General features: G+C 51.6%; 13 protein-coding genes, 1 long non-coding RNA gene and 2 pseudogenes across 38 annotated transcripts; 10 read left to right on the forward strand and 6 right to left on the reverse strand.

The window, feature by feature from the left end:
* Nucleotides 1-5,707: 5,707 nt before the first annotated feature.
* On the forward strand, nt 5,708-9,141 carry CHKB (choline kinase beta). 2 transcript variants are annotated; one of them, XM_027594301.1, is made up of 11 exons: nt 5,708-6,067; nt 6,283-6,391; nt 6,665-6,874; nt 6,982-7,115; nt 7,421-7,516; nt 7,680-7,738; nt 7,821-7,902; nt 8,030-8,138; nt 8,284-8,387; nt 8,628-8,709; nt 8,857-9,141. In XM_027594301.1, exons 1-11 carry the CDS (start codon nt 5,724-5,726, stop codon nt 8,929-8,931), a joined length of 1,404 nt encoding a protein of 467 aa, XP_027450102.1. In that variant the 5' UTR covers nt 5,708-5,723; the 3' UTR covers nt 8,932-9,141. The 2 variants fall into 2 exon arrangements, with proteins under 2 accessions (XP_027450102.1, XP_027450103.1); XM_027594302.1 differs by having other exon boundaries at nt 5,716-6,067; nt 6,665-6,778.
* Nucleotides 9,142-9,419: 278 nt separating this feature from the next.
* On the forward strand, nt 9,420-17,326 carry CPT1B (carnitine palmitoyltransferase 1B). 3 transcript variants are annotated; one of them, XM_027594299.2, is made up of 19 exons: nt 9,432-9,772; nt 10,222-10,381; nt 10,773-10,912; nt 11,207-11,384; nt 11,611-11,712; nt 11,898-12,035; nt 12,133-12,210; nt 12,871-12,978; nt 13,053-13,137; nt 13,635-13,830; nt 14,127-14,312; nt 14,400-14,505; nt 14,590-14,706; nt 15,049-15,213; nt 15,292-15,426; nt 15,505-15,657; nt 16,207-16,320; nt 16,762-16,854; nt 16,996-17,326. In XM_027594299.2, the coding sequence occupies exons 2-19, from the start codon at nt 10,241-10,243 to the stop codon at nt 17,077-17,079; spliced, it is 2,319 nt and encodes a 772-aa protein (XP_027450100.2). In that variant the 5' UTR covers nt 9,432-9,772; nt 10,222-10,240; the 3' UTR covers nt 17,080-17,326. The 3 variants fall into 3 exon arrangements, with proteins under 3 accessions (XP_027450099.1, XP_027450100.2, XP_027450101.2); XM_027594298.1 differs by lacking the exon at nt 16,996-17,326 and having other exon boundaries at nt 9,420-9,772; nt 16,762-16,965; XM_027594300.2 differs by lacking the exons at nt 9,432-9,772; nt 10,773-10,912 and having other exon boundaries at nt 10,250-10,381.
* A 2,274-nt stretch (nt 17,327-19,600) lies between these two features.
* On the reverse strand, nt 19,601-20,958 carry LOC113922493. The gene is made up of 2 exons (XR_003519954.1): nt 20,519-20,958; nt 19,601-19,874 (listed from the first exon to the last, which is right to left on the reverse strand). It is a non-coding gene; the product is annotated as an uncharacterized LOC113922493 (long non-coding RNA).
* A 95-nt stretch (nt 20,959-21,053) lies between these two features.
* SYCE3 (synaptonemal complex central element protein 3) lies at nt 21,054-54,333 on the forward strand. 3 transcript variants are annotated; one of them, XM_027594455.1, is made up of 4 exons: nt 21,054-21,527; nt 23,792-24,011; nt 33,134-33,242; nt 54,036-54,333. In XM_027594455.1, the coding sequence occupies exons 3-4, from the start codon at nt 33,134-33,136 to the stop codon at nt 54,191-54,193; spliced, it is 267 nt and encodes an 88-aa protein (XP_027450256.1). In that variant the 5' UTR covers nt 21,054-21,527; nt 23,792-24,011; the 3' UTR covers nt 54,194-54,333. The 3 variants fall into 3 exon arrangements, with proteins under 3 accessions (XP_027450256.1, XP_027450254.1, XP_027450255.1); XM_027594454.1 differs by having other exon boundaries at nt 21,513-21,625; XM_027594453.1 differs by lacking the exon at nt 23,792-24,011 and having other exon boundaries at nt 21,055-21,527.
* Nucleotides 54,334-55,411: 1,078 nt separating this feature from the next.
* ODF3B (outer dense fiber of sperm tails 3B) lies at nt 55,412-84,079 on the forward strand. Of its 3 annotated transcripts, XM_035721903.1 has the most exons (11): nt 55,420-55,436; nt 56,645-56,773; nt 57,718-57,774; nt 60,946-61,031; nt 79,234-79,534; nt 79,887-80,033; nt 80,150-80,353; nt 80,622-80,726; nt 80,867-80,988; nt 81,126-81,266; nt 81,380-84,079. In XM_035721903.1, the coding sequence occupies exons 5-11, from the start codon at nt 79,453-79,455 to the stop codon at nt 81,458-81,460; spliced, it is 882 nt and encodes a 293-aa protein (XP_035577796.1). In that variant the 5' UTR covers nt 55,420-55,436; nt 56,645-56,773; nt 57,718-57,774; nt 60,946-61,031; nt 79,234-79,452; the 3' UTR covers nt 81,461-84,079. The 3 variants fall into 3 exon arrangements, with proteins under 3 accessions (XP_035577795.1, XP_035577796.1, XP_035577794.1); XM_035721902.1 differs by lacking the exon at nt 56,645-56,773 and having other exon boundaries at nt 55,412-55,436; XM_035721901.1 differs by lacking the exons at nt 55,420-55,436; nt 56,645-56,773 and adding an exon at nt 56,272-56,365.
* Nucleotides 55,501-59,233, reverse strand: KLHDC7B (kelch domain containing 7B). Its single transcript, XM_027594344.2, has 2 exons — nt 58,311-59,233; nt 55,501-57,731 (listed from the first exon to the last, which is right to left on the reverse strand). The coding sequence occupies exons 1-2, from the start codon at nt 59,231-59,233 to the stop codon at nt 55,646-55,648; spliced, it is 3,009 nt and encodes a 1,002-aa protein (XP_027450145.2). The 3' UTR covers nt 55,501-55,645.
* Nucleotides 66,138-67,473, forward strand: LOC113923023 (BRCA1-A complex subunit Abraxas 1-like). The gene is given in 3 exon segments (XM_035721900.1): nt 66,138-66,155; nt 66,157-66,758; nt 66,760-67,473. Coding segments are annotated over 3 exon segments (1,212 nt in total). The 3' UTR covers nt 67,352-67,473.
* A 1,081-nt stretch (nt 84,080-85,160) lies between the features above and the next one.
* LOC113922674 (protein SCO2 homolog, mitochondrial) lies at nt 85,161-87,116 on the forward strand. Its single transcript, XM_027594857.1, has 2 exons — nt 85,161-85,601; nt 86,271-87,116. Exon 2 carries the CDS (start codon nt 86,284-86,286, stop codon nt 87,082-87,084), a length of 801 nt encoding a protein of 266 aa, XP_027450658.1. The 5' UTR covers nt 85,161-85,601; nt 86,271-86,283; the 3' UTR covers nt 87,085-87,116.
* Nucleotides 87,117-87,237: 121 nt separating this feature from the next.
* Nucleotides 87,238-100,186, reverse strand: NCAPH2 (non-SMC condensin II complex subunit H2). Of its 7 annotated transcripts, none has more exons than XR_003520033.1 (20): nt 99,956-100,186; nt 94,825-94,926; nt 92,227-92,282; nt 92,032-92,116; nt 91,886-91,954; nt 91,692-91,771; nt 91,466-91,599; nt 91,145-91,207; nt 90,556-90,683; nt 89,565-89,627; nt 89,187-89,253; nt 88,876-88,983; nt 88,730-88,783; nt 88,515-88,585; nt 88,345-88,435; nt 88,184-88,255; nt 88,014-88,069; nt 87,832-87,933; nt 87,589-87,761; nt 87,238-87,523 (listed from the first exon to the last, which is right to left on the reverse strand). XR_003520033.1 is itself a non-coding variant. In XM_027594853.1 (20 exons), exons 1-20 carry the CDS (start codon nt 100,061-100,063, stop codon nt 87,383-87,385), a joined length of 1,797 nt encoding a protein of 598 aa, XP_027450654.1. In that variant the 5' UTR covers nt 100,064-100,186; the 3' UTR covers nt 87,238-87,382. The 7 variants fall into 7 exon arrangements, 6 of the variants coding, with proteins under 6 accessions (XP_027450654.1, XP_027450656.1, XP_027450653.1 ...); XM_027594853.1 differs by having other exon boundaries at nt 87,589-87,738; nt 89,187-89,250; XM_027594855.1 differs by having other exon boundaries at nt 87,589-87,738; nt 88,014-88,066; nt 88,184-88,252.
* A 135-nt stretch (nt 100,187-100,321) lies between these two features.
* LMF2 (lipase maturation factor 2) lies at nt 100,322-105,894 on the forward strand. Of its 2 annotated transcripts, none has more exons than XM_027595752.2 (14): nt 100,322-100,455; nt 100,974-101,227; nt 101,366-101,394; nt 101,549-101,766; nt 101,842-102,020; nt 102,470-102,611; nt 102,750-102,884; nt 102,955-103,060; nt 103,134-103,230; nt 103,301-103,483; nt 103,568-103,736; nt 103,887-103,998; nt 104,072-104,168; nt 105,033-105,894. In XM_027595752.2, the coding sequence occupies exons 1-14, from the start codon at nt 100,362-100,364 to the stop codon at nt 105,036-105,038; spliced, it is 1,821 nt and encodes a 606-aa protein (XP_027451553.1). In that variant the 5' UTR covers nt 100,322-100,361; the 3' UTR covers nt 105,039-105,894. The 2 variants fall into 2 exon arrangements, with proteins under 2 accessions (XP_027451553.1, XP_027451552.1); XM_027595751.1 differs by lacking the exon at nt 105,033-105,894 and adding an exon at nt 104,260-104,996.
* Nucleotides 105,895-114,647: 8,753 nt separating this feature from the next.
* MIOX (myo-inositol oxygenase) lies at nt 114,648-117,107 on the reverse strand. The gene is made up of 10 exons (XM_027594971.1): nt 117,075-117,107; nt 116,480-116,560; nt 116,186-116,266; nt 115,901-116,063; nt 115,680-115,747; nt 115,453-115,562; nt 115,312-115,379; nt 115,170-115,219; nt 114,929-115,041; nt 114,648-114,831 (listed from the first exon to the last, which is right to left on the reverse strand). The coding sequence occupies exons 1-10, from the start codon at nt 117,093-117,095 to the stop codon at nt 114,723-114,725; spliced, it is 864 nt and encodes a 287-aa protein (XP_027450772.1). The 5' UTR covers nt 117,096-117,107; the 3' UTR covers nt 114,648-114,722.
* Nucleotides 117,108-118,621: 1,514 nt separating this feature from the next.
* ADM2 (adrenomedullin 2) lies at nt 118,622-122,611 on the reverse strand. Its single transcript, XM_027594416.2, has 3 exons — nt 122,486-122,611; nt 122,238-122,358; nt 118,622-121,622 (listed from the first exon to the last, which is right to left on the reverse strand). The coding sequence occupies exons 2-3, from the start codon at nt 122,345-122,347 to the stop codon at nt 121,304-121,306; spliced, it is 429 nt and encodes a 142-aa protein (XP_027450217.1). The 5' UTR covers nt 122,348-122,358; nt 122,486-122,611; the 3' UTR covers nt 118,622-121,303.
* A 4,165-nt stretch (nt 122,612-126,776) lies between these two features.
* Nucleotides 126,777-154,362, forward strand: SBF1 (SET binding factor 1). 7 transcript variants are annotated; one of them, XM_027595613.2, is made up of 41 exons: nt 126,777-126,980; nt 133,337-133,422; nt 133,842-133,979; nt 134,206-134,364; nt 134,450-134,560; nt 135,139-135,244; nt 135,354-135,486; nt 135,561-135,669; nt 135,760-135,873; nt 135,983-136,060; nt 136,451-136,564; nt 136,643-136,771; nt 136,855-136,953; nt 137,051-137,255; nt 137,336-137,448; nt 138,206-138,355; nt 138,635-138,703; nt 138,787-138,945; nt 139,021-139,286; nt 139,373-139,545; nt 139,629-139,702; nt 139,780-139,975; nt 140,196-140,323; nt 140,824-141,002; nt 141,101-141,237; nt 141,348-141,555; nt 141,708-141,904; nt 142,002-142,139; nt 145,043-145,120; nt 145,440-145,621; nt 145,719-145,898; nt 146,234-146,335; nt 146,407-146,592; nt 146,661-146,787; nt 146,875-147,005; nt 147,076-147,306; nt 151,599-151,706; nt 151,801-152,012; nt 152,648-152,735; nt 152,850-152,981; nt 153,066-154,362. In XM_027595613.2, exons 1-41 carry the CDS (start codon nt 126,926-126,928, stop codon nt 153,162-153,164), a joined length of 5,679 nt encoding a protein of 1,892 aa, XP_027451414.1. In that variant the 5' UTR covers nt 126,777-126,925; the 3' UTR covers nt 153,165-154,362. The 7 variants fall into 7 exon arrangements, 6 of the variants coding, with proteins under 6 accessions (XP_027451414.1, XP_027451416.1, XP_027451419.1 ...); XM_027595615.2 differs by having other exon boundaries at nt 153,105-154,362; XM_027595618.2 differs by having other exon boundaries at nt 145,719-145,814.
* Nucleotides 154,363-154,517: 155 nt separating this feature from the next.
* Nucleotides 154,518-240,674, reverse strand: PPP6R2 (protein phosphatase 6 regulatory subunit 2). 5 transcript variants are annotated; one of them, XM_027595621.2, is made up of 24 exons: nt 240,461-240,674; nt 213,559-213,687; nt 193,387-193,629; nt 185,745-185,931; nt 177,387-177,524; nt 175,961-176,026; nt 173,988-174,100; nt 173,487-173,600; nt 171,922-172,048; nt 170,731-170,883; nt 165,615-165,791; nt 164,379-164,443; nt 162,517-162,632; nt 160,853-160,938; nt 160,335-160,415; nt 159,846-159,943; nt 159,250-159,307; nt 158,974-159,098; nt 158,636-158,799; nt 158,108-158,270; nt 157,934-158,022; nt 157,359-157,518; nt 155,417-155,641; nt 154,518-155,338 (listed from the first exon to the last, which is right to left on the reverse strand). In XM_027595621.2, the coding sequence occupies exons 3-24, from the start codon at nt 193,611-193,613 to the stop codon at nt 155,287-155,289; spliced, it is 2,784 nt and encodes a 927-aa protein (XP_027451422.2). In that variant the 5' UTR covers nt 193,614-193,629; nt 213,559-213,687; nt 240,461-240,674; the 3' UTR covers nt 154,518-155,286. The 5 variants fall into 5 exon arrangements, with proteins under 5 accessions (XP_027451422.2, XP_027451420.2, XP_027451424.2 ...); XM_027595619.2 differs by having other exon boundaries at nt 158,108-158,273; XM_027595623.2 differs by lacking the exon at nt 160,335-160,415.
* LOC113923299 lies at nt 214,235-214,407 on the forward strand (annotated as a pseudogene).
* A 4,291-nt stretch (nt 240,675-244,965) lies between the features above and the next one.
* LOC113922979 lies at nt 244,966-245,497 on the forward strand (annotated as a pseudogene).
* Nucleotides 245,498-251,122: the final 5,625 nt, after the last annotated feature.

Here is a 251,122-nt window from a genome sequence, read left to right on the forward strand (position 1 = left end):
AGGAGCCGCCACAGGCTGAGGAGCACCTGCCCCCAGCAGATCCCAGGAGAGGCAAGGAGTGGATTCCTGCCTCCAGAAGGAGGGCAGCCCTCCCGGCCCCTGGACTCCAGCCCCGTGATCCTGATTTCAAACCTCTGGCCTCCAGAACTGGGAAAGAATACATTGCTGTTGTTGTAAGTCAGCAAAACTGTGGTAATTTGTTATAATGGCAATAGGAAACTAACAGTGACCCAAGAATATCAATCCTGGCAAGCTGTTATTCAGTCACAAGCATATGGCTGCTAATTGAGTCATGGGCATAAATGAGACCAATTAGGGTTCACAGCCCTAACAGACCCAACACATATCAAATATTTTACACCCCTTCACCATCTTAAAAAGAAATTCATAACACAATCTATCTAACATATTTTTTAAATCAACATAATGGACTAATGAAAGGAAACAAAAGAGAGGAGACTGGTGGCCATTATATACATGACAAATCCATTCCAGCACATTCTCACCTTCTCACGGTGCAGGCCACCAGAGAATCCAGGCTGCATTCAGCCCACTACACACAGTTATGACTAATCCCAGGGCTTTAGCCAAAACACTGAATCCAGAATCTCTTTGGAGTAAGTACACTGATGTCGATAAGTTTGAACTAATCTACAATTAGTTCTTGGCTTTTTATCCTTGTAATCCATCCCCACACATATTCTCCAGTATCTTTTTGGGGATATGAATTGGCAAAAATCTTTGTTCTTTTACCATGTGTCTTTGTTTGGGTTCTTTGGAAAGCAGAGCCTATGACAAAGACTTGGGTATAAGTGGTTTGTTCAGGAAGTGATCCCATGAAACAGAAGTGAGGGAGGGGGGTGAGTGAGAAGAGAAAGGAGAAATCACAACTTGGTGTTCCTGAGGTCACAGCTCTGGGTAACAACCCTGACTTCACCAGGGCCTTCTGAGAAGTGTACAGAATGCCTCCTAGGATTGTCCAATTATTCACCCACTGCCTCCTGTCCCCAGCCCCTGAGGTTGCCTCCAGAGACCTGGACTGTGCTGGTATGCAGGCCAAGTGGGCTCCTGTGGTGCCAGAAAAGGGCTGGGGCAGACCGTGTAGACACATGGCAGGTGCCTGAGATGCAGCTCTGCAAATCCTCTGTAATTAAAGGTATGCTGAGGGCATCAGTCAAGACCAGCTCTTACAGCCCTCAGATCTACTCGGACACCACATTAAGTCCAGTCGGTCATGAGTCTTCGAGGAAAAGGCTGGTCACCACCTCCTCTACACAAGCCTTAATACAACAAAAACAGTCCACACAACTGCAGCTGCTCCTGAGGCTCTAACTGATACTCATTATCTCCCTTCTCCACCTATTCTAGACTTCCATCGCCCTCAGCCATCATTTCATGGAGTTACCCAGACTTTCATTCCTTGGGGGTTCCGAACCCTTGGTTGCCTTGCCCTTGGCAGGCTGAGGCTGATGAAAATGCCTTTTCAGTTATCACTTGGCATGTAAGCAACCAGACAGACCCAGGTAAATGTTCAAAGTGCCAAACAAACTCTTGATGGCCCCTAAGTAGCAGCAACCCTATCTCCTCATAATCATCCTCAATTATCCCCTCCTTCTTTGTCTGCTGGTTCACAAGCATGAGAAGCTCAAAGTGACCTTATGGAATTTTCAGACTGAGGCTCAGTGGGGGTGACCTTCCCTCAAACCAGTGGAGGTCTCATCATGGAAGTGTTCCCTGCCTGGGAACCAGGAGCCAAATCCAGCGGAGTTTAATGTTACAGAGACAGAATGTGCAAATTCTATGAATGGGTCACTGAAAGTGATGGTGAGAGATGTCCCAACACCTGGGTTCTTAGGTTTGTGTCTTTGTTCCTCGATCCATATATTTTATCTACTGGCGCACAGCACCATATACTGGGCTTTAATTCAGTGTATATATCCCACCTCCTCAGGCTACTGTCCCAGAGCTGAGACATTTGCTAAGTCTTTAAGAGTTCACTCCATCTTTCTATTAGATGGGCTGCTTGCGGATAATTCAGGATATTAAAGCAGTGGCTCCCATGGCAATTCATACATTGTTGTATTTTCTTCACTGTAAAATGAGTTCCTTGATCCAAAGTAACATTATACATGACACCATGTTGGTAAATCAAGATTCTCTAAGGTCTGGATAGTGATACTACTCTGAGACATTGTGCATATGCGGATATGGGAAAGCAAACCCATATCCAGAGCAGGTGTCAATTCCAGTAAGGGTGAATCAATGCCCTCTCCTGGGTGGAAAGGATCTGCTGAAACCAACTTGTCACTGAGTCACCTAGGGATGGTGCCATATCAGAGCTCAGCATTGATCTTGGCTACTAAGAAGTCAGAAATTCAGCCACAGTAACAATTAGGCAAGCCTTGATAAGAGAGCGCCCACGTTAGTGGATGTAACCAGCACTCCTGCCACCATGGCAACTCCATTCACGGGCCTACCATACAAGCACGGGGGCAGCCAAGGACAGAAGCTGGCTGACATTTGTCCATTCGCTTTGTCATTCAGTGACCCCTCTGCAGTGGGTATTAACATGAGACACAAAGATGTACACATTTGTGATGTCTTCCATAGGCTCATCTTCTTTCCCAGACTTGTCTCCAGTATTCCCCCCTTGTTCTTTCCAGGTCCCTGGCCACCCAGCAAGACATCTGTCACCACTCAGATCCTTAGACCGCAACCCTGTCCCTACAAAGTGGATATTCAAGGGTACTGCTCAAAGCTCTGCCCTCTGGAGGATTTCCTCTCATTACTTTCCTTTAGAGCCACTCTGAAAGGGACTGTAATTCAGCAGTGATTCATTTTAAGCTTATATCAACACGTCAAGTCGACCTACCTGTGAACCAGATCTGAATTTTTCTTCCTGTCTCCTAAGAGAGAGGCATCGGTGCAACAAGGTAGGAGACATGGGGGCCATAGCCACCTCTTCCTGTAAATGACTGGTGCTCTCTGGACAAGCTTGGACCCAACTCTTTTTCACTGTGCAGTGAATTGCTACTGAGCCTGCCTAACCTATTGACTTCATGGATCTGTCAGTATCTAGCTCAGGACAGGCAGATGTGGTCACATGGTCATCTGGTGCCCCTTAATCAGGCACTAAGTTTCTACTTGGGTCCAGCAGTATGCCAGAAGCTGCTTTCAACTGGGGAGTAGTTCTCCACTGCAGCAGGCATGGTTTTGCTTCAAAACCCTCAGAGTGTGCACTGCAAATCTGTGGGAGCATGCCAAAGGTGTCATACAGAATCCCTATTTACGCCAGATAAGGCCAACCCTAACCCACTGGTTCTGCTAAGTGGCAGGGGAACCCATCTTCTACTCTGGGTCTACCGGGGCCTCCCCTGGTTTGGGCACCACTCAAAACTGGCAGTCTTCCAAGTCACTCAATAAATGGGTCAGAACAGTATTCCCAAGTATGCTGACTCCAAAGTCCAGAGGTACATCAAGTGCCATGCCTCCTTCTTTGTGATAAGGATGCAAGATGCAACAACTTATCGTCATATTGCCCTACAGTGCACCCTGAAAACTTCACTGATGACAGGCTCCATGACTACTGATGGGTTCCTTCTCATCCTCTGATCTGCATTGTCTTATCAGGGGCAGAGCACTTGTCACTTCCTTCTTCACCATGTCCAGTTAGCATGATGTGATCAGTGTTATGTGGAAGTCTGGATGATCAAGAGCTCAATGGATTAAATTGTGACAGAGAGCAGGAAAGTTAAAAGCACCTTGAAGTGAGATAACGGATATGTTTGGCTGTTCTTCCCATACAAATGTGAACTGCTTTTAGGAACTTACTCTCTGCTACTGGAAATTGAAAAGAATGTTCACCAAATCGATAATTGCATTATCAGGTGCCAGAGGTGAATTGATTGGTTCCAGTAAAAATATCTCAACTAATACAGCTACTGTGATTGGGGATACTACTTGGCTAAGTTGGTGGTGGCTCACCACCCTTTACCTGAATCCATCTGGATTTTGCAGAGGCCATTCAGGTGAACTGAAGATGTAATGGGGACCACCACTTTGTCTTTGAGAGTGACACAATCTCTGCGATCCACCAGGAATGCAGCATTGCTTCCAACTTACTACCCTAGAGGGGTAGGTGGTGTGGGGTTAGTTTCAGGGGTTCCCACTGTGCTCTTCCTACCATGGTTCATATTCCACAGGTCAGGCGTCAGGATCTGCTCACTGCTAGGTATAATGATCCCAAGTATGCACTGGGACCAAAAAGGTAACCACAGGACTCGGGCCAGGATTCCATTTATCAGTTGACTTCCAGAGTCCCTGCTCTAAGCAGGGGCTCATGATGTCTCAGGTGCCTTGGCACAAGTGTCTCAGATTCTGTTTCTAAGAGCCCATGAAAGGTCTGGATAGTCCCTTTCCAAAGTAAGTTGTTAAGCAACTCTAGGTCTCTCAGGGGAAGGACTGGAGGACTATTTTTTTTTTTCATATACTTATGGTGGCATTGGAGGATCCTTCCTTGAAGGACCAAGCCCCCCTTTCAAACAGTGGGCTCCGGGTCTCAGAATTGGCTCAGATTTAAACAGAGTAAGTGATCATGATTTTCCACTGCAGCAACGGACATTTGCCTTCTGATCACAAATTCTTCATTTCTTTCTGGTTATTCAAATCAAACAACACTCCAGTCAGCTGCCCATCTGTTTCACCCCAAGAACACGGTGGTCCAGCAAGCACTGCCCCAGATCCCTGTGGGTCAAGTCTTTCTGGTTGCCACTCTGGTCTCTTCTGGTTGCAGGAGGTATGTACTTAAGGTGGGACTCAATCAAGGTGGGGTGAGTCTGATTGGTCTTCAAACTGCCCAGGTGGGCCAAGGAGACGTCTGCTCCAAGGTGAGCCTTCTCCTGGGTTGGATTTTCTACCTGGCCTAGATCTGGAGGCAAGAAGGGTAGCGGAGTGGGGCGTGGAGACATTAATTGCAAACAGGGCAACAAGAACCTCGTCTCAGAGGTGCGCTTCAACTAACAAGAGAGCCTCAGCGGTGATCAGGGATTTAAGGCACTTGGAGTCATCGGAACTGTCCCAGGCGTCCCAAACTCTCATTCACTCATCAGCAAATGTTTACTCATTTAGTACATTCTCTACTCCCTGGTGGTGAGTCACACACTCTCCTCCTCCAGGTGTGACCCACACTCACTCAGTGGCTCTCTTCCTTGCTCGACTGCCCCCGGGACTGGCGGGGCGCGGGGGGCGGCAGATCTGTCCACTGAGGGGCCGCCGCCGCTGCCTGCGCGGCGCCGTGCGCTCCCGGAGCCCAGCGAAGGTCTCTCCTCCCCCGCACCTTCCCGGGAACACCTGCCCTCAAGCGCCTCCCCGGCCCTCTCCCGCCCGCCCGCCCGCCCGCCCGCCCGCCCGCCCGCCCGCAGGACTGCTCTCCGACCTCGGGCTGACGCACCACCTCGCCCACGTGACCCGCCTTCGAGACACGCCCCAGGGCCGCGCGCCCATCGGCTCTCGACGCTTCTGGTTGGCCCACGTCGTCCACTCACAACTGCCTGTCTTTGGGGCGGCCCCGCCCAGAGAGAGAGGTCATTGGTGTTCGCCCCGAGTAGGGGCGGGACACGGCGGAGACGCGCAGAATTTGGCCTTCGGAAAGGGCCCCCGACCAGGGTCACGGAGAGAGCCGAGCGGCGCCGCAAAAGGCCGAAAAGAGCCGGAGAGACCCGAGTATGACGGGAGAAGAGCAGGCTGGCCGGAAGCAGACCCGAGCTCAGCCGGAAGGAGCCGAGTCCGCCCGAAGGGGCCTGAGCGCGGCTGGACGTTGGGCTGGGCTTGGCCCAGCCGGCGCCATGGCTGCCGAGGGGACAGCTGTGGCCGGAGGCGGGGCTCTTGGCGACCGGCTGGCCAAGGACGGCTTGCAGCAGTCTCAGTGCCCGGACGCGGCCCCGAACCGGCGTCGCGGCTCGTCGCTGTCGCGTGACGCCGAGCGCCGAGCCTACCAGTGCTGCCGGGAGTACTTGGGCGGGGCCTGGCGCCGAGTGCGGCCCGAGGAGCTGAGGGTTGACCCCGTGAGGTGGGAGGTCAGGGGTCAGCTCTCCTGCGCCCGCACCGGGGCCAGGGTTCAAGCTTGGGCCCTGGGGACCCCGCGTTGCTGCGGCCCCGGCGTGCGGGGCAGGGGGGGCAGGGGCGGGGCCGGCCTGGCCCGGACTGGACGTGGGGCGAGTCCGGGGGAACCGGGGACAGGTGCCGCCGGCCGCGGGCTGAGCGCACCCTGGTGTGGGTCTGCAGCGGAGGCCTCAGTAACCTGCTGTTCCGCTGCTCGCTGCCGGACTACCTGCCCAGCGTTGGCAAGGAGCCCCGGGAGGTGCTGCTGCGGCTGTACGGGGCCATTCTGCAGGTGAGGAGGGAGCGAGGGCCGCAGTGGCCCCTGGCTTCAGGACCTGTCAGCGAGCGTGGCAGGTGGGATTCTCCCCATTTTGCGGCTGAGGACGCGGAGGCCCCGGGGCCAAGTAACTTGTAAATCCTCCTAGAGCCTGGCTCTGGCGTCTCCAGGCAATAGAGCAAGAAGGGGGGGGGGGGGGGCGGGATGCCGGGAGGAGAAAGCAGACCCTTCCGTGCTTTCCTCTGGACCCTCGTGACTCTGCCGCCTTGGTTGTCCATCTTCCTTCAGGGCGTGGATTCCTTGGTCCTTGAAAGTGTGATGTTCGCCATCCTGGCAGAGCGGTCGCTGGGGCCCCAGCTCTATGGAGTCTTTCCAGAGGGCCGGCTGGAACAGTACATCCCAGTACGAGCCCAGCCCGGCCCTGACCTTCCCGAGGCACTTCCTGCCCCCAACCCCTCTCCCCCTTTCCAGTGTTTGCCCTCATGTCCCTTACCCCAGGTAGGGCATTTTCCCCAAGACCCTGACTTCCTCCCCCACCCCCATTCCCCACCCCTTCCCCCTCCTGCCCCAGCCCCCTCACCACCCTGATAGGTTCCTGGGTGCAGAGCCGGCCACTGAAAACCTGTGAGCTTCGAGAGCCGGTGCTGTCAGCAGAAATCGCCACGAAGATGGCCCGGTTCCATGGCATGGAGATGCCGTTCACTAAGGAGCCCCACTGGCTGTTTGGGACCATGGAACGGTGAGTCAGGAGCCTTCTCAGGGCTCCTGCACACCTGTTCTGAACCCTAATGTTGGCAGTTACTACACTGGGCTGCAGCTGAATGTGTCCATGACTGTCCAGTCCTCCAGCTGAGTGGATCAGGTGTCCCAGTGTCTAGCATGGAACTCTCACACAGAACAGGCTTCCAAATAAGGCAGACAAGTCAGAAAAATCTGCCAGATAAGTCCTACAGTGACAGGAGAACGGGTAGGACAGCCTGGCCTGGGGAAATAGGAGGTAAGAAGGGATAACAGAGGGAGTATATCTTATTCTTTGGGCTTCAGGTACCTAAAGCAGATCCAGGACCTGCCCCCCACTGGCCTCCCCCAGATGAACCTGCTGGAGACATACAGCCTGAAGGATGAGATGGGCAACCTCAGGTGAGAGCAGGGAGGGAGAACAGAACACAGGAACCAGTGCCAGGCGTCTACTGGGGTACCTCCCCAGGATTTACTGAGGGCTGGGGTCAGGGCCTGGCCCCCAGGTGACTGACCCTCCTCTAGTCACTCCTGCTCAGGACCCATGCCCCCTGTTCCCCTGCAGGAAATTGCTAGACTCTACCCCATCACCAGTGGTCTTCTGTCACAATGACGTCCAGGAAGGTAGGAGAAAGCATCGGCAGCTCCTAAGGTAAGGGGGGCCAGAGGGCCCTGGAGTGACCACAACTCCACCCCATTCCCCCAGGGAACATCTTGTTGCTCTCAGAGCCAGAAGACACCGACAGACTCATGCTGGTCGACTTCGAGTACAGTAGTTACAACTACAGGTGAGGCTAAGAGGATGGTCTCCATGGGTCTGTTCCCACAGAAGCCTGGAAAACAGACTAGGCCTTCCTCTCTGCATCCCAGCTGCCCAGGGTATTTGGGGACTGAGTGTCCACCTTACTCCCCCAGGGGCTTTGACATTGGGAACCATTTCTGTGAGTGGGTTTATGATTATACTCACGAGGAGTGGCCTTTCTACAAAGCGCAGCCTGCAGACTACCCCACCCGGGGGCAGCAGGTATGTGGACCAGAGGCTGGGGAGCAGGACCTGGCCTGTGAGGGAGGAGGAGGAGGTGAGGTCTGGAAAGAATGGTGAGAAAGGGTGTGCACTGGGAAATGCTCCACAGTCTCCCCATTTCCTGACTCTCATCTGTCAATCTCAGCTCCGTTTTATTCGACATTACCTGGCAGAGGTCAGGAAAGGTGAGACCATCTCCCAGGAGGAGCAGAGGAAACTGGAAGAAGATTTGCTGGTAGAGGCTAATCGGTGAGGAAAGATGGGTGGGGCAGCGGCAGAGCAGGATGCAGAGGAAAGGGGGCTGAGGAAGAGGCAGTCAGGCCAACTTCTGGGACTGCAGGTGGGGGCAGAGAGTGGGAAGTCAGGACAGGGTTGGAGTTAAGGCAGTGGGGGAGAGGTTTGAGCTTTGGGGCTTGACCAGCCTCAGGGATGGGATCCAGGTAACCCCAAGTGTGCTCTGAACCCCTCTGTTTTTCCTGCTTTCCGTAGATATGCTCTGGCATCCCATTTCTTTTGGGGTCTCTGGTCTATCCTCCAGGCGTCTATGTCCACCATAGAATTTGGTTATTTGGTAAGTAACCCAGATGGGTGAGTTAGGTGGGAGGAGGGGAGCAGCAGGGTTCTCCAGGAGATCTGTGGGCAGACTTGGGGCCGGGGGAGAGGCAGGTGGTAGTCCCAAGCCTTCTCACGGGTTTGTGGGGTGGGTTTCCTTCCCTAGGAGTATGCCCAGTCACGGTTCCAGTTTTACTTCCAGCAGAAAGGACAGCTGAGCAGCTTCCACCTCTCATCTTGACTCTCCAGTCCCCAACTCCTCAGATCGCTCCTGGAGCCTCCAGGGCAGGACCTTGGAGGGAGGGGCAAAGAGCAGGAGGCTCTGGGGACTGGGCTGAGCCCTGGAGTGAACCTGGGGTTGAGGATGCTGACCTCTCCCCACAGCAGGGAGATGGTAGGAGAGAGCCCCGGGGTTGTGTACCTGAAGACAATAAACAAGCTTTCTTCTTCACACCCTGTCCTAGCTTTGCGGCAGAAAGTACCAACCTGGAATGCACACAGATTGACAAAGTGACCACTGCTCTGAGCCTCACTGTCCCCCTTCTGAAAAGCATGGCTATTTGGTGCTCTGGGCGTGAGAGAGTGGTTAAGGGTCCCCTCTGCAAGTTGGAGTCCCCTGCCCTCACCCTCCTTGGCCCCAGCTTAGAAGTGACACACATTGGAAGGATTTGGGTGTGGGGCTGGGGAGTAATGGGGGTACAAAGGGCACTGGGGTGAGGCTGCCCAGCCCCGAGCACTGGAGATCAGGGGACAGGCAGCACAGCTGACTCTCTGATGACCTTTTCCCTATATTCAGCTATTTTTAGCTCTGATGCTACCATCCTCACGTGAGACCCTTTGGCCCCGCACCAGGTTCCCAGACCTCCGCCATCTCAGCTTGCAGAACCCCGGCCCGCCCCCACTCCTGAGTCCCACCACACAGAGGACAGGATTCCGGTTGCCGCCCCACATCTGTTTTCTCAACCCAAATTTGGGAGTGGGTGTCAGGTTCCCGGTGAGGGCGGGGCGGGGATGGCCTGAAGGACATGGGGACACGGGCCAGAGCCACTGGCCCCACACGCGGACCGGAGCGAGCCCAAGCCGTGAGTGGCGTGGGGGGCGGCCCAGGAACCCCCGTCGGGCTCAGAGGCCTAGACCAGAGCAGGGGGCGAGGGCGGTGCGGGGCCCCTCGCGCAGTCGGGGCTGTCTGCCTCGCTCCGGGCCCACTCTTCTTCTCGAGATGCGTCTCCCCCCACCCGGAGGCAGCCCTTCACTGTCCTCGGGGCTCCCGAAGATCTCCCGGCTCGACCCCCTTCCCACCGCTGCATCACTGTGGCGGAGCCCGCCCGGAACGCGGGCGCGAGGGTCCGCCGGCCGTTGGTCAGGCTGCCGGGCCGGGCCCGAAGCGGGAGGAGGGCCGGGGGCGGCCGCTAGCGCGGCGCGGGTGCGGGCGGGGGCGCGGCCGGGCCGGGGCGCGGGGGCCTCCGCGCTGAGGGCGGCCGGGGGTGGGGCCAGCCCGAGCCCGCCCGCGCACCCTCCTGCCCCCTCCCAGGTGACGGCCAACCTCCAGGATGGCGGAAGCGCACCAGGCCGTGGCCTTCCAGTTCACGGTGACCCCAGATGGGGTCGACTTCCGGCTCAGTCGCGAGGCCCTGAAACACATCTACCTGTCTGGGATCAACTCCTGGAAGAAACGCCTGATTCGCATCAAGGTGGGCGCGGGTGGTTCTGGCTTCCTCCTCCCAGCAGGTGCAGATTAGAGTCTGCCCTGAGGCAGAGGCCAGGTGTCAGCGACTGCCCCATGGTCAAGACCTCCCAACCCCACCTTGGCTGGCAGCTCGGCTGGGTGACCGGCCCTAGCAGGGCAGAAACCAGAGGGGTGCTCAAGGTGCAGAGGGGAGAAGGGTGTGCAAGGAGTAGCAGTGAGACGCAGTGAGCAAGTGGGGGCTGCAGGTGCGGGAGTTGGGGAGGAGGGGAAGACCAGACAGAAGGGGGAACAAGAGCACAGCAGGTGAGGGAGGAAGAAGGCCTCCCAGGCAAAGACCAGGACCTCACAGGTGCCTGCTCACTCCTGCTGTAAGTGTGCCTCTTTCTGCCCCCCAGAACGGCATCCTTAGGGGTGTGTACCCTGGCAGCCCCACCAGCTGGCTGGTCGTCATCATGGCAACAGTGGGTTCTTCCTACTGCAAGGTGGACATCTCCATGGGGCTGGTCGGCTATATCCAGAAATGCCTCCCTGAGGGGTAAGAAGCAGGGCTACAAGAGAGGGCCGGGCAGGCTCCAAGGCCAGGGTTCCTGAGCTGGGCACATACAGGATAATAGCCATTGGAGGTCCTAGGGGCAGCCCTCCCTGGGCGCCACCATCATCTGAGTCGCACATTTTGTAAGTTGGTAGTAATGCATTCAGACATGAGTGTGCCCAGGAATGTTCATCCGCGCCTCCCCCAAGCTGGTTCACAACCATCAAAACTGCAGTCAGAATTTCCCTGAGGCAGACCCCAAGTGAACCCCCTGCAGCCCTGTCCCTTCTCTGACAGATGTGGCCCCTACCGGACCCCACAGACCCGGGCACTTCTCAGCATGGCCATCTTCTCCACGGGGGTCTGGATGATGGGCATCTTCTTCTTCCGCCAAACCCTGAAACTGCTTCTTTCCTACCATGGTTGGATGTTTGAGATGCATGGCCAGACCAGCCACTTCACCAAAGTCTGGGCTGTGAGCAGAAGCCGGTGGACGGGTTCAGGCATCTGGTTTGAGACTCCGGGGGCCTCATTTTGGGTTCTAAGCTGGAGGGGGCGGGGGGCAGTCAGGGCACTGGTGCCTGGTGCATAGGGTTGTCTTGGTTCTGAGGGGCGGGGGCCCAGCTCCTCAACTGTTTGCGATTTGTTTCCAGTATTTCCCCTGGTTCTCACCAGAAACATTCTCTGCTCTGTATGCCCAGATCTGTGTCCGCCTTCTGTCCAGCCGGCGGCCCATGCTCTACAGCTTCCAGACATCCCTGCCCAAGCTTCCTGTGCCCAGCGTGCCGGCCACAATTCAGCGGGTAAGGGCCTGAATCAGACATCCCGGTTGGGCAGGCTAGGCTGGACTCAGAGGACTTCTCCAGATTAAGGGACTGTTCCTTGCAAAGAGCGGGGTTGAGAGCAATGGGGCTATGTTGGCAGAGGGTGAGGACAGAGATAGTCATTGCTGTTTGGCCCCCACGCTGACAATGACTTGGCTGGACAGTACCTGGAATCTGTGCGGCCCTTGATGGATGATGAGCAATACTACCGAATGGAGACACTGGCCAAGGAATTCCAGGACAAGACCGCCCCAAGGCTGCAGAAGTATCTGGTCCTCAAGTCATGGTGGGCAACTAACTATGTGAGTCCCCTCCTGGGCTTACCCTTACCCCCCTTGTGTCAGGGGCATCTGTCCCCTGCCCTTTGCCCCAGCCCCAATTCCTCCCTTCTTCCCGCAGGTGAGTGATTGGTGGGAAGAGTACGTGTACCTGAGGAGCAGGGCGCCCCTCATGGTGAACAGCAACTACTACGTCATGGTGCGAGCAGGCCTGGGGGTTGGGAAGATGGGGGAGATCCTGGAAGAACAGTCAGGAAGCAGCTTCAGGGCAGCAGGGGTACTGAGGATCTGGAGAATCCAGTAGTCCCCCAGCCTGACACTGTCACTCTCAGAGTCCCCCGGGTTCACTGCCCTGCCCAGCCCAGGTCACTGTCAGCCCCTAACCCACATGACCAGCTCTTCTCCCACTCCCAGCACATGCCTCTGAACAGTCACAGGTCTACACAGCATGCCCCTCCTCTCCCACTGTCCAAAACACATTCCAAGTCATGTGCCAAAGTTCCCTCCTCCACAAAGCTGTCTAGCTAACTATTTACGTACAACTTGCCCATGTCAGAGGTTTTAAACTGTTTTTCAGTTGTGGGAACTCCTTTCTCAATGCAAAATAAACAAAACACAAACAAATAAAGTAGGTTATGACAAAACAACTCCAAAGATTCAAGCCGGGCAGAGGCATGATGTGATCAGTTATGCGTTTCATCTCTGGCAGTGCACCCTGACTGTGTGTACAGGAGGGACTGGGGAAAGGGGTCAGGACCCCTCAGGTCCTCAGGCAGGGAGACCCAGGTGACACCAGGACAGGGAGGTGTTGCTGTGCATCTCTGTCACACCACGTGCAGGCTCTGCTCTCTCTCTGCAGGAATTTGTGCTCATCAAGAATACAAACATACAGGCAGCCCGCCTGGGAAACATCGTCCACGCTATGATCATGTATCGCCGTAAGCTGGACCGTGAAGAGATCAAGCCTGTGAGTTGTGTGGGACTGAGGGCGCGACGAGGAGAGGAGGCCCGAGTCTGAGCCATGCTGCGCCTCCCTCCCAGGTGATGGCCCTGGGCATTGTACCCATGTGCTCCTACCAGATGGAGAGGATGTTCAACACTACTCGGATCCCAGGCAAGGAGTCAGGTACTGGGCCGTAGCCAGGTGCCCATGCTGGGGCCGCCAGAACGGAGGTTCCTCCCTCCCAGCTCTGGGCCTACCATGGCCAGGCACTCTCCTATCTCCTCGCCCATCACCAAGCGTCCTGGGCATCTCAGGGTCACATAATGGGGAAAAGTATTTGGTTTGTGACCAACACCAGACACCTCCTGTTCACAGGTATGATGCTGGTGCTGGGACCCTGTGGGGCCTGGAATGGAGCCCCTGCTCTCCAGGCCTTCCAGGGCAGGGAAAGGTGGTCTGAGTAAGGAGTAGCAAGAGGGGTAGAGCTTACCGGGAGCCCTTCACGGGCCTGTAGAGCAGGGGCTGCTGCTTGCAGAGGGCCTGGTTCCTGACGCTGGGACAGTGTGTGTAATTTCTAGAGCTTCAGCTTCCTCTTCTGTGCAGTGCTTCGTGGGGCTGTTGGGGTGGAGTGGGAGCAGGGAGGTGTGCCCTGCCTCAGCCCTCCCTGGCTTCTGTCCCAGACCTGCTGCAGCACCTCTCCGACAGCAGGCACGTGGCTGTCTACCACAAGGGCCGCTTCTTCAAGGTGTGGCTCTACAAGGGCTCCCAGCTGCTCAAGCCTTGCGACCTGGAGATGCAGTTCCAGAGGATCCTGGACGACCCCTCCCCACCTCAGCCTGGGGAGGAAAAGCTGGCTGCCCTCACTGCAGGGGGAAGGTACCAGGGCCCCACAAGGAGGGGAGCTCGGCCCTGCATGCCACCCTGGAACTTGGGGCCAGAGGCATGACTGAGGGAGGGCCGTGCTGGCATGGCATCCTCAAGCCAGGCCCCGCAGTAGCGAAGGGGACTGCGGCCAATGGCAGCCCGCGCATCTAGCCACCTCTGACTGGGTGGGGGCTGGGTGGGAGTGTGTGGAGGACCAGGGCGCCTGCCAGGACAGCCCTACCAGGGCCTGGGAGGTATCCGCCACCGCCCACAGTGACCCCACGCTCACCCTGCCCTTGTGCCCCCAGAGTGGAGTGGGCACAGGCACGCCAGGCCTTCTTCAGCTCTGGCAAGAACAAGGCTGCTCTGGATGCCATCGAGCGTGCTGCTTTCTTTGTGGTCCTGGACGAGGAGTCTCACCACTATGACCCCGAAGACGAGGCCAGCCTCAGCCTCTACGGCAAGGCCCTGCTGCATGGCAACTGCTACAACAGGTGTGGCGCCCCAGCCCCGCGGCAGGTCCCCCCGCTCCTCCACCCACCTCGACGCCCTCCCTGCATCTCCTGTCTCCTTCCCTGCAGGTGGTTCGACAAGTCTTTCACTGTCATCGCCTTCAAGAATGGCCAGCTGGGCCTCAACACAGAACACGCGTGGGCAGACGCCCCTATCATAGGGCATCTCTGGGAGGTAATGGGCCCTGCGTGGGGTCCTGCAAGGCAGGTTGGGTGCAGGGCACAAGGGTGGCTTCTCAGCCTGATCTTCTCCCTGCAGTTTGTCCTGGGCACTGAAACCTTCCACCTGGGCTACACGGACACCGGGCACTGCCTGGGCAAACCGAACCCCATGCTTGCAGCTCCCCAGCGGCTGCAGTGGGACATTCCTGAGCAGGTGTGCAGGCCAGGAGGGGACAGGGATGGGCATGCGAGACTGGCAAGTACCTGGGATGCTCTCAGGGGGAAGGGACAGGAGCTTCTCAGAGTCCAGACTGGCCACGGTGAGAACAGAGATCCTGGGACCATCGGGTGGTTAGTGAAAGACGTGAGGTGTGAGACTCGTCCATGGAGCACCCGTTCGTGTCTCCCTCTTTCCACAAAGCCCAGTGTGGCCTCTGGGGGCTGAGGCCCCTCAGGTTGTCCTCTGTGTCCGAAGACGTTGAAGGCTCACTGAGACCTGCCCAGCCTCGGTGCTTGGAGAGCTCTGCCCCCAGCTGACCCTTCCATATCTTGGCAGTGCCGGGCAGTCATCGAGAGCTCCTACCAGGTGGCCATGGCGCTGGCAGACGACGTGGAGCTGTACTGCTTCCAGTTCCTGCCATTTGGCAAAGGCCTCATCAAGAAGTGTCGGACCAGCCCGGATGCCTTCGTGCAGATTGCCCTGCAGCTGGCCCACTTCCGGGTAGGGGCCCTACTGGGCTGCTGAGGGGCAGGGTGGCACCAGCCCCACCTGCCAGATTCACCTCTCTGTGCTCCTCAGGACAGGGGCAAGTTCTGCTTGACCTATGAAGCCTCCATGACCAGGATGTTCCGGGAGGGACGGACTGAGACCGTGCGTTCCTGTACCAGCGAGTCCACGGCCTTTGTTCAGGCCATGGTGGAGGGGTCCCACATGGTGAGCCCCCCACACCCTCCACCTCCTGCCCGCCTTGAGGAGCAGGCTACTCTTCACCACTCCACTTCTGCTCCCCAGAAAGCAGACCTCCAGGATCTCTTCCGGAAGGCTTCAAAGAAACACCAGAACATGTACCGTCTGGCCATGACAGGGGCTGGGATAGACAGGCACCTCTTCTGCCTTTACCTGGTCTCCAAGTACCTGGGGGTCAGCTCCCCCTTCCTGGCTGAGGTTAGCACTGTTGGCGGGTGTGTCCTCTGTCCCCGTGCCCTCTCTGAGGGGGTGTGGCCTGTCCTCTGTCTGGCTAGGTGTCCCACTCCACACCCCCTCCAGGCCTGTGGTCCTGCTTCTGAGTAGGAGTCTTCCCTCGCAGAGCTGGTGGTTCTCACGAGGGTGGACAGACAAACACGTGGCTGTCAGGTGGTGACGGCACTCTGAGAAAAGCGAAGAGGCTGCAGGGTCAGGCTGGGCAGAGGGTCCAGGCAGAGGAAACCCCCCAGCCCGGCGGCGCTGAGACTGGGGCGTGGGTGGACAAGGTGCAGCAGCAGGAGGGGAGGGAGCAGAGCCCAGGGAGGGACAGGCTGGTAGGAGAGGACATGGGCCTCAAGGGTTTTGTGCAGATGCTGTCATGGTGAGAACAGACCGGAGGCCGTACGGCAGCAGTCTAGAAGTTTGCGCACCTGCTCATGCTGGTGCTCAGGCACCACCTATCAGCAGGTAAGGGCTGAGTGCATGGCATTTCATGCATGGTGTCTCACTGCTGTGATCTCCCTGTTGCAGGTGCTCTCAGAACCCTGGCGTCTCTCCACCAGCCAGATTGCTCAATTCCAGATCCGTATGTTTGACCCAGACAAGTACCCCAATCACCTGGGTGCCGGTGGTGGCTTTGGCCCGGTAAGTTCCCTTGAAAGGGGGATGGATGAGCAGGAGTGGACCCCAGGGGTCTCAGTAGAGAGTACAGAGCCCTGAAGTCAGACCAGGGGTGGGAGCACAGCCCTGGGCTTGCCCTGCCTGGAAACAAAATGGGTAGCTACCAACCCAGATAGACAGGCGCCTCAAGGAGCTAAAGACACTCCCTGGAGAGGGGCAGTGAGCGTGAGCCTCCTGAGAGAAACACAATATCCTGGATCCCTGGTAGTGTCTGGATCTGCAGTGGGCAGAGCCCCTTGGTTTTCACACTGTTGCCTGGAAATGTTCCTGACCTCAGGGGAAATGCAGCATCTGGGGCAGGCCCCTTCCTGGGAAGCTTGTGGGAACAGCAAGCCTGACATCAGCTTGGCTTTCACATCTGCAAAGTTTGGTTTACCTCTTCTTTACCACTCGTGCTGCCCTCAGGTGGCAGATGATGGCTATGGGGTTTCCTACATGATCGCGGGCGAGAACACCATCTTCTTCCACATCTCCAGCAAGTTCTCAAGCTCAGAGACAGTGAGTCTCTCCTGCTCCTGCTCAGGCCTGAGGAGGGGGTGCCCCCTGGGGCCCTGTCTGGCTGGGGAAGGGCCCTTGGTTGTGAGGACAGAGGGACAGGGGCTCACCTAAAGCGTTGGTCTGAGCTCTTGGCTCCCACAGAATGCCCAGCGCTTTGGGAACCACATCCGCCAAGCTCTGCTGGACATCGCTGGTCTTTTCCAAGTCCCCAAGGCTGACAGCTGAGGGCTGGAGAAATGCCAGCTGCCCTTTCATGCCCACATTGTGGAGGAAGGGGCCTGGGGTCGGCTCGCAGGCACGGGGGTGACCACGCGCAGGTGTCCAGGCTCCAAGGACAGCTCTGGCAGCAGGCACTCCCCAAGCAGATGCTGCTCCCTGGGGGCCCAGGTGGTGGAAGTGGGGTTGGAGCAGGGAGGGAATTTTGATTCTTTTTCTTGCTAGATACTAATAAAAATAAACCTCTGTAATTCTCTCTTAGCTCTTAGGTACCTTTGTTTTGTTTGGGAACTAGGAGGCCCTCCCCTGCCAAAGCTCAGACCAGAGAGGTAGCAGGGGGAGGAGATGGGGCTGGGAGACTGAGAGGCTTGTGACCTACTTTGAAATGCATGTCTCTCCTGAGGTCACCACTGTCCACACCCACTTGGAATAAATTCTTGCTTCAGAACCTTCACCTGTTCCCTGGGGCCACTTCTATTTGTCTGCCAGAGAGTGGGGCCCAGCCGCTATCTCCATGAACGGTCATGCCCTCTGCATGCCTCTGGGCTGGAGCACCGCCCTGTGGAGGCCCACGGCCTACTCCTGGCCATAGTCAGCATGCCAGGTGGTCATGTCTGTGAGAGCGCACACAGTATAATCTGGAGCAACACATGCTTCTTCCCTCAGGTTGACTTTTTACATTAAAATAACATTAAAAGTAAACAAAAAAACGTTTATGGAAAGTATAAGTAGGCACTTAATTACTATTGCTAATTAGCATGCTAGAAGGAACCTAGATCTTGGCACTCTGCTTGTTGCTAAGAACCCAGGAATGAATTCGATACAGTCCTGGGCCTTCTCTTATGAAGCACTGTTGATTGAGCACCCACCGTCTGCTTGGCTCTGTGCTGGGGATTCAGTGGTGAACGGGGCATCTGCCACATGGAATTCATGATTGGGCGAAACAGGCATGGATCAGGGGATGGAGTGACTGGCATGGAAACCAGGAGGCTTTTTGAATAATTCACTTAGTACTTATTGAGTGCTGTAGTGTGCTAGGCACTGAGCTACAGCAGTGAATAAAACTGGCCCAAACAGTCCCTCCCTCTGGGGCTTAGAGTCTAGTGGGGAGACAGGCATTAAGCAAGAAGAATGAGTGAATTATATAGTAAGGCAGATGGTAATAAGTGCCAAGGGGAAAAGTAAGGGGAGGGAGCAGTGGAGGGGTGGGTGGCAGTTTCAGACAGGGTTGGGAAGGCAGGCCTCCCTGAGCAGGGCCATCCGACTCAGACCCAAAAGAAGTGAGGGTGCAAGGGCAGCACATCCCTGGCAGAGTGGACAGCCAGGGCCAGAGCTTCCAGGTGAGAGGAGCTGGCTACAGTGCAGGAACAGCACCAGAAGGGCTGTGGCTGGCATGGAGGTAGTGGGAGCAGGAGGGGACAGGTGGGTTAGGGCATCAGGGCTTCAGGTGCCAGGCTCGGGCTTCTCTGAATGATGGGAGAAACCACTGAGGTGTGAGCTGAGGGTGATCTAATCTGTCCTAAATTTTAATGGGATCATTCTGGCCAACCAGAATGACATTCGAACAAAGTAGGGGGCAGTGAAGACCGAAACAAGGAGACCTGTCCATGCTACTCGTGGTGGGGGGTGGGGTTTGGGAGAAATGGCGGGGCTTAAACTACCAAAGGGAGACTCAGGACGCCAAGAATGTCAAAGGTAGGTCTAAAAAACCTGATAGGGAGGCATCGAAGATTATTCACACTTTCTCCTTTGGGTGCTTGGATGATATTTTTAAATGTTGAGTTTGATGTGCCTATAGGAAGTATTCGTGAAAATGTCTCAAACTCCTCAAAAGATAAATTGAAAACTAAGGAGTTGTAGGCTCCTGTAGCAGCTTTGAAGAGAGCTCCTGAGGTATTCCCAGGGCAGAGGCTCCTAACCACCTTTGAGTCTCAGTGAGAAGCTTATAAATCTAAGCTCACAAAATGTTAACGCTCCATATCAGAGCTTTCTTAGGCTTCCAGAAATCTCTTCACAGACCTCTGCCACTCTGGGTACTTGTGTAACCTACCCTGGCAGAGCAGTGAGCAGAGTCTCCCAGAAAACTGGCTTTTCGTTAATGTTGAAATCCAAAGGTTTTTTGTTGTTGTTTTTTGTTTTTCAATCAGATTTGTTCTTGGTTAAAATAAGTAAGAGGAAAAATCATAATGCTAAACCAAGGTAAAAACCTCTGGCGACAACCCATCAAACCTGAATAAGCTGGGGCGCCTGGGTGGCTCAGTCGTTAAGCGTCTGCCTTCGGCTCAGGCCCTGGTCCCAGGGTCCTGGGATCGAGCCCCACATCGGGCTCCCTGCTCCGCGGGAAGCCTGCTTCTCCCTCTCCCACTCCCCCTGCTTGTGTTCCCTCTCTCACTGTGTCTCTCTCTGCCAAATAAATAAAATCTTTAAAAAAAAATAAAACCTGAATAAGCTACTTGTACACCTGGGGTTTGCAGATCTGCACTAGTTAAGGCTGGCAGCCAGAACAGACAAATCCTGACATCATCATGGCTTAACCCAATAGAAGTTTAATTCTTGTTCAGTTGGCTGAGAGGGAGACTCTGCTCATACCATTATTCAAAGGCAGGCTGACAGAACAGAAGCCCTCCCTTCCTCAAGTCAGTCCCAAGTTGCCTTGGACATCAACATCCAGCAGGTATATGGGGAAGAGAGCAACAGGATCCGGCCGGGGAGGGATCCGGCCGGGGGGGGGGCTCCGAAGCACTTCTGACCACATCCACTAGCCAGAGCTCATATTGCAAGGGGGGCTGGAAAACGCAGTGTGGCTATGTGACAAGGATATAAAGGAAACATTTGGTGAACAGTTAGCTGGTTTCATGGGAAGGCCGGACTGACATCCTCAGGCTTCCTGAGAGCCTGTCCTTGGCCTGGGCTCTGCAAGGCACGTCAGCCTGCCTCATCTGCTAGGCAGGGTATCCACGGCCCTCCCAGCCCAGCCCAGACGACCTTCTGAGTCTCCTCCGCCCCTCCTGAGCCCAAACCACATTCTCCATTCCCTAAAGGAAGCTTTTCCACGCCCTTGCCCTTGCCTTCGATGAAACTTCTGCCTGGAATGCTATGTCGTTTGTCATCCTGGTAAACTCCTAGACTTTCCTGAAGCTGCCTTCATTACCCATCGGAGCTACTCCTGATTCATGGTTTTCTGCGGTGCTATAACAGGAATCAGCTCTGGGCAGTCCGAGCAAAGGTGGACTGAGTACAAGTGTGCAGGGTGGCTCACAGGTGGGGACGGACAGCCAGGGAACCAGGTCCAGAAGGGGCATGGCCTCAGCACATGGGCAGATCCTCTGTGCCCAGAACCGTCGGGCTCAACTCTAGCTGTGTCTCCTCCTCTGCAATCAGTCTGCTAACACTCAGACTCCCTGAGAGAAAGTCCAGTTTATGTGGAATCAAAACTGAAGTTACCAACCTTCCGAACTGGCTTCTGTCCCCCTGCGCCGCCCCTCGGCCAGTGGTATCGCCCTCCGGCCACCAGCTCACTCCTTTCTCCCTCACCGGCCACATAACCCAGCCCGGTCAAGTCAGCCTCTGAATGGCTTTGACTTCGGGTCCTTGCTCCGGCGCGGCCACCCGCAGGCGGTCCACATCTCCAACATCACTCGGCCGAACAGCCTGCTCGCCTCCCCTCCAGCAGCCAAGAGAGACCCCGTCACCGTGTCGCCCCCTGCTTCCTGCCCTCCCCAGGTGCCCGTAGCCCTCTAGAGACTGAGCGCCTTGCCCCCGCCGGCGGAGGCACGCGCCGTCTCTGCGGTCTGGACCACCGCGGTTTTGGGGCGGTGCGCTTGCACTGCCCGCAGGCCGGCGGTGCCTGGGGGCTCTTCGCAGCCGCAGGAACTCCGGTCCCTGCCCCACCTCCCGGAGCCGCAGCTTCCTGCTCTGCGAGACAGACGTAACAGTGTCCGCCAGCACGTCGTCGTCAAGACGGAGCACATCCGGGCACAGCTAACTGAACACATGCTTACTAGCCCCCGCGGGGCCGCGTGCTGTCCTGGACACCGGGGACACAGTGGTCGGGGGACAGGGCCCCGCGTGCATGGCCTCGCACTCATGAACCACGGAGAGGAAGGCAAGGATCAGGTCCACGAGGGCACCTCCCTTCAGTTCGGCTCTCCAGCCACCACCTCAGCCAGGGCTCGGTCGGGCGAGACCAGCCGGGGCGACCCCGCCCCTTGCGCTCTGGAGACCAGCCAATGAGACCTCGAGGCCGAGACTCTGGACCAGCCAGAGGGCGGCACACTCACGTGCTTGCGGCCCAGCCCCTTCCGCTCCCGGAGACTGGCCAATGAGGGCGAGAAACCATCTCCGGGGGGCGGGTCTGGTAACGGAAAGGGGCGGGGTGCTGTGCCCCGCTCCCGCCGCGTGCCCCCCGCCACGCAGGTGGGCCACGGATCCCCACGCGAGCGCAGGCTGTGCCGGAGGTGAGCGAGGCCGGCCCAGCCACGGGTTCCAGGCCCTCCCTGCGCGCCCTGACCCCCGGGGCCACGATGTCCTCGAGCTGTGCCCGCCGCCTCACCCGGTATCCCCACCTCACCCGTCCCCTAGCTGCGGGCCGCTCGCCGCCCCCCACACCCCTCCTCGCCCCCATCCCCTCCTCACCCGTCTCCTCACCCCCCACCCCCTCCTCACCCCAGTCTCCTCTCCCCCCACCCCCTCCTCACCCCAGTCTCCTCTCCCCCCACCCCCTCCTCACCCCAGTCTCCTCTCCCCCCACCCCCTCCTCACCCCAGTCTCCTCACCCCCCACCCCCTCCTCACCTGTCTCCTCACCCCCCACACCCCTCCTCACCCCAGTCTCCTCTCCCCCCACACCCCTCCTCACCCCCCACCCCCTCCTCACCCCAGTCTCCTCGCCCCCCACCCCCTCCTCACCCCAGTCTCCTCGCCCCCACCCCCTCCTCACCCCAGTCTCCTCTCCCCTCACGCCCTCCTCACCCCAGTCTCCTCACCCCCCACCCCCTCCTCACCCGTCTCCTCACCCCCACCCCCTCCTCACCCCAGTCTCCACTCCCCCCACCCCCTCCTCACCCCAGTCTCCTCACCCCCCACCCCCTCCTCACCTGTCTCCTCACCCCCCACACCCCTCCTCACCCCAGTCTCCTCTCCCCCCACACCCCTCCTCACCCCCCACCCCCTCCTCACCCCAGTCTCCTCTCCCCCCACCCCCTCCTCACCCCAGTCTCCTCTCCCCCCACCCCCTCCTCACCCCAGTCTCCTCTCCCCCCACCCCTCCTCACCCCAGTCTCCTCTCCCCCCACCCCTTCCTCACCCGTCTCCTCGCCCCCCACCCCCTCCTCACCCCAGTCTCCTCGCCCCCCACCCCCTCCTCACCCCAGTCTCCTCGCCCCCACCCCCTCCTCACCCCAGTCTCCTCTCCCCTCACCCCCTCCTCACCCCAGTTTCCTCACCCCCCACCCCCTCCTCACCCGTCTCCTCACCCCCACCCCCTCCTCACCCCAGTCTCCACTCCCCCCACCCCCTCCTCACCCCAGTCTCCTCTCCCCTCACCCCCTCCTCACCCATCTCCTCACCCCCCACCCCCTCCTCACCCCAGTCTCCTCGCCCCCACCCCCTCCTCACCCCAGTCTCCTCTCCCCTCACCCCCTCCTCACCCCAGTTTCCTCACCCCCCACCCCCTCCTCACCCGTCTCCTCACCCCCACCCCCTCCTCACCCCAGTCTCCACTCCCCCCACCCCCTCCTCACCCCAGTCTCCACTCCCCCCACCCCCTCCTCACCCCAGTCTCCTCTCCCCCCACACCCCACCCCAACACCCCCCTCACCGCAGTTTCCCCCATCCCCCACACCCTCCTCACCCCGGTCCCCTCACCCCACACTTCCTCCAGACCCCTCACGCTGCACGTTCCAGCCCTGGACTCTCCCGTAGGGCCTGTTGCTCCCACACCCGGAACACCTGCACCCCACACCCCACACACGCCAGTCCCTGACATCTACACGCTGGGGGTGCTCCCAGAGCCTCCTGCTCCTCTGACTCCAGGACTCCCACCACACATACACGTGCTGTTCCTGCGCTGTTCACGCACACACCCCCCGCCAGGAATCTCCACCCAAGAGCCCCTCTTGTCCTTTCCCAGTTCTAATTTCCAGGGGGACCCCAGCCTCTACCAAACTCTTCAGACCAGGCAAGACCCTGAGACTACAACCAGGACTCCAGGCCCTGAGCCCTGCACAGCTCTGGAGTCTCCATTCCCCAGGACCCCTGTGACCTCAAGCCCTTCGCACCCAGTCTCCTTAAGGCCACCCTCTCCCACTCCCACACCGCCTCTGCTCACCTAACCCCATTAGTCTGCCGTTACCTCACTCCCTTCGGCATGGGCACCGGCCTAGCGCTCCTTTCCACCCTAGTCTTGCTCCCCTGCAGCCACCTTATCAGGAAGAAAAGACATGGGCTCCGACCCCATGGTCTCCCTCTGCCCCGCTCATACCCTTTCCGTGGATCTGCCCACCCCTCCTCTGAGATCCAGCATCACTCTGGTCACAACGTCCACCCCCATTCCACCTGCCCCTCAAGGACTTGGTCTCCATGCTTCTGCTTCGTCCCCACCCATCATCTTACACACCTCTTAATCCGCTCTCTTACCTGTGCCCTCACCTTGTCTGTCCACCACACACGTTTCAAAATCCCAAGCCAGCTACACTCCATACCTTTTCTTTGTGCTACCCTAGAGTCCTGAGGGTCCCGTGCAGCCATGTGACCCCAGCCACACGACCACTGCTTCTCTGCTGCATATCCAAGTCCCTCTAGTGAGGCGCGCAGCTTTACCAAACCTGTATCATTCTCCTGAAACCAAGAACATGTTCATTGCCATTTGTGGGTGAGCTAGAGACCTCAGGCCTGAACCTGGACCACCTGGACCCTACCTTACCCTTCTCTTCCCTTCAGAGGGTAAGGTGACTTTTTCCTGTCTGAAACCAGCCCGTGCACCATTGTTACCCTTTCTCTTGATTTCAGCCTTCTCTGTTCAACTAGTTCTTTCCATAGAAACCTAAAGACAGGCAAGTCTCTGCCTTTGTAAATTAAAAAAAGAGAAAATCTCTCTATCATCTTGTCACTATCTCCTGTTTCTCCTACCTGTCTCAACTGAATCTGCATGCTTGTCTATTTTGTTTAATGCTCCATTAATTCTTTATTCACGGAAATCTTGTTGTCATTGTTACTGTTATTCAGTTACTCACGGAGACCTGACACCCAAATAAAATGTCCTAAATTCATTGGGCCCTTTTGTAATATTTGACATTGGTGTAACGTCTCCCAATTTAAAAACAAAAAACACCGGTAACTTCACATTACATTCCAACTACTGGCCCTTTCTCTGCTTCTCTTTGAACCAGAACACACAAGTTTTGCTTCTCTTCCCTTCTCTCTAAACACATTGCAGTCAGGCTTTTGTCCCTGCCACCCCATGAAAACAGCTTCTGTCAGGTTTGCAAGTGACCTTCAGGTTGTTGAATCCATGTCGAATCCACTTTTTATTCCTTATGCTGCTTTATATGAGACACAATTGATCGCTCTTTGTTTACTTTCTTCGCTTGGCTTCCAAGACTTGGCTTCCACTGATCTCTCCTGTTCTTCTAACTCACTGGCTGCTGCTTTTCAGTCTCCTTTGCTGGTTTCTCTTCCTCCCAAATTCTACACGTTGGAGAGCTCAGATCTCCCTTCCATCCACCCTCACTTGCCCAGAGATCTCAGCTAGTCCCATAGCCTTAAATGCCATCTGTACCCCAGTGACTCCCCAGTACAGATGTTCAGCCAGGCTTTTCACCACACTGCAGATTTATATTTCTACTTGAATGTCAGCACATACTGTTGGCTCCATGTTTCCAACATATTTAGAATCCAGTCACTTCTCACTACTGCCACTTCTAACACTCTGGTCCAAGCCCCGTCATCCCTTACCTGGAGTTCTGCAGCAGCCTCCTCTCTGCTCCACCATCCCCATCCCAGTCTGCTCTCAACATTGCAGCCAGAGTGATCCTTTGATTTATTTGTTTGTTTTGGAGAGAGACAGCACGTGTGCGTAAGCCGGGCTGGTGGGCAGAGGGGGAGAGAGAATCATAAGCAGACCCCACACCCAGTGTGGAGCCTGACCCAGGGCTTGGTCCCACGACCCTGAGATCATAACCTGAGCTGAAACCAAGAGTCGGACACTCCCAGAGAAATCCTTTTAAGTCATAATTCAAATATCGTGTCACTCCCTCAAATTTCTCTAATATCTCCTCAGCTCACTCAGAATAAAAGTCAGTCTTATAAAAACTGTAATATCTTCCCCAGCCTCAGCCTCATCTCCTAACATCGTGCCCTCCTTCATTCCTCTGCATTTCTAGCTTTCTTGTTCTCCAACCACACTCAAGCAGTTAGCCTCAAGGCTTTTTCATCCCTGTTTCCTCTGCATAGAACTCTTCCCTGAGATATCCACAGGACTCACACACTCACTTTCTTGAATCTGTTTGAAGACTCACCTTCTCAGAGGGGATTTCCATAGTTCACCATAGATGGAATGGTTCTTGCCACTCCATTATTTTGGAAACTACCTTAGCTTTGTTTTATTTTCTATTACCGCTTGACGTTTTCTGTATTTATGTGTTTATTGCCTATCTCCCTTGACCAGAATGTACACTCTACAAGGGCAAGTATTGTCTTTTGTTTGCTAATACACTCCTAGCACCTAAAACAGTGCCTGATAGTCAATAAATATTTGTTGACTAAATGAATTAACTGGCCTGTCCCTCCTCTCTTCTGTTGGTCTCAACTACCCACTCCCCAGTTCTCTACATTTCTGTTTATCAGTGTCCTTTATGGGTTTGTTTCCTTCTGCTTTTAAGGGCTGATTTTTAAGGGCTTCTTCCAAGTCCATTTTCTCTTCTTTTATACATTCACTGTGAATGATTTCATCTTTTCCCATAATTTAAACCACCATCAAATCTTTATTTTCAGTTTACTCTCTCTCTCTAGGGCTCTAATCCTGTATTTCAACTGTTTGTTGAATAGCTTTGCCTGGATACACCATAGGCACCACACACTCAAGCTGCCCCAAATTGAGCTCACTGTTAGCCTCTTCATTCCATTCCTCTACCCCCATTCTTTGTCCTTTGTCTCTCCTGACAGTCAAGCTCAAAACCACCCACTGTATTGTCTGAGACAGTTGTGAGAAAATAGGCTAACGAGCTCCACCTCTAGAATCAGGACTACACTCCAATCCAGTTCTACTACTGTTCGGCTATGTGACTTCCGTTAGATTCTTCCACAATCCTCAGTTTCCTTATCTGTACAACAAGGAGAGTGTAGCACTTACTATGTTACATGGTTGTAAATCAGTTAATGCTCACTGAGAATTTACACAGTTCCTGGCACATATTAAGCATGGAATAATTGTTAGCTTTTATATTATTGGCTTCATATCTCTTTTTCACCTCATTATAGTAAAACATTTTCTGAGCAACTATTCTGTCTGTACCTGGTGTTACACATATAGTCATGCCAACTATTTCATTTGGTAAATGTGGGTGCCTACTATACCCATAGCTGTGTGCATCTTCACAATAACCTGCAAAGGAGCTACTATTTCCATTTTACAGAAGAGGAAGCTGAGACTTAAGGAGATAGGGTAACTTGCCAGGCTTTCACAGCCCATACGTGGCAGAGCCTGCGTTCTAGCCTGGGGTTGCAAGGTATACACAAGTTATTCTTTAGTTGCTTACTACATCTCATTAGTTCTGTTCACTCACGTGCTTATCAAGAATTTATTGCATACCAGTAGTATAATGTGTGAGCACACAGATGGAGCCAGATTCTCAGGGCCCAATTCTCAGATCTGTGTCTTTGCTGTCTGACCTCGGGCAACTTAGTTCATGTCTATGAGCCTTGTTTTCCTCATCTGTAAATTGGAATAATAATAGTACTTACTTTTTAGGGTTCTTCTAAAGATGTAAATGCTTAGAACAGTGTCTGGCTGGAAGAGGTGCAGAAACTATGGGAATGCAAAAGAGGTGCAACCTTCGGAGTTGGCTATGGGAATGTGAGGAAAGACTTCTAGAAGTGACCCTTGAGCTGAGTCTTTAAAAACAAGAGAGTGAGGGAAGGGTATTTCAGGCAGTAGAATAATATATGTAAACACATGGAGGAAAGGGAGAACGTGGAGTTTTCAGAGTTCTCAATGACATGGCTATAAGGGCCATTTTATATGAGAAGGCTTTGGTTTGAAACTGAGCAAGGGCATCTGGATGAATGGCTATTGCTCTTCAAAGAATCTTGCTTTACAACAGGTTTCTTTTTGTCAGACTTATTCCTTGATGGCAGGACTGAGTACCTATTTATTTTTTAATTACCAGTTTCTGTAGTGCTGGTTGGCATATGGTAGATAACCCAATTTACCAAATATTGGATATAACTGAAGCTTAGGGTAAATATGAGGACATGGCTAGATATTGATAAATATGAGCTTTGGTGACTTTAAAGGCATTATTTAGATAGAGAAAAGAGTATTTGAATGTTTATTTGGTTTTAAAAATTAATATTTATTTTATTAAAGTTACTAATATTAAAAATCCAGTCTTTTTTTTTTTTTAGATTTTATTTATTCATTTGACAGAGAGAAAGAGAGAGTGAGACCAAGAACACAAGCAGGGGGAGTGGGAGAGGGAGAAGCAGGGTTCCCGCTGAGCAGGGAGCCCAATGTGGGGCTCGATCCCAGGACCCTGGGATCATGACCTGAGCCGAAGGCAGACGCTTAAGGACTGAGCCACCCAGGTGCCCCCAAAATCCAGTTTTTCTTGAGCATTTAAGTTTAGTTTACGTTCTAAATCAGATTATTAGATTATTTAGTCTAAAGATTATCTCATTCTAAACTCTCAATTTTATTCTAGGTCTAACAAATTTAAATAGTAATAATATTATGTTTTTGTTCCATGTACAAACTTAAACTCATTTTGTGTGCGTGTGTGTGCGTGTGTGTGTGTGTGTGTGTGTGTGTGTGTGTGTGTGTGTGGTTTAACAAAAGTTTAATTCCCATTCCCATGAGGTCCATCACAGGTCTGGGAGACTCCAGAACAGTTGCTCTCCATGTGGGGGGGGCTCAGCATTCCAGACTACTTTGACCCTGCAGCCCCTATTTCTGTGTGGGTGTCCATGATTGAGGCAGGAAGAGCACTACAGAGTCTTGCAAGTACTCTCAGTTGTCTTAACAACAAACCTTTTACTTTCTTAAGTAATTCTTATAAATATCATAAGCCAAACATAAATATGATGAACTTCAGGTTCTCTTAAATGTCCTAAAGCTTTTTATAAAGTTACAAAGATTTTGACTTAAAATTATAACCCATAATCAGGGGTGCCTGGGTGGCTGCCCCCCTTTTCCCTCTGCCCCTCCCCCCACCCCCAGTTGTGTGCTCTCTCTCTCAAATAAATAAAATCTTTAAAAAAATAAAATTGTAACCCATAATCATTTTCACATTTTAAACTAGAATGACAGAGCTGACCTGTTACTCTAATAAGCCAAATTCTCTTAAACATAGAAATGCATAAAATACCAAATTTTCACAGGAATTCTACTTTTTTTAAAGATTTTATTTATTTATTTGAAAGAGAAAAGAGATAGCAAGAGAGAGCACGAGCAGGGAGGAGAGGGAGAAGCAGACTCTCCGTTGATAAGGGAACCTGATGCGGGGCTCAATCCCAGGACCCTGGGATCATGACCTGAGCCAAAGGCAGACGTTTAACTGACCGAGCCACCCAGGTCCCCCAGCAATTCTACTTTTTTATGCTCTTCAACATGTCCTATCTTAAGTCCTCACCTTCTCAGCATTATAAATTATTCACTCATTAAGGAAACACCTATTTTATCGCATACAGTTTTTGGAGTTCCTGTCTCTTGAATTCTTTAGAGTTGTCTTCTCAGCTTGCTGAGATTTCATATGATCAGAGGACATTAGCTGGGGTCCAGTGACTCTCTGAGAGCCTGGACTTGACTTAGGAGTCAGGACTGGTTCCCCTTCTACCTCTCTGGCTCCTCTCCCTCAGTCTCTTTGGCTGGTTTCTTCGCATCTCCCCAAACTTGATGGACCTCTTCTCCATCTGTATTATCTCCCTTAACCTCACCTATTCTCGTGTCTTAAATAACCCTAACCTTAACCCTGTATGCTGATGACTCCCAAATTTCTATCTTTAGCCTACTCTCCCTCTGAATTCATTTATCCAGTTGCCTACTCAGCATCCCCACTTGGATGCCTCATAGGCATCTTAACATGTTCAAAACTGAGTTCTTTCTTCCCCACACAACCCAGTATCTTCTAGTTTTCCCCCATCTCAGTTAATGGTATCTCCATTTCTGGTTACCCAGCCAAAAATCTTCGTGTCATCTCTGACTCCACATTGACTCAGCAAATCTTGTTGGCCCTGCCCTCAAAATGTACCCTGAATTATCCTCTTTCATACTACTTACATCATTTTTATGCTAATCCAAACTGTTATTTTCTCTCCCCTGCATTATTCTGCATTAGTGGCCTCTTAGTCTCTCTGCTTCCACCCAGGTCCAGACAAGCTACTCTCAACCTAGTGATTTATCAACATGTAAATCAGATTATCACCCTCCAGACTCCTATCTCACTCAAAGAAAAAGTCTTTTGGGTGGCCTACAAGGCCCACCATAATTCTACCCCCCATATGTTGACTTCATCTTCCACTACTCTCCCCTTCCCTCTCTCTATACCAACTATATTGACTTTGTTGCTCTTTCTCCAGCTCATCCACCTGACTCCGAGCTCAGGGCCTTTGTTCTTACTCTTTTCTCTGCCTGGGATGCACTTTTCCCAGATATCTGTATGGCCCATTCTCTCACTTCCTGCAAGTCTCTGGTCAAAATCACTTCAGTGAGGCCTTCCCTGCACATTTATTTATTTCTAAGTTTTTATTTAAATCCCATTTAGTTAACATACAGTGTAATATTAGTTTCAAAGACCTGTATTTTCAGGGGTACAATATAATGATTCAACACTTTTAATCAAGACTCAGTGCTCATCACAAGTACACTCCTTAAATATCACCTATTTAAACCATCCCCCCACTCACCTCCCTTCTGGTAACTGTCAGTTTGTTCTCTATAGTTAAGAGTCTGTTTCTAAACAGAGAGTTTTACCTCTCCCTTTTTTTTTCCCCCTTTGCTCCTTTGTTTTGTTTTGTTTTTTTTAAGTTTTTATTTAAATTCTAGTTAGTTGACATACAGTGTAATATTAGTTTCAGGTGTACAATATAGTGGTTCAACACTTCCATACAACACCCTGTGCTCATCACAACAAGCCTGTACACTTATTTAAATTGCAGCCACCCCCTTCACACACACTCTTCCACCCTCCATCTCTGGTTGACTTTTGTCCTTGGTACTTATCCCCTCCTTATATTTATTTCACTTATTAATCTTGTTTATGTTCTCTCACCAGTAGAATATAAATTCCATGAGACCAGGAATTTTAACCTGTTTTGTTCACTGCCGTATCCTCAGAATCTAAAATAGTGCTCAATAAATATGTGTTGAATGTAGGGGTAAAAGACTATAACTGGTATCTTATAAATTAATGAATTGAGCAAGTAGCCCACACAACTTAGATATGAATTGTGTCATTATCTACTTCTTGCCTTTGCACAGATTTTGTAACCACTTCACATGATAGAATGATTTTATTCCATTTTGTATTTCTTTAGCTCTTTTATAAGAAAACTAATTTTTTTAACTTTGCAGAGTTTTATGTTTTTTCATGGATTTTTTTAATCATGTCTCAGGGAAATACACAACTCTTACAGATTTTAATTTGAGATCTCTTAAGGTTTTCTTCAATTATTTGGTCACAACCCAGAACTGGATGAGAATGGGAACAGTCAGGAGCTTGATTATAAAGGATCTTATATATGTAGTAAAGAGGTTATGTTTTATCCTGAAAGAAAATGGGAGCTATTGAAGGGTTGTAAACAGAGTGACATGGTCAGATTTGCATGTTAGGTAAGGTCATTCGGGAGGTGAACTGGAAAATGGATTTGACAAGATGAAGCCAGAAGCAGGAAGAACAGTTAGGAGTTTATGAAAATAGTCCAAATGAAAGGTGAAGAGAGCATGCACGTTAGTTCCAAACTTTGTATTTTTAGCTCCAACCTTTCTCCTGAACTCCAGGCCTATATATTCAACTGCCTATTTGAATCTCTACTCTGAGGCCTAATAGGCATCTCACGTTCACATATTCAAAATAGAGCATTTGGGGGGGACCTGGCTGGCTCAGTCAGTGGAGCCTGTGACTCTTAATCTCAGGGCTGTGAGTTCAAGCTCCACATTGGGTGGAGATTACTTAAATAAATAAAACTTTTTTTAAAAAATCGAGTATTTGGTTTCCCTTCTAATCCGTTCTTCTCTTAGTCTTCCCCACTTCAGTTAATAACACCTCATATCAAGTTGTTCTCATCAAAATTAGGAGTCATTTTGATTTTTCTCTTACCACCACTTACCTCTGCAAACCTAGACACATCAGATCCTTTTCCAAATTCTTCTGGCTTATCTTCCAAAATACAGTCTGAACCCCTCCACTTTTCACCATTGATATCATTACTTACCACCCTAGCCCAAAGCTACTTCCATCTCTAGACCATTCTAGTGCTCCCTTAACTAACTGGTTCTCCCACTCTTACCTCCTCTCAACCTTCTGTAGTAGTCCATTTTCCAAATGGCAGCTGAAGTCATTGTCTTAAAACATAATCCCCCGCTTTCAATTTCCAGTGGCTTTTCCTCACACTCAAAATAAAACCAAAATTCTTGCCTACCGAACTGATCTACCTCATACCACTTTTCTCCTCGACCCCATTCTGTACTTTCTTTCCATGCTTTAAAACACATGAGGACCACTCCCACCTTTTCTTGAGCCATTCTGTCTAGAACTCTTCCTTAGCTCTTTACATGCCAATTCCTTTTTATCATTCAAGTGTCAAGGGCTCCTGGGTGGCTCTGTCAGTTGAGCATTTGCCTTCAGCTCAAGTGATGATCTCGGGGTCCTGGAACTGAGCCCCACATTAAGCTCCCTGCTCAGCGGGGAGTCTGCTTGGCCCTCTGCCTCTGCCCCCCCTCCCTGCTCATGCTCTGTCTCTCTAATAAGTAAAGTAAAATAAAATAAAATCTTTTAAAAGAAATGGTTATCATTGAAGTATCAGTTCAAATGCGGCTTCATTAGAAAGGACTTAGCTGAGTTGACAAGCTAAAGCACCCCTCCCCGTGAAAGATTCTCTTTATTAAACCATGCTGTTTTGTTTTATTTTTGCAGTGACCACAAACCAAAGGTATCTTTACCATTCTGTTGTTTATTATTTGTATCTCCCCCTGGAATGGAAGCTCGGTGAGAGCATGGGTTTTATCTGTCTGCATCCACAAATATACTACAGTATCTACAGAGCCATAGTAGATGTCTGGCACATAGTAGATGCTCAGTAAATCTCTTCAATGGTGGATAACAGAATGGACCTCAAGTAAAGCTGCAACCTTGGAGAGAGGGAGGATAAAGACTTTAAAGAGCTGGGCGAGGCTATGAGTTCCACAAAGGCAGTGTTCACTGGCAACTCCCAAGCACTGGGCCTTCTTGACCCATAGATGAGTAAATATTCCATGAACAAATAAAATGGGTGAATTTCAGTGACCCCTTGGGTCAGGAAAATAAGATAAGGAGGAATTAAAGATGACCTCAGGGCGCCTGGGTGGCTCAGTTGGTTAAGCGACTGCCTTCGGCTCAGGTCATGATCCTGGAGTCCCTGATCGAGTCCCGCATCGGGCTCCCTGCTCGGCAGGGAGTCTGCTTCTCCCTCTGACCCTCTTCCCTCTCGTGCTCTCTGTCTCTCATTCTCTCTCTCTCAAATAAATAAATAAAATCTTAAAAAAAAAGGTGACCTCAGATTTCTGGCTTGGGCTATCCAGGTGTGAGAAATAGAGCTGGAATTGAAACGTCCATCTATTTCAAATCTGCGTCTTCTTTCTGTGCACTGCCCAGATGGCTGATTCTGACCCTGGAGAAAGAAACTATGACAACATGCTGAAAATGCTGTCAGACCTGAATAAAGACTTGGAAAAGCTACTGGAAGAGATGGAGAAAATCTCAGGTAGGGTGTTTTCCCCCTTATTTCCAGTAGCTCAAATTCTTCCTACACTTCGGAGCTCAAATCAACTGCATTAACAAGGCCTTCCTTGACCACAAGGAACTGTCCTGTCTACCTCCAGCACCCCTACCTCATCCGTCCAATCTCAGTTCCTTCCCTAATGCTCTGTTCAAAGCCTCACTCGCCTCCCCAAGCAGTCAGCCTCTCTTTCTTCTCTGTTCCCTCCCCAGTACTTGGTATATACCATTATCAACATTTACCAGATTATAGTTTTAATATAAAATTAAAATGTGTTTTAATTTACATATTTAAATTATAATTAGACATCAACTTCTATACCATGTAACTACTATTCCACAAAACTGGATACTACCACTAAATATTGCCTTGAAGTGTTTTCTGATTACTTTATGTGTGTTTGTATTTTATCTCTGCAACTGGACTCTTATCTTCCTAAGGGCAGAAATAGTGATTTCTTTTTTGTAACTGGGCACAGTACCAGACCCAAGCTCAAATACTCAGCAGATGACAAACAATATTAATATAACACCTGTGAACAGAATTGGAACTTTCTTTCTATGAGTTGTTTAAATAAAGAATTCAGAGTAATAGTGCTAAGACTGATGAGGTGCTGAAATGGGAGGTACAGTTAGTTCAGTGGAATAAAGCAGCAACAGAGTTGAACAAATTTCTCCATTTTGGGAAAAGAATGTTAGTCTGTTATTCAACATGTTTCCATTAAGTGATAAACAGCCGTGGTAGTGATACCATTATAATTTCTTTATTTTTTTAAGATTTTATTTTTAAGTAATCTCACAACCAATGTGAGGCTTAGATCAAGAGTCACATGTTCCACTGACTGAGCCAGCCAGGCGCCCCTCCCCATTATAATTTCTTTAATTTGTTCTAATTCAGAATATGAATAATTCTTTAATTTGTAAGCCTAAGTTATATTGGAGAAAATACTAATATAAAACAAATTTTAGAAAGCATGCATACTCTACTCAAATGAGAAACAAACTATTTTTAAGGACATTAGTTTGCAAATTATCTCCATTTATTACAACAGGCTTTGGAAAATTTCTGCTTAGAAATGTTTGCATTTTTTTGTCTGTGTACTTGAAAGTTTTTTTTTTTTAAACCACCTTTTTAAAAAAGTTCTATAATTCGGGCATCTGGGTGGCTCAGTTGGTTAAGTGGCTGCCTTCAGCTCAGGTTGTGATCCTGGGGTTCTGGCATTGATCCCTGATCCCCGCATCGCCATCGTGGGCTCCCTGCTCAGCAGGGAGTCTGCTTCTCCCTCTGCCCCTCCCCCAGCTCATGCTCTCTCTAGCGTGCACGCTCTCTCTCTCAAATAAATAAATAAAATCTTCTTTTAAAAAAAGTTCTATAGGGGCGCCTGGGTGGCTCAGTCGTTAAGCGTCTGCCTTCAGCTCAGGTCATGATCCCAGGGTCCTGGGATCGAGCCCCGCATTGGGCTCCCTGCTCAGCAAGAAGCCTGCTTCTCCCTCTCCCACTCCCCCTGCTTGTGTTCCCTCTCTCGCTGTCTCTTTCTCTGTCAAATAAAGAAAGAAAGTATTTTTTAAAAAAAGTTCTATAATACATTTTCTACCAAAAGTTACATAATTCCTTCAATCTAATAAAATATTCTCCTATCTAACAACATTCACTTAGCACCTACTATGTACTATTCTAGGATTAAGGTTGAATAGAGAGGGGCCCCTGGGCATGGAGTGGTGGCTCAGTTGGTTAAGCATCTGCCTTCAGCTCAGGTCAGGATCCCGGGGTCCTGGGATGGAGTCCTGTGCATCAGGCTCCCTGCTCAGTGGGGAGTCTGCTTCACCCTCTCCCTCTGCCCCTCCCCTGTTCATGCTCTCTTTCTCAAATAAATAAATAAAATCTGAAAGAAAGAGAGGAAGGAAAGAAAAGAAAGAAAGAAGAAAGAAAGAAAGAAAGAAAGAAAGAAAGAAAGAAAGAAAGAAAGAAAGAGAAAGAAAGAAAGAAAGAAAGAAAGAAAGAAAGAAAGAAAGAAAGAAAGAAAGAAGAAAGAAAGAAAGAAAGAAAAGAAAGAAGAAAGAAAGAAAGAGAAAGAAAGAAAAAGAAGAAGAAAGAAAAGAAAAGAAAAGAAAGGAAGGAGGGACACCTGGATGGCTCAATTGTTTGAGTGTCTGTCTTCGGTGGTTTGGGTCATGATCCCAGGATCCTGGGATGGAGCCCCGCATCAGGCTCCTTGCTCAGCAGAAGAGCTGCTTCTCCCTCTCCCTCTGCCTGCTGCTCCCCTTGCTTGTGCGCGTGCTCTCTCTCTCTCTCTCTGGCAAATAAATAAAATCTTTTAAAAAAATGCAGCATCTCACGTCACGGGTGACCTGCCTTTAAAAAAGAAAAGAAAAGAAAGTTGAATAGAGATGTCAAATAGAGATGCTCCTTCATTAGAAGAATGGGTAGGGGGCCAGAAACAGACATCAAGATGACTAATTATAATTTAAATATGTAAATTAAAACACATTTTAATTTTATATTAAAACTATAATCTGGTAAATGTTGATAATGGTATATACCAAGTACTGGGGAGGGAACAGAGAAGAAAGAGAGGCTGACTGCTTGGGGAGGCGAGTGAGGCTTTGAACAGAGCATTAGGGAAGGAATTGAGATTGGACGGATGAGGTAGGGGTGCTGGAGGTAGACAGGAAGGGCAACCCTGTAGAAGAGATAGCCAAGGCTGTGTGCCAGGGAAGGAGAGCCAGGCATAGTCAGGGAACGAGGTTAGTGCATGGGAATCACAAGATCACAGGCCAAAGAAAGAAGAGGTGAGAAGGTTCTCAGTGCCAAGCTAAGGAGTCTGACCTTTCTTATTTAGGTAAGAGGAAGCCATTTGGGATTTCAAGGAAGAAACTTGTGTTTTAGAAAGATACCCCTGGGGGTGCCTGGGTGATGCAGTCAGTTAAAGCTTCTGACTCTTGGTTTCAGCTCAAGTCTGATCTCAAGGTCATGGGACCGAGCCCCATGTTGGGCTCCTCGCTCAGTGAGGAGTCTGCTTGAGTTTCTCTCTCGCCTTCTGCCCCTCCCCCCTGCTTGCTCTCTCTCTTTCTCTCAAATAAATAAATCTTAAAAAAGGGGGGGGGGCGACGCCTGGGTGGCTCAGTCGTTAAACATCTGCCTTCGGCTCGTGTCATGATCCCAGTGTCCTGGGATCGAGCCCTGCATCGGGCTCCCTGCTCAGTGGGAAGCCGGCTTCTCCCTCTCCCACTCCCCCTGCTGGTGTTCCTCCTCTCGCTATCTCTCTCTCTGTCAAAAAAATAAATAAAATCCTTTAAAAAATTAAATTAAAAATTAAGAAAAAGAAAGAAAGATACCTCTGATAACCAAGGAGGGATGGTTTGGAGAGTGAAGACTAAAGGAAAGATCATTTAGGAAGCTTTGCAAAACTAAAAGTTAAAAAGGGGGACCCCCTGGGTGGTTCATTTGGTTAAGCGACCAACTCTTGATTTCGGCTCAGGTCATGATCTCAGGGTCGTGTGAGATCAATCCCCACATCACATGGAGACTTCTTAAGATTCTCTCTCTCTCAAAAATAAATAAAAGCTGAAACAACAGAAAAAATAAAATCAACAAAATTCAGTCACCCAGAATTAACTGTTAACATTGGTGAACCTTATGGCAAGTCTCTGTCTATGCAAAAATAGAATGATGGATCAATGGTTGATGCATGGAGGAATCTTTTTTTTTTTTGAAAAATATGCTTTCATTGAAATGGAATCATACTATATAAGCTACTTTTTTAAAATAGATTATTCCCCTTAATTTTACTGAAGAATTTAAATTGAAGTGAAACTGAAGAAATTCACTTTATTTTTTTTTAAGATTTTATTTATTTATTTGAGAGAGAGAGATAGCAAGAGAGCACAAGCAGGTGGGAGGGGCAGAGGGAGAAGCAGACTCCCCACTGAGCAGGGAGCCCAATGCAGGACTCAATCCCAGGACTTCTTCACTTTATTTATTTTATTTTATTTTTTAGGACATCTTCACTTTATTTTTTTTTAAAGATTTTATTTATTTATTTGAGAGAGAGAGAGAATGAGAGATAGGAAGCATGAGAGGGAAGAGGGTCAGAGGGAGAAGCAGACTCCCTGCTGAGCAGGGAGCCCGATGTGGGACTCGATCCCGGGACTCCAGGATCATGACCTGAGCTGAAGGCAGTCGCTTAACCAACTGAGCCACCCAGGCGCCCAGGACTTCTTCACTTTAAACAAGTATTTCTTCACCATGAAAAATACATTAGCTTCTATAAGATTGTTCCAAAATTAAGAAGTCTGTGGGAAAATATTAAGGAAACTCATGTTATTTCTTCAGCTATTTCATTTATTTTGTTCAGGATCTAATAATACTAACCAATAATATTTATTCAGTACTTATTAAATGCTAGATGCTGTTCAAAGCACTTTACATTAAGTAGTTCATTTAATCCTCACAACACTTGTATGAGATATAAGGACTCTTACTATCCCTATTTTACAGATGAAGAAACTGACGCACAACTGCCATTCATTATACTAGTAATTGTTCATTATCAACTACAAATGACATTTATAATAATAATATTTACAACACTTAACGTTCTGTTCTCTAATCATAAGTCCTACAGTTGTTGAGATTTACACATTCTGTCTTCAAACAGTTCAAATATTTAAACCTAGAAACTATAGCTATGGATATCATGTTCCTGAATTTGTTAAGACAGGGGCACTGGATGGCTCAGTCGATAGAGTGTGTGACTCTTGATCTTGGGGTTGTAGGTTCAAGCCCCATGTTGGGTGTGGAATTACTTAAAAATAAAATTAAAAAAATATGTCTGTGTTTATAACTGAATGGTAATTTGGTTAGGTGATTATTTTCTTTACAACTTAGAAGATGTTTTCAGCATTTAGTGGCTCTGTAGAATAGTGTGAGGCCTGCCCATGTGTTTCCTCTTGAAAGTGACTTACATTTTCTGCCTCTAAGAGTCTTTATTCTGGAAGTTCTATACTTCACTAACATAAGATTGGTGTTAATATTCTCTAACACTTTTCCTGGGATACATTAGACCTCAAGATCTGTAGACTTTAGTATGTTTTTTTGGTTTGTTTTTGGTTTTGTTTTTGTTTTTTGAGAGCAAGAGCACACACACAAATGGGAGTAGGGGGCAGAGGGAGAGGGAGAGAGAGAATCTTAAGCAGGCTCCATGCCCAGCACAGGGCTAGATGCAGGGCTCGATTCCACAACCCTGAGATCATGACCTGAGCTGAAATCAAGAGTTGAACGCTTAACTGACTGAGCCACTCAGGCGCTCCTTTAGTATTTTTTATAAGAACTTTTTCATTTATCATATCTTGAGATACTTTTTGTACTATTTCTTTGGTTTACTTCTTCAGAAATTCCAATTATCCATATGGTACATCTCTTTTTGTGTTATCTTCTTTGGCATCATCTCTGTAATCTGTATTATTACTCTGACAATTTTCCACTTTATTTTCTGTTGGTTCCTCAAGACTGTTCCTCTAGTCCCTGACTGTGCTGTTGTAGAACAAATTGTTTGTCCATTTTCAATCTCAGCTGTAGAAAACTGATTTTATCATACCCCTCAGTTCATGATACATTATGATCATTTGCCCATGAAAGACCCCTCTAGTTTATTTTTTTATTCCCTTATTCCCATAGCCCATTCCCTTTTCTCTCTCCCATAGACAACAATTCTAATATATACTTTTTTGTGTGTATGTTCTTGTGAAATGTATATTGCTAGTTTATAAATTTATTTTAAATTTCTATAAATAGTATTGTGTTATATGTCTCGTGCTATTTGTTTTTTTTATTCAGAACTATGTATGTCAGCTCTTCCAAGATGCTATGAGTACATCCAATTTATTGCTTTTAAATGCTGAAAAGTATGCATATACAGTAGTGTACATCATTCATAGCCAGAATTGGCTAAGCCACATGGGTGATAACATGGAAGTTAAAGTCCAACCCATCTGTAGGACCTGTGGACGAAAACAAATTCTCAGAGAAGGGCATTTGGGCCAGGAAAGCATCTCAATATGTATTTATTTTTCCGTATTTGAACTCAATTGCATTTCTGGGCTTTTTCCTCCTGTCTTCCCTAATTTTTTAACTATTGTTCTATTAAACCTTTGCATTGAATGCTTTGTTCATTCACTTTTATTCCTTTTTAAGTCATGAAAACATTTGGGACAGTGGATTTATCTCTAGATATTTTTACTGCATCCCATAAGAATTGATAAATCGTGTTCTTGTTTTTTATTGTTAAGTCACCTTTATTTAGGTATAATTTACAAACAATAAAATAAACACATTTTAAGTGTGCAGTTCACTGGGTTTTGCCAAATGTATACACCAGTGTAACCAACACAACTGTCAAATACAGAATATTTCTATCACTCCAAAAGTTTTTCTTCTGCCCCTCCCCAGTCAATTCCCACTCCTCCTTCCCCAGCATGAGACAACAACTGATATAATTGTCTAGAGTTTCATATAAATGGACTCATACAGTATATATTCCTGTGTCTGGCTTCTTATGCTCAGCAGGTCCAATCAGCTTAATATCATTAATGTAATGGACCAACTTGGTGTCCTATGGAAAGAACGGCATTAAAGGTCCCTGCCCACTAAATTATGACGTAGAGCTGGAGAGTTGATATACCTGAGTTGGGATAGTGGAGATGTGTTGTTAACCTTGTCAGCAGAAAACAAACTGCTTCTGGTGGTCTTTATCAATAAGTGTAGAGAAAAAGCATTTGCCAGATCAATAGCTGCGTATCAGATACCAGGGGATGCGTTAATTTGCAACAAAACCTCATCTTGAATAGCAGTTACAACTGAAGCCACCATCTGACTGAGTTTAATCCACTGTCATTCTCTAAGATCTGTCTTCTATACAGGCTAAATAAACAAATCGAATGGGAATGTGGAGAGAATTACCCTCTGCATCTTTCAAACCCTTACTGGTGGCACCAATCTCTACCATCCCTCCAGGAATGCAGCGTTGCTTTTGCTTTACTGCTTTCATAAGAAGAGGCAGTTCTAGTGGTTTCCACTTGGCCTTCCCTACCTTAGTAGCCCTCACTCCATGGATCAGGGAATAAATATGGGGATTCTCCCAGTTGCCGCGTGATCTATTTTATTTATGCATACTGGAACTGGGAAAATTTTCACAAAGTGTGTTCAGAGACCCATTGAGCCCAGTGAGACAGACATGAGCTAGAACTCCATTGACAACCTGACCTCCTGAAGCCCCTATTCTGACTGGTAGATCACTCAACTGACTGGTAGTGATATTCTGGGTCTCCAGGAATTAGTATCAATTCAGAGCGACTGTCCAGTAATCCCCAAAAAGTCTGATTATTTCCCTTTTCCCAGTGTACAGCCCTGCAGCAGTATTGTTATGAGGTCCCTGTTCCTAAAGCTGATGGTCACGGGAGGAAGAAAAGTAACTAAAAAATAATTACTTTTGATGAATATTAAGATGGAATAGTTTACATGGTACTATCAGATAGCCAAAAAGGGAACCCAATTTAAAATACGGAACCAAGGGGCACCTGGGTGGCTCAGTCGTTAAGCGTCTGCCTTCGGCTCAGGTCATGCTCCCAGGGTCCTGGGATTGAGCCCCGCATAGGCTCCCTGCTCAGTGGGGAGCCTGCTTCTCCCTCTCCCACTCCCCCTGCTTGTGTTCCCTCTCTCGCTGTGTCTCTCTCTGTCAAAATAAATAAATAAAATCTTTTAAAAAAAAACTGTCTTTATAAAAATAAAAAATAAATAAAATAAGGAACCAAGAAAGGCACCCTAGAGTAAATGACTTCTCAGCTAAGACTAAAATATGGGCATGAGTTAAAAAGGAGCAGGTTTGGAAGGAGATGGGGGAAAGTGAGTTCAGTTATGGACATACTGAGTTGGAAGTATCCATTTTACACAAAGGTGGAGATATTCTACACACTGTCAAAAATATAATCATAGAGCTCAATGTAAATTGGTACAGCCATATGGAAAATAGTGTGGAGGTTCCTCAAAAAAATAAAAATAGAGGGGCGCCTGGGTGGCTCAGTCAGTGAAGCATCTGCCTTCGGCTCAAGTCATGATCCCGGGGCCCTGGGATCGAGCCCCGCATCGGGCTCCCTGCTCCGCGGGAAGCCTGCTTCTCCCTCTCCCACTCCCCCTGCTTCTGTTCCCTCTCTCGCTGTGTCTCTCTCTGTCAAATAAATAAATAAAATCTTAAAAAAATAAAAATAAAAAATAAAAATAGAATTACCATATGATCAACAATCCCATTTCTAGGTATGTATGCAGGAAATGAAGGGGATGAAATCAGTATCTGAAAGAGATATCTGCACTCCCATGTTCACTGTAGCTTTATTCACAATAGCCAAGATATGGAAACAACCTAAGTGTCTATCAGTGGATAAACAGATAAGGAGAATGTGGTATATTTATGCAGTGAAATATTGTACAGCCTTAAAAAAGAGGAAATCCTGCCATTTGTGACTACATAGATGAATCTGAAGGACATTTTGCTAAGTGAAATAAGCTAGGCACAGAAAGACAAATACTCTATGATACCACTTATATGTGGAATCTAAAAAAATTCAAACTCATAGAAGCAAAGAGTGAAATGATGGTTGCCAGGGCTAAGGAGGGGGGAAATGGGAAGATGTTAGCCAAAGAATACGAAGTTTCAGTTATGCAAGATAGAATGAGTTTTGAATGTCTAATGTACAGCATGGTGACTATAGTTAACACTGTATTGTATACTTAAAATTTACCAAGTATATAGATCTTAAGTGTTCTCAACACAAAATAATAACTGAGGTGATGGAGAGGGTAATTAGCCTGTTTGTGGTAATCATTTCACCATGCACACATCTATCAAAACATCACATTGTATGGGGCGCCTGGGTGGCTCAGTTGGTTAAGCGACTGCCTTCGGCTCAGGTCATGATCCCAGGGTCCTGGGATCGATCCCCGCATCGGGCTCCCTGCTCAGCGGGAAGCCTGCTTCTCCCTCTACCACTCCCCCTGCTTGTGTTCCCTCTCTCGCTGTCTCTCTCTCTCTCTCTGTCAATTAAATAAATAAAATTAAAAAAAAAAAGAGCAAGCCTCATTTAAAAAAAAATCACATTGTAAACTGTAAATACAATTTCTATCTCTTAATTTTACTTCAAAAAACCTGGAAAAATATAATCGCAGAGCTCAAAGAAAGATCAAGACTTGGTGGCAGGGTTAAAGCACCATTCATTCATTCATTCATTCAACAAGTACCTCCTGAATGAACACATGCCAAGCCTTGTACGTAAGTTGCCTATAGTCTAATGGGGAAATAAATGTATAAACATATAAATGCAGTATACTATATTAATTGCTATAATAAAGGGATAATAAAGTTCCAGTGGGATTTAGAATGGATGGCTGAAATCTGGTAAATTATGGAAATTTTTAAGAGGAGGCATGGAGCATTTCTCTGAAACAAGAGTTGTTGGAAGTTTCCCATATAGACAGGTGATGGGCAAGGCCTTTGGACAGAAAAAACAATTTGTGCCAAGGAACAAAAGTGTAATAAAGTTGGTTGGAGGGGCACCTGAGTGGCTCAGTCAGTTAAGCGTCCAACTTTTGATTTTGGCTCATGATCTCAGGGTGGTGAGATCAAGCTCTGCATCGGGCTCTCTGCTGAGCATGAAGCCGACTTAAGATTCTCCCTCTCCTCTGCCCCTCCTCTGCTCGAACACGCTCTCTCAAAAAAAAAAAAGGTTGGATTTAAGTTTCAACTACTGAAGAATAAACTACAAGTGGAAGTGGTAGAGAATAAATCTCAGTAAATCATTTGGGGTCAGATCATGAAAGACTTTGTGTACCACACTAAGAAGTCATTCTGTAGTTAACAGAGAAATACTGAAGAAAGCTAAGTGGGGAATGACGTAAAAAGATACATGTTTTAGAAAGATTATATAGCAGTGTGGAGGAGATTGGAAGCTACCTCAGCGATGACCTCACAGATAAATACCAAATACAGCATTGGTGGTATAGTGGTGAGCATAGCTGCCTTCCAAATACATGAAATAATAAGCCACTGTGAGTGAAAGTCCACAGAAACAAGAGTCAGCATATTTAGATCTCCACAGACTGTAGGTGATGTCAGATGCAGAGTGTAAATAGCTATGTATAAAAGGGCTGAGGAGGTAATGCCAGTACAAAGATGAGCGTAAAAGAAACTCGAGAATAGACAGATTGGGAAAAAAAAAATGGGGCCTCTCAAAGGGAAAGTATTGTAAGATAAAAAAGAAATCAAAAGGGACGCCTGGGTGGCTCAGTCAGTTAAGCGTCTGCCTTCGGCTCAGGTCCTGATCCGGTCCTGGGATCGAGTCCCACATCGGGCTCCCTGCTCCGTGGAGAGCCTGCTTCTCGCTCTGCCCCTCCCCCGCATTCATTTTCTCTCTCTTTCTCTCTGACAAATAAATAAATAAAATCTTTTAAGAAAGAAAGAAAGAAATCAACGGCAGTTGAAGAGATAATCAATTGGAGAATAATGCCTCAAAAATAGATAAAGTAAAAGCATGAAGAAACGAAGAGACTAGTGATATAGACCAAAAATGCCTAACATATATCTAATTGGAATCTCAGGGAAAAAAAGACATTAGAGACAATGGAACAATAACAATATTTAATAATATAATGTCTCGAGTTTTCCAGAACGGATGAAAAGTGAAATCACAGATCCAAGAAACAAAACACATCCTAAGGAAAATAAAATGATATCCTTACCTAGACACATAATAGCAAAACTTCAGAACGCCAGACAGAGAAAAACTACAGGAATGCAGAGAGAAAGAAAACTAAAAGGAGAGAGAACTGGAGTGGACTTTTTCAGCAATAATCATGAGAACCACAAGTTAGTGGAACAATATCTAAGTGTCATAAAAGCACTATTCACCCAGAATTGTGCATCCAGCAAAATTATCTTTCAGTAATGAGGGAAAATAGGGCGCCTGTGTGGCTCAGTCAGTTAAGCGTCTGCCTTCAGCTTAGGTCATGATCCCAGGATCCTGGGATCGAGTCCCGCATTGGGCTCCCTGCTCATCAGGGAGCCTGCTTCTCTCTCTGCCCCTCCCCCCCATTCATTCTCTCTCTCAAAAATAAATAAATAAATAAAAATACTTTTTAAAATAATAATGAGGGGGCGCCTGGGTGGCTCAGTTGGTTAGGCGACTGCCTTCGGCTCAGGTCATGATCCTGGAGACCCGGGATCGAGTCCCGCATCGGGCTCCCTGCTCAGCAGGGAGTCTGCTTCTCCCTCTGACCCTCTTCCCTCTCGTGCTCTCTATCTCTCATTCTCTCTCTCAAATAAATAAATAAAATCTTTAAAAAAAATAAAATAATAATGAGGAAAAAATAAAGACATTTGCAAATGAATAAAAACTGCCAACATTTGTCACAAAGAGACCTGCTTTAAAGGAACTACTAAAATTTTACTTAAGTAAGGGGAATATGATCTCAGAAGGAAGGTCTGAAATGCACAAGGCAATGGAAAACAAATAAAATGTTATACATGTAGGTAAATCCCGAATAGTTCATGAAGTACATTTTCTCCCTTCCACATTACTTCCTGTGACAATGTGGCTAAATTTTCTGCCACCACATAGCAAGTATCCCTTCTCCTCCAGCTTCCAGTAAGAGTTTCCTCACTTCTCTGTAAATACCTATTACTGGCAGACTTTTCAAACTCCCAAATCCTATGAACAGTGTGTTCAAGGCACTTTAAACTTGCACTAATACTTTCCTCAAAGTCCTTACAGTTTTTCCAGCTTCCATCCACTGAAACATTCCAAAGTCACTCCTACATTTTAGGGCTTTGTTACAGAAGCATCGTGCTCCAGTACTAAAATCTGTGTTAGTAATCTATTGCTGCGTAACAAATTAACCCAAATTTCACAACTTAAAAGAAGAAACACTATCACGCAGTTTCTGAAGATCAGGAATCTGGGAATGGTTTAGCTGGGTGGTTCTGGATATATTTTTTATGGGTTTGCCCTCAAACTGTTGGCTATTGTTTCAATCTCTAGATATTTGACCAGAGGCTGGAGAATCTCCTTCCAAGCTCATGTAGCTGTTGGCAGGAGGCTTTCTATGTGGTCTCACCATAGGGCTGGTCATGACATAACTTCCCCTAGATCAATTATATGTAATAAATAAATATAAGAGTATAATACTATATATATATATATAGGTATATATATCTGCCCAAGACAGAAGGTACAGTCTTTTATTAGCTAATGTTAGAAGTGACATACCATTATTTCTGCCATATTTTACTCATCACACCGACCTATTCTAGTACAATGTGAGAGAAAACTACATAAGGATGTGATTATGAGAAGACAGGGACTACTGGGGTCAACTTGGAGGCTGGATACCACATTTATTAAGAGCATCTAAAACATATATTATTAGAAATAATAAAGCTTAGCAAGGTAGCTGCAGATAAGATCAGTATACAAAGTTAACTGCATTTTTACCTACCAGCAACAAAGAATTAGAGCACATTTCTTAAAGGCATTTACAACAGTAACACACACACACACAAGCGTGTGCACACACACATCTATGAATTCCCCTGGAAGAAATTTAACAAGAAATGTACAAGGCCTAAATGCAGAAAATTATAAAACTTGACTAACAGATACTAAAGATCAAATAATGGAGCTATAGCAACATTCATGAATAGAAAGACTTAGAGCAACCAATGTGTCTATTCTCCCCAAATTTCATCCTAGGCTTTAAAATAGTTTTAGTGAAAATCCTAACAGGGTTTTTCATGGAACTTGACAAGTTTATTCTAAACATTTATGAGAGACTTAAGAGCCAAAATGCTAAGATATTTCTGAGGAGGACAAGGACGGGGAATTTACCCTACCCTTAGCAAGATTTACTATAAAACTGTATTGTTAAGACAGTGTCATTTTGACAAGTTGAGCAACAGAATAGAACAGAGAGCCCAGAAACACGCACACACACACTCACACACATACACACAGACATGCACACACGACACACTCTCATAAACACACACATACACATTCACAGATACACACATTTGCACACACATAACACACTCATACACACACATACAAATACACAAGAATTTTTATTTATTTATTTATTTTATTCATTTATTTGACAGAGAGAGAGCGTACACGTGAGCAGCAGAGGCAGAGGGGGAGGCAGATTCCCCGCTGAGCAGGGAGCCCAATGCAGGACTCGATCCCAGGACCCTGGGATCATGACCTGAGCCGAAGGCAGACCCTAACCCACTGAGCCACCCAGGCACCCAGGAATTTTTATAAATAACAGAGGTGAAATGGCAGATCAGTGGAGGAAAAGAAGGAACTATTTAATAAGGAAGCTTGAGAAATTGGTTATCCATAAAAATAAAATTAAAAAAGGATCCCTACTCACATATACACACAATAGCTTCAGAATAATGAGAATTTAAGTGTCAAAAATAAGTATAAAACTTGGGAAGAAAATAAGGGAGAGTATCTTGTGACTTTGGGGGTGGGGTAGAATTTCCTAAACAAGAGGCAAAATGCAAAACACCAGAATAAAAGATTGATAAATTGAGCTACATTAACATTAAGAATTTCATCAAAAGGTAATTTAAATGTCACTTTCTCAGTGTAGTGTTTCCTGAGCACCCTTCATGAAATTTCAAATCCTTTTTCCCTGCCACTCTCAACCCTCCTTCACTGATTTATTTTTCTTCTTAGTATTTATTTCCTTTAAACATACTCTATAAGTTTACTTATTGTTATTTATTATATAATGGTCATGAGGACAAGACTTTTTGACATTACCTCTCGTTCTGTCCCCAGAACTTAAACAGGTACTGACCCATACCAGGTGTTTAATAGGTATTTTTTAAATGAATGAATGTGTCTTAGCTCCCTGACTTTTTAATGCATTTTTTTAAGATTTTATTTATTTATTTGTCAGAGAGAGAGGCAGAGCACAAGCAGGGGGAGCAGCAGGCAGAGGGAGAAGCGAACTCCCTGCTGCGCAAAGAGCCCAATGAGGGACTCCATCCCAGGACCCTGGGATCATGACCTGAGCCGAAGGCAGACTCTTAACCGACTGAGCCACCCAAGCATCCCAACTTTTTATGCATTTTTAGAGAGCCTGTGTCTTAAGCTTCTTGACATCTTCCTTGCCTAGAACAGTGCTAACAGTGAAATAGGTATTGGAATATGATTGTTTCCCTTGGTACCTCCTTCCATGGCACAGTAAGGAAAATGTTTGTTTGTTTGTTTTCAATTTGGGATTGGTAATAGATAATAGATAATCCCCTCTCTACCATAGTGGGTCCTTCATTTGTTGTTTTCTAATGATTTGGGTTTTGTTGACTTGTTTTTCTTAATTGTTCTCTGGCAGAGAGTTTGGCTTCTCAGTTCACAGCGTGTTATCATCACTGATCCATATAACAATCTTCACTTATTTGTTTCCATTTTTTTATTTCCATTTTTTTTCGCTTATTCCCTTTCTGTGTATTTTTGTAAATTTTGTACTTTTGTTTTTACGCATATATTTTTAAGTTATGTAAACTATATTGCATTATATCTCCAATCTATACCTTCCTTTTTATTTTTTAAAGATTTTATTTATTTAGGGCGCCTGGGTGACTCAGATGGTTAAGCGTCTGCCTTCGGCTCAGGTCATGATCCCGGGGTCCTGGGATCGAGTCCCGCATCGGGCTCCCTGCTCAGCGGGAAGCCTGCTTCTCCCTCTGCCTCTCTCTCTGTGTGTCTCTCATGAATAAATAAATTAAAAAAATCTTTTAAAAAAAAGATTTTATTTATTTATTTGACACAGAGAGACAGCGAGAGAGGGAACACAAACAGGGGAAGTGGGAGAGGGAGAAGCAGGCCTCCTGCTGAGCAGGGAGCCCGATGCAGGGCTCGATCCCAGGACCCCGGGATCATGACCTGACAAAGGCAGAAGCTTAATGACTGAGCCACCCAGGTGCCCCTTCTTTTTATTTTTTTAAAGATTTTATTTATTTATTTATTTGAGAGAGAGAGAATGAGAGAGAGAGCACTAGAGGGGAGAGGGTCAGAGAAAGAAGCAGGCTCCCTGCCAAGCAGGGAGCTCTATGTGGGACTCGATCCCGGGACTCCAGGATCATGACCTGAGCTGAAGGCAGTCATCCAACCAACTGAGCCACCCAGGCGCCCCTGTAATTTCCTTTTTAAACTCAACTGTACTATGAGGATCTATTTGAGTAGAGTTCCAGACTTTCTTCATATGCTTGTTAGTCCTTTGGATTTCTTCTTGTGGACCATAAGAAGCAGTGTACTGTAGGTAGTTAAAAATATGGACACTGGTGGGGTGCCTGTCTCAGTCAGTAGAGTATATGACTCTTGATTTTGGGGTCACAAGTTCAAGCCCCATGTAGTGCATAGAGCTTACTTAAAAATAAATAACCAGGGGCTCCTGGATGGCTCAGTCAGTCAAGTGTACAACTCTTAGTATTGGCTCAGGTCGTGGTCTCGCAGTTGTGGGATTGAGCCCCACATTGTGCTCAGTGGAGAGTCTACTTCAAATTCTCTCTCCCTCTCCCTCCCACTCTCTCACTTTGTCTCTCTCAAATAAATAAAATCTTTTAAATAAATAAATAAATAACCTGAATGTGAAGGGTAGAACTATAAAGTTATTGGAATAAAATGTAAAAAATAATTAAATAAAAAACAAACCATGGACACTGGAGCTTGATTACTATAAAATCCCGCCTGTGCCACTTATTAGCTGTGTGACCTTAGCAGCTACTTAACCTCTCTGCCCCTCTGTTTCGACTTCTGAAAAATGAAGATAATTATAATACCTACATCTTAAATTTAAATTCTAAAAAATTAGGTGAAATTCACACACCGTGTAATTAATCATTTTAAAGTATACATTCAGTGGCATTTAATACATTCACAATGTTGTACAGACACCAACTCTATCTAGTTCAAAATATGTGCATCATTGAAAAAAGGCACTTTGTACCCCTAAGCAGTCACCCCCATATGCCTTTATCCCCAGCCCCTGGCAACCACCAATCTCTTTTCAGTCTCTATGGATTTATCCATTCTGGGTATTTTGTATAAATGAATCATATAACATGTAAATGCAGTTTGTCTCTGGCTTCTTTTCCTTAGCATAATATTTTCAAGGTTCATCCAGACCATAGAATATATTAGTATTTTATTCCTTCCTATGGCTGAATAATTATCCCATTGTATGGATATATGATTTTATTTATTCGTTCATCTTTTGATGGGTATTTGGGTTGTGTCCACCTCTTAGCTATTGTGAATAGTGCTACTATGAACATGTGTATACAAGTATTTGTTTGAGAACCTGCTCTCTGTTGTTTGGAATATTACCTAGAAGTGGAATTGCTGGGTCATATGGTAATTCTGGGTCTAGCTTTCTGAGGAATGTCAAACTGTTTTACACCATGATGCACCATCTTACATCCCCACCAGCAGTGTGTGTACAAGGGCTCCAATTTCTCCACATCCTCACCAACACTCATTGTTTTCCGGGTTTTTTTTTAATTATTGGATTTTCTGTCTTATTAATTAGAAGTACTTTCTTGTATATTATAGATATTAACCCATTATCATCTTTAAGCATTATAAATTTCTTCTATCATTTGTATGAAAACTGTCCATGTTGTCCTTAGTTGAAAAAAAATTTTTGATAGAAAGACTCATCACCAATATTTTGCCTTATGGTTTGTGGTTTTTAAGAAGTCCCAAGATCACAGATATTCTGCTAAATTTTGACCCACAGATGTTATTTTCTCTTTCATATTTATATCTTTAATTCATCTGTAGTAACTGTCTTTTTTCATTGATTTTTGGTTTTTTATCATATACTAAATTTCCATATATACTTAGGCCTATCTCTGAGCTTACTGTTTTTCTTCCATTGGTCTATTTGTCTATACCACACTATTTTTTTTAAAGATTTTATTTATTCATTTGACAGAGAGTGAGCACAAGCAGGGGGAGCGGCAGCCAGAGGGAGAGGGAGAAGCAGACTCCCCGCTGAGCAAGGAGCCCAATGTGGGGCTCAATCCCAGGACCCCAGGATCATGACCTGAGCCGAATGCAGACACTTAACCAACTGAGCCACCCAGGCACCCCTATGCCACACTATTTTTTAAAATATGTCCTTATAGGGGAACACCTGGGTGGCTCAGTCAGTAAAACATCTGCCTTCGGCTCAGATCATGATCTTGGGGTCCTGGGATCGAGTTCTGCTTCGGGGTCCCTGCTCAGGGGGAGTCTACTTCTCCCTCTCTCTCTGCCCCTTCTCCTGCTTGTGTGATCTCTCTCTCTCAAATAAATAAACAAAAATCTTTAAAAATATATATATATATGACTTTATAGGAGGTCTTGATATCTGATAAGGCATATTTCCCCCCTTCTAGCTTTTATTTTTTAAGATTGATTTAGCTATTGGATCTTTATTTGTTCATATACATTTTTATAATTTACAAATACTGATAGTTTGGGGGTTTTTTGTTTGTTTTAGAGAGAGATCTCTAAGTCAGGGGGAGGGGCAGAGAGAGAGAATCTCAAGCAGACTCCCTGCTGAGTGCGGATCCTCAGGGGAGCTTGATCTCACAACCCTGAGATCATGACCTGAGCTGAAATCAAGAGTCAGTCGCTTAACTGACTAAGCCACCCAGGCATCCTCAAATACTGATAGTTTTATCTCTTACCTTCCAATCTTTACACCTCTTACTTCTTTTCCAAATTCTTTATTCCATTTACCAGCATCTCCTATACCAGTAACATTGTTGGAGGTATCCTTGTTTGATCCCAATTTTAAAGGGAATATATACATAGTTTCTCCATTTAGTATAATGTTCATCATAGGTTTTGGTATATCACTTTTAGTAAGTTAAGGGTGTCTCATTCTATTTCCAATTTGTTAGAATTTTGATTTTTTAAATCATAACTAGGTATTAAACTTTGTTAACTGCCTTTTTTTTGGCTTTAACTGAGATATTCCTCTGATTTCCCCATTTTTATTAATGTGATTAATTACACTGACTGGTTTTCTAATACTCAGTCTTCCTTGAATTTCTTTTACAAACTCTATTTGATCATAACATACTATTTTAACTCATTGTTAGATTTGATTAGTTCATGTTATATTTAGAGTTTTACATCTATATTGATGTGAAATAGACCTATATTTTTTTCATATAATCTTTGATTTTAGAACAAATGAGCTTAGGGAAAATTATGTTTTTATTTTTGCTTATCTCTGTTCTCAAATTTCCTATAATGTGAATGGAAAGCTACTATACCCATACAGTGAGATTATCAATCTTCTTTTCCTAATTTCTGGAATCACTTCTATTACATAAGACTTAACTGTTCTTTCCAAAGTTTGGTAAAATTCATCTGTAAGACAATCTGGGGCCTGAGACTGGGAGGTAGAACTTCACCATTTACATTTTAAAACGTTGATTGGTCTATTTTGCCAAAGGTGAGAATTCACGTATGGCTGTAAACCCCAGGCCCATCTTACCCCTTCCTCACGTGGCTCAGCTGACCCTCTTGCCATTGTTCCTGTAGTCTCTGTTCTCCATTTCTATCTTCCAGGCCCACACAGCAAATTCACTTACCACATCCCTAAGTGATGTCCGCCCCTCTCCTACAACAGATTTTTGTTTTTTGTTGGTTTTTTTTTTTAAGATTTTATTTATTTGAGAGAGAGAGACACAGTGAGAGAGGGAACACAAGCAGGGGGAGTGGGAGAGGGAGAAGCAGGCTCCTGCGAAGCAGGGAGCCCAATGCGGGGCTCAATCCCAGGACCCCGGGATCATGACCTGAGCCAAAGGCAGTCGCTTAACCAACTGAGCTACCCAGGCGCTCCTCTAAAAATAATCTTATAAAAAATAAAATAGGATGGGGTGCCTGGGTGGCTCAGTGGTTAAGCGACCGCCTTCGGCTCAGGTCATGATCCCGGGGTCCTGGGATCGAGCCCTGCATCGGGCTCCCTGCTTCGCAGGAGCCTGCTTCTCCCTCTCCCACTCCCCCTGCTTGTGTTCCCTCTCTTGCTGTCTCTCTCTCTGTCAAATAAATAAAATCTTTTAAAAAAATAAAATAGGATGTTGTCAAGAACATTTTCATCTCTATTACATACTTCTCAAAAAATACACCTATCAGAAAATTTTTTCTTAAGATAAAAGTGTCTTAATGGGTTTGTTTTTATTTTATGGTCACTGAGTCTTAAACCTGAGCATGTTTCCTCTGCTTTGGCCTTAGGAAACTCAGAGCTAGAATTCCAACTGCCATGCAGAACATTATGAGACTCATTTCTGCAAGCTCTTTTTTTCTCCTGAATTTTTATTTCTTACTGCCCTAACCCTTTGCCCTGAATATCTCAATTATTAATTTTGTAGTAAGAGTTTCTCCTATCTTGAACACCCTAATATGTTCTAGGCAAATTACATATATCATCCATTTAATCTTCATAGCAAGCTGTGAGATTGGGACGTTGTCTATCCTTTACAAATGAGGTTAGTAAATTTAAGTCACTTGTTCCTGGCCACATAGGTAGCAAGCAGAGAGCCCAGAAGCCAACTGCTCTGACTCCCAGGTGCATGCTCCACCAGCTGTCTGAAAGGGTGGTCTACTTATTAAGATACAGGTTCCTGGGCACCATTCCCAACCTGGTAAATAAGAATCTCTTTGAGGGAGGCCTCAGTGGCTCAGTTGTTAAGCATCTGCCTTTGGCTCAGGTCATGATCCCAGGGTCCTGGGATCGAGCCCCATATTGGACTCCTTGCTCTGTGGGGAGTCTGCTTCTCCCTCTGCCTCTGCCCTGCTTATGTTCCCTCTCTGTCTCTCTCTCTCTCTGTCAAATAAATAAAATCTTGAAAAAAAGAAAAAAGAACTTCTTTGAGTTGTGGGAGGGGCCAATAACCTACATTTCAACAGGTTTCCCAAGTGACTCTCATGCATCCAAAAGTTCAAGAATTCCTGTACAAGCATATATAGCTATATGCCCTCTATCTGTTGAGATACTGCACAAAGCTTTTCTAACAATTTTTCCCTAACCAAACAGATACTACTTTCTGTAAAACATCAAGTCTCTCATGCTGCTGACCTTGGGCATGTGTGGATATTCATGTGCAATTATTATTATTCATTCTGCCTATCTCTTCTTTGGACTGGCCCTAATGAAAGCACAGAGGTACCCAGATAGAAGTGAGCAGGCCTCCCAGGCCACTATGCATAAGGTAACATGAAGCTCAGAACCTTGCTAGAGTAAAAGTAGTCACTCCCATGTGAGCTTGGATAAGCATTATGACTCCTCAGGGTTCACCCTGCAACCACTAGCTATGAACTGCTGATGGGTAAGGACTTATGTTTGCTCTAATTTTTCCCAATATTTTATATCAGACTGGCCTCCAGCCTTAATGTCCTGGGCTGATGCATCCAGAAGTTAAGACCTGTGTGAGGTCAGGGAAGTTTCAGTTCTGCCCTGTGTAGGGAGAAGTTTTAATAGGGGTTTTTATGCACACTATAACACGTAGCCTACCAGTTTTCTCTCCTTAGAGAAATTGGGTAACTCAGCAGGATCTAGTCCCTGGGATGCTTAGCATGGTTGGAGGCGTGTGGCCCTCCCTGGGGCCTTCCAGAGCCACAGCCCCGCTCTGCAGCCTGATCAGGGCCTGTCTGGTTGTTGCAGTGCAAGCCACATGGATGGCCTACGACATGGTGGTGATGCGCACCAACCCCTCACTGGCAGAGTCCATGCGCCGGCTGGAGGATGCCTTCCTCAACTGCAAGGAGGAGATGGAGAAGAACTGGCAAGAGCTGCTCAATGAGACCAAGCATAAACAGTAGGCCCCCTGCCCACCCACGGCCACCATGCTGCCATCTGCCAATGTGGAGAAGCCCCTAAGGCATGGAGCCTTCTCTGCTGGCAGAGTAACAGCGACCTAAATATAGCTGTATTAACAGTACTTGTTTCTCAATAAACTTATTTTTAAGAACAACCTGAGGACCCCTTTCTGTCCTACCCAGCAGCATATCAAACCTTGCGAACAAAAATGAGAATTATAAGATGCAGATGCTTTCAATGAATTAAACATATTTAGTGCCAGTAGCACCAAGCATAGAATAAAAAGCAAAAACAGGGCCAGATAGAGACAAACCAGGTCAGAGGGTGGGACAGGTAGCAGTATTCAGTCAGATTTATTTACCTTCCTATGGTGGATTCCAAAATAGGCAAAGGGGAACATTATTTATTCATCCTGGGCACTGTGCTGGGTGCTCACATATGTGACCTTATGTTCTCACCAACTCTCCTGAGTAACAGATGTTCATTAGCCCCCAACTCACAGAGGAGAAGAATGAAATGAGATGTCTCTTCCAAGTCCACGGCTACTAAGGGAAAGAGCTCAGGGAAACCTGGGTCTCACGTGAGAACGGGCGTTGGTGGGGAGTGAGACTGGCTTCTAGAGGGGCAGAGCAGGTGGGAGAGACCCCACAGAGGGGCATGAGCCCAAGGGGTCCTGGCCAGGCCTGGCCTGGGCTTACAGTCAGGGGCTGCAGAGAGCAGAATGGTTTCAAAGACAAGCGTTCTAGGCCTCTGGGATCAGTTAGACAAAGGAGGGCTACAGAGTTGTTCCCAAGCCAAGCCAGGTTCCTGAGGCCTGAGGCAAAGACATTTTCCTGGGAACTTTTCTGTTCCTTGTTCCCCCTTCCCACTCCCTTATAGACTCCTTGCCCAGCTTGGAGCCCTAGGGACAAAAGACAGGAAGTGTGACTTGTTTCTAGCCACCTCCTTCCTCCTCTCAGCAGTCACTCAGCTCCTCCACAGGCCAAATCCTGGTCCTTAAGGACACAGCATCAGTCCCTGGCTCTCAGAGTACCAGTAGACCCACAGACAGATGTTTTTCCAGGCAGTGTGGTGCTGCCAGAGGGAGACTGGCCCTGGAGCCCAGAGAAGGAGCACCATCCTGGAGGAGGGGTATGTGAGCCAGCTGAGGTGTGAGGGCAACAACTAAGTCATAAAGGAAGTAGACAGCATTCTGTGGTGGGAGGGTGGGAAACGGGCTAGGGATGCCCAGCAACCAGCTCACAGGTAGGTACAAGGAGCCTGAGCTCCCAGGGGGAGAAGTCTCTCTTAAGGGCTGGGGGGGGGGGTATGGAAGGGGGAAATCATGAGTCTGTTAAAACAGAAAAAGAAAGCTGTCCCAGAAACAACAGCAGAAAGTTCTGGATCCCAGCCACCTTCTGTGCCCCACCTGCCAGCAGACTCCCAGCCCCAGGGTTTCCCCCGAGAGCAGCAGCTCAGAGGGCAGTCTGCAGTGGATCGGTGGCAGGCAGAGTCAGGATGAATGGAGAGAGGACCCCTTTATTCCCCAGAGCAAAGGGCTGCAGCTCCCTGGCCTGGAACTGGGCAGTCCCCTCGGAGACCGTAAAGGTGGCCGTGACCTGGTGGTTGAGGCAGTAAATGGTGTTGCCCAGCGCGGTGCAGTGGAGTGGGGCCGGGTCGGGCAGCGGCAAGGAGGCCGCCCGGCTCCAGGAGCCGGTCACGGTGTTGTAGCGCATCACCGCAGCGCCCACGCCCCGCAGCAGGTCGAAGCGGTAGAGGAAGGCTCCCAACGCCACCATGTCGCTGGAACGCCGGTGGCTGGCGCTGTAGGGGCACTCATCCCACGCATCCTTCCCAGGGCTGTACCTCAGCAAGCGGTAGAAGAGGTGGCCCCCGGTGACGTAGATGTCCCCACGGCAGGCCACAGCCTCATGGGCCACAGGGAAGGTGCCCGCAGGGAGGGGCGCGCGTGAGGTCCAGGCGTCCGTGCGCGGATCGTAACGCTCCATGCTGTACAAGCACTCGCCACCGATGGCGTAAAGCAGCCCGTCCAGAGCCACCAGCTTGAGCTGGGCACGGGCCTGCTGCATGGGCCTCACCTGGCTCCAGATGTTGGTCAGTGGGTTGTAGCAGAAGACCTCGTTGGAGCAGACGGCCTTGGCCCCAGAGCCACGGATGCCCCCCGCCAGGAACAGGTAGTTGTGCATGGTGCAGAGACCACAGCCCCGCAGCGGGGCCTCCTCCGGCACCTGAGTCAGGGGCCGCCAGGTGTTTTCTCGGGGGTTGAACACGTGCAGGTGCGTGCGGGAAGGCAGGGGTGCAGGCCCTGGAGTAGGAACCGCCTCCCCACAAGGGCCCCTGGTGACCCCTGAGCGGCTCACCCGGTAGAGGCTGGGCAGCACAAGGACCCCCAGCACCGCCTGGCCCCGGCCAGTCCGAAGGCTCAGGATGCGCTCTCGGTCTGCCCCGCTCAGCTGCCGGTAGAGGTTCGGGTCTCCCAGCACGTGCAGCAGATTGTCGCTCATCAAGGAATATGTCTCCTGCAGCAGGCCGGGCTCCGCGTGCCGCTGGGCGAAGGCCAGGACGTCCAGGCAGTTGCCCAGGTCCAGGCGTTGTCGTAGAGCTGCTGCCGAAGCCGGCTCGCGGGCTAGGGAGCTGGGCTTCCGGGGCCCCTCCACCTCCCCCCCGCTCCCCGGCCTCTGCAGAAGCACCATGAGCTTGCCGGCCTCTTTCTGCTTTCCTGGGACTACTATACCGCTGCCTGCAGGGCGGGGCTTCTCCCCTGGAGCCTCTCCCTGGCGCCTCGCCGGCACAGCCTGGCGGACACCGCGCTCGGAGCTCTCGGCTCTTTCACCCGCGCTGCGTTTCCGCGGTGGCGGGACCGGCTGTGAGGCGCCCCTCCCAGTGGGGGACGGTTGGGGGCCAGGCTGCCTCTGCTCAGGGCGCGGTGATGGGGCCCCGGGCATTGCAGCTCCGGGCAACAGAGGGTCTTCTGCACGCTTCTCCTCGACTGCCTCTCCTCTCGGACCTGAGGGAGGCTCTGGGGTGGGAGCCTCCTTGGTCTCCAAGCGGCTCTGCTGTTGCCGACGTCCAGCCTCTGTGTCTGGCCCTGAGGAGCCATTCCTGACCTCCAGGCTGGGGGCGGCCCCTTCAGGGGCAGAACCAGACTCTCTGTTCTCAGAGGGTGCACCGGTGCTGGGATCTCTAGGGCTCTCGGGAGCTGCCCTTGGGGCTCTCCCCTGGGGTCTCTCTTGCCTGGGGAAAGGGTGACTCCTAAGAACCATGGAAATAAGATTTTCCCAGCTGGTTGGGATTTGCCCCTCCTGCTTGTCCTTGCGGAGAGCCGCACTATGGTCCTGTGCCGCAGGCCTTGACCCACTACTGGGGGCAGCGACCGGGGCTTCGGCTGCAGCTGAGGATGGCGCTGGGGCTGACACTAGGGCTGGGGCTGGGGCTGGGGTTGGGGCTGAGGCTAAGGAAGGGAACGGGGCTGGGGCTGGGGCTGCAGCTGGGGCTTGCACTGGCCTGAGAGTTTCATCCTCCGCAGGACCCTGGCTAACTCTGAGGGACAAAGAGTCTGAAGGCGAGGAGGTTGGGCCTACAGGTAAGAGACCTCCTTGGGAACGCGCTGTCAGAGGGGAAGCCAAGGGTGGAAGGGGCTTAGGGATGCGCGGGGAGGGTGTGGCTAAGGGACTCAGGGAGGGGGCTCCCTGGCCGGTGTCTGTGGAGGGCTTTCCTCTGTCCTGAGGGCCTCCCTCCTGCTCACTGCTCTGCTCCCCCTGGCCTTGCTGGGATTCTCTCCTTTCTCTCACGCCGTGGCCCGCTTCCTCCTCTGTCCCACTGGGCCCTGAGCTGAAGAAAGAGCCATCTCCAGAGCCATTAGCCCCAGCCTTTACTGTGTTGTTGGTGTCTGTTGTCCCCTGCCCTTGAGACAAGAGTCTCCCCTGAGACCCCTCTGGCCATGGGCCCATGGAGCCTGGGGCCTGGCTGAAGCTCCTGGTGACAAGAAAATCCCTCCTCTCCAAGGGCCAGCCTTCCACGGAGGCTGGAGATCCCTGAGCCTTCCTGGGAGCCTGGGACCCAACCTCCCTGCTTTCCAGAGCTAGGGCTGGGGCTGGGTGGAGGCTGCTCACCCTGCACCCCTTCTCTGTGCCCTCAGCCAGGGGCCTAGTCTGCGTGGTGTGTGATGGAGGCAGCTCCTGGGGGATAGGGGGCCTCTGAGAGCCTGTGGAGAGGCTGCAGGCTGCATCCACAGCATCCCACACACTCACCACAGTGCCCAGGCGCAGGGAGTCCAACTTCGGGAAGTGGCGGTTTCTAGCTCCTGAGCTAGAAACCTTCCACCGCCGGCTGCTGGGGCCTCTCTCTAGTGAGCCAGGTGACCCTATACCTCGTTGCCAGGGACTGGTGTCCTGTTCTGTGGTGTGGACCGGGCCCTGGTGAGTTGGCACCTTGACTTGGACGCCTCCTACCTCCACTTGTCCTTCCATCTCTCTGCCAGGACTCCGAGGGTTGAAGTGGATCAGGAGGGGGCCAGACGTCCCCCCTACTTTGCTTCTACCCACGAGGGCAGTACCTGGCCTGAGAGCCTCCCTTCCTTTACCTCGGGGGGCTTCTGGACTGGCATTACTTTTCTGCTGTCCCAAGGCCCCTCCAGTGGTCACCTCACCAGGTGTCTTGAGTGGAGGTAGAGCTGTGGCAGCCAGACGTCCACCTCCCCAGAGCTTCGGATCCTGGGCTCCTGCTGCAGCCAGACTCCCCTGGCCATGTCCCGGAGGGTCTGGCTTCCCCTGCCCTGGGCTGTTTCCCTCAATGCCACCACTGACCTTGGACTTCAGGAGCAGGGCTGGCCTGGCTCCTCCCACCTGCAAAGGCTGGGCCCCAGGGGCTTTGGATGCGGGTCCTGCTGCCTCCTGGTCCTGCCCAGAGCCAAACCAGTGCAAGGCCAGTGCCGTGGCGGCCGCCACAGCCAGCGCCAGCAGGGTCAGGACAGCGCCGTCCCAGTCACCCTCCCCGTCCCAGCCCCAGCCGAGGCCATCAGGCTCCAAGGCGCCCTGGATCATGGTGCTGGGCTGCAGACTCAGCGTGAGGAGCCAGGTCAGCAGGCTGGAAGCTGTGTGTGCTGCCTGCAAGTCGGTCCTTCACTCAGGTCTGCCCAGACGGCATCAACAATGCGCCCCGCCCACAGGGCTGCCCAGTTAAGGTGGACCTGTGCTGGGGGACAGTCGCTCCTCCTGGCCTAGGAGGGGGTGGGTCTCTGTGCCCGCGCCTGGATTGGGGTTTGTCAGTGGAGCCTAGGCGGAGCTCTCAGGAGTCAGCATAATACCCAAGAGCTCCAGGAGCTCAGGGGCCTCTCCAGGCCCACCTGCCCCCTTCTCCTTTTCCATGGGGTCCAGTGGCAAATGGCATTGTTCCTCAACACAATTCCAGATCCCAGCCAACCTGCTTCTACCTACAGACCCTCAGAGCCCCCAAACTTCCACCCCATTGTTCCAACTCTGAGCCTGGGTCCAGCCTCAGGGGCTCTGTCAGGGAAGAGTTACCCACAGGGAGATGTTATCTGCAGCTTTAGCAACATGATGCAGCCCTGATGAAATTACCAGAAACCCAAGAAGACGGTTCCACTGTGGGCCAGCAGGGGAGGGGTGGGAGAGGCACACACCCCATCATGCCAACACTGCAGGCTGGTCTCAGACTGAGGGAGACCATGGAGGGCATGCGTCCTGACACTAAGCACTGCCTTACAAAGTGCATCCTCGGGGCACCTAGGTGGCTCAGTCGTTAAGCATCTGCCCTGGGCTCAGGTCATAATCTCAGGGTCCTGGGATTGAGCCCCGCATCAGGCTCCCTGCTGTGTGGGAAGCCTGCTTCTCCCTCCCCCTGCTCGTGTTCCCTTCTCACTATGTCTCTCTCTGTCAAATAAATAAATAAAATCTTAAAAAAAAGAAAAGAAAGAAAGAAAGAAAGAAAGAAAGAAAGAAAGAAAGAAAGAAAGAAAGAAAGAAAGAAAAAGAAAGTGCATCCTCCTGTCACCTCAGGTGTGAAGTGGAGACTTGCACTGTTCTCTCCCAGGACGTATAAGGGTGCTTGAGAAGAGCCAAGGCTAAAGCCCCCACCTCCCCTCTTCCAGCAGCCTCTGGACTTCCCTTACCCTGAGTTCAGCAGAGATGGAATAGAGTTTTCTAAAGGAATTTTCTAAGCTGTCAAGAGAAAAAAAATGAACAAAATAAAGAAAATCCAAAAGTTGTATTTCTCTCTTTATTGGCCTGGCTTATTACAACCCACCTGCACTTTCCAGAACCTCCTGGGCCTCCCCCTGCACCCTATGGACCATCTTGACTGCTCAGATGCCTCTTCCATGGTGCCCCCAGAAAGCCCTGAGCCCAGCCTGCTCTTACCCCTGTTACCTCATCAGCCAGCCCCCAGGATCCCTCAGAGACCCTCCTCTGACCCCAGGTAATCTATCAGCCTGACTTCTGGATATCCTATCTCATTCCTTGGCCTTCCCTCATCTTAGCCAAATCACTCCACTCCAGCGTCCTCACTGGAACTCAGCCCCCTTAGAGGTCAGCACGTAGATACTTCTGCTGGGCATGCACCTGGCTTCCCTCAGCGTGGTTTTTCAGGGGAGGAGCCATGTCTCCTCCATTTGCGTCTCACTTAACCTGATCTCAAGAATAAGTCTTGGGACAAGTGGGGCCCAGATTTGAAAAAGAGCCAGGATCTCTGGGACAAAGCCAGGCCCCCTACAACATGTATTCATTCCTTTTTCTAGGACACGGGACTTCTCCCTGACTCAGGCAGTGAGGAGATGGCCAAGGAGCATCCCTGGCACCCAGCCTGGGCTCTGCTGGACCTCAGGTACCTCACCCATCTGGTCACCTCCCAGCTCCCCTGAACATATTAGATGACAGTAAGAGGGTGGAAGGCGGGCCCATGCCTTAAGGTGGACCTCAAGTTGGTGGCAGGGTTTATGGACATTGTATTTATTCCTGTCCCAGTCTCAGGTTCTGCCTCTTGGTTGTTTGGGGTCCAGAGACCTTGAAAAGTTGGAGATGACATGCACACCTGCACCTCCTTATAGGCCATGCCATACCCTATCAGGCATTTCTACCCAGCTTCTGAAAATACCTTTTGTTAGCAGAGCCCCAGGCTGCTGTCAGAGAACAGGAGAAGTGTCCAGCAAGTGATACCTTAGGGTACTATGGGGGGAGGAACCAAGCACAGGAAATCACCCCAATCAATTTCACAAGGTGTCAAGGACTGTGATGGGATGGGTCTTGGTGGCACAGGTGACCAAGGAAGGGTCTAGTTCCATCCTCTGTGGAAAGAAAACACCTCCCTTTGTCAAAATCCAGGGGTAGGGCAAAACTCTACCGCATGGAGAAACTCCTTATTGGGAAGGTGACCGGGGACATGTTACCTCCCTAAATTGTGGGAGATTCACCCTCCTAACTTCCCAGAGAATGTAAAAATGAAGTACTGCTGGAAAAGTGACAGAACATGAAGTCACCTAGACAAATTGTGAAACAAAAATTGTTCTAGTTGTGCTATGAGACAATGTAAATATCAAAGTTACCATTAAGGGGAAAAACAAACATCAAGAAAGTAGATCTGACCATTAGTGGCATCCTGCTGAGGCAGAAATCCTGTTCCAGTCTACACAAGGAATAGAGAGGGATTCATGCCTAGTACCTGAAGCTTCTGTTTCCTCAGACAGTCCTAAACAGGAATGGATGAGTCTCCTGCTTATCAGCAACCCACTATCCATACACTGGGAGCCAAGGAATAGAAGATGTATCCACATATGAGCTGATCCACTGCAGCCCCTCATAGAGGAACCCAGTGCTACCTGGTCACTGAGCCTGAACAAAGCTGGATGGTGCCCTGGCCACCAGTGTGCCTTCTCTGAAACATTTAGTAGAAGAAAAGCACAGTGGCATAATGACATAATTCCAAATGGAGAGCTAATATACATAAGATGAGCAGCAAACCTCATCAAATGTAGGGTTTCTCTTTTACTGGAATTTCTAAAAGCAGAAAATATTGTATAATCAGAAATGATATAAAACAAAGAATATTTAAAAAACAAAGTGTAATATATAATCTTATACTTAAAAGTATACATGTAATTTTATATATGTATAAATAAGTCTAGAATAATGTTTAAGGCTTAGAAAATATAAATCCCAGATTTAATAATCACACCCTACAGGGACTGCCTCTTAAGGAATTCATCTGACATGGGAAAAGATTTATGCAAAGAAGAAAAAAGTTATGTAAAAAAATAAACAATATAATATGATTTAAAATGGAAAAAAACTAAAACGTAAGCATTCAACAATATGGGAATGATGAAAATATGAACACGACTTTAAGATGTGGTATTGAAAAACTTACTTAAATAATTATTAATAATGTGGCTGTGAAGTTTAATACCAATATTAATGGAGATCCCATAATAGAAGAGGCATAGTATTTTTTTTAAAGATTTATTTATTTATTTATTTGAAAGAGAGAGAATGAGAGAGAGAGAGAGCACATGAGATGGGGGAGGGTCAGAGGGAGAAGCAGACTCCCGGCTGAGCAGGGAGCCTGATGCAGGACTCGATCCCAGGACTCCAGGATCATGACCTGAGCCGAAGGCAGTCGCTTAACCAACTGAGCCACCCAGACGCCCCGAGGCATAGTATTTTAAAACAAGTTCAAAGTATAGAAGGGAGAGAGAAGACAGAGATAAAGCATAATGAAAGTCACTTCTTATTCCAAAGGGGTGAATATATATCTAAATCTTGAAATCAGTTGCTAAGTTCAGTTAAAATGTAAGTTTAAATTTTTTTTAAATTCTATTTTTTTAAAGATTTTATTTATTCATTTGAGACACAGAGATAGAGAGAGAGAGAGCATGAGCAGTGGGAGAGGCAGAGGAAGAGGAAGAAGCAGACTCCCCGCTGAGTCAGGAGCCCGATGTGGGGCTCAATCCCAGGACCCTGGGATCATGACCTGAGCTGAAGGCAGACGCTCAACCATCTGAGCCACCCAGGCACCCCTAAATTTTTTTAAATTCTAAATTGATGTAGACATTTACCACATTCAGGGATTGGAAAACTTAATGTCATAAATATGATAATTGATGAAAGACAATTCAGAGATTCAAAAGACCCAATGAATGTCAAGCAGGAGAAATAAAAGGAAATTCATACCAAGATACACGAGAGTAAAAAACTGCAGCAAAGACAAAAGTTGGAAAATCTCAAGAGCAACGCCCCCAAAAAAGACAAATCACCTACAGAGGAATGACAGTCTTCAGCTGACTTCTCAATGACAAAAAAAAAAAAAAAACTGTAGGCCAAAAGACAATTTAATGAAATTTTCAATAAGCTGAAACAAAATAACAACCAATCTAAAGTTCTATAGCTAGAAGACATATCTTTCAAGAATGAAGGCAAAACAAAAACCTTTCCAGACAAACACTGAGTCTTCAGTGAAGGAAATGCTAAGGTATCTCTGTATTTCAGGCATGAAGAAAATCATACGAGATGAAAGAACTAAGAATGCCAGAAGGAAAGAAGAGAACAACAACAAAAATGGCAAGCATGTGAATAAATCTAAATGAGCATTGACTTTATAAAACAATAATAAGTTCTTGTGAGTGTCTTAATTATTTAGAATTAAGAGAAAAACAATAGAATCAATGAAACCGAAGTTGGTTCTTTGCAAAGATCAACAAAACTGACAAGCCTTTAGCTAGACTGATGAAGGAAAAAAAGGGAGAAGACACAAAAAACTAAAATCAGAAGTGAAAGTGGGAATGTTACTACCAACCCTACAGGAAAGAAAAGGGTTATAAGAGGATACCGTGAACAACTGTACACCAACAAATTAGATAACCTAGATGAAATGGACAAATTCCTAGAAACACACAAACTACCAAAACAAACTCAGAAGAAATAGAAAATCTCAACAGACCTATAACAAGAAATGGAATCTGTAATCAAAAACCTCTCAGCTGGGGCGCCTGGGTGGCTCAGTTGTTAAGCGTCTGCCTTCGGCTCAGGTCATGATCCCAGGGACCTGGGAATGAGCCCCACATCAGGCTCCCTGCTCGGCGGAGGGCCTGCTGCTCCCTCTCCCTCTGCCTGCCACTCCCCCTGCTTATGCACTTTCTCTCTCTCTTTCAAGTAAATAAATAAAATCTTAAAAAAAAAAAAAAAACTCCCAGGGCGCCTGGGTGGCTCAGTCGTTAAGCGTCTGCCTTCGGCTCAGGTCATGATCCCAGGGTCCTGGGATCGAGTCCCACATCGGGCTCCCTGCTCCGCAGGAAGCCTGCTTCTCCCTCTCCCACTCCCCCTGCTTGTGTTCCTGCTCTTGCTTTGTCTCTCTCTGTCAAATAAATAAATAAAAATCTTAAAAAAAAAAATCCCAACAAAGAAAATTTCAGGACTTAGGTGGCTTCACTGGTGAGTTCTACCAAACATTTAATGAATTAACACCAATCCTTCTCAAACTCTTCCAAAAAATTGAAGAGGTAGGAATACTTCCTTATTCTATAAGGATAGCATTACCCTGATACCAAAGCCAGATAAATACATCACAAGAAAAGAAAATTACAGACCAATATCCCTTAGGAATATAGATGTAAAAATCCTCAAGAAAATACTAGCAGCCAGGCGCAGAGGCACGCGCCTGTAGTCCCAGCTACTCGGGAGGCTGAGGCAGGAGGATCGCTTGAGCCCAGGAGTTCTGGGCTGTAGTGCACTATGCCGATTGGGTGTCCGCACTAAGTTTGGCATCAATATGGTGACCTCCCGGGAGCGGGGGACCACCAGGTTGCCTAAGGAGGGGTGAACCAGCCCAGGTCGGAAACGGAGCAGGTCAAGAAAATACTAGCAAACTGATCCAATAATCCATATTAAAAAGATTATATACCATGACCAAATAGGATTTATGCCAGGAATGCAAGGGTGGTTCAACAAAAGAAAATCAATCAGTGTAATACATTGATTAGAATACATTAACTATTAGACTACATTAATGTAAATAGAACAAAGGGGAAAAAATACATGATCATCTCAACTGACACAGAAAAAGCACTTGACAAAATCCAATATCCTTTCATGATAAAAAACACTCAGAAAACTAGGAATCAAAAGGAAATACCTCAACATGATAAAGGAAATTGAAGAAAAACCCACAGCTAACATCATACTCAATGGTGAAAGACTGAAAATGTTCCCTCCACCTACGATCAGAAACAAGGAAAGAATGCCTGCTTTCACTGCTGCTATTCAATACCAGAAGTACTAGCCAGAGCTATTAGTGAATAAAAACAAATAAAAAGCCACCCAGATTCAAAAGGAAGAGGCAAAACTCTCTATTCACAGATGATATGATCTTATATATACACAGATAATCCCAAAGAATCAAAAGAAAGCAAATAAAGGTAGTAAAAATTTTTTCAGCAAAATTGCAATATACAAGAACAACACACAAAAATCAGTTGTGTTTCTACACACCAGCAACAAACAATCTGAAAAGGAAATTAAGAAAGCAGTTCCATTTACAATACTATTTAAAATAATTAAATACTTGGGAATAAATCTAACCAAGGAGGTGACACACTCGTATGCTGAAAACTACAAACACTGCTGAAAGAAATTAAAGACCTAAATATGTTCATGGATTGTAAGACTTACTATTGCTAAGATGTCAATACTATCTACAGTGATCTACAGATTCAATGCAACCTCTATCAAAATTCCAATGCCCCCTTTTGTAGAAATGGCAAAACCAACCCTCAAATACATGTGGAATTACAAGAGGCCTCAAATAGCCAAAAAAACACAAACAAACAAACAAAAAACAAAACAAAACAAAACTTGAAAGAGAACAAAAGTAGAGAACTCACAGTTTCCAACTTCAAAACTTAGTACAGGCACCCTGTCGCGGCGCTTCGCTTGAGGAAGCATGGAGGGCGAGAGCACGGGCCGCGGTGCTCTCCGGCTGCGTGCTCGGCACACTCGCTTTCCAGCACCTCAACACGGACTCGGACACGGAAGGTTTTCTTCTTGGGGAAGTGAAAGGTGAAGCCAAGAATAATATTACTGATTCCCAAATGGATGATGTTGAAGTTATTTATACAATTGACATCCAGAAATATATTCCATGCTATCAGCTTTTCAGCTTTTATAATTTTTCTGGTGAACTAAATGAGCAAGCCCTGAAGAAAATATTATCAAGTGTCAAAAAGGCTGTGGTTGGTTGGTACAAATTCCGACGTCATTCAGACCAGATCATGACATTTAGAGAGAGGCTGCTTCACAAAAACTTACAAAATCATCTTTCAAGCCGGGAACTTGTTTTTCTACTGTTAACACCAAGTATCATAACGGAAAGCTGCTCTACTCATCGGCTGGAGCATGCCTTATATAAACCTCAGAAGGGACTTTTTCACAGGTTACCATTAGTGGTGGCCAATCTGGCCATGTCCGAACAACGGGGTTATAAAACCATGTCAGGTTCCTGTGAGTCCACTGGTTTTAGCCGAGCAGTAAAAACATACAGCTCTGAATTTTTTACAGAAGATGGATAAAATAAATGAAATGTATGCTTCTTTACAAGAGGAATTAAAGAGTATATGCAAGAAAGTAGAACACAGTGAGCGAGCGGTAGAGAAACTACTAAAGGACGTAACCAGATTGAAATGGGAAATTAAAAAAAGAAAACAGGCACAAATTCAAGCAGCACGAGAGAACATCGAAAAAGACCCTCAGGAGAACATTTTTCTTTGTCAAGCTTTACGGACCTTTTTTCCAGATCATGAATTTCTTCATTCATGTGTTATCTCCTTGAAAAATAGGCATATTTCTAAAAGTAGTTGTACTGCCAACCACCAGCTCAATGTGATAGACAACCTGACCTTAATGGTAGAATACACTGACATTCCTGAAGCTAGTCCAGCTAGTGGTGCGCCTCAGATGATTAAACGTAAAGCTTTAGATACCGATGATGGATGGCAATTCAAGAAGTCACGGCCGTTAGAAATACAAAACAAACCATCTAAAACAGATACTGATAGTAGTAATCAAGAAAAAGCATCCACAATGAGCAGCCCTGAAACAGATGAAGACATTGAAAAAATGAAGGGTTGTGGTGAATATCCACAGTCTCCTACATTTTGATCATTTTAGGCCAAAAGGACATTTTTAATTGGCTGAAGGGTAAAGCCATTTGTATTGTTTTTACTATGTTCAGGTATTTTGCAGTAATACATAAGTTCTAGTACATTTATTTTTTAAAGCACTTTATTTTAAAACCATACCTTTTTTTGTCCCCCTCCTTTGTTAAAGATTTTAAGTAATTCCTATACCCAACATGGAGCTTGAACCCACAACCCCAAGATCAAGAGTCGTATGTTCCACCAACTGAAGCAGCCAGGCGCCCCCCCTTTTTTTGTTGAGGGAAAAGCTTAAATGGTACTCTTTTAAACTTCTGTAGCATTCTTTAGAATTGGAAAAGAAAGACTAACCTTATTTTCACAATAGAAAAAAAGATGTCTAAAATATGAAATGTATTTCATTTTTATCTAAGGCACAGTAATTCCTGCTCCTTAAGTTACAATAGATGGCTAGGGTTGCCAGATAAAATCCTGGACAACATGCAGTATTAGGAATTGAAAACTTATTCATTGTTTAAATGAATAATTTGGAGTTCAAATTTAAAAAAACTTAGTACAATTCTACAGCATTCAGAACAGTGTGGTACTGGCACAAGGATGGACATACAGACCAATGGAATAGAAATGAAAGTCTAGAAATAAATCCATGCATCTATGGTTAGTTGATTTTTTGGTAAGGGTGCAAAGGCCATTCAACGGACAGAGAATAGTCTCATTGATAAATAGTGCTAGGATAGCTGGATATCCACATGCAGAAGAATGAAGTTGGACCCCTACCTCACACTGTATACAAAAATTAACTTCAAATGGATCAGCAATCTAAGTATAAATGCTAAAACCATAAAACTCTTAGAAGAAAACATAGGAATAAACATTCATGACCTTAGTTTTGACAATGGATTCTTAGATACAACATCAATAAAAATGAGCAAAAAAGGGGGTGCCTGGGTGGCTCAGTTGGTTGAGCATCCAACTCTTGATTTTGGCTCAGATCATGATCTCAGGGTCCTGGGATCAAGCCCCGCATCAGGGGTCCACACTCAGGGGGAGTCTGCCTGAGGATTCTCTCCCTCTCACTCTGCCCCTCCTGCTCATGCTCACTCTCTCTCTCTCAAATAAAATAAGTCAGTCTTTTGAAAAAATGAGCAACAAAAGAAAACATAGACAGACTAGACTGCAATGAAATGTAAAACTTCTATGCATCAAAGGACATTATCAAGAAAATGACAACTTGCAGAATAGGTGAAAATATTTTCAAATAATATTTCTGATCAGGATCTAGTATCCAGAATATATAAAGAACACTTACAACCCAACAACAAAAAGACAACAACCCATTTTTTTAAATAGGCAAGGATCCTGAATAGGTATTTCTCCAAAGAAGATATGTAAATGACCAGCAAGCACATGAAAAGATCCTCAATATCATTAGGGAAATGCAAATCAAAACCACAATGAGAGGGGCGCCTGGGTGGCTCAGTTGGTTAAGCGACTGCCTTCAGCTCAGGTCATGATCCTGGAGTCCCGGGATCGAGTCCCACATCGGGCTCCCTGCTCAGCAGAGAGTCTGCTTCTCCTTCTCACCCTCCTCCCTCTCACGCTCTCTGTCTCTCATTCTCTGTCTCAAATAAATAAATAAAATCTTAAAAAAAAAACAAAAACACAATGAGGTACCACTTCACATCCACTAGGATGGCTATAAATGAAAGAGAGAAAATAAAAGTGTTGGCACAGATATGGAGAAACTAGGACTCTCATATATTGCTGGTGAGAATGTAAATGGTTCAGCCACTGTGGAAAACAATTTGTTAGGTTTTCAAAAAGCTAAACACAGAATTACCATATGACCTACCAGTTTGGTATATACCTAAAAATTAAAAACAGATACTCAAATAAGCATGTGCACACACATGTTCATAGCAGCACTATTCATGATAGCCAAAAGGAAGAAACAGCCCAAATATCCACTTATATAGTTAACATTATACTGAGTGCAATAAGCCAGACACAAAGGACAGATATTGTATGTTTCAATTATATGAGGCACCTGGAGTGGTCAGATTCATAGAGACAGACAGTAGATTAGAGGTTACCAGGGTCTGGGAGATGAGGAGAAGCAGTTTTTGTTTAATGAGTACAGAGTTTATGTTGGCAAAGATGAGAAAGTCTTGGGTATAGATAGTGGTGATGGGTACACAGCATTGTGAATGTATTTAATGCCATTGAATTGTGCCCTTACAAATGGTTAACATGGTAAATATTATAAACACTCCCCAAACTGTCATTATTCTGCAGCAAAGACCAGTTGTAGATGTTCTGAAGGCATCATGTCAGATCCCAACAGTAAGGGTGACCAGGAGCACTCATCACATTATATATTTCTGGGTTCTCCAGAGAGGGACTAGTCATATCTAGTTTCTCCAAGTGACAAGAAATGAATCAAAGAATTTCCGAGCCCAGGAACAGCCCTCAGGAGTGCACGCATAGAGAATGATGGTGCACATGTGAGGAGCCTGGTGACAGAATGTGGATGCTATCTCTTGCCAGACTGGCTCAATCCAGGTGGGTCTGTTCTCAACACAGCCCCTGAAGAGGGAAGGAATGTCTAGACCCATGTCTCAACAACGTAGAAATTCCATTAAGAGTCACTAGGCTGGGGCACCTGGGTGGCTCAGTCGGTTAAGTGTCTGCCTTTGGTTCAGGTCATGGTCCCAAAGTCCTGGGATCGAGCCCCACATCAGTCTCCATGCTCAGCAGGAGCTGCCCTTCCCCCTCCTCGTCCCCCTCCCCCTGCTCCTGCTCTCTCTCTCTTGCTCACTCTCAAATAGATAAAGTCTTTTTTAAAAATTAAAAAAAGTCACTAGTCTAATTGCTACCATCAACCACCAATATTTAATAAATAAATAAATCAAGAAGTGACAGCTGAGAAATGTGTTTTCCTTTTTTTTAATAAAGATTTTATTTATTTATTTGACAGAGAGAGACACAGCGAGAGAGGGAACACAAGCAGGGGGAGAGGGAGAGGGAGAAGCAGGCTTCCCGCGGAGCGGGGAGCCAGACGTGGGGCTCAATCCCAGGACCCTGGGATCATGACATGAGCCGAAGGAAGACGTTTACGACTGAGCCACCCAGGCGCCCCGACATGTGTTTTCTTTACATATACTTCAAACAACTTGAAGTATACACATTCCCACAGATATGCACCACTCTACGGGTGCACAAATGCAACTGGCTATGTGGTCGTCAGTAGACTTTTCCTCTTCCCTTTTCTTGCTCCACTCCCAGGACCACATCAGCACCTGCAGCCCACTCACATTATTGTAAGAATGCATTTATTTTATTCCTTAAATTTTACTTTGTTTCTAATTTTTACAGTGTTTTTCCTCTCCTCACCTCCTCCATGGGGGGTGGGGGGGATGGGGTTTTTAGTTTGTTTTTGCTATTCTGTCCGTTTTCTGGCTTTTTCATTTGGAAACTCTCCAATACTTTTCTATTCCACTGCTGCACATTTTCCTTCCCTGCCTTCTTAATCCAGACACTCACTATTCCACCACTGGGTACAAACAAAATGTCTAGTATGTTCTCCCAACAAGATCCCTCCACAAGACAAAAACTCTAGAATAATTTCTCTGTCCCTTTCCTCTCCGTCTCCCGATCCCCATGAGAAATTTGGAAGGATTTTACTTCTCCCAAGCATCTGTTCTGCTAAAATAGTTTAAACTTTATTAGAACCTCTCTCTCTCCCTCCCACTCTCTTCCTCTCTACCTCTCTGTCTCTCTCCCTTTCTCTGTGTCTCTCTGTCTCTCTGAGTTTCTCTGTGTGTGTGTGTGTGTGTGTCTCTGTGTCTCTCTCCGTCTCTGTCTCTCTGTCTCATTTCCGTCATGTGTGTAGGGATGGAGAGATTCCTTGCTCAGTATTTCTTTTTGCTCCCATGTTGGGGTTAGGTTCTGGTGTGTTTACTGTTGGTTTGCAATCTTTTCCTACTATTTCCCTCACCTGGATGCTCTGTTACTGACTCCTGGCACATCCCAGCGCTGTGCCATGCTCGGACAGGTGGGGGCCGTTCTCACTAAGCCATGGGTTCCTGGCTGCCTTTCTTCCTACAGTGATCTTCTCTCAGTGTTGAAGACTACACACCTGATGCCAGTCTGATCTTGCCTTTTGTAGGTTAAGTTGGGTTTTCTTCCTAGAAGCTTGTAGGATCTCTTTTTAAGTAATCTCTCCACCCAATGTGGGACTCGAACTCGGGACCCTGAGATCAAGAGTCGCTTGCTCTACCCACCCAGCCAGGCACCCCTAGGACATCTTTATCTTAGAATCAAAATGGGCAAGGGACAGGAGGAGGAGGAGGAGGAGGAGGAGGAGGAGGAGGAGGAGGAGGGAGATCCTTGCCTTTTCCCATCAGGCTGGCCTGGCATTCAGGGAGCTCCTTGCTGACCAGACTCAGCCTTCTCCGGCAATTCTAGTTTTGATTCAGGAGTGGCCGCTGTACCAGCCTTCCCTTGTTCTCCTCCAAGTTGCTCATCTTTTTTCCTCATGACTCCCATCTCTTGGTTTTTCCCTGTGCTTCGAGAGGCTTCTTCTAGGCGGCATCCTGGGCCTCCCGCTCACATTCCAGCCTTGACCACTCTCTACTGAGGTTCAGATGCTGAATGTTTGAACCTGGCACAACATGACTCTAAAGTGCGCGTAGCACATGAGCTAGTTTTGAGTCATCGGGGCACTGTTCCCGAGTTCGCATGTTTGCACACTGCACTTGTGCCTTTCTCCACACTCTGTTTTTTTCATGCAAGAGTTTAGCTGTTTTCCTCATCAACGGTTCCATTTCATTCACTTCAAGACATGGCCTTCCTCAATTTCTCCCCAATATTAAACACCTGGCCAGTGTGACCCCCTCACTGGTTGCTGCTCCCTCCTCTTTCTCGCAGCCAAACGTGGGTGCAGGTCTGTTGTGGGCCTGGCCAGGCCTTGAGCTAGGTCCCTCTCAAGCCTTGCAGACGACAATGACCCCTGTGTGGTCCCTGCTCCACGTGAATGAGGCCTCAGGTGGGCAGGACAGCTCGATGGTCCCAGGGACATAAAAAGAGATTACACCAGGGGCGCCTGGGTGGCTCAGTTGGTTGGGCGACTGCCTTCGGCTCAGGTCATGATCCTGGAGTCCTGGGATCGAGTCCCACATCGGGCTCCCTGCTCAGCGGGGAGTCTGCTTCTCCCTCTGACCCTCTTCCCTCTCGTGCTCTCTGTCTCTCATTCTCTCTCTCGCAAATAAATAAATAAAATCTTTAAAAAAAAAAGAGAGAGAGAGATTACACCAGGAGCAGAGGTGTAGATCTAAGTGATGCTCATCATGAACGGCCTTTTTTACAACCACGTAAGGTACTTATGTGGGAGCTGATGTCAAGGTAATGTGGTTGGAGCTGTCTTCCCACAATCTGACAGGATCTCACTCTGGAGGGCAAAACATTGTTCTGCTCACATGACCATTACCCATGAGGACTCTAGAACCTTGAGAAGTGTGCTCACCGAGTGTCCCACCACCTAATGGCTCTTGAAATTGTTAGCCGAGATGTGGCCTTAGAGCTGAGCCCAGGAGACTGTCACTTCCTTATGAATTATGTATCCAGGACTCACTTCTGCCAAATCTCTAGCCCGGGACAACTGCAGTACCTAAGAACTCAGTGCTCCTTCTGCTCTTCCTCACCCACGTCCACTCCAAGTCAGGGGTCCGCAATGTCTATTTTTGTAAAGAGCCAGACAAGAACTACTTTTGCCTTTGCAGGTCATATGGTCTCTGCTGTGTTATCATAGCATGAAAGCAGTCGTAGGAAATAGTAAGTGCGGGTAGGCTGGACTTAGTGGTCCTACCCGAAGGGATCCATTCCCATGGCTTGCTGACATTTCCCAGGCCTGTTTCCAACCTCGACTTCCCCATGGAGCCCCAGGTGAGTGTGTCTACCCACTTAACACATTCACTTCAGGTGTTAATGGGAGCCTCAGATGCTCAAAACTAGACTTTTGATTTTCCACATAATCTGGATATGGCCAACTGCATTCAACCTCCATTCTCATCAGCTGCTTCTATTTATTTTCCTGTATTTTAGAACCAAAAAGCTAAACACTACATTGTTCAGACTCCCTTACAGTGGGACTTCTGAGTGTGACATGGGAAACAAAGGCAGAAGAGAAATTATTAAATTTCCTTACTACTTACAGCCCATTGACAAGTCCTTGAAACAGGCAGAGTGACATTCCTCTAGGGACTCAACTGCCTCGATGTTGACACTTTGCTAAGGGCAAAAGGCAATCCTAGCCACCACCACCACTCCCCACCAGGATCCTGTAAGTCTACTTTAACATATAAAAATTCCTTTGGAAACCTCCTTTATCTCTAAACCCCCCAAGATAGGTGTTGGCAATCATCTCTCAAGCATATGGCCCACCGATATACATCTGAAGGGTCTCATGACTCAGGTTTTACTAGACGGTAATAAATGACTTTTTCCCAACAATTGTTAGCCCCCTCAAGGTCCTGGAAACCTTGCTTCCAAAATTCCTTAGAGACTTATGCTCTTCCTAACCCCCTCCCAACTTTAAAGCATTTAAGGGGCCACTCCTCATGACCCCAGTGTGGCTCTTTCTGCCCACAGGTCCTGTCCTCATGCCTTAATAAAACCACTTTTTGCACCAAAGACATCTCAAGAATTCTTTCTTGGCCATGGGCTTTGAACCCTAACGTCTTTCCTACATCAAGTGGAATCGTTGAACTTCCCCACGTGAGATAGCCACAGACAGGGCTGCCAATAGGGGGCATCACAGAGCTGGCAGGGGACAAATTCAAGGTCCCAGGTTCCTGGTCTCCCAATCCCAGCTACCCTAGTCTCTCAAACTCAAGGGGCCACCTCGCAGTTCCTACACCACCAGCACATCTGATGACATTGCAATATTCCCTGTAATAAATCACCGTCTGCCTTTAATACTTCACAATGGCTTCTGTTTTCTGCAGTGAACCCCGATTGATACATCCACCCAAACTGCCCTGCTCTCCATCATCTTCAGCTCAGTCAATGACATCTCCATCCATACCTATGAATTCCGTTTCGGTCAGGAGAGTAAAAACCACACCAGTAATGCGACCCGGGGAAAAAAATAACATAAAAAATTGTTGGGGCGCCTGGGTGCCTCGGTGGGTGAAGCGTCCGCCTTGGGCTCAGGTCATGATCCCGGGGTCCAGGGATGGAGCCCCGCGTCGGGCTCCCTGCTCAGCGTAGAGTCAGCTTCTCCTCTCTGCCCCTCCCTCCACTTTCTCCCTCTCTCTCAAATGAATAAACAAATTTAAAAAAAAAGAAAATACATTTACAATACTGTACTGTATTTATCAAAAAAGAAATCAGCGTGTAGGTGGACCTGTGCCACACTAGAGCCGCAGGGCTGAGGGAGGGAAGAACCTGGACTCGGAAGAGCCCCGCCCCCAAGGGCGGGCTGGCACAGGTGGCCCGGCCTGGGCGGGCGAGGCTGAGCTGGGGTGTGGGAGCAGCTGCCGCGGGGCGGAGAAACTTGAGAGGAGGTGATGGAAGCCCCGGCCTGGGAGCGCTGCTCAGGTGACAGCCTCCTACCTCCTGCCATCGGACCCTGGCCCCTGCACCAAACCGCCGCCCCCCAGCACGAGGATGAAGGCCCTTCTCCAGGCCAGTCCCGGCGTGTCCCTCCAGCACCCTCTATGGACAAAACCTAACACCACAGCAGTTGGCAAAAGGGAGGCCACGCGAGGGGCCCCTCCAGGGTCAGGGCAGAGCATAGGGCGGGTTTGGGGCTGGGCGGAGGTAGACACAGCTGCACACTGCTCGGCCCATCAAGCCAAAAAGCAACGTGCAATCCCCACCTTCCCTTCATCTCTATGGCCAATACATTAGCAAAGCAGGTCAGTTTTACCTCCAAAATAATACCTCCAACCACCCTCTCTCTCTCCATCAAAACAGATCCAACCTGGACCTACAGAAATATAACCTGTTCCTCAACTGGAAACGCAAAACCATGACCTAGACCATCTTCCCCAAAGTAATCTACACAGTACAATTCCAGCCAATTGCAACTCATTCAGAAATTCACCTAGAAAAAAAAAAGTCTAAAATTAATCCAAGTAATTTTGGAAAGGAACCAAAAGAGAAGGGACTTGCCCCATCAGAAGTCAAAAGGCACTAGAAAGGGCACCTGGGTGGCTCAGTCGGTTAAGCGACTGCCTTCGGCTCAGGTCATGATCCTGGAATCCCTGGATCGAGTCCCGCATCGGGTTCCCTGCTCAGCGGGGAGTCTGCTTCTCCCTCTGATCCTCTTCCCTCTCGTGCTCTCTATCATTCTCTCTCTCTCAAATAAATAAATAAAATCTTTAAAAAAGGCACTAGAAAGCCATAATAAAACATTACAGCATTGGTACAGGAATAGACAGGAATGTAGAGCCCAGAAACAAATCTATGCAAGCTTAGAATATGACCAAGTTAGCATTCCAAATAATCGGGGAAACGATTTTTTTTTTGATAAATGGTATTGGAGGAGGGAAGAATAAAGTATATTCTTCCTTCATACTATACACAGAATAAATCCCAAATGATGAAAACTTTGAAATCATAGACATGTGTGCGTGTGTGCGTGTGCATGCTTGAATAAACAACAGAATGGTGCTCTCCCTGTGCCACCATGCTAGAAGCCCCGAGAGAAATGTTTGACACATGGGACTGTATAAAAATGTCATTCTTCTGTACAGAAAAAATTACCAATAACAAAATAGAAAGAAAAATAACCAATCTGGAAAACACGACCCCCAAAAAAGTTAAGATATGTAACAAAGACATCCTGGACGCCTGGCTGGCTCAGTCAGTAGAGCGTGTGACTCTTGATCTCAGGATCATGAGTTTGAGCCCCACGTTGGGTATACAGATTACTTAAAAATAAAATCTTTTTTTTAAGATTTATTTCTTTTGGAGGGGGGAGGGGTAGAGGGAGAGAGAATCTCCAGCAGACTCGCCCCTGAGTGCAGAGCCAACACGGGGCTCGATCTCCCGACCCTGAGATCATGACCTCAGATGAAATCGAAAGTTGGACACTTAACTGACTGAGCCCCCCAGGCGCCCCCAAAATAAAATCTTTTAAAAAAACAATAGGGGCACCTGGGTGGCTCGGTCGTTAAGCGTCTGCCTTCGGCTCAGGTCATGATCCCAGGGTCCTGGGATCGAGCCCGGCATCAGGCTCCCTGCTCAGCAGGAAGCCTGCTTCTCCCTCTCCCACTCCCCCTGCTTGTGCTCCCTCTCTCGCTGTGTCTCTCTCTGTTAAATAAATAAAATCTTTAAAAAAAAAAAAAAAGAAGAAGAAGAAGAGTATTTGGGGAAACTTACGAAGATTTATTTAGTGGCATTCATAGTACCTGGGATTACAGTCTTAAAGCTGCAGGACCAACCTAAGTATGAGCACTGGTTAAATAAATCACATGACATCATACAGCCCTCATACAGGAAGCACTGTCCCTGCTGACCTGGGGCAGGCACAGAACCATGTACGAAAGACAAGCCCATTCTGGGCTAGGACAAGCATCAAGGGGCATTCTGCTTGTGGCTGTGTGTCTTTCTGCATAGGCTGGCTTTTTCCTTTTGGCAGGATGCACCATCCATATATCTTGGGTAGAAATCAAGCTGTTTCCATGGGAGGAGTGAAACAAAGCATTCATTGGCTGAAAAACCATGTCCTATCACTGTCCACTACCCCAGGCATGCAGTCCTGCCCCCAGTCCTCACTTTCTGCCCACATTCTGGGAGCTCCTCCTTCTCTGACTCTGTCTTTTCACAGCTGCTGCTCCACCTGGTGGAGAGAGTCCTGGGGCACAAGGGTGGGCACTGGCCCTGGGACTGCCCGCTCAGGTCCCAATTCCCACTAAAATGCTGTCCCTGGATGGCCAAGCTGCTAGGAGCCCCGAGGAGCCCACAGCTCATCACACCCCACAGATCCCACATCTAGGTGGACAAACCTGGCGTATCTGATCCCAGAGTGGATCTTTTGTCAACACCTCCTCTGCTATACTGCAATATGATTTTCAGTAATAATCATCTAATAATCAGCAATAATTATTGACTCATTCTTTACCTTTAATAAGCAATTAAAATTAGCAATTATTAAATACTTTTGTTTTTAAAATATTCAAATTCAGTAAGGTATTTCACATATGAAATAAAGTTTACACCAAACAAACAAAATTATTACAGCTTTTAAATTTTAAACACAAATAAACACTCCAAACAGTCACAGAATTACAGAAGTGAGAAAACTGAAGTGGTTTCTTCCTTGTTACAACCACTCTGGTGTCACTGTTCATCTCAAATCTAAGGCTTAAAGAGAGAAATACGTGTTATCTCAGGGAGAGGAGACACTAACTGCCCTTTGAGCTCTAAAAACCATTCACAGTGCCCAACTATGAGGCACTTAGCCTCCTAAGAAAACCTTGTAGTGGGTCTGAATTAATGTCCATACAGAATACAATGTTTCCTAAAGGATGGGGGATAAAAACTGCTAATTTGAAACTTACATATACCCTACTAAAATTCAACGGTAACCAAAGTATTGTTAAAAACTTGATCAACAGGGGCGCCTGGGTGGCTCAGTTGGTTGGGCGACTGCCTTCGGCTCAGGTCATGATCCTGGAGTCCTGGGATCGAGTCCCACATCGGGCTCCCTGCTCAGCGGGGAGTCTGCTTCTCCCTCTGACCCTCTTCCCTCTCGTGCTCTCTGTCTCTCATTCTCTCTTTCTCAAATAAATAAATAAAATCTTTAAAAAAAACTTGATCAACAAAAGATTTGTAGAGTAGGAGTATTTGATCTCTGATCTTTAGAATTGCTGGTCTCATCGGAATAATAAAAAGCTGATCAACTTTGGCTGTATTATTTTTAAATTCTCTACAGACAAGGCACCCTCTACCTGCCTCTCCCTTTCAGCCCTCAGGTCCCCTTGGAGGAACCAGACGTGACTCCGAGCAATCCCCATGTTGGTTCTCATTCCATGCCACACTGGGCTCAGAGCTCCCTCAGCAAAGAACAGAATTCCCACAAACCACTGGGCACTCATCCCCTTCCTCTTCCGGGAGCCAAGCAGGCGTGCTCGGGAGAATGGACACGTTCTTTTGGTTTACTTGATTGTTCTTTTTCCTGTTTCTAAGATAAATAATAAGTTTCTTTATACTTAAATTTTTTCCTCATTAATAATGAAGTTATATAGCTTTAGCTATGTCCTATAAAGTTGGATATGAGGGATCTGATCTACCTTTGCAAGGTTTTACATATAATGTGTAACTTCACATTTGAGTTTCCCTTTGATCCAGTGGTTTTTAAGAGAATTTAATATCTAAGTATTTAAGTTTCTTTTAAAAAATATTTTATTGTTTGCTTAGATTTCTTTTGGACTTTGCGGGCACCTGAGAGGCTCAGTCGGTTCAGCACAGGACTCTTGGTTTGGCTCAGGTCACGGTCCCGGGGTGGAGGGATGGAGCCCCACCTCCCACTCAGGCTCTGGGCAGAGACGGCTTGAGACTCACTGCCCCTCCCTCTCCTTCTGCCCCTTCCCCAGCTCACAGGCCTGCGTGCACACGCACGCATGCGCTCTCTGCCTTAGATAAAATCTTTTTAAAAAAATTATTTTGGACTTTGCGCAAATGTGTCCTATGACTCTTTATTCAATTTGTATGTTTGTTTTTAGTTTTGTGGCCCAGATTATTTTTGCAAATATTCCGTGGGCTTAAATAGATGCAAAGTTCTCTCTACACATAAAAATTAAATTGAACTTTCTGTCTGTACTATTTATTTTCTTTATTCTCTTTATTCTCATATTTTGTTTGTTTGTTTTTCTGCAGATCCGTCCATTTCTGGAATGGATGTATTGAAGCCTGGGGAAGGGTGGCACCAACGCTCCGATCCAAGGCCTAGTCTGCAGGGCTCCAGCGAGTGCCCTGGACTCCGAGGACGAAAAGTCGGGTCGGCAGAGGGTGCGGGGGGGGGGGGGGGGATGGGCGGAGCCAAGTTGGGGTACGGGGAGGTCAGTCCCCGTTGCCAGGAGGCGGGATCTGGACACAATGGGGTCTGGGAGTTGGGCTGGGCGGGGGCGGGAATCCAGGTACCCCACCTTGCCTTCCCGGCCGGCAGCCACAAAAAAAGGTTAGTGCATCAACTTTGGGCACCGGGTTCCCCACGCCGCCCCCTCACCCCGGTGTCCTTGCCCCATGCCCCTAAAATATCCCGACCCCCAGGACCCCAGGGAACTCCTTTCCCGCAGGATTGAGACCAAACTTTGTGCGCTCACACATCCCTACTGGACTCGTTTTGGGGGCAGGGGATGGGAGATAGGGCCCCCGCCCCCGCGCAGGGCCGGGAAAGCTCGGGTTTGTTTTCCCGGCTCCTGGGATACACGATGGGCCCCGCCCTCGGAGTCGCGAGGAGCTGGAGGGGAGAAGTGCGTTCTGCGGAAGCTGTGGGTGGAGGGGCCGGGGCCGCCACCTTCTGTCCACAGGTACCGCAGGCCGTAAGCGCACCCCACCCTTGTGCGCTATGGGCTCGGACATCTGGGTCGGCCCTTGGCGGCCCCACCGGCCCCGCGGCCCCATCGCAGCGCTCTACAGAGGCCCGGGGCCCAAATACAAGCTGCCACCGAACACCGGTACCGGCGTCGGGCGGGTATACAAGGAAGGGGCCAGCGGGGTCTGGGGGGACGGCGGGCTGTGTCCGGGGCAGGGAGCGACGGGGACCCATAGTGGTGCTGGGACGCTCCCGCAGGCTACATCCTGCACGACCCGTCGCGGCCCCGCGCCCCGGCCTTCTCCTTCGGCGCGCGCCTCCCCACGCAGCAGACTTCTTGCGGCCCGGGGCCCGGCCACCTGGTTCCTGCTCGCATGACCGTGCGCGGCCCCGACGGCACCCCCGCCTACTCCATCTACGGCCGCCCCCGCCACGCAGCGCCCCGCCTCACTCCCGGACCTGGTCAGGACCCCTGGGACCCCGGTCTCCCCAACACCGAGCCGCCTCCAGGAAGGCCCACCCGGGAAGCCCCCACCTGAGCCCCGAGCCGCCCTCGTGTACCCTACCACTCCAAATTCGGTACCCCCATATCCGGATCTCAAAAGAACTCCAAACCCCACCGGGCTTTGACAAATTGTGGCTCGGATTCACCCTAACCCCAGGCCCCCAACCCGGGTCCCCACTACGCCCCCAAACCGGTTCCGGCCCACACACCCGGTCCGCCCCGCAGGCAGGTACTTCCCTGAGCGAGCCGGGAACGCGACGTACCCCTCTGCGCCTCGGCATACCATCGCTCCCCGAAACTGGGGCATCCCTGCGGAGCAGCAGACCCCAGGTGAGACCAGAAAGGCCCGTTCCAGCACCGTGGACCTTCCCATCCCTGACGGAGAACCACTCTGCAGGCTGCGGCAAGGACACCCTGGCCTGTCCGCGAAGACTAACCCCTAGACCCACCCTTCTCTGGCTCCTCCCCAGGCCCTGGGACCTACAATGTGCCCTCGCTCCTGGGTCCGCGCGTCATCGGTAAAGTCTCGGCCCCAACTTACTCCATCTATGGCCGCAGCGCAGTGGGCAGCTTCTTCGAGGACCTCAGCAAGGTGGGGGAGGGGCTGCCGGGCGGGGTGTAGATAGGGGTCGAAGGGGCGGGCCACAGGGGGTCACGAAGTAAGAGGTGAGGGCCAATAGTCAGCGGGGAATGAAGGCCGGACCCAGCGCCCCTGCCGCCCTCCCACAGACCCCGGGCCCCTGCGCCTACCACGTGGTGAACACTGGGATCTACAAGTCTCGGGCCCCCCAGTTCTCGATGCTGGCGCGGACTTCACTCCCCCAAGACAACACCCTGAATCCGGGACCCGCAGCCTACAACGTGGACCAGGTGGCCTGGGGTCCCGGGCCAAGGGTCAGAGGCGGAGGATGAGGGTCAGGGTCCTGGGGGGGGGGGGTCCCGGTGCGGGGCTGGCTGGTCAGCGATGTCTCCTGGTCCCGCAGCACCGGAAGCCTCGCGGCTGGACCTTCGGGATCCGGCACTCGGACTACCTGGCCCGGGTCCTGACCAATGCAGATGATTGACCGGCCGGGAGGGCGCAGCCCCACAGACGTTTGCTTAAAGCTTCCCGAGCCAGCAGCGTGTCCCCCTCTCTGCGTTCGCGGCGGGCGCGCGGGGCGGGGAGCGTGCGCGGCGGGATACTCGGGCCCGGGAAGGCACGGAAGTCGCGCGCCCGGGGGCCTTCGTGATTGGTCGGGGCAGAAGAGAGCAGGGTCGTCCCGCCCCCCTGAGGCGGCCATTGGCCCAGAATCCCGCCTGTCTGGGCGGCCCGGCCCATCCGCCGTCCTCCTGCGGCCGCGGGCCAGGCCCGGCGGAACGCGTCTGGAATCTAAAGCAGGACCGGTGAGGGCCACTGTCCGGGACAGGTACAGGCCGGGGTCAAGTTCTGAGCCCGAGAAGTGGAAGCCGCACACGGAGACACGCACACGGACAACACAGACACAGGACAGAGGTGCGGATACGAAAGGGAGAAACCGGATCCCGTCGGGACAAGTGCACCTGCCGCAGAAACACGGACACAGGGCGGCGGCAGGTTCCAGCTGTCTCGCACCCCGCAGGCCCGGAGCGATGGGGCCACAGGGAGCCAGGGCCCTCCACAGCCCAAGCGACTCCCGTAGCTGATCTGTCTGAACGAGACAGGCCGCCCGAGCTAGGGAGACCTCAGGGGCTTCGTGCGCGCTGTGGACGGGAGCGCGCAGGGCGTGCAAATTGGTGCGCGGGAACTTATGGGCGCCTCTGAGCCCAAGATCAGCCCCAGAGACCGCCTGCCCCCGGGGGCCCCACAGAGCCCCACCCCTGTCAGTGACCCCAGGATAACCCACCGCTGTGGCAGCACCCCCATCGTGTTGGCTACAGCGCCGTATCCCGTGCCTCGGGGCCATGCTAACGGCCATGCCACTGCAAGGCATGGACCTGGAGAAGACAGTGGCGCTGACCCAGGCCCTGGCCAAGTCTGGGCAGCAGCTCACAGACAACTATTGCACAGGGGGAGTGGGTGACAAGGTCAGCCCGGTCCTCTTACCTGCCCTGGCTGCCTGTGGACCGCAAGGTTAGAAGATGCCTCCTCTCCAGACCTTAAAGAGGTTAGCAACCCAAAGCCAGTTTTTAATTTCAAGCCTGGCCTAGACGGAGTCCCCAAAGGCAGACCCAGGCTTCTCACCCCCAGGACAGAACTTAGGTGCCCCCCCCATCGGCCCCCATAGCAGGACCAAGTTATCCAGCCCCTTGGGTACCCCAGTCAGGACTCCCAAAGGAAGAACTGGGTGTTCCTCTCCTTGGTTCCCCAGACTTGAGCCCTCAGGATAGTCCTCCTCATCACTCCCCATACCAGATCAGGACAATTTCTTTCCCATTCCCTCTCCACCAGCGGCACATCCACTACAACTGCTTAGAACTCCAGCTGAAGTCCTAACCAGGGAAAGTAAGGGGGCTAGCTGTGCAGTGCACTCAGCACCCCTGCCAGCAGGTACCAATGATCAAGAGATGGGGTCTGAAGGGCGGGGCACAACTTGGATAAACTGGAGTCGATTTCTCTATTCACTGTCATCCAGAGCTCAGGTGGGCTGACTGCTCACTGATCTAGGTTATTGTTAGTAATATTGGCCAGAATCTCTGAAGAATCACTGATTGATCAATATCCAACCCTGATGAATGACCTAAGTTATTTATGGGCCATTGATGGTCATTGAACTTCTGTCTTCAGAGAAACTTCGATTGGAGTCATTAATAGGGACTTGATCAAAATCACTGTTGCATCTCTAATCACCATAGGACATTGGTCAATATCCCTGATGGGTCAGACCAGTCATTAATGAGGACTTATCAGAACTGTTCATAAATCTGTGGTCATAGTCTTGGACACTCATCATGGTTGCTGATGACAGTGTCAGTGCAGGGGTCACTGAAGGTCACTGGGAGTCCTGATGCAGGGGAGTTTGGCCAGATGTAGGGGCTGCTGGAGGGAGTGGGCTGCTGTCCTGTGGATCAGGGCAGGAGGCTGGTTCCTGTGGATGGACTCCTGTATGAAGCCAGAGGTGTCAGCCACTATTAACGCCTCCTAGTCATCACAGGTAACCTGACCCCAGACTCTGGGTCTACCTCCTGCGTATTAAAGACGCCTGACCTCTGACCGCACAAAGTCCAGATCCCCATCAGGGGACCATGGGACCTCCCCCAAAACAGACGATCTGGACCAACCCCAGGGTCAGTGTCCCCTCATCACAAGATGCCTGACCACTGGGGCGCCTGGCTGGCTCAGTTGATAGAGCATGCAACCCTTGAAGCCAGGGTCGTGGTTTCAAGCCCCACCTAGGGTGTAGAGATTATTTAAAAAACAAAACAAGATGCCTGACCACCAACTCAAGAGGGTGACCTGACTGATGCCCCCTCCCCCATAGGGAACTTGGCCTCAATGTTCAGGGTCCTTAACCTTTCATGACTGACCCAAGAGGCAGAATTCCCCACATCCCCTAGGAAGCTCCAGGCTCCTTATCACTTCCAGCCCCCTCTGCCTCCCCCCACAGCCTTCATCCTCGGTCAGAAAATGGTGGAGAGGGGCGCCTGGGTGGCTCAGTTGTTAGGCGTCTGCCTTCGGCTGGGGTCGTGATTCTGGGGTCCTGGGATCGAGCCCCGCACTGGGCACCCTTGCTCCACGGGAAGCCTGCTTCTCCCTCTCCCACTCCCCCTGCTTGTTTTCCCTCTCTCGCTGTCTCTTTCCCTGTCAAATGGATGGGAAAAAAAAAAAAAAAAGCTGGTGGGGAGCCCATCCGCTCTGGTGGTGGACTTGAAGTTTGGAGGGGCAAGTATTCCCTAGCCATGCCCAGGAGCTGGCTAGAGCACTGGTGAGCACCTGTGCCTGCTGGACCCTGTGTGGCCTCTGTCTGGGTGGGTCTCCTAATGTGAGCTCAGTCTCCCCTTCCTAACTCTGGTAGTTTGGTCCCATAGCCTCTTGGGTGCTGGAAGAATGCTCAGCCCCGGGGCTGCTTCGAGTGCATGCTCGGGCGCAGAGCCTGGACCTGGGCCTGGACTGAGAGCTATGCTCCGGGACCCTCGCGCCCGGGAGCAAGAGGAGTTCCACGCGCCCGTGGACAGTGGGCGCCAGGAGCCCTCCGTCCCTCCCCACCAAACCCGGCCGCTTCCCTTCTCTGAGTTCCTATCTCTTTTCCTTCCCCGAGCCCTGGCCCTGGCCACTCTCCTTCCTGAGTCCCGGATCCTCATCCGCGGGCCCCAGGTCCTCCCGCCCTCCCCCGGGACCCCCTTGTCCCCCACCGCGGCGCTTCGGGCCGGCTCCGCGGAGCCGAATCGGGGGGCCGGCCCCGGCGGCGGTGGGCTCGAGGCTGCGCCGCGGCGAGCGCCGATCCCTGCCCCTCCTCGCGCCCGGTGGCCTTTAGGAGACGTCGTGCCCGCGGACCGACACACAGCAGTAAGGCCGGTGGGCACGAAGCCGGGTCCGCGCCTGGCGCGCGGGCGGTCGGCGGAAGGCTGAGAGGGAGCGAGCACCGAGGCTTCCGAGGGAGGTGCGGCGGCCGCCCAAGGGAGCAGGGAGGGGCGGGGCCAGAGAGGAAGCCGCGCCTCGCCCCGCACTTAGCCTCAGGTGGCGACGGACAACTTTTGCGCACGCGCGTGGGGGCAGGGGGCGGGGAGAAGAGGGGCGCCTCACGCCTGCATGCGCATGCCCCTGCGCCTGCGCGACGCCCTTGACGCATGCGCGCTGGTGTCGAGCGCGCCGGGAGCGCCGAACCCTGGCGACCCCGACCGTGTGTCGTGGTTGAGCCCGCCGCTGCGGCTAGCTCGCAGAGAGCGGGGCTGTCCCCTAACTCGCGATACCGACGCCGGGTCCCAGAGAGCCTGGGTCGTGCCCGGTGCGTGGCCCCCGCCGGTGTCCCGCCTTCTGACCTTACCGCTGGGCAGAACGCTGCGGGTCCCGGAGGGCGCCCTGGAAGTGGGGGCTCCCAGGAGAGAGGGGCCCAGGAAGTATCCACAGGCCGCCTTCGCTTGCCAGGCATATCCCGGGCACAGCTTAGAGGGCGTATGTAAAGGAGGAAGCTGGCGTGGAGAGGCTTTGGGACGTGCCGAAGGTCATCGAGCCCCGAGCGCAAGCCCCCGGCCGTGGCGGAGACCAGACGTGTAGGAATCCCCGGGAGGGTCTTCTCAGCAGCCGAACAGGTGAGGGCGAGTCCTGGGACTTCCACCTGGCAAACTTTCCTGGGGCTCTTGCGAGAAAGGCAGGGAGGACACCGAATTCGGTGTCGGAATCCCGGATGTGAAGAGGGTGGGTTTATGCCCGTCGAGACCTCGCTTCTCTCCCGGGGTGAGAGCACCAGGAAAGCTCGACATAGAAGGGGCGCCCTGTGGGCGAAATGGTGTGGGCGCACAGGGTTGCCGCTGAGCGCGGGGTGGGCAGGCCGCAGAAGGGCCGGAGGAGTCCATCCTTGGGGGGTGAAACCAGACTCCCCCGCCTCCAAAAATGGTTTATTGCAAACAGATACACATGCTCAGGAACTCAGGCAAGGCATGCACTTGGAATGCTTTCCGTCAGCTAAGATGGTGAGGTGCAGGAGTGCTTCCCAGGCCACACAGAGTTGCAGGCGCAGGACCGAGGGCCAGGGTGGGAGGACATGCTAACAGGCGTGGGCGTTGGGGGGACACCTAAGCTGGAGCTGAGCTTCCATCGGTGAAGCACTTCTGTGCTCTGCAGAGCACTAAGGGAGCAGTTGTGGTGAGCCTGAGTATGGGCTTGGTCCTTTGGATGGTGTCCAGTCTCCCCAGAGCCATGGGGGTTGACCCAGGAGGCTGAGGCCTCTACAGGCCCCTGACACCTGTGCTCTCTTCCAGGAGCATTAGGGCAATGCTGCTGCTGGTTTGGACACCCAAGGCTTGGCATAGGCTCTCTCCTCTCAAGCCCCCAGCTCTCCTTTGGACCCCAGGAGGTGAGGCCCTACACGTGAGGTACCGGCTCATGTCAAGGCAGGGCCCTGGAGAGGCAAGCCGTCAGAGCCAGCCCCAGGGCCCTGGGTTTCGGACCAGGCTATTGATCACTGCTTTGTTTGGGGCTGGGCTGGGCGGGGCCTGGCTGGCTGCAAGGGCTGAGAAGGAGCAGCGGCGGCAGCAACAGCGGACAGAGGCCCTGCGCCAGGCAGCCGTGGGCCAGGGTGACTTCAGCCTGCTGGACCACCGGGGACGGGCTCGCTGCAAAGCTGACTTCCGGGGTCACTGGGTCCTGATGTACTTTGGATTCACTCACTGCCCCGACATCTGCCCGGATGAGCTGGAGAAGCTGGTGCAGGTGGTACAGAAGCTGGAGGCTGAGCCTGGCCTGCCCCCAGTGCAGCCTATCTTCATTACTGTGGACCCCGAACGGGACACTGTCGCAGCCATGGCCCGCTACGTGCAGGACTTCCACCCACGGTTGCTGGGCCTGACCGGTTCTGCTGAGCAGGTAGCCCAGGTGAGCCGCAGCTACCGCGTATACTACAGCGCTGGCCCTAAGGATGAGGACCAGGATTACATTGTGGATCACTCCATCGCCATCTACCTGCTCAGCCCTGATGGCCTCTTCACAGACTACTACGGCCGGGCCAAATCAGCACAGCAGATTGCGGACAGCGTGAGGTGCCACATGGCTGCCTTCCGCAGCGTCCTGCGCTGAATCAAGTCATTAAAGAGGGTGTGATCAAACTGTGTGCCTGTCCTCTGTCCCAGCAGCCCCAGAAGGCCAAGGCAGGAAAGGGCTCAGGACCTGGTCACTCGCCGAGGGCGTAGGGCATAGGCAGCCCTTTCTCTGCACAGAGCAGGAGTTTAATTTTTTTAAGGGTTAGGTGGGATGGCAACACCATTTTATTGGGCTGGGCCAGCCAGGAAACAAGGGTAGAGTGAGCAGATGCATGCCCAGCACCCATGAGGGATGGACCTCCAGAGCCCACCCCTCAGCCTCAGTGCTCCCCAAATCAGGGCTGGGCCATGGAGGGGGCAGCATAGGTCTGGAAGCGCTTGTGGGCCCGCTGGTGCGTGAGTAGTCTCAGGGACATGGTGTCCACGGCCGCCTCCAGCCCCGGCTGCTGGGTGATCTCCACGGTGTAGTCGTTGGCCTGTAGGGAGGAGGTGTCAGCAGAGTCGGGGACCACTTCCCTCCCAGGCTCCCCAGGCCACTCACCAGCTGCAGGGACGCCAGCATGGAACGACACACCTCGAAGGCAGGTTGGCCAGCAACTAGCTCCGCAAAGGGACACCACTGGTTGAGCTGGCTGAACCTTGAGACTACCTGGTCCCCGTAAGTATGGATGTCAAAGGGCACATGCTGTTCCTGCAAGGAGGAGGGGCAAGATCCTGGGGCAAAATCAAGGCAGGCAGCAGGGGAGTCCCTCCTTCTCAGCCAGAGCTTGGCCCGACCCCTCACCTGCTCTTGGAGCAGGGGCTGGATAGTGTCCTCCCAGTCTCTGATGCGCTGGCTCAGCTCTGTCTCCTGGACGAACTTCTGAGAGGTGGCGATGAAGAGCTCCTAGGGGAGGACCAGGGAGCTGCCACCTTCTCTGCAGGGGTCCCTCGCCCAGCAGCCCACCTGCTCTAACTCAGACTTACCACATTCCTTCGGACCAGCTCCTCATAGCTCAGGGACACTGGCATGGCCTCTGCTTCTGGAAAAGGGGCAACTATGAGCTGCTGTGGCCACAGGCCACACCCTTTCCTCCCTCCCCTGTCCTCGGAGGCCCCTAGTGGCCTCCTGGCCAGCAGCCCCCTCTCAGACCTACCCAGGTCTGCAGCTTCCCCAGGCTTTGCCTCCTGAGGCTCTGCATACTCCTCAGGCTCTAGGAAGTCATCTGCTGGTAGACAGAGAAGACCCAGCAGGAAGCAGGTCTGCTGGCAGCGGATGCTGAAGCCCCCACCCTGGCCCGTCCCAGTAGGCTCCTACCTGCTGTCCCCAGATCCTCCAGGGAGTCCTCCAGCTGGTCCTCCACAGGCCACAGCCCCTCCTCAGGCCTCGGCAGCCACCGCTCGGCCATCTGTGCAGACGGCATCTATGAGGGGCACTGCTGTCCCCACTGGGGGCCGTGTGGGGTCCAGACGGTGGCCAGTACTTACCTCCCGCCTCTGCAGCTTCCGGAGAGTCTCCAATTGCTCCTTCACATGCTTCCAGTACAGGACCTCCATGTCTGCATATGAAAGCCTTGTGAGAGGGGCTCCCGTGTCCTGCACAGGGCACCCCCAGTCCACCTAGAGCCTTGGGCACCCCCCAGGTCAAGGGGAGGCAGACAGAATATGGCACAGCACCACTGTCCCTCAAGAGATGACCTCACCTGCAAAGGACGGGCCCTTTCGCCGGGGCCTCCTGCTGTCAGCATGGTCAGCATCTTCAAGAGAATCTGGTCAGCAGGAACCAAGCCAAGTCCCTGTAGGCTGTACCTGGACCCTCCTGCCCTGGCCCAGCCCCACCACCACTCACAGGCAGCCAGGTACCACTGGTGGAAGTCCTGCAGCTTGGTGGCGCCCTTCCTCTTGCGCTTCTGTCCTGGAACCTCCTCCACGCAGGGGGGCACAGAGTACGGCCTACCTGGGGGCAAACGACTATGTCTCCGAGCACAACTTCGGGCCCTGGGGCAGGTTATGGCACCCACACACTCCAGGAGCAACTGCACAAGGGAGCACAGCCCCACCAGGCTCCTAACCGGTATGGAGCCCACCCTCATCAACCACCAGTGCTCCAGAGAACCCATCCACAGATGCCCAAGTGAAGGTGACCCTCCACCCAATTACCTTTCTTGAAGGGCTTAGAATCCAGGGAGTCAAAGGGGTCCAGGCTCTGCCAGGGGTCCGGAGTCTCCTGAGCAGAGAGCACAAGCAGACACTGTGGCGGGGGGAGCGGGGGATGTGCACCCTCCCTCAAAAGCCCAGACACTGAGTGCAGTGACTGCCAGAGGATCCAGGACCAAGGGTGACACACCAGGGAGGGAGGTGCCCCAGAGCGGCAGAAGAGGTGACTTAATTTCTGGAGAAAGAAGATTCCTTGCAAAAGAAAGCCAGCACAAAGGGCCTCAGGTTAGGAGCCCAGGCATCCAAGGCTCTGAATGCTAGCAGGAGTGAGGGGTGGGCAGTGGGGCTCTGGCAGTGGGTCTTAGCCCCACTGCCCCTCACCTTCATCAGGGGCGCTGGCTCCTCTCGCTCCCGTAGCACGCACCGACTAGGCTGGGCAGCACCCTGCAAAGAAACAGCCCCAAGGGGGTACCTGGGTGGCTCAGTTGGTTAAGCGACTGCCTTCAGCTCAGGTCATGATCCTGGAGTCCCGGGATCGAGTCCCGCATTGGGCTCCCTGCTCGGCAGGGAGTCTGCTTCTCCCTCTGACCCTCCCCCCTCTCATGTGCTCTCTCTCTCTCTCTCATAGAAACAAATAAAATCTTTAAAAAAAAAAAAAAAAGAAAGAAACAACCCCAGGATCCCTCTCTCCTCCCCCGCCACCCAAGGCACAGGCAGCCCAGCAGCTGTGCTCTGGGGTCAGATGTCAAGAACCCCTCAGGGACCCTCTGAGGGCAAACAAAAACTAGGAAAAATTTTAGAACATACAAACTAGTAAACTAGTGGTCATGGGGTGCTTTTTTTTTTCTTTAAAATATACCAAATAATAATAATAATATAAACATCATGCATCTACCAATCAAAATTAACAAATGATAACATTTTTCCTATGTGCATCAGAGTTTAATAAAAAGATTTCTCAGCTCCAGGCTGAAACACAAAGCTGACCCTTGGGGGTGGAGGGAAGCAGCCAAAGTTTCCAAAGTCCCACCCCCTCCGGCCAGCCTGACCTCAGAAGAGTCAGCTTTGGAAACCAGCTGCCATCCTAGGTGGTAGCCAACACCACAGGGCTCAGACCCTTGAACCCCAGCTCCGTTCTGAGGAGCTGCAGCTGTTCTGCTCAGAAAGAGGAAAGACGTGATAGGCACTGCCCTAAAGGGCTGGGTGCAAAGCCAGGTCCAAGGCTATCTGGAGGGTGCACCCACAACCCTGGTGTGCAAGGACCAGAGGGAAGGAGCAGAGACCTACAGGCCTGGGGGCAAAGCCCATGTACAGGTGGGGAAGCTTGCCCGGCTGACAGCTCGAGCTTTGCAGGCCTCAGTCAGGGTCCCACCTGCTGCGGGCTCCTGGGTTCCTGGGGTTCCTGAGGGCCCTCGGGGGCTGTGGCTTCAGGGAGCTCTGCTGCCCCCTCTGCATCATCCTCACCACCACCTCCAGGCATTGGGCCTTCTGGAGAGGCACCTGAGCAGGGGAGTAAGAAACCAGACAGCAGGTGGGAGGCTGCCCTTGACCAACACCCAGGAGAACCTTTGAGGCCCTTCCTTCACTCAGCCTCATTCATCAGACCCAGAGAAAGTAGCAGGGCATTTCACACTCTTCTCATCATGCCACGCTGTTTTTTTGGCACCTTTTCCTTTTTAGCAGTTTTCCTCCTGAAATGCTACCATCCGTGCTTGTCCAGAGAGGAGCAGTAGGTCCAACCCTCACAGGCCCAAGAATGGTCAGAGGGCAGTCATGAGACCAAGACAGCACGGCGGGCCAAGGTGGGGAGGGAGGCCGAGGCCTGGGCACAAAGAAGCCAGGCTTCCTTGCTCCCCACACCTCATCCGTGGGGTAGCTGAGCACAGCCCCGCGCAGAGCCCCATCCCCCGACCTCCACCCCCACCTGCACCCCGCAAGTCCACCACGTCCTCTCTTCTCACCTGGCTCCTGGGAGACGCTGACCACAGGGACTTCCATTGGCTGCTCCTCAGCCCTCTCAGGCTCTGGGAAAGACAAGAGATTGGATAGGGTCAGCCCTCCCCCTCCCCCAAGGGGCCCCTCCCAGGGGCTGGGCAGGGAGAGTCGAGATCTGGCACAGGACACAGGCACCCTGGGTTGAGCCAGCAACGGGCAAAGAGGGAGCAAAGGGAAAGTGAAGACCCATCTTCAGTGCAGGTGCCTGGGGAAGGGGTGCCAGAACTGGCATTCTGGCAGGCACAGGGGACCCTTCCTTCCTAAGCTCCCCATATCCAAGCCCTCACCCTTCTGGTTCCTTGGCATCAGTGTCTCCATGGGGGAGATGCCCACTGGCTCCAACATGAAGGCTCCTCTGGGGTGGGGGGTACACGTATTCATCCTAAAATCCTTCCGGCTGGCCAGGACCTCCCCCTGACAGCTATGCGGGCAAAAACACAGCCACTGCAGAGATCCTTCCCAAGCAGCCCTCTCCCCTCATCTGACTCCCCTCAGCCAGGCTCAGGCCGGTACCTGTACAGGGGGCTGGCATTCTTCTCCATCTCATCAGGGGCCACAAGGGCCATGGGCAGAAGAGGGACGATGAGGACCTCCTGCATGGAGGCCAAGAGTGGGTGAGCCACAGGTCCTGCGGGCCCCAAGTGGGATGACACCTTCCAACACCCCCTTCAGCTAAACGCAGCCCCTACAGACAGAGGGGCACTCACACGGGGGGGCAGGTCGTTCCTCAGATCCACATTAGCACGGGAGTCAGGGAGGTCATCCAGCGACAGGAACTGTGGGGAGACAGAGCTCAGGAGCAGCGCGTGGCACATGCACAGTGGGCAGTGGCCACGCACCCAAGAAATCTCACCTGGTCCTCCACCTCCTGGGGAGCTGTGGAGCTGGTGTCCCCATTGGCCCCATTTTCCCGCACTGAGGAGAGCTGCTTGGCCCGCCTGAGAGAGAACCAACACATGGATGTCTGGGAGGCTGCCAGGGCTGCCCCCCAAGCTGCAGGCAGGGCAGACACACAGGCCTCCACCTCCTGGCTCAGACCAGTACTCACTTCTTGCCAGAGATGAAATCAAGAGCCTGGTAGACCAGTGAGTAGAGGTATTCCACCTGGTGACCAGAAGCAGACAGTGAGGAGTGGAAAGAAAAGTCTGCCCCAGATGCTCTATGGCCCTCCCCAGAGCCCTCGCTGTGCACAAAGAGACAAACCCGTACGTGGAGAAGCCCACTGTCCTCTCCAACACTTCCAGCACAAGTTCTGCCGATGTAGCTGCCAGAAAGACTCATGTCTCATCAGCTGGGGTCCTCTCCTCTTCCTCTGTCCCCAGACAGTGCTGCTTGCCTGCAGGCCCTGCACACCAGCCTGTGTGCGGCCCACTGGCCCATCTCCGTGCTGCTCCCGCCCAGAACCCATAGCTCGCTCCTTTCCCTCCCGCAGGTGTGGGCCACCAGTGCCCCACCTCCGGGACCCCACCATTATGGTGAGGCTCAGGATTTCTGAGATGCTGACCAGCAGGGTGTGCACATGGGCCACCTCTGGGCCATTCCTTCTGGAGTAACGGCGCCCAAGAGCACATACAACTCTCTCTTCTTGGTCCTGCCTTTTTTTTTTTCCACACAACAGATGTTTATTGCACTTCTTTTATATATGGGGCTTGGCGCTAGACACTGGACACAGTGGTGAGCACAACGGAATGGGCCCCGTTTATCAGGATTAATAAACATTAACTTTTTTAAGCATCTGCCAAACATACAGGACTGTGTTCATGCTTCATCCCATCTGGTCTGTCTGAAGTAGTTATCACTGCTGTTCCCATTTCATAGGAGAATAAACAGAGAGAAAAAGTCACCTGGATCAGGGGTAGGTCCAGGATTTGCACCCATGGATGCGTGAATCTCAGGCTGCATGACCTAATCCACAACCACTAGCTACATGTGGCTTTACCAATTTAAATTTAAGTTAACAAAGTTAGTAAAACTCAAAATTTCTCTGTCACACTAGCCACATTTCAAGGGTTTGGTGGCCACACATAACTAGTACTTACCATCTTTGACAGCCCAGATTACAGAACAACTGCATCATTTCAGAAAGTCCTGCTGGACACTGATGCCCCACAGCTTCCAGACTTTATTCTAACATGTCTTTGCACCTGCTTTACCAGACACCCACGCATCTATCTGTCACCTCACATCTTGTGCAAGGTTAGCTGCAAGCATTCCTTCTTAGGACAAATGCAGAACATAGAAATCTGATTTAATGGGATTATCTAGGACAAAAACCAACAAGATCTTAAACTGTCTTAATGACTTCTGCTGCCCAGAGGTAAGTCCATTGTGTCCTATGCAAGTTAGGCCTGAACGTAGACCGCTCACCCTGCCCTAGTTGGGACCCCATTATACACTTCCAAAGGCTCACCTCCTGTGCACCTTTTCTCTTTCTCCCGTCCTCTAAACTGCCAATTCTGGACCAGCGCTGTCACCCACTTTTCCTTGCTCCCCCACTAGGGGATGGCAAGCAAGGCTGGAGGAAACACACAAAGAGCAAGATGCACGGAGTCTCCATCAGACTGCCCGTGCTCTCAGTCCTGTTTTGCCTTCCCCTCAGGAGTATTCTGAACTTGCACCAAATTTCACTCTCCAAATTTCCTACCCAGAAGCTGATTCTCAGCAACTGACTTTTATTCTCCGTTATGAAAATTGGGGTCCCAGGCAGGAACTCTCCAAATCCCTGTGTCCAACTTCTCTACATCAATACTGACTTCTCCCTCCAGACTCCTGAGATGAGGCCCAGCAACCCACGGCCCTGACCCACTCCTCAACTATTTCTACCGGGATCTTGCTTCATCTGCCGCCCCACCTGCCCTTTCACCCTTCAGCTCTGTGGTGTTCAATCCCGGCTGTCACTAAGATGTTTTAAGAAATCCTGATACCTGCCCACTGTCCGGTTCTGATCTCACTAGGCCAGGCAGGGGCTAGCTGGGCATGAGATGGATTACAGCTGCTTTACTTACTGCCCATCTTTGTCCCCCTCCCTATAACCTGTCCTACAAGGGGTCATGTGGTGCCTCCTTGCCTCTCCCCACCCCACAGTCTCACTCTCCTCTCACTAAAACCCCTGGTGACTTTCTAATTACAGACCCACTAGACGCCTGAAAACCTTTCCTGTGTGGGTCAATTCACTAAATTCAACAATTTTGGTCTTTTTTTCTTCCCCTTTAAAAGTCTCTACATCTCTGACTTCTGAACATTTTTTTTATTTGCCTTTCTCTGACTTTTCCTTCTGGTGGGCACTTCCTAAATATCGGTTATTCCTCAAGATGTTCCCTTCATTCTGCTTTTCCTTTTACTCTACCAACACGGTTTCTGGGCTTTGGGACTACTGACATTTTAGACTGGATAATTCTTTGTTGCGTGGGGCTCTCCTGTACACTGTTGGATGTTTAGCATTAGCAGCAGGCCCTGCAATTATAAATCCAAGTTGGTTCTTCAATTATAATTGTTCCATTATAAATCCAAGCTGTGTTACAAGGTGGTGAGGAAGAGGGGAGACAGGAGGCACCGGCAAGACAGGGAACAGACAGGGGTGAGCCTGACACCTGCCCCAGGAGAGTGAACCTCAGTCCCATTAGACCACCAGCCAGGTGATGCCCACCTTCTTACTGTAGACACAGGCAGACCCCTGGATCAACAGCGCTGCCTCAATGAAGTTCATTGTGGTTTTCCCCTCGTCAAAAGAAATGCAGATCTGGTCCAGCTGCAAGACACAACACCAGGGCATTGGGAAGCCCAAATCTGCGTACACTTCTCCCCACAGAGCCCACCTAGCACCCAGCCTGCAGTGCCTGCTCATCACAAGGCACCCCTCGAGCACTGACACTGCCCGGAGCTCTGGTTTTTTTTGTTTGTTTTTTAATTTTTGGAGGGTAGACGCAGTGTTCTGGAAAAGGAGGCCCCTAGAGTCTATCAGCCACAAACAGCTAGAGCTGCATAGCGGTTCCCTTCTGGAGGCGCTCCCCTGAGCCCATCCAAGTCAAGGCCAACTTGGATAGCATCAGGCAGGAAGACCCCTCACCCTGAGAGGAGGAAACAGGAACCTCAGCAGTGGGGAGGACAGACACAGATCGCTGAGCTCTAAATCCTTTGAGCAGAAACTAAGGAAATACTTCCAAATGAGTCTTCCTCCTTCCTCTGCAAGCCCGGACCCCCCCCACAAGATTCCCCTGAGCCCCAGCTCCTATCACCTCAAGTGTCAGTGGTCCACAGACCATATGCCAACAATTCCCAAACCCATCTACAGCACTGTGCTCTCCTACACTGCAGGACTGTGCTTAGAGCCACCCCAAGACAGCTAAATGTCCCCAAGCTTTTTATCTCCAGACTTAACCCAGGGGGTCCCCACAACCTGCCCCCTCTCCTGCACGAATCTCAGCAAACAGCACTCTGAAGCCCCAACATGTTTTTTCAAGCTCTTTGCCTTTGCTTTCCATCTGCCCAGAAGGCCCGCTCTCAGATGTCCTGGTGTGAACGCTCCTGCAGTGTGGCCCACATGCCTGGGGCTTCTCACTGCCTTGTTAGGGCCAATTCCAGCCTCTACCTCAGGGCCTGAAGCTGGTGTCCAATAAATGTCTGATGAACAAACAAAATGCTGGCATCAGGGCTAAGCCTGAAAGACAGACACTCCCCAGGCAGATGAAGGGTTAGGGTTAGGAAGAGCAACCACTCCCACAAAGGCAGTTAGCAGACCCGGGATTCAACTATTTAGGAAAATTAGTATTATGCAAACATGTCCAAAGCACAGGGTGTGTTGCGGAGCAAGGTTAGACATTAGGCACTCTGGGGGCCAAAAGAAGGGGCGGTCTGGGTGGACACCACCAAGAGGCCAACTCTATTAACTCCTGAAGGACAGAGGAAGTTTTTCAGGTCAGTGGAGGAGCATGACAGTCTGCGAGAGCGCAGAGCATTCCGGAAGTAAGTGAAGGGCTTTCCCTGAAAGGACAGGGTATGAAGGAGAGGGCAGCTGAGTCACCCAGGCCCTGAGCTGCAGAGGTGGCCCTTTCTTCTCAGCCTAGGCTGGCTCACCCACTGGTAGGACCTCACACTCCACCTGCCTTCAAACGACTCCTAAATGCATGCTCCAGGTTGGACCTCCTGTCTAAGCCTAAAACCCATATGTCCAACTGCCTTCTTCAAACACCATTTGGATGTCTTAACCAAAATTCATACCGGACAGGTCCACACTGAACCCTAGATATCCCCCCAACCACCCGTCCACAAACCTGCAAGTCTTAGCTCCCTCCTGTCTTCTCTCACTTTCCCCATTGTCCATGCCATGTTCCCTGCCATTTCCATGCTCCATGCTAACCTGTCTGCTCCTCTCCACACTGACCACCATTCTTGCTCAGCCAGCCCCACCTCTTGCCTAGACCTTGACACTAACTGGGTTCTTCCCGCCCTTCACTCCCCCCCAGCCTCCTCTTCACAAGCAGGTGCTTCTCTGAAGACACAAGGCAGATTACATCACTCCACTCAGAACCCTAATGGCTTTCTGCCACTCTTACGAAAGAAACCCAAATCCTCAAGAGAGCCTCGCATGCTAACCAGCTTCCCTCTCCAGTTGCCCACCCTCCCGTACTCGCTGTATAGCGGTCACAAGGGTCTCCCTCTCCAGGTCCCCCATGGAGCCAAGCACTTTCCCACCTCAGAACCTTGGAACATTCTTCAGCTCACTTGACTAGCCAACTCCTTTCACCCAAAGTTAGGTCCCCCAGGTAAACTCTTCTTGGAGTCCTCAACTTTTCTTCTGAATCTCTTGTCAGTTTGTTTTTACACAAAGACACAGTGAGGTGGCTGGTCTCTGCTCTGCCACTTATTAGCTAGGACTCTGAGCCCATCTCTTACCCTCTCTGTAGAACTAATACCTGTTCCAACAACTCTGCGTGGTTACTTCCTTAGGATCCATCCTCCCACAAGGGGGAAGCAGGGACTACTGTTTCCTTGCCACTATTTTCTCAGGGTTTAACACGATTCTTGACTACAACAGACACTCAACAACAACGAACAAACCAAGGGATGAAAGAGAATAGCAACATGATACAATGTGTTGAGTTAAAAAACAAAAAAAAACAAAAAAAAGCTTTCTGGTAGCTGCATGGGAAATGAAAAGGAAGACAAAGACAAAACCAGAAGCAGGGAAATCAGGACTTCAAAGAGTAGAGAAGGTCTGGAAGAGCAAAAGAAGCATGAAGGGAGGAGTGGCCTGCTGGCTCAGTTAGTAGAGCATGCAACTCTTCATTTCAGGGCTGTAAATTCAAGCCCCACTCTGGGTATAGAGATTACTTAAAAATAAAAAAATTTTAAAAAGCCTTTGGATCGCCAGGGTGGCTCAGTTGGTTAAGCATCAGCTCAGGTCATAAACTCAGGGTCATAAGATCGAACCATTCGTCGGGCTCCACACTGAGTATGGAGTCTGCTTGAGATTCTCTCTTGCTTTCCCCCCTGCCCCTCCTCCCTACAGGCTCTCTCAAAAAAGAAAAAACTTTTTTTAATTAAATAAAATCTTTAGAAAGGAAGGAAGCAAGCAAGCAAGCAAGCCGGAAGGGAGCTGACCAAGCTAGGAAGTAGATTTACCAGGCATCACCAAGCACCCTGCTCACTGTGGAAACCTGAACCCATAGTAGCCCCACCCAGCACAATTCTCTGAATTTTCTCAGCAGTCTACATGTCCAAACAGAGGAGATCAACAGATCAAGTATTCATTCAACAAACACTTAATCTATGCATACTATGTGCCAGGCATTCTATTATGCAAAGGGAACAGAGTATACACATGGTCCCTGCCCTAGCATAATTTACATTCTAGAAGGGAAAGACCACAAACAAGTGAACAAGTTAAAGAATAGACTGTGATAAACATTCTAAAGCAAGTAATTTACTATAAGAGAACTATTTTAGACAGTGTGGTGAGCTGACATTTAAACTGAGACATAAAGGATGAGGGGATTAGTTATAAAAAGAACTGGACAAAGAATATTCCCCAGTGGGGGCAGAAAACATAAAGACCCTCGGTCAAGAATGAGCTCCAGGGGCACCTGGCTGGCTCAGTCAGTAGAGCATACGACTCTTGATCTCAGGGTTCTGAATTCAAGCCCCAGGCTGGGTGTGGAGTTTATTTTAAAAATAATAATAATAGTAACAGTAAAATAAGTAAATTTCCTTATCAAAAAAAAAAAAAAGAATGAGTTCCAGAGTTGTAGGTCGATTGGCTCAAAAGAACAGGTGGAGAGGAGCCCAAGATGAGGCTAAAACAGTCAGCAAGGCCAGACTCAGAAAAGGTTTCTACTCTATGCTGAGTGCGGTAGGAAGCCCCCGAGGGGTTTAAAACGGGGCACCACTGCAGCTGAGTCACACTTGCTACTGGATAGAGTATGAATTGGATGGGGCAAAAATAGCTTTAAGGAGCTTAGGAAGGAAAGTTTTACACGAATCTGAGGTAAAGAACAGATGAATTCAAGTTAAATTCTGGTGGTGTAACAGAATTCATGGGTGAACTGGGTGTGAAGCATGGGGTTTCACTAAAGCAGCTCTTAGCTCTCTCTCACTTTTCATTGATCAGTAGTGCTATTTACCAAGATCAGGAAGACTGGGATTTAGGCAAGAGCTCCACTTTTTTTCTTAAGATTTTATTTATTTATTTGAGAAAGAGCACAAGCAGGGAGAGGGAGGCAGAGAGAGAGGGAGAAGCAGACTCTCCACTGAGCAGGAGCCCAATGCGGGGCTCAATCCCAGGACCCTGAGATCATGACCTGAGCTGAAGGCAGACGCTTAATGGACTGAGCCACCCAGGCGCCCCAAAAGCTCTGTTTTAATGTATTAAATCTGAGATGCTTGCACAGAACATCTAAGTAGAATGTCAAAAGTGACTAGCTGGACACAGAAAATAAATTCAGAGAAAAGATCTGGGATGGAGTTATAAATCTGAGAATTATCCTCATACATGTAACACTTAAAATCATGGAAATACGTGAGACTGTCTAGGAGAGATATAGAAGATGGCCCAGGACCTGCCCAGAGGAGCTCAACACACAGACTGGACAGCAGAGAAAGAGTAAGCAAATGACACGAGGAAAAAATCAGAGCAAGTAAACCTGTTCCAAAAAGAGGGAGTGGTCAGCCCAACAAATGCTGCTGGGCTGAATAAGGTCACATTTCTAGCGTCCCTTGGATTTGGCAGGATGCACGTCACTGCTGATAAACATGAGAGCAGTCCAGATGGGCTGCGGAGTGAAAGCGAAGTGCACAAATGGAGCAAACAGCTCATTACAAAGCCTAGACAAGGCTCTCAAGTATGAAGAAAGACTAAATGCTGACGAGGGGGAACAGGACAGTAGCCCGAAACTGGTTTGAAAATCCAAGGTAAAAAAATCCCTCTTCACCCGTGATCCAGCTCTCTCAAATACCCAAACATGCATACAAACTCTAGTCTATTCTGCTACACTAGAGAAAAGTGCTAGTCACCACCCACTAAATCCATTTCACGGCTCACTAACCGGTAGCGACCTGTGATGACAACTCCAGGTTACTTTAATAAGAGATAATTTCAAGAAGCAGAAGTGGAACAGGGAAAAAAAAAAAAAAAAAAACCGAGCCTGAGAACGAGTTCGGCCAGAACGCGGACAGACACAGACGAGGAGGCGGGGCGCCGCCGCCCAGCAGCCCCCGGCCCGCCGCCCCGCCTCGCGGCCCCGCCCGCCCACCCCGCGCCACTCCCCCGGGGCCGCACTCACCTCCTCTAGATACTCGCCCAGCTGGGCCGCCACGTCCACCTCCCAGTTCTTAGTGAGGTCGCGGATGGGCTGCAGCAGATGGGCGAAGCGCGCCTCCACGTCCTCCATGTCCGGGAGGGGCCGGGGCGGCCCGGGGACCGCAGGGCCGTCTTCGAGGGGAGCCAGCGTCTTCAGCCCGCCACTAGTTCTGGCGCCATTTTGCTGTTCCCGCCCAGGGAAAGGACGTAGCACGCGACGCCGCGCGCACATCTATGACGCACGCGGCCACAGCCGGCGAGGAAGCACCCCGGCGCCACGCGCCGCGCTGGAGGCGGGGTGGGGCGGGGCCATGCGGGGCGGGGCCGGGCGGGGCGGGGCGGGGCCGGGCGTCCCAGCGAGCGCGTCTGCAGCCCGCCGCGTAGCGGACATGGCGGGCTCCGAGGTCCCGCGGCAGCTTTTCCTTCAGGGCGTGGCCGCGGTCTTCACGTTCGCCTTCGCGTCCCTCTACATGCAGATCCCGGGTGAGGGCGCCGAGAGAGGGACGCCCCCTAGCCCGCGCCCTCTGTTCGCGCACGTCCCCGGACACTCCGCCGGGTGTGGGGGGCGGGAGTGGAGTGAGGACCAGGCCTCGGAGCCCGGAGTAGCGGCTTCGGTTCGCATCCTGCGAGCGGCGGGGGCTTGGGGAGGAAGGGGGGCGTGCTGTGGCCCGTTTCCCGTAGGTTCCGGGATCTGACCTGGGGCCGGGGGAGAATCCTGAGCGGGGTGGGCCCAGACCTGGCAGGGCAGGTGGGAGAAAAGACAGTGAATGGAAAGGGGGGGGACCTCAGCTCCGCTGGGTGGGAGGCCCTGACCTGGGGAGTCTGGTAGGCCTCCTGGGGTCTGGTCCCGAAGGGGCTGGGGATCGGCGGGTTCGCACCTGCTTGGCCAGAGTCTGCAGGTCCTGCAAGTCTAGACCTCAGGAGGTGGGCCAGGCCCTGCCTGGTGGGGGAACTCTAGCCTTGGAGGGCAGTGTCCAGGGCCCTGACGTGCCCTCCCACAGGCCTGTATGGTGCCGAGGGCATCCTGCCTGCACGGAGGACGCTGAGGCCACAGGGCAAGGGGCGCTGGCAGCAGCTGTGGGAGACCCCGACGCTGCTGTGGGAGGCTCCGCAACTGGGGCTGGACACCTCGCAGGGCCTGGAGCTGCTGAGTCTGCTGGGCGCCCTGCTAGCCCTGGGCGCGCTGCTTATGCGCAGGCTGCGCAACCTCTTCGTCTACCTGCTGCTCTGGGCTGCCTACCTGTCGGCCTGCCAGGCAAGTGGGGGCTGCCTGCTCCCCCCCACAGCACTGAGACCCATGTCACCTGTCCACCCTGCACCTCGCCCCTGTCTCTGCCCTGCCTGCCTCCACAGACACACACCCCCTGCTCCCTGACAACCCTTCTCCCTGCAGGTGGGCCAGGTGTTTCTTTATTTCCAGTGGTGAGTGACTTCTGGGTGACGGGGTGCGGGGGGGGGGGGGGGGGGGGAGGGGAGAGGAGGGCCAGGGCGGAATATGTTTGTCTCTCCAGGGAGGACCCTCGGGGGGAACAGCCTTGATGGGGAGGGCCCCTTGTGCTCTTCCTTCTCCCCATAGGGATTCCCTGCTGCTGGAGACTGGCTTCCTGGCGGTGCTGGTGGCCCCCCTGAGGCAGCCCCCCCACCATAAGCAGGCCCCCCAGGGCAGGCTGGTAGGGGCCTCGCCCCACGAAGGCATCCCCTTCTGGCTCGTGCGCTGGCTGCTGTTTCGCCTCATGTTTGCCTCGGGTGTGGTCAAGCTGACCAGCCGTTGCCCCGCATGGTGGGGGCTTACTGGTGAGGGTCCCATCCTGAATGTGGGGCAGCATTGGGGGTTCTGCCTCACACTGACCCCCCACTTACCATTTGCAGCCCTCACCTACCACTACGAAACACAGTGCCTGCCCACACCTGCCTCCTGGTTCGCCCACCACCTGCCGGTCTGGCTGCAGAAACTCTCCGTGGTGGCCACGTTCCTCATCGAGATTGCAGTGCCCCCTCTGTTCTTTGCCCCTGTTCGCCGCCTGCGTTTGGCGGCTTTCTACTCCCAGGTGGGTAGGGACCTCAGCCATCAGGAAGATAGGACATGGCATTTTCAGCACTGCCCAGTGGGTCCTATTAGGTTGGAGGGGCTGCTGCAGGCAGTCAGGAAGGCCTCATGAGCGGAGGCGTGAGTTGACTCAGGAGGTGAAGGCAAGCCTGTAGGGCAGGGCTGCGGCCTCACTGGAAGATGTCAGTCAGGTTAGCGAGGCAGGTGGGGAAGGGCTGCACGAGACATGCCGAGTTTCAGTTTGCTCCAGGCGATAGGGAGCCATGGACAGTGGGAGCAGGGGTAGAGGACAGTTGGAGTGGGAGCATAACAGGCCAGGGGGTGATGAGAAGGGGATGGGATGCCTGTAGGAGAGACCCAGGCATGGGGTGCAGAGGGGCTTGGAAGAAGGTTCGGAAGGGCCAGGAAGGCGGTGGACCTCAGGAGCTCTCAGTGCAGGCTCTCCTCTAGGTTTTGTTGCAAGTCCTGATTATCATCACTGGCAACTATAACTTCTTCAACCTGCTCACTCTGGTGCTCACCACTGCTCTTCTGGATGATGGGCACCTGACTGCTGAGTCTGGCAACAGCCACTGCAAAAAGACACCCTCTTGTGAGTGTCAGCTTGTCCCAGATAGCCAAGTATGGTCAGCCCAATGGCCCACTAGCAAGTTTCCTTCCCTCCAACACCCCCCAAGTAAGCCCTGCTCTAGTTCCGCCCCAGCCAACCTGTGACTCTCGTGCTTGGCAGCCTGGCCCAGGGCTCTGCTGTCTCTGCTGTCTCTGCTGTTGGAATTTACCGTCTATGGGTTGCTGGCCTACGGCACCGTGCACTGCTTCGGCCTGGAAGTTGACTGGGAGCAGCATGCTGTCCACTCCAGAACCAGTGAGTGCCAGCTGGGGGGCCAGAGGACAGAGGCTGGACCACCCCTCCTCACACCCCTGTTTTTCTGCAGCCTTTACCTTCCACCAGTTTACCCAGTGGCTAAAGATGGTGACCCTGCCCACCATGTGGCTGGGGGTTGCCTCCCTCACCTGGGAACTGCTGAATGCCCTCTGGAGGTATGTGGTCCAAGGGGGTGGGGTAGAGCTGTGCAGGGCAGGCCTGACAGCACTTGGGTCCCCCGCCCCCCAGGTGGACCCAGGTGCGAGGGTGGCTGAGGAAGCTCTGCACTGCAGTCCAGCTGTTCATCTTTGGCACTGCCACGGTGGCCTTGTTTGTGATCAGCCTGGTGGGTAGCACTTGGGGAGGAGGGTGGGGGCTGGAGGGACAGCACTGAGCTTCTGCCCACCTGCCTCCAGGTGCCATACTCCTATATCGAGCCCTCGAGCCATGGGCATCTCTGGACCGGGGCACACCGCCTCTTTGGTGCCGTAGAGCACCTGCAGCTGGCTAACTCCTACGGCCTCTTCCGCCGGATGACCGGTCTGGGCGGGCGGCCCGAAGTGGTGCTGGAGGGCAGCTATGATGGGCAACACTGGACGGTAGACATTCCTGTGGGCCACGCAGGGAAGTGGGGAGGGGCTCCTCCGGTCCAGCGGGTAGTGCTGACGTGCTCTGCCGGGCAGGAGATCGAGTTCATGTACAAGCCCGGGAATGTGAGTCGGCCGCCCCCTGTCGTGGTGCCCCACCAGCCCCGCCTCGATTGGCAGATGTGGTTCGCAGCCCTGGGCCCACACTCTCACAGCCCCTGGTTCACGAGCCTGGTCCTGCGCCTGCTGCAGGGCAAGGACCCTGGTGAGGCCCGGTGGGGATTTGGAGGGGGGTGGCTGATGGGACAGTGGGAGGGTCTGAGGGAAGGGTAGGATCTAGGGGAAACAGGGCGTGTGGGAAGGGGAGGCTGGGGCTGAGGGAGCACTGGCTGTGCTGAGCCCCACTCCCTTGCAGTGATCCGCCTCATCCAGAACGATGTGGCTAGGTACCCCTTCCACAAGCAGCCGCCCACCTACGTGCGGGCCCAGCGCTACAAGTACTGGTTCTCACATCCTGGGGAGCAGAGGTAAGGCCAGGGTGCCAGGTGGGGTGCTGGGGTCTGGGCTCAGGCGCCCCCTGAACACCCTGCCTTGTTGCAGCCAGTGGTGGCGACGCCAGTGGGTGGAAGAATTCTTCCCGCCAGTGTCCTTGGGGGACCCAACGCTGGACATGCTGCTCAGACAGTTTGACCTCCAGGTGGGAAGGTGTTAGGGAGGGGGAAGTGGCAGGGGTGACCCTCCCCCACAGGGGTGGTCCTTGTGGACCTCCCTCAATCCTGCACCCACAGGACAGGAGCCCGCCCCGAGCCCTCAGCTCTGGCAACAGCCTGGCCCAGGCCCTCCGCTGGATACGGAAACAGCTGTCTCCCCTGGAGGCTTCCACCTTGCTCTGGGGGCTCCTCGCTGCAGTGGGGGCCATTAGGGTCATGCAGGCCCTGCTGGGGCCCCATTCCCCCAACTCCTCTCCTCTAGCCAAGGAGAAGCACAAGCCAGCCCCCAAGAAGGACTCTGGAGCTGCCAGCAAACAGCCCGCCCCAGCCCCTGACAACTGCAGCAGCAGTTCCCATACTCCCAGGAGGAAAAAGTAGCTGCATTGTCAGCCCCAAGTCCAAAGAGGATCAGGTGCCCACACATTTCTGGCCTCTGAGGCAGGACACAATCCAGCCAGCGTGCCTTAGCCAGCTGCCACGACAGATGCAGGTTGGGGTGCTGTCCTCTAGGGCAGGCTTTGGCCCTCCTGCTGCTTGGAGGGCCCACTCACCCCAAGACACACGCCAACCATGTCCCTCCCCAGCATACCCCCTGGCCTTGATCCACAGGGCAGGCATATGACCCAGCTCAGGGTCTTTCCCAGGACTTTGCAAACAGGGCTGTGGGAAGCCCTTTCCCTCTGTAAGGAGCCAAGTCTGATGCCCCAACCCTCGCCCCTGCACAAGAGGGGGTGAGGCGGACCTGCTGAGGAAGCGAGGGAGGGGGAGGCAAGATCCTGGGACCTAGGAACCAATAAAGGTGCCTCTGTGCTTGATCTCGTCTCTGATGTCTCCTCCTTCCCACTTTGCAGGCCTGAGGACAGTGGGCCTTCCCTGCCTCTGGCAGGGGACGCGGTGTGGATGCTGTCCCGCTGATAGGTGACCTGGCTTCTGGGATGCCTTCATTCTCCCCTCCTCAACCTTACCCCTATAAAATAGACGTAAGGGCATGGTCCAGCACAGCCGGGCCGACCTGTCAGCACCACACATCAAGGCTGTGAGGTGGCCAGCAGTAGAACGTGGGGCCTAGAATCACCTGAGGGCCTGAGAATTCACCAGAACCCGGCCCCTTCCTTTCCTGCCCCTGCTTCCTCATCTCGGGCAATGACGGAAGGGCCAGGGCACTGGACCTCCCTTGGGTAGGCCAGGTACCACATGAGTGTGCTACGGGGGTGTGGGCGGAGAGAGGAAGGAGGAGGCCCTGGGGCAAGGGTGGAGGAGGAAGAACCTTATCTGACCACCCAGGAGTGGCAGCGGGCACTGAGGGCACAACTCAGGTTTCTGTTGGGGTTCTGTGGTCCGTTGGGAGGTGCCTGCCCTCTGTGAGAACTTGTACCGCCTCCCCGGCCCCCTCTCACGCTCTGATCCCACGGACCCCCAGTCCACCCCAGTGTTCTCGGCTCCTCCCCCGACGTCATTGAACCCCCGCCTTCACCGATTCAAACAGAACTCCGAGCTCAGTCTGTGTGCACGGCCGCACCTGGCTTACACAGACCTGTGACATGAGCTTTCGGGTGCCTTCAGATGTGCTCTCACACGTAGATTCAACCATCTGTAAGTTGACTTTTGGTTTAAGACAGTTGCATATTTAGGGGCGCCTGGGTGGCTCAGTCGTTAAGCGTCTGCCTTCGGCTCGGGTCATGATCCCGGGGTCCTGGGATCGAGCCCCACATCGGGCTCCCTGCTCCGCGGGAAGCCTGCTTCTCCCTCTCCCGCTCCCCCTGCTTGTGTTCCCTCTCTCGCGGTGTCTCTCTCTGTCAAATAAATAAAATCTTAAAAAAAAAAGACAGTTGTGTATTTAAAACTCAAAACCGTGTTCTTTTTCTTTAGGCTTTTTTTTTGCATCTGAAAACATACTCCTTTATGATTATCAAAGTAATATGTTCACTGCAGAGAATATTTTTTGAAAAACATAGCAAAATAAGAAGAAAGCAAAACGAGTTCTATTTCTCCCACTTTAAACACACACATACGCACACTCATGGTAAGGAGTCATGCATACCAATGTTGGTTTTGTTCTGTAGAACTGAATTTATACTGTATTTGAAGTTGAATCTTGTAATTTTTATGCTTGTACAGTCCATCCTCATCAAGTGACTAAATGGCTATTTCATCCATAATTTCTTCTAGATTGTTAAAGTTTTCTTGTTTACATCTTCCTTTTTAATCCATCTGAAATGAATTTGATCATATTGTGAAACACAAGAACAGTTTTTTTCCCAAGTAGCCAAAATTTTCAGTACTATTTGTTGAATAATGAACCTGTTTCTCATTGATTTTTTTATGCTTCTTCTATTGTACAGAACGATACTATATTATCTCAAGGCTAGCTCTTTTTTTCTTTTTTTTTAAGATTTTATTTTTATTTTTGACAGAGAGCACAAGCAGCGGAAGCAGCAGGCAGAGGGAGAGGTTCGAGAAGCAGGCCCCCTGCCAAGCAGGGAGCCCGATGCAGGGCTCGATCCCAGGACCCTGAGTTCATGATCCCAGCCGAAGGCAGATGCTTAACCATCTGAGCCACCCAGGGGCCCCTCTTTTGTTCTTTCTTTAGGCTTTTTAGTTCATTTTGTGAATTTCTTGGTTTTTGTCTTGTTTCCTATAACAACTTTTTTTTTCTTAGATTCTATTTCTTTGAGAGAGCATGCATGTGCAGGGGTAGAGGGAGAGGGACAAGCAGACTCCCTGCTGAGCACGGAGCCCAACATGGGGCTCAATCCCAGGACCCTGAGATCATGACCTGAACTGAAATCAAGAGTCTTGGGGCGCCTGTGTGGCTCAGTTGGTTAAGCATCTGCCTTCAGCTCGGGTCGTGATCCCAGGGTCCTGGGGTCAAGTCCCACTTCGCTTCTCCCTCTGCCTGCCCCTCCTCACTGCTTGTGCACACACGCTCCTTCTCTCTCTCTCTGACAAATAAAATATTTAAAAAAAAAAAAAAGTCAAAGGCTTAACCAACCTCGCCACCCAGCCACCCCGAGCATCCAACTTGATTTTGGCTCAGGTCATGGTCCCAGGGTCCTGGGTTCGAGCCCCGCATCGGGCTCCCTGCTCTGCGGGAAGCCTGCTTCTCCCTCTCCTGCTCCCCCTGCTTGTGTTCCCTCTCTCGTTTTTTCTCTCTCTATCAAATAAATAAATAAAAATCTTAAAAAAAAAAAATCCTCGTTCCCCTTGGCTGCCATATTCCAACCCCTCCCTCCATGCCCTGTGCAACCGCTAATCTGTTTCTCTCAGGACACTTCGTATGAGTAGAATCATACAATTTGTGCCCTTTTGTGTCTGGCTCCTTTCACTCAGCATCATGTTTTTGAGATTCATTCAGAGCCTCACTCCTTTTTATGGCTGAATATCATTCCATCATATGTTTATACCCGTTTTGATTATTCATTTATCCACCAGTGCATGCTTGGGTTGCTCCCACCTTTTTCTGGCTGTTGGGAATAACGTAAGTGAACATTGATGTAAAGTATCTGTTTGCGTCCCTGTGTTCAATTATTTTGGGCCCACACATAGGAGTGGACGGGCAGGATCTGGCAGCTCTGCAGTGAACTTCCCGAGGAACCAGCAAACTGTTTGCTTTTACATTTCCTCCCTCCAGGCATGTACCAGGGTCCAAATTTATCCACATCCTCACTAACACTTGTTATTTCCCCTTTGTTTATTTATTTATTGGGTAATAATCACCCTAATGGGTATGAAATGGTATCTCATGATGGTTTTGGTTTTGCATTTGCCTAAAGATTAATGATGTTGAGCATCTTCCTGTGCTTTTTGGCCATTTGTATATCTTTGAAGAAACGTCTATTCAGGTCCTTTGCCTATTTTTTAATTGGTTTTTTGTTTTTTGTTATTGAGTTGTAGTTTTTTAACATATTCTGGATACTAATCTCTCATCAGATACATGGTTTGCAAATATTTTCCCATCTGCGGATTGCCTGTTCGCTCTCTTTATAGTGTTCTTTGGTCCCCAAAGTTTTTAATTTTTATGAAGTCCAATTTACCTATTTTTTCTTTAATTGCTCGTACTTTTGGTGTCATAGCCAAGAAATCATTGCCAAATCCAAGGTCATAAAGATTTCCCCCTATGTTTCTTCTAAGAGTTTTATAGTTTGAGCTCTTACATTTAGGTCTTTGATCCACCTGGAGTTAATTTTTTCATGGTGTGAGATAGGGGTCCACCTTCATTCTTCTGCATGTGGACGTCCAGTTTTCTCAGCCTCGTTTGTTGAAAACACGGTGCTTTCCCCCATTGAATGGTCTTAGCGACCTTGCCAAAAATTAACTGACCATACAGGCGAGGGCTTATTTCTGGGATCTCTGGTCTATTCTATTGGTCTATATACCTGTCTTTATGAGGGGACTACAATGTTTTGAGTACAGTAGCTTTGTAGTAACTTTCAAAATTGGGAAATGCAAGTCCTCCAGTTTGATTCTTCTGTCTCAGACTGTTTTGGCTATTCAGGGTCCCTTGAGATTCCATATTAATTTTAGAATGGACTTTTCTATTTATGAAAAAAAACGCCATTGGGATTTTGATGGGATTGTGTCGGTTCTGTAGATTGCTCTGGTGGTATTCTCATCTTAACAAAATTCAGTCTCCCAACCTATATGTTTTAATTTTCTGTCTTCTATTTAGATCTAGCAGGTTTGTTGTTGTTGTTGTTTCAGATTTAGCAGGTTTTAGCAATAACTCTGGAGGGTTCCATTTATAAACTTTAAATGCCTCAAATATTTTAACTGCTTTACAAATTTAAGTTATTTGTTAACCATTCAGTCGTCTGACCTAACAGTCTTCCCAAGCTTCAAAAAAAACATAATGAATGAACATACAAATCCAGTGAGCCAACAATTCTCTTGAATGTCCCTATACCACGAATAAACTAAGACTGACCATGGCCAAATCCTTGGCCTGGCCTGGCTTGGTGAGGACACACTGTGCCTGGACACAGTTCTGTTTGAGGGCCTACTCCCAGCTTCAGATTTGGAGTCCAGGGTGGCCAGGTTAGAACAGGGGCCCCGTAGCTCCCGGGGTAACACCATGTTTCTCCCCTTTCTGGCTTCCGGAAGGAGAGGTGGAGGAGGAGCTGTGTTGCCTCCTGCCCAGACTCATGAGAAGGCAGATCCCCCAGCCACGGGAAATCTGACAGGACACCTAAACCCCTGGGGTGCCCAGGACCCTGGTGAATCCACCCTCCCGATCTGTATTCCCCACCCCCCACAAACGGTAGTCTCACTAATACAAGGCGGCCATTCTACACTCCGCACAAAAACCCTCGCTCACGCCAAGGGTGCAGAGGCCCCCAAAATCTGGTCCATTCCTGCACCCACATCACTTCCAGGTTCCAGCTTGACACCTACCTTCCCTTGAGCTCAGTACAATTCCGTCTCGAAATTCTGCATTTCACAGGCTAAACTGTGAAGTTAGCCACCAGGAAAGAAGCCAAAAACTGGTTAGAGTTTGAAGGACCGCCAAGGAAAAAAATACAGGTTGCGTCTATTTGAGCCCCTCTGCGTCTGTCTAGAGAGGGCGCTGCAGTCTTCCAGGGACGCCGGCCACTAGCCTTGGCAGTTCGCAGGCAGCCAGGGTCACGTGGAGCATTCCTTGGGCCCCTGGGTCCTGCACCGGCAGTCCGCGCCCTTGGAGGTCAGCTCCGCTCACACCTCGCTGGCCTGCTCATCCCGCAGCAGAGGCAGCAGCGGGTGGAGCCTTGCGCTCGGCCACGTCCTGTTCCAGAGAAGCACTGCTGTGTCTCCGGGGAAATGTATTGCTCCCTTAAGAACCACATTCCACAATGCAGCCTTAGCCAGAGTCACCAGAACAGGCCACAGCACCATCACCGGGGGGCCCTGGGCGCAGGAGTGACAGACACCCACGTGCACCAGACGGCTCCTGGACACTCCTCCAGGCTCACCACAGGGGCATCGTCCGCAAGCTGGCACCACGGCTGGGTCTTCAACCGTCTGCTCCATCATTCCACCCGATCCTTGAGTCGGGGTCACACACAGCAGCCTCCGCTTTGCATCTTTCATTCTGAAGAATGGCTTCAGCCAGAGGCAGTGTCGAGCAGGGTACCCTGGTGACGGGCGTTCACGAGGCAGGGCACAGTGATGCTGGAGGAAGCACAGGGGACAAGGGCAGCAAGTCCAGGGTGTCCATGATGACGAATCACTGCCCAACATCACAGACAGCGTCCACCATGGTGGTTGACTGCTGCCCTTGGAGGAGGTACACGCTGTGGGCTCTGGACTGGCCTGCTGGTGGCCCCTGAGTTTGGTGAGAAAGTTACACGTGGTTGCACTCGCAGGTGGCCCCCACTTCTGCCCTCCTGGAACCCGTGGAGCAAGCGATGTGGTTCCCCCAAAAGGAAGTCTACTGGCGTCCAAGGACCAGGTCATCAGGTCTCAGGACTCCTTTACATTCTTAAAAATTATTGAGGACCCCAAAGGGCTTTTGTTTATGAGGGATATATCTATCTATATTTACCATGTTGGAAATTAAACTGAGAAATTCTCTAGGACGCCTGGGTGGCTCAGTCGGTTAAGCGTCTGCCTTCAGCTCAGGTCATGATCCCAGGGTCCTGGGATGGAGCCCCACGTTGGGCTCCCTGCTCATTGGGGAGTCTGCTTCTCCCTCTGCCTGCAGCTCCCCCTGCTTGGGCTCACACTTTCTCAGTCTCAAATAAATAAAATCTTAAAAAAAAAAAAAAAAAGGAAGAAAGAAAGAAAAGAAACAGGAGGGATTGGAAGGGTGCTGGAAGGCTAAGCCCCAGACCTCAGGAATAGACAGAACCAGTCTGCTAGAGCAGGAGGAGGGCTGCCTGCAGCAGGGGGAGGGTTCAGGGGCAGGAATGCCAGCAGGTTGGAGGAGAGCCAAGCCGCCCCAATGCCCTGGAGCCTCAGGCTCCTGGAGCCCAGTGAGGCCTGACAGTCCCCTGGGTGGACAGAAATATGGGACCTTGGCCCCCACTGCCCTCCCCCTACCCTGGGGCTTTTGGAGGTGGCCTGGTTATGGTCTGCAAGGGGTACAGAGAGGGTCTGGGGACCCTGGCACAGGAGCAAAGATGGCCTCTCCTACTCTGCACACTGGGGACCCTCCTCAGGGATAGATCAGGGTAGTAAATTTGGACCCAGAGAAGCAGCCTGCTGAGCACCTCCCTTCCCCACCCCAGCCTCTTTGGAGAAGGCAGAAAGACCTCAGCACACCCTCAAAGGCCCGTCACTGAGGACCCTTCCTTCCAGCCTTTCTAGTGCCCCCCAGCACCCCATGATGCAGCTCTAGGGAGGGACCCCCTCAGCACTCTGCACCTGCCCTGGCCTGAGCTCACAGGCTGAGAGGGAGTGTGGAGGAGGCCCCCCACGCCCGGGGAGGCTGCCCAGGGCAGGTCGCAATCTTCCAGAAGGAAGCACACGTGAACTGGTGGCCGGGAGCAAGTCTCTGACACATTTGAGCCTGTGCTCTCCTGACGCCAGCACTCAGCAGGTGCACAGGTCCACGGGAGGAGCAGGGCAGTGAGGGCAGCCGCCAACGCCGCCACGTCCAGCGGCCACACCAGGGGTTGGAGTGGAGGTGAACATTCAAGATTGTGTCTTTAGTCCCCAACACACGGATATGAAATACCATTTCTTACTCAAAGAGATCAGGACTCCTTGGAGAAATGGCAGATTCTAGGTCTGGGGCAACCTCTGTGGTAAGCCGGGAAAAGTCCCTGCTGGGGGGCTACCCCCAGAACGTGCTACCGCCAGTAGACCTGTGAGCTCACCCCTCCCCCATCTTTGCAGTATGCACTCCACTTGCCTTCCCCACTCCCAGAAGCTGCTCCAAGAACACAGCCTTGAGATAGCGATGTGGTGTCGAGCCCCTACACATGGTATGTGTGACTGGACCCCATTAAGGCCTCTGTACACACTTTTAAGATTCTATCCTTGTTTAAGTAGGCTCTACACCCAATGTGGGGCTCAAACTCACAACCCTGAGATCAAGAGTCACACACTCTACTGACTGAGCCATCCGGGTGCCCCTAAACTTTTAAGACTCTAGCGGGCAAATGCAAAGATCCACTTGTCTTGTGACCGCCCAAGACAAGCCTTGTAAGTTCCCTTGCTTAGAAACCTGCCACCTACCCATCTGCAGTGGCCTGTCTCTTCCATGATTCCCTGCCCTCTAAGTATGGAGGTTGGTTGCAGGTTACAACTGGGAAGCTCCCGAGGGGCTTGGGAACAAACAGCCGCCCAACAGAAGTGCACATCAAATCCCTGGAATTTGTGAACACGACCTTATTTAGGAAAAGCATCTTGCAGATGTGATTAAGTGAAGGATCTGGAGATGAGATCATCCTGGGTTACCCGGACGGGCCCATCACAGGGTCCCTATAGGAGCGAGGCAGAGGGGCGCCAACGGGCGGAGAAGCCGTGTAGACAGCAGGGAGGCGCAGTCACAAGCCAGGGGACGCAGGCAGCCCTACAGCTGAAGCAGCAAGGAGGGACCCTCCCTGGAGCCCGTGGAGGGATCACAGGCCTGCCCAACACCATACCAGGATCTGACTTCTGGCTTCCAGAACTCGGGAGAATCCATTTTTATTTTAAGCCACCAAATGTGTGTTAATTTGTTACAAAAACACAGGGAATTACCCACTCTGGGTGTCTTGTCACACCAGACAGCGGGATACCCACCAGAGACTATTGTCATGTCAGGAGGACCTAGGAGCCATCTGGAAGCTCCACCCCAACCCTGGCCGAGTGGAGTCCGAGCACTAGCGAGGGTGGTCACCCAAGCACGAATATGCTGAAATCTACACCTTCTTTTTTTTTTTTTTAAAGATTTTATTTATTTATTTGTTTGTTTATTTATTTGAGAGCGAGAGAGAGGGAAACAGCATGAGAGGGGTTAGGGTCAGAGGGAGAAGCAGGCTCCCTGCTGAGCCGGGAGCCCGATGTGGGACTCGATCCCAGGACTCTGGGATCATGACCTGAGCCAAGGGCAGTCGCTTAACCAACTGAGCCACCCAGGTGCCCAAAATCTACACATTCTTAACACAAAACAGACAAATGGATCACCTTTGCACGGTGCTAGGAGCTAACTCTTGCAAACTCTAAGTTAAGAGGAAGACTGGAGCCTTCACTTGCCTTTCCTACAGGAACTAACCAAACAGCATTTCTCCATACTGCCTGGTTCTCTCAGATGAATGAGGGTGGCGGCCCAGGGGCCGGAACGTCACTGCTCTGCCTTCTCACATTCTAATCTGAACTAGGTGACTCCCAACGCACAGCTTGTGCTGACCGGATCAAGAATATGCCACACCGGGTGCCTGGGTGGCTCAGTTGGTTAAGTGACTGCCTTCGGCTCTCATGATCCTGGAGTCCCGGGATCGAGTCCTGCATCAGGCTCCCTGCTCAGCAGGGAGTCTGCTTCTCCCTCTGACCTTCCTCCTTCTCATGCTCTCTCTCTACCATTCTCTCTCTCTCAATAAATAAAAATCTTAAAAAAAAAAAAAAAACAGAATATGCCACACCCTCTAAAGCACTCTTGCCCCTGACAAGCCAAATCTGAATCTGATTAAGCCTCTATATGCATTTACCAATTAGCAGGAAATACCCAAGAAATGTTAACACCACAGGGATGCAATTAGCAAAACATCAACAGAAAGGGGCGCCTGGGTGGCTCAGTCGGTTAAGCGACTGCCTTTGGCTCAGGTCATGATCCTGGAGTCCCGGAATTGAGTCCCGCATCGGGCTCCCTGCTCAGCGGGGAGTCTGCTTCTCCCTCTGACCTTCCTCCCTCTCATGCTCTCTCTCTACCATTCTCTCTCTCAATAAATAAATAAAAATCTTTAAAAAAATAAAATAAAATCTAAAAAAAACCCCATCAACAGAAGGAAACTCCCTGAGACAAATGATCCCTTTCTTCCGAGAAATAAGCTGCTAGAAGGTAGGGAGGAAGCCAGCGCTAAACCGTAGCATTGAGGGACATGTACTGGGCGGGGGCAGGGGGGAACTCATACGAAGGAGGTTATTGGCCAACCTAAGATGTGGGCGCACCTCGGGGCACGGGGAGGGCCCTGTGCCTTCCCTTCATGCCTTAGGTTTGCTGCACTTAACCCATGCATTTGTTATATGAGGAGGTTTTCTGTAATCTGTTTTTCTAGCTATCGAATGTTTTGCTTCATCTTGTTTTTAGGGACACGGAGCCCAGAGCACTTGGTGACTGTTTTGAGAATGTGAGGACGGACAGGGCGACCCCAGGTTCTGACGCCAGAGCTGGAATAGTGAGCAACAGGTTTATGGTGGCAGGCGTGACGGGACACACGTGTCTAAGGGGCCACGTCCTGCCTCCCAGTGCAGAGTGCCCTGTTGCCATGAGAGGCCCCCATCTCAGTGATGCTCAGGCTCACAGGCTGCTTCAATGTCTTTATTAGCACTGAGCAGAGTGGTCAGGGCAGGGAGCGTTGACTTAGGTGTGCATGTGGAGTCCCAGGACAGCGGCCGTCCCCTCGAGCACGTGGCCAGGCTGGTCACCAGCTCAGCACACCAGGGCAGTACTTGTCGATGAGGCCCTGGTAGTAGGGCCGCAGTGCGTCCACATCTGGCAGTTCGGGACTCTTGGTGTAGAGGTCAAATTTGCTGCAGCAGGGGAGGGACCGTGCCCTGTGAGGAAGCCCCGGCCCCTTCAGTCCCCTGGTCCGTCCCCCCCGCCAGCCCCCCACAGGGATGGCCATACTTAAACTCCTGCACCCAGGGAAGCATGGCCAGGTCCTGCTCACTGCACAGCTGCCGGTAGTCGCCACCCGTGTGCCAAGGGTAGAAGGAGTGGAAGCGGACCATGTAGAAGGCCTGAGGGCAGAGGGAAGCCACGCCCAGCACGCTCCAGGGGGGCGGGGCAGGGCGATAGGGGCAGGGCGACAGGCGGGGCTTGCCGGGGTGGGGCGGGGCTCTTGGCTTGGGCCCTCCCCTCTACCTACCTCTGGGGGAAGAGAGAATTTGTTGAACTTCATCATCTGGTACATGTACTCTGTGGGAGATACGGTGTCACCCCCGGGGTCCCAGAGCCGTGGTCCTCACCGCGGTCCCCATCGTCCCCACGGCCCGCCTAACTAGCCTCACCGTCATGGCCCCAGGACATGAGCACGTTCTCCAGGCCGCAGTGAGGCTGGTACATGCCGAGCTCCGTGCTGCAGGGAAAGATAGAGGGTGAGGGGCGTGGGGGCAACGTGCGGAGGAGGGCCGGCAGCGGGGGAGCAGTACCTGTATCGAGGATCCTGGAGGTCCGGGTTGTCCTGGAAGGTGGAGTCACAGAAAACCACAGAGGCCTGGGGACGGCAGCCAACTGGGAAGGTGTCTCCAACGACCGCCCACTGCAGACACGCAGCCACGGTGGGTGTGACTGGCCTGCCCACACGGCAGGCTTCCAGAACCCTGAGCCCAGGCTGTCCCAGCCTCACCGTGCTGCACCCCTCCACCCCCGCCCTTACCTGGGGCTCCCCTGTCAGAACCAGGACCTTCCCCAGGTCATGCAGCAGCCCCGCGAGATGGAACCAGTCTGGAAGGGAGAGGGGCAGAGCAGGCTAGTGCCTGGGGGTGGCAAGACCAGGGCAGAGGAGGAGGCGGGGGCTTGGGGCTCAGGGGTGAGGCCAGGAAAGGGCCAAGACCCATCTGCTCTCCCACTGCAGCCCACCACGGGAGGGAGGTGCACCCTTGTCAGGGTGGGCTTTCCGGATGCCCTCAGCGGTCTGGAAGGCATGGAAGGAATTGGGGAAGTCCACATCTGGGTCCGACTCGTCCACCAGCCTGTCCAGCATGTCCACAGCTTCCAAGACGGTCATTTTCTTGTAGGAGAAGCCCCCAAACTGGGTGTGCTAGGCCAAGACGGGGAGGTCAGCATGGCCATGGGGTTGGCTGGGTCAGGGCCCAGTCCCTCTCCATCCACCCATTCAGCCTGGGGAGGTGGGGACCGGCAGCAGAGGAAGCTGCCAAGTACCTTTTTCCTGACGAAGTCCACGGTCTGCTGCGTGTGCATAAGCTTGTACGTGGCAAAGACACGGTCCAGGAGTGGGCCAGACTGCAAGCCAGAGGGTTAGCCAGGAGGCTCAATCCCCGCCCTTCACACCTATGGGGCCCACTGCTCCAGTCTCCCAAGCTTGGGCCCAAAGGTATGAATGGGGGCGTTCAAGGGCAGACCTGGAGCTGTGCAAAGGGGCAGGTGCTGCCCTCTCCAGAGAAAGATGGGGCTGGCTGGGGTGGGGTTGGGGCGGGGCCAGGGTGGGGCCCTTACCGTGTAGTTGCGGAAGCTGCCCTTGTCTTTGGCCACCTCTGGGTCCACATCAGGCCGGTAGACCAGGGAAGGGTCTGGGCCCTGGTTGGGTGGGTGATTAAACCCATTTCACCATGATGCCAGCTCCATGAGGAAGCGAGGACATCCCCATGGGGACACCAGAGCCTAAGAGGTGGATCAGCATCGAGGCTGGCGATCAGCAGGCACAGCCCCTCCCAGGCACACCCGCCATCAGAGGCAACCTCGCTCTGGGTGTCCTTCTCTGCAAAGTGGATGTCAGCCAGATGCCTGCTTCCAGGGTGATGCAGGGGTGTACGGGATGCTGTGTGGGGGCGCACAGCACCAGCACCCAGCATCTCCTTCTCAGGACCTGGGTCTGCAGGGAGCCCACGGGTGGGGCTGCTGACCCTTGCCCCAGCTAAACCTAAACCGCAGGAGGAAGACAGGAAGGAGGGAGCCCTTTGACCGGGACCAGCAGACTGGCGGGAACCAGCTGGGAGAGGGTGGGGGGCTGCCACTCCTTCCCATGAGGGACAACTAGCCCCCGGGTGAGCAGTCTGTGGGGCCACATCTACGCTGGGTCTGGAGTACTCACCACAGCCACCTTCATCTTCATCTTGAGGGAGTAAAGTTGGCAGGTGGGGGAGAGTCCCACGGGCTGTGTGCCCCTATATATGCCCACAGGTTACATAAGAGACCGGACACCACCCAGCCCCTTGGCCTTGGCCCTCGGTAATGAGTGACCATCCACCGTCCTCCTGGCCTCAGAAGTTAATGTGTCAGCACAGGAGCAGTTCCCAGCACCCCGACCCAGGCCCCAGCCCCCTGTCCCTGACTTCAGCCTCCCTGGGCGACTGACCTGATTAGGACCCGGAGGCCGAGGCCGGAGGGAGTGTGCTGCCAGCCTCCTGCACTTCCCCCAAGGGTTTTAAACACCTCCCTGCCCACAGTAGGCCCCTCCCAACAGGTCGTGCAGACCCCAGACCCCACCCATCAACCTCAGGCCCTTGGGATTCTGGGAAGGGCAGGGGCTTATAGGAAAAGTTATTCTGACACTTGCTAAATGGGAGTGAAAGACTTTATTCACCACTATTGCAATAGGGGAGAGAGAATCCGGCAAAAGCAAAGACTGCCAGGGACTGACTGCCAGTGAGCAGAGCAGGGTCAGGGGATGGAAAATTGCTAAGGGCTGATATCAAGGGGGGGGGCGGATTCTTGCTAAACCGGCTTACAGGATTCTTGCTAAAAGGCCAGCCAGGTGATCAGATCTCAAGGGCGGGGGCGGGGGTGGGGATTCTTGCTAATACTGTTAGCAAGGTGAGGTGAGGCCTAGTGGAGCCGCCCGGCTGGTTTGGTCAAGGGTGGGCTCTTTGTCTGGCATTTGAGGTGAGAGGCTCCATCCGGAGTCAGGGCAGAGATGAATTCAGCCAGCACTTACTGCATGGACCCGGGCTAAGCACCAAAGATGCAGCAGGGGCCTGACTGGTACATATGCCTTCCTGGGAGCTGACATTCCCCAAGGAGGAGGCAGACACACAGCAAAACAAGTCATTGTTGCCTATCGGAAAGGCCGGTGCTCTTGAGAAAGACAGTGGGGGGGTCTGAGTATGGTCAGGTCAGGGAAGTCTGGAGGTGGGCTGAGGGCAGTGGGTGACACTCAGGGTGTCAGTCTCCACCTGGTGGTGTGCGGGCCAGAGCACCTACTCAGCTTCACTGAGGCAAGAAGGCTGTGGGGTTGGGGGCCTGCTCCTGCCTGTGCTGAGAATAAACTTGGGGGAGTGCTGGGGCCCCCCACTTAAAATGGCAAAGTTCGGGGGGCGCCTGGGTGACTCAGTTGGTGAAGCGTCTGCCTTCGGCTCAGATCATGATCCCGGGGTCCTGGGATCGAGTCCCGGGTCGGGCTCCCTGCTCCGTGGGGAGTCTGCTTCTCCCTCTGCCGCTCCCCCTGCTCGTGCTCTGTCTCTCTCTGTAGCTGTGTGTCTCAAAGGAATAAATAAAATCTTTTAAAAAATAAAAGAGGGGCGCCTGGGTGGCTCAGTTGGTGAAGCGTCTGCCTTCGGCTCAGGTCATGATCCCAGGGTCCTGGGATCGAGCCCCGCATCGGGCTCCCTGCTCGGCAGGAAGCCTGCTTCTCCCTTTCCCACTCCCTCTGCTTGTGTTCCCTCTCTCGCTGTCTCTCTGTCAAATAAATAAATAAAATCTTAAAAAATAAAATAAAATAAAATAGTGAAGTGCAACCTGCCTTCAGGACTCTCCCAGTGCTTGACACATGCGGTGTCATTTGCTTATTTTACCTTTGAGCTTCTGCCTCCTCCCACTAGGATGTCAGGTGGGGGGTAATCGCTAATGTTTCTCAAATGCTCAACAAACAATGCTGAAGGGATGGAGGGGGCTCCAGGGAGGTGACTGGAGCCGTCACCCAAAAGCAGGTGGTGGCTTGGACAGAAAAAGGAGAAAATGACCAGCCCACAGCATTTGTCTGAGGAAGACGCGGCTGGTGGGCGCTCTGGGGGAGCTCGGGTGCTGCCACTGAAAGTCCAAGCGGGGCATCAGGTAGGTGGCCCCGGCGTGGCCTGGAGCTCAGGGGCCGGGTAGACGCCACATGTCACGGCACAGGGATGCCTTGAGGTCAGCCGTCCAACCTGCTTTGAGGAAAATCTACCCTGCACTTTGGAATGGCCCAGCAAGGGTACGGGGCATGGGATCCTGGGGGTCTGGCAGCTCTGACCAATGAGGACGGGACAGTGTGGGGGGTGTCCCCAGCAGAAAGAACATCCTGTGCGGAAGCCCGGACCACACACAGGCCCAGGACTGGAGCCTGGGGGGGTCTCGGCCACGTGGCCCTCCTGACTGTCCAGCTTTGACCTCCTAGACCCCTCGTCCCCCTCTCTCCCCAGCCCCCTCGCCAGGCCCTCACTGCCCGCTCTCCCTGCCTGCCCTGTTGACACCCTTCGGTGGCTCTGAGGGCCGGCCCACCGGCCTCGCCTGCCCTCAATCACTCACTCACGCTGGTTCCAGCCCCTCTTAGGTGCTTTGGTGGGGGGTGGTCCCCAGCCACACCCACTCCTCCTGTGGCCTTGGGGCCTTGGCACTCTCAGCTCCTTCCCCCTGCGACCCTTGCAATCCTCAGACCTACGCTTCCTCCAGGCAGCCTTTCCTGCCTGCCTTGCTCTGCTTCCCACACAACACGGACCACCCTCACTGCAGGGCAGGAACCTGCCGGAACTGTCCTCACAGGGCCTAATGGAGGGAAGATGCCTTACCTGGCCAGGTGATTCCCAAGCCAGAAGAGCAAGTACGAGGGTAGGAGCCCAGATGGGCGTTTCCAGGAGCCTCCCACCCTTCGGAGGCCCAGGGTCTCTGAGGGGCAGGCCTGCCAGCAACCCAGAGCACCCCTGACCTCTGTGGCTGTGGTTTCTGCTTCTAGAGGTGGGAGAACAATAGCGCTCTCCTCACAGGGTGACCGACATGTGTTGACAGATTAAGTGCTGTTACGAGTGTTTGCCGAGTACTAGAAACCACCTTTCTCTTGGGGCGCCTGGGGGACTCTGATGGTTAAGCATCTGCCTGCTGCTCAGGTCATGATCTCAGGGTCCTGGGATCGAGCCCCATGTCGGCTCCCTGCTCAGTGGGAAGCCTGCTTCTCCCTCTCCCTCTCCCTCTGTATTCTCTCTCTCAAATAAATAAATTAAAAATCTAGAAAGAAAGAAAAAGAAGCCACCTTTCTGAACACTGGGTCATGCCCATATGACGTGGGGGCGTCAGTGATGAGGGACTAGCAAAGGCTCAGGGATCACAACACGCAAAGGCCCGACCTGGGGTGATATACACCAAAACAGGCCAGAGATCCTGTTCTAACCTTTAAAGGGCAATCTACCTCCCCAAATTCTCGACACACCTGCTCCAGCCTCCTGCTGTCCCCGTGCCTGCCCCCAGTGCGTCCCCAAGCTGGGCAGGGTGGGGTCAGGGAGACTCTGTTGCCTGCAGCGCCCCCTACCCTTGTCTGGCCCTCCCACCCCACCCGAAGTGGTGACGGTTCTGACCTCATTGACCTATTTGGGCTGGGAGATCTTGCCCCCACCCAGCCCCACCCTGCCCTGAGGGATGGGAAGGGGCGCTCTGCTCTGGGCTGTCCTGCCCCCAAATGCCCCAGTGTGCCTCCAGAACCTCTACGCCCTCTCCCAGTCTCCCCAGCTACCTGGCTAGAGATCCAGGGAGGGGTCTCCATTTTCACCTAGGCTCCAGAGAACACAGCTCCCAGCAGGCCTGTCCTCCCTTTACCCTGGCCCTGGGGACGGGGACCACAGTGGGGCCCTCCTGCCTGCTTCCCTCCCAGTCTCAAGGGCACAGGGAGTGGAAAGGCTAGGGACCTGGGACAGGCAAAGTGTGCATGCCCAAAGCCAGGGTTGAATCTGATGCTGTCAGGACTGGGGGGGGTGGGGGATGGGGGGGACGGGGTCATGCTGGGCCAACTGGTGCTTGCCCAGCATGGCCCTGGGTATTCAGGACCCTGGCTTCTGCTCCACATCCTTGGGCAGACCCTGCCCCTCTGAAACCCTTTTCAGGGGTACAGACTCTGCCTGCAGATCTCCTTGGGTCTATACATGTGCATGGGGTTTCCGCGTCCAAAGCTATTTAAGGTTGCTTGCTACAGAATCTGGTGGGGGTGGGGTGGGCTGGGAGTTGCCTCCAGGGCCTGCACACTGGTTACTGAGGTGTGCAGGAGGTCCAGGGGGCTGGGTGGGGACTGGGGGCCCAGATGCAGCTCTGGGATTGAGGCGCAGCATCCCGGCTGGGCCAGGCATGGGTATGGCCAGCTCCGTGTCAACCATAGCTGTGGGGGCTGCTGGGGTCCATGGGGGCTGAGTCCCGTGGGCCAGCTGACCCAACCAGCTGCCAGAGGCGGTGGCTGAGGTTCTGCACCTGGCAGGTGCCCAGCACACAGCCCACCCGCAGGAGCTGGGCTCGGGACCTGCGGGGACCCAAGTGCCGGTGGAGGCCATCCCGGAGAGGCCGACCCGTAGCGGGGGCTCGGCTGGCACTCCTCTGTGGCTGGAGGGCCTGGTGTAGCTTCCAGACCACACGCCGAGGTGTAGGGTGTTGAGGCTTCAGGCCACTGGAAAGGGTCCTGGCTGGGGGCTCCCTGCAGAGGGGAATGGAGGAAGTAAACCTGTTGGCCCAATCTTTCAGGGACCCCCCCCAAACCCACCCACTTTCCCCTCCACACAGGCTTGGGGTCATTGGCAGGGGAAGCCCAGGATCCCTTTGGAGCTCTGGGCTTGGGTCCTGGCTCTCAGCCACCTCAGCAGCCCAGGTCACATGTCCATTCACCTGTGCCTCCCTGGGCAAAGGGCAGTGCTGGCCTCTGTGGGTCACTATGTTCATGACCTGTGTGCCCCCCCTTCCCAGCCCTCCCCTTGGGGTGGGGTGGGGGGCGGTGGGCACTCTCGGGGATCCCTCCAGCCTCCCCTCTCCTAGCCAACCTCTCCTTGAGGGGGTTGCTCTACCAATGGGGGAGGGGAGGGCCCTAGGAGAGAGGCAAACAAAGAGGGCCTCTTGCCCTGCTCAGGATTTGCTGAAGGCATATTTTCTGGCCCTTGATTTAGGAGGTAAGCCCTGGCAGCAGGTGGGGGGTTTCCCCAATGCTGGAGGAATGGGAGGAGGGGGGCACGGGGAGCGGAATGGAGGGCGCCCTCCCCAGGCATTCTGGTTTCCTTCCCTGCGGGCCACGGTTTGGGCTGGTGTGAACCCCACTCACCTGGGTGGGGCAGGCTGCTGGCTCCGGCCCAGGCTGCGGGACAGCGTGCCTGGGAGCAGCAGGTAGAGCAGGCTGATGCAACCGAAGGTGACCATCAGGAGCCGGGCCATGGCGGGCGGGGCTAGAGGGAGTGTGAGCCAGGCAGGTGTGGGGGACCGACGGCCCTCACCTCCAGCCACCCCTTTCCCCGGCCTGTTGGGAAGCCTTGGTGATCAAGGGCAGAGGCGTGGGGACAGGCAAGCTCGTACCTATGTCTGTCGGCGAGTAGGTGTCAGGCGAAAGGCGGGCCGGTAGGTCTGCTGTTGGCTGGGCAGGGAGCACCTGGTGGGTGGGGAAACTCCTCAGTCAGTCTGTGGTCTGTGGTTGGTCAGGGTCCTGCTTGGGACCTGGCCTCAGCACCTCCAGAACTAAATAGTCTTTCCAGGAGGAGGCGGAGCCGGATGCTCCAGCTGGGCGGGGAGCCCGGCCCTCCCGCTCCCTACTCCTGCCCAGCCCGCTGGGTAGCACAGAGGGTGCAGAGAGGGGGGTAGCCTGACAGGAGCCCCATCCCGCTGCGAAGTGCTCCAACTGGCCAGGGACCCTAGCGGCTACCAGCCTCATCTCTGGCGCCTTCTGGTGGAGAGCGCTGTCCTGGAGCCTGGGAATCTTCCAGGCTGAAGGAGTGGGTGTTGGGGGTGCAGTCAGCTAGGCCGGGTCCCACCCCTAGATGTCTGCCCTGATGAGCGGCCTGGGGCCCTGGCTAGAATCACTGCGGGGGAAGAGCAGCCAGCTAGTCAGTTCCTCACAGAGGTGATTTGGAGACCCTTCCTCCAGACCCCCTCACAGCTGTGTTCTGAAAAATCTCCACCCTCTTTTCCCCTTTTAATGAAGTATTAAATGGTTTTTGTAAGAAATTTAAACAAGTAGAAAGTGAGACCCCTGCATTGCCACCCACTGTGGATTCTTCTGGGTGGTCACCGCCTGACTTTCTCTCACGCACGCTAGTGTATTTCACGAGGGGCAGGTGGTGGTGTGTCTGTGTTACACGGGCATATGTAAGTAAAGACGTATGTAGAGAGAGAGACCGCCATTCTTTCTTGTGCTTGGCCCTCCTCCAATGTGTAGGTGTTCTGTAACTTCTTAATTGATCTTTTGTTAATGAGCAATTAGGCCATGTCTGGTCTTTCCAAGAGCAAGAACCCTTCTGTTGTGAGCTCAGAGAAGTGTCTGGATGGGATATTTTCCTAGAAGTAGAAATTCTGGTTGAAGGTGAAGCTGTGTGTTGACAAATAGTACCAGCTGTTCTCCACAAAGCCGTCCACTCTCAACCGATAATGGGCTTGGCTTTAGCCATTCTTGGGTCTTTGTCTATCTGAGAAGGGACAATTACCCCATCCCCCCCCCATGTTTCTTTGATCATCTGAGCATCTCTGTGTCCACTCACATCTCCTCCTGTCTTAGCTGCTCCAGTCCTGTTCCCTCTGTCAAGTCATCACGGATGACCTGGTCACTCTGTTCCTCCTGCTGCACACATCATGGGAGCTCAATAAACATTTGCTGGGTGAATAAATCAACAAGTGTGGAACGCATGACATATTAAAGAGCTTGGTTTACATCCTGAAGAAGGTAGGGAAGCATCAGCAGCTATTCCGGTTTCTATTTGTTTATTTATTTTTACCACCTGGGGGTGGAGAAAGAGTGAAGCCATCACATTTATATTAGAAAAGTGCCCGAGGGCGAGCAGATGGGTCTGCAGACGGGTCTGAGAGAAACTGAGCGACACTGGGGGTCGAGGAGGGTCGGCCCTTCTGTTTGCTGATGCAGGGAGCCCCTAGTGAGAGAGGGTAGGGTTTGGCTGCCTGGGGTCATCCTGGCAGACGTGTCTGGCTGCCCTCTAGCCTTGTGGGCCTGGGGCTGAAGGGAGGGCCAACCTGGAACACAGATCTGGGAGTTTCACAGATGGCAAGGCTCTGGGAGGCGAGAGGTGTGGTGAGCTCTGCCCCCAGACAGTGCAGACAGAGGACAGAAGCCGCACGCCAGCTCTGGAGGGACAACCAGGGAAGGGGTGGGCAGAGGACCCCCAGGGAGCCTGCCCCTCCCCCAGTCTGTCCGCCACAGTCACCAGTGCCACTTTCTAAAACTCAAAGGTGATCGTACTACTTATCTCTCCAATAAAGAAGAAACTAAATCAAAATTCCTTGCCTCTGCAAGATTTTTTTAATCTGGGAAAGTGAAGGTAGACCTCAGTGCAGTTCATAGGCCCGTGGGTCACTGCATTCTTTCAGAATACTTGCTGCCACCATGGGCCTGTGGTCCTGTCTCCCCCCACCAAACCCACAGATGCATGGGGTATCTTCTGGCCCCCAAGTCTCAGCCTGGCTGCTTATTTTGCCCCTGTCCCTGATGACTGGATGAGAGGCCCCTTCTGTGGCCCCACAGCCCCCTGGATAGCACATCTTGCAGTCCTTACTGTCTGTAATGGTGTGTGTGTCCTCCAAGGGGAGACCCAGGGCTACCTTCGGTTATGCTCAGTTGCAGGAGCTGCTGGCCTGTGGAATTTCGCAAGAAGCCCAGAGGTTTCCCTGGCAAGTGGGGACTGGGCCACAGGAGGAAGGTGGTGCTGGTGATGTTGGAAGAATGCTTTAGAGAAGAAATTCGTGTGGGGCAAGAAAAGCGAGGGTGGAGGCTGGCTGGGCAAAGAGCTTGAAGAGAGGTTTTGCTTGAATGTTCCAAGGTGGGGAGATTGAGTTTAATCCTCATGGCCAGCATCTGTAGAGAGGGCATGAGTGAGGATGGGGGGCATTGATAGGGAACAGCGAGCGGTGGGGAGGAGGGTGGGAGGGGCAGAGCCTCAGTGGTAACTGTGGAAGGAGGAGTTGTGGTGTGAGGGGGCAGACTTGGGGTTTGCTAATGCGAAACAAGGCCTCCCCTCTGATGGCTTTGTTTTCTCTATGAAGGAGGGGCAGTGGGGTCAGAGACTCCCCGGACATCAGCAGGCTGGGAAGTGGGGGGAATGCCCACGGTGTCATCGTGGCCACTCTGCACTATGGGGTGGTACAGGACTGTGCGTGGCTGGGGTTTGCCAGATGAGGACAGTGAAAACAAAGTCAGAGAGGCCGGGGGCTGACAAGGACATGGGCAGGATGAGAGGTGATGGGAGCCACAGGGGCGGGGGTAAAAGGCAGGAAGGAGGAAGCCAGGGAGATTCACTCCCTGCAAGAGGGCTGAACCTGCTGGAGAGAGGAGGTGACAGGGCAGGCCTGGTGCCCCGGAGGAGGTGACATGGACAGTGCAGTGGTCAGGAGACTTGATGGTGAGAAACTCAGTGGGGATATCAAGGTCTAGAGGGGACACCAAACCTACCCTCGACCCTAAGGCACCTCTGAAAGGGCTGCAAGGAATGGGCTCCTCAGGGCATGAGGGTCGGGGCGTGGGCTGCAGGGTCTCCACAGTCTCTGAGGGACAGCCAGCCCTGGACTCAGGCGCCAGGCCAGAGGATTTGCCAGGGACCCTGCCTGCCCAGGCACAGCTCGACGGTGTGGTAATGTGGTGGTGAGGACCTTTTTGGGTATAAGTGACAGAAACCAACTCAAGCCACCTGGGGCCAAAAGGAGGGCTTCTCAGCCCATGGGCCCAATACCCAACAGAAGCAGAGGTGTGGCTGGGCCTGAGCCCCAGGACCGGGAGCAGAGGGAAGCGAGCGCCTGGTGGGATCTCTGGGTTCAGTTTCATTCATTCTCCGGCTGGCTCCTGCAAGGGAGGGGCACATGGACGTGGGCAGTCTGTTCCTTTCTAGCTCTTGTGCAGCCACGCATCTAAAAGCAAGCCCAATCCTGCCAGCCCCCTCCCAGCTGACCAGTGAGTGGCCCAAGGCTCCCTCCACCTCTCCAGCTCCTCTCCCAGCACGTCCTGCCCTAGACTCCCGTGTCCCCCTCGCCCATCCCTGTGCCCCGGCGGGGAGGCCCGGCCGGTCCTCGCCCCTGAGGGTGGTGCAGCCAACTCCCAGGCACCGCACCCGGCCTCCAGGTGCTCTCGCCTTAGGACGCTGCTCTTCACAGCGGGACCGGCAGCGCACCTTGTTAAAGGACACCCCACCCAAGGGGGGTCCGAGCCCTCCTCGGGCCGTGAACCCCAAGGGCAAGTCCTGAGTTCTCGCCCGCAATCCCCAGATTGGCAGCCCACGAGGGGACGGCCCCGGGCTCGTCCTGTGCCCCAGGCTTGGGAGATCTGGTGGCAGGCCCGGGTCCTTCTGCCTTCCTCCAAACTGGCAGCGCCAGCGTACAGCGGGATCCCCGGGAGCTCCCAGGAGCGAGGCCCGGCCGGTCTCCACCCAGGCGTCGGAGCCCGGAACTCCAGGCCACCTCCGACCCCGGCCGCGCCTGCCGCTGACCCGCGCGAGCCGCCGTCGCTGTCAGCGCCCGGGGGGCGGGGCCGGGAGGGGACCCGCCCCCGGGAACCGAGCCCGCGCCGACTGGCCCAATAGGAGCGTGTAACTCCGGGCCCCGCCCATGATGGGGGCGGAGCGGGGCCGCGCAGGCGCACGGCGCGGCCGGGCGGGCCGGCTGGCTGGGAAGATGGCGGCGGGAGCCCTGGCTGCCGCCGCGGAGCGGGCCCGGGGTGTCCGGGGAGCACGGGCCAGGGCCGGGGCCGGGCCATGAGCGCGCCGCCCTCGCGTCCCCGAGCCGCGGAGCCCGCCCGCGCACCTCGCCATGGCGCGGCTCGCGGACTACTTCGTGCTGGTGGCGTTCGGGCCGCACCCGCGCGGTGAGTGCCGGGCCCGCGGCCGAGGGCTGAGGGCGGAGGGCCGGAGCCCGGAGACCGGGAAGGGTCAGCCGGGGCGGCAGGACAGGCGCTCCGGGGCAGTCGCAGGGACATGTGAGGCGGGCGGGCCGCGGCCGCCGGGCCAGCACGAGGGTCGTCCGGGGCACCTGCCGGGCTGGGGTCGGGGGTCGGGGAGGGGCGGCCTCTCTGAGGACAGCAGGGCCGTCCGACACGGCGAGCCGAACCTGCCCACCACACTCAGGGCACAACCGGGTCAGGCAGAGCTTTGGCGTGGGCCTGGGAGGTGGGAGGGCCCCGAGAAGGTTCGGCCTCCCGGCTCCCACTTGGGTGGGATGGGCCCTCTCTGCCTTGGCCGACTGCCGGGTGGCTCTGCCTCAAGGGGCACGGATACTTCGCTTGCAAGCCCCTCCTTTGCCCCCCCAGTGCCTCTGGTCTGGAGCCTCCGCCCTGCCCGTGTGAGATGTCTCAGGTCCAGGTGGGATGCAGAAAGGGGTGGGATTTAAGGACCACTTCAGGAGGAAATGTGAGGTGGAGAGAGAGAAGAGCATTCCTGGCAGAGGGCCTGCGGTCCTCATGCCTGCAAGCCAAGCCCTGGGTGGGGGATCATTGTGGTGACTGGTGCCGATGTCCAGGAGGTCCATGTCTAGGGGCAGCGCCTGTGTCTGAGAGCCCTTCAGCCCAGGGGTAGCAGAAAACAGAGCCTGACAATGACATCAGCAACAGTCATGGAGACAGTGGGTTGGGGAGTGCTCTCCATGTGCCAGGCCCTGCACAGCCCTTTGTGTGATCTCGTTTCTTCCTCCCAGCAGCCCACCAAGGTTTCCTTGCCCTCTCCCTCATACATAGAGTGGAGTCGGGCAGAGAGGTTGATTGCCTGGTCTGAGCCCCCACAGAGGCTAACCCACCACCAAGCTGTGGGCTCAAATCCCAACTGCAGGGGGGCAGTACATGTCCTTGGGGGAGGCCTCTGTGGTCAGGCTGGGGCTTAACCTTGAGACTGAAGGTGGGGTTGAGCCCCCAATCTGTGCTGCTGCTTGTCAGCCCAGTTGCCACTGTCATCACCTGGAACCCAGACTTTCTCTCCTCCTTGCCTTTCTTGCTGAGACTCTACCTGCTGGACCCTGCACACTCCAGACCCTCCTCAGTGCCCTCGTAGCTCTCGCTCCTCCTCTCTGTCCAAGGGTCCATCCCCTGACACCCTCAGTGATGAGCGTGTCTTCCTCCAGAGAGGGAGGTTTTGCAGCAAGAACCAGTCATCTTTGTGTCCCAGTCTGCAGGTGGCAGGCTCACTGTCAGTGTTGTACGGGCCCACAGAGGGAGAACTGTTCCAAGGTGCACGTGGTGGGGGGGGGGGCAGTGAGGAGGCCATACCACCTGGAACAGAGGGAGGCATGGGATCCAGGGGAACAAGGTTGGTTGAGGGGCTGCCCTAGCATGAGGGGCCCTGGGCTGGAGCTGCATGAACAGAGTGGGCTTGGAGGCTGACAATGCTGAGGGTGGTGTGGGAAGGGTCTGGGGAGGCAGAGACCACAGGCAGAGGCCAGGTGGTAGCAAGAGGGGTGGTGAGTTGAGGGTGAATTAGGGAGGTGGGAGGTGGTATGAGTGGGCTCCATGGCAAGCTGGCTGTGACACTCAGGGGGTGGGCACCCCTGGCATTTGTGGCCTCTGATAAAGACGGGAGAGAAGGCTGGAGTCCATAATCCCTGCTTACCCTGAGTGTCCACTGCAGTAGGGGTGCGGGCCATGGAGCCCCTCACCACTGCCTTCCAGGGCTGGAGCTGGTCAGTTGCTGGCTGGCCACCCAGCTTCAGGGCCTCTGTTGGCAGGACTCATCCATCCCTGTGAGAAATAAGCCCACAGTCTAGGACCCTGGCCATAGTGCTGAGATCAGAGCCCAGTGGAGGGGGGAAGCCTGAAGCAGAGGAGCACTACATGGGGGAGTCAGTGGTACCTGCTTTTGGCACTTGATAGCTCTTGACCTTGGGCTGGTCTTTCAGCTCTCTGCTCCTCAGCTTTTTCATCTGGAGTTGGAATGAGTCACACAGACCTCCCAGGCTGCCATGAGCATGAGGTGGACACAAATGTGAAGCTGTTCACAGGGGAGGCTCCAGGAAGTAATGGATGTCTTATTAATGATGAGCAGCAGGTGTGTGGATACCCATAGGCACTGACACAGGGGGCAGTTCTGCTGGAGGTGGAGGACCTCGTGTGCCGGCGGGCCTAGGACGTCAGGACAGGGCTGCAGGGTCTCCTGGGCTCGGGGGAGGGGGGAGGGGAGGGGAATATCTTGTCCTTGGCCTGGATCTGGACATCCTGTCTGGGGCTGGTGGATGCAGGGTCTGGGTACAGGAGCCCTGCCTGAGGGAGCATCTGGTTTTATGGTTACCGTCTGGCAGACCTCTCCAGGCAGGAGCATGGGGAGGGGGCTGAATGGGACCCCGACTTTGAGAGTGCAGACCCCTCCCCTGGTGAGTGGGAGGAGCTCCTTCACTCAGGACATGGGTTTAGCACCTTCTGCACCCCGGGCCCAGCTCTGGGGATGCTGTGGGGGCCAGTCAGATCACACCTGCCTGGCTTCTGGGCTGGGAGGGCCCTGCCAGTGGTCAGCTGATTGAACACAGCATGGCCAGTGCCAGGGTGTGTCTTTGGAAGCAGGAGACACACTTGACCTGACCAGGCAGCTGGGTGCATGCCCACCAGGGAGGAGGACCCCTCCTGGTGCACCCCGTTCCCAATGCCCAGCCCCACCCCTAGCATTTGAGAAGAAGACCTGTCCCATGGCCTGGCCTTTCTCAGATCCGACTGTGCTGAGCGGGCCACATTCCTGGGCCCCGTCTCCTCTCCCCACCCATGTTCCTGCCCTCCGGAGCAGGTTGGGGCTGTTTGGAGCGGCCTCAGCTGGCTTCCAGCCCCCACCCTGGGAGCCGGTCTGGTCTGCCTGGGGGAAGGTTGGGGGGACCACTGGAGAGGTGGCAGTCCCTCTGCACACATCCTGTTGCTGTGGCTGGCTGGGACACCCTGGGTGTTGAGGTTGGGTGGGTGGAGCAGCAGGAAGGTCCCGTCCTTCCTTCACTCTCTTCCTATGGCTGAGCCTGTCCCAGGGCATCTGCGCTGGGGTGTGTGGAGGAACGGGAGGGGCAGGCAGAGGAGGCTGCCATCCTCCCTTGCCTCTGCTCACAGTGCATGCTGGCCTGGGCTGGCCCTCCAGGCGTCGGAGCCTGGCACTGGTGACGGCCACTGCCAGCAGATGACAGAACGCGTGCTCTGTGTTCTCTCGCCCTGTGTTCAGGCCTACAGCCCACACAGGGCTGGCTGTGGGGACATGGTTGCAAGAGGAAGTGCTTGTCCGCCTATGTGTCTCAGGGGACTTTGGTGCCCTTCCTCCTGAGACCTCCCAAAGAGTCCCACCCTGGGACACATGATGGTGCTGGTTAGATTAGTTCTACCACTGTGGGGTGACAGGGTGCCCTTCCTCCTCCGAGGTGGGGGAGGCTCTGGTGGGGTAGGGAGCTGAGCTGCTGCAGGTCGCCTCCATGGCCACAAGAGCTCAAGTGGGTGGGGGACACTGGGAGACATGGCAGAGCCCTCACCTCCCCCAGGATGCAGGCCAGCAGCCAGGTTGCAGCCTGGCCCCTGCTAGCACAGAGCTGAGGTGTGGGCCAGGTTTCAGAGGGGGTTGCAAAAAAAGATGAGGAGTCCGGGCCTCTCTGTGGTGTGCCCTTCCAGGGAGGGCTTGCCTGTCCTGGAGCACCCTGGGGCTCCAAAAGCTGCCCTGCACTTCTGATTAAGGAACCTGTTCGCTTGTGGGGTGTGAGTGGGCCTGGGTGTGGGAGGATGGTTGTGTCGCTGGCTGTATGCATTCGGCAAGCCCTAATTAGGCTGCGGTCTGTGCCAGGCACAGGTGCGGCGATGGATACAGAGACATAGTTTCTTGCTTATGGAGCAAGACATAGTTGCTCATAAGCAAGACATAGTTCTTGCTTATGGAGCTCCCATCTGGCCCAGCCAGCCAACAGGTGCACCAGGAATCACAGAGGAGTATAGTGGAGGGAGGGAGGGCCTGGGGGTCCTGCTGCCCCAGGCTCAGGCAGGGTGCAGAGAGCTGCCTGGAGGAGGGGGCAGTCTTTGGGCTGAGACCTAAAGGCCAAGTTTGGGACCATCATGGCCCAGAGAAGGAGCTGGGGGTTGTGGGGGGGGATGCCTACTGGCAAAGCCGTGGGGGCAGTTGAAAGAAAGCCTCCAGTTGGTTCTTCAGAGGGCGGAACCCTGCAAGTGGGAGTTGATGTTTCACAGGCTAAGTGGAGTGGGGAGGGTGGGTCGTGAACAATGGCCAGTTACGTTGTCTGCTTCCCTGTGCGGAGAGGTTGCTGAGAGCAGCCCTCCGAAGGCTGTCTGGCCTTGGGAGGGAGCCTGTGGGGCAGAGGCTGCTGTCCCCGTCTGCATACACCCCCTTCTTCCTTCCTCCGCCCGCTGCCTCGTGGCAAGAACTGGGTGAGCCCTGGGTGCCAGCCAGGCCCAGGCCCAGATGGTGGTTTGGGGCTGCGCACAAATCAGCCCTTGGGGGAGTGGGTGGGGAGGGAAGCCATGGTTCAGGGTGAGCTGGCCTGGGCCTGTTGAGGGTGGCCCTGGGGAGTGGGCCTGGGGGGACCCAAGGGGCTTTGTCTTAGTGGACCATGTGCGTGTCTGCACGCTCACGTGTAGGTAGGTACGGTACCAACAGACACTTGTTCCTGTTCCCTGTCTCATCTGGTCTGTCTTTTCAGAGTCTCAGTGGTGGGAGGGGGAGGGGAACAGGAAACTGAGGTTTTGTGAGTCAGAGTCATGGCCCCTCCTCGCCCCACCGGCAGCAACCTGCCCGCCGCTGCCGACCTCCTTGGCATTGCCTCCATTATCCTGGAGGGTGGGTGGTCTCCTGAGATTGTAGCTCAGCTCCTTTGCTGTCGAGTGGCTGGGGTCTCCTCACCAGTGCCCAGGCCCCTGGCTCTGTCCGAGGCTCCTGTGCACATTTAGGATGGACCAGGCTAGCTGGACGGGGTGGGGGAGCTGTATCCAGCAGGTCCTCAGAGGCTGTGCCCCTTGGCTTTCTGGGCCTTGGGGCAGGCCCTTAGAGAGGCTTCATGCCCAATGCTTACTCCTTACCTATTCGTTCCTACTCTTCTACCAGTGTGGGCAGTGGTGTTGAAGCTGGTTCGAGCATAGGGTGGGGACATCTGTGCCCGGGGACCTGCCTGTCATGTGTGGGAGGTGAAGGTAGGGAGGTTTCTGTCTTAGCTGCTTTACCCTGCTGCCATGCTGGGTGGGAGCTGGAGGTAGAACAGAGACCTGTGTCCGTTCTCTGCTGGTCTTGTGAGGTGAGTGGTCCCCTAACAGGGCCCTCATCATGCCTCCTATTTTGGCTCTGGAGTGGGTGAGCAAGACGCAAGGGCCCCTGCCTCCACCCATGTGGACCGGAGCTGGGAATAGTGCCCTAGGCATAGAGTGGGGGAAGCAACCCTGGGCCTCCTGCCCCCATCCCTCCTCCCTGGCTCAGGGGACCTAGGGCTGCGCTCAGCGCCCCCAGTCTGTGTGGCTGTGCACAGTGCTGTGCGCAGGCAGAGGACAGGCCTTCAGTGCCCCTGAATGTGGCTGGATCCCCAGCGCTCGGGAGGGTGCTCCTTCATTGGGTGTCCTGAGACCCGGTCTCTGTCCTTCCTGACAGCTACCACCTCTCTGGGCCCTGTGCTGGGCCTGTCTCTGAGGCAGTGGTACAGGCAGCAGTTTGGGCCTGGGTTGTTCTCTCCCCTGGCACAGATAACAGGTGTGAGACCTCTGCCCCTTGAGTGGGCTCAGAGCTGGCAGGTGAGGTGAACCAGGGAGTGGGGTGCCCCCGTCCTCATGGTGCTCACTGCCTGGTGGAGGCTAAGTGCCGAAGCTGGTGGTCGGCTGTGGAACAGTCCAGAGCTGCTCTCCCCTTGATGGAGGGCTGGCTTGCTGGTGTGCAACAGGCTGGAGGTGGGTTCTGCCTAGGGGTGTTGGCATGTTGGGGAGGGGCATGGGAGTGGCACCAAACTGGGGCTTCCATGCTTTTGGTGCCTGGCCTAGCCAGAGGCTTTCAGGACTCCCTGTCCCATACCAGGGCTCTCTGTGCCCTCTGGTGTCCCTGGGGTCCGTGGCTGCCTAGTGGCCACCCCTCATGAGACTATTTTTAGGGAAATGATAGGTCTGGGAGCTGAGGCTGGTCTGATGCTACACAAAGGCCAGGCTGGGTAGGAGGTTTCCATCTGAGACCCTTGAGGCTCCTGCCTGGGTGGGGCGTGTGGGTGGTGGGAGATGCCCTGACTATGTGCTTCTGTTCTCAGGGAGTGGGGAAGGCCAGGGCCATATCCTGCAACGCTTCCCAGAGAAGGACTGGGAGGACAACCCGTTCCCCCAGGGCATCGAGCTGGTGAGTGGGGGGGTGCTGAGGTGGGGGTGGGGGCAGGCTGGCACTGGTTTCCCCAGGACTGTGAGGAGCCTCTGCAGTGCCCAGCCCCCGATGGGCATAAGAAGATAGCTGAACTGCTGCAGAGGGTGGGGGTCATGGGCTTGGCTGGCAGGGTACTTGGTGCCCACAGCACGTCATGTTGTCTGTCCCTTGTGATGGTGGATACCATGTCCTGCATCACAGAGTTCTCTGGCCACAGTGAGACCAGAAGCTGTGACTTCCTTTTGTGGGGGAAGGTTGAGGTCTAGGAGGTGAAATGCACCGAGGGTCGCAGAGTGAGGTGCTGCCCTGCTACGCTGGAACCTGGTGTCCATGGATGCAGACTTCTGAGGGCAGGGAGACGGAGCTAACTGCTGACCCCTCACCCCCCTTCCCTGCAGTTTTGCCAGCCCAGCGGGTGGCAGCTGTGTCCTGAGAGGAACCCACCAACCTTCTTCGTTGCCGTCCTCACCGACATCAACTCTGAGCGGCACTACTGCGCCTGCTTGACCTTCTGGGAGCCAGCAGAGCCCACACAGGTCATCTTGGGGGCTCTGGGGTACAGCCTGCATGGGGTTCTGGCTACGGCCGACTCCCTCTGCCTCTGTCCATGGGTGTGTCTCCCTGTCTGTGGCAAGTCCTGGTGCCTCAGCCCCACGGAGGCCCGAGTTCCCAGAGGGCTGCTCCCATCTGAGTCACCTGTGTCCTCCCCCTGGGCCTGTGGGACATGCCTGAGAGCGAGGCAGACGGGGCTTCTGTCCACAGGAAGTGGTGTGCGCCGAGGACGCCCCTGAGCGGGAGGAGGAGGCGGACGAGGGTGGCCCAGCGCAACTGTCACCTGCGACCCCTGGCCCACCTGGCCAGCTGTTCGCACCAAAGACACTGGTGCTGGTATCTCGACTGGACCATGCAGAGGTGTTCAGGGTGAGGCGGGCAGCCAGGGTTCAAGGCAGGATATGGGGTGCCCCTGCCAGTGGCGCCACCATTCCCCAGTCTGTGGTCCTTGCAGAACAGCCTGGGCCTCATTTACACCATCCATGTGGAGGGCCTGAACGTGGGCCTGGAGAATGTGATCGGAAACCTGCTCACGTGCATCATCCCCCTGGCTGGGGGCTCACAGGTGGGTCCTGGGGGCAGCTGCTGTCCGCCCACAGCCACGGCCCTCCTGGTGTCCCAGACCATGAGGGTGTGGCCTGTGGGTGCTCTGCGTCCAGCTGGGCTCAGCATGGCCCAGACCTTGGACACTCTCCTGCGTCTTGGTGCTGCCATCACCTGTGTTCCCTTCTTGGCCCTGCCTGCTCACCTGTGTGTCCCATGTCTTGCCTGGCTCCCTACCTGGCACCCTTCAGTTTGTGTGCCTGGCTCTGGATGTTGGTGTCAGTGTGTCTGTCTGCTCTCTGGTCAGTGCCCCTGCGTGTAGGTGCGTCTAACTGTGTTTCTCTGCCTGTCCTGTGCAGCTGGACTCTGTTGAGGATGGAGTGGTACGGATTCTTTGTTTCTTCCGCCCACCCAGGCCCCACCTTGCCCCAGGTCAGAGGCCCTGAGTTTTCTTGGCAGCAGTGCTCAGGCCGGCAGGCCGCCGTGGCCTTTCCCTCCTGTGGGAGACCTGTTGTGGCCGGTCTCGCCTCCGCTCCTGGAGCTCTGGGCAGACACGGGTCTGGTCGGGGCAGCTGAACACCGGCCCCTCTCTTTCCACAGAGAACCATCTCTTTGGGGGCCGGTGACCGGCAGGTCATCCAGACCCCACTCGCCGACTCGCTGCCCATCAGCCGCTGCAGTGTCGCCCTGCTGTTCCGCCAGTTGGGTGAGCCCGGCCGCCCCAGCTGCACATGCCGCCCTCTCCCCTCCTGGGGCCGGGTCACAGGTGGGGTTCCTGCTCAGCTGGCCCTCCAATCCTGTGCTTTTCCCTGCAGGCATCACCAACGTGCTGTCTTTGTTCTGCGCTGCGCTCACAGAGCACAAGGTGCTCTTCCTGTCCCGGAGCTACCAGCGGCTCTCAGACGCCTGCCGGGGCCTCCTGGCGTTGCTGTTTCCTCTCCGATACAGGTGCCCCTGCTGCCACCCAGCCCCTCCTCCCACCCCGCCCTCGGCCCCCCGCACTGAGCCCTCGCCCGTTGCAGCTTCACCTACGTGCCCATCCTGCCGGCGCAGCTCTTGGAGGTCCTCAGCACCCCCACGCCCTTCATCATCGGTGTCAACGCGGCCTTCCAGGCAGAGACCCAAGAGCTGGTGAGGGCTGTGGCCTGTGCCTGCCTCCCTGCTCCGGGCCATGCCGACTGGCCGGCGGCTCTCTGACCGCTTGCTCCCTTTGATCCATAGCTGGACGTGATCATTGCTGATCTCGACGGAGGGACGGTGACGGTCCCTGAGTGTGTGCACATTCCCCCCCTGCCGGAGCCGCTGCAGAGTCAAACGCATAGTGTGCTGAGCATGGTGAGGCGGGGCCAGGGGCTTCAGGGCAGCTGAGATGGGGTCACCTGGCAGCAAGGGGAGCCCCGGACCCTGGGTGTGCGGCCATCCCTGCTCCCCTCTGCTTCTGCAGGTCCTGGATCCAGAGCTGGAGTTAGCGGATCTTGCCTTCCCACCACCGTCAACGAACGCTTCCTCCCTGAAGATGCAGGTGGGGGTCACTGCGGTCCCAGCGCAGGGCCTGCGCCGACCCTGCACCCTCTCCTTAGGTCTGCTGCCACCAGTGGCCAGCAGGCGGCGCCAGTCACACTGTGCAGCCACCCCTCTGGGCCAGTTGCAGGGGCCGCGTGGGGGGTGAGTCTTTAAGGGGCCTGTGCAGGAGTGACTGTCAGCGCTGAGCCTCAGAGGAATTGCTGTGGCTTTGTGTGAAAGAAGGTTGGAGGTGCAGGACGGGGCAGAGGCGCCTGGGAGGCCTGGCAGGGCGTGGATAGGTGTGTGTGGGTGCGTCGGGGTGGAGCCTGGGGTAGGGGGAGGGCTGCCACGTGCAGGGGCTAGGGCAGGCCTGTGGCTTCGTCCTCACCTGCACTCACCTGTACCTCAGGACAAGGAGCTGCGTGCTGTCTTTCTGCGGCTCTTTGCTCAGCTCCTACAGGGTTATCGTTGGTGTCTGCACATGGTCCGCATCCATCCAGAGCCTGTCATCCGCTTTCATAAGGTGGGCTGCAGGTGGGGCTAAGGGTGGAAGCAGGCAGGAAGTCAATGCTGAGGGGCTGACCCCCTTGTGTGCCCCCAGGCAGCCTTCCTGGGCCAGCGTGGGCTGGTGGAGGATGATTTCCTGATGAAGGTGCTGGAGGGCATGGCCTTTGCAGGCTTCGTGTCAGAGCGTGGGGTCCCTTACCGTGCTACGGACCTGTTCGATGAGGTGCGCCCCCACCCCAGTTGGGAGGAGCCCCTGCCACCACTCCCCGCCTCGCCCAGCCTGTCTGACCCTGCCTCCTCCCCCAGCTGGTGGCCCATGAGGTAGCACGGATGCGGGCAGATGAGAACCACCCCCAGCGCGTCCTGCGTCATGTCAAAGAACTGGCAGAGCAGCTTTACAAGAATGTACGGCGGGTGACACAAGGGGGTGGACCAGCCTGGCTCGGTCATCGTGCCACCTGGCATCAGGGAGCTTGCCCACACGTATATGTGCCCCACCCAGGAGAACCCATACCCCGCTGTGGCTATGCACAAGGTGCAGAGGCCGGGGGAGGCCAGTCACCTGCGGCGAGTGCCCCGCCCCTTCCCCCGGCTGGACGACGGCATGGTGCAGTGGATCGTGGACCAGGCCACAGCCAAGATGCAGGGCGCACCGCCGGCCGTGAAGGCTGAGAGGAGGACCACCGTGCCCTCGGGGCCCCGCATGAGTGCGTAATGGGGAGGGGGCCAGGGAGCTCGGCTCAGGGTGGGCACGAGGTCAGAGATGAGTGCATTTTCTTTTCCCCAGCTGCCATCTTGGAGCGGAGTGGCGGGCTCCATGGCAACAGCGCACGCCGGCTGGAGGTGGTTCGAAACTGTATCTCCTACGTGTTCGAGGGGAAGATGCTTGAGGCCAAGAAGGTGAGGGCAGCAGGGAGCAGCTGTGAAGGGTGCTGAACCCAGGGTCCGTTCACCTGCTGGGGGCGCGAGGGGCAGGTGATACCAGGTGTCCAGCCCCTTCCTCAGTGCAGCTGGGCACAGCCTGTGGGGGTGGCTTGCAGGAGGGCTTTACTTCATCTTTCAGACATCAGAACCTGCAGGTTTCTGCTGCTGAGTTTCTTCTGCATCCTTCCTGACGGAAGTGCAGGCCCACCCCAGTTGTGTGTGTGTTGGTCTTGCCGTCTGTGGTGCTCAAGAGCTCCTCTGGGTTTCACAGCAGCCAGATTGCCTCACGGCTGCACGGTCTCCTGGGAGGGGCCTTCAGGGCTCCCAGTGATTTTACGATGGAAAACAATAAGAGAGCAAGCACATGGCCCTTTATGTGGCCTGCCCGATGCCCAGCCGGCCACCAGCTCTGCGTTAGGCTTATGCTTTTTGGACACTGAGGCCCTCGCCAGTGGCGGGGCTGCAGACATAGGAGCTGGTGCGTGCTGGGGCTCAGGGCCAAGGGGCTGCACCCCGCTGTGGGTGTGCAGCGTCTCCGTCTCTGTGGGGCAGTGAACTCCCAGAGTCTAGGCACACCTGACCTGGACGGCTTCCAGATCCCCTCTGTGCTTAGAGCCTGGGCTCTGGCCTCCCGCGGGCCACTGCCCTCCCCTCCTGGGCTCTGTGCCTTGTGCCTCCCCCTCCCTCCAGGGCATGGCTGAATGCCCCCAGCCTCACGTTCCCCTGTCCACAGCTGCTCCCAGCTGTCCTGAGGGCCCTGAAGGGGCGCGCAGCGCGCCGCTGCCTCACGCAAGAACTGCACCTGCACGTGCAGCAGAACCGGGCAGTCCTGGACCACCAGCAGTTTGACTTCGTTGTCCGCATGATGAACTGCTGCCTGCAGGTGAGGCGGGGCCCCCATCCTGCTCCTGGTGTGGATGCAAGGGTGGGGCAGACAGGGGTTCCCCGGTCTACCCGTGAGGATGCATGTTCTGGCGGTGCCGACAGCTGGGGAGATTCTGGTCTGGGGGTGGGGGTGGCAGGGGGAGGCCCTGAACCTCTGGGCGGCCCTTTGGGAGCGGCGCAGACAGGGACAGTGCCGGGAGATGCTGCTCTGGCGGCGGGGCTGGTCAGGGCAGGGTGGGCGTGTGGGCACGTTTCGGGCAGCTCACGGCTCTTGCAGGACTGCACGTCCCTGGACGAGCATGGCATTGCAGCGGCTCTGCTGCCCCTGGTCACGGCCTTCTGCCGGGTGAGTTCTGGCGTTGCCCCGGTGCCCTTCCCTCGCCCCATCCTGCTGCACCTGGTGACCACCCCCCGCACCGGCCTCTGCAGAAGCTGAGCCCGGGAGTGACCCAGTTTGCGTACAGCTGCGTGCAGGAGCACGTGGTGTGGAGCACCCCGCAGTTCTGGGAGGCCATGTTCTACGGGGACGTGCAGACCCACATCCGGGCCCTCTACCTAGAGCCCGCTGAGGACGGAGACCACGTGCAGGTGTGCAGGGACCCCCGGGCCTCGGGCCTCAGGCCAGCCCAGCCCCGTCCTGGCTCACCTTCAGCGCTGTGGCAGGTGGGGGAGCTGTCTGCACGGGAGGACGAGCGCTCTGCCCTGGATGTGGCCTCTGAGCAGCGGCGCCTGTGGCCAACCCTGAGCCGAGAGAAGCAGCAGGAGCTGGTGCAGAAGGAGGAGAGCACGGTGTTCAGCCAGGCCATCCACTACGCCAACCGCATGAGCTACCTGCTGCTGCCCCTGGACAGTAGCAAGAGCCGCCTCCTGCGGGAGCGCGCAGGGCTGGGCGACCTAGAGAGCGCCAGCAACAGCCTGGTCACCAGCAGGTGTGGCCGGGGCCTCGTGGGCCTTGGAGGGTGGGTGGGGCTCGGGTGGCTGGGCCTGTGCCCACCATGCCCCGTCCCTGGCCTAGCATGGCGGGCAGTGTGGCAGAGAGCTATGACACGGAGAGTGGCTTCGAGGATGCAGAGACCTGCGATGTGGCCGGGGCCGTGGTCCGCTTCATTAACCGCTTTGTGGACAAGGTCTGCACAGAGAGTGGGGTCACCAGCGACCACCTCAAGGGGCTGCATGTCATGGTGCCAGGTATGGGGGGTCTGGGTGTGGAAACGCTCTCCTGAGCCGGGCAGGCATGGGGGGCCCAGGGTATGAAAGCAGCTGTCTCCCAGACATCGTCCAGATGCACATCGAGACTCTGGAGGCTGTGCACCGTGAGAGCAAGAGGCTGCCCCCCATCCAAAAGGTGAGCGTGGGCCGGGCAGGGCTGCGGGCCCCAGGGCCTGGGCGGTATCCTGAGGTGCCATTCTTGTCCCTGAGCAGCCAAAACTGCTGCGGCCACGCCTGCTACCCGATGAGGAGTGTGTGCTGGACGGCCTGCGTGTCTACCTGCTGCCAGATGGGCGTGAGGGGGGCGCGGGGGGCACCGGGGGGGGGCCCGCACTGCTCCCGGCTGAGGGCGCCGTCTTCCTTACCACGTACCGGGTGATCTTCACGGGGATGCCCACCGACCCCCTGGGTGAGCCTTTGGACTCTTCGTCTGCCCCCACCCTCCCTTCCCCACCCGGGTCCTCGGGGGGAATAGGACTTTCCCTCCTCAGGGGCGCGGGGTCTCTGTGCAAGACAGGTTGTTGTCTGCCCCCCCTCCCACCTGCCTGGGACCTCCATAGCTCTGGTACCCCGAGACTCTGTGACCCCCTCCCCTGCCCTCCCCCTGACTCTGCCCGGCCTGTGATAAGTCGGGGAACAGGTGGTGGTGCGTTCCTTCCCGGTGGCTGCGCTGACCAAGGAGAAGCGCATCAGCGTGCAGACCCCCGTGGACCAGCTCCTGCAGGACGGGCTGCAGCTGCGTTCCTGCACATTCCAGGTCTGGCCAGGGGACGTGCTGGGCACGGGTGTGCTGGCGGGCTTCGGGGCCCCTGCGTCGTGGCTCTCACAGGCCCACAGGCTCTGAGCCCCCAGTCTCGTTCTCACGAGCTGGTGTTAGGCTGGACCTCACCCGTGGCGCCTCTGATGTCTGTGTTCACACTCAAGCCGCTGTGCTGTAGCTTGGTGTTGTCAGCCTGTGTGACGTGCTGGCCTTTAGGGGTCTTGTGCTTGTTTGGGGGGACCCTGATCTTGGCATCTGTGTCTGGAACATGCGTTGTATCCCGCACAACTGAAAGTCACACAAATGTGACAACTTGGTGAAGGACTGGGCCACACACAGCATGACGAGTGGCCCCTGCACATGTCCACTGTCCCTTAGGAGGACGCCCCTGCCAGGCTCCAGGGGGTCCCCAGCTTCTTGCCAGGGGCCTGCGTGCCTCTGTGGCCAGAGCCAGAGCCGAGGGCGCCCAGACTCTGAGAGCCTCTTGTCTGACACAGCTGCTGAAGATGGCCTTTGACGAGGAGGTGGGGTCCGATAGCGCCGAGCTCTTCCGCAAGCAGCTCCACAAGCTTCGGTACCCGCCAGACATCAGGGGCACCTTCGCCTTCACCCTGGGTTCCACCCATACACCCGGCCGGCCACCCCGCACCACCAAGGACAAGGGCCCTTCCCTCAGGTGTGGAGCTGGGCCCTGGGTTCCCACCCCTCCCTGTGTGTGTGTCCCCGCGTCCATTCTGCTGGCCTCTGCTGACCCTATGCCCATACCGCTTCCAGGACCCTGTCCCGGAATATCGTGAAGAATGCCAAGAAAACCCTCGGGCGGCAGTATGTTACTCGGAAGAAGTACAACCCCCCCAGCTGGGAGCACCGGGGCCAGCCACCTCCTGAGGACCAGGAGGACGAGATTTCAGGTGGGTGGGGGCGCGGGAATCCCCAGGTGGTCTGAGTGAAGACCACATAAGCAGGCAGGGGGCCTGGGCATTCTGTGGGTGACTTGCCCCGTGTGCCTGGCCCGCCCCAGTGTTGGAGGAGCTGGAGCCCAGCACACTGACCCCGTCCTCGGCCCTGAAGCCCTCGGATCGCATGACCATGAGCAGCCTGGTGGAGCGGGCCTGCTGCCGGGACTACCAGCGTCTGGGGCTGGGCACACTGAGCAGTAGCCTGAGCCGCGCCAAGTCTGAGCCCTTCCGAATCTCCCCGGTCAACCGCATGTACGCCATCTGCCGCAGGTGAGCAGGCCGCCGAGAAGCCGTGCCCTGGCTCCTGTCCAGTGGCGCGCGCGGAGGGAGTGTGGCAGAGGCTGGGGGCATGGGTGGATTGTGGCGCTGGGGGCGTGCCCTGTCCCCTGCGGCCTCACCCAGACAAGTCTGACTCCTCACAGCTACCCGGGCCTGCTGATCGTCCCCCAGAGCGTCCAGGACAACGCTCTGCAGCGTGTGTCCCGCTGCTACCGCCAGAACCGTTTCCCGGTGGTGTGCTGGCGCAGCGGGCGCTCCAGGGCAGTGCTGCTGCGCTCCGGCGGCCTGCATGGCAAGGGCGTCGTCGGCCTGTTCAAGGCCCAGAACGCGCCTTCCCCAGGTACCCCCGCCCGTCCCCGCGTGTGCCTGTGCCCTGTGCGCGCCCCCCCCCCCCCCCCCACCGCCGGGCCTGGCTCCAGCCCCTCCCCCTCCCGCAGGCCAGTCCCAGGCTGACTCTGGCAGCCTGGAGCAGGAGAAGTACCTGCAGGCGGTGGTCAACTCCATGCCCCGCTACGCGGATGCGTCTGGACGGAACACTCTCAGCGGTTTTTCCTCCGCCCACGTGGGCAGCCACGGTGAGGGGTGCTTGCAGGTGGGGGGGCTTCCGGGGGGGCCGTGCTGGCATTTGTGGAAGGCAGGCCAGCGAGAGGGCGGAACAGGTGGGGTGTGGGATCAATCACGTAAGTATCCTGAAGCCACGCTCTGATCGGTCCCGTCTCCTGCCTGGGCCGAGCTCCCTGACCTCCTTGTCTTCCCTGCCCGTGGCCTGTCTCCAGGTCCCTGCACACAGCTGACCCTTGAAACCCCCATCTGGTCCCCATTCCTCCTTTGTCCTGTGCGGCCCCACACTTCCCACCACCCCGGCTGTCGTGGTGGCTGCCCTTTTGTCTTGTCCCCCCACTTTGTCGAGGACATCTGACTGCTGGGCTGCATCGTTCGTCTGTCCTGGTTGCTTCAGGCTTGTCTGTACATGTCTCCCCGTCCCCACCCCCACCACGGGCACTCTCAACACCCCCTGGCCCCACTGCGCCCACGTGGATCCCGGCCCTGCCTTCTGTCTGGTGTGGCGGGGTCTCACTGGTGCAGGTGGCAGAGAAGGCATCAGGCCTGGGAGGTTGGGGCCATCAGTGGGCCCTGCTCCTCACCGTCGGGGCACTGGCGTGGGGCGGCCGCAGAGGGGCTTGGGGATGCAAGCATGTGTGCTCCTGTCCGAGGGGTACGTGGCTGCTATGGAGGGCTGGTCTGACCTCCTGGTGACAGGTGGGGACCTTGCTGGGGAGGTGAGCTGTCTTTGTTCTGGGCTCCCGGAGAGGCTTGCAGGTGGGAGAGGACACCGTGGGGGTCATATTCTGTAAGTCAGGGGAGGAGGCAGTATCAGAACGGGGGCGGCCTCATCCTCCAGGGTCCTTGCTCCACGTCAGTCACTTCTCCTGCGTCGCGCTTACCTCCCAACTGACCCCATTTGCTTCTCCCTGACCCTGTCCCTGCCCCTGTCTCACCCGGGTCTCTCATCACCCCTGCCTGACCCTGACCTTCCCTCTTCCCCCCACCCGATCTCCTCCGTATGCCCCTGTCCTCTGCTACCCCTCTCTCCTTGCCCTGTCTCAGCCCAGCTGTGCCGTCTCCCCGCCAAGCCCCCATCACCCCCATGTCCCCCTCCCCCCGCCTGGATGCCCACGGATGCCCTGGGCCCGTCTGCCTCACCCTCTTGGTCTGGCTGATAGATCCTCAAGGGTTCGTCCTCGGACCTAGGACTCAGGCTGCTGTCCAGCCCATACTGGTTGTTTGTGCTTGGGGCCTGGTGTCCAGGGGCCTCCGTCTGGGCTTGACCTGTGAGGCTCCCTTTGCTGGCCTGGGCCTGCCCCCCACCCCAGCCTGGTGTCCGCCTGGGAGGTGTGGGTGCTGTGACCGATGTGTACCCCACCTGGTTCAGAGTCGGTACATGACACACGCGGGGTCACTTGGCTGTGAGACACACCTTAGGTGCTGGTTGGTGCAGACACCACGCCAGGGTCCCTCGTTGGTCGGGCCTTCCTCATTCCCCCCGTCCCTCCTCTCGTGCTCGTCTGCGTCTTTCTGTGCCGTTGCTCCAGCTCCTGGGTTTTGGGGGCAGGTGGCACCACCAGTGGGTGGAGCCTCGTGGAAGTGTGCTCATGCTGCCTGATTCTTCCCGCTCTGCCCACTCCACGGGGCCTCACAGTGGCCCTGCCGCCCCTTCCTGGAGCAGCGGGGGCGTCTCCAGCTCACACGAGGGCCTTCACCTCTCCGTCAAGGTCTGAGGAGGCCCCACACCCCGCCTCTGCCCCTGCTTGGTGTCGCTCTGCACAGCACCTCCCCTACTGTCTGCCTCCGTCCCTGTTTAATCCGTCGGTCTGGGCTCACATACAGGCGCTCTGCTTCTGTCTGTCCTGACCACCCAATGGGCATTGGGGCCAAGGGGGCCTGGAACAGGGGCGGCCAGTGTGCCCTTGTGGTCGCTTATGGGGGGCAGCCTTGGCATCCACCATTCCCCTCTTGTTCTTCGTTCAAGGGGCTTTTGGTCTTCCAAACACCCGCGTCCGTCGTCACGTATGTTTTCTGGTTCCTCCGTTGTGGAGGGACTCTGAGGAGCGCCTGCAGGTGGCATCCTCCGCATAGGATTCTTGGTCCCCAGCACCTGTATCTTTCCCTGTTGTGGCCCGGGCGTCCTTGACTGTGCCCAGAACCCCCTGGTGCTGCCTCCCTGTGTCCCCCGAGTTCAGAGCAAGCCCCCCCATTGCCCGGGGGCATCTGGGGGCTCCGCCGTGTGTGGGTTCTAATTGAGACACACATGTCCTTGCTGCGAGTGATCGTGCGTCCTGCCGGCAGCGTGGCAGGCTGGTGTCGTGCTTATTTGCGGCCGCTGCTGTGGCAGATAGGGACAGTGCCCTGCTGCCCTCTGCAGAGGCGGCTGGGCCAGGGCACCGGGGAGCTTCCTCCCCCAGGCTCCCTGGGCCTCCGGGCTCCCTGGGCCTCCGGGCCTGGCCGTCCCTGCCTGGAAGCCGGGGGCCTGGCCCTCTCAGGCAGGTGGCCTTACTCCGCCAGTGCTGCCCTTGGGGCTCAGGCCTGCCCTTGTCCATGGTTCCCGGCCAGGAGCTCCAGGCTCCAGGCTTCCTCTTCTCTGGGCTGTACCTGACGGCCCCCACTGCTGGTGTGCGCTGTGAGCAGCTCTGGGCAGTGCCCGTGGGGGCTGAGGGTGTGGGGATGGGCTGTGGAGGAGGCGCTGGATGGAGAGCCCAGGGTTCTTGCCTCTCTTCTACCTGCCACTGGCCCGCTGCTCCCTGGCCTGCCCCTGAAGGCTCAGAGGGCCTTGCTTTGCCCCCCGCTGTTTGTGGGGCTCCTGAGGGGCTTGGTGGGAACCCAGCCCTATAGCTAGTCCCTTTGGACCACAGGCCCTCCATGCTGGGCACACCCTCGGGCCTGGGGTCAGGCCTGAGCCTTTTCTCTGCTGTGCCCCCAGTGCCCAGCCCCAGAGCCAGGGTCACCACGCTGTCCAACCCCATGGCGGCCTCGGCCTCCAGATGGACCGCTCCCCGAGGTACCGTACTGGCCACACAGGCTGCCCCCCGCCCCGCTGGTACTGACGACCCCTGTATGATTGAGCAGTCGTGGGCACTAACGTCCCCCCACATCTGGCACTAACAGCCCCGCGTGACAACCAGCACAACCCAGCCCTGCCCACAGCCCTGGGCACTAACAGCTTGAGACCCCAAGTCCCGCCCCAGCCCCCCGACACTAGCGCAGATGCAGGCCCAGCCAGGGTCTTGTCGGCCTCCCCCGCCTTGCCCGGGGAGCTCAGCACCAGGTTAAGTGGTGCCCCAGGCCTGGGCAGGCGCTCATCTGTTTTCTTTGTGCAGGTAAACTGGGCAGTGTCCGGGCCAGTGGGCGCAGCGGTGGGCTCGGCGCTGATGTGGGCTCCCGGCTAGCAGGCAGAGACATGCTGGGCCCGCCCCAGGCTAACGGGGCCCCCCCTGACCCAGGCTTCCTGCGGCCCCAGCGTGCAGCCCTCTACATCATTGGGGACAAAGCCCAGCTCAAGGTGACTGGGGGGGGGCACAGGGCCAGGTGGGGCGGGGGGGGCAGCGGGGAGGGGGCCCAGGGCCTGGGCGCATCTCACCGTGGCTGGCCTTCTTCAGGGTGTGAGGCCAGACCCCCTGCAGCAGTGGGAGCTGGTGCCCATTGAGGTGTTCGAGGCACGGCAGGTGAAGGCCAGCTTTAAAAAGCTGCTGAAGGCATGTGTCCCGGGCTGCCCCGTCCTTGAGCCCAGCTCTGTCTCCTTCCTGCGCTCACTGGAGGACTCAGAGTGGCTGATCCAGGTCTATTAGCCCTACCTCCACTGCAGTCGGTTGGGGGTGGCCCAGAGAAGGCGGGCAGGGGCGGGGGGACGTGGGAGTCCCTGCTTACCTAGAGCCAAGGGCAGATGGGGTCCTGGTTTGCTTGTCTGATGGCACTGGGCCCCGGGAGGGGGTGGTAGACGCTTCCCACCTGGATGGTAGTACTGGGTGGTGGAGGGAGGCTGGGGCCACCTGCTCTCTGTTGGGGTGCGGCAGGACATCTGAAGGACGGGGTGTGGGCCTCGGGGGCCTGCATGGGTGCTGGGGTCCAAGGGCCCTGGCTCTGGGAGGTGCTGAGGGGCTGCCCATCCCTGCAGATCCACAAGCTGCTCCAGGTGTCGGTGCTGGTGGTGGAGCTCCTTGACTCAGGCTCCTCCGTCCTGGTGAGCCTGGAGGACGGCTGGGACATCACCACCCAGGTGCGTGGTGGGCCACAGGGACGGCCCGGGCGGGGCCCTGCAGGCGCCGCACTGACGGGTGGTGCTGGCAGGTGGTGTCTCTGGTGCAGCTGCTGTCCGACCCCTTTTACCGCACGCTGGAGGGCTTTCGTCTGCTGGTGGAAAAGGAGTGGCTCTCCTTCGGCCATCGCTTCAGCCACCGCGGGGCCCACACGCTGGCTGGGCAGGGCAGTGGCTTCACGCCCGTCTTCCTGCAGTTCCTGGACTGCGTGCACCAGGTAAGCAGGTGGCCACGGCGGGGGCTGTGCCTGCCGATTCCCGGCCCCTCACCTGTCACCCCACACAGGTCCACCTGCAGTTCCCCATGGAGTTCGAGTTCAGCCCCTTCTACCTCAAGTTCCTTGGCTACCACCACGCATCCCGCCGCTTCCGGACCTTTCTGCTCGACTCGGACTATGAGCGCATTGAGCTGGGTACGGGGCAGGGCTGGGCCTCAGGGCAGGGCGGGGTGGCCGGGGCTGGGCCTGGAGGGTGGCCGGGGCTTAGCACTACCCCTGCAGGGCTACTGTACGAGGAGAAGGGGGAGCGCAGGGGCGCGCAGGCGTGCAGGTCCGTGTGGGAGTACATGGACCGGCTGAGCAGGAGGACACCCGTGTTCTACAACTACATGTACGCACCTGAGGACACAGAGGTGAGCCGGGGCCTGGTTGGGGCCGGCGGGCGCCTTCCCGCCCAGCGCCTCACACCACACCCGCCCCCAGGTCCTGCGGCCCTACAGCAATGTGTCCAACCTGAAGGTGTGGGACTTCTACACCGAGGAGACGCTGGCCGAGGGGCCCCCCTACGACTGGGAGCTGGCCCAGGGGCCCCCCGAGCCCCCAGAGGAAGAGCGGCCTGACGGGGGTGCGCCCCAGAGCAGGCGCCGGGTGGTGTGGCCCTGTTACGACAGCCGCCCCCGAGCCCAGCCGGATGCCATCTCACGCCTGCTGGAGGTGAGCCCCGAGGCGCCGTGGGCATACGCATGTGTGCGCTTCGGTCCAGGGGCCCTGCCCCTCTTCCCACCCAGTGAAGTGCCTGCCAGCCTGGGGTGGCTGGCCCCGCCCCGCATTGGGTCGTGTTGGCAGGCAGTGATGACCAGAGGCTGCTGGCCTGGACCACCCCTGGGTCCCAGGAAGTGGCTTCTTGGTCCTGGGCACGTGTACGGTTGGCCCTCAGGGAAGACAGGGTTTTCCCAGGGACTGTTCCTGCCCTCTCCCAGACTGCCGTGCCTGCTTCCCGGGTGCCACTGGCTGTCAGCCATGCCCGGGCCCGTGGTGGCCCTGGGTCCAGCCTGCCCCATGCCTCCGTCAGAGGGAGGTGGGCCTGTGGGCCTGGAAGCTGGGAGTTGCCGTTCTCGGGGGACACTGGTGTTCAGCCCCAGGAGTCAGGATCCGCCAGGGCAGAGAGCTGGCCTAGAGGGGGGCAGGGCAGCGTCTGAGAGCCCCGCACAGGCCTCGGCTCCGGAACACCGGGGATCTGCGTTCCTCTCACAGCCACTGGCCGTCTGGCTTTTGGGGGATATCTACACACTTGGGAGCTTGTTCCATTCTGGGGGCAGAGGGTGCTGACGCCGGCCCTTCGGGGAGGTGGGGAGGTGTAAACAGAGTTAATGTATGTCAGCAGCGCAGCACTGGGCCTGGCCTAAAGGCACCCGTTACCCAGGGGTTGGGGGGGACACGGGTGACCCACAAGTTGAGGGCGGAGGAGACCCCCTTTGTCTCTGGTGACTCTCACTGTCTTGGAGTCTGACGTGAACCGTGCGGCTCGGCGTCCTCACAGCGTCATCGTTGGCCTCATCCCAACTCGTCTGCGTCTGCGTTTGAGCTGGGTTCTCGCGCTCAGCACGTGGTGGGTTTGGCCCAATCTGACGGTTTCTTCCATTGGAATTTTTAGTACCTTTACACTTGGTTATTGACATGGTTGGGCTGGGGTCCAGCTTTTTTTTTTTTTTTTTTTTAAGCAGTCTGCACACCCACCGTGGCGTTTGAACTCATGACCCCGAGATGAGTCGCAGGCGCCACCCGGGGCTAGCTGGGCACCCCTGAGGTCTAGCCTCTTGCTGTTTGTTGACTATTTGTCGTATTTAGTATTTGCTCTTTTCTTCCTTTTCGGTTTTTCCTCCTAACAATTGGGCATTCTGCTGCATTTACCTTTTGAGCTGCACATCCTCGAGTCCGTTTCAGCGGTTGTCAGGGACGGCGGTCAGTGTCAGCGCCCGCCCGCTCACCTCACGTGACGGAAGCGCGCAGCTCGTACTGTTTCAAACAGTCAGCTTTGTGTGGAAGACTTTAGGAAACGAGGAGGAAGCCTCCTCTACTTGCTGTTTCTAGTGATCCTCACCCCTCCATTTCTCTTCGGCCTGAAGAACTTGCAGTGCTTCTCGTAATGCAGGTCGGCCAGTGACAGATTCCCTCAGCTTTTGTTCACCCAAAAACGTCTTTGTGGTGCCCTTGCTTATTTTGAAGGTTTCCGGTATACTTCATTTTTTCCACCGTGCTGTGTTTTCACGGGTGCGCAGTGCTTTTACTTGGCGTCTCTGAGGAGTTGGTTTGGAAACACTTCAGGATTCCACCAGCTGGGACAGTTACCGGCCGCCCCCTTCCCGTGGCGTGACTCTGCCCGCAGGGGCGGGTTCCGTGCTGTCCACACCGCACAGCAACGTGGACGGTGGTCCCACATGACTGTACTCGCCAGGGAATCAGGCGTCCACTTCGGGGGGCTTTGCCTTGCCATTGTTTGCTCAGTGCTTTGATCTTGGAGACAGCTTTGTGCGTTTCTGGCCAAGGGAGATGTCACGAAACTGCAGACGGACCTGTGGCAACCGTGGTACTGGTTTGCTGTGGCTTTGTGTCCAGTCCCCTCCCCCCCCCAGAAGGCCCTGAAAACACAGTGGCTTCTGGCTGGGCCTGTTGTGCCCTTTTAGTTTTATTTATTTAATCTGTACGCCCAACGCTGGGCTCGACGCACAACCCCAAAATCAAGAGTCGCACACTCCACTGACTTCTCTAGCCAGGTTTCCCGTGCCTTCATTTTTAATTTTTTTAAAGATTTATTTATTAGAGAGAGTGCAAGCAGGGGAAGGGCAGAGGGGGAGAGAGAATCTGAAGCAAACTCTGCACTGAGCACAGAATCCGACATGGAGCTCCATCCCACGACCCTGAGGTCATGACCTGAGCCAAAACCCAAGAGTCAGATGCTCAACAGACTGCGTTGAGCGCAGGTGCCCCAGTGCCTTTATTTTTTAAAGGGTGTTTTCTGGGCGCCTGGGTGGCTCAGTCAGTAGAGTGTCTGCCTTTGGCTCAGGTCAGGATCCCAGGGTCCTGCGATTGAGCCCTGGGTCTTGCTCCCTGCTCAGCGGGGAGTCTGTTTCTCCCCCTCCCTCTGCTGCTCCCCCTGCTCATGCTCTCTCTGTGTGTGTCAGAGTGTTTAAAAAAAATAAAGGGTGTTTTCTTTGGATATGGAATTCTAGGTTGACCACTTTTTACACTCAGTTTAAAGATGTCATTGCATGGTTTTCTTTTTTTTTTTTTTTTTTTTTTTTTTAATTTTTTATTGTTATGTTAATCACCAATTGCATGGTTTTCTGGCATGCATTGTTTTTCTCTCTCTTTTTTTTTAAAGATTTTAATTATGTATTAGAGCATAAGAGGGGAGAGGGTCAGAGGGAGAGGCAGGCTTCCCACTGAGCTGGGAGCCTGATGCAGGGCTTGATCCTGGGACCCTGGGACCATGACCCGAGCTGACGGCAGACACCCGACCAACTGAGCCACCCAGATGCCTGCATTGTTTCTGATTAAAAGTTGGCGCTTTTCCTTATCTTTATAAACTGCATGTAATGTCACCCTTTCTTTCTCTCACTACCTTTAAGATTCTGTCTTCATCTTTGGTTTCAGCAATTTGACCATCATGGGGTTTTAAAGTTTATTTAAGTAACCTCTACACCCAGCATAGGGCTTGAACTCATGACCCCCAAGATCAAGAGTTGCAAACTCTTCCAACTGAGCCAGCCAGGTGCCCCTTACATGGGTTTTTTGTTGTTGGTCCTCCTGCTTAGAGCTTTCTCCGCTTCTTAGGTTTATGGGATGATAGTTTTCATTAAATTTAATGCAATTTAGGCCATAATTTTTTAAACTTTTTTTTTTAAGACTTTATTTATTTGACAGAGACACAGTGAGAGAGGGAACACAAGCAGGGGGAGTGGGAGAGGGAGAAGCAGGCTTCCCGCGGAGCAGGGAGCCCGATGCGGGACTCGATCCCGGGACTCCAGGATCATGACCTGACCCGAAGGCAGACGCTTAACCAACTGAGCCACCCGGGCGCCCTGAATTTTTTCATTTTAGATATTGTTTTTCAGCCCTAGAATTTCCATTTGCATTTTTTAAATGTAGTTTCCATGTTCTGTAGACATTTCCTGTCTGCTTGACCATTATGTCTTTTTCTTTACATCTTAAACATATTTATAACAACTGTTCTGAATTTCTCATATGCCAATTCCAATAACTATTTCTTTTTTGGATCTATTTCTTTTAACATCTCCCCTAAGTATGGCTCCCATTTTCCTGCTTTTCTGGTCTAGTAATTTTTTAAATAATCGACATTGTGGATTCTGCATTGTTGAGGATCAGGATTGTGTTGTCTTCCTTTAAGGAGTTTTGATTTTATCCTTGCACTCAGTTAAAGAATGTGTGGGTCAGCTTGCTCTTTTCAAGGGTCATTCTTCGGCTTTGCTAGGGCACTTCTAGAGAAGCCTTTATCCTAGGGTTAGAGGAGCCCAACTCTGACATGGCCTCTCCAGGGCTTCAGCGAGGTACCTCCACTCTGTTTGGAATTCCTGCATCTTCCTGCATTGGGTAACCTCCAGAATTTGGATTTAGCTAAGCACAGTAGCTGCTCTCTGCCAGGCTGGTGACATCTTGCCTGGCCCATGGCAGGCTACTTTTGGCCAAGGACTCAAGGAGGCCTCTGCATCTCTAGAGCTCTCGTCTGCCACCCTGTGCATCCATGCGTGTCAGCATCCCCGAGCGCCACACCTCTGCCCAGTGCTCCTTGTTAGTTTGCACAACTAACTTTTGTTTTCTCCAGGTAATTGTTTTTGCCCATCCCCTACCCTCACCCACTTCCGTGCTCCCGTAACACAGGTCAGACCTCTCCGTCTCTTCAACTTCCCGTTTTCCGTAATTCTGTCTTCACGTGTTTCGGTCTGGGTATTTTCTTCTGAATGATCTGTTTTCCAATCCTCCCCCAGGAGCTACAGCGGCTGGAGGCGGAGCTGGGGCGGCCCCCTGAGCGCTGGAAGGACACCTGGGATCGGGTGAAGGCAGCGCAGCGCCTCGAGGGCCGGCCAGATGGACGTGTGAGCGGGCGTGGGTGTGGGTGGCCAGGGTGAGCTTGCGGTCAAGAGGGGTGGAGGCCACCGGCCCTGACACAGGCCCCCCTCCTGCTCCCAGGGCACCCCCAGCTCCCTGCTGGCGTCCAGCGTGCCCCACCACCGCCGCTCGCTAGGTGTGTACCTGCAGGAGGGGCCTGTGGGCTCCACTCTGAGCCTCAGCCTGGACAGCGACCAGAGCAGCGGCTCAACGGCATCCAGTTCCCGCCAGGCAGCCCGCCGCAGCACCAGCACCTTGTACAGCCAGTTCCAGACGGCCGAGAGTGAGAACAGGTGTGAGGATGCCTCCCACTTTGCCGTGGAATCCTCTGAGCTGGGGGACTGGGGGTGGGGCGGAGTTCTCAGGTTGGGGGCCGGTGTTCAGGGGACTTCCGGCCATTTCTTAGGTGGGAGGATTTGTGAGGGAGGCCGTGATGCCGTGATGGTGGCCCAGGCATAAGCTGACAGTGTGAGAAGCAGGAGGGCTCTTCTGGAAGGGGTTTGGGACGTAGAACCAGGAGTAGAGGGACAGCAGCTGTGGGGTACCCGTGGGGGCAGGCAAGGCACCAGGTGAGCTTGGGGCCTGGCAGGCTGGAGAGGGGCCGTCTTGCCACGGTCACCTCCCCGGACCCGCCTGCTGCGTGTTCCTCGTCCGAGGGCACCTGCCCTGCTTGCGCGGCTGCTTCCCAGAGACCCTGAGACCCTGAGACCCTGGTGCTAGGCCCCCCTCGTGTCCTGTGCTGAGAGGGGCAAGGGGCGAGGGATGGGGACTCTCCTTTCTTTCCTAAGAACAGCCCCAGGGCTGTTTCATGACCCCCTGGCCAGTCTAGCCTTCGAGTCCAGCCTGGGTCTGTTGGAGGGCAGGGGCTCAGCCGGCTCGGGGGCGAGCGGTGGCCCTGATGACCGGCCTGGCCCTGCTGTCCATGCAGGTCATACGAGGGCACCCTGTACAAGAAGGGGGCCTTCATGAAGCCCTGGAAGGCCCGCTGGTTCGTGCTGGACAAGACCAAGCACCAGGTGAGTGGTCGGGGGGCTGGGGGGTGGGGTTAGGAACTGGGGCCGGGGCCGGCGGGGGGGGGGGGGAGCGCTGCCCTGACTTCCTGCCCGCCCCACCCCCGGACCCCTCCTCAGCTGCGCTACTATGACCACCGTGTGGACACGGAATGCAAGGGTGTCATCGACCTGGCAGAAGTGGAGGCCGTGGCCCCCGGCACTCCCACCTTGGGTGCCCCCAAGACCGTGGACGAGAAGGCCTTCTTTGACGTGAGCTGTGGCCGGGGCCCGGGGACGGCAGGGCAGGGGGCTCTGTGGGGTGGGACCGTGGAGTCAGCGACCGGCCGTCCCCAGGTGAAGACGACGCGTCGCGTTTACAACTTCTGTGCCCAGGACGTGCCCTCGGCCCAGCAGTGGGTGGACCAGATCCAGAGCTGCCTGTCAGACGCCTGAGCCCAGCTCTGCTCCGGCTGCTGCACGTCCCGTCGTTAGAGACCACTAGGGGTGGGCAGGGCCCCCCGGCCATGTTTACAGCCCCCACCCTCGACAGTATTGAGGTCCCGCCCCCCAAACTTAGGTGTACAGCCCCTGTGAGCTCCCACCCCGCCCACCCCCCGCCCACCCGGCCAGCTGTAACTTATTCTGCAGTTATGGGTGAGCGCCGGCCGGGAGGCGGCCATGGTACAGCCCTCGCGGTGGGCCTGTAAATAGAGCCCCCGCCCCCGTCAGCGTGTGGTCCCAGCTGGCCGGCCACAGGCAACCTGTTCCTAGAACCAGAGTCTATAAAGAGAGAACTAACAACACGCACATGCCTGTGTCTCCTCGGCCCGTCCAGATCCCCTGCCAGCCACTCCCCGCGACCCACGTCCGCTGGGTGGGCGGGGGGGTGCAGCTTCATCAGGCCCTTGCTTAGTGCCCAGCCACCCTCAGGGGTGGTCTCGGGGCTGGCACCCCCCCCCGCTCCACCGCACCCCCAAGCAGCCCCTGGACAGAAGGTGGCCCTCTGCAGGTGTGCTCTGAAGAGAGCAGATGGGGCCGGACTGTCCGGAGGATGGTCCCAGGTCAGAGGAGACTAGATGGGAGGGAGATGCTGACGAGGGTGGGCTCCGAGGGGCAGGGGGTCCTGGGACGTGTGCTCCAAATGCCTGCCCCTCCTCTTTCCCTGGGATCTTGCCTCAGGCCCTGACCGTTCTCCATGCCCTGACCTCTGTCTGGGGCGTGACAGGTGCCACTGTGGTTACCCCTCTCCTTTCCCCCACAAATGTGAGTCCCACCTGCACCTGCACCTGAGCCAGCCAGGTGGGGTGTGGCGGATGCCCAGCAGGTGGTGGCACCTGTCGGGGGGAGGTGAGCAGCAGGTGCGGACACAGGCAAGACCCACAGGTGATGTCAGGTGAGTCGTGAGGAGAGCCCCCAGGTTCTCTCTGGGCCACACGGACAGCTATCAGACAGGTTCCCAAGGCCCGGGAAATCCACACCTGGGGTCCTAGGCCCACCTGACTTCACACAGGGGCCGGGCAACCATGAGGCCGTCTCTGGGAGGGAGGTCAGAAGTCACCGAAGCAGGGGCCACAGGGTGAGGTCCGTGCAGGACCACGGCTGTTGAGTGGGCAGACCCACCCCCTGGCTCTGAGTGCCCCGGGAGGCCCTGCTGGCTGCCCCCCCTCTTGCCCAGCCAGTGAGGACGGGCCGGCCCTGGGGCTTGTTTAAAAAGAACAGCTCAATGCTCGCTCCAGTTTGGAGACTTCCTGCTGCAGCCATGCCGGTCAGGCTGGGGGGCCTGCAGCTTAACAATACACAGGCTTGTCAGTAAGAATAACACAACTTTTATTGGGAGTTGGGGTCTTGGATGCCCTGTCAAGATTATCAGAACATTAAAAATGGACTCAACAGAAAGTAATCCTACAGACCCCTCCAGGACAACGTGGCCTGGCCCTGCCCTCCCCGACAGGTGCAGACCCCACCCCACCTGGCACCGCTGAAGCCAGTCTCCACACCCCTGCACCCCATCCTGCACACCCGTGGCCAGCCCCTGCCAGGTGCCCCAACTGCCCCACCAGGCCGTGAGGGTCTTATTTTAAGGCAGTCAAATTTTGCAGCCTGGCTCCAGGCCAGCTCCCAGGGACACTGGGCAGCTAAGACCCTGTCTGGCCAGTCCAGCTCCAGACCCACATTTGTCCCCAGAGCCAGGGAGACCCTTCGCTGTGGCTGGACACAAAAGTGCAAACACGTGGCTCTTTCCTGCGTTTGTTTAAAAAAAAAAAAAAAAATCCGTAAAAACTGAGGCTCGGAGCCTGTGGCATCCATGCCCATCGCGGCCCTCCGTGCGCACGGTGTCTTGGGGTCGTGGCCCCCGGCTCCCGCCGGCAGAGCGCACGTCTGAGGCCTTATTGCTGTGCGCGGAGCTGGGGTCAGGCAGGAGAGACGCAAGCTGGGCTGTCCGACTGGTTCCAACTGGCAGCCCTACCAATGCAGCATTTATTTTAAAATTAAATTAAATTAAATTAAAAAAGACAAATTGCATCACCAGGTAGTTTTCTCGATAAGGGCGCGCCGTGGCTGGGCGGCAGCAGCATCACACGGGGCCGTTCAAGGCGGCTCCTGCAGGGGGTGGTGAGTCCATCTTCCTGCAGGAAGACGGGTGGGGGTTGGAGCCCTCAGGGCCCAAGAGCCCCATGCAGCCCCCCCCAGCCTAACCTGCTCACCTGTCTTTCATCACGGTGCCCAGGATGGCTACTGTGCATGTGGCTGGGGCCGCAGAGCTGATGGCCGCCACGGGCCCCGGGGGGCCTGCCATGGTGGCTGGGGCGGGGCTGGCCTTGCTCGGTGCTGGGGTGGCAGCCACGGCAGCCTCGGGGGGGACAGCCACAGCCGGGGCAAAGGTTGCTTCTGCAGGCGTGGGGGAGGTGGGGTCTGACAGTGTGTCCGTCCTGTGTGGCAAACGCAGGCTCCAGCATCCTGGGCCACCACCAGGGTAGCCCAGGGACCCACTTGGCCAAGGCAGCTCTGCCTCCCTAAGTGCTAAAAACACCAGACAACCTGCCTGTCCACTGAGGCCTCAGACCTTCCAGGCGGCGTGCATCCCAAGCCTGCCCCCCGGCCTCTGGTCTCTCTCCAGATAGCCCCCAGCCCCACCCTGGGTTATGTGGGAGGGGGCCCGCAGGCCATGTGCCCAGAAACACTCCCTCCCATGCCTAGAAAGGGCAAGAACAGGTGACCTCAGGACACTGGCCCTCCTCGCTGCAGCCCAGGAGGAGAGGGCGCCCGTGGCTCCCCATTCAGCCCACACCTGCCCAGTGCTTGCTTCTGGTACGTGTGAGACCACCTCCAACCACACAAGACCCCTGGGAGCCAGCCAGGGTGGAGCAGCCACGGACAGCGTTAAGAAACAGACCCTAAAGCCTGGTGACCACTCGGCGGCCCAGATGGGCATCAACTGGGGGTTCCCCCACAGGCTGGCTGGGAATGCTGGTGCAGACAGCCCTGGAAATACACGCTCTCTCAATGACCATACTTGCTTTTCAGAGCAGAGGTGGTTTGTTGGTGGGGGAGTCAGGAGGGGAGGAAGAGCTTTTAAGACTTGCAGTGATTCTGAACTTTGAGAAAGAGTTAAACCCATTCAAGAACCCGACGTGCACCGGTAACCCAAGCGCCACCATGCATGGGCCCTGCTGCCCTGCCCCCTCGCCTGACCCACACTTGTAAAACAGTCACTGAGACCCCGCTGGCTCCGGGCTGTACCCCCCAAGGGCAGGGGGCTGACGAGGGCAGGCCATGTCGTCCAGGGTCCCGAGAACGAGTGTGCTGTGAGCCAGAGTAGACCCCCACCAACGGGACGGACCAAGGCCTAAAACCATTCGGGACCCCAGGGCTGGGGCAGCGGGCTGTGGGGGAAGGAGAGACCACACCGCTCACGCGGTCACGTACCTGGTCTTTGTCCCCTCCTGCTGGGATTCTGCTGGGGGACCTTCCCCCTCGCCCCTACCACCACCTCTCTCAAGTGCCCGCTGGCCCCCAGTTCCCTGCTTTCACAACTCACAGCTCCTCAATGCTCCCCCCTCCCCGCCCCCCAGCCCACCAGGCCCAGCCAGGGGTCTGTCTGTCCAATGACAGATCCCAAAGGCCTGGACCTTCTTCCTGTGCCTGAGGGAGGGATGCGTGGGGAGAAGCTTGCAGGATGGATGCCTGCAGTCAGGGTTCACGTGACCCAACGAGGTCTTCAGACACCCCCATCCTGCTGTCTGAGCATGACGGGCATTTCTGAGGTGCAGGTTGAGTGGGGCATAAAGGCCACTGTGCCCTCTCCCCGCCGTGTGGAGCACCCCCAGATCCTGGGGTGGCAGCTCAGCCGGCCAGAAACCCAAAACCCTGGCCACTGTCCTCAGGAAGACCTAGGGCTGAGGCAGCCCCATCTCCTAGCCTCCAGGGTGGGACACTCCGTCCCTGTGCTTCTAACTCAAGGAAAATGCCCCTGACCCCTGGCTCCCACTTAGATGAATGGGCGTCCCAACCCCCCTAGGGCCAGCATCCTCGGTCATGGGGTCGTCAGGGCAGCAGGGTCAGCCTGCTCCTGGGTGAGCAGGGTGCTGGGGACAGCCAGAAATCCGTGTGCCCCTGGGGACCCTGTGCCCACCCCCGCCTGCACACCTGGGGACTGACGCGGGCAGCAGGGGAGCCTCCCGGCTGCGACCCAGACTGACAGCTTCCAAGGCACCAGCCATCTTCTGCTCGCCCTCACCGTGGTCGGAAACCACCAAGGGGGCCTTCCTGGTGACACAGGCGCTCCAGGCACATGGGGAGGCCGGGCCTGCAAGACAGAGTTGCTGACGTCCAGGGAGGACGGAGGGGCCGCAGGGCACGGCCCTCAGGGTCCTCAAACCCACGTGTGCATGTGTGTATTTACGGAGACTGTATGAAGAGACAGTCCTCCCCCAGGCAAGGAGGGCCCCCACTCAGCCCTGTGGGGCTGCCAAGCCTGTCTGACGAGGGGCTCAGGGTCAAGGACCCTGAACAGGCCCCAGGATGGCCCGTGAGGTGGCGCAGTGCACGGGGGTGAGCTGCACGGACAAAGCAAGGCTCCCAGCAGCGTGGACAGGGCAGGCCGGTCATACCTGCACCCGAAGGACTGCCGGCTGCAAAGCCCAGCATCGCCAGGGAGACACAACCCGTGGGGCCTCGGCCATGCCCTCCCACCCCCTGTGCCCGGAGCCCCTCCTACTCACGGGCTCTCTCGGGGCCCTGCTTCGGGCCAGCCTGGGCATCGCCGTGGCCCATGTCCACTGGGGAGCTGCACCTAGGCCCCGACTCGGAGCTGCGGAAGGCAAGACTGAGCCCCCTCTGGGGAGATGCCACCCCCAAGGGCAGACAGGGTGACCTCCCGGCCCGCCCCACCTCACCAGCAGAAAGGCTGGAAGTCGGTGAACTTGGCCCAGCCTTTTTCTTCCAAAGCCGAGGGGCTGGGGGTGCTGGCGGCCCACACGTTGGAACCCACGTCCACCGCCACTCCCGGGGCCGGTGCCGGTGAGTTCACCGGCTCGTCAAACACCGTCCACGAGGTGCCTGCTGGTGGGAGACACAGCAGTCCAGGCACCCTGGACCCACAGGTCGGCCCCCCCTGCCTCCAGGGCCCTGAAGCCCAGAGCTGCGGAGGCCCCACAAGAAATGGACCAGTGGTGTCACGGCCACCAGCTGTGACAATGTGGCTAGGTAACCTCAACTGGGGGCAGGGGGCAGCTGGGGTCTGCCACCAATCCTGCACCACCGTGGCTGGGGGCATGGGACAGGTGCCACCTTCAGGAACGTTGCTCGAAAGCTCGTGCAGATCAAGTGAGCAGCTAACAAGCCCACGGCAGCCCCTACCATGCCCAGGCCGGCCGGGGCCTGGGTCCCCTGCCCAGCCTGAACCCTGTGTCCCCAGCATCTACCTTCTGAGCCACCCTCCAAGCGAGGACCTTCCTTCTGGGTAGAAGCCAGAGGGGCACCTGCCCGAGCGGCATCCTTGTCTGCCTCCAAACCCTCCTTCCTGTCCCGGCCTCCACGCTCCAGGCCGTTCTTGGAACAGCTATCTGAGGTGTGAGGACCCCCAAACCTGGGGAAAGACACACGGTCAGAGCAGCCCCCAGCCAGCACCACACGGGGACCCTGGGAGCATCCTGTTCTGTGCACCCAGAGCGTCGTGGCTGGGGCAGGGCTGGGAGCACGCACACAGCGTTCCGGGGCCCCTCTGCCTCAGGAGGCTTGGGGACACGGGTGGGCCTCGCACCTGGCTCTGGCCGTCACCCGGGCAGTGCAGTGCGTCTCCTGGTCCTCCCAGATGTCATCCTCCTCGTCATCGTCAAAGGGCTGGATGTGGTCACTGCAGCAGGCCTCAAACAGAGCTGCGCTGGGCTGCAGGCAAGAGCTCCACATAGCTCCACATGGCTCCCAGAGGGGCTCGGCCAGGCAAGGGGCTCACAGGGTGGGGGCCCTGTCTCCCCCTGCTGCCCACCCGCCACTGTGTCCCCACCCACACCCAATGAGCATGGAGCAGAGGACTCACGCTGTCCTCGTCAGCATCAATGCTGAAGTTGATCTCTGCGATCCTGTCAAAGGGAGCACTGCAACAAGGGAGACACTCAGCACCTTGCCTGCCACCAGGGCCGCCCGATGCGCTGGGGACTTCCGCTCGTGCCCTTGGGGGATGCCAGCTGCAGCTGCACCTCCCGGGGGAACACAGCCAAGTCCGAGGGTGTGGACGGTTCTGCAGGCAGCGACCGGCCACAGGGGTGTAAACAGATGGGGGCCTCAGCCGAAGGGGGCGGCTCTCCAAGCCCACCTCCCTCCTCAAACACACTTGCTTGTTTCCACCTGGGTCCACTCTGTCCCTGGTCTGCAGGGGACAACCCACCATCACTGAGGGTGTCTCTGCCCGGCCCCTCAGCTGAGAAAGTGGCAGGACAGCCTGCAGGGCCGGGCGGGACGAGGCCACAGGCCTGGAAGCTGGTCACACTGAGTAGAACCCAGCTCCTTCCAAAAGGGACGGGACAAGGTCGTGGGAGAAGAAGAAGGCTCAAATGGGGGCCGTGGTGTGCAAGGCTCCCCAGGGACGGGATCCCAGCCAGGGTGGACAGCCCCGGGCACGTCCTGGGAGCTCACTTGACACTGTCATCCTGGTCAGCAAACTCCTCGTCGTTGAAGCCAAACTGATCCACGAAGGTGGCCGTCATCTGCTGGACCTGGTACTCAGAGAAAGCCTGGCAGGGAGGGTGACGCAGGGCAGGCCTCAGCCCGAGGCTGCTCCCAGAAAAACCCACTGGTGCTTCTCGGCTTCTCCCAACCTAACCTCTCAGGAGAACACCAACACAGGGTGTGTCCAAAGAGCTTCGTTTCCTTTAAGTTTCAAGATCATCTACCAGGTCCCCCAGGGTTTACTGATGGAAGGTGGCTCAGGGGGTCCCCCCCTTGTTGCAGGGGCTGTGCCTCTGGCCCCTCCCCTGCTCGAGCCTGGTGCGTGGGGACTAGCACGTTCCCCTGGGCTGTTTCCCGTGGCAGCTCAGCAGGGTGCTGTCCAGGACACCCTGGAGGCCCAAGTGCTGCCGAGAGCGGGTCAGGGCTGCCGGAGGTGTGCAGAGTGACCACACGCACCTGCTGCAGGGACAGCTCATTAGGGAAAACGCCCTCCATGTCCTCATCCTCACTCGAGGGGTGAAGGTGGTGGGTGCTTACCTGAAACAGCCAGAGCAGGTGGACGTGAGCCCCGCACCCCCCGGGGCTCCTACCCCCTGGCCCCTCCCTTCAGCGTAGGGCACACTGGGCCTCGGGCATCAGAAGCCCCTGAGCGCACACTAGGGGTCCTGGTGTGACAGGGAGGGGGCTCTGCTGACGCTTCAGGGGGCCAGCGGGGCCTGAAGCCGGACAGGTCTGCGTTGAGGACACACAGCTGGAGACTCCACTGCACACAGGCGGGGCCACGTGGGTGCGCACGCACACACGCACACACACGCGTGCACTCCTGCGCACACCTGCGCACACACGCGCGTGCACACACCTGCCCGCACGCCCACACGCCTGCACGTGCGCCCACACAGGCAGACAGGAGGGCACGGCCACAGCGCCAGCTGACGCCGTGCGGCGGGAACAGCCAAGCCCCACGAGTCCCTCACCAGGTCCACAGCGTTCCTGCGGTTGGTCTCCGCCAGGGTCTCCTCCACAAAGTTCTCCCAGCGCCCTCGGCAGTCCGCAGGGAGCCCTGCAAGGGAGCACCGCTGGTGAACCAGGGGTCGGTGCCACTGCGCACAGGTGGGGAGAGCCCGGAGGGGACATCTGAGGGCTGCTGGAAGGGAAGGAGGCCAAGGCAGCCAAGGGTCCCACAGGAACTTGAGGGCGCTCGCAGGGACTGGGCCCAAACTGAGCAGGTGCGGAGCCCTGAGCTCACTTGGCGCCCAGGTAGCTGCACAGCAACCGGAGGACCGCTGAGGAAATACAGCCCAGCTTCCTTCTCTGCGCCCAGCGCCCCCTGCCACCAGCCCTCTCAGTCGCACCCACGTGCCTGTGTGTGCCTGTCTTCTGGAAAGGCCACAGCCCCAGAAAAGAGTCCGTCTGCAGCTGGTGACGGAAGACCACAGCAGCGAGCTTCTGGCTCACCTCTTGCACCCCGAACTGTACCCTCTGTGGGGAGCCTCCCCAGGCCCGCACACCCCTTGTCACGGGCACCAAAGGACCCGGGGGCCAGGCACACCCCCTTGCTTCCATCCTGGAGGGCCACCCAGAGCTTCCTCAGCTCACCTCTGGCCGTGGGGCACAGGGACCACAGCTGAGACCCTGTGAGGGGGTGGCCACACAGCCTGCGTGGCCCAGCTTCCTCAGCCGCATGATGGGGGATGAGCCTCAGCTCCTCCTGGTGCCTGCTCCAGGATCACGCACCTGAGGCCTTGCCACAGCGTGGCCATCTTCCCACACCCTCTGTGGGGAACCCCCAGATGGAGCTTACTCCTTTGTGCAAACACCATTCACTGAGCACAAGCGTCCCACATGGGGCTGAGGAAGACTGTCCTGGTCATGAGGCTGGTATGCACACCAACCCCAGCACCTTGGGGAGTCCTGGCTGCTGTTCCCCCTCAGCCTCCTTGACTCACTCATGCACTCCACCTATCTGTCCATCTGTCCACCCAAGCTCAGGGGCCTCTCAACACCCTGCTCAGGCTGGCCCAGGCATCGTCCGCCTGAGCAGGGTCACCCAGACCCTTCTGAGCTGCCCGCCTTCCTGTCTGAACCAAGACCCCCTTGGGCCTCCCCCAGCCCAGCTGAGGAAGCCCGGTGCCCAGGAGTTGCAGACCACGCCAGGACATGAGAGGGCCAGAAAGAGGTGTGAGTGTTGGGGCCCCAGGGCGGGAGAGTGGGGGTGTCTCAGGCTGAGGACAGAGGTGAGGCCCGACCAGCAGAGGGGCTGCCTCTGCTCGGGCCCCACAGCCTGCTCTTCAAGCACAGAGGCTACCTCCCCCTCGCTCCCCCTGCTCCACAGACTTGTGCTGGAAAGATCTGCAAAACTGGCTGAGTCAGAGAAGGAGGGCGGCATTCGGACAGGACTTGGGCGGTCCCTGAGCAGAACACAGGAGAACCTTGGTCCACTTGTGCTTCCGAATGCTGGCACCGGACAGGGTCTCAGGGCACAAGGAGACCCCCCACGGATGTCTGTTGAACAGAACGGACACCTGGGACCCAGGTCCACCTGAGAGAAGGTTCCACGTGGGAAAGCAATCTGATTCCAGTGCAGTTACCACTTGCTGAGGGTCAGGGGTCAGAGGCAGCGAGGGCAGGAAGGGCTCACCTCGGATGACGTCGCTGATGTGGGTCTGCATGGGGCCCTTCTCCAGGTTCTGTGCCACCGCATTGGCGATCCGGGTAAGGTGGCCCATGTTGCCGCGCCTCATGCCGCCTGCCGCCCTGGAATGAGCAGCAGGACCAGGGGGCCACTGGGGTTGCCTCACTGTGTGTCTACCAGGGCCTGACCTTGCCCTGCATGGCCTTCCCTGGGCCCACTCCCCACCCCGCCCCCCCCCCACCCCACCGCAAATCCTTCCTCACAGCCTTACCTGCAGGACACTTATTTTTGGAGAGCAGCTGCTGTGTGCCAGCCAATCACTCCACTCGCACTGCTCCTACCCCACCGTCCAGACCAGAACTCCATTCCAGCAGGGCCTGATGGGCCTCTGCCCGTCCTGCAGGCCTGGTCCAATGCCGTGTCCCTCGACCCACTCTGACACCTCTGACCTGTCCTAGCCCCCGACGCCCTCCCAGCTCTGCCCGGAGCTGGCTGACCCGAAGGAACACCCAGTGGGGCAGAAGACTCAGAAAGACCAAACACAGTGCATCTCTGCTGTACGTGCTGACCCAGGGAAGATCAAGAATGGACACACGGGACCCAGAAGCAGGCAGGCCAGGGCAGGGGCTACTGCAGGTGGCCGGCGGCTCAGAGCTAGCCTGTCTCTGCCCGGCTCTCTGCCCGGTGTCCATACTGCCTCCCCCTCACCAAGCTCTATGCACCCTGAGGCCCACGGCCTGGCTTCTGTCCACCGTTCCATCCCACGCTGCCATGCACACACAGCTTTGTGTTCAACCTCTCGTCACACACATGACCCAACAGAAGGGCACCTCTTAAAATCCCTCCTGTGTTAGGAAGATGTAAAATGCTCACACATCTAGAAATGCAGCACTTGAGTCACAGAGTGGACAGAGTTGCTTTCGACCATGTTCTCTGTCTTAAAAGCCTGACAGCGCCCCAGAGAGGAAGCAGAGGTGAGCTCCTGAGCCCATGAGCCCAGCCTGGTAGAGGAAGGGGTCAGGAGAGCGCCTGGCGATACAGGGAGGCCCGTGAGGAGCTTCCCAGGGTGCAGGAGGGCTGGGCCAGGGACAAGGCCTCTCAGCCTGCCGTCTTAACCTCTGGGGCGTCGTGGACCCTCAGTGACAGTGATGATGTACGCCCCACAACAGGTGCCCATGCGCACAAATACAGGATGTACAAGAGCAGGCTCCGCCCAGGGCTTCAGTGGGTACTGCAAGGACCAGGCCCAAGGAAGGACAGATGGCCGCATCTTGTACATTGTATGTATTCTACAGAGGATGCAAACTGGTGGGTTCTGTACCAGCAGGATGTGGGCCATGAACCAGGTGAGGACAGAGAGCCCCTGGGAGCAGAAGTTGGCAGGGCCGAGGGAAGGCAGGGTGAGGGTGGGGCTGGGGCTGCCCACACGGGGCCCCACAGGCCACACCTCTGGGGGACCTGGGTGGTCGAGACGTTTAGGCCGGGGTGAGACCATCTGTGTGTTTCAAAAAGATCCCAGCTGGGTGGGGCAGGAGAGCCAGCAGGAAGTAGCTTGGATGCGCTTGGGAGGGTTCAGGGCTCAGTGAGAACTGGCTGGCGGCTGGGGTGGGGAGACGGGAGAACTGAACTGAGGACACACTGTGGGTATAAGATGGGGTCTTGGCTGACAGATGGGGAGGGCGGGGGTGGAGTACAGAGCTGCTCAGCCGGTCTCTTCTGGTCCCCCTGGGCCCTGACCTTCCCTGGACAGCACTTCTAGGTGTTCATCCAGGAAAAGGACCCCCTTCCTGAACTGGACACCCCATGGCAGCCCCAGAACCCTGCGCTGGGCCCTCAGGCACCACCTGCAGCCCCCCAGGGGTTCTTACTGTGCGTGATCATTGGCTTCCCAGGCCTCCAGGATCCTCTGGACCAGGCAGCACTTCTGGAACAGCTAGAGGGCCAGGTGACACTGGTCAGGGTCTACAGGGCTGCACACTCCCCTCCACCCACCCCTAGACGGTGAAGCAGGCACATCAGCATAAAGCTCCTTGTGGGCGGGGACACCATTACGGCCTCTCTGCAGCCCCCAAACCCCCTAGGGCTGCCCAGTTCTGCTCCTTCCCCTTGGCTTCCTCCCACCTTCTCTGTGTCCAGAAGCAAAAGGAGTGAGCCTGAGGGCTCTTTCCTGTGCCTGCACATTTGTTCTGGGACTCAACTCACACCCCACCCCACACGGGGCCCCCCCGCACACCCCCACCCCGTGGCCCTCACCACCGAAGTCGCCTGCCCCCAGCTGCCTACCCCCTGGGCTGCCGTCCAGCTCAGGCCTGCACGTTGCAGGCCTCGCTCAAGCCACACCTTCTGTGGGGACTCTCACCAAAGACCAAGGCCTTCCCAAGCCTCTGCCCCTCCTGTGTGGGCCTCACAGCCAGCCTGAGGGTCAGAGCTATCCCTGCACAGCCCCGGGCCTTGCCAGGGAAGCATCTCTAAGTGGGCTCCTTGACACGGGGAGGGGCGTCGGTGCTACTTCTCAATAGCACCCAGCCGGGCACTTGCTTGCTTCCTCTCCTCCTTAGCAAACACCTGCTGAGGCCCACTCTCTGCCAGACACAGTGCTACAGCTGTTTAGGGCAGGGGAGACACAGACACCAAGGGTGTGCCCGCTTGAGGCCCCGGAAAAGCTGTGGGCAGTCCCGGAGGTGAGCGTCCGTCATGCACTCATGGGCGAGCAAGGAAGAGCCGAGGAAAAGAAGAGAGAATGTAGTTTCAAAAGATCCATAATCCCAGAACATTTTCTCATGAGAATTCGACACATTCTCTCTCTTTCCCTTGCATCTGCCTTCATGGCTACGACAGGGTACAGCGGACTGGCCTGGAAGGAGCAGACCCTCCCCCTCCAGTGCCTCGGCTCCCCCAGCACAGTGGCCCTGGCAAATGTGGACACTTCCTTTGTGACTCGCGGTCTGATGGGTGGAGGGAGGGCAGCGCATCCACGTCCTGGGAGGGTTAGCGGTGGCCATGGCGGCCGGTACTTGTGCTGACAGCCACACACTGAGGGCGGGGCTCAGCAAGCAGCGATGCGCAGGGCACACAGCAAAACACAGGCCACTGGCCGGACTCACATGGGTCACCATTGTGTTCTCCGGGCGGCTGGCGGCAGGCTGGGGGGTGTCCGGGCCCCTGTCCGGTCCGCTGGCTTCCGCCCCGCCCTCCCCAGCAGCGTGGGACAGGATGGCGGCTATGCACAGCTCCACTTGGACGTGCAGGAAGTTGTTCCAAGTGAACTTGAAGAACAGGTCCTGGGGCAAGCAGAGGGCAGAGGGGGTCTGTGCGCTGGTTTTCTCCTGGCGGCGGGACCGCACAGGTAAGGGGTCACTGTCCCCGCCATCTAGGTGGTCAGGGGATGCCGAGGCTCTTCCTTGACACAGTGTCTCCGGGACCACGGCCCTCCCACGCCAGCTGCTGCCTTGTTCCGCTCCCGCGGTCTCTGCCCTCATCTGACCACGCCCTCGCGTGGGCTAACCCTTTTGTCCTTAAGTCAGAAGCTCAACTCACTCTTAGCCTTTTTTCTTTCCCAGGTATCCTCATACCTTTTGCTACCTGGTATTTTTACAATCCTTCCTTTATGATTTGTCTTTGACTCATGAGTTACTAGAAGTGCATTAAATTCTCAGACACCCAGGGATTCCATGGAGGAGGGGACATGAAATCAAGAGGTGCACACGTGCACACTCCCTGAAGGGACCCAGCAGGGCCCAGACCCCAGCGGCACAGGCTGAAGCCCAGAGGAGGCTGAGTGAGGGTGGCCACATGGCTCCCCCTGGACCAGGGCTGGGCACGGCAGCCTGCTTCGGACTCTCTGGTTCCCCATGCCAGTAGGGAGGCAGCAGCAAGGAGAAGTGACACAGAACGCCTGTCCACATCCCTCTGGCCACAGTGGCTATGGCAGCCTGCGTCTCAGGCCCCCTGCTGTCCACGAGGGAGGAGGAGGGGCGTGCGGGGGTGGAGGACAAGGTGTAGACTCCACCCCGAGGCAGGAGAATGGGCCCTTCCTCCACACCAAGGATTTGGGAGATGGCTAAAGGCAGGAAGCCCATCTGCCTAACACAGTTCTCCACAGAAACATGGTCCCAAATCTCAGCTTCACTTTCTCTGCCTGTGTGACCCTGAGTGACCCTGGAGGTGGCTTCACGATGTTACCTCTTCTTCAGCACAGAGTCAGACCTACCTCCCAATAAAGAAAAGCCTAGGCCAGACAGCTTCACTGGTGAATTCTACCCAACATTTAAAGAAGAATCAACAACAACAATCCTCAAACTCTTCCCCCAAAAAGAAGGACTACTTTCTAATTCATTCTATGAGGACAGTATTACCTCGTTATCAAAGCCAGATGAAGACACGCCAAGAAAACCACACACCAATATCCCTCATGAACATCAATGCAAAAATCCTCAACAAAATACTAACAAACCAGACTCAGCAACATGTTAAGGGACTGCACTCCAAGACCAGGTGGGATTTATTCCTGGAATGCAGGGATGGTTTGATATCTGAAAACCAATGTAATGCACCACATTAACCAAATAAAGGGGAAAAAACAAACACACAATCGTCTCAACTGATATTGAAAGCACATTTTACAATATTTGACATATTTTCTTGATAAAAACACTTAATAAACTAACAATAAAAGCAAACCTCCCAACGTGATAAAGGTCATGTGTGGCTGGCCCACCACAAACACCACACTCAGGGGTGAAGGACTGAAAGTTTTCTCTCTGAAGAACAAGGCAAGGACGCCCGCTTTCAGTGTTGCACTGGAAGTTCTAAACAGAGCAACTGGGCAAGGAACAGAAATAAGAGGCATGAAACTGGAAAGAGAGAAGTAAAATTACCTCTTTTCACAGATGATGCAATCTTATATGCAGAAAATTTCAGATTCCACAGAAACGGTTGAGCTAAAACAAGTTCAGCAAAGTCACAGGACACAAAATCAACACACAAATAGTACACTTCCACACACTAACAACTTAGATTAAAAAAATTAAGAGAACAATTCTATTTATAACAACATTCAAAAGAATAAAATACTTAGGGGGCGCCTGCGTGGCTCAGTTGTTAAGTGTCTGTCTTCGGCTCAGGTCATGATCCCAGGGTCCTGGGATTGAGCCCCACGTCGGGCTCCCTGCTCAGTGGGGAGCCTGTTTCTCCCTCTCCCTCTCCCCCTGCTTGTGTTCCCTCTCTCACTGTGTCTGTCAAGTAAATAAAATCTTAAAAAAAAAAAAGAATAAAATACTTAGGAATAAATTAAACCTAGAAAATGAAAGACCTGTACACTAGAAACTACAAACAGTGCTGAAAGAGAGTAAAGAAGACATAAATAAATGGAAAGACTCCATGTTCATGGATTGGAAGACTTAATTTTGTTAAGATAACAATACTACCCGAAGTGATCTACAGACTAATTATCTATCAAGATCCCAATGGCACTTTTTTTTTTGGTAGAAACAGAAAACCCATCCTAAAATTTATACTTTTTTAAAGATTTTATTTATTTGAGAGAGAGAGAGCACGAGAGAGGGGAGGGTCAGAGGGAGAAGCAGACCCCACTAAACAGGGAGCCTGATGCAGGGCTCTGAGACTATGACCTGAGCCAAAGGCAGTTGCTTAACTGACTGGGCCACCTAGGCGCCCCCCATCTTAAAATTTACATGGAATCTAAAGGGATCCCAAGCAGCCAAAACAATCTTGAAAAAGAACAAAGTTGGAGAACTCACACTTCCCAATTTTAAAACTTACTACATAACTACAGTAATCAAAATGGTGTGGTGGTGCCATGAGGACAGACACAGAGACCAAAAAAACCAGAGTCTAGAACTACACCCTCACCTATGTGGCCAACTGGTTCTTTTTCTTTTTTTCCTTCCCTCTTTTCCTTCCTTTCCCTCTCCCCAACCCCTTTCCTCCTTCCCTTTCTTTCTTTCTTCTGTTTAAGTAATCTCTAAGCCCAGCCTGGTGGTCAAATTCACAAGCCTGAGATCAGAAGTCACATGCTCTACCCACTGAGCCAGCCAGGCTCCATGTGGTCCACTGATTTTCAGTGAGAGTGTCACAACCATTCAAAGTGGGAAAAGACAGTCTCTCCAACAAATGTGCTGGAAAAACTGGGTATCTGCAAGCAAAAGAAAGAAGTGGGACCCTTATCTTACACAACATACAAAAATTAACTTAAAACAGATCAAAGGCCTAGTAAAGCTAGAACTATAAAACTCTTAGAAGAAAACACAGGGGGAGAGCTTCATGACAGTAGAACTGGCAATGATTTCTTGCATATGACACCCAAAACACAATCAATAAAAGAAAAAAATAGGTAAGTTGGACTTTATCAAGATTTACAACTTTTGTGTCAGATACTATCAAGAGAGTGAAAATAATCTACAGAATGGAAGAATGTATTTTCAAATCATATATCTGGTAAGTTTTAATATACAGAATACATAAAAAGCTCCTACAATTCAACCATTAAAAAAAAAACCCAATTAAAAAAGAGACAAAGGACTTGAACAAACAGTTCTCCAAAGATAATCATTAGGGAAATGCAAAGCAGAACACCCACTGCCGTGAAATACCACTTACAACACTAGGATGCCTATTATTAAGAAACAAACAAAAAACCCCAATAAACAGAAAACAGGTGTTGATGAGGATGTGGAGAAACTGGACCCCCTATGCACTGCTGATGGGAACGTAGTTGGTACAGTCACCGTGGAAAACAGTGTGGAGGCTCCTCAAAAAATTAATCACAGAAATACGTTCTGATCCAGCAATCCCACTTCTGGGTATATACCCAAAAGAAATGAAAGCAGGTCTCGAGAGTTACTGTCTACCTGTACTTAGAGCAACACTACTCATAACAGATAAAATGTGCAAGCAACCCCGGTGTCCCCCGCCGGACGAAGGGACAGACAAAGTGTGGCCCACTGGCATCGTGGAGCAGTACTCAGCCTGCTGACACCTGCCACGACCCGGGGGAGCCCTGAGGACACTGTGCTGAGTGAAATAAGCCAGACCCAGAAGGACAAGTCCTGTCTGGTTCCACTTCTAGGAGGCACCTGCAGCGGTCAGACCCAGGGGGACAGAGAGCAGACGGCGGGGCCGGGGAGGGGGCTGTGGGGGACAGTGCTTACTGGTCACAGTTTCTGTTTGCGAAGATGAGAAAGTTGCAGAAATAGACAGTGGTGATGGTTATATAACATCGTGAATGTACTTAATGCCACTGAATTGTACACTTAAAAGTTATAAAAATGGTAAATTTTAGGTTATATGTATTTTCCCACAATAAAATAAAAGCAAAAAAGAGAGGTGAAAGAGAGGGAAAAGGAAAGGAGGCCTTTTCTAACTGAACCCCCTGATCCGTATCTGGGCTCATGGGCCAAACACTGGAAGAAACTGACAGTACTTCAGGCCTGGTTCCAAGGCTGGCTCCTCCTGGGATAAGGGTTCAAACGTTAGAAGACTTCAGCTCTCTGGGAGCAGAGGCCCTACAGAAGGCAGAAGACAAGACTGGAGACTGCATCTACTCATGGCTGACAACCACGGTGATGCCCCACCCTGTCAGCACCCTCCGTCCACAGCAGCTGCCCACAGCCGGCCCTGCCTGCCTGCCCCTCTCCCTCAGGCACCAAGGCTGTCCTGGGGGCAACTGAGAGGCATCTGCGGATGAGAGGACCATTTCCCACTGGCTTGGGCAAGAACTGCCAGGGTGACCTTCGACAGTGGGTGACCAGGAGTGGGCAAGAACTGCTAGGCTGACCAGCAGTGACCCCACTGCTATTCGAGGACGTTTTATGTTGAAGAGCTATAATAAAAGTTCTATCTTCAGCAGAAGTCAGAAAGGAGATGGACCGTTACTTCCCCATTCCCTCAAACTGGATTAGAAATCTGCCCTGTGCCTTCAGAGCAATTCTCCACGAGCCTACAGCAAGGCCTGTCCCACTGTTACTCAGCACGCTTCACCAGCGACAGTGCTGTCAGCCCTGGCACGGGTCCGGGAAGTAGTCTCTCTGCACAGACCATACCTGTTCCGGGACAGAACCAAAGCCACCCCTTGGGCAGACCCTTGTCCGTATGCTGAGGTCCAGTGCCTGCCTCTGATGGACGCTGCCCAGTCTGCCCACCCGCTGCAGACCAGAGAGCCACACAGACAGCCACGTGGGGCTGGCGGCCCTGCCCACTCACCAGCAGTAAACCCATGGTGTTGAGCCGGCAGAGCTCCTGGTTGATGCTAGGTGTGTTTGTGTGTAGCAGTGCGGCCGTGAGGCGGGCACTGTGCAGACGGGCGTTCCCCAGGGGCTCCTCCAGCACGCCAATGGTAGTCAGGATTGCTGTTTTCTACAAAGAAGCACCACCCAGTTAGAGGCTTGCAATCAGCATGACCACTGCTGGCTTCTCTTAGCTCTGGTGCTAACTGCTCAAAGGGTTAGGGCCACTCCTCCATGATATGGCCCAGCCTGGGGAGGCATGGGATGTGTGTGTGGAGGCTGGTCAAGGCAGCACTGCCTGCAAGAGGAAGTGAGGGGTCAGCGGGGTTAGGAACCCCACCACTCCCCTCAGGGCCTCACAAAACAGTAAGCAATGGTGGTCCACTGCCCCAAGAAGCCCAGGGATGTCTGGTCTCAGCAAACCAGGCAAGGAGATGTGCACCTCAGCTCATGAGACATGTCCAAGATGGGGCCAGCTCTCTCAGGACCCTGAGCTAACCCCACGAAGACTCTCGGAGGACACGGGTAACAGCGGCCTTGTCACACTGGACGCAGGTGTTTCCTGACCCCATGCATGGCAGCATGATGTGTCCACCTTCTTGTTAACCAAATGTTCCAGAATCCCTACCTTCACGAAGCTCACTTTCTAGTGGGAGAGGCAGACGGTAAGTTGATAAAAAAAAAAAAATAAGCTGTGCAGTAAATCACAGGGGGTGCTAAGAAGCGCCCAGGAAAGGGAAAGGGGGCCGTGACTGAGAGGGGCTCTATGGTGAGGCTGGATGGCAGCTAAGCGACTGAGCCCTTCTCTGCATGACCCAGGTGTTGCCCAGAGCTGCTGAGCTGAGCAAAGGGCTCCCCTGGGACCCTCCCTGACCCCTGGCCTGGTGTCCCTGACTTGGGAGGCCAGACCTCAACTTGGTAAACGGGCTCTCAGATGACCCCTATTTCAGAGCACAAGAGTCATGGGGGAGGCGGGGGGGGCTGCAAAATGTCCAACCCCTAGGCCTTACCTCAGAGCAGAGATGGATACTCAGCAGATGAGGGTGTGAAAACATGCTTCTGGCATCTGCCTGGTGGTTCTCAAGTTGGGGAGTAGGGTCCTCTGCTTGCAAACCATCCTGCCTACAGTGGCTGCACAGGTCCCTAATAGCTGGTCAGGGTCACCTACCTTCGGCGGGCTGAGCAGAAGCTGGTGGAAGTCCTTCAGCCGTGGCTCAATGCCGTGCAGTACGCCGCTGCTGACGGTACACAGCCCTTCCCGTCCCTGAGAAAAGGAGTCCACCAAGCCCTCTGTCCTGTGGACAAGGACAGCAGATGGAGACACGCAGGATGCGCCCCATCCTCTGTCTCACCTCGCCCCCCAACGCCTCCAGTCATCGGCTCAAGGGTGGTTTGGTGACTGGCAGAGAGAGAAGAGATGCACCACTGGCCTTTAGAAGACGCTCCCAGGTGATGGCCGAAGGCAGCCCCCTTGCCCCCACTGGGCTGGCGGCACCTCTCGCTCACTGGACCATCTCCGACCCCCTCCCCTTGTTTTGGAAATAGTCATCATGGTTCCCACTCCTTGGCTGAGAAACAGGAGACAGGACTCCCCACTGTCCCTCCAGCTTTTTCCAACTAACTTCTCAGAGATCTTCACATAAATCATTTTTTTCAGTTATAAAAGTAATATGTGACCATTATAGAAAAACATTTTAAATACAAAAAAAGAATAAAAAAGAGAATCAGCTGGCTCATCTCTATTTTTGGTGGTGGTGGTGTTTTTTTTTTTAAGATTTTATTTATCTATTTTAGAGAGAGCGTGTGAGTGGGGGGAGGAGCAGAGGAAGAGGGAAGAGGAAAGAATCCCAAGCAGACTCCCCGCTGAGCGTGGACCCACCCCCCAACACAGGGCTGGACCCCAGGATCCTGAGATCATGACCTGAGCCGAAACCAAGAGTGGGACGCTTAACTGACGGAACCACCCAGGTGCCCCTCCTCTCTGTTTTTATGTATCATTTTCATGCTGTCCCTTCACCACAGCCAAGGCTGGGAAAGGCCCTCAGAAGAGCCCCCACTTCCTACAGAAAAGGACCAGGCTTCCTGGGTTCACAAAGATGCAAACAATCAATATTCTGGTGGCCTAACTAGAGTAAACAATGACTGCATCATCATTCTAGTTTTAGGTAATAAACTAATAGATATGTACTGGGTCCTAGAGAGAAAGAGGAAAACTGCTAATAATCTCACTACCAACATTAACTCAATTTCTTGTCATTTTCTTGTTCTTTCATTGTTGCTGTTAAGTCCAGTTTATCAATGCCGGGGCTTCGACAAAGCTCCCTCCAGAACAAGGAAATAAGAGAACTAGTCAGCCCGGGAGACGGGCCACCACCACCGTACAGGAGGGGACAGAGTAGAGCAGACAGACGCACATATGCGCACACTTCACACCCCACACAGGGGCATGCATACCATACACGCACCCCACACGCTGGGACAGTCCACGGGGAAACTCACTGGCCACGCCTATTCCACAGACACATCTATGAACACTCTGGAAGCTGGTGACCCTTGGTGCCTTCGGACTGGGGCGGGAACATGATGGATGCCAAAGGTCAAAGGAGCTATACATTTACCTTTTCAACAAGGAGAGTCTACCCATGTAATTACTTACATAATTAACAATTTGTGAAAAACACCACATACCCAGCCACTCATCACATTTGGCACTCACTCACGCAAGACACTCACCCAGCCCGCCTTGTCTCCAACAAGGTAAGTAACACCTGAGTCCCACTAACGAGGCAGCTCTCAGTCTGGTCTCCGTCAAACATGTTCTTCAGAAGCTGCTCCACGCACTCCTGCCTGTCAGACACACACAGAGCTCACTGCTGCTGGAGCAGACGCACCGCCTGAAGCCCAAAGGACCATCTCTCCTCTCCATGGAGGAGGAACACCCTAAGACTCAGAGGGGCTTTGCTCAGGCTCCAGGCCAGGCACCCAGGGTTCTCAAGACCTCCTGCCCCTGCTGGCCTGCAGTTACTGGACCTGGCAGGAGACCCATGGAGCCCCTTCCCATGAGAAACAGCTCTAGCAAGTTAACTAGATGTGGTATTTCACAGCCAGCTCATCAGAATCTGAATCGGAGGCAGCAGCAGCATCTGCCGGTGCTCAGGGCAGGGCGTGGAGACACCCTAATGACTCAGAAAGACCCCGCACCCACCCAGGCAGGCACCCGCAGCCAGCACTCACGACTCCAGCACTGTGAGGAGGGGGTCGGGCTCCGGAGCCTCCTGCAGCTGACTGCCCTGCTCTCTGCCCAGCCTGATGATGTCACAGAGGGTCTGAGAGGCGTTGGACTGTCTCTGGAAGGAAAAGGAGATGCCGCACTCCCCTCAGGGTTGAGGAGAAAGGCCAGCAGAGCTGCCTCCTGGACAGTGGGAGTTACCCCACTGCTCAGTTCTCAGAAGGATACTGGACTCTCTAAACCAGTCCATTTCAGAGCTGCCTGACTCGCCTTTCTGGTGTCAGGATGCAAGTCTGGTCAGACCTTCCAGATGAACTGAACTATCCCCAAGAGTCCAAATGGGGCTCTCTCAAGGGTCAAATACACCACACAGACATTGCTCTATCCCTTGAACCATCTTGAGATATACTGTATATGTGACCATGTTACAGACACTGTATTTTAAATTCATATTTAAAATATTAAGTATTAAATCGTAGCTGGTAACATTCAGAATGAGTCCTGGAAGCTAATGGAAACGGGCAAGATGCTACAGAGAAAGCAGGAGGCCTCGACTCTTCTAGGACGACACTAATCCTTAACCGGTGAAAATCTGGACAGCGCACTTGCAACAACGTGGGGCGTTCAGTGATGCAGATGAACTGACTAGAGAGAAATATCCCCTGGCTCCCTGGCACGAGCATCAGAACACACAGCCCTCACATGCACGCTGTGGGAACTCTGGGCTAAAGGAAGTGCGTGCACGACTTATTTTAGGGAGAAATGAAAGCAGCCAGCAGGTCCCTGTGGCCTCACCCCTGCCTCTGGGCCGGGGAGGAAGCCAGTCAGCCCACAGCGTTCATGCTGGTGGAGTGGCACCCACCGTCCTCAGTCGGGAGCACAGGCCCCCTTGCCCAGCTGTCTGACGGCCCCGGAGACAGACAGGAACAGAAAACAGAGTGGCCGGGCCACGGCAAGGCTAAGACATAGTCGTCACCACTGTTCTTCAACTGCAGAGGGCGAGCAAGTGTGTTTAGTTTTGTCACACATAGAAAAAGGCCTATCAGGATATACTCCAAACTCTCAACAGTGACTCTTGCAGGGAGCGGGCAGGGGGCCAAGAGAGGAAGCCCCACTGCCATCCTACATGCTTCTACACTGGCAGGGGGGCCTTCCTCCCAGAGCTCACACCCTCGTAAATCCCACCTCCTCAAGCATGGGCTGGACCCAGCCACTCCCTTCAAGAGAGCAGAATACAGCCACAGTGCAGACTGTCCCTTAAAAAAAAAAAAAAAAAAAAAGATTTTATTTATCTGAGAGACAGCACACAAGTGGAGGGAGGTGCAGAGGGAGAAGCAGGCTCCCCACTGAGCAGGGAGCCTGATGTGGGACTCGATCCCGGGACCCTGAGATCATGACCTGAGCCGAAGGCAGATGCCCAACTGACTGAACCACCCAGGTGTCCAGACTGTCCCTTCTGAGTTTGCAGAAGAATGACTTCCGTCTTGCTCACTCCAACGGAAGCCAGCAGCACCCTGAATGCTGCCCTATGGACAGGTCCACCGCCCTCAAGGAACGGAGTCCTGCTGAGCCGTGGGTGACCCTGGAAGCGGGCCCTCCCCTGCTGAGCCCTGACATGACCAGTCTTGTGACAGACCCTAGGCAGAGCACCCACTAAGCCATGTCCTGGTCCTGACTCATAGAAACAGAAATAAAAAATACTTTCTGTTATAAGCAACTAAGTTTTAAAGTAATTTGTTACTCAGCCAGAGATGAGATAACTAATTCAGCTCCGTTGTTTTTTATAAAATGTAGTTTTATTTTTTTACTGAAAAGAAACAGTCTAGAAGTCAGTGCTTGATTAAAGGAGGAAAAAAGTGTCTAACTGGTCCTCATCTGAGGAAAGGAGCAACTTGCCCCCACAGCAGCAGAGACCATTCTCCAATAGCCCCGAGTGGGGGGCTCTATAGAAGGCAGGCTCCGTGGGAGCTAAACTCACATCTTCATCCTGACTTGGATGGATCAATTCCACGAGTCTTTGGATGATCTTCTCTTCATTAAGCCACTGAAAGGGAAAAAGAGGCCTGTCAATGACGCTGTTCATGTCTAACTCAACAGAAGGGAAGTCGTTTGGTGCAGAAGAAATCCATGAGCCAGGTTCCAGGGACAGAGAATCTTTACCCAACAATGTGTGTCCACCCAGACCCAGAAAGAAAAAATCGTCATCAAATTCTGGAGTGATCCAAACTCCATGAAGAAGAGAACCATGGTCTTTCTGTCCCAGTGCTAGACTCTTCAACATACTGTCTTCAGGATATCTCAGAAGACAGAAGGGGCTGGAGCTGGGGCTCTCCCCCCAGTGCATGGCCTGGCTGCACGTGGAGCCCAGCTATGCTCCGCTCTCCGTGGCGTCAGGGCCTTTCCAAGAGCAGGAGAAGCACAGAGGCCTGGTGCAGCTGCAGGAGTGCTGGGAGGACTGAGTGCCCAGCACTGTTCAAGGCACAAAGGTGGGGGGCGCCCCGGGGAAACCAAGGCACTTCCTTATCCCAGACCGGAAGATCTGCCTCCGTGGCTGCTCAGCATCGAGTTTACGCGGGCTTTCTGCTGTTAACAGCTGATGTTTATGCTGCACTCACTGCCTAACGTTAGCTGTCATGACTAAGTGTTTGTGGAAGGCAGCTCCAGAATGAGCCTAAGGGTGAGAAGTGCCACCTTGATGACACCTCACCTGACGCCAGGAGCTGGAAAATGGGCAAGAAGGACCAGTGCTTTATTTTAAATTACATTACAAACAAAACCTGCCTAACAACAGTGAGCAGCTTATCCAGCACTGATTTCCTGGTTTCTTTGAGATGAGAATCCTCCTCTTTTCTGGGAAAGCCGTCAGGGAGCTACGAGCACTCCTCTTACTGGGAGCCTGTCAGGACAGACACATTCACAGACGCTAGGACAAAAAACAGGCCTGCTTTGGTCTTTATTGTTTTCGCTGCATGGAACCCCTGTCAGCTAATGCCTTCCTCATAAAGCCAGGACCTGACAGAACTCCTGCTCTGAGGCCACAGGGGCACCAGGATCTGGGGGGCGGTAAGGAAAGCCCTCTTCTGCTTCTTCACAGAGGAGGAGGCCAAAGTGTCGGGGGAAAAGGAACACTCTGCTCCTTGCTTCTGGGTAGACTGAGGCAGTACAGCAGAAAAGGTGCAGACTGCAGGCCCAGCCTCAAGTACAAGCCTTGACAAGAACCCCTGATGACCCCGCAGGGAGAAAGTAATGTTGGATGGAAAGCCAGGGGAGCTGACCTTCCCGCGTTCTCTGAGCTCCCTCACCCAACTCTGGCCTCCCTGAGCCAGGCACTCACTGTGCATTCAGCCTGCAGAGCACTGGCAGACAGGGAGAGGGCCCCGGGGAGGAGGGGCCCACACACTCACATGCAGGACGTCCATCCGGAGCCCAGCCGGCTCCACGCAGCTGACGAGGCGCAGCAGCAGGTCCATGAGGGCCGAGGTGCCAATGTGCTTCAACACCAGGCCGATGAACCCGTCCTTCTTCTTCAAGAACAGAATCACCTGAAATCAAACATACCCTGACAAGCCTGACAACCAATGAGATGTTTCCCCTAAGAACTCACACGAGAAAGATGAATTTTCAATTATACAGAGCATAAATTGTGGAAAGACCTAGAAAAAGTTTTAAGAAAGACCTCTCCAAAGGACAGCAGAGACCTGAACACAGGGAAGTCCCATGAGGCAGTGGTGGGGGCCCTATGAGGCCCCTGGGCTGATGGAGGTTTGCTGCACGGTAGGAGGCTTTATGCTAACATGTCACAAATACCGAGAGAGGGGCTGTGCACATAGCTGCTCCAGACTGCTCATCCAGTACCGCATGGAGCCCATTCAAAAAAAAAAAAAAAAAGAAAGAAAGAAAGAAAGAAAAGAAAAAACTCCAGGCTCTAATGACCTTTCCACTGAATTCTACCAAACATTTAAAGAAAAATATTTCCAATCTTATATACACTCATCCAGGGAACATAAGATGAAAGAATACGCCCCATATCATTTATATAAGAACATAAAATTTTGATTCTAAACACCTGATAAGGGCATTATAAGAAAGGCAAATTAAGCCAATCTCACTGATGATCAAATATGCAAAAATTCAGCACATGAAAGAAACCATAATGCACCACAACCACGTGGGTGCATACCATGAAACCAAGGCTAGTTTAACATTAGAGAAACAATCAGTGGAATTCGCCTGCTAACAGAACAGAAAAGAAAAATTCTATGATCAACTCAATAGAGAGTAAAAACATTTTTTAAAAGATTTTATTTATTTGAGAGAGAGGGAGAGGGGCAGAGGGAGAGGGAGAAGCAGGCTCCCCGCGGAGCAGGGAGCCCCACACGGGACTCCGTCCCAGGACCCCGGGATCACGACCTGAGCCGAAGGCAGACGCTTAATGACTGAGCCACCCAGGCGCCCCCAAGAGAGTAAAAACATTTGACAAATTTCAACAACCATTTATGTTATAAGCTAAAAAGACTAGGAATAAAGAAAATTCCCTTAATTCTGATTAAAAAGTGTCTATAAACACCCCACAACACACATCATACTTAACTATAAAATGTTGAAAGCTTTTCTTCTCAGGTGACAAATAAAACAGGGAGGCCCAGTATCACCATTTCCATTCAACACTGTACTAAGGGTTCTAGCCAATGCAATCAGGCAAGAAAAAGAGATAAAAGGTGTAAGAATTACAAAGGACAAAAGAAAATTGTCATTATTCACAGATGATATGATCCTGTACACAGATAAAACAAAAGAACAGAAAGATAAACTGCCAGAATATCAGCTTTACTGACAATCACCAAAACCCGGAATCACCCTAGATGGATGTGAACAAAACCCGGAATCACCCTAGATGGATGTGAACAAAACCCGGAATCACCCTAGATGGATGTGAACAAAACCCGGAATCACCCTAGATGGATGTGAACAAAACCCGGAATCACCCTAGATGGATGTGAACAAAACCCGGAATCACCCTAGATGGATGTGAACAAAACCCGGAATCACCCTGGATGGATGTGAACACACGACTGGTGGAACGCCTGGTCCATCTACCCCATGGACCACCACTCTGCAAGAACAAGGAATGTACTACAGATTTTAGAAATGGAAACAGACTAGTGCCAGGGGCTAGGGACGGGTGAAGGGGTGAAGGTGGGAGTGGCTACAAATGGGCAACACAAAGGACCCTTGTTGGCTTTTCTTTTTTTTTTTTAAGATTTTATTTATTTATTTGACAGAAAGAGAATGAGAGATCACAAGTAAGCAGACAGGCAGAGGGAGAGGGAGAAGCAGGCTCCCCGCTGAGCACGGAGCCCAACTCGGGGCTTGATCCCAGGACCCTGGGATCATGCCCTGAGCCGAAGGCAGATGCTTAACCGACTGAGCCGCCCAGGCGCCCAGACCCTTGTTGTTTTGGAACTGTTCAGTATCCAACTGTAATGGTAGATACATGAACCTATACAGGTGATAAACAGTATAGAACTCAATACACACACACACACACACACACACACACACACACACACACACACAACTACAAGCAAAACTGAACAAACGTGTAAGATCAGTGGATTGTATGAATATCAATGTCCTGCAGTGATGTTCTACTAGTGTTTGTTTTATAAAATGTCACTATTGACAAAACTGAGCAAAGTATACAAAGGAGCTTTTCAAATTATTTTATACAACTGCATGTGAATCTACAATTATCTCAGTAAAAAGTTTCATAAAAAAGATACCATTTAAAATAATATGAAAATATCGACCACCTAAGAATAAACCTAATGAAACATGTGTAAGACCACCACACAGAGAATTACAACATGTTACCAAGAGAAATTAAAGAAGCCCTACTCAGGGGCACCTGGGTGGCTCAGTCGTTAAGTGTCTGCCTTCAGCTCAGGTCATGATCCCAGGGTCCTGGGATCGAGCCTCACATCGGGCTCCCTGCTCCGCGGGAAGCCTGCTTCTCCCTCTCCCGCTCCCCCTGCTTGTGTTCCCTCTCTGTCTCTCTCTCTCTCTGTCAAAAAATAAATAAAATCTTAAAAAAAAAAGAAAGCCCTACTCAGCTTTGTCACTGTCACACAAAAATAGCCATAGACAATATGTAAGTAAATGGGAGTGGCTGTATTTCAGTAAAATTTCATTTACAAAAATAGGTGACAGGTTGGTTTTGGCCTGTGGGCCACAATTTGCCAACTCCAATCTAGAGCCAATGTAAGCCTAATAAAAATAAAAATTTTGACAGGGGGAGGAGGGCAGGGGAGAATGTGGAAACTGACGAACTCATTCTAAAAGTTGTTCATTCTAAAATAATACAAAAGGTAAAATACAGTAACAAGAAATTCTGAAGAAAAACAAAGTGAGAGGACAATCAAATACCAAAACTTATAAAGCTACAGGTATTAAGACAGTATTGCATTGGTGCAATTACAAACAGGACAAGAGAACGAAGTCCAGAAATAGCCATATTATATGTGAGCCCCTGACTCAGAGAGAGAAGGGCCTTACCAATAAATGGTGCTGTGCTAACTAGACACCCTATTAAAACAAAACCAAAAACCTTCAACCTTACATCATTTATAAGTATCAGTCTCGGGGCGCCTGGGTGGCTCAGATGGTTAAGCGTCTGCCTTCGGCTCAGGTCATGATCCCAGGGTCCTGGGATCGAGTCCCACATCAGGCTCCCTGCTCCGCAGGGAGCCTGCTTCTCCCTCTGCCTCTCTCTCTCTGACTTTCATGAATAAATAAATAAAACATTAAAAAAAAAAAAGAATCAGTCTCAAGTAAATTATAGATAGACATATGAAAGGTAAAACTATAAAGTTTCTAAAAGAATACAGAGAGTATTTTCATGACTATGGTAGGCAAAGGTTTCTTAACAGAACAACAACAAACTCCACCAACCATAAATTAAAATAATTATGTGAACTACATAAAAATCAGAACCTCTGCTCATTAAAATACCATTAACACTAAGCACTGGAGGGTGGCTAGCCAAAGCAGGAAGATGCTTGCAACACAAAATCAATAGACTTGTATCAATGAAATATAGAGAATTCCTGCAAATCAAAAAAGAAGAGACAGCCAGGGGCGCCTGGGTGGCTCAGCTGTTAAGCGTCTGCCTTCGGCTCAGGTCGTGATCCCAGGGTCCTGGGATTGAGCCCCGCATCGGGCTCCCTGCTCAGCGGGAAGCCTGCTTCTGACTCTCCCACTCCCCCTGCTTGTGTTCCTTCTCTTGCTATGTCTCTCTCTGTCAAATAAATAAATCTTAAAAAACAAAAAACAGAAGAGACAGCCTAATAGAAAATGGGCAAGAGACTTCACAAAAGAAAATATCCAAATGGCCAATTAATACTTTAAAAAGTACTCATCTTTATTAGTCACCAGGGAGACTGCAAATTAAGACCACAATGCTAGGGATGCCTGGGTGGCTCAGTCAGTTAAGTGTCTGCCTTTGGCTCAGGTCATGGTCCCAGGGTCCTGGGATCGAGTCCCGCGTCAGGCTCCCTGCTCAGCGGGGAGCCTGCTTCTCCCTCTGCCTCTGCCTCTCTTTCTGTCTCTCATGAATAAATAAATAAAATCTTAAAAAAAAAAAGACCACAATGCTATATTATATACCAGAATACCCACCAGGATAACTAGAATAAACAGAGTGATAATATTAAGGGTTGGTGAGCAACAGGAAGTGACATACTCTGCTAGTGGGCTAGTAAACTGGCTCAACCACTTTCACTGTATCCATTCAAGCTAACCACATGCATGTCCTAGTTATGATGTAATACCTAGTATAATGTGACACCCACAGCAACCACTAAAAACCTACACAGAGATACATGAGAAAACACCATAGATAAATCAAAATGGAATTTAAATTGTCAAGTAACACACAGGAGGCAGGAAAAAGAACAGAGAAATGAAAAATGAGAACAAACAGAAAACTACAATACAATGGCAGCCCTGAAATATCAAAAATTACATTAAATGTAAATGGCCTAAATATGCCAATTAAAGACAGATCAACACAGCAGATAAAACCACATGACTCAACTATGTGTTGTTTGCAAGAAATTCACTTCAAATATAACAATTCACACAAACAAAGCTATACAATTACCCCTCTTTATCCATGAGGGGTACATTCAAGACCCCCAATGGATGCCTGAACAGTACTGAACCCTGTATATCCTCCCATTTCTTCCTATACATACATACATACCTATGATAGAGTTTAATTTATTTTTTTAAAGATTTTATTTATTTTGAGAAGAGAGAGAGAATGAGAGAGAGCACATGAGAGGAAGGAGGGTCAGAGGGAGAAGCAGACTCCCTGCCGAGCAGGAAGCCTGATGCGGGACTCAATCCAGGGACTCCAGGATCATGACCTGAGCCAAAGGCAGTTGCTTAACCAACTGAACCACCCAGGCACCCGAGAGAGTTTAATTTATGAATCAGGCATAATAAGAGATTAACAACAATAAATTAGAACAATTATAACAATATACTATAAGTGATGTGAATGTAGGCTCCCTCCCTCTCTCTCCCAAAACACCTTACTGTGCCGTATTCACCCTTTCTCCTATAATGTGAGATGATAAAATGCTTATGTGAGGAGATGAAGGAAGGTGAATGACCTGGGGCTGTGATGTAGCGTTAGGCTTCGTCTGACCTTCTGACACTATGTTAGGAGGAGGATCACCTGCTTCTGGACCACAACTGATTGTGGGTAACCAAAACCATGGACAAGGCAGAACTACTACTATACACAAATGTTCACAGCAGCTCGATTTGTAACAGACAAAAGTGCAAACACCTCACATGTCCTTCAACAAATGAACAGTTAATCTATGCTCCAGCCACACTCTGGGCTACTCCCAGTGCTGGTAGGGTCCTCATCCTGTAGAAATACATATGGGAGGGGCGCCTGGTGGCTCCATCCATTAAGCCTCTGCCTTCGGCTCAGGTCCTGATCCCAGGGTTCTAGAATCAAGTCCCACATCGGGCTCCCTGCTCAGCGGGAGCCTGCTTCTCCCTCCCCCTCTGCCACTCCCCCTGCTTGTGCATTCTCCCTCTCCATTCTCTCTCAAATAAATAAATAAAATCTTAAAAAAAAGAAAAGAAACACATATGGGAATATCTAGGGACGGGGTTTGGAAATAGGGGGTGTAGAAAAAATAAAATTGGTCAGAAACACATAATTATTAAAGCTGTGTGACAGAAACACAGGGGTTCATAAACTATTTTCTCTATAAATGTGTGAAATGGTCTGAAATGAAGAGTTAAGAAAATGCAGTATGTCTGTTCACTGCAGCCCATGTCTCTGTGGAAACTGGGATCAAACACTGTGGCCCTGTCCCAGCAGATCCTAGAAACAAAGCAACTTCTGGGTTACTACTAAAAAACTCTGGTATAGCAATACTGTGGACACTGCGTCTGCTAGAAAGAACGTGGGAGCTATATAGGAAAAGACACACCAAATCCATTTCTAAGTGAAAAAAAAAATTTGCAGTATTCAGAGTATGATGCCATTATGTGAAAATAAATGTCTTACAGGAAAAGAACTGGGGAGGAACATGAACTAAATAATCAACAGTGGTTGCCTCTCAAGTATTACAGGAGACTGTTCATGTATTTTTGTCTTGTTTGAAATTCATATAAATGTGTCACATGTTTGTCAATAGAAGAAATATTTTGAAAGAGTGCATTTCATATTATTTTGATGCACTAGGCAAAGGAAGAAGAAGGAAATACAAGAAGCAGTAAAATACAGCAAACATCTGAAAGTAGCAAAGAAATATGGTCAGGCTACAGGCAATTATGAGCTGAGTGGCAAGGGCCAGAATCAAATGTTTTCAGAAATTCTACCACTGCCCCACAGCCACACCGACCCCCCCCCCTGCCCCACAGCCACACCGACCCCCCTGCCCCACAGCCACACCGACCCCCCCTGCCCCACAGCCACACCGACCCCCCCTGCCCCACAGCCACACTCACCCCCACTGCCCCACAGCCACACCGACCCCCCCTGCCCCACAGCCACAGTGACCCCCCCACCCCACAGCCACAGTGACCCCCCCGCCCCACAGCCACAGTGACCCCCCTGCCCCACAGCCACACCGACCCCCCGCCCCACAGCCACAGTGACCCCCCCGCCCCACAGCCACACTCACCCCCCCGCCCCACAGCCACAGTGACCCCCGTGCTCACCCCCCACACCGGTCACTAGCATGAGAGGACTTACTGTCCCCTGTCCTAGAGCCACTACCACCACTAATGCCCTCTCTCACCACCTGCATCACCCCTATTCTTCACTTACACTCTGAGTGGTTCAGAAAAATATCTGAGGTGAGACAGTCCTCTGAGGTCCCTTGCAAAGCTTAAGATTTAGGATCCTGCGAAAGGTACATTCCACTGAACATTTACAACATGCCAACAATTTCTTCAAGTGAATAACGATCTGCCCTGCAGGTTGTACCTTCTCAGAACTCCAGACATATACATAAAATATGAGTCTGTTCCCTCCCTTGATATTTCATGATACTGAACAATTACGGTTAATATTTTGGGGGGTGATCATGCAATTTGCTCAGCAGTCTTGTCCCCTCCTAGGGTTATGATTAAAAGAATTTTTAAGGGGCGCCTGGGCGGCTCAGTCGTTAAGCGTCTGCCTTCGGCTCAGGCCATGATCCCAGGGTCCTGGGATCGAGTCCCACATCAGGCTCCCTGCTCCGCGGGAAGCCTGCTTCTCCCTCTCCCACTCCCCCTGCTTGTGTTCCCTCTCTCGCTGTGTCTCTCTCTGTCGGATAAATAAATAAAAATCTTTAAAAAAAAAAAAGAATTTTTAAAAGTCCTTGTATTCTAGAGGTATACACGGTAACATTAACAATAAAATCATACGATATCTGGTATTTGTTTTGAAATAATCCACCAGGGATGGTGGGAAGGGATAAAAGGTGAAAGACGCACCAGGACTGGCTGAGGCTGGTGGCAGGCCTGAGGCACCCCTACCATGCACGCCCTTTCTGCGTGTCCACAGTGTGGGTGGTGCCGAAGCACGAATACAGGCAGGAGCAAGAATGGACTCCAAGAAGACCATGCTCCAGCTAACAAAACGAATTCACTGTTTTTACAGAAGCCTAATGCTGTAAGTTTTCTTTTATTTGCTTTGAAACACTAAGTGTCCTAGACACATAAATACCTGCCACCCCAACAGAGCAGCAGATCTTAGAAAGTGAACATCCTAAGAACCTGTCATGTCGCAGGCATGTCCCTGTTCCTCATGCCTGTGACTGGTCGGGACAAGACAAGCTAGCCTGGTTTGGAGTCCTGAGCAGCTCTCAGGGATGGCAGGAAGAGGTGCTTATTCCTAAGCTAGCCAGCAGAAATATCTTCAGGAAGCCACTTTCCTAATCAAATTCCAACTCACATAGCAGCAGCCTACACTGCTCCAACTGTGCCCCATGGAATAGTCAGAAACACCGTTCTCCAAGCCCCGAAGATACCGTTGCACAGTCAGAAACACCATTCTCCAAGCCCCGCAGATACTGGTGCACAGTCAGAAACACCGTTCTCCAAGCCCCAAAGATACCGTTGCACAGTCAGAAACACCGTTCTCCAAGCCCCAAAGATACCAGTGCACAGCGATAGCTGACAGCAAGATGTATTAACATCAGCCATGCCCGCCACCCCAAACCACATGGGCTTGGCAGATTATTTACCTGTTCAGTTTTTCTTGCAATGAGATTACCAATGGTCTTGCTGAAAAAACTGGCGAGCAGAGGGTTGAGAGGCGGCTCGTGGTCCAAGAAATCGTAAAGAAGGTTCAGCAGAGTCTCATCCCCTCCTAGTCTGTCATTGATCTGTGGCACATCACAAGTCAGCAGCTCACAGGCTGTGTTTGGATACCTAAGAGGGCACAATACAAGCAACTGGAGGTGAAATGAGACTTCTTCAGCTCTCAGGAAGCTGCTTGAATGACCAGCCTCTCAGGAAGCAGATCCATGGGTCAGACCCTGGAATGGAGTAAAAATATGAATATCCTGTGACCAGCAGGCATTTCTGACTACAACAAGCTCCGTGTGTCTAACATACCTTTTTCTTGCTCCTCACACTCTACACTGTGGTATCTCACATTTTCTGACTCTACTGCATTCTCTAAATAACGCTCCTTAGTCTTCTGGTTTCTCCCCTCTCAAAACCTCTGTCCTCACACCCACTAGCCAGGTCTCTTCCCTCCTGTGAACACGGTTAGTGATGCCAAGTCCGTTGTTTGCACCCTCCCTCTGCACGCCCTTCCTGTCCCTGCGCACCAACAAGCACAGACCCAAGCTTGTCCCTAGGCTAAAATATGCCACATCAGCAGCTTATGATGCAGTACCAGCTATGAGATGTTACAAAAGCAAATTATTAGTAAGAAATACCAGGACACATAAAATGACCAGATACAGAATAATCTTTATCCCATCACATGGAACCCCATGACACCCTTGTGCTCCCTGCCTTACCATCTGACAGACACAGGGTCACTGCCATCGCCCCTGGGACAGACACACCTACTCAACAACCTGCTGCATCCAGGGCAGGGCCCACAACAGTGGGGCCACTAACAAGGCTTGGCGCTGGGGCGCCCGGGTGGCTCTGTCGGTTGGGTGTCTGACTCTTGGTTTTGGCTCAGCTCATGATGTCAGGGTAGTGGGATTGAGCCCTGCACTGGCCTCTGCGCTCAGCAGGCCGTATGCTGGAGATTCTCTCCCTCTGCTTCTCCCTCTGCCTCTCCCCCTGCTCTCTCTTGCTAAAATAAATAAATAAATCTTAGAAAAAAAAATAATGCCTGGTGCCGTATCCAGGTACATGCGGGAATGCAGGTGAGGGTGATGGGGGCCAGGCAGACAGGAGTGTGGTAGCTGTCTAGAGCACACCTGCTACTCCACAGGACAAGCTCTGCAGCTTCAGGCACATGACCTAACCTCTCTGTGTCCGGGCTTTCTCCTCTGAACATGGGGGTGCAAGTGCCCACCCGCCCCACAAGGCTACGCATAAAACAGTAAGCCCTGGGTCAAGGTCAGCCACTATGACCCTCCTGCTCCTGGCAGCCACCAACATAGGCCCTAACACAGGCCTAAACCGAGGTGGTCACTGTGGGTTGGCTACAGAGGCCTGGGTTAGAGAGACTGTAGAGGAAACAGCAGAGCGTGGCAGCCAACTAAATGTAGAAGGGGGGAGAAACCGAGAAATCTAGGTCTGGCTGTGGGACAGGCGTTTCTCAGCAGCCCAGAGAAGAGAAAGCAGCCTCTAGAGCTCAGAGAAACAGAGCCGTATGGGCAGGCTAGGGGGGTGAGAGACCTGCTGCATTCACAAAGAGGTGGCCCAGTTAAATATGCAGGACCAGGCCCTGAGAGGTGTCACCACTGCCCACTCACCTCATGGGATGGTTACAAGGATCAAATGAGTCACCTCAGCACCATGAATGTACACATGAAACCAGCATGGAGGAAAACACACAGCCGCCAGGGGCAGAAGGTCAGAATGCAGGGCAGGAGGGCCAGGCCACAGTGACCCTGGAGGCCAGAGCAAGGCCTTTACATCACACAGGCAGAGAGGTGTCCACCAGACTCCCAACAACAAGAGAAGATGTACCAATGGTACAAAAGAATCAAGGCCCAGAGGCAAGTACAGACTATTCCTTCAGGAAACGTTTCCAGAGCCCACGGAAAGGCCCCAATCTGGTTTCCACATACAAGCAAACGTGCACACATGTGGCAAGATGAGCTATAAGGCACTGGCCCTCTAAGGTTATATCTAGGTAGAGGGACTGAGGTTTTCTTTATTGGTATTTTATAATTATTTTTCAAAAAAACAGGTACTGTTTTAGTAGGTTCTAAAATTTATATAAGGAACAGGAATTCAATTAAACAGGGCAGATCAAACATACAGGCTTGTTATCTTCCCCTCTAAAGCTCCTACTCCAATAATGCAAAGGTAAAAAGACAAGAAAAGAAAAGTGGAGGGGTGCCTGGGTGGCTCAGTCGGTGAAGCGTCTGCCTTCAGCTCAGGTCATGATCCTGGAGTCCTGGGATCGAGCCCCACATCAGGCTCCCTGCTCAGCGGGAAGCCTGCTTCTCCCTCTCCCTGCCGCTCTGCCTACTTGTATTCTCTCTCTCTGTCAAATAAATAAAATCTTTAAAAGAAATAAAGAGGGCGCCTGGGTGGCTCAGTTGGTTAGGCGACTGCCTTCAGCTCAGGTCATGATCCTGGAGTCCTGGGATCGAGTCCCACATCGGGCTCCCTGCTCAGCGGGGAGTCTGCTTCTCCCTCTGACCCTCTTCCCTCTCGTGCTCTCTATCTCTCATTCTCTCTCTCAAATAAATAAATAAATAATCTTAAATAAATAAATGAAAGAAAGAAAGAAGAAAGAAAGAAAGAAAGAAAGAAAGAGAAAGAAAGAAAGAGAGAGAGAGAGAAAGAGAGAAAAGGAAGGAAGGAAGGAAGGAAGGAAGGAAGGAAGGAAGGAAGGAAGGAAGGAAGGAAGAGAGGAAATGATTCCTGGCAAGACCCAGAGGACTGGTATGGCGCACCAGGGAAGCTAAGTCTCAGGTGACCACAGAGGGAGCGTCCCCTGGAAACCACTCCAGAGAGGCGTGGACACAGAGCCAGTGGCTACCAGGCAGGGTGCAAGGCCTGGCTCAGGACAGCTGTGGGCTTCCTGCCCCTCCCTTGCCAGCACACAGGACTCAGAAGTTATCCCCTGGAAAAGGTGGACCAGAGCAGCTCCTGAATCAGGAACATCAGGCACAGCTGAGGGACTGACGGGACACTGTCCAGAAACAGGGGGCCTGGTAAATAAAAAACTTCCTGACTCAGGCTGCTGTCAGGTCCTCATCCCACAGCTAGGAGCAGGGGGGATTATTTTCTGGAGAAACTGTGGGACAGAGAGAAAACTCAACCAATCCTCGTCTAACCAAGCGGCTGGCCACCTATCGCCCACGCGGAAGCATGATGAGCAAGCCTCACTCAGACCCCAAACCTTACGCAGGCTCTGGTGCCTCTCTTTCAGAAGGGACATAAGGGCTGACCAAATAAACAAGTGCCAGAAGACAAGGCACACAGCAATGACAGAGCGTTTGGAGAACAGAAGGAAACTACCAGAAACACTCAGCCCCAACACAGGGTGGCCACGAGCAAGAAATAGAGGCTTGGAGTTAAAAGAGCTGACAATAAGAAAGACCTCTTCAATTAAAAATACAATAGAGGGGCGCCTGGGGGGCTCCGTCATTGGACGTCTGCCTTCGGCTCAGGTCACGGTCCCAGGGTCCTGGGATGGAGCCCCGCGTCGGGCTCCCTGCTCCGCGGGAAGCCTGCCTCTCTCCCTCTCCCGCTCCCCCTGCTTGTGTTCCCTCTCTGTCAAATAAATAAAATCTTAAAAAATAAATACAACAGAAAGCTTACAAATCAGTAAAAGGACAGGAAGATAGCATGTGAAGAAGCCTCTCAGATGCAGACAGAAGGGCAAAGACGGGACATTCAGGGCAAAAAGAAGAGGAAGCAAGCATTAATTCAAGCGTCTCACAGCTGATTACAGGTCCCAGGAAGAGAAAACAGAAGGCAAACCGGAGGCGAGGAGATTATCAAAGAAACAACACAGGAAGTTGCCCTGTGGGCCAGGCCATGAACTGATGGGCTGACAGGGCCCAGGGTTACCTACACAATCAGGGACAAGAAGCCCAGACACAGAGTCTCCGTGCTCACAGCTGAGCCTTCACTCTAAAACCTCTCCAGTTTTGTTTTGTTTTGTTAATATTTTATTTATTTATTTGACAGAGACACAGAGAGAGAGGGAACACAAGCAGGGGGAGGGTCAAAGGCAGAGGGAGAAGCAGGCTTCCCGCCGAGCAGGGAGCCCGACACAGGGCTCGATCCCAGGACCCCAGGATCCTGACCTGAGCCAAAGGCAGATGCTTCATGACTGAGCCACCCAGGCGCCCCTAAAACCTCTCCAGTTTAAACTGCCCTGTCCTGACCCCGGGGGTGATCTCACATTACTGGGAGACTCCAGGATGATGGGACCAGACGAGGGCCCAAGTGCCCCCTGGAGGAGACAAAACCTAGGAGTCCTGTTGCATCCGGCAAGGCCAGGAAGGGGAGCCCCCTGCGGAGTCTCATTCTAAAGCACGGAGAGTGCTGGCCGTGCAGAGCCTAAACCAGAGGGAGGTTCGAACAAGTGTGAAAGGCGAACAGTGCCCTATCAGGCCCTCACATGGTCTTCCTCCTCAGGAAGCTACTAGAGAATACGACTCCCCACAGGAAGGAAACCACAGATGATGACAACGAGGTCCTGGAGCATGGAAGGTGGGCCCTGGGTTATCAGAGTGAAGATGGAGGGAACGCTCTTGCCCCTTCAGACACCTCCCTCTGTGCCAAGACTTGCTGCCCCCCAGGGGGGTCATCAGGCTACTGGGCTCAGCCATCCTTCCTGCTCTGATCTGTAGCACCTCAGGGTCTTCTGGAGGGTGTCCTTTCTGGGGGGCTATCCTGCTGCAGCCCTGTTTCCCGACAGGTGAGCAGTTCTAACTCTGCGATCTGGATCACAGAAGCCCACAGCCCAGAGCCATAAAACACACTCTCCCACAGCACTTTGCAAGTAACCACAGTGCTGTCTTGGTGTTCTGTCCGCTGACTCTTTTGTCTTATTCCTCAAATGGCTGAGAACTCAGCAGGCAAACTGGACAGGAACTTCAAGAAAAAGACCAGGACCTCCTCGTGGCTCTCAGGCTGGACCAAGTGGCTGGCTCCTCTGTCCAGGGCTGCACCACGGAGCCCTCATGCAGCAGCCTCTGGCTTTGAGCAGCAGCAGTGACTGCTGTCTGACCTCAAACCACCAGGGGCAGCTTCTCTGGAACAGGCACGGCTCAGGTGCATCCCCCACTACCGGGGAGAAGAGTGTCCCCATAACCCAGCCTGTAGGGGAAAGCAAGTAGTTATACTGCTCGGCCAGGTCGCCTCAGAGGCACAAGACCAGGCCAGCCAAGGCGGGCAACGCTCACTCACTCACAGCTTGTACGCCACCGCGTCAGAGGTCCAGGCCTGCGAAGCCCGCAGTACGTCCCGTCTGACCTTTCAGAGATGGCGTGCCGCCCTGGTCTAGTCTCTTCCCCATCTCTGAAAAACAACCTTCACTCTACTTCTTTCTTGGCTACCACCTCATCCATCTACCCATCCACCCTACTCCTTTTCTCAAAAAGGAATCTTTGATTTAATTTTTTAAATTTGATTTGTGACATGTACACATGCTTTCAAACTCTGTTTGACGGGGCTCGTGAGGAGGAGTGGCCTCCTGCCTCCTGTGTCCTTGCTCACCCACGTCTGACCTCAGCTCTGTGGTTAACCTCCATGTTTCTAAGTAAAACACAGATGAACTTCATTTGTCACTTTCCGATGTTACAAACCAACCCCGTACAATGGAAGATGGAGACAGAACTCTCCTGTCACCGGCCCTTACCCTCGCTCTATAAAATCACAGCACAATTTTTTTTTTAATATTTTGTTTATTTATTTGAGGGAGAGAGAGCAAGAGCGAGAGAGGAAACACAAGCAGGGGGAGTGGGAGAGAGAGAAGCAGGCTCCCCACGGAGCAGGGAGCCCGATGCGGGACTTGATCCCAGGACTCCTGGATCAGGACCTGAGCCGAAGGCAGACGCTTAACGACTGAGCCACCCAGGCGCCCCTCACAGCACAATTCTTAGTTAAACCAAGGGCCTAGGCTTACCGTGTATGAACATGTAGACACCGTTCACAGCTGAGCTGGTATGTTCACTCTACTTACATCTGCTTACTTATGTAAGTCCCCCCAGAGTTAAAGTTCTCTCACTGCCTTATTCACTTGGCTTCATACTCGTCCACTACTAATTTCTCCCAAACTCTCTGATGATGAACATGAACCTCTCCTGGCTCACTGATGCCACTCTGGGCTCCCTCTGCCCTGATCCAGAACACGCCGCCCGAACCCCAGCTCCCCATCCTGCTAACCGATGCCCTCTATGCATGCAGGGAGACCACATAACTTATCACCACACAGAACACATTTGGGGCGAGAGGGTAAGAGGGATGAGGGCCATCCACAGTGATGCTAAGACAAGGGGCACTGACCAGGCATGTGCCGTGTACAACGGCTTCTATCTGACTTTTCGCAGGTGGCCACCATAGCCCTAAACCCACAGGCTCCTCCACCAACAAGCTCCTACCTCCATCTAGAGCTCTTCCTCTACACGGCTCCCCCGTCAGAGGCTGGGAATGACTGCCCTAAATGGGTGTCCCTAAATCGACTGTCCCCTGCCACAGACACTTCTCGTTGCCCTCTCCAGCTTTCCTTTCCCTCTAAGACAAAGATCAACAAAGACTTCTGTAAAGGTCCGGAGAGTAAATATTTTAGATAGTCTGTTGTAACTAGTCAACTCTGTCCTTGTAATCACCAAAGGCCGAGTGTGGCTGCCTACCAACAAGACTTTCTTCATGGACAACTGAAATGTGGACTTGATATCAATTTCATGTGTAACAAAGTATTACTCCTTTGATTTTTTTCAACATTTAAAAATGTAAAACTATTCTTAGCTTGCAGGCCACACAAAGACAGGATTTGACCCGTGGGCCACAGTTGGCCAACCCTGTTCTAAGACTTTACCACCGCACACTGTCCGACACTCCATGGACACAGGGGCACCTGAGGGCTGCCCTGTCTGCCCCCACTCCTGCGTCACTAGCCCAGCCACTGCCACTCTGCCCTGTCCCCCTCATTCACACTCCTCTGCCCTCATCCCAAGTCCTAACCACACCACCACTTCCCTTCTGTCATGTCCTAACATCTTAGCCAATTGCTGAATGGAACGTTTCAGGAAAAACTTTGAGAATGGTCAGTACCACTAATGACATGGCCTCTTTCCTCTGACCCCAAGACCCCACAGCGGGGCAGTTCCATGGTCAAGAGGTCAGATGCTGCCCATCCCTCCTGATAGGCCATTTCAGCAGGCGGGGACCTGCTTCCCGCTGGGGTGCAGCCCATTTGCTGCAGTCTATCCACCTCAGTCATGGGGTCAGTCTTCTCTCAGCACATTTTCACTCAAAACACTCCGACACACAGAGTAACTCATTACAACTTGGAATGAGAAATCACATACACAGAGATTCTAAAATCTTAACCCTCACAAAAACCAACCCCACAGGGAGTGGCCTCCTTACTTCTCAGATGGAGCGAATGTTTAAAGTGGGCTTTTCTGTCCAAAGTCCTGGCTCTGGACACCCTCCAATGCCACCCACCACCTCCCCGCAGCCCTGCCCGGCTCCGGGCCCTGTCACAGCCTAAGTACATACTTGAAGCGGACCTTCTCCTCCATGTCCAGGGGCGGGTCCTGTGTAATGAGGCTCACTAGCTCCTCCATACACCGCTGCCTGCAGAGGAAGCCCAGCAGCTTCTGGTTCTGAGCCTTGCACTCCTGCAGGATATCATCTTCATCCATTAACTCTCGCAGCGTCACATCCTCCCTATCCAACAGTTTGTCGACGTGGGACGTGGTGTTCAAGTCAAACTTCCAGAACATGGTGACGGCCACGAAGCTGCAAGCAAAGATATAAGGGGTCACTTTTCCCACGTGGTGTGAGTTCACCTTCAGCAAGTCTACACCAAAGTCCAAGAAGTCCATCCCCGACATGAGCCTGCACTGGAGGGTGTTCTCCCCAGGAACTGCCTCAACAGATCTCTCCGGGTCTGGCTCCAAAGCTCACAGGGACTTCCCAGATCCTCCACAGCGCAGGACCTGTGCCTTCTCTTGGTTCCCTCTGGCTGACCCACCTTCAATGCTCTCACTTGCTCCTTGGCTCCCTGAGGCAACACATCCCAAGTCTCCCATGTTGTTAGCACTGGGGATGCATCTCCACCCCAAGAAATTTAACAGCTCTACAACCCACCCTCCCTCTCAGGGTCCAACCCCCACCTGACTGAACACTAGGCATCTCTCCCCAGGTGTCTCTGTATTGCTTACATTTCCTGTAGATCTTTGACATCTTAAGAAACCCCTCTGACTAGGGAAAGACTGTCCCTCCCAGAACTAGCCAATCCTTAAAGATAGCCAAGGGCTGAGCCAGAGCATTACTGTGATCTGCAAACTAATCTCTCCAGAGCAACCACTCCCCTCTGGGCCCACATATCCCAGGAAACATCCTCCTCTGCCTTCATCATCCCAGGGCCAGGGGCCAGGCAACTAGGGACCACCCATGTAGCCTAGAGTCCACTAAAATTATTCAAACTAGGTGGCCCTAAGCTGTCCATCCCGCCCTGCCTTGTCTTTCCCATGGAAACGCCAATAAAGGTCATGGCTCAAGTGCTTCCCCACCCGTCTTCTGCCTCATGACACCCCTGGGACTTCCCCATGTGGCCCTGCCTGAGGTCCACACCTCCTGTCTCTAGAACCATATGTATAACAAACTTTGTTTTCTTGAGCCTCCCGTGTCTACTCTCCTGCCCACACCTGACTGACCATCTCATAAAAGAACACAAGACCTCTCAGAGACTACAACCTTAGCAAGTCAAACTCCTGATGGCTCACTTTGCTTGGCCCTCAGCAACTCTGCCACCCCCCAGCCTGGCCCCCCTTTCACCATCCCCACCTTGCCAAACAACCCAGGCTTATCCTTGAAGCCACGACCTCCCTCACATGCACACCCCTGCAAACTGCTATTGACCCAGCCCTCCCTCTGCGTCTCACACACCCCAGCTCCAGGCTCTTGCGGTCTTTGCCTGGACTACACAGTTTGTCCTGCTCAGAGAGTCTCCCAGGGCAGGCTCCCAGGGCCTCGGCTGTTTGCAACAAAGTTTTCACTGTTTGATACAAAATGAAGAATATAAAGCCTGTATCCTTAGCAAAGTGAAACCTGTACTTTGAGATTATGAATGGGAGATGGGATTTATCTTCTCTAGTGTTTTTATTTAGAAAAGTAAAAGACTGCACACAATGCAGAAGCCCCGATCTGTCTGTGTGTGAAGCCCGGCTGCCAGGGAGCCCCTGACACAGACTCCTGGCTATCCAGCCCTGCCCCCGCCCCCTTCACAGCCTCTTGCCTTTGCTGCATTAAACTCATTTTTTCAAAACACAGACATCTTCAAGTTCCTCCCATCCCAGCTCCAAAACCTCTGCCGGTGAGTGCTCTCCTGGCACCCACCAGGCTGCTTTGCTCAACATTCCTCCAGGCCATCTGGCACTTGCTGCTGTCTCCCCAACCCTACCCTTGCCACAAGGACACTTGCTTCCAACACAAAGTGCACTTTCCTACCTTTATCCCTCTGCATAGGTCTTATGCTCAGACAGTCCCGCCTATTATGAAACCCCACTCACCTTGTCAAACCGAGCTAACCAACAGCACTGCGGGGGCTTCCCTAGAGCATGTACCTGCACACACTGTCAGAGGGGCCTTTGACGGGCAGTGCGAGGGACCCCCCAGCCGGACCCTATACTCAGTTTTTTTCTGGGTCCTAAGATCTTCCTATTTCTCTTGTGAGGAGGGTGGATGGATATCTGTGGGTTGTAGCAACATACTTTGGGACAGCAGAAATAATTACCAGAAGTAATTTCAGGGTAAGATGGCTGTCTCTCCTAAGTGCCCTGCAGAAAACTCATACAATCCAGGCAAACAAGAACTAGAGGGAGACTCCCACCTTGCCAAAGCTTTCTTCCAAACAAGAACTTGCAAGACAAGGGCAACTAGAGGTAGCTTCTGTGTGTCCTGCTCTCAGCCATAGAGTGGGTGAGTGGCTGGGTGGACCACAAGAGCCCATCAACCAAATGGGACAAGTTTTTCTAGCAGGATCCTAAAAAAGGACTGGATTAATCCAAACAAAGACCAAAAAGAAGAAGAAAAAGAGGGAGGAGGAGGAGAAATAAGCAACAAATGGAAAAAATGTCCAAGATAGCAGACAACCTCAACCATGTCAATAAGTGCTTATTAAATGCAAATGAATAATTTCAATTAAAGACAGAAAAGGCCCAGATTTTAAAAAGCAAGAACTAGGGGCGCATGGGTGGCTCAGTTGTTAAACATCTGCCTTCGGCTCACGTCATGGTCCCAGGGTGCAGGGATTGAGTCCCGCGTCGGGCTCTCTGCTCCACGGGAAGCCTGCTTCTCTCTTTCCCTTTGCCCCTACCCCCGCTGTTGTGTGCTCCCCCCCCAATAAAAACTTAAAAAAAAAAAAATTCTCTCTCTCCCTCTGCCCCTCCCCTCCTCCCTTTCTCTCCCTCTCAAATAAATAACTGTTGTTTAAAAAAATAATAAATAAATAAATATAAAGATACAGGTTAAAAATGTTTAAAAAAGGTTACACAAGTGGAACAGCATGACCATCCAAACACCAATCATTAGACAGTCGGAGTGGCTGCAGTAATACCGGCCTACGGTTCTGCAATGCCTTTTGTCTGCTTTGGGTATCAGGTTTAATTCTGCATTCATGAAATATGCTAGAGAATACTCTCTTTTCCTCCATCTACAGAGTTCACATAAAACTGGTATTACTTCGGGGCGCCTGGGTGGCTCAGTCGTTAAGCGTCTGCCTTCGGCTCAGGTCATGATCCCAGGGTCCTGGGATTGAGTCAGGCTCCTTGTTCAGTAAGGAGTCGGCTTCTCTCTCTCCCTCTGCCCCTCCCCCTGCTCGTGTGCTCTCTCTCTTGCTCTGTTCTCTCAAATAAAATAAGTAAAATCTTGGGGAGCCTGGGTGGCTCAGTCGTTAAGTGTCTGCCTTCAGCTCACGTCATGATCCCAGGGTCCTGGGATCGAGCCCCGCATCTTCTCCCTCTCCCACTCCCCCTGCTTGTGTTCCCTCTCTGGCTGTCTCTTTGTCAAATAAATAAATAAATAAAATCTTTAAAAACAAAAACAAAACCGGTATTATTTCTTCCTAAAACATTCAACAGAGTTCACCAGTGAAGCCAAGGGTCTAAAATTTTCTTTGGTGACATTTCAAATTATGAATTCCATTTTCTTAATAGGTATTTTCTATTTCTACTTGTTTTCATACATACAATTTGCATTGCTGAAGCAATCTGACCACTTTACCAAAACTGACTAAATTATTGGCATAAAGTTATTCATAACATCATGTTATTCTTTTAATGTCAAGTAGGACCTGTAGTAACACCACTCTTTCATTCTTAGATATTAGTAATGCTTGTCCTATCTTTTTTCTTCATCAGTGCAACTAAAGGTTTATCAATTTTACTGATGTTTTTGAGGAGCCAAATTTTGGCTTTATTTTTTTCTCTATTATTTGTGCATATTCTATTTCACTGATTTCCTCTTTTGCCTTGTAATTTCCTTCCTACTGCACACTTTGGGTTTAATTTGCTCTTCTTTTTCTAGCTTAAGTTATTAGATCATTGGTTTTTATACCATTCCCCTTTTCTAGTATGAGCATCAAAGCTACGAATTTGCCATCAAGCACTCCTCTAGCTGCACCCCACAGCTTCTCATGTTTCCATTTTCACTGAATTCAAGTATAATGCTTAATTTTCTAATTATTTTGAGATTTTTTTAAAAAAGATTTTATTTATTGGGGGGAGAGAACAAGCGGTGGGGAGGGGCAGAGAGAGGGAGAGAAGCAGACTCCCCAGTAAACGGGAAGCCCGACGCAGGGCTCAAACTCAGGACCCGGAGACCACGACCTGAGCCGAAGGCAGACACTTAACTGACTAAGCCAGCCAGGCGCCCCTATTTTGGGATTTTCTAAATATCTTTTTTTTTTTTAAAGATCCAATTGGCTTTATTAAATGATTCATGAATCAGGCAACATCCCATCTATCAGATAGAGGTACACTCCCATCTCTTTGTTATTTATATGTAATTTCTGTTGTGGTCAGAGAGCAGGCTTGTATGATTTCATTCCTTTTAAATTTACTGATATTTGTTTTATGGCCTAGCATAGGGGTCAACAAACTTTTTCTGTAAAAAACTACAAAGACAGAAATAGACCAGATTTTTTAGCAGGATCCTAATTATTTTCAGCTTTGTAGGCCACACAGGGTCTCTGTTGCACGTTCTTCTTCTTTTTCTTAACAACCCTTTAAAAACATAAAAACACTTCTTCTGCAAGCTGTACGGCAGTAAGTAGTGAGCTAGGTTTCCCCACAGGCTGAAGTCTGCTGACCGATGACCTTGTGTATGACAAGGTACATCTTGGTGAATGTGGCATGTGCACCAGACAAACTGTTCTTCTCTTGCTGTCGGGTGGGTCAGTAGGTCAAGTTGACTGACAATGTGATTCAAGTCTCCTACAGCCTCCCCGATTTTGTGTCTACTTGTTTTGACAACATGAGAGGAGGGTTGTAATCTTCAACTCTAACTGATTTATTTTTTTCTCCTTTTGATTCTCTAAGTTTTTGCTTCATGTACTTTGAATTTCCCTTATTATGTGGATGTATATTTAGGATTGTTATGCCTTCTTGATGAACTTTTTGAAATGTCCCTCATTATTTCTGGCAATATACCATGTCTCAAGTCTACTTTGACATTAATACAGCACACTCTTCTTGTGGTTCATGTTTGGTACATCCCTTAACATCCTTTTACTATCAACCTATTTGTGTCTTTTTTTTTTCTTTTGAAGATTTTATTTGTCAGAGAGAGAGTGAGCTCAAGCAGGGGGAGCTGCAGGCAGAGCAGGGAGAGGGAGAAGCAGGCTCCCTGCTGAGTGAGGAGCCCAATGCAGGACTCGATCCCAGGACCACAGGATCATGACCCAAGCCAAGGGCAGACACTTAACCAACTGAGCCACCCAGGCGTCCCCTATATGTATCTTTAAACTGTTTCCTTAATATAAACATGTAAACAGCGTATGATTGATTTGGTCTTGCTTTGTTATTAAGTCTATTATTCTCTGCTCTTTTTTTAAGATTTATTTATTTATTCTGGAGAAAGAGAGAGAGAGAGAGTGCGAGGGGAGAGGATGGGCAGACGGAGAGAGAAAGAGAGACTCCTCAAGCCAGGTCCCTGTTATTCTCTTTTAACTGAAGTTTTTAAGACCATTTACATGTAATGTAATTATTAATATGGTTGGGTTTGAGTAATTTTTTTAAAATACAACACACTTTTTAAAAAGATTTTATTTATTTGAGAGAGAGAGTGCATGTGTGCACGTGTGACCAAGGGGAAGGGCAGAGGTGAGGGAGAGAAAGAATCTTAAACAGGCTCCACAACCAGCATGGAGCCCAACCAACTGAGCCACCCAGGTGCTCCAAATCCTAGCAGATTTTTAAAAATAGAAATTGACATGTTAATACTAAAATGTATATGGAAATTTTAAAAAATAATAAAAAATAAAGAATAACCAAAGCAATTTTTTTTAATTTTTTTTAAGATTTTACTTATTTATTTAACAGAGAGAGACACAGCAAGAGAGGAAACACAAGCAGGGGGAGTGGGAGAGGGAGAAGCAGGCTTCCCGCGGAGCAGGGAGCCCAATGTGGGGCTCAATCCCAGGACTCTGGGATCATGACCTGAGCCCAAAGGCAGACGCTTAACGACTGAGCCACCCAGGCGCCCCTAACCAAAGCAATTTTAAAAAGGAAGAACAAAGTTGGAGTACTAATACCATCTGATGTCAAGACTTACTATAAACTGACATTAATGAAGATAGCATGGCTCCAGTGTCTCAACAGAACAAAATAGAAAGTCCAGAAATAGACCAACATATGTATGGTCAACTGACTTTCAATAAAGGTGCCAAAGCAATTCAATGGGGAAAGTATAATCCTTTTCAACAAATGGTACCAGAAACTGCACATCTATAAATAAAATGAAACTCAAACCTTACCTCACACCATATACAGATCACAGGCTTAGACATAAATGCTAAAACTAAAATTTCTGGATGAAAACCTGAGGGGAAAAAGATCTCTGTAGACTTGGGACAGAGAAGACATGAGAAAACAAAAATTGGGGACGCCTGGGTGGCTCAGTCGGTTAAGCATTTGACTCTTGATCTCAGCTCAGGTCTTGATCTCAGAGTCGTGAGTTCAAGCCCTGCACTGGGCTCCTCACTGGGTGTGGAGCCTACTTAAAAAAAAAAAATTATTAAAAGAAAAAAACCCTGATAAGCAAGACTTCATCAAAATTAAAAATTTCTGCTCTTTGAATGATACCATTAAGAAAATAAACTGGTAAGTCAGAGTGGGAGAAAATATTTGCTATCTATATCTGACAGAACATTCATATCCAAAACATACAAAAACTTTTAGGGACGCTTCCATGGCATAGTGGGTTAAGGGTCTGCCTTCGGCTCAGGTCATGATCCCAGGGTCCTGGGATTGAGTCCTGCAGCAGGCTCTCTGCTCAGCGGGAAGCCTGCTTCTCCCTCTGCCTGCCACTCCCCCTGCTTGTACCCACGCATGCTCTCTCTCTCTCTGATGAATAAATAAATAAATCTTAAAAAAAAAAGAACTTTTACAATATAATAAGAAAAAGTATCCAGTTTAAAAAATGGCCAAAAAAAAGGGGGGGGGGGTACCAGGGGCAAAAGACTTAGGCAGAGAATTCATCAAAGATACATGAATAGCCAATAAGCACATGAAAAGATGATAAACACTGTTACCAAGGAAATGCAAATCAGAACCACAATGAGGTACCACTACACACCGCTAGAATGGCTAAAATTAAAAAGCTATCCATACTGTGCATTAATGAGGATACTGAACTAAAACTCCCACCAACTGCCAAGAGGACCATAGAACAGCACAACTACTTTGGAAAAAACAGTTTGCCAGCATCTTAAGAAGTTAAGCTCACACCTGCCATGTGATCCATTAGGCCCAATCCCAGGCGTGCCCCAGGAGAAATGAAATCCTATGTCCAAAGACTTCTTATAAATTAATGTTCGCAGCCACCTTATTCATAACAGCTAATGCTGGAATGGGCTCAAATGTCTATCAAAAGGTGAACAGATAAACAAATCATAGGGATGCCTGGCTGGCTCAGTCAGTAGAGCATGCGAGTCTTGATCTTGGCGTCGTGAGTCTGAGCCCATGTTGGGTGTAGAGACCACTTAAAGAATGAAACAGACAAGGGCACCTGGGTGGCTCAGTCAACTAAGCATCCAACTCTTGATCAGCTCAAATCATGATCTCGGGGTCATGAAGCTGAGCCCCATGCTGGGCTCCGTGCTGGGTGTGGAGCCTGGCTGGGATCCTCCTGTTTCCCTCTGCCTCTGCCCCGCCCCCATGCAACCTCTCAGTGAATAAATAACGAAAACACAAATTATGGTGTACCCATAAAATGGAATACTACTCCACAAAGAGGAGCAAGCACAACAATACCGATGAATCTCATAAGCATGGTAAATAAAGAAGCTGGACACAAAAGTGCAAAGCTAAATGATTCATGTATATGAACGTTTACACAAGGCAAACGAACTTATGGTGACAAAGAGACCAGGGGTTGCCAGAGCCAAGGCTGCAGGAGGGAGTAATGGCAAGTGACATGAGGAAGTTCTGGCGCAACACAAACGTCTGTGGTGATAGATTTGCCAAAATTCACAATCACAGACATGAAATGGATCTACTTATACCTCAATAACGTCTTTTTTAAAGATTTATTTATTTAAGAGAGAGAGGGTGTGAGCAGGAGAGGGAGAGGGAGAGGGAGAATCCAAAGCAGGCTCCACACTAAGCACAGAGCCCAATGCGGGGCTCAATCCCAGGACCCTGAGATCATGGCCTGAGCCAAAACCAAGAGTTGGGCACTTAATGGACTGAGCCACCCAGCTGCCCCCGAACATTTTTAAAAAGCATATGATAAACAACAGAGAGAGGTAAAGAAATCAGTAAAACAAATAATTAAGGCTAAAAAGTTGCTGATAAAATAGCTCCAAAGTTAAGTGCAAGATTCAGAAAGATTCATAAATTGGAGAGGTCTACCGTAAAATAATCTGTAACTTTAAATCTGTATGATTTCAATAACCACAACAAAACAAGAAACAGCCTGGCCCTGTATTCTCCCTTCAGCCGCCATTTGCGGTCTTCACACACACCTTACTAACCTCCTAGACAGCACCACACCCCCACCTCACCACTCCCGTTCGGAATCCCTATTCTGCCTTCAACATTATTGCTATTAAGAAGCTTTAAGTTATCTATTCACGTGATAAGGCTCTCTAATATATCTTTAAATCACTAATTAAAAAAAAAATTTTTAAGTGGGCTCCATACTCAGCCTGCAGCCCAACACAGGGCTTGATCTCATAACCCTGAGATCAAGACCTGAGCTGAGATTAAGAGTTGGATGCTTAACCAACTGAGCCGCCCAGGTAGCCCTCAGCATTTTTAATAAAACAGAGCCAAGCTCAGAATTCCATAAAGTATCATCAGGCATTTTATCCCTCTTTCACTATCAACCAAATACATGAATGGCTATCCTTTGGGCATAGCTATTCAACTTTCTAGGATTATACCCAGTAGAGACCTCTTTGCCTGTTGATATGATCAACAGGAGAAGGGCATGCTAACATAGTTCTCTTATTTGAAGGAAAACAGAGATATCATTAAGCTTAAAAAGTCAAAAGGAGAAATACCCATGACAAAGAGTCTTAAGTTTGGGGACGTCACCATAAAAACATAGGCAGAATATGTAACTTTTTTTTTTTTAAGATTTTATTTATTTGACAGAGAGATAGAAAGAGAGCACCAGTAGGCAGAGCGGCAGGCAGAGGGAGAAGCAGGCAGGGAGCCTGACGCGGGGTTCGATCCCAGGACCCCAGGATCATAACCTGAGCGAAAGGCAGCTGCTCAACCAACTGAGCCACCCAGGCGCCCCCGGAATATGTAACTTTTAACCAGCAGTAAAACTAGAACAAAAACAACTATCCAATGGAAAATAGGAAAGGAGAAATGGACAAAAACAAAGAAAAGCATTAGTAAGTGGAAAATAGGTCATAAAATGGTAGAAATTAGAACATAATATTAATTTCAATAGCTGTATATAAGATAAACTAATCAATGAAGAGTTTCTTATATTGGATTTTAAAAAAATAAGCATTTTATTTTTTATTTATTTATTTTAGAGAGAGAGACAGAGAGAGAGCATGCAGGGGTAGGGGGCGGCGCAGAGGGAGAGGGAGAGAGAAACTCTAAGCAGACTCCACACTGAGTGGGGAGCCCAACATGGGGCTCAATCTCACGACCCTGAGATCATGACCTGAGCCGAAACCAAGAGTCGGAGGTTTAACCGACAGAGCCACCCAGGCATGCCTACCTTTCTTGGTTTTTTAAAATGTGTCCTTTGGGGGAACTTGGGTGGCACAGTCGATTAAGCCTCCAACTCTTGATTTCAGCTCAGTCATGAACTCTGGGTCCTGGGACTGAGCCACACATCAGGCTCCCTGCTCAGTGGGGAGTCTGCTTCTCCCTCTCCCTCTGCCCGTCCCTTCCACTCATGTTCGCTTGCTCTCTCTCTCTCAAATAAATAAATCTTAAAAAGATAAATAAATAAATCTGAAAAAAGTAGAAATAAAAGACCAAAAAACATGCACAAGGCAAACATTAACCAAAAGAAGGTTGAGTTACAATCTTTATATCTGACAAACTAAACCTTAAGACAAAAAGAGATGTAAAGAAGAATAAACAGGGGGCGCCTAGGTGGCTCAGTCGTTAGTTGTCTGCATTCGGCTCAGGTCATGATCCCGGGGTCCTGGGATCGAGCCCCGCATGGGGCTCCCTGCTCTGCAGGAAGCCTGCTTCTCCCTCTCCCACTCCCCCTGCTTGTGTTCCCTCTCTTGCTGTGTGTCTCTCTCAAATAAATATCTTTAAAAAAAAAGATAAAAAAATAAAAAGAAATTAAAATAAATTAAAAAAAAGGATAAACAGGTAAAAGGGCCAATAGAACTATACATATATAACCATCATAAACAGACATGCACATTATGCTATTCTTCAACCTCCATAAATTTTATTGCTGCCCCTGATAGAAGTCCATAAATGAAAAATGGTTTGGCGCTGGGCAGTTATCCTAAAGAAATAAAAACTTCAGTTCAAACAAAATCCTGTACATGAATGCTCACAGCAGCTGTATCTGTAATAGTCAAAACAGTCCAGAGGCCCCTGGACAAATGGACACATGAATGCTTAAACATACTGTGGTCCATCCATATCAGGGACTACTATTCAGCAATGAAAAGAAATAAGCTATTGGCACATGCAACAACTTGGATGAGTCTCTAGGGAATTACTGCTAAGCAAAAAAAAAAAAAAAGCTGATCCCAAAAGGTTACTTACTGTATGATTCCATTTATATCTAACTTTTTTGAACTCATAAAATTTTAGAAATGGAGAACATATTAGTGGTTGCCAGTGGTTAGGGATGGGGGGGTGCGGCCTGGGGGGAAGTGGGCAAGAAGGAAGTGAGTGTGGTTTTTATAAAAGGGCAACATAAGAATCCTTGCAGCTGTGGAATCGTTGAGCATTCTGACTGTGAAAGCAGACACAGAATTCACACAGATGACAAACTGCACAGAACTAAACACACACACAAATAAAACTGAGGAAGTATGAACAAGATCAGTGGACTATTTCAATGTCAACTCCTGATTGTGATATTCTACTATAATTTTGCAAATTGTTACCACTGGGGAAAACTAGACGAAGTGTATAATATGTCTCTGTATTATTTCTTAAGAGTTGAAATGCTAAAAATGTGAGTACTATTAATAAGGCCAAGCTATTAAACAGATATAAAAATTCCACACCCAAAGAACAAATTCTTTTTAAGCACACAATGAGACACTTACGAATATGAACCACATGTTAGATCAACAGAGGAAAGCTCAATATACTCCAGACTATCATCTCACAGACTGTGTTCTCCAAACACAATGAAGTATACAAATTAATATCTAAAAGACAGTTTCTTTAAAACCCTGTATGTCGGGCGCCTGGGTGGCTCAGTTGGTTAAGCGACTGCCTTCGGCTCAGGTCATGATCCTGGAGTCCTGGGATTGAATCCCACATCGGGCTCCTGGCTGAGCAGGGAGCCGGCTTCTCCCTCTCACCCCCTCCCCTCTCATGCTGTTTCTCTCTCTCTCTCAAATGAATAAATAAATAAATAAAATCTTAAAAAAAAGAAAAGAAAAGAAATGCAAGAGACCCAGAATAGACAAAAGGATCTTGAAAAGAAACAAAGTTGGAGGACTCACACTCTCGATTTCCGAACCTACTACAAATCTACAGGAATCAAGAGCAGTGTGGCGCTGGCCCAAGGACACATAGACCCACGGAGCAGAACAGAGTCCAGAAATAAGCCCTCACATTTCCAATCAACTGATGTTTGACAAGAGCACCAAAGCCATTCAATGGGGTAAGAGTGGTCTTTTCAATACACGAACCAGATTATTTGCATGCAAAATAATAAATGTGGACCCTTACCTATACATGATATACCAAGATTTACTCAAAATGGATCACAGACCTAAATTTAAGAGTTTTTTTTTTTTTTTTAAAGATTTTATTTATTTATTTGACAGAGAGAGAGACAGCGAGGAGGGAACACAAGCAGGGGGAGTGGGAGAGGGAGAAGGGGGCTTCCCGCAGAGCAGGGAGCCCGACGCAGGGCTTGATCCCAGGACCCTGGGACCATGACCTGAGCCGAAGGCAGACGCTTAATGACTCAGTCACCCAGGCGCCCCTAAATTTAAGAGTTTAAACAATAAAACTCTTAGAAGAAAACAGAGACAAATCACGACCTTGGATGTGAGGAGTTTCTTAGATAGGACATGAGAGGTAACAAAAGACAACACAGAACAGGAGCACTGGGTGGCTCAGTCGTTAAGCATCTGCCTTTGATTCAGGTCATGATCCCAGGGTCCTGGATCGAGCCCCGTGTCTCCCCGCTCAGCAGGGAGTCTGCTTCTCCCTCTCCCTCAGCCCCTCCCCTTGCTTGTACTCGCTCACGGGCTCTCTCTCAAATAAAATCTTAAAAACAAAAACCACAGATAAATTAAACTCCACCAAAAATAAAGCTTTTGTGCTTCAAATGACACCATTAAGAAAGTGTAAAGACAATTCACCCAAGGGGAGAAAACTTCTACAAAAGAACATTTTTGCAAATCATACATCTGATAAAGGACTTGTATCTAGAATGTACAAAGAATTCTTACAACTCAGTAATAAAAAGACAAATTTTAAAATGAGCAAAGGAGGGACACCTGGGTGGCTCAGTCGATTAAGCATCTGTCTTCGGCTCGGGTTGTGATCCCAGGGTCCTGGGATTGAGTCCCGCACTGGGCTCCCTGCTCAGCCAGGAGCCTGCTTCTCTCTCTGCCTGCCGCTTCCCCTGCTTGTGCTCTCTCTGTCAAATAAATAAATAAAATCTTTTTTAAAATAAATAAATAAATAAAATGAGCAAAGGATCTCGTATAAGCAAAGAAAGAGACATTTCTCCAAAGAAAACATCCAAACGGCCAACAGCACATGAAAAGGCACAGCATTAGGGGCGCCTGGGTAGCTCAGTTGTTAAGCATCTGCCTTCAGCTCAGGTCACGATCCCAGGGTCCTGGGATCGAGCCCCGCTTCGGGTTCCCTGCTCAGCAGGAGCCTGCTTGTGCTCTCTCTCTCTCTGTCTCTCTCTCTCAAATAAATAAACTCTTAAAAAAAAAAAAAAGAAAAGGCACAGCATCATTAACCATCAGGGAAACACAAGTCAAAACTACAATGAGATACAACTTCTCACCATTAGGATGGCTAAAATCAAAAAGACTGATTATAACAAGTGTTGGTGAGGGTGTGAAGAAATCGGAGCCCTCACACATTGCTGGTGGGAATGCAAAATGGTGCAGCTGCTTTGAAAAATAGTCTGTAATTCCTCAAATGCTTAAGCATAGAGTTACCACATGGCTCAGCAATTCCACTCCTAGGCATTTACCCAAGAGAAATGAAAACATGCATCCACGCAGAAACCTGTACACCAAAGTTCACCATAGCATTATTCATAACAACCAAAAGTAGAAACAACCCAAATGTCTAATCAAGGGAAGAATGGATTTTTAAAAACGTGGTATATCCACGTAATGGAATATTATTCAGTACCAAAAACGAATTAAGTACTGAAAGATGGATGAATCTGGAAAATATGCTAGGTGAAGTCAGTCACAGTAGACCACAGAGTGTATAAGGCCATTTCTATTAAAGGTCAAGAACAGGCAAATCTATAGAGACAAAACGCAGATCTGTGGTTGCCTAGGCAGGGGGACTGGGAAGGCAGGGGGAAGGGAAGTAAGGGACAAAGGGTGATGAAGATGTTCTGAAATTGTGTGCTGATGACTGCACAACTATACACTAGAACCCATTTAGTCGCACACTTTAAGTGGGTGAATTTTATCTCAATAAAGTTACTAAAAGAAATCTTAGGTGGGGTTGCCGCCCCGCGTGATGCCAGCACAGTAAACACAGGCCTGGGTCTGCATGTGCCGGCCCACGAAGCTCCCACGTTCCAGGTACTCCATCACAGACTAAACACAGAACAAATCTTGGACAACAAACAGAACCAAAACTAAACCCAAATCATATTACCCACTTACTCATAATTTATAATTTGAAACAATAAACTAATTTAATGCCCCCTTATCTACCCCTAAATTATAAAACAGAAAGTTTAGTAAGGATATCTACCCTGTCAAGAAGAGTAAGACATTCAAGGGCTTCTGAGAACCCACCCCACTTACAGAATCAAGGGTACCATCCAGTCACTGGACAAGTCCAAGGGACCTGGCTGTAAAAGCCGGCCCAGTTCAACAGTTACAAGGGTACCATCCAGTCACTGAACAAGTCCAAGGGACCTGGCTGTAAAAGCCGGCCCAGTCCAACAGTTACAAGGGTACCATCCAGTCACTGGACAAGTCCAAGGGACCTGGCTGTAAAAGCCGGCCCAGTCCAACAGTTACAAGGGTACCATCCAGTCACTGGACAAGTCCAAGGGACCTGGCTGTAAAAGCCGGCCCAGTCCAACAGTTACAAGGGTACCATCCAGTCACTGGACAAGTCCAAGGGACCTGACTGTAAAAGCCGGCCCAGTTCAACAGTTACAAGGGTACCATCCAGTCACTGGACAAGTCCAAGGGACCTGGCTGTAAAAGCCGGCCCAGTTCAACAGTTACAAGGGTACCATCCAGTCACTGAACAAGTCCAAGGGACCTGGCTGTAAAAGCCGGCCCAGTCCAACAGTTACAAGGGTACCATCCAGTCACTGGACAAGTCCAAGGGACCTGGCTGTAAAAGCCGGCCCAGTCCAACAGTTACAAGGGTACCATCCAGTCACTGGACAAGTCCAAGGGACCTGGCTGTAAAAGCCGGCCCAGTCCAACAGTTACAAGGGTACCATCCAGTCACTGGACAAGTCCAAGGGACCTGGCTGTAAAAGCCGGCCCAGTTCAACAGTTACAAGGGTACCATCCAGTCACTGGACAAGTCCAAGGGACCTGGCTGTAAAAGCCGGCCCAGTCCAACAGTTACAAGACACTGGGATTTCTCAGACCAGGACATTTTTTTCTTTTAATACAGAAAACCAACAGAGGATTGCCAACTTTTCAACCTGGTGAAACAAGGAGGAGGGAGGGAAGAGAGAGAAGATACAGAGGAGGAAAGGATGAACTGTATCATCCATAATTACCTTAATTTCAGGGAACAATGACTTTTTAAATATCAAAGAAAGAAATTCATAATCTCTGGATTAAGGATAACATTTCACTTTGAAAAAATAATAGTTTTAAGAAAAACTCACCTCACCACTTACTTTGCTCATGTCACCAATATTACAGACCAGCGCTTGAGAACATCTATTTACATTACCACTAACACTAAAAACAAGACCATTAATTTAGACTATATGCCTCACTAGCTCCTATCAGTACATTCTGCTATGACCTTAAGAACAAAAAATCTCTGCAACAGTATTTATATGCCTCTGTCACTATCCACACATTTTTAAGAAATATTTTATGATAGCATCAGTGGCATCCTTTGAAGAGTTTGCTGCAGCTAATTTCACTATCGAAGGACCTGGTGTAAATTGATTCTGAAACTCTTATTCAGATAACAGTACATATTTGGCTTCCAAACGTCTCTTGTATCCCAGCAATTGCGCACTACCCCACACAGAGATGCTAGTATCTTGTCAGTTGGCCCTTACCTACGGAGGAGGCTATAATTTGACCCAAAGGCCCACCACTGACAGCACCCTTAGACAAGTAAGGGGCTCATGAACTGGCTTGAGATGCCTCTTGTATACCGGAGTATCAACACAGCACAAGGCGTCCCCACACAGTCCATCTGCAACACCAAGCAAACTATTACCAACATCTTCTAGACGTTTATCCAACAGTCAGATGAAAGGAACCTGAAGTTCTTCTTTATTTACTTTTACTTAGCATGACTATCGCACGGAAGGTAGATTCTGAAGAGAAATGTTGCCCATAAGAGCATGTAGTTCCATGAATGGAGCCCTTCAAAAAAGAACATTCTGTGGTAGAGACTGTTGCTAAGAGAAAGCTAGAATCTGGAATGCACCCTAGTACCTGTCTGGCTACAAATCGGTTGGGGTTTTGTTGTTGTTTTAATTGTGATCAAAGCCCTGGCTTTGCTGTGTGACCTGGGCCAGTTACAAGACCTTTGTGCCTTGGTTTCCACCCCTGTAAACCAAGGACAGCGAGCATCCCACAGAGCTGCTGTGACAGTTAACCCCAGAACCACAGCTGGCGCATTTTGTCCTCATGGATCCTGACTGCAAAGAGAAGGAACAGATGAGGTCATTTGCCAAAGAGCATGGGCTTATTAGCATGGCACACCTCTCCCCAACCCCACCTTCAGTGGTGTCTCACGGGCCACTTCAAGCAGACATGATGGCAGTATCTGCACTATGGAGATCAACAAAGGCTTCAAACCACCAGGTTTTTTATGCTTCCAGAGAGCCAGTTATTAAAACTTTACCAATGTATCACCTGAAAAAATGGCAATGGGAGTCCACGTAGGGCAATGAATTTGTGCACAATCAACAACTGAGACCATGTCCATAATGGGCACACAGCACTGGAGGAAAGATCCAAAAAAGAGGGGCGTAACTGTAAAAAAGGGCTGCGGTGGGATGAAGAGATAAAAACTGAACATCAGAAGAGAAGAAATAACCACAAAGTAAATTAAAATAATGTAAACGGGGCGCCTGGGTGGCTCAGTCGCTTGAGCGTCTGCCTTCGGCTCAGGCCATGGTCCCAGGGTCCTGGGATCGAGCCCCGCATCAGGCTCCCTGCTCAGCAGGGACCCTGCTTCTCCCTCTGCCTCTGCTGCTCCCCCTGCTTGTGCTCTCTCTCTCTCTGTCAAATAAATAAATAAATAATCTTTAAAAATAAATAAACAGCATGCTTGTGTTATAATTTATTTCTGATAATTCAAAATGTGAAGCCTTGGAGGGTCTGTTTCTACTGGTTTTCACTCCTGGCGTCTTATTTCCTTGTGTGCTTGGTCAGTTTTGTCTGTGTACAAATCAATGTTCATAAAAATATCTGCAGGGATTTTTTTTTTGGCATCTTAGGATAAAGGTAACTTCCTCCAGAGAGGTTTTAAGTTTGCCCCCTGCAGGATGCCTGACGGCATTCACCAAACCAGAAAACCTTAAACTAAATTTGTGCTTGATTTCCCTGAAGTACCAGGCAATGTGAATCAAGGTTAGAAATCCTTGTGAAGGGGCGCCTGGGCAGCTCAGCTGTTAAGCGTCTGCCTTTGGCTCAGGTCATACTTCCAGGGTCCTGGGATCGAGCCCCACGTCGGGCTCCCTGCTCCACAGGAAGCCTGCTTCTCCCTCTCCCGCTCCCCCGCTTGTGTTCCCTCTCTCTCTCTGTCAAATAAATAAGTAAAATCTTTAAAAAAAAAAAAAAAGAAAGAAAGAAAGAAAGAAATCCTTGCGAAGGCCAACCCACAGCCACAGGTGCTGCCGCACCTTCTTTCCTGCAGTATTTAACAGTAAAAGACGACCCGGTGGGGGCAGGGGCAGAGTGAGGCAGACGTGCTGCTCTTCCACTCTTACCCTTCAGAGCCCCCTTTCACACGGGGAGAGTCTCCCTTGGCCTCTGCACCTTCAGAGGACTGTGGACTTAACTACTATTCTTCTGATCCTACAAGACCTCTAAAATCGAAGTCCCACTGTCCCGAGCAGCAAATGCCCTCAGGGCAAAGGCAGGTCCCTCTGGTGCTTACTCATCTGAGCTCTTCCTTCCTGGTCTCAGTCTAGAGCTTCCCTGTTATATTGTCAGTTCTTTGTTTTTAAATCTAACACTTTTAGTTGTTTTCCATAAGGTAGGGGGTGGGAGGTTAGAAGACAGTCCAAATAACCTAGTTCAATGTTTATCGAAAACATTTGCGGGGCGCCTGGGCAGCTCAGTCGTTAAGTGTCTGCCTTCGGCTCAGGTCATGATCCCGGGGTCCTGGGATCGAGCCCGCATCTGGCTCCCTGCTCCGCAGGAAGCCTGCTTCTCCCTCTCCCACTCCCCCTGCTTGTGTTCCCTCTTTTGCTGTGTCTCTCTCTAATAAATAAATAAAATCTTAAAAAAAAAAAGAAAAAGAAAACATTTACCAATAACATTGCTAGGGGTTTTTGCCAAATAAACCTGATACACAATTCTGTACTGAAATTTGTATTTTCTTCATCACTCTGAGGAATGATCCCACTCTCTCTTGGCTTCTATTCATGCTAATGTCACATCTGTTGTAGGTTACCTGTAGCTTAAGAGTTCTTGTCTCTGTTGCTACACGATTGCAATGTATGGATGTGGGGTCTTTTTATTTATACCACTTGGGACATAGTGTGCTTCCTAAATCTGTGGATTTATATCTCTTACTAGTTTCTGAAAAGCCAAAGCTATTAATACTTTGAACAATGCCTCTCCTCCATTTTCCCTATTTTTCCATTCTGGGATTCCAACTACACATTTATGGCACAATTTTATTCTCTTACCCTCATTTTCCAAGCCCCATCTCTCAGTGCTGCAGGCTGGTAATTTCTTCAGACACATACTTCAGTTCACAAATTCGGTCTTCAGCCATATTTTAATCTGTTTTATCTACATATACTGAGTTTTTAATTTCAGTATCATTTCCATTTCTGAAAGTTCTATTTGGGTCATTTTGCTACTTTGCTTTTCATTACTAATGCGTATTCTGTTCTGTATTTCTTCAAACACTTCATACATTAGTATATACACTGCATCCAATTATTCAATAACTGCAGGCCTTGGGGCATCTAATCATGCTAACTCTTCCCTCCCAGGGGTGTGTATGTTCTGACTATAAGTTCAAGTTTGCTTAAATTTACTCTATAGAAATCCCAAGGGCCAAGGCTCAGCATGCTTTCCTCTGAAGATGATTTGTTTTCTTTAGTAAAGAACAAAGGAGTGCTATCACAATTCCTCACTGTTCCTTTCAAAAAATTTTTTTCTTTTTTAGCCTTTAGAGAGTTATCTTAGTTGGTTTTTTTTGGGGGGGGTGTTTTATTTTTTAAAGATTTTATTTGAGAGAGTGCATGCATGTGCACATGGACGGGGGGGGGGGCAGAGAGAGAGAGTCCCAAAGCAGACTCCTGCTGAGCACAGACCCCTGACTCAGGGCTCAATCCCAGGTCCCTGAGATCATGACCTAAGCTGAAATCAAAAGTTGACCTGGCTTAACCGACTGAGCCACTAGGTGCCCCAGGTTTTTGTTTTTGTTTTTTTAAGTAGGCTCCATGCCCAGCATGGAGCCCAATATGAGGTTCAAACCCACAACCATGCAATCAAGACCTGAGCCGAGATCAAAAGTCCGACTAAAGGACGCCTGGGTGGCTCAGTCATTAAGCGTCTGCCTTCAGCTCAGGTCATGATCTCAGGGTCCTGGGATTGAGCCCCGCATCAGGCTCCCTGCCTCAGCGGGGAATCTGCTTCTCCCTCTGCCTCTGTCCCTCCCCCTCCCCTCCTGCTCTGTCTCTCACTCTCTAATAATAAAAAAAATATTAAAAAAAAAAAAAAAAAAGAGTCCGACTGAGCCACCCAGGCGCCCCGAGTTATCTTAGTTTTTAATGCACTGAAATGCCCCTGAGAAATTACATTTATTGTCATTTATGCAGCATATAGCTGGACTGCAACGGGTGAGCCTTTTGAGAGCATCTAATACTGGAGGAAGCCAAGTCCTTCCCTGGCTTTTCATCTTGTGTGGGGAATGTATGCTCTGGATGGTGACCATGACAGTGTCTGTTGCATGTGCTCTCCACACGTGAGACATACCATGACCCGCCCCGTATTTCTGGATTAGGGAGACCAAGTAACTTTTCCACAACAGAGTATCTTACAACCAGATACAGAAGTATCAAAAAACAACCAAAAGACAATAAATCATATGTACACCTTGAAATGAAGCATTTTGCTGTCATCCGTCTCTGAACTTCCACTTCTACAGTATATTTGCATAAATTACAATAAAGAAGAATTAAAAAGGTAAATTATCTTACCTTTTATGGAAACTTCTTGCTTAATTTTATATTCAAACAAAATATAAAACATTTGGGGTTTTTTTCTTGAACTATATGTAACCTTAAGGAAGATTTTTTCATTCAGTAGAAGATTTATAATCTCTTCACCTGAAAAAGAAGAAAAAAATTTATTTTAAGTTCTGCCTTTGTAAAGTTAACTTGCCAAAAGAGTAGAGAAAAGGAAAACAAAAATCAGTATCTTAACTTAGTATTCAAATTATCAGAACATTTTATGATTAAGGAACTAAACTTTCCCGTCTTTGCTCATGCTACAGACAACGGTATTGATGATACACACCCATGCTCTAGCTGGGTAACTAGCTCAATGTTTGGAATGTCGCTCCAAAGAATTCACATGAGAAGGGTCTCCATGAAGTTGTCCAGTTTTGTAACTATACACCATCACCACGAGGATATGCACATCCCCAGGCACAAGATGACTGGAGAGCTCACTGATAATCCATTGCAACTTCTAGAAAAGTATAGAACCTGGGATTTTTCATTTTATATGTGCATGAAAAGCCATGATTTTACCTTTTGAAAATTATACTTTAGCAATAGAGACAGGGGACGGCTCTAGAATATGAGACTTAGGAGACATAATCACTAAATGAAACATTTAGATCTTGAGTCCAATCAGAACAAATCAAATGTAATCACTTCTCATCAAGTGTATTTTCTGTTCTTAAATATCTGATATGAGTCCTCTGTCTGAGGACAACATGTTAAATGGATTTTTGGAACTAGAAGATGGAGTATGAGCTTGCTCCATCCATCCTATGCAACAAAACCTGGAATTGCAGTACCACCAAGAACAGTGCACCCCTTTAATTCCCTTGGGGGAATTAAAAAAAAAAAGGGACAAATCAAATATAACTTACATTTGAAGCTGCTGGGGAAATCTGAATAGGGACTGCTATTAGATGATATTAGGAATTACTACGAATTCTTAGTTGTAATGGGATATGATGGCTATGTTTTTAAAAAATAAAAACAGTTTTTATCTATTAGAGAGAAAAAGTGAGTATTCATGGTAAAATAACATTATTCTGGGATTCACTTCTAAAATACTCCACCAGAACACAAGAACCAAACAAATTTTAAAAGTGTAAGAGGGTAAGGGACAGATGGGGGAAATGGCAAAGTACTGATCACCGTTGAAGCGGGTGGTGAGTATGAGTGCTCACTGGAATGCTTTCTGTATATCTGTGTATTTTTTTGTATATTTTTAAATTTCATATAAAAACCAAACCAAAAAAAGACAAAGTTATGCTAGTAAGCCAGAAATAAGTCAGTGTTACCACCTTCTGAAATAGATAATTCTTTTTACATCTAACACTTCATAATTAAAATTATTAAGTTGAATAACTCAACACTGGCTTTTTAACACTTCATATGCAGTTTTCAAAAAAATGAAGTATTTCTGTAAGATTGACTTTAGGCCTGTTTATTCTGACTCTGAACTAATGTTCATTTGTTTGTATTTATGTTCAACTGGAGGAAAAGGGATTGCTAATCTACTATTGTTTATTTAATTTTTTTTTTTACTTAGGTAAAATACTCACATGGCTCCAAAGTCAAAAGTACTTAAGAGGTGCCCCAGACCAACAGACCCACTCAATGGAGTGGTGGGGCTGAGAGCTGGACAAAGACACTGCAGGTCCTGCAGGCTGGGCTAGGGGTTCCAGCCGAGGCGGAACGAAGACCCTCCCCAAGCACGAGGTCCTGCAGGCTGGGCTAGGGGTTCCAGCCGAGGCGGAACGAAGACCCTCCCCAAGCACGAGGCACACAGCCAAGACCCGACTAAGGCCCTGCCTGCAGGGTAAAAATTACAACCCGAGCAAAGGCCACACCCAACACTAAGTGCAAAACCAAAACAGGTCTACTCAAAGAATAAAACCAAGCTTGACAGGACCACAATGATCTTCCAATAATCTAACTGTCTGCCAGAACAAAACTCAAGATATAAGCCAGATACCAACATATAAAAAAAGTTACGATACATACAAAGCAGCAGAAAATGTTAACTATAAATTTTTTTAATTAAAAAGCAGCTGGGGGGGGGTGCCTGGGTGGCTCAGTCGTTAAGCATCTGCCTTTGGCTCAGGTCATGATCCCAGGAGCCCCGCGTTGGGCTCCCTGCTCAGCGGGGAGCCTGCTTCTGCCTCTCTCTCTACACCTGCTGCTCCCCCTGCTCGTGCTCACTCTCTCTGTCAAATAAATAAATAAAATCTTAAAAAAAAAAAAAAAGGCAGCTGGGTGGGGAGGGGAAACCTGTGTCGACTGAGCATCTAACTCTTGATCTTGGCTCAGGTTGTGATCTCCATTTCAAGGGACTGAGCCCTGCACTGGGCTGCTTGCTCAGCAGAGTCCCTCTCTCTCTCTGCCCCACCCCCCACTCGGGCTCTCCCTCTCTCTCTCTCTCTTAAAAAAAAAAAAAAAAAAAGCAGCTGGGGTGCCTGGCTGGCTCAGTTGGTGGAGTGTGCTACTCTTGATCTCAGGGTTGTGAGTTTGAGCCCCATATTGGGTGTAGAGATTACTTACAAAAAAAATCTTAGGGGCTCCTGGGTGGCTCAGTCAGTTAAGCGGCTGACTTATGGTTTTGGCTAAGGTCATGATCTCACGGTGGTGAGATGGGAGTCCTATGCCGGGCTCTGTGCTCACTACACGGTCAGCTTCAGATTCTCTCTCCCTCCCTCTCAATCTCTCTCTCTCAATAAGTAAATAAAATCTTTAAAAAATAAAATCCTTACAAATTTTTTTTAAAGCAGCTATTAGAAACAGACCACAGGATGTCTCACATGGTAGAATTAGCAGAAATAGACCTTAAGCAGCTATAATAAATATGTTCAAAGACTTATAGGAAAAGACAGTGATAATGAATGAAAAAACAGAATCTCAGAGATGGAAAGAAATGGACACTACACAGAAAAACAAATGACTAGTCTAGAACGGAGAGTGAAATATCTGAAATAAAATATACACTGGAGAGACTTAATAAAAAAAATTGGAAGACTAAAGAAAGTGTCATTGAACCTAAGACAGAAACTATCCAATCTGAAGAGGGAGAAAAAAGTTTGTTTTGTTTTTTTAGAAGGGGAGGAGAGAGGGAAAGAGAGAGAGACGGGCAGGCAGAGAAAAGGAGAATCTTAAGCAGGCTCTGCACCCAAAAAACGGTTTTTTAAAAATGAACAGAGCCGGGGGGCCCCTGGGTGGCTCAGTTGGTTAAGCATTCGACTCTTGATTCTACTCAGGTCATGATCTCAAGTTGTGAGACTCAGTGGGGAGTCCGCCTGGGGTTCTCTCTCTGCCCCGCCCCTCCCCCACTCATGCCTGTTCTCTTCCCCATTAAAAAAAAAATTAACAGCAAAAAGAAAGGAAGGAAGGAAGGAAAAAGAATAGAGCATCAGTGACCTGTGGGACTACCCTTGTAACTGGAAGTGGTTTCCCATACCTGTAACTGAAACCCCAAAGGAATATGAGACAAATAGAGCGTAAAAATACATGAAGAAACTACAGCCAAAATTTTTCCAAATTTTGTAAAAGAATCCCAAAAGAAAATACCTTACAAAAGTCTCACCCCAACCCTCTTCCTTCATCCTGCTCCCCTCCTCTCAATGTACCTATTTTTATTATTTTTCTGATTTATTGCTTCGCTGCAAATACATACTTTTATCATATCCTTTCGAACACTTCTTGTACAAAACTACATTCTATATCTTGGTTTTTTTTCCACAGAATACTTCCTGGGGCACCTGGGTGGTTCACAGACTCTGGATCTCAGCTCAGGCCATGACCTCGGGGTCTGGGATCAAGCCCATGTTGGGCTCCGCCTTCAGGAGGGACTTGGCTTGAGACTCTCTCTCCCTCTCCCTTTGCCCCTTTGCTCACAAGTCCCTGCCAAATAAATAAATCTTAAAAAAAAAAAAAGCCTCTTCCTTACTCCTTTCTTTTTTTCTTTTTTTAAGATTTTATTTATTTATTTGAGAGAGAGTGGCAGGGGGGCAGAGGGAGAGAGAATCTCAAGCGGACTCCATGCTGAGCCCCGAGCCTGATGCAGGGCTCAATCCCACGACCCTGAGATCACGACCAAAGCCATAATCAAGAGCTGGCTGCTCGGGCCGCCTGGGTGGCTCAGTCGGTTAAGCGACTGCCTTCGGCTCAGGTCACGATCCTGGAGTCCCGGGATTGAGTCCCAGGTCGGGCTCCCTGCTCAGCGGGGGGTCTGCTTCTCCTCTGACCCTCCTCCCTCTCGTGCTCTCTATCTCTCATTCTCTCTCTCTCTCAATGAATAAATAAAATCTTTAAAAAAAAAAAAAAGAGCTGGCTGCTCAACTGACTGAGCCAACCAGGGGCCCCCACCTTACTCCTTCCTTAAGTGAACATTTTTACTGATTTTAAATACAGTATAAAGGAAAGCACACAAATCATAAGTGAACAGCTCACTGAGTCTTCACAAAAATAAACCCATTCGGGTGCCTGGGTGGCTCAGTCAGTTAAGTGTCTGCCTTCGGCTCAGGTCATGATCCCAGGGTCCCTGGGACCAAGTCTCACATCGGGCTCCCTGCTCCGCGGGGAGTCTGCTTCTCCCTCTACCCTTCCCCCTGCTTGTGATCTCTCTCTCGCTCTCAAATAAATAAAATCTCAAAAAAACAAACAAAAAAACCACCATCCATGCAGCCATACCATCCAGTTCAAGAAAGTGGATTACCAGTACCCAGAAGTACCCCTCATGTCCCCAAAGGTGCCAACCACAGTCCTGATCTGAATTGTATCACCAAAGATTCACACTCCTGTGGTACTATACAGCACTCCTTTAGGTTGACTGACCCCTAGTGATGGACCGTGTTGTTTCAGTGTTTTGCTATTACAAATAATTCTGCAATGAACAGTCTTTTGCAAAGTCATTTCATATTTTTGCCAACATAGCTTTAAGACAGATTCCTAGATGTGGGATTGCTGGGTCAAAGGACAAATGCACATATAAGTCTCCAAGATACAAATCCTCCTCCAGAGGCATGGTACCATTTTGCATTTTTACTGGCAAGAAGACAGTTTCAACACAGCTTTGTCAAAAGAAAAATAGTTAAATTTTGGATTTCTGCCAATATGCAGGGTGATCAACTGTCCCAGTCTGCTAAGGACTGAGAGATTTCCCAAAACAGAGGACTTTCAGCGCTAAAACCAGGAAAAGTCCTGGGTAAACCAAGACTGTTGGCTACTCTACCAACATGGTGAGAAGTGGTATCTCCATATAGCTGTGGTTAGTATTTTTATTACAAAGAGCGGTAAGCACCTATTCAATTACATAAGGTCCATTTTTATTTATTTTCCATAATCTATTCCCATCTTTTCCCCATTTTTCTCTATCAGGTTATTTTCTTTTTCTTCTCCCATTTCTATGTTCTTTTAGTAGTTGCAGTAGTAATTGCTAACACCCAACATGGGGCTCAAACTCACAACCCTGAGATCAAGAGTAGCACACTCCTCTGGCTGAACCAGCCAGGCGCCCCTCTATGAATTCTTTTTTTAAGTTTTTATTTAAATTCCCAGTTAGTTAACATATGTGTTATAGTTTCAGGTGTAGAGTTTCTTTCAACTATTAGAGATAAAAGCTCTTTGCTATGACTAAAATTCAACATATTTTTCTATTGTCATTTGTCTTTTGACTTTGCTTATGGTGATTTTTGCAATGCAGTTTTCTGTTGTTAATATAATCAATTTTATCAGTCTTCCTTTTACTGTTTCTAGGTTCTGAGTCATAGTTAAAAAAGTTTTCCCCAGTCCTAAGTTATAAAGAAACTCACCTTTGTTTTCTTTTAGTACTCATATAGTTTAATTTTTTACACTATAATCTCTGATCTATTTGGAAGTAATTATTTCATTATTTATTTTGACTATACAAGAGTTAAAGAGAATAAAATACCCTAAGGTCTATGATAAACAAGACTATAATCAATGTATGAAACCTGTCTCCAGGAAAGGCATATGTCACATTTACCCCAAAACGCATCCCATGTGCTACCCACTCTGTACTGCTAGATTTTGTTTTTGTTTTCTTTAAACATTTTCTGTTCAGTTTAATACACTTGTCTGTAGGGTAATAAAGCCAAAGAGAAGCAATTCTCCCATTTTCCAACAGCTACTGGAGAAAGCCCTGTATGGAACTGGAGGTAAAATGAAAAAAAAATGTTTTAACACCTAAGGAGACATCACACACTAAGAATCAATCTATCTCGTCAGAGAACTAAACCAAAATCTGAAGGAAGAAAACTGCTATCTGGACAGACATCCCCAGGGTTTAATGAAATAAGGATAGTCACTCCCCTTCCCAAGGTCAAAGTTTCTTTTCACGTCTTTTTTTTTTTTTTTTTTAAGATTTTATTTATCTGACAGAGAGAGAGAGCACAAGCAGGGGAAGCAGCAGGCAGAGGGAGAAGCAGGCTTCCCGCTGAGCAGGGAGCCCGATGCGGGACTCGATCCCAGGACCCCAGGGGATCAGACCTGAGCCGAAGGCAGACGCTTAACCGACTGAGCCATCCAGGCGCCCCTCTTTTCACATCTTGACAGAGAAATAAAAGTTCTGAAATGAAATGGATATAAAATGGAAAGAGAATGTTTTAAAATCAGGTCTCCCGTGGATATTACATTAAAATCCATCAGATCACACCTGTTCAGTTCTCCTACCTAAAAAAAAGTTGTACCTAAATCTAATCACCCTGTCAATCTCTTTACTGGAAATATGAGAGAAAGGAACAAGTTAAACAATACAAAAGGAGGCAACTAGTGAAATCCAGAATGTGGGAGCTTACAGGACAAATAACCAAATTTCTCCAACAAACCAATGACACAGAAAGGGTAGGCAGCTCTAAGAATAAGGGATTTGAGAGACTCTTAACAGTGTGACACTTTAACTTCGGTTCAAACCAACCAACTATAGAAGGCACTTTTTAGGCTGAGTATGGACCTGAGATCAGCAGGCATGTAAAATGGCATGATTTCATGATTTCTAGAATTTGCTTTTAAATACACCAGGAAAAAAAAAAAGATTGGGAGTACAGACAGGCAAAGCAAGACTGTCAGAATGTGGTAACTACTGAAACTGCAGAGGCCAATGGCAGGCTGCCCCAAAATGGGCCACTTTGGCATAAAGATTATTTTGAGTTAAAAAGTCATCAAAACCCAGCAAATCCAGGAAAAGCTCTTTACCTCCCCTTCAACTGCCTAAGAAGAATTTAGATAGAGGAGCTCCTCCAAAAAGAGCTATCACCATAGATAACTACATCATACTATGAACTAGGTAAGGCCGACAGGGAGAAATAGAGCAAGCGCCTGTCTGATCCAGTCCTCTCCGCGTCCCCACTGTTCCTGAGTGGCAGCAAACATCTGTTTACTAAACATTTACTCTTTTTCACCTTCCTATGAATTGCATTCCTTCCCTTTGAAGTCCCAAAGCCCCGCCCCTCTCCTTAGTTCAGAATGACATGTATACTATGTTGCCTATCTTTGGAATTTCCATATCTGTTTGGATTCCCTATACATACAAAATTAAATTTTATTTTCTCCTGTTAATCAGTCTCATGTCAATTTGATTCTTAGTCTGGCTAGAAGGAGCTTGATGGGGACAGGACATTCTTGTTCCCAGACAAAGCTAAGTAAAGGGTATCTAGAGATTTGTTACCTAATTATCCTCTATCTGTGCATATGTGTAGGTGTGTAATTACCCATCAGAAAACTCTGCCTAGTGAGCCACATTCTAAGAGTCTTGGGGGACCTTAAAAGGAGATCACCAAATCTAAGGGAAGGACAACTAGTACCCTTGCTACCCAGACCAGTCTCTGCCAAATGCCGAAAGGTGGGACTTCCCCTGGATGTGGGAGGCCAGGTTCCACCAGCTTAAGATGGAGCATGTCTACCAGTCCCTGGAAACATGGTTGTTTGAAGGCTTTCTGGGACAAGTCACCCAGACTGGGTGGGGCTCCTTGGTGATTCAATCCTAGGAGGATTTTCATAGACCATCCCCAGGAAACAGACAGTGGAAGTGTCCGACAGCAGAGGAATGGGAGAGACATTACTTCATGAAAATAGGTAGTCAGGTTGTCTAATATTAAACTGATAGGAAACACACAGTACAGTTGATCTTAGCCAAAAGGCCGAGAAGCAATCAGGTTGTCTAACAGGAGACGACTCAGCGATGTCTTGCATGGTCACCTAATGGAGTATCCACAGGAGGTCCAAAGGTTAACAGAGCTGAGCTTCAGAGTCTGACCTTCTAAGGATGATATTCTCTTCTCCCTGAGGCAGGTAGAGGGCCGTGGGCATCTATCCTCAATCACATCCTCAGCCTTAAAAAGGAAGGAGCTGCTGACACCTGCCACGACCCGGGGGAGCCCTGAGGACACTGTGCTGAGTGAAATAAGCCAGACCCAGAAGGAAAAATCCTGTCTGGTTCCACTTCTAGGAGGCACCTGCAGTGGTCAGACCCAGGGGGACAGGAGAGTAGATGGTGGGGCCGGGGGCTGGGGACGGGGAAGGGTTGGGGGAGGAGATAGCGTGATAGGGACAGTTCCAGTTTGGGGAGACAGAAAAGTCTGGACACAGGCGGGGGTGACTGGTGCACAGCCGGGTGAATGTGCTTAGTGCCTCTGAAGTGCACACTTAAAAATTATTAAAATGTGTGCAAGACTGTTGAATCACAGATCTGTACTTCTGAAACAAATAATACAACATATGTTAAGAAAAAAAAAAAGAAGATAGCAGGAGGGGAAGAATGAAGGGGAGTAAGTCGGAGGGGGAGATGAACCATGAGAGACGATGGACTCTGAAAAACAAACTGAGGGTTCTAGAGGGGAGGGGGGGTGGGGGGATGGGTTAGCCTGGTGACGGGTATTAAAGAGGGCACGTTCTGCGTGGAGCCCTGGGTGTTATGCACAAACAATGAATCATGGAACACTACATCAAAAACTAATGATGTAATGTATGGTGATTAACATAACAATAAAAAATTAAAAAATTATTAAAATAAGTTTTGTGTTATATATAATTTACAATTAAAAAATTAAAATAATTTTAATTTGGGGGCCCCTTGGGGCGCCTGGGTGGCTCGGTTAGTTAGGCATCTGCCTTCGGCTCGGGTCATGGTCCCAGGGTCCTGGGATCGAGCCCTGCATCGGGTTCCCTGCTCTGCAAGGAGCCTGTTTTCTCCTCTCCCTTTGCCTCTCCCCCTGCTTGTGCTCCCTCTCACTATCTCTGTCCACTATCTGTCTCTATCAAATAAATAAATAAAATCTTTAAAAATAATTAAAAAAAAAAAAAAAGAAGAGGCCTTGGGCAAGTCAGTAGCCTCTCTCTGGGCCTTGGGCTCCTATCTATGAAGGGTGAGGTAACACCCTACCTGGTACACTGCCAGTGAGAATTAACAGAAGAAATCAACGTAAAGATCTTAGAACAACACCTGACACACCGAAAGGCCTTAGTCCCATGTTAGCTGCTGTGAGTTTTTATTGTTATTAACCTATGGAAGTAACTACAGAATTAAACAGCTATTAAGAGTTCAAAAACAGGGGCGCCTGGGTGGCTCAGTCATTAAGCATCTGCCTTCGGCTCAGGTCATGATCCCAGGGTCCTGGGATCGAGTCCCACATCGGGCTCCCTGCTCCTTTGGAGCCTGCTTCTCCCTCTGCCTCTCTCTCTCTGTCTGTCTCTCATGAATAAATAAATAAAATCTTTAAAAAAAAAAGTTCAAAAACAGGGGTGCCTGGGTGGCTCAGTCGTTAAGCATCTGCCTTCGGCTCAGGTCATGATCCCAGGGTCCTGGGATCGAACCCCGCATCAGGCTCCCTGCTCCAGATGGAGATCTCCACTCCCCCCTGCTTGTGTTCCCTCTCTCGCTGTGTCTCTCTCTGTCAAATAAATAAATAAAATCTTTAGAAAAAAAAGTTCAAAAAAGTTGTCTCTATGGAATAGAACTAGGGGAGGGGAAGGCTGCATGTAAGAACCGATCTTTTAATTAGAAGCCTCATATTTGTTACTTTGTTAATTAAAAATCCATTTCTTAAAAAAGCTCTATCAGAGAATAAGATATACAAATATATGGAAATAAACTTGACATTCTAGAGGACATTTCCTAGCACAATAAATAACTGGGGAAACAACAGAGAAAAAACGATCCCAACACAGGTGCCAGTGAGAGCTTCCCCGGACAGGGGGGTGTCTGGAGAGCAGAGACTGGGAGGGGCCCCGCAGGCTGATGAGGGAGCAGCTGCGGACAGCTGAGCCTCTCCTGCCTGCAGGTTTCTAGCTCCTGGCTCTGGTAGGTGTCCCCAGAAAAGGGGCCAAGAAGAAGTGGAGCCTGTTCCTGGAGAGTGAAGTGCGTGAGAGCTGCGGTCAGAGAAACAGGAGAGCACAGCCTATAGCTAATTCCAGATGCCAGGAGGGTGCAAAGGAATTTTTTAGAAAGGAAGCCAGCTCTATTCAGAAGTGAATCCCCTAACCTCACACTTGCAGAGCAGGAGTCGTCTTACAGTGGCTACAGGGCACGTGCCCCAGTCCCCAGATTTCCAGTTCTTTGGCCACGTCCCAACGCAAGGGCTGCAATGCAAAGGGCTGCAGGGGTGGGAAGGTGTTAAGGGGAAGGGAACTGCCAGACAGAGAAGACGGCAGGTGGAGAGAACGTCTGCAGCAGGACCACAGGGCTGACCACGGGAGCGGGGGCCAGGTCCATAGCAGACACAGGGCAAGGGGACACATCTGCCAGTATCTACAAGAAAAGCACGAAAACCCAAATTTTCTTAAATCCCCAAATCTTCAAATGTTAACAACAAATTTAAAATTTTTAACACCATGTGAGCCAACACTACAGAGAATAAGTGCATCTTCAGGCTGACGGTGTCTCTGCCGGAGAGCTAGCCTGCCTTCGTGCCCCCGCTGGCTCCAGCCTGGGAGCCACAAGGATGAGACGGGACCCACATAGAGGCAGTGTATCCACCTCACACCTGGCCTTCCGTGGAAAACTCAACAACTTGCAGTTAGCCTGAGTGCCACTAACCCCAACAGCAGCCTGCTTAGGTGGCTGCACACTCCTGGGGCTTCAAGCTCCCAAAAGCCCCCATTTCTCCCCCCAATGATGGAGCTCAGTCTCAGAAAGGTGACCCAACACATAGCCCCACCAGACACCTTGAACAAGAGCTGTCAGGCCTGAGCAGGTTCTCACCTTCTCCTGGTTTTCTCCAAGAGCTTCCTCCTGGCTGTTGAGTGTGATGAAGAGATGACTCAAAGGGAGAGCTGAAAACCTTCTGTCTACTCACTGCTAGTCGTCATGACCACTCTGCCTGGTTAAGGATGGAGCCTGCTGGCATTGTCAGCACACACCCTCCTCTTCCCTCCTGGAGACAAACACAGAGGCCCAAACAAAAAGCCCACCAGGGCGGCAGACCTGAGCATGGGGGGGTGGGGGTGGGGGCTCTCTGGCATGAAATCCAGTTTCCATCACTGACTAGTCTTGCAGTCCTGGGCATGTGCCCAGTGTGTGTGTGATGCAAGTAAAGATGGGACTCAGTGACAAGGAGCTATCATGATTGCCGCCACTTGGTCTAGGAAAGTGGCCAACACCAGAAGCCTCCCTGAGGCCCAGGGAGAAAAGGAGTCAACTACAGATTTTCCTCAACTTACAGTAAATGCCGAATACCTCGTGTAATGTACCGCCTACTGTCCTCAAGGTGAGGAACAGCACGGCTGTCAGGGTACCGGTTGTTGATCTCGCGATCGCGGGCTGACTGGGGACTGTGGCTGCTGCCCAGCGTCACGAGAGGATGGTGCCACATACTGCTAGCTGAGGGGAAAGATCCAAATTCAAAATTCCAAGTACAGTTTCTGCAGAATGCGTACCACTTTCACACCACCGTAAAGTTGAAAAATCAAACGCTGAAACCATTGTTAGATTGGGGTCTGCCTGTACGGGGAGCAGAGGCATACCACAGCAAGGGCCCAGTGTGCACCCGCCCACAACTAACACCAAACAGTGCCTGCACTGCATGTGTTCTCGGCACCGTACTCCTGGGAGAACCAGAACCAAGGGCGGGCAGGGCACACTCTGGGCCCGGATTCCTGGAAGGACAAGTAAGTGGAGACGTGCGGCTAAAAAGTGCTGCCAAACAGGCAGCATAAAATCCCAACAAGCACCAGGGCAGAAACCAGGGCAGTGGCCAGAGCGGAGTCCAAACAGAAGCACAAGACAACTAAGCCAAGGAACTCTGACTGCAGGCTGCACCTGCCAGGAGAAAGGAAAACAGCAGGAGCTGCTTTTATGGACATTTCACTGTTTGCAGGCACTGCATGAGCTCAGTACAACTAACTAACCACTAACCCCAGTTCACAGGTTAAAAAGCAGAGATCTCGATAAATACAGCACTGGCCAAGGCCACAGGTTAATAAATGTCAATTCAAAACTAGAACCCAGGGAGCCTGGGTGGCTCAGTTGGTTAAGCGACTGCATTAAGCTCAGGTCATGATCCTGGAGTCCCGGGATCGAGTCCCGCATTGGGCTCCCTGCTCGGCAGGGAGTCTGCTTCTCCCTCTGACCCTCTTCCCTCTCGTGCTCTCTCTCTCTCAAATAAATAAATAAATAAAATCTTAAAAAAAAAAAAAAAAACAAACTAGAACCCAGGTTGGCTGACAGCAAAGTCCATATTCTCAATCTCCACATGACACCAGATTCTGGCCCCGTCAATAAAGAAAAAAAGGAGGTATCAAAGGAGTTACAGAAAGGATTATGAAGATGGGGGGAGATGACATGAAGGTACTAACCAGGACTGAGCCACGAAAGGGACAGAGGAGGGTCTCAGAGACTCAAAGGGGAATGCGACCCTGAGGAGAGAAGGGCACGTCTCCAAAATGGAGCAGTCAACGGGTTTCTTTGTGGGGTGATAAATTATTCTGGAGTTACTGGTGCTGGCTGCCCTTGTGGATGTACTAAAAGCCACTGAACTGCATACATTAAAGGGTGATTCTATGGTATGTGAATTACATCTCACTGATGAAAGGGGCAGTCCGTGGGCTGGCAGGTGGCAGTTACATTCTTGAAAAGGAGCCCTGAAAGGCTTCAATGTTGCTAACAGCCCACAGACAGGGCACTGGGCACCCTCTACTCAGCAACAAATGAAGAGAATGAGACACACAGCCCCACCCTCAGGAGCCTGACCTCTAGCAGATCTTCAAGGTCTCCACCCAGAGAGGGTCCTACCTTTAAGCCTGAGGATGGAGCCACTGTTTCCCTGTGCCCTGGGGCATTCTATGGACAGGGATAAAAATACCAGCTTCCCAGGGTGGATAGCAGTGCTGACTGGGGCAAAGCTCAGTGCATGGAACCTGCCACAGGCACGGAGCACACCGGCCTGTGTGTGTTAACACCACGATGGTTACGAGCGGAGGACGTGCCCTGTACAAAGGCACTGAGCCATGGCGGCCGCATCTTGGCCCCGCATACAGATGCCTGGTCTGCGGTCAGCCCCTCCACTTACTGACCTGATTACAGTTCTTAAACTCTATGTCTCAGTCCCCCAACTACGCAGTACAGATGAGAATGGTATATCTCTCAGAGGACAATGTGAGTATCAAGCAAGATAATCTGTATGAAGTGCTCAAAACATGGCTGGCAAACTAAGTGCCCAATAAACGTCCGCAGTTATCATTAGTCAGGGAGCCAGGAGGTTGGTCAAAGGCTTCCATGAGGAAACCTGGCTTGAGTTCTACTCATTTTATTTATTTTTAAAGATTTTATTTATTTATGAGAGAGAGCGAGCGTGCAAACACACGTGCGAAGCAACGGGGAGGGGCAGAGGGAAAGGCAGCAACAGACTCTGCTGAGCGGGGAGCCCAATGCGGGGCTCCATCCCAGGACCCCGGGATCACGATCCCAGCTGAAGGCAGACGCTTAAACTGAGCACCCAGGCAACCCGTTTTACTCATTTTAAATTAATGACCAGGGGCGCCTGGGTGGCTCAGTTATTGGGCGTCTGCCTTTGGCTCGGGTCATGATCCCGGGATCCTGGGATCGAGCCCCCGCATCGGGCTCCTGCTCAGCGGGAAGCCTGCTTCTCCCTCTCCAGCTCCCCCTGCTTGTGTTCCCTCTCTTGCTGTGTCTCTCTATCAAATAAATAAAATCTTAAAAAAAAAAAAACAAAAGCTAATGACCAGACATCTCAAGTGAACATTAATATAGCATAGCCTTTGAACTCTAAGAAGTTTCCCTCTCTTAAGACAACTGAGACAAATTTTATTTATTTATTTTTAAAGATTTTATTTATTTATTTGACAGAGAGACACAGCGAGAGAGGGAACACAAGCAGGGGGAGTGGGAGAGGGAGAAGCAGGCTTCCTGCGGAGCAGGGAGCCCGATGCGGGGCTCGATCCCAGGACCCTGGGATCACGACCTGAGCCAAAGGCAGACGCCCAACGACTGAGCCACCCAGGTGCCCCTGAGACAAATTTTAGATGGGCGCTAATTCTATATAGCTCCTTGCACCCAGAAGTCAGGTCAAAAAGAGGGAAAAAAAAGGAAGTGAAATCCACCTGCCCATCCTGTGACCCCTCTGACCTGCTGTAACCACCAGGGGGCAGCAGAGGACAGGTGCCGTTTTCAGAGCCAGCTTCCAGTCCTGCCCTCTAGGAACCCTGGGACAGTGTGTGGAGAAGCCCTATCCAGCCTCCCTGAGGCTGACAGAAGCCTGGAGAGAGCCCTAAAGACCCAGCCAAGGCCCCAGCCACATGGGAAGCCAGGCGGACAAGAGGAGCAGAGAGGAGCCATGCCAGGCAAGCCCGGCCCAGCCCAAACTGGGCTCAACCCACAGACTCATGAGCAAAAAGAAAGATTGCTATTTTAAGTCACTAATCATTGGGGTGCTCTGTAACAAAGCAATACGTAACTACCATAACAACCATTTTATTCCTTCTACTCTCTCAACTCTCCAATAACCTTACCCCTTAATTCATAAAAAAACGCCAAAGGTCTCAAGAGGGAATTCTCCCATCTTCCCTCTATCAAATCTACCAACCCAAATCACCACATCCACTGCTTTCCTTCCCATTACAGTGGCGAAAAGGGTCCTTGCTCCCACCAAAGGCCAGTCCCTCCACCCATGCTCTGGACCCCACCCTTCGCACTCTCCCAAGATTGCTCCTCTGGTGTCTCCAGACCCTTGCCCTCCACTAGCATATTCCTGTCACTGTGCATGCACACAGGCACACACACCCCCTGCCCCACAGACAACATTTTCTCCAATCCCTGTTCACAAGCAATGCTTCCTGAAAGAACTACTGTCCCCAACCCCTCTCCTCCCATCTGGCCTCTCTCCCCAGCATGCCACCAAACTACTTTTGTCAAGGAAGCCAATGACCACCAAGGACCACCTCTCAGCCCTTCCCTCACTCTACACCCCACAGCTTGCCACCAGACTCTTAAGTACCAGCCTCTCTTAGCCTCCTTGACGCCATACTCTCCTAGTCTCCTCCAGCACCCAGAGCTACTCCAGGTCAGCTTCTATTTCCTGTGCTCACCTCCACAGTGGGCACACCCCAATGTTTACCCTGGTCTCCCTCGTCTTCCCCTGTCAGGCATGTATAACGCAGGGTTTAAAAGTGCAGGTCTGGGATGCCTGGGTGGCTCAGTCAGTTAAACATATGCCTTCAAGTCATGATCCTGGAGTCCTGGGATCGAGCCCTATGCTGGGCTCCCTGCTCAGCAGGGAGTCTGCTTCATCCTCTGCCTCTACCCCTCCCCCTGCTAATGCTTGCATTCATGCTCTCTAACAAATAAAATCTTTTAAAAATTGAAAAAAAAAAAAGCCTGAAAGTTCTAGCTCCAGCTCATATCAGACTAATCTTCTTACCACTAATAATAAACTGTACAAAATATAAAAAACAGCTCTTTGAAGGTGTTGGGGAACAACCAGAAACATGAAGAACCTGGAGGAAACACAATTACTGGAAGGAGAACGAACTCTGAGCTCCACACTGAAACGGCTTCTGACCTGACGGCACTTCCCAGCTCTCTCAGAACACGAGGCGACAGTACTAGATGACTGCAGGCTTAGCTGTCTTACTACAGGAGGAACAGAGGTCAGAGTTCAAGGCTATTGGAATGGCTAAAACTGGGCGACTGCCTTCGGCTCAGGTCATGGTCCCAGGGTCCTGGGATCGAGTCCCGCATCGGGCTCCCGGCTCCACAGGGAGCCTGCTTCTCCCTCTGACTCTCTCCCCTCTCATGCTGTCTCTCTCTCTCTCAAATAAATAAATAAAATCTTAAAAAAAAAAAAAAGAATGGCTGAAACTGAAAGGGAAAATCCCGTAAGTCTGCATAAAATTCCTCCCAAATCCTTGGCTGACTCCTAAACTGCACATGGTAGGAGGAGACACCAACAAATCAAGCAAAAAAAAAAAAAAGTCAAACTCATAGAAACAGAGTAGAAAGTGGCTGCCAGGGGCCAGGTGCAGGGGAGACGGGAAGGCTGGTCGAGGGTCCACACTCTGAGCTTGGAGACGAGTGAGGCCTGAGGGTGTGGTATGAAGCGTGGTGACTATGGCAGCTGACACTGTATGGAGTAGCTGGGATCTGCTGAGAGAGCACAACCTACATGTAAACACACACACACACACACACGAATACGGGAGGTGACAGATGCGATGATTAACCAGATAGGGAGAGTCCTCTCACAATGCATACATATATCAAATCATCATAATGTACTTTAAATAACTTATTAATTTTGTCAATTTTATGTCAATAAAGCTGAAAAACACCAAGGAGAAAGCAACTGTTGTGAGGAGAAAGAGCTAAGCAAGATGTCAGCAGCTGTCCAATCCTGGGGAGACAGAATTTGGAGTTTCAGTTCTGCCAAATTAGAAAGGTTTTCCATTAAAAACCTAGACAGGCCACACCTTAGAGGAATAAAAACCATGTTCCAGAACTGAAAGGTTATGTCTCAAAACTTAGAGCAAAAACAAAAGATCCACCCTACAGGCTACATGCTTCTATAGGATCAAGATGATCTCCCAAAAATTTAACAGTCTGCCTTCACAAAACTCAACACTTTATAGGAAAATAACCCAAAACAGAGTCTCTAGAATGTACCACCCATAATGTTCATTATAGAATTAAAAATTACTAGACATGCAAGGCAGAAAAATGTGACCCATGATCAAGAGAAAAAACAATCTACAGGACCCACAAATGACCATATGTTGGAATTGGCAGATGAGAACTTCAAAACAGCAATTATAAATACATTAAAAGATTTGGGGAAAACATCAGAAGGAATGAAGAAGAAAAGAATATTAGCAGAGAAATGCAAACTTGACAAAAAAAAACAAAAGGAAGTTCTAGAACTGAAAAATACAGTATCTGAAATTAAAATGTTACTGGGTGGAATTAACACAATGAACACAAAAAAGACAACAGTGACTGTGAAAACAGAATAGAAAACACACAAATGTAAACACAGAGACAAAGAAATATTAAAAATAGAAACATATTCAACCTATGGGAGGATGTCAATCTAAAAATAAGTATCACTGAAGTCCCCAGGAGGAGAGGGAAAGGTTTTGGCCATTGCCTCTCAGTATTTGAGAGGCAATGGCCAAAAACCTTCCAAAGTTGATTAAATATACCAACACACAGATTCAAGGAACTAAGTAAATCCCTAAAAGGAAAAATACAAAAGCACTACACCTAGAAAATTATAGTTAAATTGAAAGAGAAAAAATTTTAATAAAAAGGAAAGTATTTATAATAAGAAGTAGGGGCCCCTGGGTGGCTCAGTTAGTTGGGTGTCCGACTCTTGATTTTGACTCAGGTCATGATCTCAGGGTTGTGGGGTGGAGCTCCACATCGGGCTCCATGCTCAGCGGGGAGTCTGCTTGAGATTCTCTCTCCCTCTCCCTCTGCCCCCCACACTCCACACACACACATGCACACTCTTTCTCTAAAAATAAATAAATAAATCTTAAAATATAATAAAACACCTCAAACACAGTAGGAAGAAAGGTTAAGAATGATACCTGACTTCTCATCAGAAATAACAGATGCTAAAAAACAATGGCATGAATTCTTAAAAGTGCTGAAAGAAAAAAAAGCTATCAACCCAGAGGTCTATGTTCGGCAAAAATATCCTTCAAAACCAGAGGATAAAGACCTTTTCATCTTCACTACAGAGAACAGACAGGGTCACCAACGGGGAGGTGGATGAGTGGATGGGGAAAATAGGGGATGAGGGTTAGAGAGTACACTCATCATGATGAAATAAAATAAAATAAAATGATAAAAAAATAAAGACCTTTCCAGACAAACAAAAGCTGAGGGACTCTGTCCCCAGCACACTCAAAATATAAGAAATGCTGAAGGAAGTGCTTCAGGCTGAAGAAAAATGATCCTATAGAGAAAACTAATCTTCAAAAAGGAACGAACAACTTCCCAACTCATCTAAGGGCTGGTATTACAAACCAATGATATCATATAAAAGAAAGTCATACGTAAATCTCTCTTATAAATATAACAACAAACAACCCTCAACAAAACCACGAGCATATCAAATCTAGCCACATATAGAAAGCATTACACACTACACCGAGAACTTATCCTAAGACTGTAAAGCTGCTTTAACAACTGAAAATCCATTAACACACCATATTGATAGGATAAAGGACAGAAATCAAATAATCTCAGTAGATGCAGAAATAGCATTTGACAAAATCCAACACCCTTTCATAATTAAAAAAGAAAAAATATGGGGCGCCTCGGTGCCTCAGTCATTGGGCGTCTGCCTTCCGCTCAGGTCATGATCCCAGGGTCCTGGGTTCGAGCCCCACATCGGGCTCCCTGCTCCGCGGGGAAGCCTGCTTCTCCCCTCTGCGCTCCCCCTGCTTGTGTTCCCTCTCTCGCTGTCTCTCTCTCTGTCAAATAAATAAATGAAACTTAAAAAAAAAGAAAAAAGGGCCCTGAATTTCATTTAAAAAAAAGAAAAAATATTCCACAAAATAGGACTAGAAAGCAACTTCCTCAACCACTGAAGGCCCAGTATCACCACTTCCCTTCAATACTGTATTAGAGGTTCTAGCCAGTATAATAAAGCAAGAAAGAGAAATAAAAGGCATTAGAACTGCACAGGAAAAGTAAAACTGTCTTCCTTCAAGATGATATGATTATATAGGTAGAAAAATCCAAAGGAATATACAAACCCTCTTCCCTCTCGTGCTATCTCTCATTCTCTCTCTCTCAAATAAATAAAATCTAAAAAAGGAATATACAAACCTACTATGAGAACTGATAAATGAATTGAGCAAAGTTGCAGGATACATGATCAGTATACATAAACCAATTATTTTTGTATATTACAACAAATAACTTTAAAAAATAGAAAATGGGGAGCGCCTGGGTGGCTCAGTCAGTTGAGCATCTGCCTCTGGCTCAGGTCATGATCTCAGGGTCCTGGGATCAAGCCCCACATTGGGCTCCCTGCTCAGCGGGGAGTCTACTTCTCCCTCTCCCTCTGCCCCTCCCCACCCCCCGCTCATACTCTCTCAAATAAATAAGTAAAATCTTTAACAAAAAATAGAAAAAAAACTCTTGGGCGCCTGGGTGGCTCAGTTGGTTAAGCGACTGCCTTCAGCTCAGGTCATGATCCCGGGGTCCTGGGATCGAGTCCCACATCGGGCTCCTGGCTCGGCGGGGAGCCTGCTTTTCCCTCTGACCTTCTCCCCTCTCATGCCCTCTCTCTAATAAATAAATAATCTTTAAAAAAAAACTTTTACAAGAAAAAGGGGGGGGTGCCTGGGGGGCACAGTTGGTTAAGTGTCCAACTCTTGGTGTCAGCTCAGGTCATGATCTCAGGATTATGAGATGGAGCCCCACATCGGGCTCCATGCTCAGTGCGGAGTTTGCTTGAGAGTCTCTCTTCCTCTCCCTGCTCTTCCCGTTTGTGCACTTGTGCTCGCTCTCAAATACATTTTAAAAAAAGAAAAAGCAGGGCGCCTGGGTGGCTCAGTCGGTTAAGCATCTGCCTTTGACTCAGGTCAAGATCCCAGGGTCCTGGGATCAAGCCCCACGTCAGGTTCTCTGCTCAGCGGGGAGCCTGCTTCTCCCTCTGCCTGCAGCTCCCCCTCCTTGTGCGCTTGCACGCACACGCTCTCTCTTAAATAAATAAAATCTTAAAGAAAAAGTGTCTGTCTTCACAACACTGGTGCAGGCAAAATTCTGTTAGGATACATAATAAACATAAAAAAATATACTGACAGGACAACTGGCTGGCTCAGCTGGAGAAGCATGTGATTCTCAATCTCAGGGTTGTGAGTTTGAGCCCCACACGGGGTGCAGAGATTACTAAAAATAATAATAAATTTTAAAAATATATATATTGACATATTTTTTTTACTTCACCCAAGTTAAAATTTTCTGTTCATCAAAAAACACCATTAAGAAAAAACAGGCAAGAGGTACCTGGCTGGTTCAATCAGTAGAGCATATGACTCTTGATCTTGGGATCATGAATTCAAGCCCCATGTTGTATGCAGAGATTACTCTTAAAAAAGTAAATAAAATTGGGGCGCCTGGGTGGCTCAGTCGGTTAAGCACCTGCCTTCAGCTGGGATCATGATCCCGGGGTCCTGGGATCAAGCCCCACATAACACTCTCTGCTCTGCAGGGAGTCTGCTTCTCCCTCTGCCCCACCCCCCATTCATGCTTGTGCTGTCTCTGAAATAACTAAAATCCTTTTTAAAAAGCAAATAAGGGTGCCTGGGTGGCTCAGTTGGTTGGGCGACTGCCTTCGGCTCAGGTCATGATCCTGGAGTCCTGGGATCAAGTCCCGCATCGGGCTCCCTGCTCAGCAGGGAGTCTGCTTCTCCCTCTGACCCTCTTCCCTCTCGTGCTATCTCTCTTTCTCTCTCTCTCAAATAAAAATAAATAAAAATCTTAAAAAAAAAAGATTAAAAAAAACTTTAAAAAAAAAAAGCAAATAAAATTCTAAAAAAAGAAAAAAATAGGCAAACCATAAAATAGAAAAAAATATTCACTCCTTGCACACAAATACACAAACACACATCATAAAGGACTCATAATCAGCATATATATATGTATATTTTAACTCTTAAAATGAACAATAGGGGCGCCTGGGTGGCTCAGTCGTTAAGCATATGCCTTCAGCTCAGGTCATGATCCCAGGGTCCCGGGATCGAGCCCTGCATCAGGCTCCAGCCCTGCATCAGGCTCCCTGCTCCGCGGGAAGCCTGCTTCTCCCACTCCCCCTGCTTGTGTTCCCTCTCTCGCTGTCTCTCTTATCAAATAAATAAAAATTTTAAAAAAAATGAACAATAAACCAACAATGCGGGGCACCTGGGTGGCTGTCAGTTGGCCGCCGGACTCTTGGATTTTAGCTTGGGTCATGATCTCAGGGTCATGGGATCAGCCCAAGGACTCTGCATTCAGCATGTCAGCTTGAGGTTCTCTCCTCCCTCTGCCCCTCCCCCCGCTACAGCATGCTCTCTAATAAAAATCTTTTAAAAAACAAACAATCCAATAAAGAGTGGATTAAAAACCTGACACCTCACAAGAAAAATGTAAGGGCCAGTTAGCATATAAAAAGTTGTCCAGGGGCGCCTGGGTGGCTCAGTCGGTGGGCGACTGCCTTCGGCTCAGGTCATGATCCTGGAGTCCCCGGGATCGAGTCCCGCATCGGGCTCCCTGCTCAGCGGGGAGTCTGCTTCTCCTCTGACCCTCTCTCAAATAGATAAATAAAATCTTTTAAAAAAATAAAAAGTTGTCCACCAGGGGGCAACTGGGGGGCTCAGTAGTTAAGCATCTGACTCTTGATTTCTGCTCAGGTCAGCTCAGGTCAGCTCAGGTCATGATCTCGAGGTTGGGAGATCGAGCCCCATGACAGGCTCAGAGTCTGCTTGTCCCTCTCCCTCCTCTTCTGCCCCCCCCCCCACCATGCTTGCGAGCGCACACACGTGTTTTCTCTCTAAAATAAATAAAATCTTTAAAGCGTTCACCAAAAATAAAACAAAACAGTTTTCATCATCATTATCTATCAGAAAAATGCAAATTAGGGGTGCCTGGGTGACTCAGTCATTGGGCGTCTGCCTTCGGCTCAGGTCATGATCCCAGGGTCCTGGGATCGAGCCCCGCATCGGGCTCCCTGCAATACGGGAAGCCTGCTTCTCCCTCTCCCACTCCCCCCCTGCTTGTGTTCCCTCTCTTGCTGTGTCTCTGTCAAATAAATAAATAAAATCTTTAAAAAAAATGCAAATTAAAACCACAGTGAGATATCACTACTACCTGAATAGCTAAAATTAAAAAGACTGACAATTCCAAGGGCTGGCATGGATACGGAAAAACTGGAACTCTCATACATTACTGGTGGGAGTGTAAAGTGGCACCAGTTTGGAAAATAGTTTGGCAGTTTCTAAAAAAGTTAAACATATATCTATACTATGACCCAGCAATTCCACTCCTAAATATTTACCCAAAAAAAAAAAAAAAAATATCCACAAGACTTGCATAAGAATCTTGACTTTAGGGGCGCCTGGGTGGCTCAGTTGGTTGGGCGACTGCCTTCGGCTCAGGTCATGATCCTGGAGTCCCGGGATCAAGTCCCGCATCGGGCTCCCTGCTCGGAGGGGAGTCTGCTTCTCCCTCTGACCCTCTTCCCTCTCGTGCTGTCTCTCACTCTCTCTCTCTCTAATAAATAAATAAAATCTTTAAAAAACAAAAAAAGAATCTTGACTTTAGTCATAATAGCCAAAAAAGTAAAAGCAACCCAAATATCCATCAATAGGAAAAGAAATATTTTCATGCAAATGAATACTACTCAAATAAAAAGCAAAAAATACACATACAAGTATTTTTTTTTTAAGATTTTGTTTATTTATTTGATAGAGAGCACACACCAGCAGGAGGAGGGGCAGAGGGAGAAGCAGATACCCGCTGAGGGGGAAACCTGATGTGGGAATCCATCCCAGGATCCTGAGACCATGACCTGAGCTGAAGGGAGAGACGCTTAACCGACTGAGCCACCCAGGCGCCCCCAGATACAAGCATTTAAATCAATAAATCTCAAGGGGCACCTGACTGGCTCAATCAGTGGAGTGTGAAACTCTTGATCACAGAGTCGTGAGTTAGTGCCCCATGGTGGACACTGGAGATTACTTAAAAAGTAAATAAATAAATCTCAAAAGCATTACCCTGAGGAAAAGACGGACACATAACAGCATATACTTCATGAATTTGTTTATATGAAGTTGGAGGACCTACAAAATCAATCCGTAATGACAGAAATCAGAACAATGGTCACTTCAGGATTTGAAGGCTGGTTGTAGTAACTGAAAAAGGACACAAGGGAACTTTTAGGGATGACAGAAATGTTCTGTATCTTGACATAAGTGATGTACACACTGGTGTATACATTTGTCAAAATTCATCAAACATATTTAAGATCTGTACATTTCATTGGGTGTAAAATATTCTTCAATAATTTCTAGTGGAATATTTTTAAGATTTTATTTGAGAGAGTGCAGAAAGAGAGAGAGAGAGAGAGAGCACACAAGCAACGGGGGTAGGCAGAGGCAGAGGGAGAAGCAGACTCCCTGCTGAGCAGGAAGCCCAACTCAGGGCTCGATCCCAAAACCGGGGATCCCAACCTGAGCCCAAGGCAGACATTTAACTGACTGAGCCGCCCAGACGCCCTGTAATATTTTTAAAGAAATAAAAGACTAAAAAAATAAACAAAAGGCTGCACATTCTGTGTTAAAAAGAAGGCTGCTTGCTGTACACAGATGGGACATGATTTCCAAGAAAACGATGGCTGAGGATGCTTGAGGAATGGGGTGAGAACGAGACTGACTCCACAATACCTACTTTGGTACCTTCCGAATTTTACTCTTGAGTTCAGATTACCCTGTGCCTGAGCCACCCACAGAAGGTGAGAGTGAAAAGCACGAGCTCTAGAGTCTGACCACCTCAGCTGAGTCTTGGGTCTCCCATTTATTTATTGTGACATTGGATACATTCCTTAATTTGTGCCTCGGTGTCTTCATGTGAATATTAATAGGAATATCAAAAGTAACTACCTCATTAAGTCGTTTTAAAAAGTAAATGCTTAGGAGGCAGACGGGGAGAAGGGTGGGAAAAAAAGTAAATGCTTACTGGTTTAGGTGTCAAAATACAAAATTTAGCACTGGTTTTCACTCTGGTTTATAGAAAATTCTGCACAAGTCATGTACCTCCTTTCGTCAAAATGTGTGTTATATCTCACAAAGATACAGGGATAATAAAAGGTAAAGCACTTTGTTTAAAATAAATAAATAAGATGGTATATGTGATGCACTTTAAAAAGTGCCTGGGCTTGTTTTTCTAAATAAAGCTTTATTGGAACACAGACGTATACACACAAAAATGCCTGGTACATAATCAGCTACCATTATTATTCAAAAATTTTAAACAGTATTTTCAAAGTTAGCCTTTTCCTTAACCAAAAGAAAAAGGAAGGGGGGGGCTTTAGTCAGCTGTCTGAGATGTAAATCCTGAGTCAATCATCTATTTGTTGTATACCTGCTTTTTCATCTGTAAAATGGGTGATAGTAGTTCCTATACCCTAGAGTTCCTGTGAGGATTAAATAACTCGTATAAAGCATTTTAGGCTGCAGCACACAATAAATGGTCAATATGTTGTGCTGTGTGTCTGTGTAAATATACTGCCATTACCAAGCCTTTAAACATCACCCCTGTGCTGAGGTCCCGTTTACCTGCATCCTGAGCTCTCCTCTGGGCTCCAGGTTCTTCTGCCAGGTATCTTCTTGCTAATGACCCTTGGGTGTGTCAGACTTCTCCCACTACTTTGAACCAAGAGAAAACCTTACTTTCCACCTCCAACCTAGAATAACGCCCTGCTCCTGCCAGCACCCCACCCTGCTTCCCCAGCTCAGTAAACAGTGCCAGTCCACCCATCTGTGCCACCAAGAGGCCAGAAATCACCCTGAGCCCTCTCCACGCATCTGCGAGTCCCACAGCTCTGCCTCCAAACACCGAAGTAGACCTGCAAGGTCTAAACCACAACTACGCCCACACACCAACACCACCTCTCCCCCATCCCCGGTCCCGCACGGCTCAGGCTCACGGCCGGCAAGGAAAAGCCTGACTCCGGCGACGGCCCTCTCTGGCGCCCGTCCATCTCCCCCTGGCCACGTGCTCGTCTCGTCTGGGTTCCTGCCGAAGATCCAGCAGCGGGCCGCGGCCTGTGCGTGCTCTCGCCTGGGAGACCCTGCCCACCCCCCAGCTCTCCTCTTAGCTGACTGCTTCTCACCTTCCAGAGCCCAGCTGACGGGAGTCAGAAAGTCCAAGATGGAAGAGAACCCAGAAAGCAAGCAACGTGAAGAGGTAAGAGCTGAGAGTGTCCGCGAGGCCACAGGAGCCGGTGACAGCAGGCTGGAGAAGGCCACGGCGGCAAGGCAGGTGGGCAGAGCGACCGAAGGGGGAGGGGTGCAGCGAGGCAGGGAGGCACGGGAGGGACCGAGCGCGGTCAGTAACTGGTGGGCGACGCAGACAGGCCCCCAGACAGCACGCGGCAGGCTGGGCGGGTGCGGAAGACGTGCCGGCGACGGCTCAGGGAACCGCGGCAGGGGGCCGGCGAAGGGCACGGGGGGAGGCGGAGCGGATGGGGCGGGAGGGAGGCGTGGGGCACTGGGGGGAGCAGGCCACGGGGGGCGACAGGCCGGAGAAGGGAAGCTACGCGGGCGGCAGACAGAGGGGCAGCGACGACCGGGCGCTGGGGAGGGGGAGTCCCGCGGCAACAGGTGCGCAGCGCTGCCCCGTGGGCCAGGGCCCCCCACGGGCGGGGGGAGGGAAGGAGCCGTCGGAGGGGCGCGGGGACACGGACACACGCGGCAGACAGGCGAGGAGCGCACCCCCGACGGGGGCGCAGGTGGACCGTGCCTCGGGGACACGGAGTGGGGGAGGCGAGGGGGAGACGTGGGGGTGGCTGGGGCGAGCACCGTGGGGGGGGGCACCGTGGGGCGAGCACCGTGGGGGGGACACCGTGGGGCGAGCACCGTGGGGGGGGACACCGTGGGGGGGGGACACCGTGGGGCGAGCACCGTGGGGGGGGACACCGTGGAGGGGGACACCGTGGGGGGGACACCGTGGGGCGAGCACCGTGGGGGGGGGACACCGTGGGGCGAGCACCGTGGGGGGGGACACAGTGGGGGGGGGAACACCGTGGGGCGAGCACCGTGGGGGGGGACACCGTGGGGGGGGACACCGTGGGGCGAGCACCGTGGGGGGGGACACCGTGGAGGGGGACACCATGGGGCGAGCACCGTGGGGGGGACACCGTGGGGGGGGACACCGTGGGGCGAGCACCGTGGGGGGGGACACCGTGGGGGGGGACACCGTGGGGGGGGACACCGTGGGGGGGACACCGGAGGGGGACACCGTGGGGCGAGCACCGTGGGGGGGACACCGTGGGGGGGGACACCGTGGGGCGAGCACCGTGGGGGGGACACCGTGGGGCGAGCACCGTGGGGGGGGACACCGTGGGGCGAGCACCGTGGGGGGGACACCGTGGGGGGGACACCGTGGGGGGGGGACACCGTGGGGCGAGCACCGTGGGGGGGACACCGTGGGGGGGGACACCGTGGGGCGAGCACCGTGGGGGGGGACACCGTGGGGGGGGACACCGTTGGGGGGGCAGTGCGGTGGGGGCCACGGACGGGGTGAACACTGACGGGGCGGACAGACACTGGTGCGCCAACAGCGGGGCGGTCACGGCGGGGGCAGCGGCGGGCGCGGCCGGGTCGGCGGGCCGGGCTGTGAAGAGCCGCGGCGGGCGGCCGCACTCACCTGCCCCGCGGGCCGGGCGTCGCGGCGGCTCCTCGGAGGCCCGGGTGGAGGCCAGGGCGCTGGCGGAGGCGAAGCCCGGGCGACCTGGGGCTATCCGCACGCACATGGGCCCGGCCGGGCGCGGCGCCCACGGACACGGCGCCCACGGACACGGCGCGGGCCGGCCAGCGGCTCGGGACCGGCTCAGGCCGCGGGCGGCGCTAGGGTCGCTCCAAAATGGCGGCGGCGGCGGGAGCGCGCGCGCACGCACGCCGGGGGCGGTGTCTGGCGCGGGGGCGCGCGCGCCGGGGCGGGGCCGAACCTTGGGGGCGGGGCGGCGGCGGCGGCGGCCTTCTCCTGTCACTTTTTCCTCTGAAGTACTACCAAATTTCTGTACAAGCTTAATTAACTTCTTTTGGGATAATGCCATGTCAGCAACAGAACAAGCCCTCCAGAGGCCTGAAATGATCTGCGGGTCACACACCTGGGACAGGGGTCTCCCCGTTTTCTGCCGGCTTCCTCTGCTTGAAGCCTTCCCCCACTGGATGCTCCCTGAACTCCTTGGCACCTGCGGTGGGCACGGCCATGGCAAGCGTGAACGGTCACCTGTGTGCCATGCGCAGGTCCCTCTGCGTCCTGTTTCCTACCTGGACGGGGAGCCACCAGACTCACTCTTTTTTCCAGGTGCCCCACGGGTGCTTGATTGTTTTGCACATTGAATTGTGTGCCCAGTTAATTCAATCAAACTAATCTCTAAAATGAGATTTATTGGGCGCCTGGGTGGCTCAGTCGGTGAAGCTCTGCCTTCGGCTCAGGTCCTGATCCCAGGGTCCTGGGATCGAGTCCCGCATCGGGCTCCCTGCTCCGCGGGAAGTCTGCTTCTCCCTCTGACCCTCCCCCTGCTCATGCCCTCTCTCTGTCTCACTCTTCCTCTCAAATAAAATCTTTTTAAAAATAATAATAAAATAAAGTACAATGAGATTTATTATTTCAGGAGTCAGCGTGAAGAGCGGGGAAATGTTGGAAATGGAAATCGAACACCTAAGGAGTATCTAGCACGAGCTGCATCCCCTCCAAATTCACCGTGCGCTCGGAAAAAGTGGATCCGGGCCGTTGCTATGCCAAACTCTATCAGCAGAGGGTGCAGGAGAGACGCTGCGGGAGAAGGGGCTCATTCTGGGGCTCGCTCCGCAGGTAGCAGGCACCACCTCCAGGTTCGGTCTTCCCTGCGGCCAGTTGCTGCGGACGGCAGCTTCTCCAGCACCCCCTTGGGGGCTATAGAGCAGAATGTCTCTGGTGAGACATCTGCCCCTGAACACTTTCCCCCAGCATCCGCAGGGCAGATATCTAGCAAGTTCTGTAGGGTCAACTTCCAGGAATTAGGGGTTAAAAAAAAGATCCGTTGGAACCTGGGAGGCTCAGTGGGTTGAGCATCTGACTCTTGGTTTGGGCTCGGGTGGTGATCTGGTGGTTGTGGATTGAGCCCTGTGTCTGTGCTCAGTGGGGAGTCTGCATTAGATTCTCTCTCCCTCTCCCTCCTGCTCACTCTCTTAAATGAATAAATAAAATCTTAAAAAAAAAAAAAAAAAAAAGCATTAGCCCTACAAGCAAGAAGAGAAATGCCCTGCACACCTGCAAGTGAAGGACCCTTATAGTAGAAGCTGGCGGAGCCATGGATTGAGCTGCAGAATGGGGCCTCAGGGCCAGAGGGCTGAATGCCAGAAATGTTCCCACTGTTTTTTCTGCTGTGTGAGTGCCCGCAACCCTCTGTCTGTTTTGTTGTTCTTCCTGTGCTCAGGCCACAGTGCCTGGGGTCAGCCTGGGCCTTTCTCCTCTTAGATTCCACACTAGATTTATCAGCAAGTCCCTCCACTTTTAAATATGGCCAGCTCTGCACAACCACACACCAGTCCAAGACCAATTTCTCTTACCTGACTGGTAACAGCAGCCTCCCAATGAATTCCCTGCTTCTATCCTGGATTCTTGCTACAGGCCGGCTTACATCAACATAGCACCTAGAGGGGTCCAATGAAAACAAGCCCATCACATCCCTCCCCCAGCTCTTCTCTCATACAGCCAGAAAGCCGAGTCCTTGCTGTTACTCCAAGGCTCTGTGTGATCTGTTCCCGTTTCCCCTACTCTGCCCCTCGTTCATTTGGTTCAGTTGTGATAACCTCCTGCCACAGCCCACTTGCCCATGCTTTCCTCTAGTTATTGCTCTGCTTACTTCCTCCTAGATCTTACTCTTTTGTCCCCTTCTCAGTGAGGGCTTCCCTCATCTCTCTATTTCAAATCTCAAGCCTACATACACCCATGCACACACATGTCCATGCACACATACACACCTTATAGCCCTTCCCTGCTTGGTTTCTTCCCCTTTGTCTCTGTAGTCATGGTCCAATAAGGGGACAGAAACCACACAATGACTTCAACAGAGAAAGCTTGATATAAAAATTATCGATAGCAGGGGACAAATTACAAAGGAGCGAAGAGAACTCTATATTCAAGAAAGGACATAACTTGGAAGGGAGGTCCCCTCCCCAAGGTGGGAATTCATTCTGTGTTGCTGGGTTGTGTGACTGCAGCCCAGTGGATAACAGAGACATTCTCTGGGTTGTCCAGGGATAAAGGTGATATGAGTAGAGGCTGATGGACAAGAATATACCCCTCCAAGCTGCAGGCCAGTTCTGCCGAGGTGTCCGTGGGACTCCCTGAGAATCTGCCCACAAGGCTGATGCTGAAACTCGGTGGGAAGCCATTCACAGACCACTGCATGTCTCCCACATGTAGCTCTGGCAGCTACAGAAGAAAAAGAATGCACACCTAAACCAGGAAGTCCCTCTCCAACACTCTCTATGGGCAGAACTTAACATCTTACCAAATGCAGAAGAGAAATGTTTCTAGGATCCAGCTCCATTATTGCAGAGCAGGGAAGCCGAGGTGGGTTTGGAGCTGAAGCATAAATGGAAAACAGGTAGAGTCTGACCTCTGGATAGTCAGTTTCCATTTGCATCCTTTCAAACATATTTGAACTTCCACTCAACAAAACAATGCTATATTTTTGCCTAACAAGATACATCTGTCCTTACTGCAAGTGAAGAATGAGCATTGCAAATGAGCACATCTGCCACTGTATCTATGATTGGCTGCATTCATTACTCTTCAAATTCAGTCACTGTCCCATCAAGTGTTCTCTTATGCTCTTATGTTAAAGTGAAATGATAAAGCTAAACTCTGACCACCTGCATATTTTAAAAACTTGAAAGGAGAGAGAAGAAAATGGTGAGTAGAGACAAGGAAGGACTGAACATGCAGAGAGAAAATATGTACAGCGACCACAATTCTTGTTTCTGTCAGTGCTCACTGAGACATAGTGGTATGTACGGCTCCTTCCCAGCCTTATCTTCTAAACTGCTTTATAGCATACACAAAGCAGCTAAACAGAGCCAAGCTGAATTCAGTATTTCTGACACAGAAGGATCAACTAAAATAAATTCTACCATGAAGAACACCAAATGCAAAATTATTCACCGATACATTGGAAAAAGTAAAACTGTGATGTAAAATGAGTGCTGCCTAGGGGTGCTGGGCTGGCTCAGTCAGTAGACTATAGGAGTCTTGAACTCGGGATCATGAGTTCAAGCCCCACATTGGGTGCAGAGATTACTTAAAAATAAAATCTTTTTTTTAAAGGTTTTATTTATTTATTGACAGAGAGAGAGAGCGAAAAACAGAGTACAAGCGGGGGAAGCTGCAGGCAGAGGGAGAGGGAGAAGCAGGCTTCCCGCGGAGCAGGGAGCCCAACGCGGGGCTTGATCCCAGGACCCTGGGATCACGACCTGAGCCAAAGGCAGACGCTTAACGACTGAGCCACCCAGGCCCCCAAAATCTTTTTTTTTTAATATTTTATTCATTTATTTGTCAGAGAGAGAGAGAGCGGCAGGCAGAGGGAGAAGCAGGCTTCCCACTGAGCACGGAGCCAGCCCGATGTGGGACTCGATCCCAGGACCCTGGAATCATGACCTGAGCTGAGGGCAGACGCTTCAACGACTGAGCCACCCAGGCACCCCTTAAAGATACAATCCTCAATAAAATAAAATAAATGCTACCTCTGGAGCGCCATCAGAACAGGAGGGACTGTGGTCCTATCCTGTTCTGCAAGAACCCCATAGTGCTGCCAGGCAGAGGCAGGGCATCACAAGACCACTGCCCCACAGACCCACAGAAGAGAAACACAAGGTGATCCACACCTCTGTACACCATTACCACATTCCTGCACATCAAAGACAGAAAACCATGAAAGCAGAAGTAAAGGGTAAGAATGATACAATTAATAGCGGAAATCTAAGAGACAATGAAGACCATGAGGCAATAAGATGGCACATTCAAAGTGCCAAAGGAAAAGTAAAACCTGTCAATGAAAAAATTCTATACCCGGGCTTTTGGCTTTCAGCTCAGGGAGGCAAAGGTGCAACTTTCTTCGGTCGTCTGGAATCCGGGTTCATCCAACACCAGCCACCTCCGCCATGCCGCCTAAGTTCGACCCCAACGAGATCAAAGTCGTGTACCTGAGGTGCACCGGTGGCAAAGTCGGTGCCACGTCTGCCCTGGCCCCAAAGATAGGCCCGCTGGGTCTTTCTCCAAGAAAGGTTGGTGATGACATCGCCAAGGCAACCGGTGATTGGAAGGGTCTAAAGATTATGGTGAAACTGACCATTCAGAACAGACAGGCCCAGATTGAAGTGGTACCTTCTGCCTCTGTCCTGATTATCAAAGCCCTCAAGGAACCACCAAGAGACAGAAAGAAGCAGAAAAACATTAAGCACAGTGGAAATATCACTTTTGATGAGATTGTCAATATTGCCCAACAGATGCGACACCGATCTTTAGCCAGAGAACTCTCTGGAACCAATAAGAGATCCTGGGGACTGCCCAGTCTGTGGGCTGCAATGTAGATGGCCGCCACCCTCATGACATTATAGATGACACCAACAGTGGTGTGCTGGAATGCCCGGCTAGTTAACTACAAAGGAAAATGTTTCAATAAAGGATCATTTGACAACCAAAAAAAAAAAAAATTCTATACCCGGAATGATGATCCTCAAAAATGAAGGTGAGATCAAGATATTCCCAGACAGGGCGCCTGGGCGGCTCAGTCGGTTGGGCGACTGCCTTCGGCTCAGGTCATGATCCTGGAGTCCCAGGATCGAGTCCCACATCGGGCTCCCTGCTCAGCGGGGAGTCTGCTTCTCCCTCTGACCCTCTTCCCTCTCGTGCTCTCTACCTCTCATATAAATAAATAAAAGCTTTAAAAAAGAAAGATATTCCCAGACAAACAAAATAGAAAACTCATTGCTGACAGATCTGCCTTACCGAAATACCAAAGCAGTTCTTCAAACTGAAAGGAAATTAGGCGCCTGGGTGGTTCAGTCGTTAAGCGTCTGCCTTCGGCTCAGGTCATGATCCCAGGGTCCTGGGATCGAGCCCCACATCGGGCTCCCTGCTCGGCGGGGAGTCTGCTTCTCCCTCTAACCCTCCCCGCTCTCATGCTCTCTCTCTCATTTTCTCTCTCTCTAATAAATAAATAAAATATTTTTAAAAATATTTTTAAAAAACCCCACTATGATTAGTATGCTAAGGGCTCTTATGGATAAAGTAGACAGCATGCAAGAACAGATGGGCAATCTAAGCAGAACAACGGAAATCCTGAAAAATGCTAGACAACAACAACAAAAATGCTAGAGAAAAGACACTGGAGCAGAAATGAAGAATGCTTTTTGTGGGCTTACCAGACAGGACATAGCTGAGCAAAGAATCTCTGAGCTAGAGGATATGTCAAAAAGAATTCTTGAAAACTGAAAAATAAAGAGAAAGACTGAAAATAACAGGAGAGAATATCCAAAGACTATGGGACAACCATAAAAGGTATAACACATCTGTAATGGGAACACCAGAGGGTAAAGAAAGGCAGGAACAGAAGAAATATTTGAAATCAAGGGTGCCTGGGTGCCTCAGTCGCTAAACGTCTGCCTTGGGCTCAGGTCATGATGCCAGGGTCCCAGAATCGAGCCCCACACCGGGCTCCCTGCTCAGAGGGAAGCCTGCTTCTCCCTCTCCCACTCCCCCTGCTTGTGTTCCCTCTCTCGCTGTCTCTCTCTGTCAAATAAATAAATATTTTTTAAATATTTGAAATCATTCCACATTGTACAAAACGTTCTAGCCAGGGCAATAAGGCAAGAAAAAAATTAAAGGCATACATATCAGAAAGGAAGAAGCAAAATCATCTCTGTTCACAGATGGTATGATTATCTATTTAAAAATCATAAGGAAAGGAGTTTCTGGGTGGCCGATTTAGTTGAGTGTCCGACTCTTGGTTTCAGCTCAGGTCGTGATCTCAGGGTTGTGAGATTAAGCAACATCCCCTCCCCTGCGCCCCCCAAGGCACTTTCTCTCAAATAAGTAAATAAAAGCTTTAAAAACAATAAAAATCATAAGGACTCTACAAAAAAAAAAAAAAACCCTACTAGCAGTAGTAAGTAGTTTAACAAGGTCAGAGAATATAAAATCAATATATAAAGAACAGTTATATTTCTATATACTAGCAACAAGCAATCTGAACATTTTTTTAAAAGACCTTATTTATTTGAGAGAGAGAGAGAACACAAGCAGGGGGAGGGGCAGAGGGAGAGGGAGAAGCAGGCTCGATCCCAGGATCCCGAGATCACGACCAGAGCCAAAGGCAGATGCTCGAGCAACTGAGTCACCCAGACGCCCTGAACATTTTTTTTTTTTAAGATTTTTTATTTAAGGATGCCTGGGTTGTTCAGATGGTTAAGCATCTGCCTTCAGCTCAGGTCGTGATCTCAGGGTCCTGGGATGGAGCCTGCTCCTGGCTCAGCAGGGAGTCTTCTTCTCCCTCTGCCTCTCCCCCCAGCTTGTGCTCTCTCTCTCTCTCTCTCAAATGAATAAATATTTTTTAAAAGGTTTTTTATTTGGGGCGCCTGGGTGGCTCAGTTGTTAAGCCTCTGCCTTCAGCTCAGGTCATGGTCCCAGGGTCCTGGGATCGAGCCCCGCATCGGGCTCCCTGCTCAGCAAGAAGCCTGCTTCTCCCTTTCACACTCACCCTGCTTGTGTTCCCTCTCTCGCTGTGTCTCTCTCTGTCAAATAAATAAATAAAATCTTTTAAAAAAGGTTTTTTATTCATTTATGGGGCGGGGAGCAGAGGGAGAGGGAGAAGCAGATTCCCCTACTGAGAGCTGGATGCTTAATTGACTGAGCACCCAGGTGCCCCTGAAAATTTTTAAGAAAAAAATTCCATTCACAAGAAAAGTGTAGTTGAGTGGATGGGTGAAATAGGTGATTGGGATTAAGAGTACACTTACTGTGATGAGCACAGAGTAATGTATAGGATTGTTGAACCACTATATTGTACACCTGAAACTAATATAATGCTGCACGTTAATTATACTTTAAAAAAAAGAAAAAGTCCATTCATAATTGTATCAAAATGACTAAAATTCTTAGGAATAAATCTAACAAGAGTGTACAAAAAAGAGTTGATGCAGCAGGCTAAACACTTACCCTTAGAAAAATCCTGCCTACTAACTTAACCCTTGGCAGGCATCTGGGAACCTGGATTTCGGGAGAGCTCCCATCACTCCAAAAAGTGATCAGAGTGGTTCATAATGTATAAACTGTACAAACAATATGATTTAAAAAATTTTTTTAAAAGATTTTATTGATTTGCCAGAGAGAGCACATGTACAAGCAGGGGGAGAGGCAGAGGGAGAAGCAGGCTCCCTGCTTAACAGGGAGCCCGATGCGGAACTTGATTCCAGGACCCTGGGATCATGACCTGAGCTGAAGGCAGCCACTTAACCAACTGAGCCACCCAGGCCTCCTAAACAATATGATTTATACTGACTATCCGTTTTCTTTCTGGGTATCTGGAATTTGGGCAGGTACCTGGTAGAGGCTGCCTATCTGACCAGCCCTGTAGTGAGTTGAATGGTGCTCCTTCCCCTAAAGATATATTCCCCTAAAACCTGTCAATGTGACCTGTGGAAAAAGGGTCTTTGCAGATGTAATTAAATTAAGGATCTTGAGATAGATCACCCTTGATCGGGGGGGGGGGGGCGGCCATCCTAAATCCAAAGACAAGTGTCCTAAGAAAAAGCGAGAAGACACAGAGGACAAGTTGATGTAAAAATAGAGGTAGAGATTAGGATGATACATCTACACTCCCACCAAGGTTTTCAGGCAGCAATCAAGTTAACAGAGAGGTCTGGAACAAATTCTTTCTCGCAGCCTCCAGAAGGATCCAAACCTGCTGACACCTTGATTTCTGACTTCTGCCTCCCAAACTGTAAGACAATATATCTCTGCTGTTTTAAGCCACCTAGTCTGTATCCATTTGTTACAGCAGCCTTAGGAAAGAGACAGGAACTCCTGGTAAGCATCTCTAACGAACTTCCCTGATTGGCAACATTTCACACCCTTTATCACAACTCATTGGGACATTTAAGTGCCTCCTCTGGGACTCCACTGAGAGAGGACCCTGGAGGCTGGAGGCTGGTTTCCCCCAAACTTTCCCCCCAAGAGTCTTTTCTCTTTGCTGATTTTATTTTGTATCCTTTTACCGCAATAATGATATAATGTAATAATATAGAATGACTATGTGCTGAGTCCTGTGAGCCCTCCTAGCAAATTATTGAACCTGGGTGTGATCTCCCAATTCCCAAGCAATAAAAACATTGCTAAGAAGAATTAGAGAAGACCTAAATAAATGGAGTGAAATGTCATGGCCATGTCATGGTTAGAAGACCAACATTATTAAGATGGCAGTTCTCTCCGAACTGATCTATAGATTGAATGCAATACCCGGGAAAATTTCAGCAGGTGGTCTTTTATTTTTTGTAGAAATTGACAAGCTAGGGGGCACTTAGGTGGCTCAGTCTGTTAAGCATCTGCCTTCGGCTCAGGTCATGATCCCAGGGTCCTGGGATTGAGTCAGGCTCCTTGTTCAGTAGGGAGTTGGCTTCTCTCTCTCCCTCTGCCCTTCCCCCTGTTCGTGTGTTCTCTCTCTTGCTCTGTTCTCTCAAATAAGTAAAATCTTGGGGAGCCTAGGTGGCTCAGTCGTTAAGCATCTGCCTTCGGCTCGGGTCATGATCTCTGGGGTCCTGGGATCGAGCCCTGCATCAGGTTCCCTGTTCAGCAGGAAGCCTTCTCCCTCTCCCACTCCCCCTGTTTGTGTTCCCTCTGTCACTGTGTCTCTGTCAAATAAATAAAACTAAAATCTTTTTTTTTTAAAGATTTTATTTATTCGACAGAGAGAGACACAGTGAGAGAGGGAACACAAGCAGGGGGAGTGGGGGAGGGAGAAGCAGGCTTCCCGCGGAGCGGGGAGGCCGATGCGGGGCTCGATCCCAGGACCCTGGGATCATGACCTGAGCCGAAGGCAGACGCTTAACGACTGAGCCACCCAGGTGCCCCAAAATAAAATCTTTTTTTAAAAAAAGTACTAGTTAATAATACATACTGAAGTATTTAGGGGTGGAGAGCATTGATGTCTACAACTGTCTTTGAAATTAATCTAAAAATAAGATGGACTGATGGAGACACGAAAAGGACAGACGTAGAGATAAGGGTAAAACAGATGTAACAAAATATTAATTACTGATGTAGATTCCAGGTGGTAGGTAAATGGATGGTTGCGGTACAGTTCATTTATCTTTTCTGTATATTTGAACAATTCATAATAGAATACTTGAAAACATTTGATTGCAGGTCACTGTGTAAATGGTAGCAGTTTCTCTATCTTGATTTATAAAATGATGGCATCTTAAGTTCAATGACGTGATCATTGTAAAAGATAACTTTGTGTGTCATCAAATATCTAGGTCCTTCATTTTCCATGCATTTAGGTTGGGTCCATGTGACTAGCTTTGGCCCCTGGACTTTAAGTAGTGATACAGACATCACTTGCGGACCAAGGCAATTAACAACTAGCAGACCTCATTAATCTCCTGTCCACTGCCAGTGACCTGGGAGGCATGCATTCGGGAGGTGCAGACAGTGAAGGAGAGCCACCTGACTCCCCACCAGGCCGTGCGTTCGTGGAAAAGCCACGAGGACTTGGAGGCTGTTGACTCCGGCCTGGGCTAGCTTAGCCTAACTTTGGAGTGGGAGCTTTCATACAAACTCAAATACATACGGCACGTCCGATCAGGTAAGTTACTGTCTTAGCTCCAAACTTGCCCTTCGGCGGTGTGGGGCTGCTGCGGCCTCGGCAGCCACTTTTCGGGGGACACATTTTTGCAGGCCAGGCTCTGCCCAGTGCTAGCGCTCGAGGGAGACGGGAGGCCAGAGGGAGCGGGGACTTGGCCCGGCAACCTCGCGTCTCCATCGCGGCACAGGTGGCTCGAATGATAGTTGTTAAAGGCATTCTATTCGGTTTCGATCGACAGGCCTGAGCGTGCAAGGCAGCCCGGGTCACAGAAATACTGGGGAGCAACGGCCGCAGGAGGAGAGGCAGAGGCGGGCGCGGGCAGCACGCACGGAGGCGCGGCCCTGGAGACAACGATGCCCCGCTCAGGGTTCGGATACGAGCCCAGGACCTGACACCCTGTGCGGACCCCACACCTCGAGGCGACCCCAGGGAGGACAAGAGCGGGAGACCCGGAA

The sequence above is a fragment of the Zalophus californianus genome, chromosome 9 (assembly GCF_009762305.2).
Source record: "Zalophus californianus isolate mZalCal1 chromosome 9, mZalCal1.pri.v2, whole genome shotgun sequence".
Classification (NCBI taxonomy): Eukaryota; Metazoa; Chordata; class Mammalia; order Carnivora; family Otariidae; genus Zalophus; species Zalophus californianus.

What these genes read in the sequence shown, in the direction of transcription:
- CHKB (XM_027594301.1), top strand. Translation starts at nt 5,724, where the DNA reads ATGACGGGAGAAGAGCAGGCTGGCCGGAAGCAGACCCGAGCTCAGCCG. An exon ending in TCACAATGACGTCCAGGAAG is followed by an intron (nt 7,739 to 7,820) that starts GTAGGAGAAAGC and finishes CCATTCCCCCAG; the next exon opens with GGAACATCTTGTTGCTCTCA. An exon ending in TACAGTAGTTACAACTACAG is followed by an intron (nt 7,903 to 8,029) that starts GTGAGGCTAAGA and finishes TTACTCCCCCAG; the next exon opens with GGGCTTTGACATTGGGAACC.
- CPT1B (XM_027594298.1), top strand. Translation starts at nt 10,241, where the DNA reads ATGGCGGAAGCGCACCAGGCCGTGGCCTTCCAGTTCACGGTGACCCCA. An exon ending in ACAGCAACTACTACGTCATG is followed by an intron (nt 12,211 to 12,870) that starts GTGCGAGCAGGC and finishes CTCTCTCTGCAG; the next exon opens with GAATTTGTGCTCATCAAGAA. An exon ending in TGCAGCTGGCCCACTTCCGG is followed by an intron (nt 15,214 to 15,291) that starts GTAGGGGCCCTA and finishes TGTGCTCCTCAG; the next exon opens with GACAGGGGCAAGTTCTGCTT.
- SYCE3 (XM_027594455.1), top strand. Translation starts at nt 33,134, where the DNA reads ATGGCTGATTCTGACCCTGGAGAAAGAAACTATGACAACATGCTGAAA. An exon ending in AGAGATGGAGAAAATCTCAG is followed by an intron (nt 33,243 to 54,035) that starts GTAGGGTGTTTT and finishes TGGTTGTTGCAG; the next exon opens with TGCAAGCCACATGGATGGCC.
- KLHDC7B (XM_027594344.2), bottom strand. Translation starts at nt 59,233, where the DNA reads ATGATCCAGGGCGCCTTGGAGCCTGATGGCCTCGGCTGGGGCTGGGAC. An exon ending in GCTGAGGGCACAGAGAAGGG is followed by an intron (nt 57,732 to 58,310) that starts GTGCAGGGTGAG and finishes TTTGTCCCTCAG; the next exon opens with AGTTAGCCAGGGTCCTGCGG.
- ODF3B (XM_035721902.1), top strand. Translation starts at nt 79,453, where the DNA reads ATGGGGTCTGGGAGTTGGGCTGGGCGGGGGCGGGAATCCAGGTACCCC. An exon ending in GCCGGCAGCCACAAAAAAAG is followed by an intron (nt 79,535 to 79,886) that starts GTTAGTGCATCA and finishes TTCTGTCCACAG; the next exon opens with GTACCGCAGGCCGTAAGCGC. An exon ending in TCTTCGAGGACCTCAGCAAG is followed by an intron (nt 80,989 to 81,125) that starts GTGGGGGAGGGG and finishes GCCCTCCCACAG; the next exon opens with ACCCCGGGCCCCTGCGCCTA.
- LOC113922674 (XM_027594857.1), top strand. Translation starts at nt 86,284, where the DNA reads ATGCTGCTGCTGGTTTGGACACCCAAGGCTTGGCATAGGCTCTCTCCT.
- NCAPH2 (XM_027594851.1), bottom strand. Translation starts at nt 100,063, where the DNA reads ATGGAGGACGTGGAGGCGCGCTTCGCCCATCTGCTGCAGCCCATCCGC. An exon ending in AAAGGGCCCGTCCTTTGCAG is followed by an intron (nt 88,586 to 88,729) that starts GTGAGGTCATCT and finishes TTTCATATGCAG; the next exon opens with ACATGGAGGTCCTGTACTGG. An exon ending in TGGGGAAGCTGCAGACCTGG is followed by an intron (nt 88,070 to 88,183) that starts GTAGGTCTGAGA and finishes CCCCTTTTCCAG; the next exon opens with AAGCAGAGGCCATGCCAGTG.
- LMF2 (XM_027595751.1), top strand. Translation starts at nt 100,362, where the DNA reads ATGGCGGGCTCCGAGGTCCCGCGGCAGCTTTTCCTTCAGGGCGTGGCC. An exon ending in CGCATGGTGGGGGCTTACTG is followed by an intron (nt 101,767 to 101,841) that starts GTGAGGGTCCCA and finishes TACCATTTGCAG; the next exon opens with CCCTCACCTACCACTACGAA. An exon ending in GCTGCAGGGCAAGGACCCTG is followed by an intron (nt 103,737 to 103,886) that starts GTGAGGCCCGGT and finishes ACTCCCTTGCAG; the next exon opens with TGATCCGCCTCATCCAGAAC.
- MIOX (XM_027594971.1), bottom strand. Translation starts at nt 117,095, where the DNA reads ATGAAGATGAAGGTGGCTGTG. An exon ending in TGAAGATGAAGGTGGCTGTG is followed by an intron (nt 116,561 to 117,074) that starts GTGAGTACTCCA and finishes CCACCCAACCAG; the next exon opens with GGCCCAGACCCTTCCCTGGT. An exon ending in GAAAGCCCACCCTGACAAGG is followed by an intron (nt 115,748 to 115,900) that starts GTGCACCTCCCT and finishes TCTCCCTTCCAG; the next exon opens with ACTGGTTCCATCTCGCGGGG.
- ADM2 (XM_027594416.2), bottom strand. Translation starts at nt 122,347, where the DNA reads ATGGCCCGGCTCCTGATGGTCACCTTCGGTTGCATCAGCCTGCTCTAC. An exon ending in CAGCAGCCTGCCCCACCCAG is followed by an intron (nt 121,623 to 122,237) that starts GTGAGTGGGGTT and finishes TCCCCTCTGCAG; the next exon opens with GGAGCCCCCAGCCAGGACCC.
- SBF1 (XM_027595612.2), top strand. Translation starts at nt 126,926, where the DNA reads ATGGCGCGGCTCGCGGACTACTTCGTGCTGGTGGCGTTCGGGCCGCAC. An exon ending in CGCCCACGTGGGCAGCCACG is followed by an intron (nt 142,140 to 145,042) that starts GTGAGGGGTGCT and finishes CTGTGCCCCCAG; the next exon opens with TGCCCAGCCCCAGAGCCAGG. An exon ending in ACGAGAAGGCCTTCTTTGAC is followed by an intron (nt 152,982 to 153,065) that starts GTGAGCTGTGGC and finishes GGCCGTCCCCAG; the next exon opens with GTGAAGACGACGCGTCGCGT.
- PPP6R2 (XM_027595619.2), bottom strand. Translation starts at nt 193,613, where the DNA reads ATGTTCTGGAAGTTTGACTTGAACACCACGTCCCACGTCGACAAACTG. An exon ending in ATGAGCTGTCCCTGCAGCAG is followed by an intron (nt 159,944 to 160,334) that starts GTGCGTGTGGTC and finishes CCTCCCTGCCAG; the next exon opens with GCTTTCTCTGAGTACCAGGT. An exon ending in TTGATGCTGACGAGGACAGC is followed by an intron (nt 159,099 to 159,249) that starts GTGAGTCCTCTG and finishes TCTTGCCTGCAG; the next exon opens with CCCAGCGCAGCTCTGTTTGA.